Source organism: Amblyraja radiata, chromosome 9, assembly GCF_010909765.2.
Source record: "Amblyraja radiata isolate CabotCenter1 chromosome 9, sAmbRad1.1.pri, whole genome shotgun sequence".
In the NCBI taxonomy this organism is placed as follows: Eukaryota; Metazoa; Chordata; class Chondrichthyes; order Rajiformes; family Rajidae; genus Amblyraja; species Amblyraja radiata.
Genome location: NC_045964.1, coordinates 36785708 through 37074065, shown reverse-complemented (window position 1 = coordinate 37074065; position 288358 = coordinate 36785708). Strand labels below are relative to the sequence as shown.

The following is a 288358-nucleotide window of genomic DNA, read 5'->3' as shown; positions in this document are numbered from 1 at the left end:
GTTCCATCCTCATAACATATGTTAACAATGCCTGGTTTCAACATGCTAAATATATAATGCTGTTAACTTAATATTACATAGGAATGTGATAGCACCATTAATAACAAATAAATAAATCTTTAGAAGAATACAAGAGTGAAAACAATAAAATAAATGCTAATATAAAAAAGTCTAAAAGATGCATGAGGTGTGCGGGCGGGGGGGATGTGGGGGGAGGGGTGTGCGGGTGGGGGGGCTGTGGGGGGGAGGGGTGTGTGCGCAGGGGGAGGGATGTGCGGGGGTTGTGGGGGCGGGGGGGGTTGTGGGGGAGGGGAGGTTGTGGGGGCGGGGGGGTATTGTGGGGGCGGGTGGATTATGGGGGTGTGGGAGGTTGTGGGGGCGGGAGGGGGTTTGTGAGGGCGGGAGGGGTTGTGGGGGTGGGGGTGGTTGTGGGGGGGGTTTGTGGGGAGGGGTTGTGGAGGCGGAGGGGGTTGTGGGGGCGGGGGTGTGTGTGTTGGCAGAGGGTGTGGGCAAGGGGGGGGTGTGGGCGGAGGGGTGTGTGGGCAGGGGGGCTTGTAGGGGGAGGCAGGTAGTTGTGGGGCGAGAGGGGTGTGTGGGCGGGGAGGGAGGGGGGAGTGAGCTCGGAGAAAAGACGGGGAAAGAGCCATGGGGGAGAGGGGGGCATCATGGGGCGGGGGGGAGGAGCCAGCGAGGGGGACCAGATGGGTAGTGGCTGGAATTGGCAGTGCGATGGGGACCCACAGCGGGCGCTGGTCGCTGGTTGTTCTCCTCCACCGGGATCAGAGTCTCCTCTTTCCGTTTGGCGACATCGGCGACATCTCCAACACTGGGCTGGGCTGGGCCTCCGACACTGGGCCGTCATCCTCAGCTCCAGTAAAGACGCGATGGCACAGGAAGGAACGTCAGGGCAAGAGACTATTCTGCGCGGCGCTGACTGGCAGGAAAGATCTGCGCACGGGCGTTTTTATTTTTTTTTAAACCTAACTAATTTTTACGACATTTAACTGATCGGAACGAAACTTTGTACACTCACAGCACAGGAGAACAGTGAGTGAACTGGCGAAAAATCGTTGTGCTATCACAAACTGTTTTTGCGCAAATAGAAAGAACGGCAAACCGGAAGATAATAAGATCAGAGTTTTAGTTATGTATAGATAGACGAAGGCCAACTTCCACGAATGTCATCATTGGAGAACTACGCAATTTAAAATAACCATTAAGGTCACCTATAGAAAAGCTTCATTGCAAAACTTTCCACAAAAGTTTTTTCCAGTTGCAATTCCATAAATCCACTGAAGTCCACATTAAAGAAGAAAGAAAATATTCTTAATAGCATTGAGTATATGCTATAGTTTTGCCTAGTTTATAGTCCATCAAAGATGCAACTAGATAAGAGCAAGACAATGAGAGCACGAGAGATTGAGCCCTGTTGCCCTCGCCCTCCGAGTTTATCCCTCTCTGTCAGTGTCAGTCTCTCCTCCTCCCTGACTCTTTCTCTCTCTCTCTGTCTCCCTCTCTGTCAATGTCTCTTTCTGTCTCCCTGCCAATGTCAGTCTCTTACTCGGTCTCTTTTTCTCTGCCCCTTCTCTCTCTCTCTCTCCCTGTGCCCCTCCATCTCTCTCTGCCCCTCTGTCTTTCTTTGCCCTTCTCTGTTTGTTCTGTCTGTCTGCCTGTCTGTCTGCTTGTTCTGCCTGCCTGTATGTCTGTTCTACCTGCCTGTCTGTCTGTTCTGTCTACCTGTCAGTTCTGCCGAGGATAGACATGAAAAAAAGGAGTAACTCAGCGGGACAGGCAGGATCTCTGGTGAGACGGAATGGGTGACGCTTTGGGTCGAGACCCTTCTTCAGACTGGTTACGGCCTGTTTGTTTGTTCTGCCTGTCGATCTGTCTGTCTATTCTGCCTGTCTGTCCTGTTCCTCTCTCTCTCTCTCTCTGTCTGAGACAGAGAACGAGAGACAATGAGCGAACAAGCGACAAATACCAAGTTTATGGTTAATAAAAAAGAATGGCAGATGCTGATTTATACCAAAGATAGATACAAAACGCTGGAGTAACTCAGCTGGTCAGGCAGCATCGCCGGAGAAAATGGATTGGTGATGTTTCGGGTCAGGACTGATTGTAGTAGGGAGAGCATGGAAAAAAAACTGGAAACGAAAAGAGACAGTACAAATCAAGGCTGGGAATAGATGACCTCAGGCGAAGGGGTTCCCTGATAAGCAAAGTGTTGGATAGAAACAGGTGTGCTCCCTCTCCCCCCAGACACAACAAGGACAGAGTTCCCCAGGTCCTCACATTTCACCCCACCTCCCTCCACATCGAACACATCATCCTCCGACATTTCTGTCACCTGCAACATGATCCTACCAGCTTTTCCACCTTCTGCAGAGACCATTTCCTTCCTCTGAGGGATAATATATACATGGATTTAAATGAACAAGGGATGATTTGGGATAGTCAGCACAGTTTTGTATGTGGGAGATCGTGTCTCAAATCTGATTAAGTTTTTTGAAGATGTGGCCAAAAAGGTTGACGAGGGCAGAGCCGTAGACATTGTATATATGGATTTCAGCAAGGCATTTGACAAGGTTCCACATGGTAGGCTGCTCTGGAAGATTAGATCACATGGGATCCACAGAGAACTAGCTTACTGGATAAAAAATTGGCTTCATGGAAGGAAGCAAAGGGTGATTTTCGTACTGGAGGCCTGTGACTAGTGGTGTGCCTCAGGGTTTGGTGCTGAATCCATTGCCATTTGTCATCTCTATCAATGACTTGGATGAGAATGTACAAGGCATGATTATCCAGTTTGCAGATGCCACAAAAGAGGGTGGTATTGTAGAGAATGAAGATGGTTGTCCAGAATTGCACCAGGATCTGAGGTAGGCTGAGGAATGGTTGATAGAAGAGATACAAGGCATTTTGGGAAGTCTAACATGAGCAGGACCTACATAGTGAATAGAGCAGAGGGATCTAGGAGTTCAGGTATATAGATCCTTGAAAGTGGCAACACAGATAGATAGGCTGGTCAAAAAGGCTTTTGACACTTTGGCCTTCATCAGTCAGAGTATTGAGTACTGAAGTCGGAAGGTCATGTCACAGTTGTATAAGACATTGGTGAGAATACACTTAGAGTATTGCATTCAGATTTGGTCACCATATTATAAGAAAGATGTTGTCAAGCCAGAAAGGGTGCAGTGCAGATTTATGAGGATGTCTCCAAGATTCGAGGGCCTGAGCTATAGGGAGAAATTGAGCAGGCTAGGACATTATTCCTTAGAGCACAGGAGGATGAGGGGTGATCTTATAGAGGTGTACAAGATCATGAGAGGAATATATTGGGTCTTTTGACCAGAGTAGGCTGAATCGAGAACCAGAGGACATAGGTTTAAGGTGAGGGGGAAAAGATTTGATAGGAACCTGAGAGGCAAATTATTTTACACAAAGGGTGGTGAGTATATGGAACGAGCTACCAGAGGAGCTAATTGAGGCAGGTACTGAGGCAGGAAAGAACTGCAGATGCAGGTTGAAATCGAAGATAGACACAAAATGATGGAGAAACTCAGCGGGACAGGCAGCATCTCAGGAGAGAAGGAATGGGTGATGTTTCGGGTCGAGACCCTTCTTCAGACTGATCATACTAGATATGCATACAAGGTATAGCAGGTATTATCATAACATTTAAGAGACATTTGGACAGGTACATGGATAGTATATGTTTAGAGGCTATGGGCAAGTGCAGGCAGGTGGGACTAGTGTCAATGGGGCATGTTGGTTGGCGTGTCAGTGTCCCTGGACATAGAGAGGACTCCCTCGATGGTCCAGGGACCCTGACAGTCCTTTCAGGTTAGGCAGTGGTTCACTTGCACCTCCTCCAACCTCATCTACTGTATCTGTTGCTCAAGGTGTGGACTCCTGTACATCGGCGAGACCAAACGTACACTAGGCGATTGTTTCGTTGAACTCCTTCGCTACCTGATCTCCTGGTTGCCAAACTTTATTTCCCCTTCCCATTCCCACACTGACCTTTCTGTCTGGGCCTCCTCCATTGTCAGAAGGAGGACAAACGCAAATTGGAGGAACAGCACCTCATATTTCTCTTGGGCAGTTTACGACACAGTGGTATGAATATTGATTTCTCTAACTTCAAGTAACTCTTGCATCTCCTCTCTCCCTCCCCCACCCAAGTCGTTGTACTAGCTTCAAAGCTGTCTTGTTGTCTCATTGTCTGTAACTCGCTTTCACCTAGGCCACAGCTAAAAATGACCTGTTCCATATATTATCGTTACTTTTTTGCATATCTTTCATTCATTTGTTCTATCTCTCTATATCACCGGCTATATCTCTCGTCCCCCATTCCCCTGACTCTCAGTCTGAAAGGTCACCGATCTGCAGTTCCTTCCTACACATCTCGTCCGGACTGCCTGGACTCAACCCCCATCTCACCTGATGATCTCACAAACCATCTCAACTCCACCTTGTCTACCTCCCTTAACACTATGGCCCCCCTCAAAACAAGAACAGACTGGTCGCCGACTTGAACGACTCACAAAGAAATCATCTCTCACAGTCCACCTTGAAGCTTACAAACTCCACCTCACTGACTACAAAGATGCCCTCATTGCTTCAAAATCTGCATACCTCTCCTCCATATTCACCGATCCCTGCCTAAACCACAGAACCCTCTTCTCCACAGTGGGCAACCTCCTCAAGCCTCGAGCCAACACTCTCCCTACCTCTACTCCGGGTCTCTGCAACTCATTCCTCCACTTTTTCGCTGATAAAATCAGCACCATCTATCAATCTTTATCCCCTGTACCCGACTCCCCAGCATCTACTCCACCACCAACCAAGGCCCCTCCTTTCAACATCTCCACTGACCTCCTTACCCCTCCTCCACACTGCTTCCTCTCCCAGTTTGACCTGGTCACCCCTATTGAAATCTCCAAACTCATCAGCTCTTCCAAACCCACTACCTGCTCCCTCGACCCTCTCCCCACTCCCCTGCTGAAGTCCTGCCTCCCCGTTCTCTGCCCCTACCTCACTAATCTCTTCAACTCCTCATTGTCCCAAGGAATTGTCCCCTCCGCTTTCAAAACTACTGCTGTTACACCAATCTTAAAGAAACCTGGTCTTGATCCCTCCTCTCTCATTAACTACCGCCCAATCTCAAACCTCCCCTTTCTTTCAAAAACCCTGGAGCGTATCGTTGCGTCGCAACTTCATTCCCACCTCCTTGCTTATAACCTACTTGAACCCCTCCAATCTGGCTTTCGCCCCCTCCATAGCACAGAAACTGCTCTCCTCAAAGTCCTCAACGACCTCCTCACCTCTGCTGACACTGTTTCCCTCAACATCCTCATCCTCCTCGACCTGAGCGCAGCCTTCGATACAGTGAACCATAACATCCTGCTCACCAGACTCAAAGACCTCGGCATTGAAGGCTCTGCACTCAGCTGGCTCCGTTCCTACCTTTCCAACAGATCCCACTTCATCTCTCTCCACAACCACACCTCTGCTACAGCCACAGTCACTCAAGGCGTTCCCCAAGGCTCCGTACTCGGCCCCCTCCTCTTCATCATCTACATCCTCCCCCTTGGTCAGATACTCCGCCACTTCAACCTGGACTTCCACTGTTACGCTGACGACACCCAGATCTACCTCGGCACCAAATCCCCCCACAACCCCCCCCTCTCCCATATCAACTCCTGTTTGTCAGCTATAAAAACCTGGATGCAACATAATTTCCTCAAACTCAACAGCGATAAGACAGAATTCCTCCTCATAGGCTCCAAAGCCACACTCAGCAAAATCAATAACCCCACTCTCACCATCGACGGCACCACTGTCTCCCCATCTCCCCAGGCCCACAACCTTGGCGTGATCTTTGATTCCACCCTCTCCCTTGAGCCTCACATCCGCCATGTCATTAAAACCTCCTTCTTTCATCTCCGCAACATCGCCAAACTCAGACCCTCTCTCACGCCTCCCGCTGCTGAAAGACTCATCCATGCCTTCATCTCCTCCCGACTGGACTACTGCAACTCACTTCTCCTTGGCATCAGCTCCACCTACATCAACCGACTCCAACTGGTCCAGAACGCAGCCGCCCGACTCATCACCCACACCAAATCCTGGCATCACATCACTCCAGTCCTCAAACAACTTCACTGGCTTCCCATCTCCCACCGGATCCCATCTCCCACCTACAAAGCCCTCCACCATCTGGCCCCCCCATATCTCACTGACCTCCTCTCCCCCTACCAACCCTCACGGTCCCTCAGATCCACATCAGCCGGTCTCCTCTCCATCCACAAGTCCAACCTCTGCAGTTTTGGGGACAGAGCCTTCTCCAGGACAGCTCCCAGGCTCTGGAACTCCCTCCCCCAACTGATCCGCAATTCCGTGTCCCTCACCATCTTCCAGTCCCGCCTCAAGACCCATCTCTTCACCTCTGCCTATCCTTAGCCCCACGTCCCCCTCCCTTTTCATCTGTACATTAATTGCCTCATATTGTGTTTTGTATTGAATTCTGTCTTTACTTTGTGTACTAGTCATGTCTCTACTATTTATTTCATTCCCCTTACATGTTTTTCCTCTACCTGCTAAATTTTTGTAAGGTGTCCTTGAGACTCTTGAAAGGCGCCCATAAATAAAATTTATTATTATTATTATTACCTAACACCTGTGGCTTCAAACGGATGGTATATTGCAGAATTGCAAGCTCAAGAAATAGTACACTTGAGAAAGGTAAAATCATACTTTTCTATAAAGAAAACAATAATAATTTTATCTTTTCTATCTATTGCACATGCTCAACAACTGTCAACCCATTAATTTCCAAATTTCTGTCAATTCACACAGAGAACTGAGGCATCTTAAATCTCTCAAAGACTGTGTCACAAAAAGTTAAATTATTACAAATAGGTAATGGAAAGGTTCCTTTATTTTCCCATTCTTCTTTAATATTACAGTGGATTAAAAAAAGAATTAGTGCAAGTTACAAAATAAGTGGCCACTTATATACAAATGTTAAATAATCATGTAAAAGAATCACATTGTATAGGATAATATGTTGTCATGCTATAGGACCATCCACAGTTATAGGTGTTCCCTTTAGCACTGTTGGACAACATGGTGTTTGACCTTTGACAACAGCGCTGTTATTTCCCACAAGCCAGAGCCTAGACAATAGTTTGCTTTATGCCTTTAGCTTAGGCTACTATGTTTCTTCAGGAAGACCTCAAGCAGAAAAGCCAACATCCCTGACAAGCAGTAGAGAAGGCTCCAAGGATCTAACTAGCAAATGTTGGAAAACAAATGGCAAAGCTTACAAAATGACATCTGGAATCCTAATGGGCCACCAATGCTTCTCAATCCAAGGAGGAATTAATACTGTTTTTTCACCATCCCTTGTGCTAACCTCTCTGTTTATAGACAGTAATAAATGATTTTCAAAAACATATTTAGGTCATGATGTCATATACCACCAGCATGTAGCGTTGTTTTATAGCAGTCTTGTAGTCAAAATATGCCCCTATACCCAAATGCAAGGAAAGCTGGCTCTTTCAATACTGCTGGATTCACTTTTGTTGGACAAATACTTCTGGATTTTAAAAGGTAAATATTTTTTTTTATGGACAGTGATCCCTCGCAGCAGTAAAATTCACACCAGTATCTTCTACATATTATTATTATTACCCAATGTTGTAAGAAACCAAGAAGCTAAAGTTTCCCATCTGGCTAAAAAGCAAACAGAAGTAAAAAATGGGTGGAATGTCTGTGAACATATTAACAGATTATTTCTTCACATTTGATCCATGGTGAGCATTGCTGGTTAATTGCAAACAGTAATCGATTAATATTACTGAGCGTCTGTGAAGAAGTTTTATTTTGGTTGAACAGTAAACAAACATACAATCACTTGCCTCTCAGGGAACTTCAGAACAAAGGACAGCTAGCCATTAACATCTACATGGATGCAAAGTTTGTATATCCAAATGCAGCAGGTCACTCAGAACCTGTTTTAAACTCTGTTTCCTTTACTATTGAAATCAATGGACCTACTATCGGGTGGGATATTTTTTTTAAAGTTTAATCGATGCCTACTATCCATTACTACTGAAAATAAATTCTAATGTCTGCAATGACATTCACCAGTCTGAAAAATGTTGTTAAAAAGTTGTTAACCTCTGTTAAAATGTTAAAGTCAGTAACCTCAAATACTAGAGGAAAATTGAAGTAGACTATGCATTCACTACCCAGAAACCCAAAATCTGTTCTTGTGTCAGAATTAGAATGAGCAAACTTAAGAAAGCAATTTGTACTTTTAATTGAGTAATTTTAAGTATCTGCACAAGTGATAAAATCAACTTGTGCAAATAGATTTTACAATCAACATCAGGATGCTCTGTTTAACATTGGATTTGAAGAATAGACAACACAGCAGGACCAATAATGATGGAGGTCTACGATCTCACCCTCTGATATCCAGATTTATGAAGGGTATCTTCAACTCAAAACCTCCCAGGCCCAGGTACGCAGCGATATGGGATGTTAACATTGTGCTAACGCCACTTCGCCGATAGGCTCCAGCTACATCCCTATCCTTGGTCAAACTCACTTACAAAGTGGTTATGCTCATGGCGCTGGTTTCAGCGCAACGGGTCCAGTCATTGCATAAGCTGCGACTGGACAGGATGGTTACATCTGAAGGTAAAGTAACATTTTATGTTTATGACTTACTCAAGCAGAGTAGACCAGGGGCATCAGGTCTCAAACTAGATTTGTTGGCATATCCCATGGACCTTCGGTTGTGTGTGTTCACACATCTACAACAGTATGTAAGGTCACTAAGAGTCTTAGAGGCTCTGAAATAGCAATGTTTGTTAGTTACATATAACCTCATAAGAAGGTATCAGTACAGACCATCTCCAGGTGGTTAAAACGGGTTCTGGCTTGTGCAGGAGTGAACACTGACATTTTCAAATCTCACTCCACCAAGGCTGCAGCTAACCCTAATCAGCAGCAGGGTTATGGACGTTCCGCTGGACCACATCCTAGCGGCTGCAGGATGGTCAAACGAACGATCTTTCCAAACATTTTATAACAAACCCATTGCCAGACCGGGGGTATTTGCCAACTCTATTTGCCAACTCTATTTTAGGTTCTGTTTTATAGTTTCCTCCCGGATGAGAGGAGTTACTATGATTATTATTATTATTTGTTCATTAAAAAGCATCAGCAAGTCTATATCTATGTCATGTCTGAATGCATTATTAATGTTCACTCATCCTTGGTCAACTGATGCAGTGTGTGACGCATGGACTCGTGTTCGCGGCATGAAATCACAGAGCTTTGAAATCTTCACGTAGTCACTCACGTGACTCCGAAGTAAAATAGTAAGATTAAACGAGAACTTACCAGTTTGAAGTTTGATCTTTATGTTATGAGGAGTTACGATGAGGGATTACGTGCCCTCTGCTCCCAACCTTCTCTCATAAAGGTCAGCTGGTAGTTCTAGTTCTCGAATCTTTCTATATTCAGTTCAACAACTGTTATCTGTGATTTCACACCGCTGCTTTGAAGATTGACGCGCATGCGGGCTGGCGGGCTCTTCACATAATCCCTCATCGTAACTCCTCATAAAATAAAGATCAAACTTCAAACTGGTAAGTTCTCATTTAATCTTACTATCAAAAGCTACTTTCAGAAATGGTGAATATCTTCTTGGAGAAGAAGTTTAGCATTTGGTTCTATGTGCTCCACACCCCTAAGTTAACTCTTAACTGCTGCCTGAAATGACCATGGAAGCAGTTTGGAATGGTAGCAAATGATGGTGTCTTATCTTGGAATTGAATTGTTAAAAATCTGTGCTTCTAAGCTTGTAGCAGTTAGGTCACCACAAGACCATCATGTCTTACACTAGAATGCAAAAAACATGATCGGAATTATGAGAGTTCCAAATATATAACGTAATGAAGATCATATGCATATAGGCATTTATGTGCCCACTAATCCATTTATTTATTCCATCAATGTGTATAAGCAGAAGATAATAGACATCAAGTTCAAGTTCACGTGAGTTTATTGTCATGTGTCCCTGATAGGACAATGAAATTCTTGCTTTGCTTCAGCACAACAGAACATAGTAGGCATTGACAACAAAACAGATCAGTGTGTCCATATACAATTATATAAATATATAGACACATTAATAAATAAACTGATAAAGTGCAAATACAGATAATGGGCTATTAATGTTCAGAATTTTGTCCGAGCCAAGTTTAATAGCCTAATGGCTGTGGGGAAGTAGCTATTCCTGAACCTGGTCGTTGCAGTCTTCAGCCTCCTGTACCTTCTACCTGACGGTAGCAGGGAGATGAGTGTGTGGCCAGGATGGTGTGGGTCTTTGATGATATTGCCAGCCTTTTTGAGGCAGCGACTGCGATAGATTCCCTCGATGGAAGGAAGGTCAGAGCCGATGATGGACGATCAATTTGCAAAGTGTAAATTGGAACATACTTTTACTGAAATGTCTGGCCAAGATATGTTCCCATAAACACTTGAGCCAACAGATAGTTGCAACCCAACAGAAAACAGTTACGGACATTTGGGAAGGCCTTCCATTACCTTGAAAGGCATAGATCGCAAAATATACAAAACTGGACATCAATAACCTTCGTACATTTTGGTGATGTCTTTGCCTCCTACATGCACTATCCCCATACCTCCCAAGTGTGATGGATTCACTGACTGTTTACAGGATGTTTATTACCTCTTATCTATATTCAATTCTGATGGATGTGTCCATTGCACTCAAACCCTTTGTTGGCATAGGGAAAGATAAAGGCAGAACCAGGCAGCTCTGTAAAGTGCTTCATGACGACATCCAGGGCATCAACAAAACAACCATCTACTCCCTGGCTCAGTGTGACAGGGTGAAGTGGATCTTGGATCTCATCTACAAGGAGACCATTGGGATGTTGGAAGTTTTCCTGAAGAGCGTGATCAGTGATGGTGTCAACTACACCATACACAAAACAGTCATTGCCATAGTTGTGGAGTATACATTGAAAAAAGGACTACTCTCTGAATGATTTTCATTAATTCAGTGGTGGATGAACTTCACACTTCCTACCAATCTTCAGTCCTTATGGGTTGTAACTCTGCTATGTATGCAACGCAGCGCAGCACCTCAGCATGACCAAACACTAGGTACAAAGCTTGCTTCCAATTATCTTTGAACACATAGGTTTAACAGTTTCTATGGCAGCAACTGCATCAAGAATGAGAGATATCATCATGGTGGCACAGCGGTAGAGTTGCTGCCTCACAGCACCAGTGACCCGGGTTCGATCCTGACTATGGGTGCTGTCTGTACGGAGTTTGTATGTTCTCATCGTGACCTGCATGGGTTTTCTCTGGGAGCTCCGGTTTCCTCCCATGCTCCATTGACATACATGTTTGTAGGCTAATTGGCTTGGCAAAATTGTAAATTGTCTATAATGTGTGTAGGATAGTGTTATTGTGCAGGGATCACTGGTCGGCGCAGACTAAGTGGTCAGCTGGACTACATCTCTAAACTGAACCCCTCTTCCCTCCACTCCCCGCCACTTCTCCACCCCTCCTCACCCCCCCCCCCCCCCCCCCCCCCCCCCCCCGCGCCCCCCCCCCCCCCCAGCGGTACCAATCCGCCTACATTCCTTCCTCTGGCTTCACACTTAATGCCTCTTCTATCCTTGTCACCCTTTTTGACCTCTCTTCACTGGTCTGCCCAACCATCCACCAATCAAAACAAATCTGTGACATATATCCACCTATCACTTACCAGGCAATGTCCAGCCCTCACCTCTCTTCAGCTCTCTCCCCTCCAACAATCAGTTTGAAGAAGGGTCCTAATCTGAAACGTCACCTAACCATGTTCTCCAGAAGTGCTGCCTGAACCAATGAATTACTCCAGCATGTTGCATCTTTTGTTTGTAAACCAGCGTCTGCAGCTCCTGGTGTTCACAGAAATATGATCATATCATTGAAGCATCTACCAGGAATGCCTTCTCTTTTAAGCGCTTGATACATTGTGAACACGTCATAGAATGTTTTGAAATCTTTTAGTTATCTTTTATATTTTCTGTGATAACCTAAGCAACACTTACGTTTTAACTTCTTATTTCAGTTTCATTTAGGCCTTTCTCTCATCTGAAACAGCATTCAACATGTCTCAACGTGCATCCCCCTTTCTGCACTTGGACGCTTTCCTCCACCACTGCATGCAACGTCCAGGATGGAATTCATGAGAACAGGTTGCTCACATGTGAAGCTTAAATGAGAGTTTGCCAACAATCACTGACCATTATATCTGCGTGCCTCATAGAATGAATCAGACTCTTTACATTGTTGCAGGTATGTTTGTCCAACAGATTTTCAATGGCATATCAAAACCACATTTTCATGTCAGATTTTACAAGAATGTCGATCACAGTACTATGAACTGATTAACAGCTTATTAACTAATAGAAACAGATATATTTCTGTTTTGCAAAAGTGGAATTTTAAGTCTATAAATAAACATAAATAAAGCATCAGTAATCCCAAATCCCCTTAAATAGAAAATATTATATCCAATCTGTAGGATACAGGTTACCAAATACCATGCACAGAAACTGCAAAACAATTCTTCGTGCACTAGTAAATTGCTTCATACTTGCTAAATGAAGGTCATGTAAAAAGATTTATATTTGCATTGTTGTATTAGTTGCACCTGTATTATTGCCCACATTGCAAGGGCAGACACGTCACTAAATTAATTGTCATAATACCTAGCTTGAAATTTAAAAAAGTACAGTCAACTATGCTGTGCAGTGAATTCTACATATTGAATAAAGAACATTCAAGCTCCCTGAAAGGCATTTTAGCAGCAATCAGCAAATGTAATTTATCACCACGTACATAAAATAGCTGGATCACACAATTTCAACTTAATACAATCTTACAGCAAGCCCAAACTAATTAACATGTGTGCAAAAATAGCACATCATCCTAAATTTTGTTCCTTGATTGACTGAGCAATATATACAAATGGATACTATTACCAAGTCATACCCAGAGAACTCTCACAACGTACCCATTTGATCGCATGCATTTTTTTTTCTGGTAAAGATGGTATAAGGTTAGACAGTGTTAAATATCAAACTCTCTTTCCTTGTAGTAATCACCAAGAATCAGTACTTTATTTCATAGATTTGTTTATTATAATGTACTGCACAGTACAATATTTATAAGAACAAAGCAAACTCAAAAATGTAGCCAAGCTTCAAATAAATGATGTTTGAATGTTCTTCAGCTTCAGGATTTACCAGAAAATTAACAGTCCACAAAAGCTATCATCAGAATTCAATATTCACTCTACTGACGGAGAATATATTTCTATTTCAAATGTATTGGGGAAAAAAAGTTACTGAGTAACCTTCAGTATGAAGGCACAACAGTAAAAATATGGCTTTTTTTTTCCAACATTCGTAAGTGAGGCAAGATGTAGGCATAATTTTGCAACAAAAATTATATTTTATAATATTTTAACTCCTAAGCCCACATGCAATTCCTCACTCCTGACTTTCCATCAGTTGCAGCTGGTGTTAGTGGGTAGTGATAGAACATTACATAGTCCAGATACCATCCTCTCATCCTCACCTCAGCAGTCAAACAGAAGTTTCTGCTTGGGCCCCTTGTGGCACAGATCTTCCACCCCCGTATTTTTAACTTGCAACACATATGTTGAGTTAGAATGAGTCGCAGAGTCACAAATCCTTAGCAAAGTTAAAATAGAACATTTTGTAATGAACTAAACTGATTGAACATGTCCACTGTTTTATTAACTGTGTGGTTAGGGGATGAAGTAGAACAAATCTGGAACAAATACGCATAATACTGTTGCCAAAATAGTGGTCAAAATTTACAAATGTCAGCATTATTTTGTGTAAAGCAAGTTCTCCATATGGTGAGTTTACAGATTTAACATTTTATCCCCAATATGATTTCTAATACATTCAGCAATTACCCAGTATAGGCAAGGCATTCTACTGTGAATTGGTTTTCTAATTTAAAGTTTGCAAAAAATATGCAATTTAAAAAATGTAACCCCGAATATGTTTATTTTGCTCCCCAATCTATATGCATTCGTCAAAAGTATTAATACATCAGAGAAAAACATGTGAACCAGAATAGCTATTCAACAAATATATATTTTAAAACCAAGTTTCTTTCTGCAAAAAATTGCATTATTAAATTTTGTTCCTTGCAGATTTTATTCAAGAATGTACAAATCATTGCTAACTACTTGATCAGACATTTTATTGGGTGAAAAGATAGCTACAGTGAAGCAGGTCTGTCTATGGAGTAGTAAGGTGCATTTCCTTTACTGACAATGATTTAACTGCAGGATATTGTTATTAGTCAAATCCACATGTGAGACACCATAGGATATATGCACCAAGCAATTTAATTGAGCAAAAATAAATTAGTGTAGTCACAATGGAATCTTGCACTCGGAGAATTTGGGCAGAAAGGAAACCTGTTGGGGTAATATATATTAGTGTCATTAGCATTTTTGCTGAGCCAAGGCAATGACTTCCAGTCTGGGTAATGCACCTGAAAAAACATTAACTCTATCTTAAAGTGAAATGAACAAAACAACATCTGCAACAAGTTATATTTTAATCCTTTTGAAAGGCAAAGATATTTAACATACAGAAAAGATAGAGAATAATTTTAGAGTATCCCAATGTTAGGTACAAAATTGAATGCGCTGTAGTTAGCACGTCAGGGGGCTTACTTACAAAGTGAACAGAAGTGAATGATGCAAGATCCAAAATAAGTGAAAATCTACACTACCTATAAAATAAAAATCGAAGCTAACTTCTACTGTCACTGAAAAATTGAAGCCCTGGTTCCATAGAGATATCTGCAATAATGTTTAAAGCATTTCTTTATTACCCATATGAATAAAATGACTACATCTATCCAAACAGGAGATTATTGGTAAATAATCATTGTATTTCTCACAATCCAGAACTTTGTAAAATCATGCAATTGCAAAACATTTAACATAACACATAGAGTCATACAGCGTGGAAATAGGCCCATCAGCATAACTTGCCAACACTGACCAACATGTCCCATCTACACTAGTCCCACTTGCCCACATTTGGCCCATATCCCTCTCAACTTATTCTATCCATGTACTTGTCTAAACATTGCAATGGTACCTGCCTCAATGACCTCCTCTGGCAGTTCATTCCATATATCCACTACTGTTTGTTAGCAAAAATGTTACTACTCGGGTTCTTATTAAATCATTTCCCTCTCACCCTAAACCTATGTCCTCTGGTTCTTGGTTCCCCTACTCTGGGCAAGAGGCGTACTCAATCCATTCCTATCACGATTTTGTACACTTCTATAAGACCATTCTTCATCCCCCTGCGCTCCGAGGAATAGAGTCCAAGCCTACTCACCATCTCCCTATAGCTCAGGCCCTTGAGTTCTGGCTACATCCTCGTAAATCTTCTCTGCACCCTTTCCAGTTTGACAGCATCTTTCCTATAACATAGTGCCCCAAACTGAATGCAATGCTCTGAATGTGGCCTCACCAACGTCTTATATAATTGCAGCGTGACCTCCCAACGTCTATACTCAGTACCCAGAAGGTAGTTGAGGCCAGTTCATTGGCTATATTTAAGAGGGAGTTAGATGTGGCCCTTGTGGCTAAAGGGATCAGGGGGTATGGAGAGAAGGCAGGTACAGGATACTGAGTTGGATGATCAGCCATGATCATATTGAATGGCGGTGCAGGCTCGAAGGGCCGAATGGCCTACTCCTGCACCTATTTTCTATGTTTCTGTGTACTCTGACTGATGAAGGCCAAAGTGCTGAAAGCCTTTTTGACCATCCTATCTACCATCAACGTCACTTTCAAGGACTGATGTGCCTGCACTCCTAGATCCCTCTGCTCCGCAACACTTCCCAGAGCCCAACCATTCATTGTGTAGGTCCTGCCCATGTTGAACTTCGCAAAATGCAACACCTCACATTTCTCTGTATTAAATTCCATCAACCAAACCATATACTAAACATTTTAGCTTTAAACTGTTTTATTTTATACTAAAAGAACGGAGTCAAGAAATGAAGTCATGAGACCCTCTTCTCAGTGTAGCCGCTCTTAATTTCCTTCATTGTATATCCATGGCATTTCTCTGTGGACTTAATGGACATGGGAACATTTTATTTTTTGTCTCTCACTTATTTTCTGATATATTTTTTGATTTTCCTGCTGGTTCAAAAATGCTGATGCTATATACACAGTGATGAGCAAATTCATAATGTACAATAGAGATTAGACTAAACAGCTCACATCCCATTTACATTACCACATCACTATTGACAATGGCCTGCCAACATTTGGAGAATAATGTTCTTGCTTTTTGAAGATAAGAGTGGCAAAGTGATTATTTGCTCGCACATATTCAGTGGTCAATATAACCCTCACTCATCCAAGCGTACAGCAATAATTCTTGAGATACCAAAAGCATTTAGACTGACTTTATTCCCATACAATGCTGCCAAATAGTTATTCCACCATAGTTCTCTGCATTGCTATGTTCGGTTTACAATTTCCCTCCTCACAATCTCCCTATCAGTTTATTCTAAAGTTCCTGATCAAGTTTTCCTGTCTTCAGGGCCAACCTGTAGGTCATGTGACAATGGTAGTCAGTCAGGTTGCTACATGTCCCTCACATTCAAGTTCCCCTCGTTGCCTGGGAAGCAATCAACACAACAGTATTACATTTTGGGCTTAACTGTTTATCTGTTATTCCAGCACAACACGTTTTCCCTGCATGATACATTATTTGTGACATTGGCATCGTTGGTAAAGGTATCGTAAAGTTACCCCCAATCACATCAGCTGGCAGTAGTAAGCAGTTCCTTAAACAATAACAATTCTTGAGGTGAAGTTATTCCCAGAGTGCTATTAGCTGGTGACTTGCAGGATTTTAAACTAGCAACAACAAGAAGTCAACTTAATATTTCCATGTCAGTCTGGTAAACAACTTGAAGGGTAACTTGCAGTATGATCCATGATCCTACAGACTTTGTCATTCTTGATGGTAGGTACACAAGTTTGTGGCATGCTATTAATAAAACCAAATGTGCAAGAAGGAACTGCAGATGCTGGTTTAAACCAAAGAGAGACACAAAAAGCTGGAGAAACTCAGCGGGACAAGCTGCATCTCTGGAGAGCAGGAATGGGTGGCGTTTCGGGTCAAAACCCTTCTTCAGACCAAATTGTTGTATTACATCTTGTCAATGTTACAGATTGTAACTATGTTTCTCCATCGATGAAAACGAGGGAAAGCTTCAAGGGCTTCAGTCAACCCAACAGGACCGCTGATTGAATTATACGATAAAGGTCTTAAATTGCTGTAAATACTGAACTAGTATTCAGTTTAAGTAATTTCATTTTCAAAAATGATCTCATCCACATCTTTGTGATGATGATAGCATGTTTAGAATTGAACATGAACTTAACATAAAATCAGATTCCCCCCACCCCAGAGCAAATAATATCTACCTGTGCAACAGCAGATGGTGACTTTTTAATTTAGTGGATGACAAAGGAAACAAACACACAAGGCTTTATTCACTTCAGATCAGGTTGTGAATGTATTTTCAAAGTAGATGATAAGCACTACATATCTGGGAAGATTAAAAGCCAACCACTGAATGTAAAAATAACAATGAACTGATAATGTCAATGCATGCGTTATATTATTCTATGAACACTCATTTTGCTTTTGTAAACCTGGTACTGATATTCACACAAAACAGAAGGTTCGTTTTATACATTATGCAGAAGTAATATACTGATGAATGTTGAATTTCAATCAGCACAGACATTTTCAAACGCTATAGCAGCAAAATTGCGGAAGCCCGTGAAGATCCTTATCCATATCCTTATCTCCACCTACAGGAACATTCCAAAAATACACATTCTGTTGCCCAGTTTAATTTTTCCATCCTTAACCCTACATCACTGAAAAAGGTATCAGTAAACATTTCTGACAGAAATAGTTTGCAAATGTATCTCATCCCTCAGTTTAGTTTATTGTCACATGTACATGTACAGTGAAAAGCTTTTGTTGTGTGCTAACCAGTCAGCAGAAAGACAATACATGATTACAATCAATACTTTTGCAATGTACATGATAAGGGAATAAAGTTTAGTGCAAGGTGAAGCTAGCAAAGTCCCATCAAAGATAGTCCAAGGGTCACCAAAGAGATAAATAGTAGTTCAACACTGCTCTCTGGTTGTGGTGGGATGATTCAGTTGCCTGATAACAGCTGGGAAGAAACTGTCTCTGAATCTGGTGGTGTGTGTTATCACACTTCTATACCTTTTGCCTGATGGGAGAAGGGAGAAGAAGGAATGGCCAGGGTGCGACTCATCCTTGATTATCCTGCTGCTCTTAGTCAATAGAAGGGAGGTTGGTTTGTGTGATGGTCTGGGCTGCATCCACAATTCGCTGCTGATTACTAATATTGCTCTAATACTGATTATGCCACAAGTTGTATTACAATTCAATTAAATGCTTAATAATTTCACAAAATTTCATTAAACCTACAAAAAAGAAAACTTCAGTGCCAAGTTAGTAGTTTCACAGACAACAAACAGATGTATCTGAGCCCTGAACTTTCAATGAACTGATCATCAGATCTGTGCTAACTCTTCTGAGGTGGACCATCAGCATTGTCTGTGGCTCGATTCCGCTACAATTGTGAGGAATGAAAGATATGCACAAAGCCATTTAAAAGATGGCCATTGGCCACCAGCTACCACTCAGTTTAAGCGCAAATGTCTTTAGGGCCTGTCCCACTTGGGTGTCATTTGCGCTTCACGCAAGTGGCGCGCGATGATTTTGTGAATCCCAAAATCCTGGGGCACCGCGCACGACCGCGCGTCACTGCCTACGTCACCACGCACCATGCGTGCATAATGCACGCCATGCGCGCGTCACGACGCGTGCGTCATGTCACGTAAATGACGCGCAAATGACGCCCAAGTGGGACAGGCCCTTTAGTCAGTGGAAAGGAGGCGCATGGTGACTAGAGACCAGATTCTTTTGCAGAGTTGGTGTATACAGATACATGAACACAAGCAATCCAAAAGCACATAGAGATGATCATCCATACATTGGAAGACACAATCCTGTCCACAAACTTATTCAAGGTTTCATGAAATCTCCTCAAGGTTTGCCGACTTTGAAGTGCTCCTCCTCTCTCCGATGAGAATTCTGCAACATCCTCTTTCACTGCTCCCCCCTCTATGCATTTTCACACCTTACATTTCCTTATCTCTGTGTCCACCTCTTCCCTGACTCAGTGTGAATAAGGGTCTCGACCTAAAACATCAACTATTCTGTCCTCTGCATTCCTTCTATCCAGAGATGCTGCCTGTCCCGCTGTTACTCCAGCATTTTGTGTCTAACTTCGGTGTAAACCAGCATCTGCAGTTTCTTCCTACACACTTCGTCTGCTCCACTGCAAAATCTCCTCAAGGTATACCTATTTTGAAGAAGTTCCCATCCTCTCTCCGACACTAATTCTTCAACATCCTTTCTCGCTGCTCCCCCTCGGTGCTTTTTCACACCTTACACTTCCTTATCTCTGGGTTTCCCTCTCCCCGACTCTCAGTCTGAAGAAGGGTCTCGACCCGCTGAGTTACTCCAGCATTTTGTGTCTATCTTCGGTATAAATCAGCATCTGCAGTTCCTTCCTACACATGGAAATAGGCCCTTCAGCCCACCAAATCCACACCAAACACCCGTTTACATTAGTTATCTATCTCACCTCTAATCTACTCCCTTCACAATAGGGGCAATTTGCAGAGGCCAATTAACCGACAAACCCACACATCTTTTGGATGCCAGACTAAACCGGAGCATCCGAGGAAACCCACACAGTCACAGGATGAACATCCTACTTCCACACAGACAGCACTCCAAATCAGTATCGAACCCAGGTCTCTGGCGCTGCGAGGCAGCAGCTGCACCAGTTGTGTTACTGTGTCACCTGGCTCCTTCAGTCTTCCCTCATCTTTCTCCTTAGCTCCTTCACTTTGCCCCTTCACTTTGCCCCTTAATAAGAGGGAGCTCACTCTGGATTAACTAAATGATAGAATACGTTTAGGGAAGCAAAAGGCTAGTCATTATTTCATTTACCTGTTCACGACGTATTTATCCACAGAGCACAAGGGTTCAAACCTAACTGCCACAACACCACAGCTTGCTGGACGTTACATGCAGTAGACCCATTAATCACAATGTGGCAGTCTATTGCTTAAAGTCACATATACTGGTGTGCTTATGCGGTTGTTCTAACAGAAGATCATTTTAATTAACCAATTAAATGTTTGTAACTTTATTCACTAATATATTGAGGTCTATTAGAAAAAAAGAGTTATGAGAATTCTTAGATATAAGGAAGTTTGAAAATGTGGATTAATAGGTAATATTAAAAATTCCAAATTATTACATTCACCAGATATTCAGAAGGCAAGATGCAAAAAAAAGTTTACTCTCCCCAAATAAAGTTAACCTTAGATGATACCACTGATAAGGTGATGGAGAGCCACTTACTTGAACCACTGGTGATTCATAATGGTCCAATTGAACAGTAATTAGCCAGATAGGATTTGTCCTGCATTTTGAGAACAGGACACACTTGACAATTCTTCACAGAATTTGTAAGGTGCAAGCAAAAGAGAGTTTCTGGAACCAGTAGGTGGTTAGTCAAACTAGAGGAGGGACTACACTTGACCCTGTACTGGGAAACAAGCCAGGTGACTGGTGTTTCAAAGAAAGCACATTTGGGTAACAGTAATCACAACTTCTTCAATTTTAAGATTCTGATTTGTAAGGCTAAGTCTGGACCTTGCAGGAAAGTACTAAATTGGAGGGAGGGAAAATTACAAGATTATTCGGTAGGAGATCGGGAGAGTAAATTGAGATCAACAATTATTGTACCATATCTGATATGTGGGAGTTGTTTAAAGACGAGCTGATCAGAGTATGGGGCTACCGAACATTTTTGTGGCCCTGAAACTTGAACTGTTATGGGGGCCCCTTCACGACCAACAACGAGGTCTGGGTAACCATTGTTATCTTCTTCAATCATATTTTGCCACTCCATAGCCATAACATGATCATTGTTATCGTTTGAAAGAGAGAAAAAAAAAACATGCTGGCAATGGAACTAAAGAGCAAATGCTACATATTATTATCCAATGTCAAAATATGAAAAACAAGAACTGCGTTCCCTTAATTTGTCTAACGACAGGGGAACACAAATTAACAAAGAAATTCTTAAAAATTAGTATATAACAAGGAAAACAACTCGTCCAGTTAAATTCTTAATCATCACCAAACGGTATATTGGCAAAATAGGAACAGTAAATCTCCAATTATAACTTAATCAGCTATCAATTACTCCCCTTCACCCTCGTAACTTTCCAAAAAGCTGGAAGCGTCTTGTGGATTGTTAAAAAATCGAGTGTTACCATTGAAAACTCATATACGCAGTCTAGCTGGATAAAGTAAGGCTGCGCGCAGCTTTTTCTTGAACAGATCAGACATTACATTATTGAAGGACTTTCTTATTTCCAAAAGCTCGTAACTATAATCAGGAACAAACCGAAACGTGCATCCTTCATATTCAACCATGCCCAATTTTTTTGCTGCCTGGAGAATATTCTCCTTAATTTGCAAAAAGTGAAATCAAATAATCAAGTGTCTCAGTTTATTACCAGATTTCTTCCCAATCCTGTGTGCGTTATCCAAAAACAGAAGATTTTCATTGTGCTCAATGTTGAAAGTCTCCTTTATCATTTTAGAAGCATATTTTATAACATTATCTCCTTCTTGAACTTCCGGCAAACCAACAATTCGTAAATTCAATCGACGGCTTCTGTTTTCCAGGTCCATATTTTTAGTCTTATATTGCTGAAGTGCTCGAGTATTTTCATTCATTCTCCGTTCCAGTTTTTCAATCTTCAAATCTCTCTCCTGGCCCAGGATTCACAAGTTATCAATTTGTTCCTTTTGTTCACGAAGTTCATCTTGTAATATAGACAGCTTTCCTTGAACTTCCTTCAATTTGGTCGAAACTCCTTTCACCATCTCTTCCAAACGGCCAAATCTTGTTTTCATTTCATTTTTCAGTTCATCGTTCATTTTCGATATTGCTTCTATGATACTAGAGTCAGAAGCTGTGGCAGTGGTTGTGGCTTTCCCCTGTTCCTTCCTTGGGCAGCCTCCTTTCCTTCTTGTCTCCATCCTTTTCACGATTAAGGCGTGTAAAAGTGTTATCAACACTTTATGAAAAATTAGACCGTGACTTGAAGTCAAGTAGTCACAAGTAACATTGAAAGAGTGGTAAGTGAAAGTTAAAAGTTAGGGGAGCAAACGAATTTGCAACCTTTACAGCATGCTGCCACTAGGAGACTCCTATATGTTTCTATACGATCCCCTCATCCTTCTAAATTCCAGTGAATACATGCCCAGTCAACCCATTCTTTCATCATATGTCAGTCCTGCCATCCCAGGAATTAACCTGGTGAATCTATGCTGCACTCCCTCAATAACAATAATGTCCTTCCTCAAATTAGGAGACCAAAATTGCACACAATACTCCAGGTGTGGTCTCACCAGGGCCTTGTACAACTGCAGTAGGACCTCCTTGCTCCTAAACTCAAATCCTCTCGCAATAAAGGCTAACATGCCATTAGCTTTCTTAACTGCCTGCTGTACCTGCATGCTTACTTTCAGTGACTGACATACAAGCACACCCAGTTCTCGTTGCACCTCTCCTTTTCCTTATCATTCAGATAATAATCTGCCTTCCTGATCTTGCCACCAAAGTGGATAACCTCACGGTACCCGGATGTGGCGTCAAAGGATGAGAAGCCGAAGCAAAGAAGTGTAAGCCAAATAACCGAACGGAAACAAAGCCGAAACGCCAAATAACCGAAAGCGTACGAAGCTGAAACGCCAAATAACCAAAAGGGTGGGACGCCTAAATGCAAACTAACCGAAAGGGCGGGACGCACACGAACCTCACATTTATCCACATTATACTGCATCTGCCATGCATCTGCCCATTCACCCAAACTATCCAAGTCACCCTGCAGCCTCATAGCATCCTCCTCGCAGCTCACACTGCCACCCAGCTTTGTGTCATCCACAAACTTGGAGATGTCACATTTAATTCTTTCATCTAAATCATTAATATATATTGTCAATAACTGGGCCCAGCACCAATCCTTGTGGAACCCAACTAGTCACTGCCTGCCATTCTGAAAAGGATTGGTTTATTCTTCCTCTCTGCTTCCCGTCTGCCAACCAGTTCTCTATCCATGCCAATACACTAATCTTTTGTGTGGCACGTTCAAAGCCTTTTTGAAAGTCCAGATAAACCACGGCAAAGCCGAAAAGCAGCGGGGGAACAGCCAGCGTGACAAGAGCCGGCGGCAAGAGCCGGTGGCAAGAGCCGGCGTGTCACAAGCGCCGAGGATGCCAGGCCTCACAGTCTCTGATCATTCCACAGTGAGTTCAGTTCGGTAACAACACCTCCCCCTCCCTCTCCCCTCCCCTCCCCCTCCCCCCCCCCTCTCCCCTCCCCTCCCTCCCCCCCCCCTCTCCCCTCCCCTCCCTCCCCCCCCTCTCCCCTCCCCCCTCCCTCCTCCCCTCCCCTTCGCCTCCCCTCCCCTTTACAGGCGCAATAGAAAACATATTCGGCCAGTGAGCGATCCAAGACCATCTCAGCAATTCTCGTATGGCTACGACAGTGTCCCGGACTTTGTGCCAAAGACTAATGGAGAGACTGTGGGTTCAAACCGTAATGACTCCCCAATGGCCAAGGAGCTACCAGCACTATTGGCAAAATCACCTATTAGACTGCCGGTGATGTCACCCGTGAAGTCTCCTACAAAGACTGTTGAACCACCGCTTGATATGATGTCACCCGCCCCTCCAGCAGAGGGCCTGTACCGTACGCGTATGGGACGGGTTTGTCGGCTTAACCCTAAATACAAAGACTGTATTAAATGTTGATTACAGGTTTCCATTACCTAGGCCACGTTGTAGTCCTCCTTATTCCTATCCTTCACGGTTTAGTCATGATTTATAAAGCATTGTATCTTCCTACTATATATTGGAAGTTTTAGTTGTATGCTTATTTAGTTGCATGATTTATTATACTTAAGAAGGAGGATGTAGATCAGTCAGTACTAGTTGACCTGATCCATGTCATGTTTTACTGCATACCACTGCACACTCAATCAGCTATCTGGTTTGAGTGCCTCATATATTATCTAGCCTGCTAGTCCAGCCTATAGTTAGATTCATCGTAGAACTTGAGCTTACAACACCTATGTATTTGAGCTCTGTGTGCTTTCTTAATAAACAACTTATACTCATGTATGCATTCTGAGTTATTTGATATTCTCACAGAGGGGAGGTGGAGAGGGGAAAGAAGAGAAGGGGGAGGGAGTGCTGGGGGATGAGGGGAAATGAGCCGCGCCTGCACAGTTAGGGGCTATGGGTGAGTGGTGGAATATTGCGTTGGGGGAACAGATTGCATTGGGGGAACGGGTGAGTGGTGGAATATTGCGTTGTGAACGGGTTGCATTGGGGGACCAGGCCTCCCGTGTGACTGGGACCCAACGGGTCCCACTTAGTCTAGTATATATATATATATATATAAAACACATACGTATACATTAAAAAAAATAATAATAATGGTGCAAAAAGACAAAACCAATGCCCCCAAGTCTATGTAGTTCAGAGCTTATTTTGAGATTGTAGTGTTTAATAGCCTGATGGCTGTAGGGAAGAAACTGTTCCTGAACCTGGACGTTACACTGTCGGGCTCCTAAACCTTCTTCCCGATGGCAGGTGTGAAATGATTGTGTGACCAGATGGTGTGGGACTCTGATGATGCTGGCTGCCTTTTTGAGGCAGTAACTCCTGTAAATGCCTCCAATGTTGGAGGTCAGAACCCGTGATGGACTGGGCTGTGTTCACCACGTTTTGCTGTCTTCTTCACCTCTGAGCATTCAAGTTGCCGAACCAGGCTGTGATGCAACCAGTCAATATGCTCCCTACTATACACCTGTAGAAGTTCAAGAGAGTCCTTGCTTTTAAATTGAACCAGGCTGTGATGCAACCAGTCAATATGCTCCCTACTATACACCTGTAGAAGTTCAAGAGAGTCCTTGCTTTTAAATTGTCACATGAATATGCAGAGAATAGTGGGGTATGGATCACGTGCAAGCAGAAGGTATTGTTTTAATTGGTATCATGTTCATCACAGACATTGTGGGCAGAAGGGTTCGTTCCTGTGCTGTGCTGTTCAGATTCAGATTCAGATTCAGATTCAATTTTAATTGTCATTGTCAGTGTACAGTACAGAGACAACGAAATGCATTTAGCATCTCCCTGGAAGAGCGACATAGCAAATGATTTAAATAAATAATAATAAGTGATAATAAGTGTCCGGGGGGTGGGGGGGTGATTGGCAGTCACCGAGGTACGTTGTTGAGTAGAGTGACAGCCGCCGGGAAGAAGCTGTTCCTGGACCTGCTGGTTCGGCAACGGAGAGACCTGTAGCGCCTCCCGGATGGTAGGAGGGTAAACAGTCCATGGTTGGGGTGAGAGCAGTCCTTGGCGATGCTGAGCGCCCTCCGCAGATAACGCTTGCTTTGGACAGACTCAATGGAGGGGAGCGAGGAACCGGTGATGCGTTGGGCAATTTTCACCACCCTCTGCAATGCCTTCCGGTCGGAGACAGAGCAGTTGCCATACCATACTGTGATGCAGTTGGTAAGGATGCTCTCGATGGTGCAGCGGTAGAAGTTCACCAGGATCTGAGGAGACAGATGGACCTTCTTCAGTCTCCTCAGGAAGAAGAGACGCTGGTGAGCCTTCTTGATCAGAGTTGAGGTATTGTGGGTCCAAGAGAGGTCATCGGAGATGTTGACTCCCAGGAACCTGAAGCTAGAAACACGTTCCACCTCCGTCCCGTTAATGTGGATGGGGGTGTGCGTGCCGCCCCTGGACTTCCTGAAGTCTACAATGAGCTCCTTGGTCTTCTTGGAGTTAAGGGCCAGGTTGTTGTCAGCGCACCATGCTGCTAAGTGCTGGACCTCCTCCCTGTAGGCCGACTCATCGTTGTTGCTGATGAGGCCAATCACCGTTGTATCATCTGCATACTTGATGATGGTGTTAGTACCATGTACAGGTGTGCAGTCATAGGTGAAGAGGGAGTAGAGGAGGGGGCTCAGCACACAGCCCTGTGGAACGCCGGTGTTCAGGGTGAGGGTTGAAGAGGTGTGCTTGTCTAACCTAACAGACTGGGGTCTGTTGGTTAGAAAGTCCAGTATCCAGTTGCAGAGGGAGGGGTCGATGCCCAGGTTACCGAGTTTGGTGATCAGTTTTGATGGTATAATGGTGTTGAATGCTGAGCTGTAATCGATGAACAGCATTCTTACGTAAGTGTCTCTGTTGTCGAGGTGGGAGAGGGCGGAGTGAAGTGCCGTTGAGATGGCATCCTCCGTACTCCTGTTCTTGCGGTAGGCAAACTGATAGGGATCCAGTGTGGGGGGTAGGCAGCTTTTGAGGTGTGCCAGGACCAGCCTCTCGAAGCACTTGGTGATGATGGGGGTAAGTGCAACTGGGCGGAAGTCGTTGAGGCTTGCCGCAGTGGAGTGTTTTGGCACTGGCACGATGGAGGTGGATTTAAGGCACGTGGGGACAACTGCTTGGGCAAGTGACAGGTTGAAGATGTCAGTCCAGACGTCTGTCAGCTGCGCTGTTCTATGACATTGTCTGGTAAATGCCAATGTTGTTAAACTATTGTCACAGTATTTATTGTAAGAGCATGAATGGAGAACAGATCTTCTGCAATTCAGCTGGGAAGTTGCCTAATGGCATATAGGAATAAATGAATTAATGAATAAGTTTATTGGCCAAGTATTCACATACAAGGAATTTGCCTTGGTGCTCTGCCTGCAAGTGACAACATGACATACAGTGACAGTTAGGAATGACACATAAAACATTAATAATAAAACATTATCGATTAAACATGTGAATTACATAAAATACCAGAGCAAAAGGAGGCTACAGATTTTTGGTTATTGAGTAGAGCTGCTACTCGTGGAAAAAAAGCTGTTTTTATGTCTGGCTGTGGCAGCTTTGACAGTTCGGAGATGCCTTCCAGAGGGAAATGATTCAAAGAGTTTATGGCCAGGGTGAGAGGGGTCAGAGATGATCTTACCCGCTCGCTACCTGGCCCTTGCAGTGTACAGTTCGTCAATGGAGGGAAGGCTGCAGTCAATAACCTTCTCAGCTGATCGGACGATTCGCTGCAGCCTCCGGATGTCATGCTTGGTGGTTGAGCTAAACCAGACCATGATGGAGAAGGTGAGGACAGACTCTGCGATGGCCATATAGAATTGGACCATCATTGCCTGTGGCAGATTGCAGGAGGTACATCCTCTGTTGTGCCTTTTTGACTGTGGAGTCAATGGTATCTGACACTCTTAATGCAGTAGTAGATAATTAAACTGCTGAGAGGAATAGGAAGTTGAAACAATGCCCCAAAATGCGAGCGCCGTTCAATTCATGTTCAACTGGAACTTCTGTAACCGATAATAATTACTGTTTAGTTTTTTTTTGAATGAAACATTAAATAATTTCCTTTTATGATCTATCACTTTTTCTCCACTTTAAAAGTTTTTATCCTATTTTTATGTGAGACTTGGAATCAAATAAAAAATTCTCAGTTCCCAATTTTGATTCTGTGTGATTTTCTCAATTTGATTGGTTCACACAAATTCCAGATCCCCAGGGAACCATGCTTTTTTTGTTTCCAATAACGACAATTTCTGCTGTAGTCCTGCAGTAAGTTAGTGGGCAAACTTAACCATAATGAATGGTTAGCAAACTTCATTCCCCGTTAACCATAAAATCCACGCCATTGCATATCATTCTAGTAGGCTTTTCATCATTTTCCAGTCATACCTGCTAAAGATTTGACAGTGTAGAACTTGATCCTAATTAATTTCCAGAAGTCAAATCAAACATCCACTGCAGTTAAGGGAGAAAATGTTCTCTTGAGTGCTTTTTAAACACTCTTCGAATAAAATTCAAAATATCCATGAGCATCACAGAACCAAACTTCTTTTATCGCAGTAGTATCTTGGGGAAATGGCACAATTGATTAGGTGTTGGTTGAAGTTGCATAAATAGAGTGTAGTTATTAATGAGAAGAAATCGAAATGGAGCTTTTGGTAATAAATGCCATCCCCTGGGATTATGTGCTGTGTTATTTACAGTTCATTATTTTTATGAATGATCAATAGTAGTATTGTTAAATGTGGAAATGATTTAAAAAATATGTGTGAGCATAACCAATAAAGAGAGGATTACCAGATTGGAAGCTGATTTGGATAACTCAAGTGAATGAGTTCTTAAATGGCAATTATCTACTGTGGAAAAATACAGAATTTTGCACAAGACTGCATTCAAAAAGCATCTACTCAACGTCAGGGTGCATATTAAAAATAAAAGAGAAAGTATTCGACATAGGACTGACAAATTACTCTTACCGAAACTTAGAGGTAAGAGGTAGCTATAAAGAGGGAGAGTTATTTTTGGAAGCAAGTTTATGTAAAGCAAGTAAAATTGTTTTTAAAATTGCTGCATACAAGTTGTGAAAAAAAGTTTTAATTTAATTTGTGTCTGGTAAATGGGATAGTAGATGACAAGTCATTTAAACCTAAAATTTGTTGTTACATGAGCAGTTTCAGAAGTAAAGAAGTCAATTATAGAGAAATCAACTTTGGAAATGGGGAAGGATGTGAATTTAAAATATAAAGATTATAAAAGCTTTGATAAGACATTTAAAACAATCGGTCTGATGATAAACCATGCCAATTCAAGGAAAGTGAAAGCACAAGAGACTGCAGATGATTAAACCTTTAGCAAAATAGAGCAGTTGGAGCAATTTGTCAGAAACTAGGAACTATAGATGTTGGTTTATAAACAAAGATACAAACTGGCTGGAGTAACTCAGCAGGTCAGAAGGCATCTATGGAGAACATGGATAGGTGATGTTACAGGTCAGGACCCTTCTTCAGACTAATCCGAGTTCAGAGGAACATGACAGGTCAGGAAGTATCTGGAGAGAACTATGATACTGCCCACAATGCCTGTACCGAACATGATATCAAGATAAATTCATCTCAATCTGCCTGTATATGATCCACATCCTTCCATTCCCTGCATATCCCTGTACCTATATAAAATCCTCTTAAATGCTGCTTTGGTATCGAGAGAATTGCACAGTCAATGGTACAGGGTTTTTTTTTTTACTTTACTCTCATGCTACAAGAACAGCCTGTAATTTTTGGTCCAAAATAGCAAAGTAATTTGGACAGTACAGTAAAAAGGACAGCAAAGTGGCGCAGCAGTAGTCCTGCTGCCTTACAGTGCCAGAGACCTGAGTTCATTCCTGGCTACGGGTGCTGTCTGTACGGAGTTTGTATGTTCTCCAAATTACAATTCAACTGAATTTCACATGAAGAGCAAGGATGTAATTATCTGTAATCATACATGTTTTGTGCTACTATATATTTCAAAAATGCTTAATTCCGTGGAAATGATGTTTAATTACTTGACTATTTCTGCAAAAGGACATGAATAGTATTTTATATACCTGGTCAAATAGTTTCTTCCAATTCTCCAAAGATGAAACCACCCAAATGACACTGTTCTCAGCTCAAGCCACATGGATGTTTCTTGTAACTCTTAGTTCAAAGGATTTAGCGATATAATGATTCATTTTAAGCGCTGATCCCATTTTACAATACTACCTTGAGTTCTTCATTCAAATTACTGGATATTTATTATTTTTGTACATAGAAGATTTTAAGTTAGAGAAATCTTATAGCGACGTTTCCTTATTTCTTACCAGCTGTCCAGAAATTCAAGCAGACAATGCACAACCAAAGCCTTCTAACACTGATGCCTGAACTTTGTTCAGGCGTTTGCAAACGAATTTCAATCACAATTTATAAAGTTCCTTATTACAGGGATTTCTGCTGTAACACAAAGCAAATTTGATATAACTCGATGGATAACAGAGATAACGGATGATAACAGAGATAATGGATAACGATGGAACACTACTCGTATTACACGGGCCTAATTAGTTATAACATGATTTTGATTGAGAAATTTGATTAAAAGTTACTTCGGAAGTTGGTAACAGAAAACAAAAGCGGTCATGGAAATCAAATGTTTCCTTGTAACCTCCTTGCAGTTATCATTCACCATTGTCTTTTAAGAAGGGGTCACGGAAAGAGCGTTCACGTTGCGGCCCTGTTTTCACCAATCTTTCCACCACCACGCACAAGAAGCACAAGACAGACACCATTGTACGCAATTGCCGAGAAGTGTGTTCAGCTCTGGCTGAACAACTTCTAATCTTATGTGTGGACTCGATAAGAAGAAGTCTTTTAAGAACACAGCTACAACTTACGAATGGCCATTGAAATTGACTTCTATTGCTTCGATTCTCACTTGCAATTATATTCTACTAAACAATGTAACATTCAGCCATTAATATTTTTAGTTTGCTAAAGTATTAGTTGCAAAATAAAGATACAGCTATTAAAAATACTTTTTTAAAAATCCTACAAGGAAAATAATAACTATTATTGTGAGAATGTAAAGGGCCTGTCACATTTGGGCGTTATTTGCACGTCATTTACGCGACATCATTTACGCGTCACGCCGCACTCCGCGCGCATGGCCTGCATTACGTGCACATGTTGCGTGGTGAGACGTGGTGGCGTAGGCAGGGTCACACGCGGCGCCCCAGGATTTTGGTATTCTCAAAATCCTCGCGCGCCACCTGCGTGACGCGCAAATGACGCGCAAGTGGGACAGGCCCTTAACTCTTTCCCCCAGCCTCCTTTTCCCCATTGACTCAATGGTTTTTAGACAATTTTCTATAACACAAGTTTTCTTAGGAATGCAACAATCATGTAAAAGCAGAACTAGTTTATTAATATTCAAATTAACAAAGTTCATAATAACAATAAGTGAAATTCAGAATGCTGAAAGAATACAGCAAGGCCAGCAGCATTGGCGGAGGCAACAGGAGTAAGTTTCTGTATCTTTTGCCCAACAGGAGTAAGTTGACTTTTCTGATCAAGATCTTGTATCAGAACTATCTGCTCTCCGTTCCACTGCCACCTCCCCCTCCCTCTCCTGGCACTCTATCCTTCCCCCGCCCCCACCCCCACCCCCCCCCCCCCCCCCCCTACTCTTCCGCCGCCCCCACCCCAATCCACCGCAGCCTTCTCCTCTGAGGGCCGTTTGGAAGAAGCAGCAGCTGGTGAGCGCGGTGGGAGGCCCACGGTGACAGAGTGCGCCCTGTTGGTAGCGGCGGGCAGAAGAAAGCATGCTGGAAAGGGACTACAACGTGAGCTGCAACAACAGCTGCATCAACCAGAACGTGCGGTAGTTAGTGAACGATGGCTCATTGGTACAGACCAGTTTTAAGGTGAAACGACACAAAGTGCTGGAGTGACTCAGCAAACTAAATCAGTATGACGAAGGGTCCCGACGTCACCTATCCATGTTCTCCAGAGATGCTGCCTGACCTGCTGAGTTACTCCAGCACTTTGTGTCCTTTTGTGTATTAACCATCATCTGCAGTTCTTTGTTTTAACTACATACAATACATAACTCGGTTATAGCAGACAACGGGCAATAACGGACACCATTCTCCCCCCCCCCCCCTCCCCACTGTGGTCTGTTATAACGAGGGTTTACTGTATATAGTAGGGTAAAGGGAGGTAAGTCAGAGGCAGATAGGTGATTGATGGAACTAATCAGAAAGGGGATGATGGGCATTTGGATCTGCTGGTGATGGGTTTCAAACAAGCTAGTAGCCGATGGTGGTTTAAGGTTAGATTTATTATTGTCACATGTACTGAGATACGGCAAAAGGCTTTTGTTCACGTGCTATCCAATGAAATCAGATAACACTATACATGAATACAATCAAGCCATACACAAGTCCAACAAGTGGAGCGATGGGAAAAGTACCTATTGCAGAATATTGTTTCTCAGCATTGTAGCATAACAGTTCCCGAGAAAAGGTCTAATGTGGTAGGTTAGAAAAATCAGAACTGTACCACAACTTATGAAAGGCCTGTTCAGAAGTCTGATGATAGAGAGGAAGAAGCTGTTCCTTACTCTAGTGGTGTGCACTTTCAAGCTTCTGTATCTTTTGCCCAACAAGAGTGGCAATGAGGAAGAGGTAGGTTCTTGATTATATTGGCTGCTTTCCCAAGGCAGTGTGAAGTAGACTCAGGTACACCGTCAATACTCTACAATTTCTTATGGTCTTGGGCAGACCTGGTCACAAACCAACCTGTGATACAACCTGATAGTATGCTTTCCACGGTATATCTGTAGAAGTTGGTAACACGTGCTGAATTTACTCAGCCTCTTGAGGAAATAGAAGCATTGGTTTGTTTTTCTGACTGCAACTTAAATGTGGTTAGTCCACAACAGATTGTTGGTAATATCTACGCCTAACAACTTGAAGCTCTCAACAATTTCAATTACGGCAGCATTAATGCTGATTAGGGCACATATTCCACCATGTTTTCCGAAGTTGATAACTAGCTCTTTTGTCTTGCTGGCATTGAGGAAAGCTTTCGTCCTGACACCATGTTACTACGTCCTCCATCTACTTCCTGTACTCCGTCACGTTATTGTTTGTCATCTGCAAACTTGTAGATGGAGTTTGAGCAAAATTCAACTGCATGAGTGTATAGAAAGTATAGTTGAAAACGCATCATTGGGGGCACCAGTGTTGAGAATTATTATGAAGAATGTGCTGACGTCTATCCTCACAATGATCCAGTGGCAATGAGGGGGTCCTGACAGCTAGGACCAGGAATTTGAAGAGACGTTTGGATGGGATTATGGTGTTGAAGGCAGAGCTATCATCAATAAATAGTTGTTCCAGAGATGGGTTTAGGTCAGAGTCATTTTTTTTCAAGAGTCATGGGTCAGGGAAACTCAATAAAAGCCTGCAATTCCTAATTGTTGTTAACCTTCTGCACCCTCCTACAATTGTACCTATCCCAAAGGACACTGTGGAGTTACTGCCTACTATGCTAACCTCACAGCTGAGGCAGAAACCTCACTTTCATTACAATAAAAAACAAATGTCTGATTATATGTGTTTAAAGGATTATTACCTCTGCTGCAAAGGCAGAATCTGGTGCTTTGGATGCTGAACAGAGTTTTAATTAATCCCTCCACAAATTTATATATTTCACACAAATATTAAATCAAACTAGTTCATTCAGCATACAAAAGGAAATTAAAATAATTAACATTTAGGATGTGAACAGAAATGGATCACAAGGGAAATTTATTCTTAAAGATTATACTGATAAGCATTCGTATTTTTCTATTTTACAAGTTGTCTTAAAGGTTCCACCCAATACAACAACGTTTTTCCTGTGGCTGTGGCCAGATAGCTGGAAGATAATTCCATGGTGGGGGGAAAACAAATGCCCACACTGCATACCCATAATGAACTCTTGCTTGAACTGGGGCATTCCACTGGGAGACTAATGTAGAAAATGGCTAAATATAAAAAAGGGCTGTCAGGCACAGGAGAGGACACTGTCTGAGAACCTGTGATGGGAAGAGAAATCCTATCAATCTGAGAGGGCAAACACATTCAAACTCTGCAAAATTATTGGGATTTGCCATATTTCTAGAAAATATCGTGGATTGTAAGAGACCCGTGGACTCTTAAATCCCTGATCCTTGGAATCTCCTATATCTCACTAGTTTATTCAGATTGCAGCCACTCTTCCAGGACAATATTTTATTATGGCCACCCAGCATAGACATTTGTTTCGGCTATCACGGACTTTGCAAACAGCAGAACGATTTAGTGAACCATATCATGAATTCAAACTGACGTACTGGACAGGGCATCAAGGACTTCATTTTATATTTCAACACAGGTTCTCCTGAATGCTCCATTATTATGGACCACATCTGCTTCCTCTAGGTCAGCACCGTGTGGAGTCATCCTGATCAAGATTTCCTTTATTTTCTACCTGATTGCAACCAACTTGTGGGTGGTGTCTCTCTGGAGAAACACACAACTCTGACTAGGTTACATTCTTGTGATGCTTATAATTGAGTTTGAATGGATACAGGTGCAGATGCAAGGAGACCCTCCTCTGCCACAGGTTGGTTCCCATCCTTGGAGTCCACTTCACACATCTTCTCTTCCCAAGCCTGTTTATCTTGAACTGACATGTAGTATATTTCTAGCGAGTCTGCGATCAAAAGGGGAGGAACAGTAACATAGCATGATGCCTTTGCTGAAAGTGCACAGGGCATGCATAGTAGACTACTCATTTCAATAAGGGAGAGAGTGATGTGGAAGCACCAAAATATGCTTATCTATCATATGTTCTGCTAACCCCAATTGCATTAGGCTTTGCTGGCCCAAAAATGAGAAGGAATCTCTTGTCCAAATCCCTGTGCTGAAGCCAGAAAGTGTTTCTCACCTGTCTGACAAATGGTAATTTTTGGTCAGGAAGGCAAGGGGCCACAAGGTGAGTATACCTTGTTGTGGTTGGTTCACTTGATGAATGTTAGTGTATGGAGTCTGGCTGTTAATGAGTGTGGCAGAGGACAAATCGGAGGGGGGGCAGTTAGAGTTGGGGGCAATTTCTGATTCTCAAAAAAATGTGGACTGGGATGCATGCGGGAGGAGACAAGGATGGATGACTAGCTGTCAGTAAGCACACGATGACTGTGGGCTCAGGGTAGGTTGGAGTAGATTCACCCTCATACTACTACCATCTACCACTTTCTCCACCACCATATTTTGGGGATATTGCCTCTGAAGGTGGCCTCCATAGTGACCTCATGACAGTACATCTGAAGAAAGGCCTCAACCCAAAACGTCACCCATTCCTTCTCTCCAGAGCTGCTGCCTCTCCTGCTGAATTACTCCAGCATTTTGTGTCTATCTTTGGTGTAAACCAGCATTTGCAGTTCTTTCCTACACAGTACATCTGATGTTGCCTTAGATGGTTCTCCTGGATCCCTTGGAATGCAGTCCTTTGAATCTTGCCAAATTAAATTTCCAAGTCTTAAACAGTCAATCTGAAAGGTTCTTTCCTTCCCCTCTTTGCCATCTTTAATTCAATATCAACTACCTTCTCTTGCAGTTTGATCCATATACCCACCTGTGTGAAAATGTTGCTCCTCAGATTGCTATTAAATCTTTGCCCTCTCATCTTAAACCAATGTCCTTTGGTTCTTGATTTCCTTACCGCAGGCAAAATATTCTGTGCATTCACCCATTCTATTCCCTTCATGATCTTGTACATCTCTAAGTTCACCCCTCGTCCTCCAGCACTCCAAGGAATAAAGTCCTAGCGTGCCAAGCCTCTCCCTATAGCTCAGGCCCTCAAGTCCTGGCAACATTTTCGTAAATCTTCTTTGCACTCTTTCCAGTTTAACAACATCCTTCCTCTGGCATGGTGACAAAAACTGGGCACAATTACACACATCTGCCTCTCTAATTAAGGTCTAGCATTTGATGTTTGACACTCAATTGATCAATTCTGAAACACTGACCCTTATTCGCAGGAAGGTATTCGGAACAAAATCTGAACCTACCATACTCTTACTCAAGCAGTGGATCTTCAAAATTGGGATCCCCATGACAAGTAAAATTAATTGAAAATTGGGCAAATGGAGAGCATCAAAGGATTTGAAGTCATTGCCTCAAGTTACCTTTGCTGCTTCCCAGACCTTTAGTTCTCCTTTATCTTTTCTTTATCTTAAAACCCATTTAATCTCAAACATTTCATACATAATGAACAATCATCAACCCATAATATTGAGACAAACTGCAGATGCATGATTCTTCGGCAAACACTAGATGCCACAGGAACTCGATGCATCGGGAAGCATCTGGGGAGGGAATGGACAAGACATTTCAAGTTGGGACCCTTCAGATCCAAAAGATTGGACTCTATTTCTCCTTTCACAATTCATTTTATTTTTATTTTCCATTCAAGCATAATGCAAACTCAAGACACAACATCTCATATTTCAACCAGGTACATAAGAATTTTCTGTGCTCAAGATTCAATATTAATCCTGTTATGATTTTCCATCCTTTCAGAATTCATAGTTGTTTCATTAATTACCTCACAAGCATCCAATTTTTAGTCTTTCACCATGAATAATTTTAATCACTTCTGCCTTCCACACAATTTCAAATATTTCCAAATGTTATTTCCTCCTTTTCCCTACATTGTAAAATATTCATTTTTTAACATTATACTGCATCTGCCAAGTATTTGCCCACTCACCCAGCCTATCCAAGTCACCTTGCAGCCTCCTAGCATCCTCTTCACAGCTAACACTTCCCCCCAGCTTCGTGTCATCCGCAAACTTGGAGATGTTGCATTCAATTCCTTCGTCCAAATCATTCATATATATTGTAAATAGCTGGGGTCCCAGCACTGAGCCTTGCAGTACCCCACTAGTCAATGTAATATTAACTGCTTTTCTCTCGCCACAGATGTGCTCAACCAGGTGATTATTTCCCGAGTCAGATTTCCAGAATTGTCAGTAGTTTGCATTTAGTATTTTAGTTAGAATCTTAATGTATGGTTATCTTTGACAAGGAGGAAAATCAGCAGGAGGATTGTGTGGAGAAAGGCTGCTGGGGAAAACATTAATGATAAGTGCCATTCCTTGAGGAAAGGAGGTTCAAGTGAGGTGAGAAACCTTGGAAGAAAATGTTCTCATAATTTTCAGGGGGAAAAAAGGAAAATGGCTGGAATGCAAAATACTGCTTGTTTCCAGTTAAGCTAATTGGATTGTCGTGGGAGTCCCCAACATCAATATATGTACCAGTAACAACATTTATTCAGTAGGTGGTCTGATGTGAAAAGGTCTTGGTTTGTACAATGGGTATTTGAGGTCAGTTTGGTACTGACTTCATTATTTATGTTTTTCCTGTTTGTCTGTGATCGAATTGACCCACATTTCCTTTGTTGCCTTGCCAGGAATTCCAATTGGTATATTTGACTGTAAAAATAGCCAACTCTTTTATTTATTTGCTTCTTCAGCTGGAATCTGCATGGTCAGTTATCCTACAGCCCAAGAATGCTTTTACACCAGGCAATTTTATTTCTTAAAACTTTTTCCAAAAGTTCTGAATATCAGAGCCTTTGATCATATCCAGCATGCTTTCATCTCACACTGTTCTTTCTGAATAGGCCTAATGTGACTGTGGGACAATTGCTTATCCAAGTCTGTATAGGGCCAGTGTTTTTGTTTCCTATTGGCTTAAAGGAGTTAGTTAATTGCGAGTTGTTGGAGACTATTTGATGAAAGTGTGCTAGAAATGAACAGGAATGCTTGCATTTACGAATGTTGCAAGTAACCAGTCTCATAGCAATTTGGAATTCACGATAATTATTCAAAGGATAATGGTACATTACGTGATCACCAACAACCACAAGCAGGATATTATTAGAATGTTGATGTCCTCACATTTTGTTTACGTTGATATATCTGAATATTTACTTTCAAATGTGTTCTTCTGAAAATACCACAATTAAGATATTTAAAAAATAGCAAATTGTTTATTTTGCAATATAATGTGTAGAATAACGCATTAAAAAGTGCTTCCTTTATCTATGAAGGAAGATATACACTTATTTGTTAAAGTGCAGTTAAATTGATTTTAAAAGTTTTGAAAAATTAGTTATGAAAACAGAAGTATAATTATAATTAACATGGAAGATGCAAAAACAAAAATTGGAAATAGGGATTTTTTTCTAATATACAGATAATTTAAAAAAAATCAACAGTACTGAAATTCCAAAGTAATGTTCCTGCAAATACTACATTATAAATCTCAAGATGCAGGGCAGAAAAAGCTAAAATCTCTGGCAGTAGAATAAAGTGATAGACATGAATGTTAAAAATCAATAGTACACAAACTGAGACCCATTTGGATTATTAAAACTGGATTGCAATTCCTAAAAAATCTGCAAGTGATGTAGTTTTAGTTTTAATTTGTTGTTAATAATTAGGCCTTGTTCAATTCTCATGAGAAAAAAAGTTACTGTATTGAAGTACTATTTCCATGTTATCCACAAACCTGAATATATTAAGTTTTTTTATTTTCTTTGCCACAAGTCCATCTCTATCTCAAAGGGAATTTTGGTTTTGTGGATTTAAGGTTGCAAAGTCAGTGGAAATACTTACATTAACATTTTCTTTCCGCAAACAAAATGAATACTATCCAAGCTTACTTGCATATCTGTTCACTCTATAACTTAAACAAGGGATGGTAACATTTCTGTGCTGATTCTATCAACAAAATAAACAAGGTACTCTGAATTACATCAAAGCTTATTTATAATGTGTTTAGCAAACTGCAATGGAAACAGGAAAAATAATGCCCTGATTTTCTAAACTGTTCAACATCTGCTTTTACTTAATGTCAATTTTTGATAACATTGAGAAGTTTCCAAGCATTTTTGTGGAAAAATTCTATATACTTTCTCCATAGTTTAAAGTCTCAAAATTATTTGTACAAACATTTTATACAGTTGATGTATACTATTCAGCATTTATGATCTCATGATCATTCTGCTAAATACAGGATATTTTACAAAAACTAGCACTGAAATGCCAGTCTAAGATTTAAGAACACCCAATTAGTACAATCATAAGCATCTGAAGGCTTTGTTTAATATAAAAGTGGAAAAAGCCTCATTATATATATCTACTTATCATTCAGCTTAAAAATCACCTAAACTGCCTTTAAGCTAACTGGCCATATGCTGACACTCATCCATCAAATCTCAAGTTCACTAATAAATGCCAATTATGGGTCAAATATTCACAAACGTGGATAGCATAAACCATAGGATCATTTCCTTCCATGGAAATTAGTGATCAGTGAAACACCCAGGCAGTGTAAACTGCACAGACTGCCCTACAGCAAACACTCTTCTCTTTACTGACTGCTAACGAGCACCATTTTTTCCCCTCCATTGGTGCTCAAGGGAACTGCACAGTAGTTAAGTTGGGGATCATCCTACTTTTCCCTGTTTCTATCTTGATGCAAAACTTTAGAAACCTGCTCTTTAACCTCAACAGAAATCACCCTTCTGCGTTATTTATCGTGAAGTTCATATTTCACGTCACCATTTAATTTGGAATCACGTTGATCCATTTTCCCCAAAGTGCACAAATGTATTCCAGATTCTAGGTGAAGTGTGCAGTTTGTCTACATTATAAAAATTTGAATGTTTTGGTAACAAATAAAGTTATCTTTTGCCAGTGAAGTGTTTATGCATCTAGATTTTTGCAAAACATTTGAATTCAGTTCAATATAATAAATAAACCTTCATATAAAGGTTAGAAATGGCCGAGTCTGATTTGTTGTCCTACACAATTTGCCACTGTGACATCTTCCATCAGACAGACTCCCCATGTTACAGTAATTTATTTCCGTTCTGCCCAAAATTATGATGAATGGTCAGAGCTCAATTCAATTATTAAAAAAGTGCAAAGAAACACTAAAACAATAAAACAGGCAATGTGAACTGCATTCTTAAGAACAATTTAAGCTAATTAGCATCAACTTCTCCCCCCATTCATCATACTCCTTAAGAAATATAAACAAACTGTCAGGTCTAACGTAACAAACAGATCACTGAGCTACTTAGCACAAATTATTCTTACATGAAAGCTCCTTCTCAGGCAATATTCTCCTCAAGGGCATTTGGAGAACTGAACTATTAAAATTGAAGACATATGTTTCAGTCAAACTCAACTCCCAGATTATAATGATCACTGTTGTGACAGTTTTCAGCCACCATTTATGATGTTGGAAATGTTGCATACTCAGATTTGATAACCCACTTTAGGATAACCTTAACAGAACAAGCAATGTCAGTAAACTTTGCACACTAATAATAATAAACAGAAGTTTTGCCTTCAATAATAGGCCTTTACAAAACAAACTTAAAACATGAACATTAATATTTATTGGAAATGTTTATTAAATTGATCCCACCTTTATAATGTTTAACACATTTGTGATTGAGAATAGCTGTCCACTGCTACTATAATTCTTAGTTGACATTAAAAGAGTAGGTATTTTGTAGTTGTTTTTACATAATGCAGCAGATGCAATCTATATATAGTAACTGCACGTTGCGTTGCGTACTTTAAAAAATATATTACCTGTAGGTATACAAACTAATTGCCTCATGATTCATTGGTTGGTAGTCAGCATAAAGAGTTAGCAAATTGGAGCATTGGCTTAAGCTAATGTGCCTTTGTTTACCCATGAATGATTCACAAAACTGAAAATATTTGCACTATGATTATTGATATTTGTTTTCTCTGCATGTTTTCAAAATTATTAGCCATTCAAATGTTAACATAAATAACCTGGTATTGGATATAAAGTTTGCATGGAACCTTAAAATCTGAATGTTTTCCACCTCTTGTGTTGAAAAAACTTCAGATTGTCCAATAAACCATCTGCTCATGTGCTGTCAGTCAGAGGGCTTTAAACATTAAAGAGCTCCAGAAGCTGAGAACGACCTCCAAAATTGTCCTGATCAACTGCCACAAACTTGGCAGAAACGCTGTTTATGCAACAATGTTAGCTTCCGACAATCTTCCACCAAAGATACGGTAACTAATTTGTGGAACTGCAAGGGAAACAAATGTTACCACCAGGTCAGTGTTACAGACTGACAGCTGAGATTATTGTGAATTGTTAATAATATACGAGCCTTACCACGTAAGACTCATGGTTAGATACAACATTTTTAATGTAATTTTTGGAAAAAAAATTCTAACAGTAAACATATTTTACTCTACACACATTTCTTAAAATAGTCCATTTTGCATATTTCCCAAAATCTCCACTTGTAGTTTTACATGACAACCACAATCCAGTATATCTCATTTCATTTTAAAGATACAGTTTACATCTGTATTCATAAGTATACTGCCTGACCAGGGAATTTACTGGCCCCTGGATTTGAATGGCATGGAGAAAGGGAATTGGGTCTTTGTGGACAATATCTTTTCTGTCCATGTACAGATATATATATATATATATCGCATTCTGCAAAATGTCAGATAGCTCCAGGTCTAATATCGCAAACCCTTGGTAGATTGAAAGTTATTACCCCATTAAAATAATTGGGAGTCACTCAAGATGCAAGGAAGGCCTGGATCTTGAATTAAAAAATCTCAGCACACTGGGATTTGCTATAGTAAGGAATTGGTTATTCCATAAACAGAACATTCATTATATGCATTCAACTGCAAATTACAATTGCCTGACTTAGACAAATTACAGGCAATCCCCATGTAATCGTGTACATTTTGGCGAAGTTTCGGAAACAAATATAGAAACAAACAAACAAGAGAAGAGTTTTAGTAATATACTAAACCAAGTGCAGACCCGTTGGGCCTGCTCCCCCAACGCACTCGTTCCCTACCCCTAGCCCCCGGGAGGCGCTGTCCTCCAATTCAAGCCATTCCCGAACGTAATATTCCAGCACTCCCCTAGCCTCCCTCAGCAGGGCTATTTAAAAAAAATTCCAATTGCACTTGCCCTGCATGTGGCAATAGCAATTCACCCTCCCCCTTCTAGTCCATCCATTGTGACGTCATCAGTTCAAGCTGCCATTGTGACGTCATCATTTGATGCTGGTCGGTTTGAAATTGAAAGACGATATCATTTGAAGAACGTCATTTTGAAATTCAAGGTAATTAATCAGTAATGTCGAGAAATAAAACATTAAATGTTCAGTGAAAAGTGATCTCTGCCTCGAAGGGAAAAATGTGAATCAGAATATGTAAAATCTTGTGAGTTGGCATTTTTAAAGCTTTAATTGCAAATAACGTGTCAAATAGGATGAGAACTTCACTGAGGCTTTTCACCACTGCTAACTGAGCCATTGTGACATCATCATTTGAAGCTGTTGTTTTTAATTTCGAAGTCTTTTGGCTTAATCAGTAATGAGTCGAGAATGTCAAGAAATAAAGCATGAAATGTTCAGATAAGGTGTTTTATGCGAAATGTAAAGACAACCACATATACACACTGACAAGATCAGAGTTTTAATAAGTACTAGACCAAGTGCAGACCCGCTGGGTCAGTTCCCCCAACGCGCGTATGCGGGGGGGGGGGGGGGGGGGCGTCACACACACTAACTCCCCCCCTTGATATTATATTAATATTGTTAATTTGCTCCTTTTACCCCATAACCGCTCTATCCACTGACGCATAGCCCCCAACTCGCAGGCGCCTTTAGAGAGGGAGGGGGGGAGGTAGAGTGAGGGCAGAGAGAGAATGGGGAGAGACAGAGAAAGAGGCAGACAGAAGGGAAAGAGACAGAGGGAGAGGGGGTTTGGAGGAGAGGGAGGGTGGGTGAGGGGGGGGGTGGGGGAGGAGGGCGGAGAGATATGGGAGGAGAGAGGACTAAGAGGGGGAGAAAGGAAGGGGGAGAGGGGGTGGGAAGGGAGGGGGAGAGGTGGGGGGAAGGGAGGGGGAGGTGGAGGGAAGGGGGTGGGGGAAGGGATGGAAGGGAGGATGTGTAGGTGAAGGGGAAGGGGGTTTAGGGGAGGGAGGGTGAGGGAGGGCAGGGGGTAGGGGAGAGGAAGGGGGTAGAAGGGGAGGGGGGAGTGAGAGGGGAGAGAGAGAGGAGAGAGAGAGTGAGAGAGAGTGAGAGAGAGTGAGAGAGAGAGGGGGGTGAGGGAGAGAGAGGGGGGAGGGAGAGAGAGGGGGAAGGGGGAGAGATAGAGATGAGAGGGGGAGGGAGAGAGAGAGGGTGGGAGGGAGAGAGTTTGAGGGGGGAGAAAGAGAGAGGGGGGGGAGAGAGAGAGAGAGAGGGGGGGGGAGAGAGAGAGAGAGATGGGGAGAGAGAGAGAGAGAGAGAGAGGGGAGAGAGAGAGAGAGAGAGAGGGGAGAGAGAGAGAGAGAGAGGGGAGAGAGAGGGGGGGGGGCTAGAGAGAGAGAAAGAGAGAGAGAGGAGAGGGGCAGGGCAGCAGCTCGCGGGGGCCCGAAGCGATCTGAGGACGTTTGAGGAAAAGCAGAGGGAAGCGCATCCACCAACGTGACAGAGCCGGGCCGGGCTGGGGTGGGGAAGACGATCAGGCCTCCCCGGAGTGGATGTCGTCCCCTGTGATGGTTAGAGGGGAGAGGGGATAGTGGGATGGTGGAGTGCGGAGGAGGTGAGAAGAGGAGGGGAGGAGGGAGCCGGGCGAATGAGTGGGCTGCGAAATGCGGAGAGACAGAAGCAGCTTGACTCTCTGGAAACCAAAGATCTTATAGCGGAGCTATAAGATTGCTGGAAACCGGCAGCTGAGTGAGCGGGCGGGGGATGGGAGGGCGTGGCTACACGAGCTGCACGGGCAGCGCGGAGAAGCTTCAGCGCGTGAGGCGCCTCTGGGCTCGAGATCTGCAGTTGGCGGCAAAGCTTCGCTATAAGATCTTTGGTTGGCGGCGCGACTCACGTTGCAGCGGCCCCTGCAGCCTGTCTTTTTAAAAAAAAAATTTGTCCAGTTAAATGTAGTTGTGTTCTTTTATACTGTTTTTGGCTGTGTATATGTGGGGGGCGGGGGTGGAGGGGAAACTTTTATAATCTTTTCCCTGCATGGGAGGCCCGTCCTTTTTCGTGTCGGGTCTCCGTTGTCGTTGGGGCCTAGTACAGTGGAGCAGCCTCCACCCGGAATGATCTGGGGGCTCCAGTCTCGGAGCCTGCCGACTACTTACCATCGTGGGACTGGACGGCCTCGGAGCGTGGGGAGCTGTGGTGGCGCGCTGCTGCAGCCCGACTCCCAAGCTCGGAGGCTCCAGCCGCAGGCCCGGTGGACAGGAACATCGGGAGCTCGCGGGTGCCTGGTGGGAGACCGCTTTTCGGAGCTCCCGCAACGCAACTTCTCCCGCCCATGTCGCGGGATTGGAACGACCCACAGCAGGACCTTACATTGCCCGGCGCGGCTTTAACGGCCATGGTATTTACCATCGCCCACCTGGGGCTTTAACATCGGGAGAAAAATGGAACACAGGGGAGAGAAAAGACTTTGCCTTCCATCACAGGGAGGAGAAGATTCACCTCAGCAGCTGGGCAACCTTAATAATTTTTTTTAAATGTCAGTTTGGTGATAAATTTTAGTAAATATCTCGGGAAATAATGGACCACATTTATAGAGGATTGGATTTTTGAAATCATAAGGAAAATTTCTACCAGAAGATGTAAAAATTTCACTGTTATTGTAACGTCTGCAGCTGGGCAGTGGTCAGATTTTTTTTTAAAAGGTCAGAATGGTCAACAATTTTAATAAAAAAGTCGGGAAAATAATGTACCAAATGTACAGAGGAGTGGATTTCTAAAATCACAAATCTCTACTGAAATATGTAAAGATTTTCTCGTTTCGGCGTCTGGTTTTCGAGGAGATACGTTTCAAAGGCAAAATGACAGACACAGACCCACACACACACAGTTCTAATAGATACTAGACCAAGTGCAGACCCGTTGGGTCTGTTCCCACAACGTGCCATTGCGGGGGGGGGGGGGGCTGGGGTGTGCGGAATGCGGCGTCACACACACTAACTAACCCCCCCCCCCCTGCACACACGCTAACTACCCTCCTTGATATTATATTAATATTATTCATTTGCTCCTTTTACCCCATAATCGCACTATCCACTGATGTCTAGCCCCCAACTTGCAGTTGCGTCTAGAGAGGGGGGGGGGGGTAGAGAGTGAGGGCAGAGAGAGAATGGGGGGAGACAGAGAGAAAGGGGCAGAGACAGAAGGGCAAGAGCTAGAGGGAGATGGGGGTGGAGGGGGAGGAGGAGAGGGAGGGTGGGGGAGGAGGGGTGAGAGAGATGGGAGGAGGGAGGGGGAGGGAGAGAGGGGGGCTGAGTTGGCGGGGAAGGGAAGGGGGAGAGCGGGGGAGGGAGGATATGGAGGGGGGAAGGGGTTTTAGGGGAGGGTGGGGGAGAGGGGGGGAGTGAGAAGGGAGAGACAGCGCGAAATGCAACCGTCTCACGCGTTCAGAATGTTCTGGAAATGAGACGTGCGCGTCTCATGCACGAAAGCTGTCGGCAGCTCTGGAATTCAGGGGAGGAGCCTGCCGTGTCACACGCGTCAAAAAAGTCGGGAAAATTATGTACCAAATGGACAGGATTTCTAAAATCACAAGGAAAATCATTCTTTTTTTGTTTTTCTATTTAAATTTTTTTTTTTAATTTTTAAGTATATACAACTTCTTATTTTTAATTTAATAATAAAACAGGACTAAGGAAGAAAAGGAGAGATTGACAGAGTCAATGGGAGATGGGAGAGATATTTGGATAGAGTGGTGCGTGAAATAAAGATAGCCCGAAAGAAGAAAGAGGAAGAAGTAGAAAGGGAAAGAGAAAGAAACGAAATAGGGGGAAAAAAAAGAAATTGGAGATTAAAAGCGATATACCTATTTAATGTTCCTGGCCACCCGTCACCTGATTCTGAAACATTTTATTTCTATGGTTGTGTTGCACCATATGCTTATAAGAAGTCGATAAAAGGAGACCAAATCAATAAGAATTTATCTACTTTACCTGCTAAGAGGAGTCGCATTTCTTCAAGATATGCCGTTTCCGACATATTGAAATCCACATTTTGAGCGTTGGTGTTGGCGCATTTTTCCTAAATTTTAGTATGAGTTTTTTTGCCATTATTAAACCATAATTAAGTAGAGATTTTTGAAATGTATTTAGCTTATTCCCATCTTCCATTGATCCAAAGATAATCATTTCTGTATTAGGTTCAAGTCTTCTATTAAATATTTTGTAAACATTTCATTCCAGAATTTATGAAGCTTTATACAGGAGACAAAAGAGTGTGTTAAAGTGGCATTTTCAGATAAGCATTTATCACAGATGGGAGAGGTATTTGGATAGATTTTATTCAGTCTAGTTTTCTATGTAGTATAATCTATGTAAAATGTTTAATTGATTTAGATTGTGTTTTGCATGAATCGAACATTTATGTATGTATATCAGGTATTTTTCCCATGTTTCTTCCGAAATTTTTATCTGTAATTCTCGTTCCCAATCTGCTCTGATTGCCTCTGTCGATGGTGATTCTATATTTAGAATGATATTGTATATGATATTAAATTGCATGAATTTGCCTTAATGTTCATTGCTTCATCTAATAAATCTAGTTAGAATTTGATATCCTTGTATGTGTTTTTTCAAATAGTCTCTAATTTGAAGGTATTTAAAGTATTGGTTATTTTTCAAGTTGTATTTTAATTGTAATTGTTGAAATGATAAAAATATTTCCCATTTCATACAAGTCTCCAAACCTTTTAATTCCAAATCTTTCCCAATAGGTATACATTTTGTCAGTGAGAGATGGTTTAAATGAGGGATTATTTACTATTGGAGATAAAAGCGATAAGTTTCTTAATTTCAAAGTTAGTTTTATTTGTTTCCAAATTCATATTGTATTGTGGATAATTGGGTTCTTCTTATATATTGTATTGTTTAATTTTATCGGGGAGAAGAGGATCGTTCCTATATTAAAAGGAGAGCAATCCTCTTTTTCCATTCTTATCCATTCTACCTGTTGGGCAGAGCTGTCCAACCAATAAATTATGTTTTTAATATGTACTGCCCAGTAGTAGTATAAAAAGTTCGGGAGTGTCAGTCCCCCAGATTCTTTGGGTTTACTCAGGTGTTTTCTTTGGATTCTGTGCGATCTGTAGTCCCATATGAAGTTTGTAATATTGGAGTCTAATTTTTTTAAAGACATTTTTTGGTAAGTATATTGGTATTGATTGAAATAGATATAATATTTGTGGTAGAAAAAGGAAAATCTCTACTGAAACATGTAAAGATTTTCCCGTTTCGGCATCTGGTTTTCGAGGAGATACATTTCACAGACAAAATGACAAACACACACCCACACAGTTTTAGAAGTACTATACCAAGTGCAGACCCATTGGGTCTGTTCCCCAATGTGCGGTTGCGGGGGGGGGGGCGACATGCGGCGTCACACACACTAACCACCCCCACGCACACACTAACTACCTCCCGCACACATGCTAACTACCCCCCTTGATATTATATTAATATTATTAATTTGCTCCTTTACCCCGTAACCGCCCTATCTACTGACGCATAGCCCCCAACTTGCAGGCACGTCTAGAGAGGGAGGGTGGGGGGTAGAGAGTGAGGGCAGAGAGAGAATGGGGGGAGACAGAGAGAAAGGGGCAGAGATAGAAGGGGACGAGACAGAGAGGGGGGTGGAGGGGAGAGGAGAGAGAGGAGGAGAGAGAGGGGGGCTGAGGGGGGGAAGGGAAGGGGGAGAGGGAAGGGAGGGGGAGGGAAGATGGGGAGGGGAGGAGGAAGGAGGTTTAGGGTAGGGATGGTGGGGGAGGGCGAGAGAGGGGAGGGGTGGGGGGAGAAGGGAGGAGGGGAGAAGGGAGGGAGGAGAGGGGAGGGAGGAGAGGGGTAGGGCCGCCCAGCTGCCATCGGCCTCAGAGTGAGCCTCAGCTCCTTGGCCTCGCATCCTCGGCGCATCCTCTCTGTACCCCCGGAGCCAGCCGGTCGTTACAGAGGACCAATTCCCGAACGCTTCAGACCCCGAGTACAGGGAGATGGTGGAGTGGACTGGCGGCTGTGGTCCCAAGTGAGCCTGCGGGCCACCAGCGAGGCACGGAGCGATCTGAGGACAGCGAAAAGCAGCGGGGGGACCAGCCGATCGTGGCTTCCACCAGTGGGACAGAGCCGGGCCGGGGGGGGGGGGGGGGGGGGGAAGTGGAGGTGAGCCGGGCGGCAGCAGCTGTTATCGTCGCAAGGGGCATGTGATGAGAAGGTGGCACTGGCAGCCATTACTCCCTCTTGATCACACAAATTCCCTGGCGGGCCAATGACAAGTGTGCATGACAATGAACAATTTTATCTCCTCCCATTCTCCCCCCCCCCCCAACAAGAAGCACGATTTATTTATTACCGTCCGGTTGCCTGTGTAACGCACACAAACTCCCACGCACAAAACACCAGATAATCTGTAAACTGCTTTAACCAAAGATGGACACAAAAAGCTAGAATAACTGAGCAGAACAGGCAGCATCTCTGGAGAGAGGAATGGGTGACGTTTCGGGTCGAGACAATTCTTCAGATCTGAAGACTAAGTCTGAAGGGTCTCGACCCGAAAAGCCACCCATTCCTTCTTTCCAAAGATGCTGCCTGTCCCACTGAGTTACTCCAGCATTTTGTGTCTATCTTTGGTGTGACAGTTGTCTCATTTCATCTGCTTCATGCATTGCACGCATGGAAGAGACGCTTTACATGCCGCTTGCATCTATTCATTTGCGAGGGTGGGATGGAATGGATGTGACCACCGGCTAAAGCAAAGGCATAGTTAGGACAGGGAAATAATCTCACCACTTAATTAACCAGGTTCTCGAATGTAAGAACTATTTATACATATAACATTTTAGTTTTTAAATCAATATAACTCTTTTTTGATTTTTAATGCCGAGTGAAAACCCCATCCTGTGAGAAGGGCTTGCGGCAGCTGGTTTCATAGTGCCTTCATTGTTGGTAGGTGCTGTCCTTTCACATGGACCGCTGTCAGTGCCAGTTTTCTCAACTTCCATAGCCGCTCTGCATAAGTGTAGTCAGACGTGATGGACGCGGGGGTCTGGACCAATCACGGACAAGTCCCGCCCACGTCGACATCATGTCCGTTATTTGACATTTCGGTTGAGCGCCATTAGGTTAGTTGGCTTGTGGGCGACGCAGCCTTTCGGTTAGTTGGCGTTACGGCAGAGCGGCCTTTCAGTGAGTTTGCTTTTAGGCGACGCAGCCTTTCGGTTAGTTGGCGTTTCGGCAGAGCGGCATTCGGTGAGTTTGCTTTTAGGTGACACAGCCTTTCGGTTAGTTGGCTTTTAGACGTCCCGCCCTTTCGGTTAGTTTGCATTTAGGTGTCCCACCCTTACGGTTAGTTGGCGTTTCGGCATCATACGCTTTCGGTTAGTTGGCGTTTCGGCTTAGTTTCCGTTCGGTTATTTAGCTTTCACTTCTTTGCTTCGGCTTCTCGTCCTTCGACGCCACGTCTGCACATGGAATGAATGAATGAATGAGTTTATTGGCCAAGTATTCACATACAAGGAATTTGCCTTGGTGCTTCGCCCGCAAGTGACAACATGACATAGTGACAGTTAGGAATGACACATAAAACATTAAGCATTAATAATAAAACATTATCGATTAAACATGTGAATGAAATAAAATACCAGAACAAAAGGAGGCTACAGATTTTTCGTTATTGAATAGAGCTACTATTCGTGGGAAAAAAAAATGTTTTTATGTCTGACTGTGACAGCTTTGATAGTCCGGAGTCGCCTTGCAGAGGGAGGTATCCTGGATGGTGGTAAAGTGTAAAAAACTTCAAATTCCTGGGAGTGTATATCTTCGAAGATCTGTCCTGGACCCAGCACATTAGTGCAATCATAAAGAATGCTATTTCCTGAGAAAATTGAGGACATTTTACACTAATGATCAAATTGACAGGTTGCATTACGGTCTGGTTTGGCAACTTAAACGTCTAGGAATGAAGAAGATTGCACACAGTGGAGAACACTGCCCAGTTCATCACAGGTACTGACCTCCTGATGGGTGAGGTCCTGGAGGTCTGTAGGCTGGCTAATGTTCTGCATTTATTTAACAAAGGCTGCAAGGACACACCATGGGACTACAGGCCTATGAGCCAAATAGCAATGGTAGGAAGGTTGCTGTAGGAGATTGAAACGAGGTTGTAGAGGTGACCATGAGTACTGGGCAATAAATATTTTCGACATGGAATTTAGTAACATCTTTCCCAAGGTCCCGCATGTAAGGATGGTCTGGAAAGTTAGATCACATTGGATTCAGGGCGAGCGAACCAATTTGATACTAAATGGGCTTAGAGACAGGAATTAGAGGGTGGTAGGAACAGTTTGTTTTATCAGATTGCATGCCTGTAACCAGCGGTGTGCTGCGCTGCAGAGTTCGGTGCTGGATTCACTGTTTTTCATCTAAATTAACAATTTGGATGAGGAAAAACATTTTCACTCAGGATGCTTGGTATATGGAATGAGCTGCCAGAGGAAGTGGGAGAAGCAGGTAAAGGACAATGTTTAAAAGACATTTAAACAGGTACATGGATAAGAAAGTTTAGAACAATATGGGCCATATGCAGGCAAATGGGACTAACCCAGGAAGGAAACTTCGTCAGCAAGGCCAAGTTAGGTCCAACAGCTTATTTCTATGCTGTATAACTATGATTCTAAAATAAACCTGAGAGAGAATAAATTGCTAGGCTAAAGAATTAAGGTGGGGAAAATGTGACTGATGGAGGTTGCTATCTTGGAACTTGGCATGGGCCCAAAGCCCTTCTCTTGTGTTGAAATAAGCAAATATCCCTTTCTTGGAAAATTCCTTTTATTTCTACACTCTCTGTACTATTCATCCATAATCCTGACATCTTATTATAACCAAAAGTTTGTCCTTTGTTCTTTTCTAAAATTGTGGAATAAATTAACAAAGAACGTGGCAGTGCAGTGAAAAATTTAAAACAGAATTCTAGTTATCTCAGTGAGACACTGATGGTTAAAACACTTTTATGGATGAAGTGATTGATAGCATCTTCGTTTTCAACAATATTTGTTCAGGGGGCTGAATTAAATGATTAATACAAACCAACATCTGCAATTGTGACATTAAGAATAAAATATAGTTTGCACAACTCAAACTTATATATTAATGACAAATACAATGATTATTTTGTAATTTTCTGTTCGAAAAAGGCGACGATATTGCTTTGCATGCAATTTTAGACTTGCAAATGAAAGTGTGCCAGGATTGTATATGCTCCAAGTGCAATGTTCATCCCTTTAAGCTGGTTCAAATTACTAACATAATTAACACAAAACTGGTATTAATGGAGATGAATTTAAAGGTACAGAGCACCAACAAGATGGCTTCAGGGCATGTTCTCCTGTGGAAGCTGCCAAGGAAAATTTTTTAAAAAAGGAAACAATTCTTCATACTCATGTCTGCGTTAGAAATTCAATTTTTAAAAAAAGACAAACTGCTGGAGTATTTCACTGGGTCAGGCAGTATCTCTGGTGAACATGGATAGGTGGTATCCCAGGTCGGGACACTTAGTGCTTTTTAAAATAATAAATCAGCATCTGCAGTTCCTTGTGTCTACATTTAGAAATTCAGTAGAAGATTTCATATTGACTATGGTCAAAAGTTATCAAAAGGTTTTTGGTGTAAATATCTCCAACAATCTCCTGTCCAACCATATTGACAACCAAGAAAGCACACCAACACCTCTACCCTCTCAGAACTCGATGGAAATTCAAGCATATCTGCAACGACTCTTAATAATTTCTGCAGATCCACCACAGAAAGCATCCCATTCGGATGCATTGATGCTTGGTATGACAAATGCCTTGCCCTAGACTGCAAGAAAATGCAGAAAGTTGTGCTTGCAGCCCAGTCCTTCATTCAAACCAACTGAGCCCCATTTGACTCCACAGACACTTCACAGTGCCTCCGGAAAGCAGCCAACATCATCAAGGAGTACTAACACACTCACTTCTCCCCTCATCCATTCAGTAGAAGATTCAAAAGCTTGAAAGCTTGTACCATCAGATTCAAGAACAACTTCCCTGCTCTTATCAAACTCTTGAATGGACCTCTCATATGCTAAGGATGACTATGACTATCCAGATGACTTCGCTGTGGCATTTTTCAATCTGCACTTTCTCCGTAGCTGTAACACTATAATCTGCACTTTGTTTATTTTCTCTTTTGCACTACCTGATGTACTCATGTATGGTATGATTTTCCTGGATAGCATGCAAAACTTTTTTTTTTAAATTGTAGAATAGAACACTGGACAATAATCCAAAACAGGTTGAACCGATTTTCCAGCAACTGATGGGGAGTGCTCTTTCAGGTGGTGTCCTCCTGTCACAAAAGAGTTATTTGTTTACATCCAAACATTGAAATCCATCCTTGGCCTTATCTAATTCCATCTTTGCTGGGTCGATGTTTACGTTTTTCGTGTTTCAGCTCTCTCTGCTCCCCATCCATCACACAACCCTTCCTTCCACCATTCTGTTCAATTTTCCTTTTACTGTCTGGAACTGTAAACTTCCCATCAAGCCTTCTCTAATTTACTGGGCACCTTTAAAAGGCTGCTTCCTAAATTCCATTTTCAATATGCTTTCAATCTTTTCTCCTAACTGTTTCGTAAAGGCTATACAGTAAACCCTCATTTTAACAACCCATTTGGGTCAGCAGGTCATTCCATTCACATTCAGTTTACATTTTATATTTGGTTTATTTAAGTTTCTGGCACTCCATGGTGCTTTAGAGACATGGGAGAGGTGCTTTTAGAAAGCCAGGGGTGTATTGTTATTTCATTATCACGTGGCCTCTGTTGGTCTTGAAAAACAGATAATCCAGAAAGGTTCTGGTACTGAAGGTGCCGGAAAATCGGTGTTCAACCTATACCAATATTAAACCAATAACCGAGTCACCATGGAACACACTCTAGAGAACCAGCAGTTGTAAAATCTATGTTTGGAGCAATATTTTCAGTTCCAAGTTGCTCTGGGTTTTTTGAAAGATACATCATGAAAACCGGCCCTTCGGTCCACCGAATCCATGCCAATCCTTGATCACCCATCCATGCTAGTTCTGCGATTACCTGCCAGACTTTATCCTGTCTCTCCTCTCTCTTGCTTTCTCCCCCCCCTCCGCACAATCAGTCTGTAGAAGGGTTTCCACCCGAAACACTTATGTCTTAGATTTTAACTTCTGTAAAGAGATCAAATAAACCAGACTACAGGATTATGCATTTGCCCGCTGAGTAAAATACCTTTGTGAATAGTTAAACTTAGAATTTCCACCATCCAAGAGAGTGCCACCAAGACAATTCTCCGTTCCATTTATTTTCAGGAAATATAAGACCCTGCCCCCAAATTGTGAAAGCCCTCCCTAGATGTGTTGCTTTCATGTCATTTCATTCACATTTCCTCCAGCAACGGTTCAGTTTCACTCAACTAAATTATATATTTTTTCAGGATTTCTCTTGATAATGTTAAGATTTGTAAAGTCAAGCTAATTAATTTTCTCATTGAGTAAGCTCTCTCCCTTACTATGGTAAATATTTAATTTGGATGAATATTGGAATTTATCAGTTTGAATACCATTGTATAAATTATTTAGTAAGTTACAAAATGTGTGGGATTCCCACAACTCTCCCAAAACCTCTCTATTACATTGTTGATTTGTCAGGAGTGCGATGAAATACATCTCACTAACTATATGCCTACAACTAGTTTAACCAGCAAGGAGCTCAACGCCAACTGGCATAAAGCCACTTAGCTGATCGGTAAACCATCCACCATATGAAAGATGAACTCTCTTTTCCATCGCCAAGGTTTCTTCATTGACACCTTAAACCTGGCATCCCCATCACCTCAGAAGTCAAAGATGACACGTGCAACTCGAATCATCATCTCAAATTTCTCCTGCGAATGACACTCCATCTTGATGCGGGCATACAATCATCATTTCTTCATTTTCTTTGTGTAAGAATTCTAAAACACTACCTGACAACATTATCGTACCTTCACCTCAGTAAGTAGTAAAAGTAGTTTCACCTTCTCAAAAACGACAAGAAGTAGGCAGTAGAGGTCAATTATGCAACATTCAAAACATGATTATGCAGTTAAATAATCTATATTACTAAAACTCTGATCTTGACCGCTTTTGGCCCACTGTGCTACAATTTCCAACAGAACAGCGCCACCTACGGCTGTCATTTTTGGCCACCTCGCTCAGAGCCCCCCTCCACCTTACGGGTGAGGAGGATTTTTCCCATCGATGACAAATCAGAGAGATATTAATGTTTTTAAAAAATTCACCATTCTCTCTGCTGCCCCTGCTGGAGGGAGGGGGAGGTACTATAAAACCAGGAAGCGGTGTGCCTCACTCAGTCTCTGCAAGATGCATGAAGCCAAAGGGCCACGTCTCTGAGCTCTGAATAACACTGAACAAATGTCCACTCAACTGTGAGTCCCCTTAATGTGGTTTGAAAATGAAAATATGGTTTGTTTGAAGTAAAAAGGCACTGCCTGCAAATGGCTGTTTGGGTGCTTTGGCTTGAAGTTGAAAGGCACTACTTACTGCAAATGGCGGCTTGGGTGCTTTGGCTTGAAGTTGAAAGGCACTATTTACTGCAAATGGCGGCTTGGGTGCTTTGGCTTGAAGTTGAAAGGCACTACTTACTGCAAATGGTGGCTTGGGTGCTTTGGCTTGAAGTTGAAAGGCACTACTTACTGCAAATGGCAGCTTGGGTGCTTTGGCTTGAAGTTAAAAGGCACTACTGCAAATGCACTTACTTCCTGTTTGCACTGTATATTGATTTTAGATAAAACGCTCCCACTTACGGCTGTGATTTTTGGCCCACTTACTCAGTCCCCCTCCGCTGAGCAGGTGCAGAGAATTCTTCCCATCAATGAAAAATAAAAGTGTTATTAGTATTTAAAACATATTGAGAATCTCTCTCCTGTCAATCACGCCATGAAAGCCACACCTTTTCCGGTGGGAGGGGTTATAAAACCCGGAACTGTGGGTGTGGCTCAGTCTCTGCATGATGGGGGGAGGGAGAGGTCACGACTCTGTCTGAGCTGTGAATCAACTGAACACACTGAATGTCTACTGAACTGAGTTTGGTGTTTTGTGTGGTTTTATGTTGATTTCACCCTGTATGAAATGGTATGAAGTTGCATTTGAATTTGGTGGCCTTGCACCCTGCTAGAAGTGGTTGGAAACTGCACTTAAATTCGGTGTCCTTGCACCTTGCTTGAAGTGGTAGGAAACTGCACTTGAATTTGGTGGCCTTGCACCCTGCTTGAAATGGTGGGAACATGGATTTGAATTTGGTGGCCTTGCACCCTGCTTGAAATGGAATTTCAAGGAATAGTCATGAGTCAACTGCCAGCCTAGTGAGTGAGCTGCCTGCAGATCAGGCTTGAGGGACTGAGCTGCCACCCCAAGAACCCATACCAGCACTCCAGAAAGCCCCCCCCCCCCCCCCCACTGGACACCAACATTGGAATTGGTGGAGAGGTTGAATATTGCGTCGGGGGACCAGCCCTCCCGTGTGAACATGGGACCCAACGGGTCCCACTTAGTCTAGTATTAAATATGGGCAACAAATTGATTAATAATACATTATAATTTTCAGCAACTACTCCCTTCATACTGGAGTTGCATGTTATCAGATGTATCTAATGACAGCTGTGGACCAAGTGCCTGTAAATGGGATGATTATAGATGAGTAATTGATTACCGACCAAATAAGACCCCACCCCCAAATACCTGAAAACTATAAAATCCAGGTTCAGGAGCTGCTTCTTCCCAACAACCATCCGGCTATTAAATACAACAACCTCCAAATAAGCTAAGAACTACATTGACTTGGGGTGGCATTATTTTTGAATTTGCACTATTATTGTTTGTTTTTCTTTTAGGCAGTGGGAAGTGGAGAGATTAGGTATTTGTATCTATATTCAAAGTCTACCATGCCAAAACAGATGACCTGATTGCCACTTGAGGGATTTCAATGCGAGAATTTACTGCTGTATTTCCTACATGAAGGTGTCTACATGTCAAAACATATTGGCTGCATAGCCTTTTTGGTTATTGCAAGATCATTAACGTTAGTACAAAAAATGTTTTTCTTCCCTTCTCTAGGAGGGCATCAATGCTGCCCGGGGAGAATTTTGAACTCACACGTGAGGGTTCAGAGTTGCAGGAAGGTATTGGTAGGAGCCAACTTCACAGTTACACAAACAACATTCTCATCTTTGTCACAGCTTGTTTGTTCTGTTCCATTTTTTATAGACCTCCTAAAGATGTCCCATCATTGCTTAAAAATACATTAAAACTTTTTTTCTCCAGTATTTGCAGTTGAAAGTTATTTTTCCCTGCAGAAGGAAATATGATGGTTACTCTGGGTCATTTTACCGCAAACTCTGGAAATTCATTTCGACATTTCCCTATAGATTCCACCAATCCCCATCCTACCTCCACTCCCCACCTCACTGATTCCAATAATCCCAATCATTCCTCCCAATATTGATACTACCAGTCTTGATCTGCCTGTATCCCTTCCTGTGTTGAATGGGGAGAATAGGTTACAGAATAAATAACCAATTTTAATTAGGTTAATTGTAAACCAGCCTCCATTCATGTCATTAGCAAATAGAGTGTGGTATTGTACCAGTCAAGAATTGGACCTCCTCAAAACATAGTTTCTACTGTGCCCAACTGATCTTCACAACATTGATTGTGACAATCTAGATTTGGATCCCAATTTCTTCCCCTCCACAATGTCCCAATGCAAGTAGGAATCCTTCCATCCACAACCCAACATAACAAATGTTTATATTCAATCCATATCCTCAAGTCAAAAGTCAAAAGTGTTTAATTATCATATATAGTGGCAATAGAACAATGAAATGTCATACTTGCCACAGCTTTACAGCTCATTAACACAACACACAAATACATATACAATAATCAATAATATGAGGTAACCAGACTATAAAAGTGCAAAACTGAAGTACTTGGTGCAACCAAAACAAAATCCATAGTCGATCATATTTGCTGAGGTATGATAGCCCTTCCTCAATCCTTCTTCTTCTTGCGTATGGCGTGCACAGCCTAAAGTTACATAGAAACATAGATTGCAGGAGGAGCCAGCACTGCCATTCAATGTGATCATGGCTGATCGTCCCCAATCAATAACCCGTGCCTGCCTTCTCCCCATATCCCTTGATTCCACTAGCCCCTAGAGCTCTATCTAACGCTCTCTTAAATCCATCCAGTGACTTGGCCTCCACTGCCCTCTGTGGCAGGGAATTCCACAAATTCACAACTCTCTGGGTGAAAAAGTTTTTTCTCACCTCAGTCTTAAATGGTTTCCCCTTTATTCTAAGACTGTGGCCCCTGGTTCTGGACTCACCCAACATTAGGAACATTTTTCCTGCATCTAGCTTGTCCAGTCCTTTTATAATTTTATATGTTTATATAAGAATCCCTTCATCCTTCTAAACTCCAGTGAATACAAGCCTAGTCTTTTCAATCTTTCCTCATATGACAGTCCTGCCATCCCAGGGATCAATCTCGTGAACCAACGCTGCACTGCCTCAATCACAAGGATATAGGACAACTTGTTCTATTTGATCTTATTTGATGGTGCACGCCAAGTTGATTACATTCGTTGAAACAGGGCGGACCACGTGAAGTTGCAATCTCCCACCCCCTCAATTCTTCTAAAATGTCAGGTCTATTGCACCACATCCCCGACGCAACAAAGGTGTAGGACTGCCAACCTCCTGAAACAGGCCATAGCAAAGAGAAAGGGGCACACATTTTTAGCGCCGAAAATGTGTCATGCCTGGTTCACAGTGGATGTCAATGAAAAGTGTGCAATAGAATTTAAAAGGCACATTTTTCTTACCAAAAATAAACTTTATTCATGATAAAAAATATTCAAAACAAAAACTGCATACAAACTCTTCATACACTTTAGTGTTGTACATCCAATAGTCTCTTAGTAGTCCAAGCACCTGTCTTTACACAAAACCCAGTTAAATTTTTCTCATGCTGACCTTCTTGGGTCTTCATTTTATGGAAAAAGCTACCATATGCAGCAGAAAACATCTCTCTTTTGTCAGGAGGCGGCTGTGAGCCAAAGGGAACATACTTTTTTAATATGGCTCATGTAATATTGAGACCATCTGAAGGTTGATGTAATTATGGCCAGATCTTAGCAATGAATGTTTGGCGGGAAAATACCTCACGCTGTGGTATTAACAATCATCTCCTAATGCAATTATTAACTTAAACATCATTGGGTGATAACCAGTATCCACTGGCAAAAGAATTGAAAAGGAGGAAATCTGTCATAACACAAACAATGGTACGTACTTTATGTGCCAGAACTATGTTGTTAAGCAAATTTGTGCTCCTATATATGTCATGTTCATATGCAAAAAAATGAGCTATTTATCTCCAGAAATTATTGTTGCATTCAGTTTCTTGATGAAGGTTGATTTTGATGACTTTCACCCAACAGGAACACATAACCATGGAGAACCTGGCTACAGTTTTAAAATCTAAGCACTAATCCAGGAGTAATAAGGGAGAAATTGCTTTGAAGATGCAATGTCTTGCAGAATATAAGAATAAACATTTCTCTTAAAAACAGAGTACATGAAATATTGTTTTCCTAATGAATAACCATATAACCATATAACAATTACAGCACGGAAACAGGCCATCTCGACCCCTCTAGTCCGTGCCGAACACATAGTCTCCCCTAGTCCCATATACCTGCGCTCAGACCATAACCCTCCATTCCTTTCCCATCCATATAACTATCCAATTTATTTTTAAATGATAAAAACGAACCTGCCTCCACCACCTTCACTGGAAGCTCATTCCACACAGCTACCACTCTCTGAGTAAAGAAGTTCCCCCTCATGTTACCCCTAAACTTCAGTCCCTTAATTCTCAAGTCAAATAAAATTATAACTTCATTCATTTTTTTGTTTAATCCAATGCAGAATAAATTTAACATTTTCAGATTACATATGTAGAACAGGCCAATTCAAAGGGTCGAGGTTGAGGTGGGAATGTGAACTGAAGATAGGACGTGCACAAGCAATATCGAATTTTAATCTCTACTTCAATGTGATATACATTCTATACCTGAAGCACAGCCATATTATCAAATGGCCTATTTTGCAATAATAGACCATACCAATGATTTCATCCACTTAAAAAACCCCATTTAAATTAAACTTTAAAAGCAAGGTATCTGGGAAACAAAGTGACAAAACCGTGCCAATTGCTCCCAATTCTTCACAAACATTTACATGACAAAGTCAAAGGCAGATATACATCATGCCTCTTGCACAAGACATGGTGACTACCAAATTTATTTTACAAAAAGTACAGATTTGTAATTTTATTCACCAAACATGGTCTGACATGATCTGCAATCATCTTGGCCAGAAAGCCACCCATCTGAACATTCATAACACTGCTCCCTCTGCTGTATGGATATACAATTGCATAACATGGTCAAACCTGTACTTTTACATTCATTTCCTCAATGTTCCTTAGGGATGTTGGAACTTTTGGAAGACCTGGATAAATGATCAGTATCCAAATAGAGACACAAGGAACTACACATGGTGAAATCTTGAGTAATACAAAGTACAGGAGGGACTTAGCAGGTCAGCCAGCATCTATGCAGGGAATGGACAGATGGCATTTCAGGTCGGCAACCTTCTTCCGACTGATGATATCAGTCTGATGAAGGGTCCAGTCCCGAAACATTCCCTCCACAGATGCTGCCTAACCCACTGAGTTTCTCCAGCACTTTATAGTATTCAAATAGAAACTGACATATGGTACTGGACATTTCTGGGTTGTTTAGATCAGGCATTTCCTGACAAGGAGCCACACATACACATTTCCAGTACCTTACAAATGTGATCCTCATTCATCATTGTCATTCTGTGCAGCTGGTCAAAATTGTGATGTTTTTCCAAAGTTCGTCTGACAATGACCATTCAGAAACCAAAAAATAGTTTTTGAAAGAAAATCAGGGGAAAAAAACAGGAAATACTTAAGTTGCCAAGATAAATCAATGTTTTAAGTCATCAAACTTCTGAGTTGCAGAGAAGGGATAGAGGCAGCGAGAACAAAATGGAAAGGTCGTGATTGGATGAAGATTATGGCTGAAAAAGAATGGTGAAGGTTGGTGAACAAAAAGGTTTATCTGGGGACTGATGAAGCCAAAACCACCAATACTTATGTTATTTGGTGTTACTTGGGCACCCATTCTTGTTGGGTTTTTTTGGTCCAGAAAGTAGATGAAATCGTCAAGTTCCAAGGTGTGAATGTCACCAGCAATTTGACCTTGTCCATCCACAATGACGTTACAGCCAAGAATAGCACACCAGCACCTACACCTGGTTAGAAGACTAAGGAAATTCAGCATTTCAGCTTTCAGCTCCAATGACCCTTACCAATTTCTACAAATGCGCTATTCACACACACATTCTCATTAAAGGATGATCAGGTTTATTATTCCTTCCTTGTGGTTTCTGTCAGTGGATGTAAGATCGCTAATCTCTATTAAATTTATTTTAGGAAGTTTCAAATGAATGTGCTCAATAAATATGCAAAGTTACATTTCACACAGGCAGCCTGCAAGATATTTTACAATTCAATTAGACCTAATACCATGAGCAGGCATCTTTGCTGTCCGACTAATCCACAATTTCTGCAATGCCTTTTGATCCCAGAGAAAAATGAAGACAAGTGCTGGAGTAACTCAGCGGGTCAGGTAGCATCTCTGGAGAACATGAACAGGGGATGTTTCAGATATGGACCTTTCTTTAGACTGATTGCGAGGGGGAGGTGAAAGAAAGCTGGAAGGACACAGGACAAAGCCTGGCAAATAGAGGTGGATACAATGAGGGAAGTTTTGGATTGACAGATGGTTAAAGGGCAGAGACAAAAAGACAGAAGGTGTCAGACAAAAGGATTTAAGAGTTGTGAATTGTGAAACGAGGAATGTAGGTGGAAGGGGGAGGGTGTGAACAGGTGGGGCACAGGAGAGAGCCAAGGTGATCGGCGACTCCACGCCAATGTACAGGTCTGTTTCGCCAAGCCCCTACCCCTCATCTGTGTCCACCTTTTACTTGCCAGACTTTACTCAGGCCTTCCTCTCTTCCAGCTTTCTTTTACTCTTTCCACCACGCCCACCCCCCCATCACAATCAGTTTGAAGAAGGGTTCCAACCTGAAACGTCGTCTGTCCACGTTCATCAGAGATGCTGCCTAACTCACTGAGTTACTCCAGCACAGTATCTTTGTAAACCAACATTACAGTTCCTTGTTTCTACAATTAATCTCAGAGACTAGATCCTAAGAACTTAATTGCAGTCCTAACCTGCCTTTTCAGGACCACTTACATCAAGTCAATCATAAAAATATTGGGTTTCAAGGCAACTAAAGCAAATGAAAGAACAATTTTGTGCTCAGCTAGGCTACGCGTAAAAGCAGTCTTTCAACAAGTCTTGCTGGTATCAAGAAGGTGGTCCTGATGATAAAACTGCTTTTGTACTAACAGTTACGACCAGTTTCCAATGGTCCACCATTTAATTTAAACCAAAAGATGACATGATCTTATCATTAACTTTAAGATGATCAGAATTTCAGTCTATTGTGCAGTACTAAATAATGGACTTTGTTAATCAGGGCTCGAAATTAGCGGTAGCCCGGGTGCCAATGACCACCCAAAGTGCAGTCGGGCAAGCTAAACGCCGAGTCATTTTGCCCCACTTCGCACTGCAGATACTGGTTTATACCGAAGATAGACACAAAAAATTAGAATAACTCAGCGGGTCAGGCAGCAACTCTGGAGAAAAGGAACGTGACGTTTCGTGTCGGCGGCGGCTGTAGTTCGGGGCAAAGAAACTAGGTGCGGGGTGACGAAGGGTCGGAGCGAATGACTAGCCCTGTACAGCAGCAGCAGCAGCGGCCGCGACAGCGGCTCCACCTCCTCCCACACCCCGCCCGCCCTGATCGTGGCCGCTGCTTGCAAATCCGCCAACGGCGATAACCGCTTTCAAAACAAACCCCATCTCACGCCGAGGCCTGGAGGAGGGAGGGAGGGGGAGGCCACCTTCCGTCGTCTTAAGCAGCTGCACCAAAGATCCTATAACTATAGGATCTTTGAGCTGCACCGCTCAGCCCCGCACCTTGCTGTTGGCTACACATCCTGCACAGACCCTCCCCCCCATTCATCCTGAGCTGATTCCCCCTGCCCCCCCATCCATCCTGTACTGATCCCCCCCATTCAACACCACTGACATCCCCCGAAGAATGGGGGAACAGTCTGAAGAAGGGTCTCGAACCGAAACGTTGCCCATTTCCTACGCTCCATAGATGCTGCCTCACCCGCTGAGTTTCTCCAGCATATTTGTCTACCCCCCCCCATTCATTCTGTACTGATACTCCCATTCATCATGTACTGATCCCCCATTCATCCTGTACCGATCCCCCCCCCCATTCATCCTGTACTGATCCCCCCCATTCAACACCACTGACATCCCCCGTGCTCCCCCATCACAATTTTACATATTCCAACCAACACGTACTAATTCACCTGCCTCAATCCATCTATTCCACACCGATTGCCCTCTCAACCCCCCCCCCCCCCCCCCCCCCCGCCCCCGCCATCTGGTTTATTGTGTATGTGTGTGGGTGGGGGGGAGTAAACATGGTTTTGGTCTCTTATTTCGGGGGGGATGCGACTTCTCTTGTCGTATCCCCCGTCTCCGTCTGCGCCGAGGCCTAATAGTGGAGCTGGCGGCCTCGGAGCTGGGGCAGTGGCGACCCGAACTCGGAGCAGGCAGCGGCTGCGGCGACCCGACCCCGGAGCAGGCAGCGACTGCGGCGACCCGGCCTCAGAGCGGACAGCAGCAGCGGCAGCAGCCACCAGACCTCGGAGCGGGCAGCAGCAGCGGCGATCCGACCTCGGAGAACCGGCTGCGGGCCCGGTGGACGACATCGTCGGGAGCTAGCAGGTTGGTGACCTGTCCCCGTCCCCCCCCCCCCCCCCCCCCGGCATAAAACAAACCAGAGAACATTAACACATACAAAAAAACAGACAGACTGTTGGCGAGGCTGACGGCGCCACCCGGTGGTATACATTCCAAAGATTGCCTGCTTGATCCTTGACTCCTAATCTAATCACATTTCATTATTTCACTATTGTTAAATACCAATACAAGCTCAGCAAAAAACAATCGGGTATCGGGTAGCAGAAAACGATGTAGTTAAACCATTACTGTTAGCAGTCGTGCATAAAGATGCCAAGAATTACAAGTAACAGAATATTAGAAATGCTATACAAGAAAGAGTTGAAGTATCTGTAACTGTGGACATTAGAGTTAATTTTGAAGTTAGCAGTAGCTCATTAGAAGCTACCAGGCACAAGTTGTTCCTGATATATTATGAAACAGATGTGATTTTGTGTTTTTGTTTTATTGGTACGTGGGTAAAATGGTTCCTGGACATGTTTATCTGGATGCAAGTTTGTACATTTTAGATTTGTTACTTTTTTTTGGCTTATGATGGATATTTTCATGGTCTTATCCTTTAAGATCGTAAATTGCATTAATAAAGTGATCATTTTGGGTTGTTCAAAAATCAGAACGTAATTATATCTGCTTGATGATGCCTATAGACAATCTGCACAAGAACACGCTGCTACACGTGTACAATGAAATAACCAGGTCTCATTGTCTTATTTGACAGATATGAACAGATGAACAAGATTCATACTCTCTCCCTATTATCTGAAGAAAGTGCAACCAAGAGAACAGGCTTGGCAGAATTGGGTGTGAAAAGATTGTTCAGGTCGACTATACACAGTGAAGAGGCAGGAAGTGGAGAATAAGTGAGTGGTGGTTTTTGGCCTCTATCTTTCAAAACAGATTCCAAATGAGTTTAAGAGTTTGAGAATATCAAAACACAAATATTCAATGAAAGCAAAGCTTTCAAATCCATACCCATATCAAACCCATATTGTGACTGCAGCTGTTGCCTGTGCCGAAATAAGTTATGTCTGACTTGTAATGGAAGACTGCTTGGTGACGCATTAAATAAAAACTTGGCCCAAGACCAGTGGAATATCTGCCCACACAGCACCATCTCATGCTCAAATTACATTTCACAATCCAGCAGCTTGAGTTTCATGCACGTGGACCCACCATTTGATCCAGGTTACACTATACTATTTTGCACCTTAAGACGTGTGTGCGTGCGTGTCAGTGAAAATCAATCAGGATATTGTCTGCAGTTTCATTTCAACTGTTGCTTGCAGAGAAATAATAGAATAATCAACAGTTCATCTTTTATTGATGGACTTAACTGCAATATTGAAGTGTCTGATACAACAGCATCCATCTTGTCGCACCACATGGCTCTGCAAATTGGACCTCAAAAATTGTTGCTGTTAACATTTACAGAAAATTCCACAAAATACATATTTGTCTATTTGTTCCCCAAACTCTTCTCTACAAACAGCCTTTGATAATTCCAATGGTTCGCTTTCCAAGATAGGCCTCATGAATATCCTGCTCTCCAATTGCTGCTTCAAATGATCTTTACATTGCAACACATACTCTTGCCCACTAACTTCCTGGTGTCCCTTTTATACACTGAACTTATTCCAAAAACTTAAGTGGCTAACTTTCCATCTCAATAATCACAATAGTTACTGTTCTACATTGTGCGTAACACATTACATGACACCATGAACTGGTCACAAACTCTACATGGGTTATTTCGTAAAACTGACAATCTTAGTGCCTCTCTTTTCCTGTATCCTGACTCCCACTCTGACTTGTCGTACAAATAGACTACCGTTATCTTAGTTAGACACAAAATGCTGCAGTAACTCAGCGGGTGAGGCAGCATCTCTGGAGAGGAGGAATAGGCAACGTTTCGGGTCGAGACCCTTCTTCAGACTGATGACAGGGGATGGGGCGGGACAAAGATAGAATGTAGTTGGAGAAAGTAAGACCAGTGGGAGAACTGGGAAGAACTGGGAAGGGGAAGGGGATGGAGAGAGAAGGCAAGGGCTATCTGAAGTTAGAGAAGTCAATGTTCATACCGCTGGGGTGTAAACTACCTAAGCAAAATATGAGGTGCTGTTCCGCCAATTTGCGCTGGGCCTCACTCTAACAACGGAGGAGGCCCAGGACAGAAAAGTCAGATTGGGAATGGGATGAGAATGGATACCCTGCTGCTGCTGTCAATCGAATTATCTACTGTAGAGGAGCTACTAATCAAGCAATACAATCACGACTTCAATGAAAGAACCAGCAAGGAATCAGAAGAAATGTCCAGAGAAGAACTAAAGTTCTTGGATATTATGAATCAATCAGTGAAGATGATAGATGGACATTATTGTCTGGACTTACCTTTCAAACAAGAAATAACCGTTGCATTGCCGAGCAGTGCATTCAGAACGTGAAACGTAGGTTTGGCAAGAACAGGAAATTTCAAGATGAATATACATCTTTCCTAAAATAAATAATTGACAATGGTTATGCCGAAATGTTACCGACAGACTAGCTGAATCGAAGTGATGGAGAGCTTTGGTATATCCCACACCATGGGGTGGATCACTCAAGGAAAGGGACCTTGAAGGTGGTCTTTGACTGTGGGGCAGTCTTCAAAGGAACATCGCTTAACTGCCAATTGCTGCAGGGTCCAGGCCTTACCAACTCACTCATTGGAGTTCTCATCAGATTCAGACAAGAACCGGTTGCTTTGATGGCTGATATTAAAGCAATGTTTCATCAGGTCAAGGTATCGGAAAAGCTTATTGACTATTTGCGATTCCTATGGTGGCCTGATGGTGAAGAACAGCAAGATCTTGTTGAATACCGGGTGAAGGTACATCTCTTTGGAGCAGTGTCATCACCAAGTTGTGCAAACTTTATATTAAGGAAGACCGCTGAGGACAATAAAGCTCACTTTCCAGAAGAAGTGACAAACACAGTAAAGAACTTATATGTGGATGATTGTTTAAAATCCATGTCATCGGAACAGGTAGCAATTCAAATGGCAGCACACCTGACTTCCCTCTGCCAAAAGGGAGGATTCATGCTGTCAAAGTGGATCAGCAACAGCCGTGCTGTATTGGCAACTATTCCATCAGATAACAGAAACAAGGAGACCAGGGAGTTGGATTTGGAGGACAAAGACAATCTGCCTATGGTAAGAGCACTGGGATTGTACTGGTGTATTGAAACAGATGTGTACAAGTTCAGAATCTCGATACAGGAGCAACCATGTACAAGACGGGGCATCCTATCCGTGGTTGGCTCTATATATGACCCTTTGGGATTTCTTGTACCATTTACTCTGCCAGACAAGCTGATTATGCAGAAGCTCTGTAAGAAAAAACTTGGATGGCACGAGAGTATAACGCAAACCTTCTCTCAGCAATGGACAGAATGGTTAGCAGATCGTGACAAGATCTCGGCATTCAAAGTAGACCGGTGCATGAAGCCTACAAACTTTGGTCAAATCAGATACCACAGCGGCATCACTTTTCAGACGCAAGTGAAAGTGGCTATGGTACGGTTTCATATCTAAGACTGGAAGATGATAACAAAGAAGTACATGTTGCATTCATCATGGAAAAAGCCAGAGTGGCACCATTGAAGCAAATGACAATCCCCAGAATGGAGCTTAGAGCAGCAGTCTTAGCTTTCAGAGTTGACATAATGCTGCAAAAGGAACTGCAGCTTCAGTTGGAGAAATCCATCTTCTGGACTGATAGTACAACAGTGCTTATGTATATCAACAATGAAAACAAACGCTTTCAAACATTTGTAGTAAATAGAATCTCTTTTGTAAGGGATGCTACTAATGTATCACAGTGGAGATATGTTGGCAAAAAGGAAAATCCTGCGAATGAAACCTCTAGAGGATTAACAGCAGACCGCTTCTTAAGCAGTAAAAGATGGATCAAGGGACCAGAGTTTCTCTGTAAGCCAGACAGGGAATGGCCAGGGCTTAACCTGGAATCTGAAATCTTTGATAAAGATCCGGAAATCAAGCAAGGCATCACAGTGAACGTCATTGTCAAGGATCCATTGGACCCAACAAGCCTTTTAATTATCATTTTTTAATCTTGGAATAAGTTGAAGACTGTGGTAGCTTGGTTTCTTAAACTAAGGATAATGCTCTTGCTGTTGGCTCGAAAAAGAAAAGGGCCTGTCCCACTTGGCCGTAATTTACGCGACAGGCCGGTAGTGACTGACGCGCGATAGTCTCGCACGTCATCACGCGTCTTCATGCATCAGCACAGCAGTCTGGAGCGTGTGACGTAATTTAAATACCCAGTTTATGATATTTACCCAGTTTATGATATTTATGGTGATTTTCTAAAATGTTCCAGTTTCTTGAGTGGTGCTAGCAATTGGAGAACTGCAGATGTAATGCCCCTATTCAAAAAAAAGAGGTGAATGAAAAGTAGCAAGCTGCAGACCAAATTAATCTGTAGGAACTGCAGATGCTGGTTTAAATTGAAGATGGACACAAAATGCAGGTGTAACTCGGCGGGACAGGCAGCATCTCTGGCGAGAAGGAATGGATGTTTCGAAACATCACCCATTGCTTCTCGCCAGAGATGCTACCGGTCCCGCTGAGTTACTCCAGCATTTTGTATGACTTATCTGGTTTGCTCTTCCATTTCTACCAACTGCACCCCTTCTCATGCCATTCGTTCATCCAGCTGTAGGAGATACATCTGTCTTTTTAACCTCTTCCTTACCCACAATCCAGGGAAGCAAGCAGCAAGTGAAGCATCAATTCACTTTTGCACTTCCGGTGTGGTGTATTTTGGTGTTCACCACGTAGTTTTCTCTACGAAACTGTGCCAATTTTAAAATCTCGCGCACTTATATCCATGACGTGTAAAAGGCGTATGGGTGGCGCGCGGCGACGCATGGTTAAGCGCGGTGATGTAATGGGACAGAGGAGAGGGGAACCCCAAATACTATTACCTGGCAGCATCATTGAATGCCAATGGTGGGTGCTCCTGAAAATGTGATCCAGTGTCTGTTGCAATGTTCCAAAATGTGTGGGGCCTGCACTCATGTACACAACTCATTACAGCCCAGGAACACATAGAACCCTTTGCCTTGAAATGTCTCTAAATATATGAATTAGAAAGTCACATTGCTTAAATGCAGGCACCAATAAGTCCAATTTCTCCACCACAGTAACTCCAACTCATGGTTACAGATGTTCTGACTAAATATTTCAGTATCTAATAGTCAGTTTCCTTGTGAACAGCAGTTGATACTCATTTATCCTTTGCTGAAAATTTACATGGAAAGAAAACAGCTCCCTCTCTTGGTGGAAGAAATTTATATTTGATTTGGAATGCAGTACCAAATAAGGGTCTCGACCCAAAACGTCACCTATTTCATCGCTTCATAGATGCTGCCACATCTGCTGAGTTTCGCCAGCATTTTTGTCTACCTTCGATGTTTCCAGCATCTGCAGTTCTTTCTTAACCAGATATTAGAGTTCCAAATTAGAGTATTAGAGTATTAATTCCAATGAAGATTTAATATTAATCAGCAATAACCATCGGGTTATGCCCATAATATTTCAAAGTTTGCCTTATTGCTTTCAACTCCATTTTTTAGAAACAGTCAATTATCTCTGTAATTCAATTACTAAATAAAATCTTTCAATTTGAAAATATCATTGTTATTTTTAATTTCATGACATAACTAGACCTGAAAGTAATAATAAACTAAGGTTAACTCTTGACATTTTCTTCTTTGATCAGTAATTTATTTGTAATTATACAATTTTGCTGAAATATGTAAGAAACGATTGGTCAATTTTGCTTTACTTAATGGTACAACAGAGAAGTCAAACATGATCAATTGGAAGCTCCAGATCTAATCAAATAATTGGCAAACATCAAATGTTCTGATTACTTCAGGTTAGCCCAAATTTCATGCTTTTCAAAACAGCAAATTATGAGGTATCATAACCTTTTCAATAAACCAGAAAAAAATATGCATGAATGAAGAGAAGATTAAACATCACAATTCTCATCGAAAAAGAGGGAGGAAGAACAGAAATGAATGGAAGTCAGGATTGAAGCCAGGACGCCAGAGCAGCTTTACAAGCTTTGCAACTGAGCACCGAGATGTAATTGAAGGCATAAATTTAACTAAATTCAATCCACATTGCTATAAACAAACAAGCATCAATGCAGAAAATTGAAGGATTAATCTGCCATTTAACCTGTTATTTTTCCTTCATCTGCATCATTCAAGCACTTTAAGGCCTTTGGTTTAGATTCTGATAATTCTAATATTTGACCAAGTGGCATGAGATTTACAGCATGAAACATTTAAAGATCACTAAATGATTAGTAATTTAGTGAGATTCATCTTCAGCTGTTTGAACATCAATTGTAATATTTTGAATCCAATGTGATTAATGGGGGATATAATCAAGCTGTTGGCTTTACATCTTTTTACCTTACAAAATGCAAGCTAGTACCAGTTAATAATAAAGTGATTGTATATAACTTAAATGTAAATCTGCTGGATTCACTATCAGAGAAGCCAAGTAAAATGGAAGGAAATGTTAGTTGCCTTTGTTGCTCAACCTGTTCAGTGACTTTGCTTCCTCACCCCCTCCCCAAACCAAGTCGAGTTTATGGTCAAATGCACAAGTACAGTGAGAGACATGTGCAATGAAAAGCTTGCCTGCAGCAGCTTCAAAGACTCAAACATACAAAAACATAAATTATACATAAATTACACACATCGACAAGACAGTGAAAAGAAAAAGGGATATTAATTAGCTAGCGTTGAGAGCAAAACTTAATCAAAAAACAAATCCATGAGAGTGCAAGAGATGGTCTGTGGTATTTTGTTGATGATGTGTGATTAGGGCTTTGCAGGTCAGTTCAAGAATCTGATGATTGATGGACGTTGAGAGAAATGGATCAAAATGTGCAGCTAGAGAAAGGAATATAGGTGGAAGGGAACGGTGTAGTGGGAGAAATGGATGTGCACTGAGTCCAGGGTGAGGCACAGCAAAGAAGGAGAGAGGAGGGAAATATTACTTAAAATTGGAGAAGTCAATATTTATACTGTTAGGTTATAAATTACCCAAGCAGAATATGAGGTGCTGCTCCTCCAATCTGCATGCGACCTCAGTCTAGCAATGGAGGTGGCCCAGGACAGAATGGGAAGGGGAGTTCAAGTGGTTAGCCACCAGGAGATCCAACAGGCCTTGACAGACCGAGCACAAGCATTTGGAGAAACAATCCTTTGGACTACCGATGTAAAGGATGCCACATTGGGAGCATTGAATGCCGGAGACAAGGGTTGAAGAGGTGCATGAGAACTTGTCTCACCTGGAAAGTGTATTCAAATCCATGGGGTCCCTGGATGGATGCGAGGGAGGAAGTGTAGAGACGGGTGTTATATCTCCTGCATCCAACATCCTACAACCCTCAGGGTGTTAAAATCCAATTCATTAGTACCTCAAGATCCAGCATAACATACTGTTAATGTGCATATCAAATCCTTACACCCACTTGGAAAACCCCATTTCAGAAACTCAGGATCTTTTCACAACCATTCTCCGTCCACATGATACAGAGCCGCTTAGATTGCCAACATTACAACCGCACAGGAAAAGCTGCTACCCAGAAAGCAAACAGTTTGAAAAACTCTAGAAACAAAATTGCCTCTTCCCTGCAAGGCCATGAACAAGAGCCAAACATGGAACCTCACAGTTGTCTTCACATGTGCCAGAACGGCATATGGGGGCAAAGGATATGGCAGAGGGTTCAAAGATCAAAGGAACATTAAAAGCCTAATTTGGCTTCAGCGGGCGGCATAAGCGATAATTTGATAAAAATTTACAGGTAAATATTGATAAAAAAGTTGTGACTCGTGAAAGTAACCATACTTTTAGGATCCTTCAAAAAGGAGAATTTTTTTTTTTTTCTGGATTACTTTTTCCAAATTAACTGAGGAAGAATAGAATTAACTATTTGATAACTCAGATGTATCTCATGTTCTTTCATTTCTCTGTCCTGTCAAATTGTAGACTGTTGAATTTAACTTGTCTTCAAACAAAAGTCACAAAGCTATTCTTAACATACTACTGAACAACATTTTATGCTCTACTATTTAGGAGTTCCAAAAAATATTTGCATTTGCAGATTTTATTTTGCACAAAATGGCCACTGTGGATAGTCAAAGGTAGACAAAAAATTCTGGAGAAATTCAGCAGGTGAGGCAGCATCTATGGAGAGGAATGGGTGACGTTTTGGGTCGAGACCCTTCTTCGATTGTTCCAGCATTTCGGAATCAGAATCAGAATCACACTTTATTCACCAAGTATGTTTTGCAACATACGAGGAATTTCATTGGCCAGGTCAGTCATACAATGTAAAGCAATAGATCACCCAAAAAAAACACGTTTTAACAAGAAACATCCACCACAGTGACTCCTACACATTCCTCACTGTGTTGGAAGGCGAAATAAAGTTCAAGTCTCTTCCTTTTGTTCTTCCTCGGTCGTGGGCCTCGAGCCCGTTGACGGGATTAACTTGACTCCCGTAGCCGGCAGCGTTTGGGCCCTCCGCGTCGAGGCGATCAGCTCCCGCATCGGGGGGATGTCAGCTCCCCCGCATCAGGTGAACGAACCTCGCGTCGGGGCTGGTCGAACCTTCCGCGACATTGGAGCTCCCGACTAGCCTCACCCGAGACTGCGAGCCCTTGATGGTCATTCCGCGGTGGTCGTAGTGGGAGCGATCCCAGGCAAGTGATCAGCTCCGATGTTAAGTCCACGCCTCGCGGACTTGGGCTCTCGACAGTCCAAGGAGGCTTCCAGCTCCATTGATGGTAGGCCGCAGAGCCCGGAGAATGTGATCCAAAAATTGATCACATCTCCGGGAAGGTTAGAGCTTGAAAAAGTTTCCCCCGATCCCCTCCCCCCACATAAAACAAACTGAAGAAAATTAAAACATACTTTTAAACCACTAAAAAATAACAAAAAGAAAGAAAATACGAGCAGACTGCCGGCAGGGCAGCCATCTCCCCTGCACCCCTGGTGATCTTTGCAGTTCTTTCTTAAACATTTTGGATATTCAGTCAGCTAATTTATGGTAATTCAGTTGATTCAGCTTCCGGAATATCATGAAAGTACTCACCAAGACGGAAACTGATAACTCAACAAAGCTATCGAGTCCAGGTAATATCAAGAAACATTTGAGGACATAAGATTTTTAAAAAGGCAACCGAAAATTACAACATCTACCTGTTGAAGATATGGGATGTTAATGTTGATGAGCATTGAGACCTGGGGTGTAAATCCACAGCTTCCTGAAAGTGGCAGTACATTGAAGGGGTGAAGGAGGCATGTGGCATTCTTGTCTTCATAGGTCAGGCCACAAAATACAAGAATTGGGATTTTATGTTGCAACTTTACAAAATACTAATTGGGTCACTTGCAGTGTGGTGCGCTGTTCTGGGCATCAATCTACAGAAAGGAGAGAATGTCTAACCACACAAATAAAAACAGTAGCTAATTATAATCTCCTTTGTCTACTTTTAGTCAAAGAAGTGATCGAAGTTGTCATTGGCAGTGCCATAACATTGCACAAACACAGCAATAGCCTGCTTTCCAATGCTTAGTTTAAGCCTTACATAGAAACATAGAAATTAGGTGCAGGAGTAGGCCATTCGGCCCTTCGAGCCTGCACCGCCATTCAATATGATCATGGCTGATCATCCAACTCAGTATCCCGTACCTGCCTTCTCTCCATACCCTCTGATCCCCTTAGCCACAAGGGCCACATCTAACTCCCTCTTAAATATAGCCAATGAACTGGCCTCGACTACCCTCTGTGGCAGGGAGTTCCAGAGATTCACCACTCTCTGTGTGAAAAAAGTTCTTCTCATCTCGGTTTTAAAGGATTTCCCCCTTATCCTTAAGCTGTGACCCCTTGTCCTGGACTTCCCCAACATCGGGAGCAATCTTCCTGCATCTAGCCTGTCCAACCCCTTAAGAATTTTGTAAGTTTCTATAAGATCCCCTCTCAATCTCCTAAATTCTAGAGAGTATAAACCAAGTCTATCCAGTCTTTCTTCATAAGACAGTCCTGACATCCCAGGAATCAGTCTGGTGAACCTTCTCTGCACTCCCTCTATGGCAATAATGTCCTTCCTCAGATTTGGAGACCAAAACTGTACGCAATACTCCAGGTGTGGTCTCACCAAGACCCTGTACAACTGCAGTAGAACCTCCCTGCTCCTATACTCAAATCCTTTTGCTATGAAAGCTAACATACCATTCGCTTTCTTCACTGCCTGCTGCACCTGCATGCCCACTTTCAATGACTGGTGTACCATGACACCCAGGTCTCGCTGCATCTCCCCTTTTCCTAGTCGGCCACCATTTAGATAATAGTCTGCTTTCCTGTTTTTGCCACCAAAATGGATAACCTCACATTTATCCACATTATACTGCATCTGCCAAACATTTGCCCACTCACCCAGCCTATCCAAGTCACCTTGCAGTCTCCTAGCATCCTCCTCACAGCTAACACTGCCCCCCAGCTTAGTGTCATCCGCTTACTTGGAGATATTGCCTTCAATTCCCTCATCCAGATCATTAATATATATTGTAAATAGCTGGGGTCCCAGCACTGAGCCTTGCGGTACCCCACTAGTCACTGCCTGCCATTGTGAAAAGGACCCGTTTACTCCTACTCTTTGCTTCCTGTTTGCCAGCCAGTTCTCTATCCACATCAATACTGAACCCCCAATGCCGTGTGCTTTAAGTTTGTAAACTAATCTCTTATGTGGGACCTTGTCGAAAGCCTTCTGGAAGTCCAGATACACCACATCCACTGGTTTTCCCCTATCCACGCTACTAGTTACATCCTCGAAAAATTCTATAAGATTCGTCAGACATGATTTACCTTTTGTAAATCCATGCTGACTTTGTCCAATGATTTCACCACTTTCCAAATGTGCTGCTATCCCATCTTTAATAACTGACTCTAGCAGTTTCCCCACTACCGATGTTAGACTAACTGGTCTGTAATTACCCGTTTTCTCTCTCCCTCCCTTCTTAAAAAGTGGGGTTACGTTTGCTACCTGCCAATCCTCAGGAACTACTCCACAATCTAAAGAGTTTTGAAAGATTATTACTAATGCATCCACTATTTCTGGAGCTACTTCCTTAAGTACTCTGGGATGCAGCCTATCTGGCCCTGGGGATTTATCGGCCTTTAATCCATTCAATTTACCCAACACCACTTCCCGGCTAACCTGGATTTCACTCAATTCCTCCAACTCCTTTGACCCTGCTATTTCCGGCAGATTATTTATGTCTTCCTTAGTGAAGACGGAACCAAAGTAGTTATTCAATTGGTCCGCCATATCCTTGTTCCCCATGATCAACTCACCTGTTTCTGACTGCAAGGGACCTACATTTGTTTTAACTAATCTCTTTCTTTTCACATATCTATAAAAACTTTTGCAGTCAGTTTTTATGTTCCCTGCCAGTTTTCTTTCATAGTCTATTTTTCCTTTCCTAATTAAGCCCTTTGTCCTCCTCTGCTGGTCTCTGAATTTCTCCCAGTCCTCCGGTATGCTGCTTTTTCTGGCTAATTTGTACGCATCATCCTTCGCTTTGATACTATCCCTGATTTCCCTTGTTATCCACGGATGCACTACCTTCCCTGATTTATTCTTTTGCCAAACTGGGATGAACAATTTTTGTAGTTCATCCATGCAGTCTTTAAATGTCTTCCATTGCATATCCACCGTCAACCCTTTTAGAATTAATTGCCAGTCAATCTTGGCCAATTCACGTCTCATACCCTCAAAGTTACCTTTCTTTAAGTTCAGAACCATTGTTTCTGAATTAACAATGTCACTCTCCATCCTAATGAAGAACTCAACCATATTATGGTCACTCTTGCCCAAGGGGGCACGTACAACAAGACTGCTAACTAACCCTTCCTCATTACTCAATACCCAGTCTAAAATAGCCTGCTCTCTCGTTGGTTCCTCTACATGTTGATTTAGATAACTATCCCGCATACATTCCAAAAAATCCTCTTCCTCAGCACCCCTGCCAATTTGATTCACCCAATCTATATGTAGATTGAAGTCACCCATTATAACGGTTTTGCCTTTGTCGCACGCATTTCTAATTTCCTGTTTGATACCATCTCCAACTTCACTACTACTGTTAGGTGGCCTGTACACAACACCCACCAGCGTTTTCTGCCCCTTAGTGTTTCGCAGCTCTACCCATACCGATTCCACATCCTGCAAACTAATGTCCTTCCTTTCCATTGCGTTAATCTCCTCTCTAATCAGCAACGCTACCCCACCTCCTTTTCCTTTCTCTCTATCCCTCCTGAATATTGAATATTCCTGGATGTTCAGCTCCCAGCCTTGGTCACCCTGGAGCCATGTCTCCGTGATCCCAACTATATCATAGTCATTAATAGCTATCTGCACATTCAACTCATCCACCTTATTACGAATGCTCCTTGAATTGAGACACAAAGCCTTCAGGCTTGTTTTTACAACACTCTTACCCCTTATACAATTTTGTTGAAAAGTGGCCCTTTTTGATTTTTGCCCTGGATTTTCCGGCCTGCCACTTTTACTTTTCACCTTGCTACCTATTGCTTCTACCCTCATTTTACACCCCTCCGTCTCTACGCTCACACACTTAAGAAACCCTTTCCCTTTAACTCCATCCTCCATTAGCCCATTCGACACCCCACCCCCCTTATTCAGTTTAAAACCACCCGTGTAGCAGTGGCAAACCTGCCTGCCAGAATGCTGGTCCCACACCTGTTAAGATGCAATCCGTCCCTTTTGTACAGTTCCCCCTTACCCCAAAACAGATCCCAGTGATCTAAGAATCTAAATCCCTGCCCCGTGCACCAGTTCCTCAGCCACATGTTCAGGTCCCGTATCTCCCTGTTCCTGTTCTCGCCAGCACGAGGAACTGGAAGCAAACCGGAGATAACAACCCTGGAGGTCCTGCTTTTCAGCATTTTTCCGAGCTCTCTAAAGTCACGCTGCAGAATATTCATCCCCTTCTTTCCGACATCGTTTGTGCCGACATGCACTACCACTTCCGGATGTTCACCTTCGCCCTTGAGGATTTTCTGCACTCTGTCCGTGACATCCTGGATCCTGGCACCAGGAAGGCAGCACACCATCCTCGCATCCCGTCTGTTACTGCAGAAACCCCTGTCCGTACCTCTCACAATGGAGTCTCCTACTACAATGGCGTTGCCTGCCTTAGGCCTTTTTGGTTTTGGCTCAACAGCCCTATTCGCATCACAAGCCAGTCCGCCGCCCAGTGTAAACACCTCTTCTGTCCCGACAGCTTCTAAGTGGGTGAACATGTTCACAAGAGGTACAACCCCTGGGGACGTTGGCATTCCATGCTTCCCTCCCGTTCTCACTGTCTCCCACCTTCTCTCTTCCAGTACCTTAGGTGTAACAATCGTACTGTAGGACTTGTCCAGGAACGACTCAGTTTCTCGGACGAACCGGAGGTCATCCACTTGCTTCTCCAGTTCCCCAACACGGCCCTTCAGGAGCTCTACCTGGATGCACTTTTCGCATTTGTAGCAGCCAGAGGCACCAGCGGTGTCCTTGACCTCCCACATACTGCAAGCATCACACTGAATCAGCTTGCCTGACATCTCCTTCTTTCGTCTCTCCCTCTGCAGTATTTTGCGTAGTCTCCTCAGCCTCCTCTCCGAAGACTCTCGAGCCAAAGACTCACACTTTTCTCACAGGGCACTTCACTCACAAGGCCGCTCACTCACTGCCGCTCCCTAAGAGCAGTCTTACTTAAATTGACTGATAAATTGCCTGATTTACCAAGGTCAAAACAGATCAATCCAGGTACATAGACATAGCAAATGGAAATTAATGGGACATCTCACCATTGGCTGAAGTCACACCAAGGTGGTGATTATGGCTGTTCCAGATCAAATCACTGCAGCAAGACATTGCAGTAGAGGTTTGTGATGGAGCATTCTAGGCCCAGTCAACCTTAGCAGTTTTTAATGAGCAATTTTTCATGTCAAAAGCGGAGATGTTCACTGATGAATGCACTATATTTAATTTCATGTCACATAATGATACAGGCCAAGCCTGCATCAGCAAAACCTGGCCAATGTCCAGGCACGATATGCGGCAAGTAGTCATTTTGCCTCAAGTGCCAGAAAGTGACCATCTTTAACAAGACTTCCTTCAATGTTCCCTCAATTATTAATGCCCCATACCTGCCAATCAAAATCCATGGTCCCCATTAAACAGAAACTCGATTCAATTAGCACATGAACACTATAGCTAAGTGAAGCATATGGTATTCTTGCCTTCAGCAAGGCATAGTTTCTGGTCTAGCAAATTACATTAACAAATAACGAAAGACTGCTGTGTGTATAATCCACAAAAGGTAAAGTAGTACACAAAATAAACACTTTGGCACAACTGTGCATTAATCCACAGAAAACTGATCAATAATACAATACAGACCTACTGATATCATGCAATCATTAAGGAAATATGTATCTACCATGGCTATCTTCACAAGAATGCTGTCACATTTTAACAGTTTTTTAATTGCAAAAAAGTTTTTCCTGTTATCGAGGCTTCCTATTATCATGTTTAATGCTCCCCGTTGGCTTGTATCAGTTCACATAAATGTTTTGGCCCCAACAGAATCTGACCATGACCAGTCCGCTTGAAGAGGCAAGTGGTTAAACAAAGCTGGCAGCAAGCGCCTCTTTAATGAAAAGCACGAAAACCGTGCAGTATTTATCAATAATCACGAGAAAAATCACAAAGATAACCCGTTACAGGAACAACCCAACAATGTCTAATTACTCAATATTAGCAGCGAGAGCATTAACAAACTACATTAAGAATGAAGGAGAAAAATGTGAATATTCAGAATTCCTCCTCACATCTGTTATTGAGGTCATTTCATTGCGAATATCAGGCAACGTTGAGACAATTGCAGATGTAAATGTCAGGCAAAGGTTTACCCAAGCCATCCACTACATCGCTCACCTTCAATGGCTTCATAACAATTTTGAGACTAACGAAGGAACACACAAATAATAGACAATATTTAATCCGTGCAGGAGTAGGCCATTTGGCCCATCGAGCCAGCACCGCCATTCAATGTGATCATGGCTGATGATTCACAATCAGTACCCCATTCCTGCCTTCTCCCCATATCCCCTGACCACTATCTTTAAGAGCCCTATCAAGCTCTCTTGAAGTATCCAGAGAACCGGCCTCCACTTCCCTCTGAGGCAGAGAATACCACAGACTCACAACTCTCTGTGTGAAAAAGTGTTTCCTCATCTCCATTCTAAATGCCTTACCCCTTATTCTTAAACTGTGGCCCCTGGTTCTGGACTCCCCCAACATCAGGAACAGGTTTCCTGCCTCTTGCGCATCCAAACCCTTAATAATCGCATATGTTTCAATAAGATCCCCTCCCATCCTTCTAAATTCCAGAGTATACAAGCCCAGCCGCTCCATTCTCTTAGCATATGACAGTCCCGCCATCCTTGTGAACCTACGCTGCACTCCCTTAATAGCAAGAATGTGATTCCTCAAATTAGTGGACCAAAACTGCACACAATACTCCAGGTGTGGTCTCACTAGGGTGCTATACAACTACAGAAATAAAAAAATAAATAATAAAAAAACAGAATCTGGGCTGCAAAAAATCTCAACAGTTTAGACCCCTGGTTATCGTCAAATCCGTTCCACCGTATAAAGGTAAGAAAATTATTATAACGGTTGGAGAAGGAACAATTTATATTATGTGAAAATGTTGAATAAAACTTCCCCAAGTCCTATCAAATTTAACCGAGGGTTCAACAATGTCACTCATAATTTTTTCTAAATTTAAACATGATATTGTTTCAGAGTACCAATGGAGTGTGGTAGGAGGATTAGAGTATTTCCATTTAAATAAAATAGACCTTCTGGCAATTAATGTAGTAAAAGCAATCAGCCAACGGGCAGAATGGGACAGATGAATAGAATAGAAAGATTAAACGAGAACTTATGGTTTGAAGTTTGATCTTTATTTTATGAGGTTGAAGTGAGGGAATACGTGAAGAGCCCGCCAGCCGCATGCGCGTCAATCTTCAGAGCAGCTGTATGAAACCACAGACCAGTTGCTGAACTTAAGCTATAGAAAGATTAACGACCTTAGAACTACCAAATTTTATCCACTAATCTCCTATATGGGACCCTATCAAATGCTTTCTGAAAGTCCAGGTAAACTACATCCACTGACTCAGCCTAGTCCATTTTCCTAGTTACATCTTCAAAGAATTCCAGAAGATTAGTCAAGCATCGTAAATCCATGCTGACTTGGACCGATCCCGTTACTGCTATCCAAATGTGCCGCTATTTCATCTTTTACGATTGACTCCAGCATCTTCCCCACCACCGATGTCAGGCTAACTGGTCTATAATTCCCTGTTTTCTCTCTCCCGCCTTTCTTAAAAAGTGGCATAACATTAGCTACCCTCCAATCCACTGATCCTGAATCTATAGAACATTGTAAAATGAACACTAATGCGTCCACAATTTCTAGAGCCACTTCCTTAAGTACCCTGGGATGCAGACCATCAGGTCCTGGGGATTTATCAGCCTTCAGTCCCATCAGTCTATCCAACACCATTTCCTGCCTAATGTGGATTACCTTCAATTCCTCCGCCATCCCAAAGCCTCTGGCCACTAGTACATCAGGAAGATTGTTTGTGTCCTCCTTAGTGAAGACAGATCCAAAGTACCTATTCAACACATCTGCCATTTCCTTGTTCCCCATAATAAATCCACCTTTTTCAGTCTTCAAGGGTCCAACTTTGGCCTTAACTAATTTTTTCCTCTTCACATACCTAAAGAAGCTTTTTCTATCCTTCTTTATATTCTTGGCTAGCTTACCTTCGTACCTCATCTTTTCTCCCCGCATTGCCTTTTTAGTTATCTTCTGTTGCTCTTTAAAGATTACCCAATCCTCTTGCGTCCCGCTCATCTTTGCTATGTTGTACATCTTCTCTTTTATTTTTATACGGTCCATTATTTCCCTTGTCAGCCACAGTCGCCCCTTATTCCCCTTGGAATCTTTCTTCCTCTTTGGAATGAACTGATCCTGCACCTTCTGTATTATTCCTAGAAACACCTGCCATTGTTGTTCAACTGTCATCCCTGCTGGGGTATATTTCCAGGTAACTTTGGCCAGCTCCTCCCTCATGGCTCCATAGTCCCCTTTATTCAACTGTAACACCTCCACCTCCGATTTACCCTTATCCCTCTCCAATTGTAGATTAAACTTGACCATAATGGCTACTTAACCTCAAGTTCCTTTATCAAATCCGGTTCATTACATAACACTAAATCCAGAATTGCCTTCTCCCTGGTAGCTCCAATACAAGATGCTCTAAAAAACCATCACGGAGGCATGCCACAAACTCCCTTTCTTGGGGTCCAGTACCAACGTGATTTTCTCAGTCTACCTGCATGTTGAAATCTCCCATAACAACCGTAGCATTACCTTCACTACATGCCAATTTTAACTCCTGATTCAACTTGCATCCTATATCCAGACTACTGTTTGGGGGCCTGTAGATAAGTCCCATTATGGTCTTTTTACCTTTACAATTCCTTAGTTCTATCCATACCAACTCCACATCTCCTGTTTCAAAGTCACCCCTTGCAAGGGACTGAATGTCTTTCCTCACCAACAGACAACCCCACCCCCCTCTGCCCACCTGTCTGTCTTTTCAATAGGAGGTATACCCTTGAATATTCAGTTCCCAGCCCTGGCCCTCTTGCAGCCATGTCTCTGTAATTCCCACAACAGCATGCTTACCAATTTCTAACTGAGCCTCAAGCTCGTCCACTTTTATTCGGGAGCCTTTTGTAACTTTTCCTGTACTCACTTCCCCTCCAACTCCATCTTTATACTCCCAATTTGTCAATCCCTCCCCCCACTATTTAGTTTAAACCCACACGTGTAGCCCCAGCAAACCTGCCTGCCAAAACGTTGATCCCTCTCCAGTTAAGGTATAAGGCGTCCCTTTTCTGCAGGTCACCCCTACCCCAGAAGAGATCCCAGTGGTCTACAATCTTCCGGAAATACTGGGAGACCGAGGATCTAGTGCAGGGTTCAGAGACCTACGGCCCATGGGCCAAATGCGGCACGTAACCCGAAATCATCCGGCCCGCAGGCGGTTTTTTTTCCCCCATAATCGTCTGGCCCACAGACTTCCTTCATCTGCGGTAACTCCCGGGATGGAGGCAGCAGCGCCCAGGCACGGTGATGCAAGGACGCAAGGTAGCCTGCGCTGGCGGCCGCAAGGAAGCCTGCGCTGGCGGCCACAATGGCGGAGCTGCCGAGCGCGGCCGAGTTCTGGCTGTACCGCATCTTGCGCAAAGTCGCCTTCATGGCCGCGCACCTTCTGTGTCTGGGCTTCACTGTCAGGATCGGGGTTGTCAATAGGCCGTGGACGAGCGAGTACGAGTATTTGAGCCACCGCCTTCAGGACAGAGCCAAGGCAATGGTCCGTAGGTACGCCATGTTCGTGAGCGCCCGTTCCTGGGGACAGTACTCCGGGTGGCGTCCTGAAGGGGCGGGATCTTTCTTCTTTCTTTTAAAATCTTTTTATTAATTTTTCCAAAAAAATGATAAACAAAACTACCGAATGATCTTTATGAGAAGTAGGGTTGGGAGTGGAGGGCACGTATTCCCTCACTTCAACTTCTCATAAAATAAAGATCAAACTTCAAACGGTAAGTTTTCGTTTAATCTTTCTATTTTATTTCGAAGACACGGGAGTGACTACATGAAGACTTCAAAGCTCTGTGGTTTCATGCAGTAACCCAATCTGTGTGTGAAACACTTAGATAAACCATGGGTAGAAAAACATGGGTTATTAATACCATGACGCTAACTTGTATCCATGGCCATTGTTCTTAACCGGACCATAGTCCCAATTGACATTGAGTCAATAACTCATGCAACACTGCAGAATTCTATCTGCAAATATCCAGACATATTCAACCAAATTTTATAATTTATTAACACGCACTACGTAAGCCTCTTGCTGTATGATGAAAGGGAACTATCCATTCTATTGGCAGTTAATGAGCCATCAGCAATATCTTGAGACTATTGAATAACAATAAAGAAACGAACTTTCAAGTCATAGGTATTAGCAAGCTCAGTGCACTTGTATACCTGACACCCCCAATCTCTGCTCTGGTGGGTATGCTGTCAACTTCAAATGTACGCAATCATGCCCATTTTGCTTATGAGATCATTCCCATAACAAGCTACCCTAATGTCTGTTATAACCCAGAGACCGAGCCAGAGATTGAGTAAAGACTGTGTTCTTTGTGCTGAGATCAGTTGCTGAAAGCATAATCTTAAAAATACTGCTCCCATTAGGAATACAGTAGAAGGATATTTGCATAATAATTTACTGATATTCATCGCACACTACAATGAGTAGGCTATTAGAGTGGTCATATAAAAGATACCCTGCATAACGTTAGTGAACAGCGGGTGAATAACCAATCATTTATTGTCCCACTTATGGTACTATAGAGAATGACAAAGCAGCACAAGCAGTGTCAATTGTGCTATCACATAAACGCTTCTCTAGGCTCAAACTGAAAGCCACACAAACCTCTGTTACTACAGTTTAAAATTAACTCACATATTTTGTTCACAAACTTCTCAATCGTGCAGAGCAAGCTGCCCGAGAAGAAAAGCTGCCCCAGCCATCACTCGTGACTGAGTAAATAGGAGTTGCTTCAGCCGCCTTGCCATGGCCTGAATGAATAGGCAAAATTGGCACTATTAAATTTCATGTTACCTCATTCTTAATATCACAAGAGGTATCTACTGATAACCCCTAAATTTTATCAGCTGCAAATTTTGCATAGTATCTAAAACTCGATGACACAATGCCCTTTGATCTGAATAGGGCAGAATTGGCTTCCACCACTGGCTTTGTTATCAAAACACCAGATAATCTGTGCCTCGTGTGTATAGATAATGCAAAGTATGCATCTTCAAGATTGATCAAGATGAAACCCAATCATCCATCTTAAACTGGGTAACTAAACACATGATCAGATTAGCCAAATGCTAACCTGATTTGGCATGCTCCATGTTTCTGTAATCTTGAGAAGTATCAGAAATATACCCCTCTTGTTCTTGGCCAGAACACTCATCCTCCGATGAGATGTCGCTGATTCCACTCGGATCCACCGTTCTTCTATTGACCATACGGACGGAAAACTTTTGGCTTCTCTTGCCGCGGAAGATGCATTATCTAGTTATTCATACATTTCGCTGATAACATATAATCAGAACCTTATGACTAGAGCTGAAAACACAGTCTCCCCTTGATTTGGGAATACGAGTTGCCTGTCAACTCTTGTCTATAAGAGTCACCACGAATTCTCAGCATTCTTCCTCAGAGTGGAATTTAGCATAATGCAAGCCTGAATCAGGAATTGCTTCGCAGTCCTCTGACTGAAACCACTTGTCTGAGTCACCAGAGTGCACAACACAATCTCTTCGACCCGCCACTAAATCAGTAATACTGGTATTGAGAGCCTACGGATTATTATAAATACATTGTTGATTCACAACATGAACCTGCAGGTCAGATAAAAATATTATATGCCAGACTAGCTTCCTGCTGGTAGCTACCTATCCCAGAGAGGATGGCAATGATGTTTCCAATTAACTGGCAATTCTACTAACTGAGCAGAAATTTAAACATGTGTTGTGGGAGACTTCAATTACTTCATTCTATTGAGCAGCCTGATAACCTCAATCACAGATGATGAGGCAGTGGTTCCCTGGTCAATATGACCCATATGGCCAGCCAGTTCCATGATGGTCTACCCAGAACCAGAGGTTACTTTGCAAGGCACCCTGCAAATGTCTCTGCATCAACCTGATCTTTCCCAGAGACTGTGAAAAGATACTAGAAGCCCATGCTGCCAGTAAACCCAAACCTGGGCCGACAGACGGCTCCATTTCAGAGTTTTACGGAGGTTAATAAAGAGACCTTACCTGCCAGCGTCTCTGAACCCGGGTCGATTTGCTTGTTGGAGCTTCAGCGAAGTTCCATTTGCAGAACCTGTCTGCCATGCTTGCCATTTCTTCAGCTGGTGTGATGTTAGGTAGCTGATGCCGCTGGCCAACTCCTCTTGTAGTGGCTTGCCCGTCACGGAGGGAACAGCAAATTTAGAGGCAAGAGCAGGCAGCTCTTCCTTATGCGACTGTTGTACATCATACATTAAAGCATGAGATTCAGGCACATACTCATGTTCGGAGTCAGCTCCATACTGATCTCTGACACTCCTCTTGACAGAGTGGGAGAAATAGTGCAAACCTGAACCAGGCGTTGCCACAGGCGTATGACTCGAACTGCCTGTGCATGCCTCCGTAACACAGAGCATATTTTGTGCCACCATCTCCGATACTCTTCCGAGCGGGAGGAATATTGCAACCCTGAACCAGGCGTTGCTACAGGCATATGACTTGAACTGCCTGTGCATGCCTCCGTAACACGGAGCATATTATTTGGCACCATCTCCAACACTCCTTTCGTCCAAGTGGGAGGAATATTGCAACCCTGAAGCAGGTGTTGCCACAGGCGTATGACTCGAACTGCCTGTGCATGCCTCCGTAACACAGAGCATATTTCGTGCCACCATCTGATTCATCTTTTAGCATGTTATCTTTAGCAGCGATCGTTAACCTAGCCGCAGCTATATTTAAACTACCGCCTGCTGCTAATCTTAGCAGCGATCGCTAGCCTAGCCGTGCCGGCAGCCCCAACTCCTAATGGAGCTTCCACGGTGGCCTCAATTCCGGCCGCCTGCTCCCGTTCGGAGCTCCAATGCCGGCAGCCGCAATATCGAATCCGAGCTCCTATGGAGTTTCCACGGTGGCCTCCAAATTCGGCCGCCTGCTCCCGTTTGGAGCTCCAACGGCGGCAGCCGCACAGACTGCGCCCGTCACCTACTCCGGGCCCGCTGAACCTGCTCCCTTTCGGAGCCTGCAGTGGCCCGCTGAACCTGCTCCCGTTCGGAACCTGCAGTGGCCCGCTGAAAAAAAAATTATCCTACCTGCCGGAGCAGTTTTGAACTGCTCTGACTCGCGCGCCATGCGTCGACGTATCGACGAATATGCGGCTGGCGGGCTCTTCACGTCGTCACTCACGTGACTTCGAAATAAAATCTAACATTGGTAGCCCAAAAATAGCAGTAATAGGATGAGGTTGTAAATCAATACCTAAAACTAAAGAAATAGTATCAACAATTTATTTCCAATATTTTTCCAAAAGTGGGCAAGACCAAAACATACGAGTCAGCGAAGCCACTTCAGAATTACATCTCACAAGTAGGATTTATATGACCATAAAAACGAGCTAATTTATCTTTTGACATATGTGCTCTGTGAACCACCTTAAATTGTATCAGAGCCTTGCACATATTGAAGAGGAATTGACTAATTGAAGAATCCTCTCCCATTTCTCTATAGGTAAACAAATTTGAAGTTCTCTTTCCCAATCATTCTTAATTTTATCAGACATACCTACTTGTAATTTCAAAATCAACTCATAAATAGTCGTTATTAAACCTTTCTGATAAGGGTTCAAGTGTAACATTTTTTCCGTGATTTCGGTTTGATGTGATAATGGAAAAGAGGGTAAAGTAGCCTTCAAACAATGTCTAATTTGTAAATATCTTAAAAAATGTGAATTAGGTAGATTATATTTATTGGATAGTTGTTCAAAAGACATAAAACAACCGTCTGAAAACAAATCACAAAAAAATACTAATCCCTTCATCTTCCATAGCAGAAAGGCCTGATCAGTACTAGAGGGTTGAAAGAAAAAATTAGATATGATAGGACTCGATAAGATAAAATCATTCAATCCAAAAAACTTACGAAATTGAAACCATGTTTGCAATGTGTATCTTATTATTGTGTTAATCGTATATATTTATTCAATCTCGTAATTGTAAAAGGTAATGAGGCCCCTAGGATAGCAGCCAATGATAACCCTTGCATAGAATCACGTTCAAGATTTATCCATCCTGGACATTGGGTATCTTCTAATTCTTTAGAACAAGGAGGGAAGAGACAGAGGGAGGGAGAACAAGGAGGGAAGAGACAGAGACTAAGACTTTTGCCTCCATCACAGTGAGGAGGTGCTTGGTGAACTCACTGTGGTGGATGTTAAATTGTGTTTATTGTATGTTTTGTTATTTATTGTTACTGTGTATGACTGCAGGCAACGTAATTTCGTTCAGACCGAAAGGTCTGAATGACAATAAAGGAAACAAATTTTGTCCAAAACTTTAAATAACATTAACTGCCCAATAATAAAATCTAAGGTTCGGCAGTGCCAAACCACCATCTTTTTTTACTTAGTTTGGGATTTTTATTCTGCCATATATATGAAGAAATTTTTGAATCAATAATATCAAAAAAAGATTTAGAAATAAAAATAGGTGTCATCTGAAATAAATATTAAAATTTAGGTAGAATAATCATTTTAATAGCATTGATTCGGCCGATTAGGGATAAGGACATTGGTGACCATTTAGTAAACTGTTCTCCGACATGGTCAATTAAGGGCGTAAAATTAGCTTTAAATAGGTCCTTGTGTTTCTTGGTAGTCTTAATACCTAAATAAGTAAAACAGTCAGTAGTCAATCTAAATGGAAACTGTCCATAATTCGGAATTTGATTGTTTAGTGGAAAAAGCTCACTCTTACTAAGATTTAATTTATAACCAGAACTATTAAATTGGTTAAGTAAATCATTATTGCAGGAATATATTTCTCTGGATTAGAAATATATAATAACAGATCATCTGCATAGAGAGATGGCTTGTATGTCTTATTCCCAAGGACAATACCAAAAATATAGGGGGATTCCCTAAGAGCAGTGGCCAAAGGTTCCAAAGCAATACCAAACAATAAAGGACTTAAAGGACAACCCTGTCGAGTACCTCGAAAGAGCCGAAAGAAAGGGGATCTCTGATTATTGGTAAGTACAGAAGCCTGAGGTATATGATATATCAGCGTAATCCAAGAGATAAATTTTGGACCAATCTTAAATTTTTCAAGTGTATTGAATAAGTATTCCCAATCTACTCTGTCAAATGCCTTCTCAGCATCAAGTGAGATGACACATTCTGGAATTTTATTTGAAGCAGTATATACAACATTCATTAATCTCCTAACGTTAAAGTATGAATAACGATTTTTAATAAAACCTGTCTGATCTTCAGAAATAATCTGCGGTAAAATTTTTCCCATCTCATAGCTAATATTTTTGAAAGAATTTTAGAATCTACAATTAACAATGATATAGGTCTATATGATGCCACTTCAGTAGGATCTTTATCTTTTTTAAGAATTAAAGAGATCGATGTTTCATAAAAGGATTGTGGTAATTTATTCATTAAAACGGCTTCTTTAAAAACATTGCATAGCCAGGGGTACAGTAAACCTGAAAAATACTTAAAGAATTCCACTGTATACCCGTCTAAGCCAGGAGCTTTACCAGAGTTCATCGAAAGGATTGCGTTCTATATTTCTTCCTCCGTGATGGGCTCATCTAACAACAAAGACTCATTATGTGATAAATTTGGTAAATTCAATTTCTTAAAAAGTCATGCATTATTTGGAATCAGTAGGAAATACTGATTGTTATAACAAGGTATAAAATTCTTGAAAGGACATTAATTTCATCATGATCTACTGTCAGAGTACCATCTCGTTTACTAACTTTAATCATCTGGAAATTACAAATGGAACAGGGCGCTAATGTTGCCGAACCAAGCCACGATGCAACCGGTCAGCATGCTCTCTACTATGCACCTGTAGAAGTTAGAGAGAGTCCTCCTTGACATACCAACTCTCCGTAATCTTCTCAGGAAGTAGAGGCGCTGATGTGCTTTTTTAAAATAATTGCATCAGTGTTCTCAGACTAGGAAAGATCTTCAGCGATATGCATGCCCAGGAATTTGAAGCTCTTTACCCTTTCCACCATCGACCCATTGATATAAACGGGACTGGGGGTCCCCATCCTACCCCTTACAAAGTCCACAACCAGTTCCTTGGTTTTGCTGGTGTTGAGGACCAGGTTATTGTGCTGGCACTATTTGGTCAGTCGGTCAATCTCACTTCTATACTCTGACTCATCCCCATCAGTGATACGTCGCACAACAGTGGCGTCGTCAGCGAACTTGATGATGAAGTTTGCACTATGACCGGCTACGCAGTCATGAGCATAGAGTGAGTACAGCAGGGGGCTGAGCACGCAGCCTTGAGGTGCTCCCATGCTGATTGTTATCGAGGCTGACACATTTCCACCAATACGGACAGTCTGTGGTCCGTGAATGAGGAAGTCGAGGATCTAATTGCAGAGGGATGCGCAGAGACCCAGTTCTGCGAGTTTGGTCACCAGCTTGGAGGGGATGATTGTATTACATGCCGAGCTGTAATCAATGAATAACAGCCTGACATATGAGTTTTTGTTGTCCAAGTGGTCCAGAGCGGAGTGGAGAGCTAGCGAGATCACATCCACTGTTGATCTGTTGTGGCGGTAAGCGAACTGCAGTGGGTCCAGGTTTTTGTCGAGGTAGGAGTTGATTTGCGCCATGATCAACCTCTCAAAGCACTTCATCACCACCGACGTTAGTGCCACTGGTCGATAGTCATTGAGGCAAGACACCTCGCACTTCTTGGGCACCGGTATAATTGATGCCCTTTTAAAGCAAGTGGGAAACTTAGACCTCAGAAGTGAAAGATTTAGGAGTGAGATGAGGGAAAAAAATTATCACCCAGAGAGTTGTGCATCTGTGGAATTCTCTGCCACAGAAGGCAGTGGAGGCCAATTCACTGGATGTTTTCAAGAGAGAGTTAGATTTAGCTATTAGGGCTAATGGAATCAAGTGATATGGGGGGAAAAGCCAGAACGGGGTACTGATTTTGGATGATCAGCCAGCCATTATCATATTGAATGGCGGTGCTGGCTCAAATGGCCCAATGGCCTACACTTGCACCTATTTTCTATGTTTCTATATCTGAATAACGTTCAGGAACATATTTCTTGGTTGCAAAATTTGATGCGCAATATCACAAAACTTAGATAATTCAATATTAGCATCATCTACTTTAAAAAAAATAAGGCTATCTGACATGATGCTTCACATACAGGGCAGATACCCTGGTGGCCAATTCCAATCTCATGATTTTCACGTTTTATGCATTGCTAAATGAACAGATTAATTAATAATGCATTTCAAGCACTTCATATTTTCCTGTTCTTTAAGAAAATAAAAAACTGCAAGCAAGCATTTTAATTATGTTCTCAGTTCAAGGATGGGTACACTTCACATTAAGCAGCAAATCCAACAACTTGTTCCCAGCTGACCAGAAACCTCCATTTGGGTGCGACTGATGGTAAATTTATCTGTAAGTGCCTTTTAATTTCATGTTTGAAAATTATCACCCACAATTTCTTCACACTTAGTCTAAGAGTGATTCCTGACAAAAAACAACCCAAACTACACTAGGGATCCTGTAATATTGTCTAAAATTAGGCATTACACTACTATCAACTTTTGCTCAGTTGGGGACACTTGCCTCAGTCAGAAGGTTGTGAACGCAAGACACTCCGGAAAGTCAAGAATAAAATCTGAGCAGTTTGTCTACTACAGTTCTGAGGGAGTATTGTATTATCAGAGTTGGCAGATTTCAGGTGAGACATTTTAAATTGAACTTCTTTCTCTGGTGGATGTAAAGGACTGTAAAATTATTTCCTAAACAAAGTTTTTGTTACCCTGCTGCATTTTTTTAGCTAATTATCTTGAATCGGGTTATTTTTGTTAGCACTACTAGAGATATGGCTTAGTTTTCCAAAAGCTCCACACAGTATTGAACTTTTATACAACATCATCCCTTACCTTGTTCCTCCTATGAGATAAGCCCAGCTTCTCTACTCTCACCACAGCACTGAAATCTTACTCTGGTACGACACACGAATAACCCCTTTACAATGAAGGCTTTTTAATAGCACCCAAAATTGGACACAATATTTGAATTGAAGACTCAAAATGTTAACAATTTTCTTGTTTTTGCTTCTTTGTTTTGTTTTATAAAGTTGCTCCTCAATTAATCACGACTCTTCACCTTCCCCATCCCCAACATCGTTTTGTACTTGCAGTTATTACATTTCATCATCCATTTCCAGCAAAATAATTTATTGGAAATTGTAGCATTATGTTTCTCTCTCCTTACATACTGTTGGACCTGCTGTGAGCTTCTAGCATGTTGTTTTACTACAAAGAAGTGTGCCAAATACCATGTGTGTGTCAATACTTTATTGCCAAATGGCAAAGTCCAAATGCCGAGTCGTGAATTGATTAGTTGCATCATAATTGTTAGACTTCCACGTGAAAAAGAAAGTTAGATGGTGTAAATAATGTTCACACTTTTACATCTCAGCCAATAAGTCACATGCCAATCAGTAGTTCAGAAGCAGCCTGGAGTTGACATCTGTTTAATTCAGCTATTTTCACCTGCTTAGGTGTACAAGGTTAATTATCTGACTCCAAAATTTGTAACATTGTCTTTATTCCAAAACTTTGCCTACTGAAAATATAAAACATCAATATGTGTTCGGAATTTGCAATTTGATCTGACGTATTCAAATCCAACTACCTACCATTGGAATTTTTTTGAATTTAACGGAAAAAAAAATACATCTAATAACTACAAATTACACATAAATACCATAAGTCAACAATACGTAAAATCCTTAAGAACAAATACCCCAGAAATTAAATCATTGCAATTCTGGACGTTGGATTGCCCGCGCCTAAAAAAAGTCGAGTTGATACACGTGATAATTTGATTCGCGGAACTAAAACTAAGTTCGCCAAATGCCCTGAGCTACTTTTGAGAAAGGAACATAGTCAGTCCTTCGTGACACGTGTACGTTCTGAAGAAGGGTTTCGGCCCGAAACGTCGCCTATTTCCTTCGCTCCGTAGCTGCTGCTGCACCCGCTGAGTTTCCCCAGCAATTTTGTGTACCTACGTTACTTTACAGTTTCTTTGTATGTTCTTTACATTTGGAACACCGTAGCAAAGCCATATCGTTAGAATCGACCATTACTGCACGGCATTCTGAACAACGGCTTACAGAAACTGATTTGGCAAATCATCTGAAAGCCTAGCTTCGACTCTATTGATTTCAACATTGGCCCATCAACGCATTTTTCATAATCGATAAGCGTACATTAGTTATACGTGGGTTTGTTATATTTGCAACTCACCCGCGGAACCTCCGGCGATTGTCTGATGTGACGCTTCCTTCAAAAAACCTCGGTATTTAGTCTTCATTTTCGTCTCTAGAACAAATGTACATAATCTAATATTAAATCATGGTATGTTGCCCATAAATACAAGTTGAGCAAATAATTTAGAGTTACACCACGGCTCAGACCTCTGTTAAAGTACTCAACGCGATTGAAAGTGCACGAGCAACCAGCAGCTGTTCAAAATGAAACGATACCAGGGCAAAGCATGAGATCAGCAGGGGCGGGGACTTCAGCTCAACTAGTTTGGGCAGTGTAAACAGAACCTGGGAGACAAGAGCAACGAATCGTGAGATGAACACGTGAAAATAACCTGTGCGAAAAGTATAGGCGAGGCAATGTTCTGATTGGTGATGATCAATCCATAACGCTAGTATGCAGGTGAGGTATTTAAAATGTGGGAGATGTAATCCTGGGTATGGAAGTTCAGCACACGAGGGATAATAAAAATGTAGTGAGCAGCAAATGGGTAGTGACACGAGTAGTATATTATCCATTGATATAGACAATGGAAAGACTTGAAGGCAAAGGGAAAGGAGCTGATAAGGTCAAGTGTGTTTAATTGTCAAAAGTACCAGGAACCACCACACTGACATTTTTACTTGCTGCAACTTTTCTGGCACATTAAACAACACAAGATATAAATAAACAAATCATCAGTTATTCTAGATAAATAGTGCAAGCTATAGTATGTTCATGCAACCTTTGTAGCACAAAGTCCATAGTAGTTCAGTGTTGAGGTAGGATGTTTCAAGAGTCTGATGGTTGGGAAGAAGCTGGAAGTTGCAGGCTCCTGTACTGTCTTCCCTATGGTAGCAGAAATATGAGAACATTGGGTGGTGTGAGTCTTGGTTGAAATTAGCTGCCTTCTGGTGGCAATGCTTCCTATAGATCCCTTCAATCGTGGGGAGGTCATGATGGACCATGTGAATTACAGAACAAGGCTGTGATGCAACCAATCAGTATGCTCTTTACATCTGCATTGGTTTGATCGTGTTCAGCAACATGCTGAATCTCTTCAAACCTCTGATAAAGTAGATGTGATGGTGAGTTTTCCTTGTAATTACGCAATGTGCAGGGCCCAGGGCAGATTGAGTTGAGTTGAGTTTGCAACTAGGGGGAGAGGGGAGGGGAGCAAGAGCGGAGCGGCAGGGTACCGATGAGACACTCCTAGTCGCAAAAGGGTCAGTCCCCCAGTCCTCACCTTTCACCCCATCAGCCATTGCATACAACACATAATCCTCCAACCTTTCACCCCATCAGCCATTGTATACAACACATAATCCTCCAACATAATCCTCCAGCAGTGAAGAAAGCAAAAGGCATGTTAGCTTTTATAACAAGAGGAATCAAATATAGGAGCAAAGAGGTCCTTCTGCGGTTGTACAGAGCCCTAGTGAGACCACACCTGGAGTATTGTGTGCAGTTTTGGTCCCGTAATTTGAAGAAGGACATTCTTGCTATTGAGGGAGTGCAGCGTAGGTTTACAAGGTTAATTCCCGGGATGGCGGGAGTGTCATATGCTGAGAGAATGGAGCAGCTGGGCTTGTACACTCTGGAGTTTAGAAGGATGAGAGGTGATTTCTCATTGAAACATATAAGATTGTTAAGGGCTTGCACATGCTAGAGGCAGGAAACATGTTCACGATGTTGGGGGAGTCCAGAACCAGGGGCCACAGTTTAAGAATAAAGGGCCTGTCCCACGAGCATGCGACTCCATGCAGCAAGCGCGACCTAAGCGACTCCATGCGGCAAGCGCTACCTAACAGAAGTGGGGCCGCGCGGAGATCGAGTGAGTGACATGAAGTGCGAGCGAAGTCCGCGGGAAGTTCGCGCGTCACATATGGCGTCGAGGCGGCTGCGGGCCGGCAGGCCGTTGCCGCGCTGAATTTTTGGACACGGTCAGTTTATCGGAGCCCCGCGCGATGTCGGGACCAGTTCCGCACAACTCCATACGGCTCCAGCGTTCGAAGTGGGACCGGCCCCGCGAGGCCGTACAGCTCAAGCGACCACGTTAGGTAGCGCTTGCTGCTTGGAGTCGCTTAGGTCGTGCTTGCCGCATGGAGTCGCATGCTCGTGGGACAGGCATGCTTGCTATTGAGGCAGTACAGCGTAGGTTCACGAGGTTAATCCCTGTGATGGCGGGACTGTCATATGAGGAAAGATTGGAAAGACTGGGCTTGTATTCACTGGAATGTAGAAGGATGAGAGGGTATCTTATAGAAACTTATAGGAAGCCATTTAAAACTGAGATGAGAAAAAACTTTTTCACCCAGAGAATTGTGAATTTGTGGAATTCTCTGCCACAGAAGGTAGTGAAGGCCAATTCATTTAAAAGAGAGTTAGATAGAGCTCTCGGTACTAGCAGAATCAATGGATATGAGGAAAAGGCAGGCACAGGTTATTGATTGTGGATGATCAGCCAAGATCACAATCAACGGCGGTGCTGGCTCGAAGGGCCAAATGCCCTCCTCCTGCACCTATTTTCTATGTTTTTACGAAGGACCCGTTTCCAAGCTGAATGATAACTGCGATCCTGCCTTCAAATTCATTTGGACTACCTGTGACACCTCTCACCCCTTTCTTTATCTCTGTGTCCTTCACAAGGGACAGACTATCTTTTCATCTCTGGATTTCATCTGCCTATGAACCTCCCCCCTCACCTGTATCCACCTATTACTCGCCAGGCTGTCCTGCCTCTCCTCTCTTCCAGCTTTCCCCACCCACTCACCACTATGTCTGAAGAAGGGTCCCAATCCAAAAGTCACCTATTCATGCTCTCCAGAGATGCTGCCAGATCCGCTGAGTTACTCCAGTGCTTTGTCCTTTTTTGTAGACTGGCATCTGCAGTTCCTTTTTCCTCCATCAGACAGTCATTCCATTTACTCTTTCCCACTCTAAATCATGACTGCATGTGAGGCTGCTAAAGAAGATGAGAGCCCATGGTATCAGAGGGAAGATCCGGCAGGATGGCAGAAGGCAAAAAGTGGGATAAAGGGGGCTCTTTCTGGTTGGCTGCCAGTGACTAGTGGTCTTCTGCAGGGGTCGGTGCTGGTGCCACGACTCATCTTAGTGTATATCAATGATTTGGATGAAGGAATTGAAGGCTTTGTGGCCACGTTTGCAGATGATCCGAAGATTGGTGAAGGAGCAGATAGTGTAGGGAAAGCAGGGACTCTGCAGAATGACTTGTACAGGTTTGGAGAAAGGGCAAATAAGTGGCAGATAAATACAGCCTAGGAAAGTGTGGAGTCTTGCATTTTGGTAGTAGGAATAAAGGCAGAGACTATTTTCTAAATAGGGAGAGGCTTCAGAAATCGGAGGTACCAAGGGACTTGGGAGTGCTGCAAAAGGGTTCCCAAAAAGTTAATTTCGAATCAGTAGTAAGGAACGCAAATGCAATGCTAGCATATTATTTCAAGAGGACTAGAATATAAGAACAGGGATGTAAATGCTGAGGCTTTATAAGGCACTGGTCATACCACATTTAGAGGATTGTGAGCAGTTTTGGGCATATCTCAGGAAGGATGTGATGGGGTTGGAGAGGGTCCAGAGGAGGTTTACAAGAATGAACCCAAGAATGATTGGGTTAACATATGATGACAGTTTAAAGGCACTGGGCCTGTACTCGTTGGAGTTTAGAAGGATGAGGGGGACGTAATTGAAAATACCAAATAGTGAAAGGCCTGGATAGAGTGGATGTGGAGAGGATGTTTCCACTAGTGGGGTAGATTGGGATCAGATGCCATAGTCTCAGAATAAAAGGATGTACCTTTAAAAAGGAGCTGAGGAGAAATTTATTTTGTCAGAGGTTGCTGAATCTGTAGAATTCATTGCCGCAAAAGGCTGTGGAGGCCAAGTCATTGGATATTTTTAAGGCGGAGATTAAAAGATTCTTGATTAGTACGGGTCAGGGGTTATGGGAAGAAGGCAGAAGAATGGGGTTGAGAGGGAAAGATCAGCCATGACTGAATGACGCTGTAGACTTGATGGGCTGAAGAGCCTAGGTCTGCTCTTATAGCTTATGAATGCTTGATTTACCTTATGATTAAAATACCCATCTTTTTCAGGTCGGAATATATTCAAGGATTCCACCTGCTCAGTCTTCTGGACAAAGAAATTCTTAAACAAATTCTCCCTTATATCAGTCTTAAAAGACTTCAGCTTCACAAATGATGTCTTTCCAAGTACTCTGTTGTCACTTGCATTATACCGATATCAGTTTTTCTCCAGCAAATATCTTAGACTAATTATCATGTAAAACAGCTGTGAAATGACAAATCTTATCACTAGCAATATAAAATGGATTAGCAGTATGACTATATCAGTAAGAAATTTGTTTCTTCCATTACTCTGTGTAAATTCCCTTTTTCTCTCTTTTTCATTTGTGAATATGTCATATTTGTTATCTTCCAAACTGTTGGGCCCACACCACAATCTAGGGTATTCTAGAAGAACCAGTTCACCCACTTTTCCTGGAACCAACTTTTCAATTTTTAAAGGCCTTGTTTATCAAGTCCAAACACGTTATCTACTTTTATCACCTTAATTTCAAGACTTGTTTGCTATAATTATGTTAAGTTCTTCCCTTTCAAGAGAATCTTCAATCCCAACTATACCCGATCTTTTACTGTGAAGAAATGTATTAAATGTTTTTCTGAAACATCTTTATTTCCCATTAAATTGTCTCTTGTTTTAACATCTAAATGAATTTTTGCTTAGGGGCTAAGTACCGAGATTTCCTCCTGCACCTCAACTAAATTAAAGACCAAAATGAACATATGTAACACAACCAATAATAAGAAGGATATAACAGACACAAAATACTGGAGTAATTCAGCAGGCCAGGCAGCATCACTGGAAAACATGGTTAGATAATGTAACAGGACTTTTCTTCGGACTCTAAAGAAACAATGGTATTTTAGAGTGACAAATCCCTGGGATTGATTCCATACTTAGTGTAAGGAATCCATACTTAGTTTTTCACTCTAAGTAGGAAAAAGGAGGTTAGGGACAACCTAATTAACAAACATTGTTATATTGAAAAATTGTTCATGTCCTTCTGCCATTTAAAAAAGGTGCAAGAGTGAAAGTTGGCCATGAGAGTCCAGTTAGCATAATATTTGTTGTGGGGATATCATTGGAGTCTTTAGCTAAAAAGAGAAACAATAAAATCTCCACACATTTTTCTGTTGATCTGGGAATGTAGCATAAATCTGTAATGGGTGGGTCATGCCTGACCAATATTGAAATGATTGATTGAAAGATATATCATGAAAATAGATAATTTGGCCCACCAAGTCCATGCCGACCATCGATCACACATTTACACTAGTTTGATGTTATCCCACTTTCGCATTACTCCTTCAGCACTCAGGATAATTTACAGAGGCCAGTGAGCTTACAAATCCACGTCTTTTCGATGTTTGAGGTAGAAACATAGAAACATAGAAATTAGGTGCAGGAGTAGGCCATTCGGCCCTTCGAGCCTGCACCGCCATTCAATATGATCATGGCTGATCATCCAACTCAGTATCCCGTACCTGACTTCTCTCCATACCCTCTGATCCCCTTAGCCACAAGGGCCACATCTAACTCCCTCTTAAATATAGCCAATGAACTGGCCTCGACTACCCTCTGTGGCAGAGAGTTCCAGAGATTCACCACTCTCTGTGTGAAAAATGTTCTTCTCATCTCGGTTTTAAAGGATTTCCCCCTTATCCTTAAGCTGTGACCCCTTGTCCTGGACTCCCCCAACATCAGGAGCAATCTTCCTGCATCTAGCCTGTCCAACCCCTTAAGAATTTTATAAGTTTCTATAAGATCCCCTCTCAATCTCCTAAATTCTAGAGAGTATAAACCAAGTCTATCCAGTCTTTCTTCATAAGACAGTCCTGACATCCCAGGAATCAGTCTGGTGAACCTTCTCTGCACTCCCTCTATGGCAATAATGTCCTTCCTCAGATTTGGAGACCAAAACTGTACGCAATACTCCAGGTGTGGTCTCACCAAGACCCTGTACAACTGCAGTAGAACCTCCCTGCTCCTATACTCAAATCCTTTTGCTATGAAAGCTAACATACCATTCGCTTTCTTCACTGCCTGCTGCACCTGCATGCCTACTTTCAATGACTGGTGTACCATGACACCCAGGTCTCGCTGCATCTCCCAGTCTCCTAGTCGGCCACCATTTAGATAATAGTCTGCTTTCCTGTTTTTGCCACCAAAATGGATAACCTCACATTTATCCACATTATACTGTATCTGCCAAACATTTGCCCACTCACCCAGCCTATCCAAGTCACCTTGCAGTCTCCTAGCATCCTCCTCACAGCTAACACTGCCCCCCAGCTTAGTGTCATCCGCAAACTTGGAGATATTGCCTTCAATTCCCTCATCCAGATCATTAATATATATTGTAAATAGCTGGGGTCCCAGCACTGAGCCTTGCGGTACCCCACTAGTCACTGCCTGCCATTGTGAAAAGGACCCGTTTACTCCTACTCTTTGCTTCCTGTTTGCCAGCCAGTTCTCTATCCACATCAATACTGAACCCCCAATGCCGTGTGCTTTAAGTTTGTATACTAATCTCTTATGTGGGACCTTGTCGAAAGCCTTCTGGAAGTCCAGATACACCACATCCACTGGTTCTCCCCTATCCACGCTACTAGTTACATCCTCGAAAAATTCTATAAGATTCGTCAGACATGATTTACCTTTTGTAAATCCATGCTGACTTTGTCCAATGATTTCACCACTTTCCAAATGTGCTGCTATCCCATCTTTAATAACTGACTCTAGTAGTTTCCCCAGGTAACCAGAGGAAACCTTTGCAGTCACCAGGAGAACATACAAACTCCACACAGACAGCACCTTAGGTCAGGATTGAACCCATATCTCTGGTGCTGCGAGGCCAATGTGCCACCTGAAACGGAACTTTTAAAATTACCATAGTCTTGACAGAATAATGTGTACAGACATTACTTATATGGTCTTCAGGAGGGAATTGATGAAATTCCTCACGAGATTCTGAACGAACATTAAAAAAATCATGGAAATGAAGGCAAATGATTCACTGAGATTTAAAATTGGCTGCTTGAGAGGTGCAAGAGAGAAAAAAAAATGAGCAGGTACTCAACATGATAATGTATGATTAAGGAATCCTGCAAGGATTTGAACTAGGGGCCAAAATTATTCACTAAATGTATAGCCTGCTTTTTGTTAGGGACAGGAAAGGATAAAGTCTTTTGAACTGTGAAATGTTGGAAGTGGCTATGGCCCAAGATTTTAGATTTAGGTATTTAGAGAAACAGGCCTGTACACTGGTTCTATTCGAGACACTAGGGACAATTTTACAGAAGCCAATTAACCTACAAACCTGCACGTCTTTGGAATGTGGGAGGAAATCAGAGTTCCTGGAGAAAACCGACATGTCCAATGAAATACTTGCCTTCATATGTAGTTTGAAATACAGTACTGGACATGAAGCCAGAGGAATATAAAGTCCCAATTATACTTCACCAGGAATACTGTGAGCATTTCTCAACACAATGCAAGAAGGATTATAGACACAAAAATGCTGGAGTAACTCAGCAGGACAGGCAGAATTTTTAGAGAGAAGGAATGGGTGATGTTTCGGGTCGAAACATCTTTTAGACAATGGACAATTGATGCAGGAGTAGGCCATTTGGCGCTTCGAGCCAGCAGCGCCATTCAATGTGATCATGGCTGATCATCGCCAATCAGTACCCCATTCCTACCCCGTTCGTGCCTTCTCCCCATATCCCCTGACTCCACGATCTTTCAGAGCCCTATCTAGCTCTCTCTTGAAAGTATCCAGAGAACCGGCCTCCACCGCCCTCTGAGGCAGAGAATTCCACAGACTCACAACTCTCCGTGTGAAAAAGTGTTTCCTCGTCTCCGTTCGAAATGGCTTTCCCCTTATTCTTAAACTGTGGCCCCTGGCTCTGGACTTCCCCAACATCGGGAACATGTTTCCTGCCTCTAGTGTGTACAAGCCCAGCTGCTCCATTCTCTCAGCATATGACAGTCCCGCCATCCCGGGAATTAACCTTGTAAACCTACGCCGCACTCCCTTAATAGTAACAATGTCCTTCCTCAAATTATGGGACCAAAACTGCACACAATACTCCAGGTGTGGTCTCACAAGGGCCCTATACAACTGCAGAATGACCTTCTTGCTCCTATACTCAACTCCTCTCGTTATGAAGGCCAACATGCCATTCACTTTCTTCACTGCCTGCTGTACCTGCATGCTTACTTTCATTGACTGATGAACAAGGACCCCCAGATCCTGTTGTACTTCCCCTTTTCCCAATTTGACACCATTTAGATAATAATCTGCCTTCCTGTTTTTGCTACCAAAGTGGATAACCTCACATTTATCCACATTAAACTGCATCTGCCCACTCACCCAACCTGTCCAAGTCACCCTGCAATCTCATAGCATCCTCCTCACAGTTCCAACTACCACCCAGCTTTGTGTCATCTGCAAATTTGCTAATGTTACTTTGGATCCCTTCATCTAAATCATTGACGTATATTGTAAATAGCTGTGGTCCCAGCACCGAGCCTTGCGGTACCCCACTAGTCACTGCCTGCCATTCTGTAAGGGACCCGTTAATCCCTACACTGTTTCCTGTCTGCCAACCAGTTTTCTATCCATGTCAGCACTCTACCCCCAATACCATGCCCACTAATCTCCTATGTGGGACCTTATCAAATGCTTTCTGAGTCCAGGTACACTACATCCACAGGCTCTCCTTTATCCATTTTCCTAGTTACATCCTCAAAAAATGCCAGAAGATTAGTCAAGCATGATTTCCCCTTCATAAATCCATGCTGACTCGGACCGATCCTGTTATTACTATCCAAATGTGCCGCTATTTCATCTTTTTTAATTGACTCCAGCATCTTCCCCACCACCGATGTCAGGCTAACTGGTCTATAATTCCCTGTTTTCTCTCTCCTGCCTTTCTTAAAAAGTGGGATAACATTAGCTATCCTCCAATCCACAGGAACTGATCCTGAGTCTATAGAATATTGGAAAATTATCACTAATGCATCCACAATTTCTAGAGCCACTTCCTTAAATACCCTGGGATGCAGACCATAAGGCCCTGGGGATTTATCAGCCTTCAGTCCCATCAGTCTACCCAACACCATTTCCTGCCTAATGTGGATTTCCTTCAATTCCTCCGCCACCCCAAATCCTCTGGCCACTAGTACATCAGTAAGATTGTTTGTGTCCTCCTTAGTGAAGACGGATCCAAAGTACCTGTTCAACTCATCTTCCATTTCCTTGTTCCCATAATAAATCCACCTTTTTCAGTCTTCAAGGGTCCAACTTTGGCCTTAACTAATTTTTTTCCTCTTCACATACCTAAAGAAGCTTTTACTATCTTCCTTTATATTCTTGGCTAACTTATCTTCGTATCTCATCGTTTCTCCCCATATTGCCTTTTTAGTTATCTTCTGATGCTCTTTAAACATTACCCAATCCTCTTGCGTCCCCGCCCATCTTTGCTAACGTTGTACTACTTCTCTTTTATTTTTATACTGTCCCTGACGTCCCTCGTCAGCCACGGTCGCCCCTTACTCCTCTTGAAATCATTCTTCCTCTTTGGAATGAACTGATCCTGCACCTTCTGTATTATTCCCAGAAATACCTGCCATTGTTGTTCCATTGTCATCCCTGCTAGGGTATCTTTCCAGTCAACTTTGGCCAGCTCCTCCCTCATGGCTCCCTTCTATTCAACTAACACCGACACCTCCGATTTACCCTTCTCCCTCTCAAATTGTAGATTAAACTTGACCATATTATGGTCACTACCTCCTAATGGCTCATTAATCACAAGTTCCTTTATCAAATCCGGTTCATTACATAACACTAAATCCAGAATTGACTTCTCCCTGGTAGGCTCCAATACAAGCTGCTCTAAGAATCCATCACGGAGGCACTCCACAAACTCCCTTTCTTGGGGTCCAGTACCAACCTGATTTTCCCAGTCTACCTGCAAGTTGAAATCTCCCATAACAACCATAGCATTACCTTTACCACATGCCAATTTTAACTCCTGATTCAACTTGCACCCTATATCCAGACTACTGTTTGGGGGCCTGTAGGTAAGTCACATTAGGTTCTTTTTACCCTTACAATTCCTTAGTTCTATCCATACTGACTCCACATCTCCCGTTTCAATGTCACCCCTTGCAAGGGACTAAATTTCATTCCTCACCACAGAGCTACTCCACACCCTCTGCCCACCTGTCTGTCTTTTCGATAGGAGGTATACCCTTGAATATTCAGTTCCCAGCCCTGGCCCTCTTGCAGCCATGTCTCAGTAATTCCCACAACATCATACTTGCCAATTTCTAACCGAGCCTCAAGCTCGTCCACTTTATTTCTTATACTTCGCGCATTCATATACAACACTTTGACCGGTATTCACCTCCCCTCTCTCACCACTCGCAATTGGCCCTGATTTTACTCTTATCCCTTCTCGAACTTTCCTTCCCATTAATTTGGGAGTCTTTTGTAACTTTTCCTGTACTCACTTCTCCTTCAACTCCATCTTTATACTCCCAATTTGTCAATCCCCACTATTTAGTTTAAACCCACACGTGTAGCCCTAGCAAACCTGCCAGTCAGAACGCCGGTCCCCCTCCAGTTAAGGTGTAGCCCGTCTGTTTTGTACAGGTCACCCCTACCCCAGAAGAGATCCCAGTTGTCTATAAATCTAAATCCTTGCTCCCTGCACCAGCCCCCCAGCCGCACATTCAGATCCCCTATCTCCCTGTTCCAGTCCTCATTAGCACGAGGTACTGGAAGCACTCCAGAGATAACCACCTTAGAAGTCCTGCTTTTCAGTCTTCTTCCTAACTCTCTGAACTCACATGGCAGAACCTCCTTCCTTTTCTTCCCGATGTCGTTTGTGCCCACGTGCACAACTATTGCCGGCTATTCGCCTTCTCTCTCGAGGATGTCCTGAATTCGGTTCGAGACATCTTGTGCCCTGGCACCAGGGAGGCAACAGACGATCCTCGCATCTTGTCTGCTGCAACAGAATCTCCAGTCCGCTCCTCGGACTTTTCTAGTCTGAAAACGGGTCTCGACCCGAAACGTCACCCATTCCTTCTCTCCAGAGCCCACTGAGTTACTCCAGCATTTTGTGTCTATCTTCGCTTTAAACCAGCACCTGCAGTTTCTTCCTATGCAAGAAGGACTAATTGGTTTTAGGGAGAGTCCGGACATCCTCAGTTGGCCCAAATTAATAATTCCACACCTTCCAGATCTGCACTGTAAAAGACGATCCTACATTAGTTAGTCCATCACATTCTCCTTAACTTCTTGAGCAACTCACAAATGTTCCTGCTCTAAACTTGCTATAACCATGCCGACCGAACCTTATCCTATTTCTGAATCTTAACCATGAATCCCTCCTATTGTTTCCTTGCCTTGTCCAGAGCACATCTTTCAAGCAACTTGAGTATTAGAAAGGCGCTATATAAATCCCATCCATTATTATTATTATTATCCTGATGTTGCCCGTGTATTCACACATATAACTTACTTTTCGTGATGATTCAAACTTGTGTATTAACTTCTGCTAGGGTATGAGCCCCTTCCTTTATTTTCTTTTTTCCAATGTATCATTCTCTCTTATCATTTTTCCTCTTTTTGTTTCTCCCCATTAGAGTATTCTGCATTGTCATGTCCCTATTCTTCAACACTTCTCATTTTAGTTTAGTTTAGAGATATAGCGCGGAAACACTCTATGGTCTATCGAATCCGCGCCGACCATGATCCCCACACACTAACACTACCAGGCATACCAGGGACAATTTCCAATTTTACCAAGCCAATTAGCCTATAAATCAGTACATCTTGGGGTATATGTCATTCTTCGTGATTTTAATATTACCCCCAAGTTTGACTATCCTTTGGAGAAGCCTGGAGTTTTCCACTGTGCCTCTATTGATGTCATCTGGAAGGCACTGATCACAGCCTCCTAACAAACTAATATCCCACTGATCCCCATCCTAGATTTCAGATGGCCTTATGGCCCAACTGCCTGCTATGGGCCAAACATAATTCTTCTAACCCCAGTCCTTCGGAATGCTCACATCAAGACCAATGGAACAGGTTTCATAGCTGTTTAGATATACTTTAAGAATATCCATCCACAGCAGATTGGTTGAGGGTTTGCACCTCTGTTCTGTCCACAGCGTAGGCCTGAGCTTCCAAATGCTTGCCGTTTTAATTCTCTACTAATTCACTTCCACTCTAACCCCACTGCTCTTGGTCTCTTGCGCTTTTGCGAAAAATAAACATTCTTTCCTTTACCAGTTAATTCTGTTTCTCTCGCCACAGATTTATCCTGACCTGTCACAACTACTCCCAGGAACCTGCTACTATTTTGTTTTAATCCATGCTGCTCTAACCAATTTATTTGATTACAAATCGGGCAAGATTTATTGGCAGCTAAGTAACGCAGCTAAGTTCCAGGAACAGCATCTGACCTTCTTACAGGCCTGTTCCGATTAACAGACATCAACCTGTAATGTTAACGCATTTTTCGCTCTCTACATACACTACATGATCCATTGAGAACTTCTGGCTATCATTTTTAATTTCACATTTCCAACAACTGATAGCTAAATCTAAATTCAACTACAAGGAAATAACTGGATTGAGTTATACAGGCCCTTCAGCCCAACTTTCCCATGCCAACTAAAATACTCCATTTACGCTAGTCCCATCTGCCCGTTTTGCTCATATCCGTTTAAACCTTTTCTATCCAGGTACCTGTCCAAATCTATCTTCTATCTATCTATACATCTATCTATACACCTATACATCTATCTATCTTCTATAAATAACTAAAATTCTGATCTTGTGCTCTTCCGGTGTGCGCGTTTATTCTATTTGTGCAAAAATGGTACATGATAGCGCTACGATTTATCGCCAGGTTACTCGCCGTTCTACTGTGCTGCGAGTGCAACAAGATTTGTTCCGATCGGTGGCATATTCTAAAAGTTATCGTGGTTTAAAAATCTTTAAAATTGCGCATGCACAGATTCTTTCAGTCAGTGCCACGCAGATTGGTCTCTTCTCCTGTCAGTCAATGCCACGGCTGGGATGGCTACGCCCCTTACTGCCCCACCGGCGGCAGCCTGTCCCGCCTCACTCACAAACTCCTCTCTCCCCTCCTCACAGTAAATTGTCTATCATCTCCCCCACCGCCGGCGGCAGCCGCGGGGGGGGGGGGTGTTCAGTGGTGGCTGAGTGGTCCTGGTCCTGTCTCTCTCTCCCTCATCACTCACCCCTCTCCCCTGCCCACCCTCTGTGGCAATGGCGGTCTCGTCTACCCGTCCCCCCGGGTCCGTCTCCTCCACCACCACCGTGGCGGTAACTCACCCTCACGGCCTTCTCGGAGATCTTCTCCACCAGCTCATCAAAACTCGTGGTGCCTACCGTGACGAACACCGACTCCATCCCCCCTCCCCCCGCGGCCCAGCAGTGGCAGCGAGCAGGCAGGCAGGCAGGGCGGGGACAGGCTGAGCGGTAGCGGCAGCATCGGGCTGGCTGGGATGGGCCAAACGGCAGCAGCAGGCGGTCGGACAGGACAGGGACGGGACGGGACGAGCAGCGGCTGAGCCGGAGTGGGCAGAGGGAGTGAAGGAGAGTTGGGTTGCAGGGTGGCCGAGCAGTTTGCATGGAGTTTGAGTAACTCGCACACGCACACACGATGCAAACTGGTCCAATCGTCAAGTCAATGGGATCTAAACCACAACTAACAATGAATGACCTGTGGAGGAATAAATTGCAGATGCTGCTTTTTATGGATGGAGGGAAGGAAGGAGGGAGTGACTGAGGGTAGGGGAAAGGAGAGGGAGGGAGAGGTGAGGGAGGGATTTGGGGAGGGGAGGAGAGGGGAAAGATCCTGGGGAGGTGAGGACGGAGAGTGGGGGGGATTGAGTGAGAGGAAGGGGTAGGAAGAGGGGGAATGTGGGGGAGGTGAGGAGTGGGGGAGGAGGGGGAATGGGGGAGGTAGGGAGTGGGGAATAGAGGGAGTGGAGGGCAGTGGGGGAGGTCAGGGGGGATAGGGGAGGTGAGGAGTGGGGGATAGAGGGATAGGAGGGGGGGTAGGGAGAGGAGAGATGGAGGGAGGGAGTGACTGAGGGTAGGAGAAAGGAGAAGGAGAGTGAGGGAGGGATTGGGGGAGTGGAGGAGGGGAAGGAGAGGGAGGGATAAGAGGGAGAGAGTGCTGGGGGGTGAGGGGAAATGAGCCATGCTTGCGCAGTTCAGGGCTATGCGTGAGTGGTGCAATATTGTGTTGGGGGGGATGGGTTACATTGGGGGAACAGGTTACATTGGGGGTACGGGTGAGTGGTGGAATATTGCGTAGGGGAACGGGTTGCGTTGGGGGACCAGGCCTCCCGTGTGACAGGTACCCAACGGATCCCACTTAGTCTAGTGTCTTTTAAATGTTGATATAGTACCTGCTTCAAGTACCTCCTCTGGCAGGTCGTTCCATACACCCACCACCCTCCGTGTGATAAAGTTGTTCCTCGAGGTCGTGTTAAATCTTTCTCCTCTAACCTTAAACCTATGTGCCTCTAGTTTTTGATTCCCCTATTCTGGCTAAAAGGCTCTGTGCATTCACAATATTTATTCCCCTCATGATTTTATCACAATCATAATAATACTTTATTAGCCAAGTATGTTTTGCAACATACGAATAATTTTATTTGCCAAGTTAGTCAGAAATAAAAGCAACAGAACACACAAAACACATTTTAATATAGACATCCACCACAGATACTCCACATTCCTCACTGTGTTGGAAGGCGAGAAAAAGTTCAATCTCTTCCCTTAGCTCTCCCGCGGTTGGGGGCCTTGAGCCCTCAGTTGATGGGACGATCTTCACTCGGTAGTTGCCGGCGTTTTGGGCCCTCTGCGTCGCAGCGATCCAGCTCCTGCATCGGGGGGGGGGATGTCAGCTCCCCCACGCCAGTGATTGAACTCTGCATCGGGGCTGGTCGGGCCTTTGCGTTTGTCGGAGCTCCCGACTAGTCTCTCCCGAGACGGCAAGCCATTGATGGTAAGTCCGCAGGCTGCAGTTGGAGCGATCCCAGGCAAGGGATCGGCTCCGATATTAAGTCCGCGCCTCGCGGTGGGGCCCAAGGTCAGTCCGAGGAGGCCTCCAGCTCCATCGATGATAGGCCGCAAAGCGACCGGGGACACGACCTGGAAACATCGCGTCTCCGGCAAGGAAAGAAACCGAAAAAACGTTTCCCCGATCCCCACCCCCTCCCCCCACATAAAACAAACTGGAGAACATATATACAAACTTATAAAACGCACTAAAAAAAATTTAAAGACGAAAGCACAAACAGACATGGCAGGGCTGCCAATCGTTCGGCGCCCCAGGGGATATCAGTTTATTTTCCACAGATTTACTGAGGGATGATCTGTACACATCTATAGATCACCCGTCAGCCTACTGAGCACCTAGGAATCAAGTCCTATCCTGCCCAACATCTCCCTATTGCTCAGGCCTTCAAATCCTGCAACATCCTCGTTAAAAAAAAAAAAAAGATTTTCAAGCAGAAAAGTCAAACATTGGTTGATTATGAGAGATTTGAAAGGAAGCAAAAGCAGTACCTGAATTGAATATATTTACAAGAATAAAAATAGAAAATTCAGTAAATCTGTGGAAAAAGAAACAAAGTTAATATGTCAGGTCAGTGATCTTTCATTAGAATTGAGAAAAGTTAGATATCAAACGGATGTTAAGTTGCAGAGGATAGCCAAGAAGAATAATGGAGTGAATTTGGAAAAGTGAGGATTTTATAATTCCAGGGTACACAAAAAAGCTGGAGAAACTCAGCGGGTGCAGCAGCATCTATGGAGCGAAGGAAAAAGGCAACGTTTCGGGCCGAAACCCTTCTTCAGACGCTTCTTCTTTATAATTCCAGGTTCACTGGTCAGGTCATGGTTCAGGGAGAGAAATGAAGAGCTATCAGGAAGCTGACATTCAGCCTTTGCACAGTGCGACTCAGTTTACCCAACACCTCCCTTTCCAGCTGTTTCAATGACAATATTAGTGCTAGTCTTTAGTGAGTGAAGATCTATTAGTTAACTGGTTGTGGTGTTGATGGGAAAGTAACAAGGGTGGCAATAGGTCAATTGAGTAATTGAAGTGGAAAAATTGAGAAAGTCAGTGTCATCCTGGCAAATAGTAGACCCAAGTTGCTAAGAGGCCAAACTGGTAAAATTAATTTCAAGATTAACTTTGTTTCATATTGTCACAGACCCTGCCTAACTTGCTGAGTATTTTCAGTAATATATATTTTAATTCCATATTTTTAGCACCTGAAGTTAATTGCTTTTTGAACTGGTTACAAAGTTAGATTGTGAGTAATTAAACAAATTAATTATATTTTAAAATTTAAATTGGAGAGTCAAGTCTGGTTTTAATGAAATGCCATATTTATTATGGAAAAAAATTAAGTGTTTTGTCTTTGGGATGGGGGGGAAGTAGAAGAGAGAGAAAAAGGGAAAAATAGAAGAAATAGAAAGAAGGAAGGTTTGGAGTACAAGGTGGCAAGAAGCAACTAAAGGGGTTGATTGGTGGAATGAGAGAAAAGTGGGGGGTTGTGAATGGAAAAAGTTGGAGGAGGTGATGAGATTTGGTAGGGAGAGGCGAGTTGAGACTAGGAAATAGAGAGTACAAAAAATCAAATAGAGAGAGGTGAAAGGGATGCAACCAAGTGAAAGAACAGTAGAGGAGGGAAAAGAGGGTTTGGGAGAGATGGAAGGAATAGGGTCATCAGATATTGTATTCCATCGCAATCCTGAAATGCCTTGTAGATGCCAGATAGTCTTTGAGAAATTCAGTGATGAATCACTTGCTGCAGCACACCCACCGTCAGATATGTTCATCCAGCACAAGATGCTGGTCCATTTAATTTCTGAGTTAATGTGACCCACTGGGTCTGATAACAGTGGTTTGGGCAATGATACGGTCTTTATATATAACATTTCTAGCATCTGAAATTAATTGCTTTTTGAACTTGTTACAATGTAAGGTTGTGTGCAATTAGATTAATTATATGTTTTTAAAATTGGAGAGTCAAGTATGGATTTAATGGAATAGCATATTTCTTAGTGCAAAAAAAGTTTTGCCTTTGAAGAAGAAAAGATGGGAGTGGGGGGAGGAAGGGAAGAGGGAGGAATGGGGCATAGTGTCTCCATAATTATCAATATTATGGAAAGAATGATGAAACAGCTAAATACACTTTGTCCTGGAACAGTGCCACAAGGAGCACTTGCATTATCCTGGGATGAGGTGACAAATCTCCAATGACTGCAATAATCTTCATTTATGTAAAGTATGGTGAATTTTTCCCTTTGATACTGATTGATTTGAGACAGATCTTGTCTTCTTGATGCACATCTGGTTAAATGTGACCATGATGTCAAGAGTTGTCACTTGCACTTCAACTCTAAAATATGGCTTTTTTTCTCAACATTTGGAGCATGATGATGCTGGCAAAATTAAAATGAGCACCTTGACCACTCGGTGCATGTGAGGTGAATGCATCTTCTTGCACTTACTGTTGAGATGGATGCTGGGGTAAAGGTTTCAAATAAATTAATAGCGCTGTAATGATTCAATTTGTTCCTTCTGTGAACCGTTACCTCTTTGTACTCAAAATGTTCCATAACACTTCTTACTCTGAATTGCAAGGGAATCAACTTACTAGGACTTAAATACAAAAAGAAAAATTACAGATCCACTCCGGAGACTTTACCAATTCATTACCCTTAGACTGAATTACCATCTATTGTGTATTCTATGGCAACTCGCTCCACAGTGCAGTATTTTTCTGTCTGGCTTGTTGGCTTTCTTGCAGCTGATAACACTGACAATTATATGGAATACCTGTCAACATTTCAGACAATATCTATGTTGTGTCCAGTTTGCATTTCCCTCCAAATGCCTGTTTTCCCCTTCTCTCTCTGCCTTACTTGTTTTGTATGCATGGTAACCATTTCTTTGAATGTGAATTCCAATAATCCTTCAGCTCTCTTATTACAATTGACCTGTGCAGCAGTGAAGTCTTATGGTTGATTGGAGCTGTAATTCCATGAAACGTAAATGTGGCCATGGAATACCAAGGAATGCGATTTCAAGGCAAGGGCTAGCTCAAGCATTATCTCAGCCCTAAATAATTCTCCCATTAAATATAAACACATAACTTGCATACTATTCCTTCCATTGTTAAGGTAATTATATGAAAAAAATATTTTGACATGTTGATTATACTTTGTTTTCAAAGGCTCTTTGTCTACCGTTCCTTTAAGCTATGATGATTATCATCTGAATTAGCTTTACCAGCATCCTTAACAATAATGAGCCCATTAAAAGAAAAACATACCAAGTGAGTAACTTAAACCCTTTAAAAGGAAACACAAGTGGCAGAGATTATGACAGAGTAGTGCTTAGTTGTGAAACCTAATAAGGAAGGCGGGAAACTATTGATGCAGCAACCTTTTCCTCACGATGCAATATTACAAACCTCAAGACCGAGAAGTGCAATAGGAAAGTTGATATCAGATTTTTCTTAAATCAAGACAATATCCCATTTAAGAAGGATATGTCACATGGTTAATAGCCATGGTTTTATAAATTAGATTGCAATTTATTTCATTTCTTTTTACAGATACAGCATGGAAATACTGCAAATACAGGAACCTCTGCTGCCTAATCTATACAGGAAATAAGATACATTGTGCCTTCATAAATGGATTTTCCATTCTTTTGGTATAAATCAGATTTAAATACTCAGGGAATTTATGTATTGCTCAAAGTGATCAGATAATTTATTGGATCATAAAAAGATTTTAACAATAGATGTCTCGATCCTGCAAAACTGCATAATAATCAAAAATCAAAAGTAAACAAATATCAAAATCCTATTAAAAATTGTGACAGTATAGTTATATTTATAAACCAAGGTACTGTATGTTCTTAAATTTTCGGAAAAAACCCTGTGACAAAACTAGAGTGTACTTTTTAAACATGCACAACTAAAATTAGCTTCGTTTGAAAATAATTGGAGGCAAGAGGGAAATAAAATGTGCACAGAAATAAAGCATTTTTCAAGAATTTATTTATATCTCAACAATTGATTAATGTTATATTTTCATTTTCACAAAAATACTCAAAAGTTGATGTGTCTGTACTTTGTATGTTACTTTGTGAAATTTTCTTGGTGATAGAACTTAAAATCCTGTTCTTGATCATTTTATAATGTCAGAATGCTCTTAAATAGTTCACATTTATAAAGTCTCAAGAGATATATGGAATTAACAAGTAAAAATGTTTGTACCTGCTTCCCTTATCCAATTTTAAAGACACAGGAATACAGTAACACGTGAATTAGGAGCAGAAGTGAGCCGCCTGACCTCACAAGATTGCTTCATGATCTGGCTGCACTGATTGTGACCTCAACTATTTCCATTCCCATTCACCAGCACTCATTGTTTATTTTCTCAATTATCAATTATCCAAGGCTCCAAGAATTGTCCTGTGTATTTGGAAACATGTGCCTTTCATTGCAGCATTTTAGAACTGGACAGGAAGATGACTCAGGATGCTAGGTACATGGCAGCTACATGAAAATCCAAAATCTATATATTGGTATTTACAGGATTGTTAAATGACTTCCAAGGAACTCATCAGTCTTTAATTCTGATGCATTTGGTGGCAAAAACAGGAAAGTAGACTTATCTGAATGGTGGCCGATTAGGAAAAGGGGAGATGCAACGAGACCTGGGTGTCATGGTACACCAGTCATTAAAAGTAGGCATGCAGGTGCAGCAGGCAGTGAAGAAAGCGAATGGTATGTTATCATTCATAGAAAAAGGATTTGAGTATAAGAGCAGAGAGGTTCTACTGCAGTTGTACAGGGTCTTGGTGAGACCACACCTGGAGTATTGCGTACAATTTTGGTCTCCTAATCTGAGGAAAGATATTCTTGCCATGGAGGGAGTACAGTGAAGGTTCACCAAACTGATTCCTGGGATGTCAGGACTTTCATATGAAGAAAGACTGGATAGACTCGACTTGTACTCGCTACAATTTAGAAGATTGAGGGGGGATCTGATAGAAACTTACAAAATTCTTAAGGGGTTGGAAGGCTAGATGCAGGAAGATTGTTCCCGATGTTGGGGAAGTCCAGAACAAGGGGTCAGTTTGATAAGGGAGAAATCTTTTAGGACCGAGATGAGGAAAATATTTTTCACACAGAGAGTGGTGAATCTCCGGAATTCTCTGCCACAGAAGGTAGTTGAGGCCAGTTCATTGGCTATATTTAAGAGGGAGTTAGATGTGGCCCTTGTGGCTAAAGGGATCAGGGGGTATGGAGAGAAGGCAGGTACAGGATACTGAGTTGGATGATCAGCCATGATCATATTGAATGGCGGTGCAGGCTCGAAGGGCCGAATGGCCTACTCCTGCACCTATTTTCTATGTTTCTATGTCCATGTGCTCTCAATTCAGTGCTCTGATTGAAGTTTTATATTGAAACTGCATTATTCATTATGATCTTTCATTGTTCCCAAATGAAGAGTTCCAACTTTTTAGGAATTAAAACAAACTTATGCATGGATTAATCTGGGTTACTAGTCTTTGACACACCTATATTTAAGGAAATGATAGGTATTGGACTGGTATAACAGAGATCTGGACCAATGATCCGGTAACATGACTTCAAATCTTAAGAGAACAGCCTGTAAATAAGCTGGAATTAAACCCCAGTTAATAGATATCCCAAGAATATTGATAAAAGGAAAATATTCAACTTAAAAGATTTGAAAGCTCTTCGCTCTTGACATTCAATATGTCCAATCATTGCACAATACCATATGCTGTTGGAATAGATTACAAACATTTATGCATTTAAATTATTGGAAGGAATGCTGCTGCTGTCCAAAAATCTTCCCAGGCAGTTTAAAGTGTGGTTATGTTGCTCATTTTCTTCCAATAAAGTTTTTCTGACTCTTCCTTGATTTCTCCATCTCCTTATTTGGGAAACCATTGTCAACCAGTACTGATTCCCACAGCTATCTCGACTACAAATTCGCTTTTTATTTCCTTATACGAGTTCCCTCACTCAGTTTTTATTCTATCTTAACAGTTCCAATGATATCACCTTCAATTATCATTACTTCATATGAGTATTATATTTTCCTGCAAATTAGAATTTCCCTCCACTGTGTATGAGAGTATCCTACACCAGCACTGTACCTCTGGTTGTGCCCTTATTTTCTGAAAGCTATGAGGTTGTTTTTTGATCCCCATGCCATTCTCCATGTTTAATAGATCATTCTTTGCCATTTCCACTATTTCCGTTGTGAACCCAGCATCAAGAACAACCAGTATTCTCAAGGGGCTGTTCTGTTTATGATACCCTGACCATCACTAGCAACAGCCCTTCTCATGACATTGTATGCAAATTCAGGAATTATATTACCTAGCCGTTTACTTTCTCCATCCCCACCATCCAAAGTTCAATACTCTTTTTCAATGCGCACAACCCAGATTAACTTGCTCATCATTATGCTGGTGTTCAAAAATAGCATCTTGCTGTCTGTAAATTGGCCATCCTACATTGCACAAATCCTCGGGCACGAAAATACATTCTGTAACCAAAAGTTTTTTTTATATCTCTTATGCCATCCACATTATTATGTTCCTTACTGTTCTTTCCTTGCTTGGATAATCATTCAAAGCCATCATATTTTCTGATGAGATTGTGTTGATTTTAACAAGGGGCTTTTTGTCTAAAGCTACTCGAGCCAAACATATTTACTTTACCCCGCATTTATTTCAAAATTCCATCCTCTACAATACTTTGCTTTTATATTTAGCAATCCCCCTGAGCTATAGGGGAAAAGTACGTAGTTTAAAATTTTTTTTAAAATTGCTGGAAATGCTTTTTTAATTGGTGCAATGTTAGCTTGTTTCGCCGTTACAAACACAAACGGTTTAAAAAAAAAAAAAGATTATTCGTTCGCAGATCGTGGGTGCCAGTGACAAAGGCGGTGTTCATTGCCTACCCTTAATTTCCCTTGCAAACTGTGCGCAAGAGCCAACCAGGTAAGACTGCCTTCCTGGAAGGACATTACGGAACAAACAATCATCCTGACCTCACCTGTATCCATCGAGGCTTTGTCCCACTCCACGCGTTCTCCCCTCTACTACAATTAATTTAAAGAGTCCCGACCACAAACGTTGCCTATTCATGTCCTCCAGAGATTCTGCCTGTCCCGCTGAGTTATTGTAACACTGTGGCTTTATTGATAATTTCATAGTTATCATTACAAGGGAAGTTTTCAAATTGTAATTTAATTTAGTTACGAATTTTAAATCCCCCAGCTACCATGGTGGGATTCAAACTCATGCCCCTGGGTCAACGGTCCAGAACTCCGGCTGCTCCTCTAACTTACCTGCTGCGTGTCCTGTCCTGCCCTTCCTACCTGTCCGATTAAATCTAGTTTGTCAACGTTAATTTGTGAGAAGTCTAGGTGACGAGATGCACGCGTCCCGAGTGTTGTATCGCCAGTAATTAAATCCGCGTTTTACAGAGACAGTGGCCGGCAGAATCAAAGTTAAGAAGTTAGGATGGCGTCTCCCGTGTATCTCGCGTGGGGACATCTAAATCTAAACGGCCTCCATTTGCGGCACCGATCGAGGGGCGGCTGACAACTGCTCTCCCCAGCCACAGGCGGCAGGTGACGGCGCTCGTGACCCGGAAGCTCTGCTCGGCTCGCATTTGAACGCAGGTCCGTTGAAGGCGATGAGCCTTCACCTTCCACGGCAAGTTTCAGGCAGCAAGTTTCTGCAATTCGTCCACGAAAAGTAAGTAGGCTAATTGACCTTACTTTTGATTTTGTTTTATAAGGGCGGGGGGAGGCAGAGAGGGGAAGAAGCATTTTGTGTTGTGATGGCAACTGTCGGAATATGAAACCCAGTCAAAAATCCTTAAAGCGAGGACAATAATAAGATATAAATACGTTAAATCTTTCCCTGAAGGAAAGCGTACTTATCGCGGGAACTTTAATATTAATTAAAAACATAGCATAAAAAGATTTTAAAATAATTAGATTAGTTTGCTAACATCTAAGAATAGAAAACCAGAGTATCTCGGGTCGATGACCTTGTGTCTGAATTGTATTTCACTCCGCATACGCTGCCTAACCTACTATGCATTTCCTGTTATTTCAGAGTTTATTTCTGCTTTCGGTCGTGTCGGTAATACTTGTCAAGTTTTGTTTACACCAATAGCAGATAGCATTTTCTCAATGAAACGAACAAGACTAGGCGCATTTAATCTGGGGAGCATTGTCTGAACGAAAGATGCTTGATTGTACTCTGCGAAGAGCATAGTTGCACAGATTTTGTTCCACACGGATTTGTGCACTCGAGTGTGGAAACCGGAGATAAACAGAGGATTTAGTCCCAATGTCGCATTGTTCATTTATTTCATAATTCCATTGGTGTAAACGTTAACATGAATACCTGACACTGAAATGACCAAAGGTGGTTTATTCTCATTTTTGGACTAATTTATTACAGATGGTTTAAGCCGTTTTTAACACACTGTTTTATCCATTTCGTCATATGATTGGAGGGTGGAATTGGAACGTGTGATTCTATTAGACATGGAATTGCTATGTCTGTTGTTGATTGCTTTGTGTGAAAACTATGTATATAAATGATAACATTGCAAAGTTAGAATCAACCTGATACTTGATAAGCTGGATTGTATGGTTTATAACTATCTGCATTAATATGGCTAATAGTATACATCGATATATTGTGCTGTTGGTAGTAAAATCGTTTAAAATGTAATAGGTGGGGTATGAAGCTATGCCAGGATTTGGAAAAGATTATGCATGCTGTGCTGTGGTGGGGAATGGGTTATTCTGTACAGGGTAATATATCCATAGCAGAATTGTGGATGAGTTAATGTTTATGCCATAGAGAGCTCCGATGATTACCAATGATATGAGATAACACACTTCAGCCCTTTATTATCCCAATGAACCTCTCCCTGTCTGTCCTTCCCTTGAGATTTACTTATCATAACCTCCACTTTCTCATTAGCTCTTCGATTTGCTGACCTTTGCTCTGGTTCCCATCCTCCTGCCATTCTAGTTTAAACCCTCCTGTGTAGCACAGGCAAACCTCCCTGCAAGGTTTCACAGTTCGAGCCTGGATTGGTGCTTGGAATTATGATTGTATAGCCGTTACGGACATTTGCGAGAGGAACACGACTGGCAGCTCAATGCACCTAGGTTTTGATATTTCAGACAAGATAGAGAGGGGGGAATAAAAGAAGAGGAGGTTGTTTTGCTGATCAGGGAGAATATCATGGCAATATTCAAGCGAGGACATACTGGAGGGTACATCTACTGAGGCAATATGGCTTGTGCTCAAAAATAAGAAAGGAACAATTACTCTAATAGGATTATATTATATGCCACCCAATAGCCAGCAGGAGAAAGAGGATCAGATATGCCGGCAGATTATAGAGGATGTAAGAACCACAAAGCTGTTGTATTGGGTGACTAACTTCCCCAATATTGACTGGCACTTACCCAGGGCAAGAGGATTAGAAGGGACAGAATTTGTTAGATACATCCAAGAAGGTTGCCTTAAACAGTATGTGGGTAATCCAATTGGAGGAGAGACCATTTAATTGGGGCAATGCAGATTACAATGTAATTAGACAGGAGCTAAAGAGAGTAGATTGGGAGCAATTGTTATTAGGTAAATCTGGAGAGGGCATGTGGGAGTCATTTAAAGATCAGATGATCGAGGTCTGAGAACATGTTCCAGTAAGGAAGAGGAATAAGGATGGCAAAGTAAGGGAACTGTGCCAAGGAGGTTGTAAACCTGGACAGGAAGAAAAATAAAGCATATGTCTGGTTTAAGAAGGTGTCATCAGATTTATGAGGAATACAAAGTTAGTATTCTGAGTGGTTGAGTGCAAGGGCCTAAAGAGGCCATGAATTAGGAAATCAGATTAAGGAAAATCTCAAGGCTTTTTATACATATGTTAAAAACGAGTGTGACCAGGGAGAAGGTAAGACCATTGAAAGATAACGGAGGGTGCTTTGAGTCAGACAAGATTGTGCTTGGAGTCGGAGGATGTAGGTGAGGTATTAAATGAGTACTTTGCGTCTGTATTCACCGAGGAGAACGACTCGGAGGGCAGTGAGATCAGTGTGGAGAATACAAATATGCTAAGGCAGTTTGAGATCGAGAAGGAGGTCATGCTGAGGTTCTTGAACATTAAGGTGAATAGGTCCACAGGGTCTGATCTCTCATATGTTATAAGAGGAGATTACGGGGCCTTGTTATTTGTTTCTTTCTAGCCATTGGCGTGGTCCAGAAGGACTGGAGAGTTGCAAATGTTGTTTCTTTGTTTAAAAAAAAAAGGAAGTAGCAAGAATCCAGGGAACTATAGGCCAGTGAGCCTCATGTCAGTGGTAGGGAAACTGTTAGAGAAAATTCTTTGAGATAGGATATACTCTCATTTGGAGGAGAATAATAATAATAATGGATGGGATTTATATAGCGCCTTTCTAATACTCAAGGCGCTTGAGAATGGGCTAATTGGGGATAGCCCGCACGGTTTGTTTGAGTTTTTTTGAGGATGTGATGAACGAGATTGATAAAGGTAGGACGGTGGATGTTGTATACATACATTTTATTAAGGTATTTGATAAGGTCCCTCGCGTTAATATGATCTAGAAGATTAAGATGTACTGGATTCACGATGACGGTTGTATGGATTCGGAACTGGATTATTCATAGAAGACAGGGTTGTGGTGGAAGGTAGATATTCTGGCTGGAAGTTGTGACCAGTGGAGTTTTGCATGGATCTGTGCTGGTAGCTCTGCTGTTTGTGATATATATAAATGGCCTAGATGTAAATGTAGATGGGTTGGCGAGTAAGTTTGTTGACAACACCATAATTGAAGGAGTTGCAGACAGTGAGGAAGGCTGTCAGAAGATGCAGCTGGATTTAGATTAGCTGCAGAAATAGGTGGAAAAATGGCAGATGGCATCTAACCCAAGCAATTTGCATTTTGGGAGGTTGAATGTAAAGGGAAAGTATACTTAAGGGCAAGACCCTTAACAGCATTGATCCAAGCAGAGGGATCTTGGAGTCCAAGTTCATCACTCACTGCAGGTGGCAGCACAGTAGAGAGGGTGTTAAAGAAGGCATACGGTATACTTGCCTTCATTGCTAGGGACATTGATTATAAGAGACAGGGAAGCATGATGTAGCTCCTTGGGACTTGAGCCACGTTTGGAGTATTGCGTGCCATTCTGGTCGCTCATTATAGGAAAGTTTGAAAGCTGTGAAGAGGTTGCATAGGAGATTTGCCAGAACGCTGCCTGGATTAGAGGGTTTCAGCTACAGAGAGAGGTTGGATAGACTTGGATTGTTTTCTCCGTAGCATTGAATATTGAGGGGAGACTTAATAGAAATATATAAGATTAGGAGAGGCATAGATAGGGTAGAAAGTCAGAACCTTTTTATCAGGGTGGAAATGTTCAACACTAGAGGGCATAGCTACAAGGTGAGTAGGGGGAGAGTTTAATGGAAATGCGTGGGTCCTGGAATGCATTGCCAGGGATGGTGATGGAAGCAGTTATGATAATGGCATTGAGGAGGCTTTTAGATTGGCACATGGAAGTGCAGGGAGTAGAGGAATACGGATCACGTGCAGGCAGATGAGATTAGTTCAGCTTGCCATCATTTCAGCACAAGCATTGCGGACCTAAGAATGAGTTCCTATGCTGTACTTTTCTATGTTATATGTATTTTTCTCTCTGTTCTTGTGTATGGCTTGAATGAACTTGTGTTATAATTTGATTTGACTGGATAGCACGCAAAGAAAAGCTTTTCACTGTATCTCGGTAGATGTGACAATAATAGGTAGATGTGACAATAATTGAGATGCACAAAAGGTGAATGTAAACAATTTTGATAATGGATAGGACCTTCAATGAGTTATCAGATTTAGCATGAGCAAATAGCTGATTAGGGAGGATGCCATTCTGGAGATGCATAATAGCTGGAATGAGTTGTCAACCACTCGGGTGGAGCCATTTGAGAAAACATTCTGAGGCCATGGAGTGAGGATTAGCAGGTAACATTCGGTGCTCAACAACATCTTGGTAAGATTCTTTGAAATGGTCCAAATTGAGAACTTGGTCATTTGTGTTCAAGGAAAGAGTTCAGAATTTATCTTTATGGTTATCATCTCCAAAAGGATAAAGAGTGTCTTAATTTTTTTTGGAAGTTAGATACTTTGAACAACTGCCCCATTGTGATAATATTAATATGGAAAATGATAATGTACTGTGCTAAAGGACAAAACTGGCAATTATAAATCTGAATACACATTTAACATTCAATGCCAAACAGGACCTGGGAGTGCAAAATAATTTTAAGTTGCATCTGAAAGCCATCACATGGCTCGAAATTAGCGGTTGCCTGGGTGCCATTGACCACCCAAAGTGCCGCCGGGCAACCTAAACACCGAGTCATTTTGCCCGGCTTGGCACGCAAATACTGGTTTATACCGATAGACACAAAAAACTAGAGTAACTCCGCGGGTCAGGCAGCATCTCTGGAGAATAGGAACGTGACGTTTTGTGTCGGCAGCGGCTGTGCAGGGCAAAGATACTAGGTGCATGGTGATAAAGGGTCGGAGCGAATGACGGGCCCCGAACAGCGGCAGCAGCGGCCGTAACAGTGGCTCCACCGCCTCCTCCACCTGCACCTCGCCCGGCGGAAGGAGGCCTCCCTCTCCCTTTTCCCCATCTCCCAGCCTCGGCGTGCGAGAGGGGTTGTTTTGAAAGCGCCGTTGGTGGATTTGCAAGCAGCGGCCACTATCGCCCTGATAACAGCCACTGCGTGCAAATCCGTTAATGGAGCTTTCAAAACAACCCCTCTCGCACGCCGAGCAGGGAGGGAGAGGGAGGCGGAGGCCTCCTTCTGCCGTCTGAAGCAGCTGCACCAAAGATCCTATAGTTATAGGATCTTTGAGCTGCACCGCTCGGCCACGCACCTTGCTGTCGGCTGGCGGAGGAGGCGGTGGCAAGGAGATCCCAACCACCTCCCCCTTTGGCGACGGCACTTTGGCGTTGGACAGGGACGTCCAAGGCAGTGGGGCGATGCTGTCCGAGGAGCGCTGACCTTTCTCTCTCCCCCTCACTGACATCCCCTGAGCTCCCCCCTCCCCCCCCAATCTATTCATCACCCTACCCACCTCGCATTGATTCTCCTGCCACCCCCCCCTCCCCTCCCCCGTCCATCCTACACTGGTCCCCCAATTCATCCTGTACTGACCCCCCCTTCCCATCCATCCTGCACTTCTCCCTCCATTCATACTGCACTGAGCCACCCATTCATCCTGTAATGACCCACCCTCCATTTACCCTGCACCAATCCCCCCATCCATCCTGCAGTGATCTCCCCATTCATCCTGTACTGATCCCCTCATGCATCCTGTACTGATCCCCTCATGCATCCTGTACTGATCCCCTCATGCATCCTGTACTGATCCCCTCATGCATCCTGTACTGATCCCCTCATGCATCCCGTACTGATCCCCTCATTCATCCCGTAGTGATCCCCCATTCATCCCGTACTGATCCCTCATTCATCCTGTACTGATCCCCCATTCATCCTGTAGTGATTCTCCATTCATCCTGCACAGACCCTCCAATCCACACTGTCCTGACCCCCCTCCCCCCATTCGGAAAGAGAGCCCGGAGAAAGTGGTCAAAAATCTGTAAAAATTCTAATTCTCTTGTTCCTCTTTCCCCTGACTCACTCTGAAGAAGAGTCTCGACCCGAAATGTCATATTCCGCTCTATGTTTGTTGCTTTCGTCCATCTGTCCACTCGTGCGCTCTCCCTTGGATTAAGTAGCGCAGGATAAAGCTATGAATTCACGCACAGGATGGAAACTGAAAACTAGGGGAACGCCGTCCCCCTGCATACCCCCCCATTTCCATCACTGGTTGTACTTCCCCTTTTCCCAACTTGACACCATTTAGATAATAATCTTCCTTCCTGTTTTTGCTACCAACGTGGATAACCTCACATTTCTACACATTAAACTGCATCTGCCATGCATCTGCCCACTCACCCAAGCCTTAGATGAACCATGAGATCTGCATTCTTCTAAAGACCAGATTCCGGGCATTCAGGTCTGGCGATGCAGAAGTCAACAAGAAATCCAAATACGACCTTGGTAAGGCCATCAAAAAGGCCAAAAGGGACTTCTGCGAACTCCATCATCAAGTTCGCTGACGACACCACTGTTGTGGGACGTATCACTGATGGGGACGAGTCAGAGTATAGAAGTGAGATCGACCGATTGACCAAATGGTGCCTGCACAATAACCTGGCTCTCAACACAAGCAAAACCAAGGAACTGATTGTGGAATTTGGAAGGGGTAGGAAAGGGACCCACAATCCCGTTTATATCAATGGTGGAAAGGGTCAAAAACTTCAAATTCCTGGGCGTGCATATTTCCGAAGATCGTTCCTGGTCCCAGCATGCTGATGCAATTATAAAGAAGGCACATCAGCGCCTCTACTTCCTGAGAAGATTGCGGAGAGTCGGTATGTCAAGGAGGAATCTCTCAAACTTCTACAGGTGCACAGTAGAGAGCTGCATCGTGGCCTGGTATGGCAACTTGAACGTCCAGGAGTGGAAATGAATGCAGAAAGTTGTGACCACTGCCCAGTCCATCGCCGGCTCTGACCTCCCAACCATCGAAGGGATCTATCGCAATCGCTGCCGCAAAAAGGCTGTCAACATCATCAAAGACCCACACCATCCTGGTCACACACACATCTCTCCGTTGCCATCGGGAAGAAGGTACAGGAGCCTGAAATTTGTAACATCCAGGATCAGGAACAGCCACTTCCCCACAGCCATCAGGCTATTAAACATAACATCAAATAAGCTGTGAACAATAACAGTCTATTATTACTATTGCACTATTTATTGTGTATATGTAGTGTATGGTCTATAGACACACTGAACTTTTATCTCCCGTTCTGTATTATGTTTACATATTCTGTTGTGATGCAGCAAGTAAGAATTTCATTGTCCTATCTGGGACACATGACAATAAAACTCTCTTGACTTGACTATTTCTACTACTATTTCTAGTGCTGCTCGTTTCAAAACATTTGAGATGTATTTTCATAATTTGGTACTTCCCAAAAATTATCTTGTTTTGCACATTGGTTTCCATTTTTTATGATTTAGGTGTCCTTATAGTTTACACTTCATAAATATTGGACGGTCCACAAATTTATAGTGCCTTTTTCGCTGGTGAAACCTCAAATACATTATGAAAGATGGTTCACATAATCTTTTGAGTTCATCTGACCTCAAGGTGGAGCTGTCTACTAGAGTACATATTGTAAATGTAGTTTCTGCTTCTACTTTGGTTGTAATATCTTCCTGAGGATTTTGCTGTCAGAACAGTGAATATGTTATTTTACTTTTATCTTTTTATTATACATCAGAAGCATAAGACACTTTCATAATCTCTTCTATTTACTCCTTAATTTTAATTTCACTGCTTAATGTCTAGATTTGATCAAATTCTAGATCAAATTCCTTGTATGTTGCAAAACATACTTGGCTAATAAAGTATGATTATGATTATTATGAATGCTTATGAGATTATTGGAATACATTGAAGCACTGTTTTTCAATATGCATTCTGTGTTTGCTTTAGTTGCAGCCATGGTGTAAATTATATTACAGTGAGACGATTATACAGTAAGTAAAAGAAAAATGAGAGCGAAAAAAGTGGGTCAATGGTATTATTCAAAAACTTCCATTTGTTTAGGTGTTACGTTAAGTGGCACTTTGTACACTGTGATTTTATTGAAACAATCGTTCTTGTGAACCAAATAAACTTGTGATGAATGGTCATCTTTAGCAGCTGTAATCTTCTTATTTGTTCTGGAAAATGAAAAAAATACTGGATAAAGGCAGGTTTGTGCATGTGTGTTTGAGAATTTTTTTGCATTTTCTATAGAGAAATATTTTTCAAATTATATTTCGGAAGCATTTTTGTTTTACAATTATACATACTTTCTTGCTGAGCTGGCAATTCAGCATTTTAAATCATATCTTGTTACACTCAATTGAATTGATGGTTTTATGTCTGAAGAGAATTGGTGATTTGAACTTTATGCAATGAGTTAAAGTATACTGAGATTTTTGCTGTTTGTTACTACTTAAGCTGGTGCTTGAATGTGTTTTACCAATTTCTTCCACTTGGTTATGAAAATATGGCTGAATTCCGTTTTGTTACCCCATTAATCTTGCTATAGTTGATCATACGCTGAATAATCCAACCAGATTTTTGTTTGGAAGTGGAAAGAAATAATAGAAATTGCATTTATTGCAACGTGTAAAAAGAGATGAGATGCTGTATTATAATTTTGTGTCATTGTGGTATATATCATGTCTTGATTGGTGAATATGTTTAGTTTGTGACTTATTTGAAGCAGAAATAATATGTGAATGCTTCATTGACCATAATTCCGACTGGTAACGATGCATTTCGTTCCGAGCACATAATCACATGCGTCATGCAAACCATCTTAAATGACCACCTAAACTGTCATTTGGCAACCTAAAAAGCTGCCAAGGTTGCCCGGCTGGCAACAGGGGAAAAAAGTTAAGCGAGAGCCCTGAGGATGGTGAGGGATCTCATTGAAACTTACTGAACAGTGAAAGGCCTGGATAGAGTGGATGTGGAGATAAAGTTTCTAATACCAGTGGGCACACTAAGAATAAAAGGACATGAGATGAGGAGGAATTTCTATAGTCGGAGGGCGATGAACCTGTGGAATTCATTGCCACGGAAGGCTATGGAGGCAGTCAATGGATATTTTTAAGGCAGGGATTGATAGATTCTTGATTGGTATGGGTGTCGAGGGTTATGGGGAGAAGGCAGGAGAATGGGGTTGAGAGGGAAAGATAGATCAGTCAGATTGAATGGCGGAGTAGACATGATTCAATTCAATTCAATTCAATTCAACTTTAATGTCATTGCACAAATACTGAGTATGGGTACAACGAAATGCAGTTTTGCGTCAGTCCGTAGTAGTGCAATATAGAAATTTAAAAAAAAAAGAGGATACAGAATAATAAAAAAATACAGAATAATTAAACAATGGGGACGGAGGGACCGGAGGAATCTATCGGCGGGACTCCGAGTTCAGCAATGCGACGGTATGATTGTAGAAGCTGTTCCTCATCCTGATGGGCTGACTGGCATAATTCTCCTCCTATCACTGATGAATTTATGCCAACTCCACTTACTCCGGTAACCACTTTGACCTTAATTATTCTCCCAGTGATAGCTTGCTTTTAATAAATGGTCAGTATGAATTTTATGGAATTTCTTTCCCTACATTCATGTGCTAACTCCCAGACCGTATGCCTGCATCTATCTCCCCAGTGTTACAACTCCTCGTGTCTCACTTGCATGGAGGTATGCATACGTGAACTCTGTCGTGCATGCTGAACCTCTCCACTGTATGGTTGTATTGAGCTATCTATATTACTAGAAGTCTGATCTTGACCACTTCCTGTTCAGTATATTGATTTTTTTTTAAATGCTGCTGTGATTTTTGGCCATCTGACTCGGAGTCCCCCTCCGCTGTGCAGGACGAGGATTTTTCCCATCGATTAAAAATAAAAGAGTTATTAGTGTTTAAAAAATGTTGAGATTCTCTCTCCTGAAGCCCACTCCCCTTCCGGAGGGACTATAAAACCCGGAAGTGTTGAGTGCCTCAGTCAGTCTCTGCAAGATGTGGGAGCGAGAGGGTCACGTCTCTCAGTCTGAGCTGTGAATAACACTGTAACGCACATTGCGGTATCCACTCAGTTGGATGCAACTGGACATTCTACTACATGATCAGGTGAATGAAGTGGAAACGGTGTTTACATTTTTATTGTTCCATGTGGTATTCATAAACATAGAAAGGAATAAGAAATACGTGTACTTACTGTGCCAACCGGGTCACTGGTGGACACCACGCGACAACCGTTACACAAAATGTATTTGTGTATTCTGATGCCATTTTCGGAAACTTGCCATCAATATGCTCTCTTTTCTTATTTTTTGTTGATAGTATGTTAGTCATGAACCCAATAAAGTGCTTGTTAACTTTTTTGAAAAAAATAGAGATTTGACCCACTTTGTCATGTTATTGTGCCAGTATTGTAAAAAACACATGTGCATATATACATTACAGTCACTGAGAACCAAATTTAAAATGTTTACCTTTTCAACATCCAATGCTCTACCTTTGTGCCATCCTGGTAGGTTCCTGCGATCCTCCAAATCATTGGGCCTCTTCATCTGTTGTTGGTTATTGTGCCTTCTGCTCAGGAATTCAGTAAAGTCTTCTGCCTTCCTCTCTGTAATTTTCTGAAAAATATTCTCGTTATCTTTTCACTAAGTTTGTCCAAAAACCTATCTGGGTTTGCATAATTGCGCGGCCTACCATCTGAGTATAGAAGCTGGGATGTAATGTTAAAATTGTACAAGGCATTGGTGAGACCAAATCTGGAGTATGGTGTACAATTTTGGTCGCCCAATTATAGGAAGGATGTCAACAAAATAGAGAGAGTACAGAGGAGATTTACTAGAATGTTGCCTGGGTTTCAACAACTAAGTTACAGAGATAGGTTGAATAAGTTAGGTCTTTATTCTCTGGAGCGCAGAAGGTTAAGGGGGGACTTGATAGAGGTCTTTAAAATGATGAGAGGGATAGACAGAGTTGATGTGATCAAGCTTTTCCCTTTGAGAATAGGGAAGATTCAAACAAGAGGACATTACTTCAGAATTAAGGGACAGAAGTTTAGGGGTAACATGAGGGGGAACTTCTTTACTCAGAGAGTGGTAGTGGTGTGGAATGAGCTTCCAGTGGAAGTGGTGGCGGCAGGTTCGTTGGTATCATTTAAGAATAAATTGGATAGGCATATGGATGAGAAGGGAATGGAGGGTTATGGTATGAGTGCAGGCAGGTGGGACTAAGGGAAAAAAATTGTTCGGCACGGACTTGTAGGGCCGAGATGGCCTGTTTCCGTGCTGTAATTGTTATATGGTTATATGGTTATAATGATTTATGCTTTAAAATGCATAAAATGGGACATATACTTAAATGTTTGGAGAATAGTTGACGTTATCTCTGCATTTCCTTTTGTAAACTTAGATCTTATCTTGATCGGGCAGCACAGTGGCACAGTGGTAGAGTTGCTGCTTTGCAGCACCGGAGACCCGGGTACGTTGCTGTCTGTATGTAGTTTGTACGTTCTCCACGTGACCACATGGGTTTTCTCTGAGATATTTGGTTTTCTCCCTCACTCCAAAGACGTGCAGGTTTGTAGGTTAATTTACTTGGTAATATAGGGGGCGCCGTCGAGTATGGCTTCCCTGCCAGCAGCTGTTAGTCCTTTCACCCTTTTTTTTTTTTTTTTAGTGAGTTAAAGTGTTTGTTTTGGAGGTCTTCTAGTTTTTTATGTGGTGGATGGGGGGAGGAGAAGGGGAAACTTTATTTCCTGGTCCCTACCTGGTCGGAGAGGCAGCTTCCCTCCGAGCTACTTCTTCGCCCCCCTCCGCACGGCCTACCATCTGACTGGAGCGGCGTTTCCTGTCGGGACCGGCCGGAACCCCAGCTTCGGCGGCGGCACAGCGCTGGGACACCATCACGGAGCGAGCGATGCCCCACCCAGGTCGCCATGCGGTAAGCTCCGAAGTGCTGTGACCGCCGACTCCCAACATCGAGGAGCTGTGGCAGCGGGCATCCAGCCGCGGGCGGCGCTGGATTTAAAACACCGCGGAGCCTGGGATACGAGATCGCCAGAGTCGGAGCTCCAACCAGCGCGGCCTGAGGACTTCGGGTGCCGCGATCTCCCGGGAGGAAGCGGCCGCTCCAGACATTCCAAGCCGCTGAGGAGTGTTCACCCGACACCGGAGTTCCATCTTCCCGGCAAGATGGCCTGAAAACATTAGACTGGCTGCGGAGGCCACAATAGGCCCGACTATGGGTGAACAGGGGATGGGACTGGACTTTGCTGCCTTGTTTTTATGTTGTTAAATTCTTTAATGTGTCTTATCTTTATTCGTGTGCTGCATTGGCAAGTCAAATTTCACTACACCATTTGGTGTATGTGATAATAAATGTCCCTTGTATCCTTATATCCTTGGTATAAGTGTAAATTGTCCCTCGTGTGTGTAGAATAGTGTTAATGTGCGTGGATCGCTGGTCGATGTGGGTTGAAAGGCCTGTTTCCGCGCTGTATCTCTGAACTAAACTTATAAGGGCAGATGGACTTTGTAATGAGCAATGTTACTGAACTGCAAGTTACACACTTTCATCATATGTGTGGAGGGAAAACCTATGCACTGAGCTAAATAGATTTTTGCACAATCGTAACTTGGCCTGAGAGAGTGCGAGATAAAATTATTGACATGGAATTATGTGTATAGTTTTCATGACAGTGACTTCTGTTTTTCAAGTGCTCTTATATTAAACTCAATAAACTCACAGATACCACAATACAACCATACAGTGGAGAGGTTCAGCATGTACGACAGAGTTCACGTATGTGGTATCTATTTTACTAAAAGTCTGATCTTGACCACTTCCTGTTCTGTATATTGATTTTAGAGAAAATGCTGCCACTTACGGCTGTGATTTTTGGCCATCTGACTCGGAGTCCCCCTCCGCTGTGCAGGACAAGAGGATTTTCCCCATTGATTAAAAATAAAAGAGTTATTAGTGTTTAAAAAATGTTGAGATTATCTCTCCTGAAGCCCACGCCCCTTCCGGAGGGACTATAAAATCCGGAAGTGTTGAGTGCCTCAGTCAGTCTCTGCAAGATGGGGGAGTGAGAGGATCACGTCTCTCAGTCTGAGCTGTGAATAACATCGTAACGCGCGTTGCGGTGTCCACTCAGTTGGATGCAACTGGACATTCCACTACATGATCAGATGAATTAAGTGGAAACGGTGTTTACGGTGTTTACAATTTTATTGTTCCATGTGGTATTCATAAACATAGAAAGGAATAAGAAATACGTGTACTTACTGTGCCAACCAGGTCACTGGTGGACACCACGCGACAACATTTACACAAAATGTATTTGTGTATTCTGGTGCCATTTTCGGAAACTTGCCATCGATATGCTATCTTTTCTTATTTTTTGTTGATAGTATGTTAGTCATGAACCCAATAAAGTGCTTGTTAACTTTTTTGAAAAAAATAGAGATTTGACCCACTTTGTCATGTTATTGTGCCAGTATTGTAAAAAAAAACACATGTGCATATATACATTACAGTCACTGAGAACCAAATGTAAAATGTTTACCTTTTCAACATCCAATGCTCTAACTTTGTGCCATCCTGGTAGGTTCCTGCAATCCTCCAAACCATTAGGCCTCTTCATCTGTCCAGCCCAGGCTCTGCTCCGGCCCAGGCAGCATCCTCCCCACCAGGCGCTGGGCGGCGGACATGGACTCGAGGGGGGGCCACGGGCGGGGATCGACCTGAGGACCCCGAGCGAGGAGGTGGGCGGGCGTCGAGCTGGGCTTGGCCCGCGGCAGCAGCCTCCCCACCAGGCGCCGGACCCGAGCGAGGATGTGGACGTGCGTGTACCCCGAGCAAGGCCGCGGCAGGCGGGCTTCTGCAGACCTTTGTCAATATTTCTGAGCTCCATGGGCTCGCATCCTCGGCGCTTCAGACCCCGAGTACGGGGAGAGGGGGGGGGGGCGAGAGGGCGGAGTGGGGGTGAATGGGGGGAGAGGAAGGAGAGGATGGGGGAGAGAGGTAAAGTGGGGGGAGAGGGGGGTTGTTAACGAACTGAACGTGGAATGAAGTCAGTGATAAGCGGCGGTTAGAGAGTGTGAGGCCTCGCATCCTCAGCACTTCTGAGACGCCGGCTCTGTCACGCTGGCTGTTCCCCCGCTGCTCGAAAAGCAGCGGTTGAAGATGCGATCTTTGGCTTGAGGCAGCGTGACAGAGCCGGGCCGGGCACCAGCGGCAGGGAAAAATGTCGGCGTTTTTGGAGCAGAGGCGGGTGTCATCAGCCATTATGGTCGCTGGCCAGCAGGAGGTGACAAAATGAGTGAGTAGGGGGGGGGTGGTGGTGGAGGATTTTATTAAAAAATGGGTACATAAAAAAGAAAAAATGTTTTGAGGAGTGCATATTTGAATGTGAAAGTGAATGAGCTAGCGAAATGGAAAAAATGACGGAGTTTCATGACGGAGTGCTGGCGGACCAAGGCCGAATCAAGGCCGAAGACCAAAGGCCGAATCTGGCACCCAGACACACACACACACACACACACACACACACACACTGTTTTAATATATAGATAGATAGATTGATATGATATGATGGTATAGTAATATATGGTTTAAATAGACCGCAGCACGGAATTAGGCTCCCCATAGAGTAATATGAGACATGGGTCACGAAAGTTAAATTCTGGACACATTTTAGATGCTCGGCCCACGGCCTAATTCCAAGTAATTTCAGTATACATTTACATGGATTTGTTGTGAACTCAGTTTTGTCACATTGTTCTTTGGGTATTTATGAGCTTTTACATTTCACCCCCACCTCCCCTAAATATCCTGTGTTTTATCCTAAAAGATTGAATATTTAAGCAAATTCAGAACCACCAAAGCAATGTTGGTATAAACTAACCTCTATAGGGGATTATTTTGCACATAGCAGCAGCAGCTTTGAAATAAATGAAGGTTTGGTTGTCTGGTTACAGTGGAAGCACATGGGTTCAGTTAATAAGTGAACAGTTCATTAGTGATTTTCTCATACAGACCACGCTGTGATGATGGGGTGATCAATTGAAGTTATCAAGGTATTAAGGGGAGCTGTTAAGCTAGATAGAAACTATTTCTGCTTGATGAGCTATCCAGCAGTAGAGGGAATTGACTTGAAAATTACAGCCAGGCCTTTGTGGACTTAAAAGTCAGAAATAATTTCCATATGCAGCAAATGGAAGAGATTTGGGACCTTTCTGCAAGTGTCAAATGATGGTTGGTCAATTAATTTAAAATGTAAATATGTTAACCCAATATGTGGGAGAAAACACACATATGCTTATAAGCCAACATCTGCAGTTTCTTGTGTATTGAATTTTGTCACAGATCAAACATTGCCTGATTAAACAATAGAGTGGACTTGAGAGTACAGAATAGCCTGTGCTACCATCCAGCTTTGCATTTGGCAAGTAGTCTGCAGGGAAGTTTCAAGGAAATAGAGAAAGGTTAAGTGAATGAGTAAAACCATGGTAGTTAACATGGGGGGAAAAATTGAAAGTTATCTTCCAAAGCGGAAAAAAATAAAGGTAGGGTACTTCTTAAATGATGAGTTAATGAAATTATATTGGTGTTTTGAAGGACCCGATTGCCCTTGTACATAATTCGCTGAATGCACAATTGAGTTTGGGAAGGCTACTGCTATATTGTCCTTCAATGCAAGTGGATTTGAGTACAAGGACAGCAGTGTTTCACTCCAGCTATATGAAACCCTATTGTTATTGCATTTGGAATGTTATTCATAAGCCTGATCTCACAACATGGGAGGAGTGGGGAATCATTACTCACAAATTTGATTTTTTTTTGAAGAGCTGACAGAGTTTTGATAAGGTGAGGATAGTAAACATTGTCTACATGGCCTTTAGCAAAACATTTTGACACAGTCTTGCATGGTAGGCTGGTCTAACAGTTAGAACCCATTGGATCCAGGATGAGTTAGCAAATTGGGTTATTGGGAGAAACCAAAGAGTTGCTTCGATTGGAGGCTTGTGACCAGTTGAGTGCCACCTGGAAGGGTGCTGGATCGTTTGTTTACCATCTATATTAAGGAATTAGATGGGAATGTAGGTGGTAACAGGGACCGAGTCCATCTAGTCCTCGCCTTTCACCCCATCACCCATCGCATACAGCACATAATTACCACCTTGCAAAGGGACCCCACCACTAGTCACATTTTCCCATCTCCACCCCTTTCTTCTTTCTGCAGAGACCGTTCGCTCCGCAACTCACTCGTGCACTCATCCCTTCCCACCGAAACCACCCTATCCCCAGGTTATTTCCCTTGCAACCGCAGGAGGTGCAACCTATCCCTATACCTCCTCCCTCGACTCCATTCAGGGACCCCTTTCACTTGAGGCAGAGGTTCACTTGCACTTCCTCCAACCTCATCTATTTGAGGTTGACCCAACCTCATTTTGTGAGGATGTAACTAGGAAAATGAACAAGGGAGAGCCAGTGGATGTAGTGTACCTGGACTATCAGAAAGCACCTGATAAGGTCCCACATAGGAGATTAGTGGGCAAAATGAGTGCACATGGTATTGGGGGTAGGGTACTGACATGGATACAAAATTGTTGGCAGACAGGAAACAACGAGTAGGGATTAATGGGTCCCTTTCAGAATGGCAGGCAGTGACTAATGGTGTGCCGCAATGCTCGGTGCTGGGACCGCAGCTATTTACAATATACATTCAGGGCTCTCACTTAACTTTTTCCCCCTGTTGCCAGCCAGACAACCTTGACAGCATTTTAGGTTGCCAAATGACAGTTTAGGTGGTCATTTAAGACAGTTTGCATGACGCGTGCGATAATGTGCTCAGACGAAGTGCGTAATTACCAGTTGGAATTATGCTCAATGAAGCATTCACATATTATGTTCAAGAAGGAACTGCAGATGCTGGAAAATCGAAGGTAGACAAAAGTGCTGGAGAAACTCAGTGGGTGCAGCAGCACCTATGGAGCGAAGGAAATAGGCAACGTTTCAGGCCGAAACTCATCAGTCTGAAGAAGGGTTTCGGCCCGAAACGTTGCCTATTTCCTTCGCTCCATAGATGCTGCTGCATCCGCTGAGTTTCTCCAGCACTTTTGTCCACATTCACATATTATTTCTGCTTCAAATAACTCACAAACTAAACATATTCACCAATCAAGACATGATATATACCACAATGACATGCAGCAAAATTATAATACAATATCTCAACTCTTTTTACACATTGCAATTAATGCAATTTCTATGAGTTCTTTCCACTTCCAAACAAAAATGTGGTTGGATTATTCAGCATATGATAAACCTGTGTCAATAAATCCTGGACCATGGTAACATATATGCTTAACCATGCACACTAGAGATTGATGCAAGCATGTTCTCTGTGAAGGACCGAAAATTATCATGACATGGCCTTAGCATGAGTCGTTATTGCTATTGGTACAGAAACACTCTCGCTTCCCACATAATTTATCCATAACAAAATATACAGGTTGCAATGAAATTTCTAAACGCATTTTATGATAATAGCTGTTAAAACCGACTATACCCATCTGACAGGTTAAACATTACAATAACTAACAAGAATCTTCACGGCGGTTGGTGTCGTAGTAGCACCTGGTACAGTCCCCTGCAACACAGTCCCAATTTCGCCCAATCCCGGTACTTTATCAGTACGTAGTCTCCCAGTAATATGGACTGTGTCTGTGTACAACTGGCAGTGCTTCTGCGTTTCCAATTCCTGTGAATGTAAGACTGACTAGGTTTGGGTTAATTGCTGTGCGTAGTCTGGGACCAAATGTCAAGTATCCCGACATTGTTTCAGGACTGGTTATTACCTTTGAGATTTCCCCTTCTGCTATTATTTACAGTCCTTTACTTACAAAATTCTTAAGGGGTTGGACAGGCTAGATGCAGGAAGATTGCTCCCGATGTTGGGGAAGTCCAGGACAAGGGGTCACAGCTTAAGGATAAGGGGGAAATCCTTTAAAACCGAGATGAGAAGAACTTTTTTCACACAGAGAGTGGTGAATCTCTGGAACTCTCTGCCACAGAGGGTAGTCGAGGCCAGTTCATTGGCTATATTTAAGAGGGAGTTAGATGTGGCCCTTGTGGCTAAGGGGATCAGAGGGTATGGAGAGAAGGCAGGTACGGGATACTGAGTTGGATGATCAGCCATGATCATATTGAATGGCGGTGCAGGCTCGAAGGGCCGAATGGCCTACTCCTGCACCTAATTTCTATGTTTCTATGTCTATGTTTATATGGGCTAATAAGCCAGCATAATACAGAAACCGGGCGTCCCCTAGCGGTATAGGGTCTTTGGTGGAGAGGGGATAGAGGGAGGAAGTGGAGGGGAGGAGGTGAGAAGAGGAGGGGAGCTGGGCGAGTGAGTGTGCTGTCAAATGAGCAGATAGAGAGAAGCGACTCTGGAAACCCACAGCTGGAATGAGCGCGCAGGCGGTCGGAGCTTCACGAGCTGCGCCGACAGTGAGGAGAAGGTTCAGTGCGTGAGGTGCCACTGCCCCGAGATATGCTGAACAAAGATCCTATAGCGGAACGGAGCTGTAGAATCTTTGTTCTGCAGAAATCCCTCGATCTTTCTGCGCCTTTAATCCACAGCGGCGGGGGGGCGGGGCCAGGAGGCAGGTGGGCCTGGATTGGTGGGCATGTGGGCATTGTGACGTCAGCAGCTGGCAAGCGGTGATTATATTTTAAAAAGTGAGTTTTGTGAACAACTTTATTCAAAATCTGGGGAAATAATTGACCGAATTTAGAGAGGAGTGCATTTATGAAATCATAAGTTAAATCCCTACCGAAATTGTAAAAATCTCCGCGTTTTTGCATCTGGTTTTCGAGGAGATACTTTTCAAAGGCAAAATGACACACACACACACACACACACACACACACACACACACACAGAGTTTTAAAAGTATATAGATAGATAGATAGATAGATAGATAGATAGATAGATAGATAGATAGATAGATGTCAGTCGATAGTCTTATCTCCTGTGATGGCAACGGTGAGATCAAGAAACGGTAGGGAGATGTCGGAGATGGTCCAAGTTAATTTGAGGACAGAATGGAAATTAGTAGCGAAGTTAATTAAGCCAATTTAGCAATGCATTGCAAATACCGATTTCTTCATTTTAACAATTTATTTATTTAAATTAATTGGTGCATGCCATAAGCATACATTATCTACTGCAGATATAATAATGTATTAATGATAATAATAGTAATAATAATAATGTTGCGTTATGCGTTGAATATGATAGCTTTGACTCTGGCATCCAGTATTTTAAATAAACACTAACTATAATAAACTTCAAGAAGAATTGTAGTATTAATATCTTTAAGGAAAATGAGAATCGCAATAAGCTTTAAGGCTGTGTGCAAGTAATTGTATTTCAGTATTTTTTGGTTCTATATTTGATCCTGGTAGAAAATATTGTGATGTGGATCTGTCACCAGTAATATTTTATAGGTCATTACATTGGTTATTAATAAAAAATATTTGTATATTCCTATGACAGCAGAGGAGGCCTTCCTAAATAAGTAGAGGTTGTTACTAGCGCTCAAAACATGAATAAGAGTTAGATTATGGGGTTAATATTGATCATCATCTTAATTATTTTTGCTTTGCTTCAGCATCGACATGATGAGCTAATGGCTTCTCTTTGATTGATTCATTACAAGAATAACCAGGAAACATAATTGTGTTACACATAACATCAACGTTAACATTAACTTAATTCCATAGTTAATTGAAGCAAAAGCATGCATGCAAAATATTTTAAATATTTGATTAATTCATTTCTCACATCAATTTGTGAGGCTGCTCAGGGAGATGTGAGCCCACGGTATCAAAGGGCAGATACTAGCATGAATAACAGGTTGGTAGGATAGCAGATGACAAAGAGTGGCAATAAAGCGGGCTTTTTCTGGTTGGCTTCCAGTGACTAGCGGAGTTCTATGGGGGTTGGTGCTGGGGCCACTATTCCACGTTGTATATTAATGATTTGGACGAGGGGATTGAAGGCTTTATGACCAAGTTTGCGGATGATATGAAAATAGGTGGAAGGGCATGTAGTGTAGAGAAAGCAGGGATACTGCAGAATGACTTGGGCATGTTGGGAGAATGGGCAGAGAAGTGGCAGATAGAATATAGTGTAGCAAATTGTGGAGTCATGCATTTTGGTAGTAGGACTAAAGGCATAGACTATTTTCTAAATGGGGAGAGAATCCAGAAATCGGAGGTGCAAAGGGACTTGGGAGTGCTGGCGCAGGATTCCCAAAAAGTTGAATCGGTAGTAAAGAAAGCAAACTCAATGGTACCATTTATTTCAAGAGGGCTTATGTACAAAAACAGGGATGTAATGCTAAGGCTCTATAAAGCGTTGGTAAGGCCGCATTTGGAATATTTTGAAGAAGGATGTGCTTGCACTGGAGTGGGTCCAGAGGAGGTTTACAAGAATGATCCCAGGAATTAGTAGGTTAACCTGTGATGAGCGTTTGTCGGCATTGGGCCAGTACTCGCTGGAGTTTAGAAGAATGCAGGATGACCTCATTGAAACATACAAAGTAATGAAAGGTTTAGATAGAGTGGATGTGGAGAGAATGTATCCACTCGTGGGAGAGTCTAGGACTAGAGGTCATAGCCTCAGAATTAAAGGATGTTCTTTTAGGAAGGAGATGAGGAGATATTTCTTTTGTCAGAGGGTGGTGAATCTGTGGAATTCGTTGCCACAGAAGGCTGTGGAGGCCAAGTCAGTGGATATTTTTAAGGCAGAGATAGATACATTCTTGATTAGTACATGTGTCCGAGGTTATGGGGAGAAGCCAGGAGAATGGGGTTCGGAAGGAGAAATAGATCAGCGATAATTGAATGGCGTAGACTTGATGGGCCGAATGGCCTATTTCTACTCCTATCACGTGACCTTACCCACTTACAATACAATACCAATACAATACAATACCTCACATGAGGTTCAAACGAAATTTGGTTTCTGCAACCATACAAGAAAAGAACCAAGACACACACCAACACAATTTACACAAACATCCATCACAGTGAGTCTCCTCCTCACTGTGATGGAAGGCAAAGTTTTGTCTCTCCCCTGCTCTCCAGTCCTCTCCCGAAGTCGAGGTCAAAGCCCCCGGCGGGCGCTACCAAGTCCGCGGCCACTCAAAGCCACGCCGGGCGATGTAAGGCCCTGCCCCGGGTCTTGGTGTTGGAGCCCCCGGCGGGCGCTAGCAAGTCCGCGGCCACTCAAAGCCACGCCGGGCGATGTAAGGCCCTGCCCTGGGTCTTGGTGTTGGAGCCCCCGGCGGGCGCTAGCAAGTCCGCGGCAAATTAAAGCCGCGCCGGGCGTTGTAAGGCCCCGCTCCAGGTCAACCCCGCAATTCGGGCAGGAGAAGTCGCCGTTGCCGATGCCCCGCAAAGCAGTCTCCCACCGGGGACCAGCGAGCTCCCGGTGTCACCATCCACCGGAGTCGGGTCGCAGCAGCGCGCCATCGCAGCTCTCCACGCTCCGAAGCTGGCCAGCTCCACGGAGGTAGGTTCGCAGCTCCACAGCTCCACAGGCTCCGTGACTTGAGCCTCCAGGTCGTTCCGGTTGGAGGTAGCTCCACGGCGCTAGGCCCCAACAGCAACGGAGACCCGACAGGGAAAAGGTCGGGTCTCCATGCAGGGAAGAGATTTAAAAGTTTCCCCCACCCACCCCCCACATATACACATTTAAAAACCCACTACAAACTAAACCCTCAACAGGACAAAAAAATAAAAAATACACAGACAGACTGCAGAGGCCGCTGCGACGTCGGTCGCGCCGCCGCCCACTTATCGTCATATAGAATGGAAATAGGCCCTTTTGCCCAACTTGCGAATGTTAACTAACATGCCCCATCTATACGATGAGATTGTCATTGTTGGAAAGTTTTATATTTCAATTACACTAAAAATAAAATTAATGAGAGCAGGAGTTGCTGCAATATCATAGAAAGTAAGAAGTTTCCACTCAGAATATGTGTTATTTGTTGCTTTCATGTTACGCAATTATAATAAGAAACTTACATTGACTTGCTTATGGAATTGTTGTAACACAAATAGGCAAGCCATGATGCAAGAGATATTTCCTTTCCAATTGAGCAGAGTTCTATATAATTAAAAGTCTCATCTTGACCACTTCCTGTCTGCGCTGTATATTGATTTTAGAAAAATCGCTACCCTGTATCGCTGTAAATTTTGGCCATCTTACTCACAGTCCTCCTCCGCTGAGCCAGTCCTGAGGATTTTTCCCATCGATGAAAAAGAAAAAATTATGAGTGTTTAAAAAACCCTGAGATCAGCTGATTGGTCCTCTCACCTGTCAATCACCACGATGAAGGTAACGCCCCTTCGGGGGGGAGCAGGGCTATAAAACTGTGTGTGTGTGTGTGTGTGTTCTTCTGTGGTGAGACCACATCTGGAGTATTATGTACAGTTTTGGTCTCCTAATTTGAGGAAGGACATCTTTGTGATTGAGGCAGTGCATCGTAGGTTAACGAAATTGATCCCTGGGATGGCGGGACTGTCATATGAGGAAAGATTGAAAAGACTAGGCTTGTATTCACTGGAGTTTAGAAGGATGAGGGGGTATCTTATAGAAACATATAAAATTATAAAAGGACTGGACAAGGTAGATGCAAGAAAAATGTTCCCAATGTTGGGTGAGTCCAGAACCAGGGGCCAAAGTCTTAGAATAAAGGGGAGGTCATTTAAGACTGAGGTGAGAAAAAACTTTTTCACCTAGAGAGTTGTGAATTTATGGAATTCCCTGCCACAGAGGGGGGGGGGGGGGCTGGGAGGGGAATAAACTTGCCCTGCAGATCCCCATTAAACTTTCCCCCTCTCACCTTCTACCTTGAGAGAAAATATTTTGGGCTAATTGGACATTAGGATTATTGAGATTGAATAATGCTGATAAATTCCAACTGGCATGACTTTTTTTTCTGATTTTAAGGTTGTAGAAAAAACACTCTATTAGATTGCGAGTTATGTTATTAATGCATAAGCATTGAGAAACATTCTGCATTATAGGACGTGACTTTCAAATAAATTAAATAAATCATTAGATGGAAAAAAGTTTAGAATTTTCAGCCAATACCACCACTGATAGCATACTGTCTGATCATTCATTAATTTGTCTTTTGTAATAGATTGCGCCATGCAAATCGTCCACTCATTGTTTGGTTGTTTATGTCATTGCTCTCTGTGGAATCTTAAACCAATTGATTGCTAAAAGATACCAGCGGTGGAAAAGATGGACCGCTTCTTTATATGAACATGCTCTTGGCTTATAAAATGAGATTTTCATCAGCATAAATTTCATAAATTATTTGCGTATTTTCTTGCTATTTGAAGTCCAGAGTACCTTATACTGTGAGAATGACAACTGTAAAATGTTATTTGTTAAATTCCACTGATCTAGCTCGTTCATAAAATAATACTGCCTCATTTTTTGAAAGCTTAATGTAACATTGGTGTCTTGTATTATTTAATAGTTGAAATTCAAATATTCCTCAAAGTATTCCTGAAACAAATAGTTGTGATTTGATGCAGATAAATTAAGTCATTATATGTGAAAAATTGCCTCAGAAGACAATCAAAGATAAAATTAAATCGCTTAAACATTTTTCACCAGTTTCGTGCCTGAATAAAAATTCATAAAGAATATGAAAAATGAGTTGTCATTAGAGCTATAGGATTCATGGGGATTTTATATGAAGCCTGTTTAATCAGAATAGCACAGCTATTAATATTCATAAAGTCAGCTTGAATACAAATGACAGTAGTAGGAAGCCCAGATTTCGTATGTTTTCATAGGATGAATATATTAAAGGAAGCTAAGAAAATGGTGTATTGTTTAAATTAAAGGTTGATGGAAATTTAGCAATAATTGGTAAAACTGAAATTAAAACTTTTTTTTGTGATGTGATTACCACAATTTAATATTTCCTACACAATTCAAATGCATTTCTGTGAAATAATCAGATAGAAGTACGAACATTTCCTTTGTGAGGTATTATAAAATAAATTCAATGCCATTTTTGCCAAGAATGATTAATAGTGTACTTTAAATTTCAAGAAAAGATTCTCGAAGAAAATCAAGGCATTTTAGGTTTAAAAATAACTGCTATTATTTAATTTTATTTGCAGTGATTACAATGCCTAAGTTGGGGGAGATAATGTGTTTAGTTCTATTTCTGTGTTTCAATGTTTTTATTGGAAGCATTTGTGCAAAATACTGGACAATTTTACAGCTTCAATTTTAACACTTTCCAAAAAGGACATTAAATTAAAAAGAAAGAGAAGAGAGGGAAAAAAGAAAAATGGGGAGATATACCCGTCGACCCACCCGTATGCCCGCTCACCCAGCCGTACGAGTAATTTCGTGTTTGTATTCAAATATTGTATGGTTCAAGAAAATCAATAAAAGGTGACCATATTTCTAAACATTGCTTCAGTTTATCATTCAAGATAAACCTAATTCTCTCTAGATGTAATGTGTCCGTCATTTCTGTAATCCACATCTTCACTGGAGGGACTTAAGCATTTTTCCAGAATTTAAGTATGAGTTTTTTTGCTGATATTAGTCCATAGGCGACAAAGCGTCGCTGAAAAACAGCCAATTTACTACATGCCTCTGATATTCTCAGTATTATCAGTTTTGAGTCTGGCTCTAATGGGATTTTCAGTATATTGGAGAGGACGCTGAATACTTCAGTCCAAAATCTTTCTATTTTTGTACAAAGTACAAAACTGTGGGTTAAAGTGGCTTCTTGGAATTGACACTTGTCGCAGAGAGGGGAAACACTGGGGAAAATTTTGTTCAGTTTGGTTTTTGAGTAGTATAACTTGTGCAGCACTTTGAACTGTATCAGGCAATGTCTGGCATTTATGGAGCAAGTATGGATATATTGTAAACTTTCGTCCCATATATCATTTGAGATTTGTTGACCCATCTCATCTTCCCATGCACCCTTGTAAACCTCAGATGATGGGGTGTTGATGTTTTGAAGAACCTTGTAAATGTAGGATATCAACTTCTCTGTATCTGCATGTCTATTCAAACATTCATCAAGTTTATCTGGACTTGCAGCGTTGTAGTCTTGCATGTGTGTTTTCACATAGTTCCTAACCTAAAGATATCTGAAAAAATTATTAGTATTCAAATCTTATTTCTCCCGCAACTCTTGGAAGAAGGAAAAAGTCCCCTTCCAATATAGGTCTCCCACAGTGTTGATTCCTTTGTTCTTCCATAGGGTGAAAACACCATCTAAAGTAGAGGGATTAAAAGAGGGGTTGTTTGCTATAGGAAGGAGAGACATGTCTCTTAATTAGAAACTGAACTTCAACTGTTTCCAGATACGAAGAGTACCATGTATTATAGGGTTATGATCGTACATTGAGTTATTCAGGGGTATTGGAGACAGGACAATCGAGCCTATGGAGAAAGGCAAGCAATCTTCTCTTTCCATTTTTAGCCAATTGGCCTGTTGGTATGAGTCATCCAACCAGATTATGGTTTTAATATTTGTTACCCAGTAATAAGAGAGGAAATTGGGTAAGGCTAGTCCTCCATTCTCTTTGGATTTGCACAGGTGTCGTTTATGTATTTGGTGGCTTTTGTAGTCCCAAATGAAGTTAGTAACAATGGAATGATTTTTTTTTAAGAAAGATTTGGGAAGATATATCGGTTCTGTCTAAAATAAATATAAAAGCTGCGGAAGAAAGATCCTCTTTAAGGCATTCAATCTGCTGAGGAGCGAAATGGGCAGTGTTTTCCAAAATTGAATATAAGTATGAAGTTTTGTGATTAATGGAGGGAAATTTGGTTTGAACAGGAGGGAGTATTCCCTGTAAACATAAACTCCGAGATATCTGAATTTGTCAGTTACAATTCTCAAAGGGAACTGTTGGAGCCAGGTGATGTCTTGTGCATTTATTGGCATAATTTCGCTTTTATTCCAATTAGTTCTGTAGCCAGAGAAGGTGCCGAATTGGTCTATAATGGATAGTAAATTTGGGATACTAGTTTGGGGGTTAGTAATGTATAATAGTACATCGTCTGCATAAAGGGAAATTTTCTTCGTAGTATGTCTAGTATTGTATCCATATATGCCTGGGTGGGACCTGATACTCTCAGCAAGTAGTTCTATGGCTAATGCAAATAGCATCAGGGAGAGAGCGCATCCTTGTCTATTGCCCCTGAATAAGTAAAATTTAGATGAAAGTGTTTGATTGGTTAATATTCTGGCGTTCGGGTTCGTATATAGAAGCTTTAACCATGAGATGCAGTTTTCGCCTAATTGGAATTTTTCCAGCTGTGGAAAGATAAGACCATTCAACTTGGTCAAAAGCTTTTTCCGCGTCCAGTGCGATGATTGTGAGGGCTTCGTTCGGTATTCTGTGTGAGTAAATTATATTAAACAGGCGTCTCAGATTAAAGAATGAGTGTCGTTTGGGTATGAACCCGATTTGATCTGAGTGTACAGGTTTGCCAATTACTTGGCTGAGTCTACGAGAGTCTTGGCTAGGGTCTTCTGATCGGTATTTAAGAGGGCAATTGCTCTATAAGATCCCGGCTCTTCAAGATTCTTTTCTTTTTTAGGAATTAATGTGATAATTGATTCTGCTAGAGTCTTCGGTAAAGTCTGCTCCTTGAATGCCTGGATATACAGGCATTGTAGTCATGGAGAAATTATAGCGTTAATTTTTTTGTAAAATTCATCATTGAGCCCGTCTGGGCCAGGAGTAGTTCTATTTCTAATAATTTTTTTACCAACTTGTTGTAAGTGTTCAATGAGCCTAATTGGGACAGATCATCCAGGAAAAAAAGTCCACTGATGAAATAAATTGCTCTACATGCTTAAATCAACCAGCAAGCAGAGGATGAAGGGAAATAATGTGGATTACAACTCTCCAGAGCTTATTGATTGATTTTTACTTATTTGCTTTATCCCTGACAACATTTGTATTTTGTCCTTAAGTTTCTGTTATTTTTAAAAACTTGTTATTCAGATATAAGTACCCCATTGCATTTTTTAACAGATAGTTAAGGCTCATAATTAGCAGCTAAAATAACATTGGTGAGTGTTATAATGTTTAATAGAATGGCAATCAACTCTGCAGCTGACTAGTAGAACTTTAAACTACTATATCTTATTTCTATGTCCAGTATTTTTTTAGAACTTTTTTTCAATGTAACATGTTTTCATTTCCTTGCTTCTCTCTCCCCATTCGAAAACCAATTCGAATTTATCTTCCACAGTCGTTCCTTTCTCAATTTTAAAATATCAATGTTAAGGTGATACATTGTTTATTGTGGAAGGTGTGTAGGAAGGAACTGCAGATGCTGGTTTACACTGAAGATAGACACAAAGCTTGAAAATTTAGCAGGACAGGCTGCATCTCTGGATAGAAGAAATGGGATGGATTTAAGGTGGATTGTTCTGGGTGGATAATTTATTCTCTCTCATCGTCTGCAAAAAGATCAGTTGCGAAAATGATCAATAAGATTATTTTTAGTACAGCCTTTCAATGTATTATTCTTTCTTACCATTTTGTACCTTTGCTACCCTTGTGCTAATTACATACAGTCTTAAAGGAAAGGCATGTGTGTTCTCTGAGCAGTTTACTTTGTGAAGCTCTGATGTTTGTGCAGCTCATCCTTGACGATGCTGATTCCTATTCTCAATAATGCTACTAATGATACTAATATTATCATGCTATTGCCTAAAAGGCTTGCTTCTTGGGTTAATTTACTGATCTGTGCATTTGTATTTCTTTCATTTATAACTTCATGTAAGATTGCTGATTGAGTTTAAGGGGATTGAAAAGGGCATTCTAAGACTACTTTCACATGTCATTTGCAAATTTAGTTTGGCAATTCTTACCATTTGCTTTGAATTTTCCTTAAAATCTTATAGGTAATCATGGAAGTAATCCACTATTTGATGGTGAAATTAAAGTGGGAAAAGGAGAAGTACAATGGGATCTGGGGGGTCCTTGTACATCAGTCTATGAAAGTAAGCATGCAGGTACAGCAGGCAGTGAAGAAAGCAAATGGCATGTTGGCCTTTATAACACGAGGAATCGAAGCAAAGAGGTCCTCCTGCAGTTGTATAGAGCCCTAGTGAGACCACACCTGGAGTATTGTGTGCAGTTTTGGTCCCCTAATTTGAGGAAGGACATTCTTGCTAATGAGGGAGTGCAGCGTAGGTTTACAAGGTTAATTCCCGGGATGGCGGGACTGTCAAATGCTGAGAGAATGGAGCAGCTGGGCTTGTACACTCTGGAGTTTAGAAGGATGAGATGGAATCTCATTAAAACATATAAGATTGTTAAGGGCTTGGACACACTAGAGGCAGGAAACATGTTCCCGATGTTGGGGAGTCCAGAACCAAGGGCCACAGTTTAAGAATAAGGAGTAAGCCATTTAGAACGGAGACGAGGAAACACTTTTTCTCACAGAGAGTGGTGAGTCTGGAATTCTCCGCTTCAGAGGGCGGTGGAGGCAGGTTCTCTTTCAAGAGAGAGCTAGATAGCCATGATCACATTGAATGGTGGTGCTGGCTCGAAGGGCCAAATGGCCTGCTCCTGCACCTATTGTCTATTGTCTAAAGTCAATGGGCATCAAAAGGAAGTTGATTCAACAAGTGGTTTTGTGCCTTACCCCAGGAGAGATGTTTGTGGTTGTTGGAATTCAATCATCAAGAGCTCATCAGTGCACTGTTTTAGACCCAGCCTTATTAAGCTGCATCATCAATTAACTTTTTGAATCAAGAAACTGCAGATGCTAGTTTACAAAAAAAGACACAATGTGCTGGGCCTGGAGTAACTCAGTGAGCCAAGCAACATCTATGGAGAACGTAGGTGATGTTTCATGTTGGAACCCTTCTGAAGACCACTGAGTTACTTCAGTACTTTTTGAAGCAAAGAAGACCTGAATTAATGTCACGTTTTATATTTTCTCCCAAATACCTTCATACCTGATGAAAACATTTTCAACATAGTTATTATTATAAAATAGGGAACACAACAGCCAGTTTGTGAAAGGCAAGCTCCCATAAACAAAATTAGATATCTGACCAGATCACAATCACAATAATACTTTATTAGCCAAGTATGTTTTGCAACATACGAAGAATTTCATTTGCCAAGTCAGTCATACAAATCAAAAGCAACGGAACACACAAAATACCTTTTAACATAAATACCTGCCACTAAACCAAGAATAATATAAGTATTTCTTGGGAAAGCATACTTCCTGCTTCAGGAAGTCTTCACAATAGACTGTACTTTGTCTGCTATACAAAGTTAATGATTTAATAGGTTTACTACTCAGTAGGTAGGAAAGGTCCCTTAATTTTGTCAGGTCTTAATTTAATTTGAAAGTGCGGTCCTGTGCAATGACATCTGAGGTTATTACAATTGGGAAAAGGTTGAATATGGTAAATCCTACTTGGGTGAAGAAAGTAGGCAGTTATAAAATATGGAGGCAAAATGTTACTCTGCATGCCTGGAAGTTCAGGTGATTTTATCATGGTAAAAAAGCACTACAGGCGACAGACTATCGACTGACATCTACAAACCTACCAACTCCCACAGTTATTTGGGCTACACTTCCTCCCACTGCCTCTTGCAAAGGTGCTATCCACTACTCCATTCCAAAGATGAGGCTTTCCATTCTAGGACATGCAAAATGTATTTGTTAACTTGGCTTCCTCCCTGCTGTCATAGATGAATCCCTCACCCGCATCTCCTCTGTGTCCCTTAGTTCTGCTCTTGTTCCCCCTTCCCCTAAACGCAACTAAGATAGTTCCCCAGATAAACGCCTTTCACCCCATCAGCCTCCACATCGAACACATCATCCTACAACATTTCTGTCACCTCCAACATGATCCCACCACCAGCCTAAGAGACTGCTCCCTCTACAACTCTGTGTTCACTCATCCCTTCCCACCCAAACCAGCCCCTCCCCAGGAACTTTCCCTTGCAACCACTGGAGATGTAACACCTGTCCTCATACATCCTACATCACTACCATCAAGGAACCCCAGGGTCCTTCCAGGTGAGCCAGAGGTTCACATGCACCTCCTCTAATGCCTTCCACTGCATCTGATGTTCCCGATGTGGCCTCCCCTACATTGACACGTCCAAGTGTAGATTTAGCGACTATTTTGATGAATATTTGAGCTTTGTCCGCCAAGGCTCACTGGATCTCCCAGTTGCTAACCATTTTAACACCTCTTCCCACTTCCATACCGACCTTTCTGTCTTGGGCCACCTCCATTGCCAGAGTGAAGCAACATGCGATCTGGAGGAAAAACACTTCATATGCCGTTTGGGTAGCTTAGAATCCAACAATATGAACAGTGAATTCTATAAAACCGCCCCCCATCTCCTTGCCCCAGCTAGACTTGCACCTAATTCTCCTCTCTGCCTCCGCCTCCACCTACATTCCTTCCTCTAGCTTTGAAATTTGCAACTCTTTAATCCTTCTTGCACATTCTGTCTTTTCATCACTGGTATTTGTCTAACCATCAGCCTATCAACTCCCCTGCCCCCTCACTGAAGAACATGAACTCATTCATGTTCTCCAAAAATACTGCCAGAATCAGTCTGGCACTTTGTGTCTTTCTTCATCAATGATCATCCTTGCCTCATAAGATCAGAAGTCCTGAAGTTCGCTGATTACACAATGCTCAATTCCAAACAAGCACCCTGCATGAAACAGTCCATACCTGCATTCACTAAGACCTATATTGTTTTCAGTCATGGGAACTAAGTGGCAAATAACATTCACTACTAAAATGCCAAAGATTAAGATCTCTAATAAGAAAGTCTAACCATTTATCCTTGACATTCAATAGAATTACAATTACTGAGTTCTTCACCATCAGCATCCTGGGCAGATCACTTCTAACTGCAAGAGCAGGCCAGAAGCTAGGTATACTGTGGCAAGTGATGCACTTCCTGACTCCCCAAAGCCTTTCCACCACCTAGAAAACTCTGGTTTGAAGTGTGATAGGTTACTAATGGATGAATGCAGATGCAACAACTAAAGTAGCTTAATATCATCACAAACAAAGGGGTGGAAGATTGCAACCTTTACGTGGTCCGCCCTGTTTCGACTAATGCAATCAACTCGACGTGCACAAACGGAAGATCAAATAGAACAAGTTGTCCAACAACTTTAGGCTGTGCACGCCACACAAAAGAAGAAGAAGGTCACAAACAAAGCAACTCGCTTAACATATCCATTCAATAGTCTAAATTTTTATTCCTTCCATTATTGGTGCAGAATAACTGCTGTGTTTACCATCTGCAAAATGCAGTGCTGTTACTCATCTTGGTTACACCAAACTCACCACCTCTAACACCACATGCATGTTGCACAAGGGTAGCAGTTACATAGCAACACCATCACCTACCTGTTACCTCCCAAGTCTCAAACTATTCTAGGTTGGAAATAACCTGCTCCTTCATCATTGAGTCTAAGAGTCATCCATATTTTTCTGGAGGTACCACTGATGATGGTGTTCAAATCTTCACAGCTATATTTAAGAGTTGGTTTCATGACAATCTAAGAAGCCAATAGTTTGTTTTTTTTAGTCCTGCTACTCATGGATTTTGAACTCTGCAAACACCTTTGATATTCCAAAGGTGTAATTTTCAAATTAGAACCTATATTTTCTTCCTTGTTGATCTTAGCCTACTGAGAGAAAGAATTGCCTAGCTATGCAGAATACTCAGCATGTTCCAGCTCCTGTCTATAAATATTGATTTTCCACAGATGAGTTGTCCTTACTGAACTGCCAGTAATAAACCTCAACGTATCTGCTTCCTCTTCTTCAATTCATCTCTGATCACCTCTGCCTGCCCAGTTCTTCCAATATCAATTTTGACTTTGTATGCATTTTGTCTGCAAAATTATGTTGATATTGTAGATATTTATAAGGTGTACCATTTTATAGGATTTCACTTGCGATGACCTTGGTCAGCTTAAACAAAGGTATAACCCAAAGATGCAAAAATTATATTCCTGCATGATTTAGAATCTTAAAATAATTCCAGAACGAGGCTATTTGGCCAAAATCAGTTTCTTCTGTAACATCATCCGATTAATTTCATGGCCCTTTTGCCATTGTCCAGTAATTTGCTTTCTTTAAAGTATTATTAAATCCCCACTTACGAGCTGCAATTGGATATACTTCCAGCTACCTTCCAGACGCTACGTTTTAGATCACAAGAATGTTCTGTGGTTTTTTTTAATTCTCTTGATTTATCATGTGAACTGTGGGGATGCAGGGTGATTTGGGCAGGTTGGGGGAGTGGGCAGATGAATGGCAGATGAAGTTTAATGCAGATAAATGTGAGGTTATCCACTTTGGTAACAAAAACAGGAAGGCAGATTACTATCTAAATGGCGTCATGTTGGGAAAAGTGGTAGTACAACGGGATCTGGGGGTCCTTGTTCATCAGTCTATGAAAGTAAGCATGCAGGTACAGCAGGCAGTGAAGAAAGCGAATGGCATGTTGGCCTTAAAACAAGAGGAATTGAATATAGGAGCAAATAGGTCCTTCTGGAGTTGTACAGAGCCCTAATGAGACCACACCTGGAGTATTGTGTGCAGTTTTGGTCCCCTAATTTGAAGAAGGACATTCTTGCTATTGAGGGAGTGCAGCGTAGGTTTACAAGGTTAATTCCTGGGATGGCAGGACTGTCATATGCTGAGAGAATGGAGCAGCTGCGCTTGTACACTCTGGAGTTTAGAAGGATGAGAGGAGATCTCATTGAAACATATTAGATTGTTAAGAGTTTGGATTCGCTAGAGGCAGGAAACATATTTCCGATGTTGGGGGAGTCCAGAACCAGGGGCCACAGTTTAAGAATAAGGAGTAAGCCATTTAGAATGGAGACGAGGAAACATTTTTGCTCACAGAGAGTGGTGAGTCTGTGGAGTTCTCTGCCTCAGAGGGCGGTGGAGGCAGGTTCCCTGGATGCTTTCAAGAGAGAGCTAGATAGGGCTCTTAAAAATAGCGGAGTCAGGGGATATTGGGAGAAGGCAGGAACGGGGTACTGATTGGGGATGATCAGCCATGATCATATTGAATGGCGGTGCTGGCTCGAAGGGCCAAATGGCCTATTCCTGCACCTATTGTCTATTGTCTCTCTCAGCATTTTTCCTCATCATCTCAAATCTATGGATCAGTTTTGTGTACTTGTTTTATCATTTATGATTTTGATCAATTCCATGAAGACTCTTACGGCGCCAGCACCTCCTGTTTCTCCATATAATTGAAGCCTTTTATCCCTGATACAGTATCATTCCAGTAAATCTGTTCAGCACCCTGTTCAAGGCTTTGGCATGCTAATGTGCACACACAATTCAGCATAGGTTGGCTGAAGTCTAATCAATATTTTAAAGGTTTTGCTTTACTTGTTTGATTTGTCTTATGGCTGAGATGCCTCAAAAGAATTGCACCAATTCAGTTCATTTGCAAATTATTCTATGGGTCCTCATGCAAAGCAACAATGCTGCTGATAATGCAGCTGTGCTTTGCAGATTAAATGCCTACGCCTGTATCTTATGTGGTTTTTGTAGTCATACTAAATATAAAGACAGAATTAAGAAGAATGTAATGTATAACCCAGTAAACAAGGATTTTCTGAATAGTGGAAAATAAAAAATATATGTAAACGTCACTTTTTCTCTCTCATTTGTTCCTGTCTAATTTCTCCCAAGCCTTGCAACTTGCACAGTCACTTGTCCTACCTTGGAATCACTAATCAATATGGAGCACTCAATCCATTTTGAACCCTTTTGTCATGTATTTTCGCTCTCATTTAATTGCATCCATTCCTCCAATTGTTTACTTCCCTTGCCAGAACTAAGTGCTAACTTTCCTTTTTTTTTTAAATGCTTCAAACCAGTCACTTTTCCCAACTCCTAGTCTCTCAGTCGCTAACTTGATGCTGAAATGACCATTATGTGTTTATGGAAGAGAAGTTAAGAAGTATCCCAGAATTTGTACTGTTAATGACTCGAGACATTGTTAATCCATGAAACTCACAATAATGTATAGGAAAGAACTGCAGATGCTGGTTTAAATTGAAGGTAGACACATAATGCTGGAGTAACTCAGCGGACAGGCAACATCTCTGGAGAGAAGGAATGGGTGACATTTCGGGTCAAGACCCTTCTTCAGACTGATGTCAGGAGAGTGGGTGGGACAGATAGAATGGAGTCGGAGACAGTAAGACTAATGGGAGAACTGGGAAGGGGGAGGAAATGGAGAGAGGGAAAGCAAGGGCTATTTGAAGTTAGAGAAGTCAATGTTCATACCGCTGGGGTGTAAGCTACCCAAGCGATATATACGAGGTGCTGTTCCTCCAATTTGGCTTGGCCTCACTCTGACAATGGAGGAGGCCCAGGACAGAAAGGTCAGATTGGGAATGGGAGGGGAAGTTAAAGTGCTGAGCAACCGGGAGATCAGGTAGGTTAAAGCAGACTGTGCGGAGGTGTTCAGCGAAACGATCGCCGAGCCTGCGCTTGGTCTCGCCAATGTACAGGAGTTGACACCTGGAACAGTGGATACAGTAGATGAAGTTGGAGGAGGTGCAAATGAACCTCTGCCTCACCTGGAAAGACTGTCGGGGTCCTTGGATGGAGTCGATGGGGGAGGTAAAGGGACAGGTGTTGCATCTCCTGCGGTTACAGGGGAAAGTACCTGGGGAGGGGGTTGTTTGGCTGTTATTGTTACTTCCAGACGGTCTTTAGAGGGTAATTTTTGGAGAGGACAATGAAGGCCAGTGGTATTAGATCTTGGCCAGAAAGGGGAAATAATAGGTAAATTCACACCTTGAAGCGGGGAAATTACCAAAATTGGAAAGAGTGTCCACTTTATTTAGGTCAAGGAAAAAAGTTGGAGAAGTCGGCAATTTTGGGAACCACAAGCTCTTGTACAGGTTGGAAATAATGGCTAGTGAGGAGGGTCAGTGCTGGGGTTGTGTAGTTAGTGAAATGCTTTGCTCATTCTACTCTGGTTGCACAGCAAATAACAGGTCAAAAATGAATGGTGAGACCAGGTTTGTGGGTTTTCGCTATATTACATCTCTTCTATCTTGTTAACTTACTCTGAGTATAAATTTTAACGTGGTCTGACTAAAGAATTTTATTGTTATTTCATAACTTCTAACTTGTATTTTATATTTTGTATTTCAAATTGCAAGTTGCTGTAAGTACTTCACTCACAAGCTGTGCTGTAAGAATTCTTAAGCTCCGTTTCGAGAGATGTGCTCCAATTTGTGTTAATTATTGAATCACCCGTGCTTGCTACTTCATCGAAACAGCCATGTGGAACTTGACAAGTTAAAATATTAACTCATATAATTAATCTACTACAGAAGGAAGGGTCTATCTGGAACACATTACAGTTTGCCCGTGTTGATTCTGGTTGCAAAAACAGAAAATGCATTTAAAGCAGACTTAAAATTGGATTGTTCTTTGCCTTTGTATTTAAATGCCAATGTATACTGATTAATGTTTTCTTTAAATCTTGTGCTTTTTTAAATAAACTTGGAACAATGTTATACCTGTGCCATGTCACATCAAATTAGGTTTGTCTGTGACTTGTGTGGTATTTACAGCTATTTTAATATTCTCAACACTGACATCACTCCTCCAGTAGGTGGCAGCATTTTCATTTAAGCTGTACACCTCGATAGGATGAACTGAGGATGTCAGTGTTTCTTGTAATTGCTCCCAGTCTATTTGTTGCTTACTTATGAATTAGCTTGCATTTATTGAACTAAATCATTTCAATCATTTAATTACACCTGAGGAGCTGAACTATAATTGCCTGCAGCTAACCAGGATCTAATATGGCTTCAGCTGTATTAATTTGATGTTTACTTTTCTGAGTGCTAAAAGCATTAAAATGATTGCGCGATGGGATTACATTTTGTTAATTGCTGGCAATCATTAGCTTGGAAATGGTATTGAAGAAAGAGTGTACAATATAAAGGGATAAAATTTATGATTTGTGTAATGAATAGGGCAGTCTGTCTTTCAAAATGCCCATGAGATTATTAAAAATTGCTTTCTTTCTATGTCTTGGTATATTAAAATATTAAAAGACTGAAGTTATTATTCACCTTTTTGGAGTTGCATATCTGCATTGACTGAGACATGCACAGCACACTTAATTAATGTAATAAAACACCTGCATTTCAGCTAATCCAAAAGTAAATGAGAAAGGGAAGGAAAGACTGCCTGTACTAAGAAGCTCCATTTCAGACAATTGGAAATAGAAGAGCGAGAGACTTCATTGGAAATTGTCTATAAAGAACTCTGTGTTTTACCATTTAGGTGGGAAGATAATTTGCTGTGGTTTTTACCATTTTGTAAGACGATCCATGAGATAGTGACTTAAAGATTGGGAGTCAAAATCCTACAACAGAAACTTGAGTATTCAATCTCTAGGCTTGTGCAGAATTGAGGGAATAATACAGTTGGAGATTGCACCTTAAACCATACTTGCATCTTCATTCAGGTCAATGTAAAATAATTAATGTGACAGCTTTCTAGATGTCACAAAGCACAGTTATACTGATCAAGATGGTGGGGAAAAAATATTGGGTGCTTTGCCAAGAATAATCTGCATGTTCTCCTTTTAATAATCTATTTTGAACTGAAATGTTCTGTACCTTTTCATACCTCTAGTTTCCCTCTCCTCTAACTCGCAGTCTGAAGAAGGGTCTCGACCCGAAACGTCGCCTATTCCTTTTCTCCAGAGATCCTGTTTGACCCGCTGAGTTACTCCAGCATTTTGTGTGTATCTTTAGAGCTTTTTAATTATTATCTTTGCATGAATTGATTTTTAAACACTGAGTTTTAAAAAAAATTCTCCCAAACTAGCTTCTGAATCTTTTATTTACCCTTTCTTGTTGCAGCTGTGAAAAATGGCAGAAAATACAAGATCACAAAGAGACCAAAATATTGAAACACAAATTGAAGGTTTGTCCTTTCCCTGGTTCCCATTTTTTCAAAAATTAATAATGTGCTAAATTATCTCAAGGAAACAAAGAAAGGTTATGGACAAAATAGAAAAGAATGTTGTATATATTGAGGTACTTTTAAACACCTCAAGTTTTATCTCCATTGCCTTTGTGGATCATTATAATTAATGTCCGTTTCATTGTACTATTTCATTGATGCACCTATGATATAACTGCCTTTTACAGCTGAATGTTCTGAGAGAATGTGCGAAAATATATATTTTTAATTAAATGTCATTGATGAAATAAATACAATATAACGTGGAAAATTTAAATGTTGTCTACCTGCCAGTAGTTATAATGATCAAAACCTTTTACATTACTTGTTAAAGTGAATGAGAATATAAGGGAGATCACAGGGAGGATACAGGAGATAAATTGTTGATGTCAAAACTTAGTGTTACTGTGAAAGACTGGATAAATTGGAACTTCCAACAATTTTTTTAAACTTTAATATATAGCAACTTAGACCATCAGCATTTCATCTGTCATATTAAACACAATCTTTGGAAATCTTAAATTTATTGGAAAAATTATTGCTATGAAAAATTATTCCTGCTAATGAATAAACAAATTCTACTTTGTTTCCTTTTGATAATGTAAGAACATTGATTTTCACATCTTCAACATTTTTCTGTCTGATTTTTTTTTTCAACTTTCAGCAGTTAAGCATGTGATATTTATAAAGTTGTGACATTTTCACAGCCAAACATTTACTTTTAACATAACATGACAAGAGAATGGAGCGGCTGAGCTTGTACACTCTGGAGTTTAGAAGGATGAGAGAGGATCTTATTGAAACATGCTAGAGGCAGGAAACATGTTCCCGATGTTGGGGGAGTCCAGAATCAGGGGGCCACAGTTTAAGAATAAGGGGTAAGTCATTTAGAACGGAGATGAGAAAACGCTTTTTCTCACAGAGAGTTATGAGTCTGTGGAATTCTCTGCCTCAGAGGGCGGTGGAGGCCAGTTCCCTGGATACTTTCACGAGAGAGCTAGATGGGGCTCTTAAAGATAGTGGAGTCGGGATATGGGGAGAAGGCAGGAACGAGGTACTGATTGGGGATGATCAGCCATGATAACATTGAATGGCGGTGCTGGCTCGAAGGGCCGAATGGCTTACTCCTGCACCTATTGTCTAACATTTTAAGTAATGCAGATTTTCACATGCAGGTTTTAAATAACCTGTAACCATTGGTTTTGAAATCAGAGTTTGAATATTATAGCACTTTGATTGTACGTGTGCAGAGATAAATGGAAGGAATGACAATGAGAGATAAACAGAATGTTTACCTATCCCTTTATGAGCTGATGCTGAAATGTAAATTTATTCTTCTCCGTTGCACAAATATACATTCTGGCTCTTGCTTAAACACTTCAGAGGTCTTAGTCAAACAGCTATAATGGTGTTTCCAATATTCTGAATGTGTGACATTTGATGAATGCCTTGTGCAGTTTGATATCCAAGGAATAGTGTGAATGAACAAGTCATTGGTAACCACTCTATCACAGTGAAGTAATTTATTATTTTACTGTTCATATCCATCTTGATATTTTTATCTGCAAAAGGCAAATTTCATTTGAAAAATCTAATCTAAGATTTATTTGGGATATTGGCTTTTTCCTGTTGATGATGGGAAGAATCCCCAAAGGAAATTGTGCATCCAGTTTCAGATTAAGCAGAAGGTCTACTGTTGTTAGGGGAGTTCCATGTTTAACATGTGTGCATACACATTCGGTCTGCACTGTGAAGAAAAATTAAGGTAGCAATCCAGTTTGGAAACATTGTAACCATGGCATATCATTATACAGCAGTTTTTCATTTCTATTTTTTTATTCATATGTGACCTGGATGAGAATACTAATATGTCTACAGCTTTATAATCGGTACAGAAAAGTATTTTGACCACCAGTTTAAAAATTGTGCTTTTAAATCTGCCTACTCTTAATGTGATAATCTGTAGCAAAACAGATAGTTTTGTACATCCTCGTGTTATTAATGTTACATATGTGGATATACATTATTAAAATTGCAGATATTACTTCTGAAAATAATCGTTAATGCTGTTGTTACAATTTGTGACCAACTTGTTCTGAAACCAAAGGTCACATATCTTACGGTTCTGAATACGCATGTGGAAATAAATGAAAGGAATGACAATGATACAAAATAGGGATTTATTATTCTGAATGTGTGCACCCCTATGGATAGTTTTCCATTAATTTATGCTAATCTTACATTGGAATAGTATTACAGGCAAATTTTATTGTTTCTATTGTTTCCAAATTATACTCCCAAATCATCATTTGAATATTTATGCATCCACAGCTATTCACAAAGTCTCAGAAACTACTTAACGCGACGCAAGTGTAAAAACTACTCCTTTGATATGTGCAACTTGATGTAAAGCAATCCGATTTGGTATAATTGAGATTTCTAATCAGTTTGCTGCAGTTCTTAATAAAATAATTTCTTACTATAATCTAAACCATACCTAGCCAAAGTGCCATTGGTGAGAGTATTTTTGTTCCACTCTTTCTAGCTAATCAAAACAAATGAATATTTCTTCCTATGAAAAGACTAATCCTGGTCAGCATAATGGAAAGGAAGAACAAAAACAGAGGATTTTTAGAAGTGTATTTGGTTGGACTGTTACCTAGAAAGATGACTATTTCAGATGTAGAACGATTGCACTATTTTATACTGCCCAAATGAACACAATTTGTGTTGGTGTAAAAAAATATTTTTTGTATCTGGGCATCAGAATTGACACATTTCTTATTCATAAATGGATGTGAAATAATTAATTTCCTCATCTGCAGAGCTGATGATAAAATATCAGAGTTTTGAATAAATTAATCCAAACCCAGTATGAACTGATATTTATACCCACAAGACCAAAAAATAATGCTATGTGTGTACTGCTATAAAGCATTAGTATTGTGTATTTCACATTATATCAGTACAAATTTCTGAACTTTGGAAAGATATCTCTTGTGACAGTAATAGAGACACAGACAATAAATGTTATTAACTGTGGGAAATACACCTATTTAAAACGTCACACAGATGGGTAACAATTGATGACGTTCTGCGCTTGTTTAAGAGTAGGCAAACAAAATTCTCTTTAATGTTCATTTATGTTTTCAGTGGAATTTTTATAAGTAAAATCCAGAAAATTCACGGCTTTTCAAATTTTAATATTACACCTCTAGGTCTAAACGCATGGATGAATTATCAAAGAATTGTCTGTTCCTCAGTCCAACCTTTGCCTTATTTACTAGCGTTCCATTTTAATTTATTTTTGCCAGCCAGTTAAAATTTTGAATACAGAGTGCATATCATTAATCCTATCTGCAGCCCAAATTTCTAACTTCCATTACAGTGCTTCAATAGGTTATGGCAAAATAATAATAAAATCCTAGTTCAACTTTTTTGAAGATGATAATCGCATGAAAAATCATGAAACATTAATATTTTGATCATCTAAAATAACTGCAATAGTCTACATGAGCTCCATTTGACCAGCTACCATTTAGATTCATATTTTTCATATAAATGAAACTTTCCCATTGTAATGTAGATTCCCCCCCCCCCCCCCCCCCCATTCAATCTGGTCCATTATTTTGAAAACGGATCAACATTTAATTCACTTCACATTAAAAAATAATACAAATGTTGTAATGATTATGGATAACTACTAAATTTTGATTTATTCTGCTTCAAGTAAAACAAATGTCTTCAATTGAACCAAGTTCCCTGCATTCATCTCCTCTCCATCCCTCCCCTACCCCTCCCCCACCCAAGTCTCATCAGGTTCTCGTTCTCACCTAGCAATCAGCTAACAATGGCCTGTTTCCTTTATCGTCATATCTTTTTTTGCATATCTTTCATTCATTTGTTCCACATCTCTCTACATCACTGTCAAAAGTGTCCTCCATAATGTTTGGGACAAAGGCCCGTAGTTTATTTATTTGCCTCTATACTCCACAATTTGAGATTTGTGATAGAAAAAAATCACATGTGGTGATTCAAATGTGGTGAATGTGCACATTCTCAGATTTTTATAAAAGGCCATTTTTATACATTTTGGTTTCACCATTTAGAAATCACAGCAGTGTTTATACATAGTCCCCCCCCCCCCCCCACCTACTTAAGGACACCATAATGTTTGGGACACAGCAATGTCATGTAAATGAAAGTAGTTATGTTTAGTATTTTGTTGCATATCCTTTGCATGCAATGACTACTTGAAGTCTGCGATTTATGGACATCACCAGTTGCTCCGTGTCTTCTCCGGTGATGCTCTGCCAGGCCTGTATTGCAGCCATCTTTAGCTTATGCTTGTTTTGGGGGCTAATCCCCTTCAGTTTTCTCTTCAGCATATAAACTCTATTGGGTTCAGATCGGGTGATTGACTTGTCCACTCAAGAATAGACCATTTTTTAGCTTTGAAAAACTCCTTTGTTGCTTTAGCATTATGTCTGGGATCATTGGCTTGCTGTAGAATGAACCGCCGGCCAATGAGCTTTGAGGCATTTGTTTAAACTTGAGCAGATAGGATGTGTCTATACACTTCAGAATTCATTGTGCTACTACCATCAACAGTTGTATCATCAATGAAGATAAGTGATCCAGTACCTTCAGCAGCCATACATGCCCAGGCCATAACTTTGGATCTTGGGCAGTTCCTTCTCTCCTCCATACTTTGTTCTTACAATCACTCTGATATGTTAATCTTCGTCTCATCTGTCCACAAGACCTTTTTCCAGAACTGTGGTTGCTCTTTTAAGTACTTCTTGACAAACTGTAACCTGGCCACCCCATTTTTGCGGCTAACCAGTGGTTTGCATCTTGCAGTGTAGCCTCTGTATTTCTGTTCATGAAGTTTTCTTCAGACAGTGGTCTGTGACAAATCCACATCTGACTCTGTGTTTCTGATCTGTCAGACAGGTGTTTGGGGATTTTTCTTTATTATAGAGAGAATGCTTCTGTCATCAGCTGTGGAGGTCTTCCTTGGTCTGCCAGTCCCTTTGCGATTAGTTAGCTCACCAGTGCTCTCTTTCTTCTTATTGATGTTCCAAACAGTTGATTTTAGTAAGTCTAAGGTTTGACTGATGTCTCGAACAGTTTTATTCTTGTTTCTCAATCTCATAATGGTTTCTTTGACTTTCATTGGCACAACTTTGTTTCTTATGTTGATAAACAGCAATAAAAGTTTCCAAATGTAATGGAAAGACTAGGTGCTGAGAGCTCTCTTATACCTGCATTAAGGAGGCATTTAAACACACCTGAGCAATTACAAACACCTGTGAACCCTGTGTCCCAGGGGGGGGAGGGGGGGGGGGGGACTATGTATAAACACAGCTGTAATTTTTGCATGGTGAAACCAAAATGTCTAAAAATACCCTTCAATAAAATCTGACAATGTGCACTTTAACCACATGTGATTTTTTTCTATTAAAAATCTCAAATTGTGGAGTACAGAGGCAAATAAATAAATGATGGGTCTTTGTCCCAAACATTATGGAGGGCACTGTATAGCAATGAATTACAAATCAAGTCTGCAATCCCATCAGATAAAGCATAAACATAAATTTAATTTGACACCTAATTCACTTTCAAGAAAGCTCATCAGCGCCTCTACTTCCTGAGAAGATTACGGAGAATAGGTTTGTCAAGGAGGACTCTAACTTCTACAGGTGCACAGTAGAGAGCATGCTGACCGGTTGCATCGTGGCTTGGTTCGGCAACCATAGCGCCCTGGAGAGGAAAAGACTACAAAAAGTAGTAAACACTGCCCAGTCTATCATCGGCTCTGACCTTCCTTCCATCGAGGGGATTTACCGCAGTCGCTGCCTCAAAAAGGCTGGCAGTATCATCAAAGACCCACAACATCCTGGCCACACACTCATCTCCCTGCTACCTTCAGGTAGAACAGTCAAAAGCCCATAACTTTCTTAAAAATTAAGAGAACTGAATGAAATGTTCAGTTATTATAGATTGAAGCATTCTGAAACAAATATAAAACATCTTACTTGGATGACCTGAAATTAAAACATATAATTAGTTAATTACTTAATTGTAGCTAATTACAAAATTGACCGTTGTGACGGAAATAGTAATAAACACCCAGACTGCCTTGAAAATTCAAAAATGTGATATTCTCAAGATCAGAACATTAATATTATTGTATAAATGCTGTAAGTCCGTAACAGATAGGTAAATAAATTACAATTTCTAGCAATAGACCAAGTCTTTATGGAGAAGATCAGTTGCTAGCTGGTACATTGGCATATCATAATCAGTAGCATCATCATACTCCTCAGATTGTAACCAATAAGCAACCCTGTGCACCTTGTTTTTCGTCAACTTTTCAATTTTGGCATTGTAAACTACAAGTTTTTGATCTTCAAACCACACATGACATGCCTTTCTGCCTGCTACTTTCCCATTAAGAATGTCCTGTAGATTCAATTTCTTAAGAAAAGGATAATTTTTTTTAAATAGCCTAAGTGTCCAAATAACAAACTAATCCCATTTACACAGAAATTCATAATATAACATGATTTTTAAATTTCACTGTCATGAATTTATATGCCAGATGGAAAGAATTTAATGTTTAATCCCATAAATTAATCCAGAAACATCCTTTCAAATTATAATCAAAATTATTGTTTTTTGCACAATACATGTGACTCAAACTTTTGTGAATATTTAGTTTAAAAATAATGATCATGACGAGAGAATAACGCAAAATATAGACAATTTGGATGGCTTATGACATGATTGTCCAAAAAAAAAATGGGCATTTTAATCATCTTGCTTCTGGAACGTGATCGATTGGAATGGTGCGGTTGCGGTGAATTTGAACTCCATATCGGCACGAAAAACACTGCCAATTCGTATGGGGCCCAAATCACATTTTCGCAACATAAAATTAGATTAAAGCCATCCCAAGAAGCAAGATTATATGTAACATAAACTACTTGCCCTTTGTTTCGTCCCGTTCATGCGATCCGTCATGTTGTAGGCGTTGAGGGCATTCAAAGTCGCTTTTTATTTTAATCCAAATATTAAATTGTCCAGCGATTTAATAAAAAATATATAGCACGAGCGGGAGTCGGATCGCTTTTTCTTCAGCAGCTAGCAGCCCGAGGAAGTCCGCATCCGATAGGCAGTACAAAACGGCATTTTAATCCCGCCCCCCCCCTCAAAGGCGCCAAATTCGCGCACACAGCCAGTGGCAGAACTGCAGCGCTGCTGAAGGTAAGTATTGTAACATTGCTACACTGTATGAATCCATATGATCAAGTCACTGTCAATCCCATATACCTTAATCCTTTGGATCAGCCTATTATGGGGGACTTATCAAATGCTTTACTGCTCCATACTTTTTTATATGGAAAACAAAGTTTTAATTAATTGATGTTTGTTTTCATTGATGCAGATGACAAGCATGGAATTCAAAATATTAATGAGCAATGGATACAAGACAAAGCTGAGGCAACCAGGTGTAATCTGGGTATTAAAAATCTGAAAGGCACCCATCGGCAACACGATCAGGTTAAACGACTGTCTCCTCAAGCTATGGATCCTGAGCATAAACCTCTGCAAATCCATCTGAAAACAATGCAAGAATCCACTAAATGTTTGACTTGTACAAATAACACCCTAAATTTATTGCAGGCAAATGAACATTCCAATTCTTATGAAAAATGCAAGGAGTTGTCACTTCTTCCAAACTATTCACAGCAACTAGTTTCTGTAGAAATTGATTCTTGTGATTTGGAAGAGAAACAGAACTGTGACTTTTCTAGAACTTATTGCTGTTACATGGAAGATGAAGAACATAACACATCCATGTATGAAACTGACACCATTATCCCTTCGCAAAAATGCAGCACAGTAACAATCACACCAACTTTCTCCGCACCATATTGTCAACAAATAAATTCTAAAAGGAAATTGGATATTGAAGGCGATATGGATACAAACAATATAAGGTACAGCATTTTCTGTTATTTCTCTCCACGGTGTACAATATCTTGTTTGGAGGCATTTTTTCAAATATAAGAAGTGTGTATTGTCAATAATTAGTACAGTTTATCTAAAACCTTTCATACATCAACTTTCATCCTCACCCAAGGAGTAAAGACTTTTAATCAATTTGTTTAACTTAGAAAATTGAATACTTTTTGCCAAAAGCTGCTTTCCATCTCTCAGAAACAATGACATAAAGGAATTCTCATATTTGTTTTAAAATCTTTCCAAGACTTTGTGTATCCCTCCCCCTGCAATCTGCTCCAGCTTTATGAATTCCCCTCTAATATCAGCCCCTTAATCGTCACAGTATTTAATTGCCTCACTGGTGACTGTCGGTGTGCATTCGGTGGGCCAGTTTCAGTGCAGTATTTTTAATCTAAACTAAATATTAATTTGAATTTAAAAAAAGAGAGAATGGAACTCTTTTCTAAAATATACCTTCCTCGTCCTTTTTTCTCATGTTTTTTTAAAGATTGGTCTGAATAATTGTTTGTGGTTTTAGTTTTGTTTCTCAACACTATTATGATATTGAGCAAAGACTAAAGCTGTTATTGATCGAGGAAGAGAATAAGGAGGAGCTCTAAACTGATGAAGCATAATACATTGGAAAATGGCTCTCTGATCAGAAAACAATAAAATAAATCTGAACCAGGGAGTGCATTAAACAGAATGTTTTTTTTAATGTTATGCATGTTTCATCAGAGGATTTAGAATGTTGAGAAATGCCTTGATGTCGTCATATTCTATGGTCACTGCTTTTATCTGCTTTTTTCATTTCAGTGGTTTCTTCCATGATATGCCAGCCTGTGTTCTTCTTTAAATTGTTTTCCAAGGAAAGGAAAAAAGGAAAACAATGTTGGGTTTTTTTCAGCCTTTTATCAATATTATCATGTTTCTTTGAACACCACTAGGAAATTCTGTTTTCCATTTGAGCTCTCCTCAATTCTCCTCAATTCCACTGTCTTAAGAACATTGAGCTCCAGGTTGTTGTGATGGCACCAGGACACCAGCTGTGTCACTTCCTGTCTGAAGGCAGACTCCTCCCCATCCTGGATCAGTCCAATCAGGGTTGTGTCGTCCGCAAACTCGAGAAGCTTGACAGAGGAGCCTGTGGAGGTGCATATCTCTCTCTATCTCTATCTCTATCTATACTACAGATGACTACTTTCATTCACATGACATTGCTGTGTCCCAAATATATGGTGCCCTTAAATTGGGGGACTATGTATAAACACTGCTGTAATTTCTACATGGTGAAACCAAATGTATAAAAATTGCCTTTTTTAAAAATCTGACAATGTGCACTTTAACCACGTGATTTTTTTCTATTACAAATCTCAAATTGAGGCGCACAGAGGCAAAGAAATAAATGATGGGTCTTTATCCCAAACATTATTGAGGGCATTGTATGTCATATAACACACAAAATAAAATCAAGGTTAAACCTAAAATACAAGTCGTTATTCTTTCCATTTCTTGAACATTGTTAATTTAAAATACCTGCTACATTTGATCTGAATTAAATACAAAACTCCTTGTTATTTTTTTTACTGTCAATTTTAATTTTGCTTTTGCAAATTAAATTAAAATTGAAAATTGTTATATTTCAGCAAACCGCTGTTCGTTTTTACATAATTGGAATTGAACAGGATCAGATCTGCCATCCAAACTCTGCCTTGCTTAAGAAGTAACTGCAGATGCTGGAAAATCGAAGGTAGACAAAGGTGTTGGAGAAACTCAGCGGGTGCAGCAGCATCTATGGAGCGAAGGAAATAGGCAACGTTTCGGGCCAAAACCCTTCTTCAGACAAGGGTTTCGGCCCGAAACATTGCCAATTTGCTTCGCTCCATAGATGCTGCTGCACCCGCTGAGTTTCTCCAGCACTTTTGTCTACCTTCTGCCTTGCTTAAACTTGGGATGGATGTAGAGGGGTCTATGAGCAAACTATATAACCTAAATAATTGAACAGTGAGCAGCAACCAGGCCTTTAATTGTGCACCAGTCAGCTCTAACAAGATAGATTAGAGGCAAGGCTTGAGTATGTGCCAAGTCTGTTGTCAAAACTTGGATGTCTTTTTACACTGTTAAATATCTTAAACGGTCTCTAATCAAAAGCACTAAGGTGGTATAGCTTAAATATTAAAACAATTGAAACATAATAATGCACTGAGAAATTATGAAATAGTGATAAAGTTGAAATATAAAATGAATAAACTTTTTTCTGATTGATATCCAAATTAGGAATGGGAACTCTTGAGTCATAGTTCCATGCTGTACAAAGGTATACTGGATTCAGATCATACTGGATTTACAACTGGTTTTATGAATAAACCAGAGGGCAGAGGCATGTCAAAGTAATATTGAGCTATTATTTAATATCTCATATACACATATGAGGCATTCTCTTCCTTTTACATTTTTAATTTCTTCCTTTTAAACCTCCATCAACTCTGTCCAGGGACCCTGACAGTCCTTTCAGGTTAGGCAGAGGTTCACTTGCACCTCCTCCGACCTCATCTACGATATGCACCTCCACAGGCTCCTCTGTCAAGCTTCTCGAGTTTGCGGACGACACAACCCTGATTGGACTGATCCAGGATGGGGAGGAGTCTGCCTTCAGACAGGAAGTGACACAGCTGGTGTCCTGGTGCCATCACAACAACCTGGAGCTCAATGTTCTTAAGACAGTGGAATTGAGGAGAATTGAGGAGAGCTCCCCCTCCTCCCACTCACATCTGTGGAGTCATTTAAGTTCCTTGGAACCATCATCTCCAGGGACCTTAAATGGGAGCCCACCATCGACTTCATAGCCAAAAAGGCCCAACAGAGGATGTACTTCTTGCGGCAGCTGAGAAAACACAAACTGCCACAGGCAATGATGGTCCAGTTTTATACTGCCATTATAGAGTCTGTCCTCACCTTCTCCATCATGGTCTGGTTTGGCTCATCCACCAAGCATGACATCCGGAGTCTGCAGCACATCGTTCGATCAGCCGAGAAGGTTGTTGGCTGCAACCTTCCCCCCCCATCGACGAACTGCACACTGCAAGGGCCAGGAAGCGAGCGGGTAAATCAGTCTCTGGACCCTCTCACCTTGGCCACAAATTCTTTGAAGCACTTCCCTCTGGAAGGCGACTCCGGACTGACAAAGCTACCACAGCCAAACATAAAAACAGCTTTTTTCCACGAGCAGTAGATTGACTCAACAGCCAAAAGTTTGTAGCCTCCTTTTGCTCTGGTATTTTATTTCATTCTTCACATGTTTAAATTATAATGTTTTATTTTTAATTGTCTACTGTATATCATGCTGTTACTTGCGAGCAAAGCACCCGGGCAAATTCCTTGTATGTATACATACTTGGCTAATAAGAATGTATTCAAATCAATTCAATTCAATAAAGGGTACCACATTTAGTGCAAATATATACAGTGCCCTCCATAATGTTTGGGACAAAGACCCATCATTTATTTATTTGCCTCTGTACTCCACAATTTGAGATTTGTAATAGAAAAAAATCACATGTGGTTAAAGTGCGCATTGTCAGATTTTAATAAAGGCAATTTTTATACATTTTGGTTTCACCATGTAGAAATTACAGCAGTGTTATACATCGCCCCCTATTTCAGGGCACCATAATGTTTGGGACACATTAATGTCATGTTTAGTATTTTGTTGCATATCCATTGTATGCAATGACTACTTGAAGTCTGCGATTCATGGACATCACCAGTTGCTCCGTGACTTCTCCGGTGATGCTCTGCCAGGCCTGTATTGCAGCCATCTTTAGCTTATGATTGTTTTGGGGGCTAGTCCCCTTCAGTTTTCTCTTCAGCAAATAAAAGGCATGCTCAATTGGGTTCAGATCGGGTGATTGACTTGGCCACTCAAGAATTGACAATTTTTTACCTTTGAAAAACTCCTTTGTTGCTTTAGCAGTATGTTTGGGATCATTGTCTTGCTGTAAAATGAACTGCCAGCCAATGAGTTTTGAGGCATTTGTTTGAACTTGAGCAGATATGACGTGTCTGTACACTTCAGAATTCATTATGCTACTACCATCAGCAGTTGTATCATCAACGAAAATAAGCGAGCCAGTATCTTTAGCAGCCATACATGCCCAGGCCATAACACCCCCACCACCATGTTTCACAGATGACGTGGTATGCTTTGGATCTTGGGCAGTTCCTTCTCTCCTTAATAATTTGCTCTTGCCATCACTCTGATATAAGTTAATCTTCGTCTCATCTGTCCACAAGACATTTTTCCAGAACTGTGGTTGCTCTTTTAAGTACTTCTTGGCGAACTGTAACCGGGCCATCGTATTTTTGCGGCTAACCAGTGGTTTCCATCTAGCAGTATAGCTTCTATATTTCTGTTCATGAAGTCTTCTGCGGACAGTGGTCAGTGACAAATCCACACCTGACTCCTGAAGAGTGTTTCTGATCTGTCGGACAGGGGTTTGGGGGGGTTTCCTTTATTATAGAGAGAATTCTTATGTCATCAGCTGTGGAGATCTTCCTTGGCCTGCCAGTCCCTTTGCAATTGGTAAGCTCACCACTGCTCTCTTTTTTAATGATGTTCCAAACAGTTGATTTTGGTAAGCCTAAGGTTTGACTGACATGTCTAACAGTTTTATTCTTGTTTCTCAGTCTCATAATGGCTTCTTTGACTGTCATTGGCACAACTTTGGTCCTCATGTTGATAAACAGCAATAAAGGTTTCCAAAGGTGATGGAAAGACTAGGTGCTGAGAGCTCTCTTATACCTGCATTAAGGAGGCAATTAAATACATCTGAGCAATTACAAATGCCTGTGAAACCATGTGTCCCAAACATTATGGTGCCCTGAAATGGGGGGACTATGTATAAACACAGCTGTAATTTCTACATGGTGAAACCAAAATGTCTAAAAATATCCTTTAATAAAATCTGACAATGTGCACTTTAACCACATGTGATTTTTTTTTAAATTACAAATCTCGAATTGTGGAGCACAGCGGCAAAGAAATAAATGATGGGTCTTTGTCCCAAACATTATGGAGGGCACTGTAACATTGAAATCCAATTAAGTCTGATTAAAGATAGTTCAAAGGTCTCTAATGAGGTAGATGGGAGGTCGGGACCACACCTTAGCTGATGAAAGGACAGTTCAGTTGATAACATTGGGGGAAGAAACAGTACCAGGATCTGAAGGCATGCATTTTCAAACTTCTGTACCTCCTGACTTATGGGAGAGGGAGTGACTGGGGTGAGACTGGTCCTTGATTATGCTGGCGGCCTTGCCGAGGCAGTAGCCAAAGTTGAGTTTGAATGGTAGTTTGGGATTAATTAATTGATGGACCCTTCTAGGCCATTCTAATTATCTATCTCACAATGGTCAAAGTTTACAGCCAGTATTCAAAGTATCTAATTAAATTTTTCCACGGCAATTTTTTATGTGACAATTGGGTGTTTGAGGATTATGTTTGTGTTTTGTGATAGACTCTGTATATTTTTAATCATCAACAATATGTTGTGGAAAATATTCTGATGAGTCGATTGGGAGGGAAAAGGTGAAGAAATGTTATGCCCATAAAATATAATATGCTAAAAACAGAATGTGCTACAAATAGTCAAGATTAACTACAGGTTAGAAAAAATATTAAAGACCTCTGTCAAAAAAAATTTATTTTGAATTTAAATTAGGCGAGATATATTTTAAGTTCAGTATATAAGGTTGTGTGATTTCCTCAATATTTTATTAACATTAGCCATCTTTACATGTTAGTTCATCGTGTTAACTTTTAATTCTTCAGATTTAGCTTGCCAGCAGCACAGCTAGTAATATACGCTCCACACATATAAAGTCCCAAGAGATTAAGATATCATGCTTTAGAATAACTAGGCTCACTTTATATGCAGCCATTATTTGCTCAATCCAAGTCTTCAATCAAAAAGGTGCCAAGAGCTTCTAAACTAAATTTGTGCATTCAAGTGAACTTTGAGCCCCTCTAAATGATTTCTATCTTTGATTTCTAATAGGAGGGCTGAAAGTGGAGGTACCAATGTATCACACGACCTTTTCACTCCAGGTCAAATTACCAAACTCTCAGAAGATAACAGGAGAATCGCTTTCCTATTGAAAGAATTGAATGCAGTGAGGGAATCTAATAAAAAGGTGAATTCTTAATCTGTGCTCTGTATCTGTGGTAAAAATGTCTCCTAACCTCTCTTAGCAATATCTTTCAGAATTTCTAATGGTTGAAATGTAAATCGACATCACCTTAAGTAATTCAAAATGTGTTCTATATTTTTTCTATAAAATGCTTCTTTTGAAAGAAATTTGTGGTAGAATTTAAAAGAAGCAGTTTAAGAAAGAGGTTACTTAATTTGCATATAATCTTTGTATGTTAATGTATGAAAATTTCAGCAAACTAAGATTCACTGTGAAACAAAAATTCTAACAGTCAAGTAGTTTTATCAGCATAAAATGTCAGGGATTGAATGTTATTTCCATGTTTGCTGAGGGTGAAATAGTAATGCATTACTTTGTGTCACTACTTTGTGATTAATTCCCAAAATTGGAAGCAACCGTCTGAGATTTCCCCAGTGTCAGTCTTGCATGTATTTGCTAACTTTTGTAATTAATCTATTTATGACGAAAAAAATATTTGTTAACTGATCTGAAAAATATATATATTGCAATATGTTTGTGCTCTTCAGCTTCAAGATAAACTGACAGAAAATGAGGGTGAATTGAAAATTCTAACACTGAATCTGGAACTGCAAGAAAAAGCAATAGAGGCCAGAGTGGCTGAAAAGGCTGCAGGTACATTTTATGTAAATATTCTATGGTTTGCTGGATGGATATCTGGAGCTGCCGCAATTTGACATGATACCAAGAGCATTAGCTGTGTTTGCTAAAGGTGCAAGGGTTTGAAGTTTTTTGACAGTTTTAAGTGATATATATAAAATGAATAACTATGGGATCCTGGTACCAGCAGGTTGGACAGGTTTACCTAAATTCATACTGATGTTGGCATTAAATGCATTGTTAACACCATGTCAATTCAATCACAAAGAAGCTGTTTGTTTTGTTGAAAGGCCTTGAGTCAACATGGGAGAATAATGATTACTAGTGCCTTTACCCTCCATCCAGCAATTCAAACATTGCTTATTGTTTTAACTGGTTCAAAGCATCACGGCATCCTTTGTTTAGTTGCATTCACACTTATCTACAACTGAGCCTATTCTAACCGAAGTACTTGCCTATACAATGCATGCTGAATACAAGCTTTTGTAGTTCAGATTCAATTATTTTGCCCTCTAACTTGTGTCCTATGAAGGGATTTCATTTAAATTACATTTCTCATGCCTCTATTATCATACATTAGTTTTCAATTTTTAGGTGTGAAGACTTGTTTACGTTAATCAATTGCAGGCAGCGTATTTTTTTTTCATTTAAGTAGATACTTGAACTAAAAATAATGAGTTATCAGGTTAGATGAAATTAGAAAAACATCAGTAAATTAAAGGCATCTTTGCTATTTAGTTAGGTACCACTTTGCCATTTTACTTATTAATATTTTGTGTGAAGGAAAACATGGGGTCCCAGGACTCAACAAATAAAATAAATGAAGTTATATATGCAGTTATATAAACTGAATGGTAATGTAAGATTTTAGATTTTCTGTTACAAAGAGCAATTAGGTTTATTACCAATTAGGTAAACAGTTGTTTTGTATGTTTAAATTTGCATAAAATCATTGCAACCTGGGTGAACTTCCTCTGTAATCTGTGCTGAAACTAAGTAAAACCATTATGTAAGCAAGAAGAACCTGCAACATGGAGTCTTCATGTAGCTACCTGCATCAAACTAATTTCTTTCCCTTCACATCCTGCTCATAATATGCAAATGTGGACACAGAAAATGAGTTATGTGGAAGTTTTCTATTATTTTGGTGTCATTGCCTGATGCTGTCCATTTTTTTTTTAAATGGCAGAGGAGTTGATGGAGTAGTGGAAGTAACTTCTGATCAGTGAAGAGTACCCTTGTCGTTTCACTTCTGACTTCAGGACATATATCAGTAGGCACAGGAAATGGAGGCATATCAAATGGTTCATCTTTGGATATCTCCATGTTGTACTGGGTGCCCTGATTTCCTTGCACATTCGAAATATGCGCAGACAGGCTAGTTGAGTACTTTAATTTACCTGTTAATGAAAGTAATTAGCAAGAGAGTCAAAGAGGTATGTGTCTGTTCAGAAAAGGGGAGGGGGGTTGTTGAAGGTTATGTGAGAGAGATGAAGGCTGCAGGGCAACCAGGAAATAAGGAGAGACGGAATGAGACTGATGGATTGCATTGTTAGGATTTGGCATGGATCCAATTAATGGAATGACATCCTTCTGTGTTGTAATATGTAAATAAATTATGCAAAGATAAATTATTCAGTCTTGAAGGTAGCATATGTTTACAAGGAGCTGAATTTGTTGATGATGCCAGTAGAAAAAAAAGTTTTGACTAGGGTATAAGGAGGCCGCAAGTGGGAGGTAGATTGGTTAAGTGCGGGCCAACCAGATTTCGGACTTTGAATAATGGCACCAAAAATGGTGATGCCAGCATGTGTAGTATGTGCAAAAAGAATCCCACTGTGCAGTTGCATATGTGACAAATAAAGCACCATTGAACCATTGTTCCCCTTACCCCCTTAGTCTTTTGTCTTTCTCATCTTAAACTTGTTTGAATTTTGATGTTTCCACCCGAGATTAAAAATCACTCTTGACTATCTACACCGTTGGGTCCCTGTCACACAGGAGGCTTGGTCCCCCAACGCAATATTCCACCACTCACCTATAGCCCCCAACTGCACAGGTGCAGCTCATTTCCCCTCATCCGTAGCATTCTCTCCCCCTCCTCCTCCCTCCCTCTTCTTTCCCCTCTCCTCCTCCCTCCCCAATCCCTCCCTCACCTCGCTCTTCCTCTCCTTTTCCTACCCTCAGTCCTCCCTCCATAACTCCTCCCCCTCCCTACCCCCCTCCTATCCTCTATCCCCCCCCCCCCACCTCCCACTCCTCACCCCCTATCCCCCCCCCTCACTATCCCTCCTCACGTTCCCCACTGCCCTCCTCTCCTTCTATTCCCCCTCCTACCCCATTCTCCATCCTCACCTCTGCCCTCTTCTTTTCCCTCTCCTCCCCTCCCCAAATCCATCCCTCACCTCTCCTTCCCTCTCCTACCCTCAGTCACTCATCTCTCCCTCCCTCCCCAACCCTCAGTCACTCCCTCCCTCCCTCCATAACTCCTCTCCCCTCCCTACTCCCCTCCTCTCCCTCTATCCCCTCTCCTCCCCCACTCTACCTCCCCAGAATCTCGAGGTTGCCGCTCCTCTCATTTCTTGCATGCCCCGGAGGAGCATCAGCCGTCAGCGCCCTCAGAGCCAGGCCTCAGTTCGGCCCGGAAGCAACAGCAACTACGGCTGCGCCGGCATGTGGGCGGGGGGGGGGGGGGAGAGCTCAGAGAAAAGATGGGGGAAGAGCCATGGGGGAGAGGGGCAGGAGCCAGCGAGGGGGATCAGAGGGGAAAGGGTGGAACTGCAGGGCATTGCGATGGCAGTGCGTTTGGGACTCACAGCGGGCGCTGGATGCTCTCCTCCGTCGGGATCAGACTCTCCGCTTTCCGTTTGACGACATTGCCGGGCTGCTGGGCTGCTTCGGGTCCCTCCGCTCTTCAGGTCCCTCCGCTTTCCTCAGCTCCAGTAAAGACGCGATGGTGCAGGAAGGGGCGGAGTGTCGTGGGGAGTGACAGAGGAAGAGACTAATCCGCACGGGGCTGGAAGGCAGGAGAAGAGATCGATCGGCGCACGATCGATTTAAAAAATATATTTTTTAAACCTCGCTAACATTGACGACATCCAACCGATTGGAACAAAACTTGGTGGACTCGCAGCATAGGAGAAGGATTAGTGAACTGGCGAAAAATCGTAGAGCTATCGCGAAAGGTTTTTGCGCAAATAGAATGACCGCCAAACCGGAAGATAACAAGATCAGAGTTTTAGTTATGTATAGATACACTTCAATTAAAGCAGCATCCTGGTGAGCCTCTAATATACCATCTCCAAAGCCTTAACATTTTCCTCTGGTGTGATGACCAGGACGGCACATAATAATCCAACTGTGGCCTAACTAAAGTTTAATGTAGGTACAACATGATTTCTCAACATTTATATACGGTACCCAACCGATGAAGGCAGGCAAGCGTGCTGTACACTTTCTGCACCACCCTTTGCCCTGTGTTGTCACTTTTAGGACCCACAGGATCCTGTCATCTTCTGTGTCCGTTCTTCTTACTGTATACTTTCACCTCCCTGGATGAGCAGAAATTTCTGGTAGAACAGCTGGTAGAACTGTGGGTGCTCTGGTTTCCTTCCACATCACAAAGATTAGCATCTGTAAGTTTCCTCTAGTGTGTACGGAGTGATAAGAAAATGGGAAAACATAGAACTAGTGTGAATGGGTGATCGATGGTCGGCATGGACGGTGGGCCGAAAGGCCTAATTCCACACTGTATCTCTAAATTGAACAAAACTAAACTAAACAGGCAAGGCTAAAATAATCTATTTTGTTTCTTGGCACAAGCTCAATTTAAAAAGCACAAGTTCAGATGCATTTCTCTCTCTGGCTTATTTAGAACTTGTCTGATTGCTTGTACACTTGGAGGTAGACAAAAATGCTGGAGAAACTCGGCGTGTGAGGCAGCATCTATGGAGAGGAGGAATAGGCGACGTTTCGGGTCGAGACCCTTCTTCAGACTGATGTCTGCGGGGCGGGCGGGGAAAAGGAAAGGAAGCGGCGGAGACAGTAGACTTGGGGGGGAAAGCTGGGAAGGGGAGGGGAAGGAGGGAGAAAGCAAGGATTACCAGAAATTGGAGAAGTCAATGTTCATACCGCTGGGGTGTAAACTACCCAAGCAAAATATGAGGTGCTGTTCCTCCAATTTGCGCTGGGCCTCACTCTGCCAATGCGGGAGGCCCAGGACAGAAAGGTCAGATTAGGAATGGGAGGGGGAGTTGAAATGTTGAGATCAGGTTGGTTATTGCGAACAGAGCAGAGGTGTTGTGCAAAGCGATCGCCAAGCCTGCGCTTGGTCTCACCGATGTAGAGAAGTTGACACCTGGAACAGCGGAAGCAGTAGATGAGGTTGGAAGCTGTGCAGGTGAACCTTTGCCTCACCTGGAAAGACAGCTTGGGTCCTTGGATGGAGTTGAGGGGGGAGGTAAAGCGACAAGTGTAGCATTTCCTGCGGTTGCAAGGGAAAGTTTGGGTGGGAAGGGACCAATTGACCAGGGAGTTACGGAGGGAACGATCTCTGCGGAAAGCAGAAAGGGGAGGAGATGGGAAGATGTGGCCAGTGGTGGGATCCCGTTGGAGGTGGCGAAAATGTTGGAGGATTATATGTTGTATGCGACGGCTGGTAGGGTGGAAGGTGAGGACAAGGGGGACTCTGTCCATGTCACGCGTAGGGGGATGGGGAGTGAGAGCGGAGCTGCGGGACATGGAGGAGACCCTGGTGAGAGCCTCATCTATAATTGAAGAGGAGAACCCCCGTTCCTTAAAGAATGAGGACATCTCCAAAGCCCTGGTCTGGAACACCTCATTCTGGGTGCAGTTGCGGCGTAGATGGAGGAATTGGGAGTAGGGGATGGAGTCCTTGCAGGAAGTAGGGTGGGAAGAGGTGTAGTCCAGACATGACATCATTTTTGATCCTGCCATAAAGAGGTGAACAAATAGGCACTGTCTATACTGCTAGCTTTTTCCAATTCTGCATTGTTACCCAAGTCCAAGATTGCCTCAGTGTTTCTGCTCCTGAAATCCTTACCTACATACTTGTATTTGTTACTCTGGTTTTTTTCTATTGCATTCCTGGCCAGTTTTCCTCATTGTCCTCAGAATAAACTTTTAGGTCATACAAAATTCTGTTGCTGTGTTCTAATTCTCTCCTCTCCTTGTCCTATCCACCCATCATCTGTTATTGGTTATGGACACAAAAAGCTGTAGTAACTCAGCGGGACAGACAGCATCACGGGTGAATAGGAATGGGTGATGTTTCGGGTCGAGACCCTTCTTCAGACTGCAACATCCGTTATTGGTTCCTAGTTAAGCAACATCTGCTCTCACCCATCCGGTCTCTGAAGTACTTTGATTATAATTGTCCCATGATTACTGGCTATGCCTTCAGTTGTAACATTTCTGAAATCAGAAATTTGTTCCTTAGACCGTTTTTCGGCTCTGCTTCTTTTAAACAATTCTTAAAACATAAAACATACCACTTTTGAACAAACTTATTGCCTTTGACACGCTTATCTCCTTAAGATATGGTGTCAAATCTTAATGTTACTCTGAAGAACCTTAGGATGTTTTATTATGCTGAAGGCACAAAGCAAGGACACGCTGTTGTTGCTAAGTCAGCAAAGAATAGGTTTCCAAAAGCCCTCCCAGAATTTAAAAGTGTGTCAAGTTCAAAACTGAAATACAATAAACCAATTCTTAAAGCAATCTATTATAATCAAGCATTTTACTTCTTACCAGATCAGACATTATACATATCATTTCAAGTTAAATCTGAAGTACTGCTGATGTTCCCCATTTAAAAAAAAAAGAAACTTTCAATTGTTTCTCAATTTCTTTAATAACTTGCCATTATTTCTAGGGCACTACAACGTAATGTCACTTGGCTTCAGGTAACTTGGCATTCTTTTTGATTTAAGTAGCACATTGTTGAATTGTATTTAAATGAGACATTAGTGCAGAGAGAAGTACCTACTATGTAATTTGCTTATTCTCCTAAAACCTTTCAGTCATTTAGAACAATTTCTTCCACACCCTCAAAACAAACAGGTGACTCGACAGCTTCTGCAATATAATGTAAAGATTTAGAAAGCACAACTGAATCTCATAAAAGGATTTGCATAGGTGTCCAACAGGAATATTGTATTCTAATCATGTGAGATCGTTGTGCATTGAAGTTTGAACCAGATATTTATTTTTTGTTTAACAAAGAAATACTTCATAAAATGTATCTAGTTGGCTAATTGAGTGGTCATTTATTGCAGAATCATGCAATCTTAGTTATCAAGGAATTATCAAAACTGTAGTGGGGCAAGTAACTAAGTACTTCCATGTGTATATTATATTATACTGCAGTTATGTTGGTAATGTCATTTTTCACAGCACTTTTTCATATAGTTAAGTCAACGGGTCCCCCCTTCTGTCATAGATGAGGCCCTCACACGTGTCTCCTCTGTATCCCGTAGTTCCGCTCGTTCCTCCAGGTACTGTCGTAACAGGTACAGAGTCGTCGTCCCCCCCCTCCCCCCCCCCCCCAGTCCTCACCTTTCACCCCATCAGCAGTTGCATACAGCATATCATCTTCTGACAGTTTCATCACCTCCAACGGGTTCCCACCACATCACATCTTCCCATCTCCACCCCTTTCTGCTTTCCGCAGATACCGTTCCCTTCAACTCCCTGGTTCACATATCTTCCCACCCAAACCACTCTTTCCCCAGGGCCTTTCCCCTGTAACCGCAGGAGATGCAACGTTCTCCCCTCCCCTTATACCTCTTCCCTCGACTCATCCAGTGACCCTGACAATCCTTTCAGGCGAGGCAGTGGTTTACTTGCACCTCTTCCAACCTCATCTACTGCCCGGTGTGGGCTCCTATATAACAGCGAGACCAAGCATAGACTTGGTGATCATTTTGCTGCAGTTACACTCAGTCCACCTTGGACTATGTGATCTCCTGGTTGCCGAACATTGTAACTCCCCTTTCCATTCCCATGCTGACCCAGCAGTATGAATCAAAGATCTTATAGCGGAGTAAGATAGGCCACTCCTGCAAAATGCAATGGGCTGACGTGTAGTACGCTACTGAGCGGATCGTGGGCATCATTTTAGGAACCGGAACCTACCCGACCTGACTCGCAGTGTAATCAACGTTGCGGGGGAACAGTTTGTGTGTGTGATGTAGGGTTAGATTCATAATTCTGTTAGTTCATAATTCTGTTAATTCTTGTTAAAGAATAACATTTGAGTCTGGTAATTTTCTTTTTTAATGTTTTTTAAATCATTTCTTTTTAAATGGCTCATAAGCTGTGTTTGAGTTGATTTTGTAGTAACCGGAACCTACCCGGCCCGACCCGACTCCGCTATAAGATCTTAGGTAGAAAGCAGAAATGTAAGGCTAAATGGCAGCTTTTCAGACAGGAGGCTCTCATTCAATAAAAAAAATATACACACTTGAAATTAAGAAAGGATTACTTGCTGTTACCAGTCAGAGAAAATAGCATTTTAAGGGAAGTTTAACCTTTCCTATGCACAAACCTACCCAAATATTTTGGTAAGTGTTGTCGCGGGCATCTTCACCGTGCGGGGATGTTGGCTGAGCTCTCGCTGGGAGATCTCGCGAAATGCGGACCCAACGCCGGTTGGGAGCAAAGAAGCAAGATGGCGGAGGCAAGATGGCGGGGGCTGGTTGCTAAAATGGGTCCTATAATCGCTCATGAATCTGCCCATGACTATACTACCTGTTTTGCGTAGGAGTAGGTCATCTTGCTCCGCTATAAGATCTTTGGTATGAATGCTGATTGCTCCAATTTCAAGTAACTCCTGCATTCCCTCTCCTCCCAGCTCCTCTCTCTCTCCCTCCCCCACCCTCGTTGTCCTACTAGTTTCACGATTTGCATCCTTGTACGCCTCTCGTTATCACCCCTCCCCCAGCCAATAATGGGCCATTATGGTCTCCACCCTTCCTGAGGTCATCTTTTGCCGCCCTGATTCGTTCTGGCCTTTTCTCGCCTTTGGTTTCCCCCCGCCCATACCTCTACTTCTAATCTGAAGAAGAGTTTTGACCCAAAACATCACCTATTCTTTTTCTCCAGAGGTGCTGCCTGATCTGCTTAGTAACTCCAGCATTTTGTGTTCATCTCTGGCATAAATCAGCATCTGCAGTTCCTTCCTCCACATAAGAGTCAAGTGTGTTTAATTGTCCAATGTACAGATACAGAACAATGAAATTCATACTTGCAGCAGCATAACAAGTCAGTAAACACAGTACTCGAAAGATAACATAATAAACAAACAAATAAAGTTCAATAAAGCAAAAACTCCAAATATGAGTGCAAAACAAAACAAAAGGCTAAAGTCCCTAATGCAACCTTGACAGTTTATAGTTCAAAGTTCCATTGCTGATGGAGGTGTTCAATACCCTGATGGTTGTTGGGAAGAAGCTCTTCTGAACCTGAATGTCAGTTTTCAGATTCATATACCTTCTTCCCGATGGCAGGTCTGAAATGGGAACGTGGCCGGCATGGTGTGGGTTGCTGATGCATGCAGGCTTTTTGAGGTAGTGACTCCTATGAATCCCGATGGTGGGGAGGTGGTGGCGCTGCGAGACGGCTGCCTTGCCAGCAGCGTGTTCGCTATGTGAGGATGTTGTTTGTAGATTTTAGTTCTGCATTCAATAACCATCATCCCCAGCAGAATGGCGGACAAACTGTCTGACCTGGGTGTTAATGCCGACACATGCAGATGGATCAAAGACTTCTTAACAGATCATCCACAGACTGTCAGGATGGGGTCCAATCACTCCCCAGTCCTGACGCTCAGCACAGGAGCGCCACAAGGTTGTGTGTTGAGTCCTATCTTATACACAATATACACCCATGACTGCACACCAATACACAGCACAAACCGGATCATCAAGTTTGCGGATGACACGACTGTGGTGGGGCTGATAAATAACAACGACGAGTCTGCCTACAGAGATGAAGTCCAAAAACTGACTGTCTGGTGCACTAAAAATAACCTGGTACTCAACCCAACCAAAACAAAAGAACTGGTTATTGACTTCAGGAGGAGGTGAGAGGAACCTGCTCCTCTCTACATCAAAGGAGACATGGTGGAGAGAGTCACTGACTTTAAGTTCCTGGGAATATACATCTCCCAGGACCTCAAATTGACAGTGAAGAAGTCACAGCAGTGGCTATATTTCCTGAGGTCTCTGCGGAGAGCAAACGTTTCATAACCGCTGCTGCTGACCGTCTACCGGTGTGCAGTGGAAAGCATCCTCTCCTATGGCATCCTGGTGTAGTTTGCTAGCTGCACTGTGGCTGAGAGGAGGGCGCTGCAGAGAGTTATTAAAACTGCACAGAGCATCACAAACGCCCAACTGCCCTCCCTGGATGACATATACAGGGCCCGATGCTTGCGCCGGGCCACAAACATCAAGCAGGACACATCCCACCCTGCCAACCACCCTTTCACTCTGCTACCCTCTGGGAGGCGATACAGGTCTCTGAAGGCTTGCACCGGTAGACTAAAAAATAGTTTCTGCCCATGTGTGATAAAAGAACTTAACTCTAACAAAGAACACTGGGGGAAGCATAATATAATTCGGGGTGCAAGATAATGCGCAATATTCTTCTAAAATATTTTTAATACCTATTTATTAAAACAACCTGGTACTAAACCCATCAAAGACAAAAGAACTTGTCGTTGACCAGGAGGAAGAGGAGAGAGGAACCTGCTCCCTTATACATCAAAGGAGACATGGTGGAGAGAGTCAACGACTTTAGGTTCCTGGGAATAAACATCTCCCAGGACCTCAAATGGCAAATGAACACCGTCACTCTCTTGAAGAAGTCTCATCAGCGGCTGTATTTCCTGAGGTCTCTACGGAGAGCTAACGTCTCACAGCCGCTGCTGCTGTCCTTCTATCGATGCGCCGTGGAAAGTATCCTCACTTACGGAATCCTGGTGTGGTTTGCCAGCTGTACTGTGGCTGAGAGGAGGGCGCTGCAGGGAATTATAAAAACTGCGCAGCGCATTACAAACGCTAACCTGCCCTCCTTGGATGACATATACAAGGCCCGATGCTTGCGCAGGGCCATAAATATCAAGAAGGACACATCCCACCCTGCCAACCACCTTTTTATTCTGCTACCCTCGGGGAACCGACTCAGGTCTCTGCAGGCTCACACAGGTAGACTAAAAAATAGTTTCTACCCATGTGCAGTAAAAGAGCTTAACTCCAATAGTGAACACTGGGAAGCAAGAAGTAACTTCGAGGAATACCGCTAAATTCTTTTGAACTTTTTAAAAAATGTATCTATTATTTTACTATTAACTGTACATATGTGTATTGGTTGTTGTGTTGTATTTCTTTTAACGGAGGAGAAGCAAATGGAATTTCGTTGCTCAGTTTTGTGCAATGACAATAAACATATTCTATTCTATTCTATTCTTTACTGATCTTGTGTATATGTGAGTCAATGGCTGTTGTGTTTTGTTCTTTTAAAATCTTTTATCCTGTGTCTTCTATGTACACACCGAAGGAGATGCAATGGAATTTCGTTGTACAGTTGTTGTGCAATGACAATAAACGTATTTCATTTCATTTCATTTCAACTTTTTTTGTTTGTTTTGGTGTGTCTAGTGTTAGTTTGGGTGTCTCTCGGTATGTCTTATGTGGGGGGTGGTAGGGAGAGGTAAGGGGGGAAATGCTTTCGGCCGCCTCCTCCACGGAGGGGCGACTTTTTCCATGTCGCCTCCCCCACGGCCTAATACCATGGATTGGAGCGGCCTATCCCGGCGTCGGGCCCGGAGCATCGGCAGCAGGCGCTGCGTGGACTTTCCGTCGTGGAGCGGGCAAACCCTTGCCGGGGGTCACCAGAGAGGAGTGCTCCGATCACAGGTCTGGTGACTTTGGCACCGTGGGGACTGTGGTCTGCGGAGCTTCTAGCCGCGGGCGTGGAGTGCACTTATCATCCAGAGCCTAGGATCCCTCGCCGGGGATCGCCGGAGAAGAGCTCTGACCGCCAGCTTGCGGCCTATAACATCCTGAAGCCGTGGACATCGGTAGGAAAGTGTTGATTCGGGTCCTCCAAGCTGCGGAGAGTGTTCCACTGCCTGTACATCGGGCCGTCTGTAGCGGCGACTACGGGTGAACAAAGGAGGAGGACTGGTTGAACTTTGTTGCCTTCCACCACAGTGAAGAATGCTGTGGTGGATGTTTGTGTTAAATTTTTATTGTGTATTGTGTGTTCTTTTTAAGTGTATCGCTGCTGGCAAATTCATTTCACTGCATGTGTCGAATAAAATTGACTTTGACTGACTTTGTCAGTCCCTTTGATGGGCAGGGTAATAATGTCCACCACATTTTATAATCTCATTCCTGCATTGTCAAACCAGGCTGTGATGCAACCATTCAATATGCTCTCTATTGTACACCTGGAAAAGTTCAAGAGAGTATTTGTTGACATACCAAATCTCGTCAGTCATCTAGGGAGGTGGAGGTATTGATGGGCTTTATTTATGATTGCATCAGTGTGCTGGTTCGAGAACCCAGCACGTTGCTAGTTCCTACCATCAATCCTGAGAGCAACTGCTGGTATCTTCTGCATGAGTTTCACGATGGGCAATATTTTGTATTAATGATTGGCAATAGTGATTGTTTACCATAAAATTCTATTTAATGGACCAATAGAAAGAACATTCATTTTAATGATACTTTTTCGTCCATAAGATGTCCCAATGGGCTCATTGTGGTTAATTATCTTTGAATTACATGGTTGATCTATAGACATAGTTTCAGCCAATTTGTTCAGTGCATGGTTCTATACACAAAGTAACAAAATATAACCAACAGCAGCAACTTCCACTTGTATAACTCCATTTACATAGCAAACAGCCCAAGGCACTTGACGGGAGCCTGTTAAATAAAGAGATATATATTTCATCAAAGAGTTAAGTTTGAAAGATTCCCTAAAAGGTCGAAAGAAATGTAGACAGTTTAGGAATGTAATTTAGCCATGGCAGGGCCTCCATTGTGGAATTGTTAGATCTAGGCATGTTCAGGGGGACAGCGTAAGAGGAACACAAGCAAATTGGATATATATGGGACTGGAGGAGATTACAGCGATGGGAAGAAGTGAATTAGCCTCTTTTGGTCAGATTGTTTTGTTGATTTCTTGACTCATACTGGCCTTAATCATGCTTGCCAGTCACCAGCCCACAAAACTCAATTCTATCAAGGGGTAACTCATGGAGTCAGACAGGACTAAAATAGGTCCTTTGGCTCTTTTTGTCCACACCAACCATCTCCAGGGGCAAAGTTCCTGTGATCAGTGAGGTTTTTGCATTGCATGCTTTTCGACCAATAAATGGCAACAGAATTGCTGTCATCTCAAATTGGCCACCAACATAACTGGCTGTTGAAGATTGAATGCATGTTCCTCATACTCTCGAACATTCAAAATTGTTGAATTAAAATTAAACATACTATTGACATTTTTTTTAATTCATGAAAAAATGGAAGGCAATTATTTTTAAAATAATGAAAAACACTAAAAGCCTGAAGAAAGCACAAGTTAAATTCCATAAATCAATTGAAATTGAGAAAATGTGAATGATCTTTCACTTGCACTGGTCCATCACAACCAATCTCATCTTTTCATTATAAGGATTTACAACTCTTGCATCATAGATGTATATCGCCTTCTACAAGAAAAATCTGTGACTTTCCCAGTTTGAAAACCTGTAGAAGATCATGCTCCAAAGGTGCATACATTGAAGGATTCAATGAAGAAATACAATCAGCTTTTTAGAATTCACCTGTTTGAGTGCTTGTATCCAACTTCCAAGCTTTGATACTATTACAGAGGGAAATATTGACAGTTCCAGGCAGAACTACTGACTTCTAAAAATTTAAATTCTAAGTTTTATTTTTAAAACAAATTATTTTTATATATGCATCTATGTAGTTCTTTAATGTTAGAATAAAATTTTCAGCAAGTAATTAAAAAAACAAACAATATATTAACCTTCAGTGAAGCAAGAATGTTTTACAACAATTTTACTTCGGAGTCACGTGAGTGACTACGTGAAGAACCCGCTCAGTGCGCAGGCGCGGCATTACGCCAGCAGTGCAACAGCGGCCGCAACGGGAGGTAGGCTGTCCCGTTACAGGATGAACCGGACCGTCAGGTGAGTATCCTGAGGTCGGGGTTTCTTTTACAGGTGAGCCTTTTTTCTGCTTGTGTTTTTTACAGGCAGAGAAAAAGGCTCTGGAACAAAACTGTCCCCCGTTCAAGGAGGAACGGTTTCCCGTCAGGGGGAAGGGGGGCAGCAACAGGCGGTAGAAGCGACCCGGTGTTCCGTAATTCCCCGACACCGTGCCGAGGCCAGCCCGCTAGTACCTGAGCAGCGGGCTGGATGCATAGCCACTCGAGAGGCATCCGGCAGGTGTTCCCGATTTGGGACGGGACGTCTCTCCACCCGCACGGGGGGAGAGAGAGCCGCCTGAGCCGCTGGAGCGGTTCACGGAGCAGGAGCCTGCGAGACGCGCTGCTTGAGGGGCGCTCTCGCATCTACAAGGCAAAAGCTCCAGAAGAAGGCGGTAGGAACCGGGCGCTCCGCAATCCCCATCACCGCGCCGAGCCCAGTCCCGCTAGTACCTGAACTGCGGGCTGGATATCTAGCCATCCGAACAGGCATCCGGCCGGTGGCGTCCGATTCGTCGGACGGGGACATGTCTCTACCTAAAATGAAGGAGAGACAGCCGCCTGAGCTGCATCCAACAGCAATTGGAGCAGCTCCAGCGAGATGCGCAGAAAGAGCGCTCTCGCGAAAAGAAAAAACAAGACTTTCGAAATCTGCCCTCGTCCAACTCCGCAAGAGGAGAAGGAGGGGCAGCAACAGGCGGTAGGAGCGCTATCCAGGCGTTCCGCTATCCCCGACACCGAGCCGAGTCCAGCTCCGCTAATGTCTGAACAGCGGGCTGGAGGCAAAGCCAAACGGAAGAGCAACCGGCCGGTGGCATCCGACTCGTCGGACGGGGACGTCTCTCCACCCAGGAGGGGGAGGGACAGCCGCCTGAGCCGCATGGAGCGGCTCTTGGAGCAGGTGCTCCAGCAAGGTGCACCCCGGGAGGGGAGCTCTTGCAGAGGGAAGTCAGGCACTCCCTCTACAGTGCCTCCTGCACTGTCCATTGCATCCTCCTTTCCAGAGGATAGCTTTGGGGACCAGGACTGGGCTGGTCCAGAACAAGGGGTTATGGCTGAAGATTTCGGGAGTATGCAGGGGGTGCAGGAGCAGGAACAGCTGCTTGGTGTAGTGGGCCGCTACGTGTCAAAACCCCATGCAGGGGAACCGCTAGAGGCCAAACTAGCGGCAAGTATCAATTACCTTTCCAACAGAGCTCTGCAGGGGCAGGTGATTAATGAAGGCGCCGGAGAACTGTGAACCTCTAAAAAGTACCAGCGGTGAACAGCCAAATCTGGGGACACATTGGGGCAACCATCCGGCACCACGAGCTAAAGCTGCAGCGGATACTCCGACTATTGACAGCAGGCATCACTTCGTTTGCTCGTTCTATAAACAACACCGAGATGACCACCAATCAACAGGATACGCTCGCGTTGTTGTGTAACACGCAGGTTGAAATTAATAATCTGCGGAAAGAAATCATCAAACCTGCCATCAGTCCTCGATTGCCGGGCTGTGTAAAACACCAGCCGATAAGCCAGACAGGCTGCTCTTCGGGAAGGCAGGGTATAAAACGAGCAAACTGAAAACACATACCACCAAGTGGCAGCACCCCGCCGCATCCACCAGTAAACATCCACCATTCAACACTGGTGAAAGCTCGGGGTCCGCTTACTTTCACCGTAAGTCTTTTTTAGACCAGGGCCCAGAGCGGACCCCATGGAAAATGCGCCAACCCCCAACAAACACGCCACATCAGACACCTCGCAAGCCGACCAAAGGGAATCAGAGGAAATACCCGTAACCATGGAGGTAGGTGGGTCTGGTTCCTATCACCTTTTGGGAGGTGGAGGCTTAATACTAACAGGAGGTAGATTGCACCGGTTTGAAGCATAGTGGATATAAAATACAATTCATGTCAGAAGAAAAAAAAAAAAAAAGAAAAAAAACGCCGCCAGTTCAACAATGGCCCCAAAGGGTATTTCTCCCTCCGTCAAAGAGAAACGTGAGGGACAAGCTGAACTGGTGAGACTTATCACAAAGGGGGTCATCGAAAAGACCAAACATGAACCTTTGGAATTTGTATCGAATATATTCACTAAAACCAAAAAAGATGGTGGCTGTCGCATCATCATTGACTTAACATCACTAAACAAATTTGTTAAGTATATACATTTCAAAATGGAGACATATGTTACTGCCAAACAACTGAATTCCAAAGGATATTCGACAAGTAGCAAGAGTAATTGGGAAAATGGTAGCAGCATTTCCGGCTACTCAATTCGGACCTTTGCACTATCAAAAAAAAAAATAAAAAAATTTACAGAGAGCAAAGGTACAGGCAATAAAACGACATACAGGTCACTATGATCGTGTCATGAACTTACCCACTGAAGCAATATCAGAGCTACAGTGGTGGGCAGAAAACGTTTGGCATAGTTTCAGCCCTATCTTTATCACTAACCCTACTTTAGTTACTAAAACAGATGCCAGTGCTCAAGGCTGGGGAGCGACTAACTCCATATCCAGCACAGGTGGTAGATGGACTAACCTAGAGTCATCATTACTACTTACACTGGGCATTAACTATCTAGAGATGTTGGGCGCCTTTTATGGTTTAAAAGCATATGTATCCAATATGCAGCACTTGCATGTTCGGTTACAAATTGATAAATACTACGGTGATGGCTTATATTAACCATATGGGTGGCATAAAATCATTGTCATGCGACAAATTGGTCAACATGATTTGGCAATGGTGTGTCGAAAGACATATTTGGCTATCAGCTACTTACCTACCAGGTAAGCTAAACACCCATGCCATGAGAAAATTAAACGCCTGGGTTGCAAGTTTGAACAGACCTTACCTGGAACTGGGATTGTCCAAACAAACCATCACCATGTCGGCATCCCTTCGAACATCCACCAGAGGCAGTACTTAACCAGCATCAAAAAAGGGAGAAGTACTGCCAGGTAACAGGGACGACATACGCAACAGCTACAGCCACCAACATACTGGAGTTCCTGGCCTATCTACACCACGATGTAGGGATCAGCTACAGTGCCATCAACAACCAGCGCCAGGACAACAGGCGATGGGATCCCATCCACTGGTGGTAAAACTGATGAAGGGCATTTACAATATCAAGCCCTAAGCCCAGGTATACCCATATTTGGGATATCAGTGTGGTCCTGACATATCTCAGGGAATGGCCACCAGCCAGATCCCCCGGCCTCGAGCAAGCTACACTAAAGACGCTCATGTTGATGGCACTTGTATCCGCTCAGAGGGTCCAGTCACTACACCTATTGCGACTGGACAACATGATCACAGCTCCAGACCAGATCTGTCGTTATCCAGCGACTGATCAAACAGAGCAGACCTGGAACACCTAATCCAGTCGCGCCTTACCCACCAGAACCACGGTTATGTGCCATGACTCACCTACTATCCTACATAGACACAACCAAAATATACGAGGGAGATGAAAAGCCTTGTGGGTCAGTCACAAAAACCTTATGGTCGGGTGACGAGCCAAACCATTGCGAGATGGCTCAAGCAGGTGCTAGAAACTGCTGGGATAAACACTAACATGTACAAATTTTATTCCACCAGGACAGCATCCATGTCGACGGCTAAAGAATGGACATGCCTATAGACCACATCCTGGCTACAGCAGGATGGTGGGGGGGAAAAGACCGTTCAAAAATTTTATAATAAGCCGTTGGCAAAACCTGGTTTATTTGCAGTAAAGATTTACGAACTGCAAATATTTAATTTAAGCCCAGGGGAGCAACTTAATTCTTTGTTGTTATTGTTTAAAAAATACCATTGTGTTTTTCTACAAATAGACTCATTGGTTGATTACGATAACACTTCCTCCCTCAAGAACTTCGGCAGTGAGTGAAATGAAACTGTTACACGGTTTGAAATCACAGAGCTTTGAAATCTTCACGTAGTCACTCACGTGACTCCGAAGTAAAATAGTAAGATTAAACGAGAACTTACCAGTTTGAAGTTTGATCTGTATTTTATGAGGAGTTACGATGAGGGATTACGTGCCCTCCGCTCCCACCCTCATTATATGGATCAAACAAATAAATTGATGTCTCCTTATCTTTACTATGTTTGCTTCAAAATAACTGTGTCTATCTGTGATTCCACACCGCTGCTTGGATGTATGCCGCGCCTGCGCACTGAGCGGGTTCTTCACGTAATCCCTCATCGTAACTCCTCATAAAATACAGATCAAACTTCAAACTGGTAAGTTCTCGTTTAATCTTACTATTATACAGGTCCTTGGTGAGACCACACCTGGACTCACCCGAGATAAGATATACATAAAGACTTGTACTGCACAAAAAACAGGCCCTTTGACCCAACATGCCCATGTCAACCAAGATGCCCTATCTACATTTGTCCCACCAGTCTATGTTTGGCCCATGATTCTCTAAACCGTTCCTATCCATGTACCTGTCCAAATTTATTTAAAGTTTTTTTATGGGACCTGCCTCAATTACCTCCTCTGGCAGCGCGTTCTGTATACCCATCAACCTCTGTGAAAAAGTTCCCCCTCGGGTTCCTATTAAAACTGTCTCCTCTCATCTCAAACCTATCCCTGCTTCTTGATGCCCCAACTCTGTGTATTTATCCTATCTATTCCCCTAAGTATCCTATACACATCTGTAAGTTCATTCCTTATCCTTCTGCACTCCAAGGAATAAAGTACTAGCCTGCCCAACCTCTCTGTCTAGCTCACGCCCTCAAGTCCTGGCAACATCCTCGTAAATCTTTTCAAGCTTAACTTCATCCTTTCTATAACTGGGTGACCAAACCTGAACACAATATTCCATATGTGGCCCCACCAATGTCTTGTACAATTCTTACATAACATCCCAACTTCTACAATCAATGCCCTGACTGATGAAGGCCAGTGGACCAAAAGCCTTCTTGACCACCTGATGGGCCCTGTCATTCACTGTGAAGGGTCTGCACTGGTTGAACTTCCCAAAATGCAACACCTTGCACTTATCTACATTAAACTCCATTAACCACTCCTCAGCCCACTTGCCCAACTGATCAAGATCCTGCAGTAATTTTTGATAACCATCTTTGTTATCAACCGATACCCTCCACTTTAGTATCATCTGCAAACTTACTAATCGTGACCTACATTCTCATTCAAATTGTTGAATTAAACCACAAACACCAATGGCCCCAGCACTGATCCTTGAGGCACACCATGTCACAGGCCTCTAGTCTGAAAAATAACCTTCCACCATCACCCTCTACTTCCTTGCATGAAGACAATGTCCATAGCTTTGCTCTCATCAACGTTTTTGGTTACTTCACAAAACTCAATCAGATTCGTAAGACACGACCTAGCATGTACAAAACCATTATCCCAAATGGCCCGTATCTAACCAAATGCATAAATATCTTATCCCTCAGAATACTCTCCAGTAACCTGCCTACCACAGATGAGGCTTGTTGATCTGTAGTTCCCAGGCTTTTCCTTGCAGCCCTTTTTAAATAGAGGCACAACATTAGCTACCCTCCAGTCTTCCAGCACCTTACCTGTGTCTAATGATGATTCATCTATCTCAGCTAGAGCGCCTATAATTTCTTCTCTCACTTCTCATAGTGTCCTCCAATATATCTGATCCATCCAGGGAAATTTGTCTACCTTTTTATGTCTTAGGACGTTCAGTTCCTCGACCATAATATGAACTGTCCTCAAAACATTTCCATGAATTGTCCCAAGTTGCTCAGTCTTCACATCTTTCTCCATGGTAAAAACAGAAGAGAAATGTTTTTTGTGGACGTCACTCATCACCTGTGGCTTTACACAAAGATGACAGCTTTGGTTTCTGAGTACAAAGTATACGTGATAATGATAGATGCAATAATAAGTATACCATTGAAGGCAGAAGAGTGGAAGGGTACAAATTTTGTAGTGCAATCTGAAGGTGTGTGTTCAGTAGCGTATGAAAAATGAGGGGAGATTTCAACAAAATGCACAAAATTCTGACATGGCTTGCTTGACAGGCTGGATTCAGGGCAAATATTTCCTCTGCTGGGTGGGGGTGTCTTGGGTGAGGAGAGCTTGCTCCTCTCATAGTGTGGGCTTGTGGAATTCTCCACTGTAAACGACTGTGGAAACCAAATTGCTGAATATATTTATGAAGGAGTGCGATTTCTTGACACAAAAGGCAGTATGGGGACCGCACTGGAATGTCGTACTGATGTATTTGATTTGATTTGTTTATTTGTTCCTAACAAGTAAAGACATAAATAGGAATAAATAACAACAAAATCGAAATAGTCAAACAATTGGCCTTATAGGCAATATTTGCAAAGCAATTAAAAGCATAAAACAAAATTTAAATGTCCAACACTTTTTCTTTACAAGCTCGAAAAGGAGTGAGAAGAAGAATAACTTATTTAATCTCACCCCTTCTGATGTATGATAGGCCATAATTGTTTAAATAGAGGAGCCATTTCAGAGCTAAATGGCTTTTTGAACCTACTTTTCTATGATACGGTTCTATAATTTGTTACCGTTTCCCTACTCATTATGCCTAGGTTCACGTAGATGGGAGTGATTCCCCCTGGCAGTTTGGAAATTCATCCCTGTCCCTTTTGAATCTTTTTACCCCTTAATTCGTTTGGAGCAGCTAATACCTAATTTCTCGAGTACTATCTATTACTATCTCTCAGCATTCATTAACTGATGTCAATGTTTGGTATTCTTGTTGGTTATTTTTGTTTTTACAGTTCTAGTTGAAGAAATCTATCATGCACAAAGTGAACGGGATGCAGCTGTTATGTCCAGACTTCGGCTAGCCAATGAGGAAAGAGACGAAGCTCTATTGAAAACGAAACGACTGGAACAGGCCTTTGAAGGGTATTTGCGTTGGATTTTAATTTCTCCTTCTTCAGACATATGAGTAATATTCTGATTTTAGAAATTATTCAAATGCATTCCATTCAGTATTCCCTGTTAATTAGCATACTTAGTTTTAATGACATCCCAGATCCATGCAAATATGATAGTGGAAAGGATAATCTACGATATGCCACCAATCTGATAGTTGGGCTTTCTGCATCCTTTCATTCTTATTCTTTCAATTGATGAAAATTGAAGAGATTTTGAGTTAATGTTTTAGGTACACTGCTGCTCGACTATTGAACAAAACGTAATATTTTTTAATATTAAACTGTCTGCAGTTGAATTTAGGAAAAGCAGTCCAAAAGATTAGCGAAGTTTTGGGAATAAAGTAAATTGCAAGGAAGATAAAGATACACTTTAAAAAAAATCCATTCTGGTTCTGCTGTAACACTGAACATGCTCAGTGTGTTCTTAGTTTTCACAAAATTGTTTGTAGGAAATTAATAAAGATATCTTATGGCAAGAAAACAGGCTTCAGTTGTTATTTAATAAAATATTGGGGGGTTTGAAACTGACTAAGGAATGTGAAGAGTACAAAATATGAAAATCAATTACTGATCATTATTGTCAGATCTCTGTAATTTCTTTGATCTTATTGACAAAATCGCATTCTGCAGAAAATCTTAAAGAAAGAACTGCAGATGCTGGAGAAACTCAGCGGGTGAGGCAGCAATTATGGAGCGAAGGAATAGGTGACGTTTCGGGTCGAGACTTCTTCAGACTGACGTGGGGGTGGGGGGCGGGAAGAAGAAAGGAAGAGGCGGAGACAGTGGGCTGTGGGAGAGCTGGGAAGGGGAGGGGAAGGAGGGAGAAAGCAAGGACTACCTGAAATTGGAGAAGTCAATGTTCATACCACTGGGGTGTAAACTACCCAAGCGAAACATGGGGTGCTGCTCCTCCAATTTGCGGAGGGACTCACTCTGGCCATGGAGGAGGCCCAGGACAGAAAGGTCGGATACAGAATAGGAGGGGGAGTTGAAGTGCTGAGCCACCGGGAGATCGGGTTGGTTAATGCGAACTGTGCGGAGGTGTTGGGCGAACCGATCGCTCACCAATGTAGAGCAGTTGACACCTTAAGCAGTGGATGCAATAGATGAGGTTGGAGGAGGTGCAGGTGAACCTCTGCCTCACCTGGAAAGACTGCTTGGGTCCCTGGATGGAGTCGAGAGGGGAGGTAAAGCGACAAATGTAGCATTTCCTGTGGTTGCAAGGGAAAGTGCCAAGGGAGGGGCTGGTTTGGGTGGGAAGGGACGAATTAACCAGGGAGTTACGGAGGGAGCGGTCTCTGTGGAAAGCCAAAAGGGGAAGAGATGGGAAAATGTGGCCAGTGTTGGGATCCCGTTGGAGGTGGCGAAAATGTCAGAGGATTATCTGTTGTATGTGACGGCTGGAAGGTGAGGACAAGGGGGACTCTGTCCTTGTTACGAGTGGGGGGATGGGGGGTGAGAGAGGAGCTACGGGATAGACTCTGGTGAGAGCCTCATCTATAGTCGAAGAGGGGAACCCCCGTTCTCTAAAGAATGAGGACATCACCTCATCCTGCAGATGCGGCGTACACAGATGAATTGGGAGTAGGGGATAGAGTCCTTGCAGGAAGCAGGGTGGGAAGAAGTGTAGTCCAGATAGCCATGGGAGTCAGTGGGTTTGTAGTAGATGTCGGTCAGTCGTCTGTTACCTACGATAGAGATAGTGAGGTCAAGAAACGGTAGGGAGATGTCGGAATTTGAGTGCCGGATGGAAGTTAGTGAGTTCTGCATGGGTGCAGGAGGTAGCAACAATGCAGTCGTCAATGTAGCGGTGGTAGAATTCGGGGATAGGGCCACGGTATGCCTCGAATAAGGATTGTTCGACGTACCCTACAAAGAGGCAGGCATAACATAGTTCTGTAGAAAATCAAACCTTTTTACAGTATCTCGCTACAAATTAGAATTTAAAAATATTTAGCAGGCTTTCCTCATCTCATTAATTGTGGTAACACTCTGGAAGGATGGATTCTGCCCAGGATGATAGTTGCTCTCACCTGGCTATGTAAAGGAGGGCTGCATATGAACTTCTGCATTTCCCAGCTCCCCAAGATGGAGACTAGTATCTATGAGTGGTGAATGCCTGAGCCTGGGACTAGTGTGCCGTTTTGTTTATCCTGAATAGAATTTACATCAGCACTGGGATGTCTTGCAAAATGTTTTTGTCTTATTTGTGTTTATTTAACATTTTCCTGCTGATTACCCAGAGGACACATTTTGCACTGATCAAACCTGTTGGAACAAAATAGACAATGATACGTTGCAGGTGTAGTTCTTTTTGCCTGTGACCCAAAGCCTTTGCATAATTGGCAGGTGGGATCTTGAATTTTTTTTATTTTTTTTTTAATATTTATTTTATTAGAAGCAATTGTACAAGGAGAAAGTAATTGACATAACAATTATACAGTTTTCGTACAGCTTCAATTTTAACATTTTATAAACTAATAACTAAATCGGAAAAAAAGGAAAGAAAGAAGAAAGGAAAAGAAAAAGGCACGAAAGAGAAAAAAGAAAAACCCCTGAACTAACGAAGAAGTGAAAGAACCGGAGATATATCCCACTACCCTTCCCAACACCCGCTCACCCGACCCTAGCGTAGTTTTTGAATTTGTGTTCAACCATTATGTTGTTGAAGAAATTCAATGAAAGGAGACCATATTTTGGAAAATTGATCTGGTTTGTCAGTCAAGACGAGCCTTATTTTTTCTAGATGTAGTGTCTCGGTCATTTCTGTGATCCACATCTTCACTGTGGGGACTGTTATCTTTTTCCAGAATTTAAGTATAAGTTTATTCGCAGTTATTAAACGATCTTGAAAATTAAGGTCATTAATTGCAGTGACATGTCCCTGACAGTCAAATATATGAAGATATTTTTATCTTGTGGAATATTTACATTTTTTAACACTGTTTTTAAACTTAAAAGCCATTATAGAAAGCACAGCGATATGAAAAATATATACATCCTTGTCTGATGTTGCAGCAATCATAGTATAGTGCAAGATTTTAGAGTGCTGGTCATATATACCGAAACAACAATGAAATTCTTCCTTGCAGCACTCCAACAGGTTTGTAAACACAGTACTCCTAGACAACATAATAAACAAACAATGGATATAAAATTGGTTGGCAGACAGGAAACAAAGAGTAGGGATTAACGGGTCCCTTTCAGAATGCAGGCAGTGACTAGTGGGGTACCACAAGGCTCGGTGCTGGGACCGCAGCTATTTACAATATACATCAATGATTTAGATGACGGGATTCAAAGTAACATTAGCAAATTCGCAGAAGACACAATGCTAGGTGACAGTGTGAACTGTGAGGAGCATGCTATGAGAATGCAGGGTGACTTGGACAGGTTGGGTTAGTGGGCAGATGCATGGCAGATGCAGTTTTATGTGGATAAATGTGAGGTTATCCACTTTGGTAGCAAAAGCAGGAAGGCAGATTATTATCTAAATGGCGTCGAGTTGCGAAAAGGGGAAGTACAATGGGATCTGGGGTCCTTGTTCATCTGTCAATGAAAGTAAGCATGCAGGTACAGCAGGCAGTGAAGAAAGCGAATGGCATGTTGGCCTTCATAACAAGAGGAGTTGAGTATAGGAGCAAAGAGGTCCTTCTGCAGTTGTATAGGGCCCATAGTGAGACCATACCTGGAGTATTGTGTGCAGTTTTGGTCCCCTAATTTGAGGAAGGACATTCTTGCTGTTGAGGGAGTGCAGCATAGGTTTACAAGGTTAAGTCCCGGGATGGCGGGACTGTCATATGCTGAGAGAATGGAGTGGCTGGGCTTGTATACTCTGGAGTTTAGAAGGATGAGAGGGTATCTTACTGAAACATATAAGATTATTAAGGGTTTGAACTCGCTAGAGGCAGGAAACATGTTCCCGATGTTGGGGGAGTCCAGAACCAGGGGCCACAGTTTAAGAATAAGGGGTAAGCCATTTAGAACGGAGACAAGGAAACACTTTTTCTCACAGAGAGCGGTGAGTCTGTGGAATTCTCTGCCTCAGAGGGCGGTGGAGGCAGGTTCTCTGGATGCTTTCAAGAGAGAGCTAGATAGGGCTCTTAAAAATAGCAGTCAGGGTAGGTATGTTGCAAAGCCTACCTGAAGCGTCGTTGAAGATCTGCTGCTGAGGGTGTGCGCGATTTTGGCGCCGTTTAGAGGGGGCGGGTTTAAAACGCGATTTTCTCTAAGCTGTTCCAATCGAAAATGTTCAGCCTAGTTAATTATTAACGAAAAATCGCTGGAAGACCCCGTCGCAAAAGCTATTATTAGGTTTAAAGGCCTTGAATAATAGTTATAGTAGTTTAAAAATCAATCTCTAAACCCGCGACCGCCAGCAACCGCAGGGTCTCATAAAGCAAATTGCAGAAGTTAGGTTGTATATTTTTACATTAAAAAGGGCTTCTAAAGATCCCTTTATACTAAGTTTAATATTGCGAGTAGCTCAATTTGGGCCCATTATATCCCGCAGTATTTTTCTCGGCATTTGGGGCACAAATCTACCGCAATGTGAACTTTCTAAACCAGCGCGTTCCACAGGGACCCACTGGAAAGTTGATTTAAATGGGCATTTATTTACAGCAATTAAACACTAAATTCCTTCCATTTGGCCTATAAATTAATGTAAATGAGATTTAAAAATCATGTTTTATTGTGAATTATTTGTGAATATTATTTGGACATTTAGGCTATTTAAAAATGTTAATCATTTATTAAGAAATGGATAGATGTTTAGATCTAGTAATTGAAGTCTGAAATTAGCTACAATTAGGTAACTAACTAATTATATGCTTTAATTTCAGGTCATCCAAGTAAGATTATTTTATATTTGTTTCAGAATGCTTCAATCTATGATAACTGAAAATTTCATTCAGTTCTCTTAATTTTTAAGAAAGTTATGGGCTTTTGACTGTTCACGATCACAGCTTTTTTGTTATGTCCATAGAAAATCAATAGGGAACAAGATGCTCATTTCCCAGTATGAAAATGGCCATAACTTTTTAAATACTTGAGATATGAAAGTGAATTAGGTGTCAAATTAAACTTATTTTTATGCTTTATCTGATGGGATAAATTACAGACTTGATTTTTAAAATCTCAAAATTTTGTAACATTGCTAGTCAGGGGATATGGGGAGAAGGCAGGAACGGGGTACTGATTAGGGATGTCAGCCATGATCACATTGAATGGAGGTGCTGGCTTGAAGGGCTGAATGGCCTACTCTATTGTCTTAAAAAAAAAATTCAATAAATTAAAAAAAATAATATAGTGCAAAACAAAACAAAGTCCATAGAGCTTCCAGCGGCACAGCGATAGAGTTGCTGCCTTACAGCGCCAGAAACCCGGGTTGGTCCTGACTTCGGTTGCTATCTATATGGAGTTCTCCCTGTGATCGTGTAGGTTTCTTCTGGGTGCTCCGGTTTCGTCCCACATCCCAAACAGGTGCAGGTTTGTTGGTTAATTTTTTTTCTGTAAGTTGTCTCTAAGGTGTAGGATAAGACTAGTGGTTGGCACGGACCTGGTGAGCTAAAGGGCCTGTTTCCACGCTGTATCTCTAAACTAAACCAAGACTTGTTATTCGTTTTGATAGTTAAGTTGTCTCCACATAAAAGTGGATTAAAATGTGTTAACTGAAGTTTTTCTCACCTGTACTAAATTACTGAACTTATCTTTATAAGGGAAAATAATTGCAATATTTTTAACAATCTGAATCTTTGTTTGTTACAAGTATAAGCCTACCTTACATCAGCACCAAAGCAAAGGGTTGTATTTGTTCAACCATTGTGTTGTAAAGTGGTAAAAATAGCATGCTATTTATTATCTCATATTTAAAAAGCAATCAGATGCATGCTACAAAACAGAGTGAACCTCATTTATTTTAAAATATGACTGTATAAATCTGCATGTTAGACACACTTTATTTGTGTTGGAAGGTATCCTAGTAGAGTTTTGGTTTAGAATCCACGGTAGAAACACACATGCAAGCCTTTAGTGTAAATGCCAGAGTATTTTTATAAATGTGAAGTGAGACATTGCAATAGATTTATGAAGTCTTAGGGCAGGAGAGGCTAATGCCATGAGAGTGCTAGTATTGCCACCATAGCAGCTCTTCCTTCATCTCTGCACATATGAACAGTTGATCCCTGTAGTCATATATAACAGTAAATATTAATAACTTAACAGTCTGCAGACAGAGCTGAAGATATGGAACATTATTGGAGGATGGATAGAGCAGGTGGCACTTTAATATGTTTAGTGTCATGGTTGACTCTAAAGACTAGTAGAATGAAATTACTTGAGGTGGAAAGATTTAGGAAGTGAACTCATTTTGCTGCGCTAAGGAAATGCTACTGATTAGGCTCTCTGTGTCCCTTTTCTAGGTTGGAAAATATTAACCCTGAAGAAAATGACATGGTAAGCCATTCTCTAAGGAGAATTTTTAATGTCACGCTTATATCTTGGAGGCTTAGACACAATTGAGTTGGTTTCCAGAGTTAAGAAGTAAGAAAATATGAATTTGATACTGTAAAAATGTCCATCTCAGATGTTTTATAAAGCTAAATAATTATATTTGATGTACTTTTCCATGTAGCCATTAATTAATTCTAAACTTAGCAAAATCAAATGTTAAATTCGTGTGTAACTATCATGTAAATGTTATTGATAGACATTGCAGGAATTACTGAACCGAATCAACAATGCTGATACAAGGAGAGCAGTTGACAAGAATGGAGATTTAATTGTAGATCGAATTCACAAAGCCAGGGAGCGGAAGAAAAGAATAACTGCTGAAGAAATTAATGCAGTTGTTGAGGAAAGGGATGCAGCCTTATCAAGAGTGAGTATTTTTTATTCCTGCTCAGATGCTTTATATCTTTAATCAGTGACCTTTTCATCTTGTTATTTTCAAATAAAAGGACACAAAATAATAAAATTAAAATACATAAATTATTCAAATTCAAATCCAACATGAATTAATATTCATTATGATATGTGTCAATTCTCTGAGATTATTTCATCCAATGACTTTAAAACAATCATGAATGACCATGTGTTGGTTGCAGAGCAAATTCTTATTTTTTGTGAAATCTTACATTTTTCAGTTTCTCCATTTTTAGGGAATTCTTTAGCATGCATGGAATATCTCATCCCCCTTGACCAATATGTTAACAGGATGGAGATGCAATGCTGTGGTTTCATACTTTTGTTGTGCATTTGTGTCATTAAGCTGGAAAGAGTGCTGTGAAGATTTATCAGGATGTTGCCAGGACTTGAGGGGTTGATCTATAGGAAAAGGTTGGGCAAGCTTGGACTCTATTCCATGGAGCACAGGAAGCTTAGGGTTGATATTAATAGAAATGTATAAAATCATGAGGGGAGTAGATAGGGTAAATACACAGTCTTTTTCTCAAAAACAACAGAGTGTTGCAGCTGGTGGCGTTGCTGCCTCACAATGCCAGTGATCAGGGTTCAATCCCGACCTTGGATACTGTCTGGAGTTTGTGCGTTGTTCCTGTGACCATGTGGCTTTCCTCTGGGTGCTCCAGTTTCTTTCCACATCCCAAGGATATGCGGCTTTGTCAGTTAATTATCATCTGTAAATTTCCCTTGATGTATGGAGAGTAGATGCGAAAGTGGGATAAGATAGAACTAGTGTGAATAGGTAATCATTGATCGGTACGGACCAAAAAGATACACAGAATGCTAGAGTAACTCAATGGGACACTGAAGAAGGGTCTCAACCCAAAATGTCACCCGTTCCTTCTCTCCAGAGATGCTACCTGTCCCGCTGAGTTACCCCAGCATTTTGTGTCAATCTTCGGTGTATACCAGCATCTGCAGTTCCTTCCGACACACATCGGTTGACCAGAAGGCCTGTTTCAAAGCTGCACCTATCAATCAATAAATCAAACAAAAAACTAGGGAACATTGGTTTAAGGTGAGAGGGAAATGAATTAGTAGGAAATTAGGGGCAACTCACACAGACGATGGGAGGTATATGGAGCGAGCTGCCAGAGGAAGTAATTGAGGCAAGTACAATAACAACATTTAAAAGACATTTGGACAGGTGCATGGATAGAAAAGATTTAAAGGGATATGGGCTAAATGCTGGCTTAGATGGAGCATCTTGGTTGGCATGGATGTCGGGCTGAAGGGCCTGTTTCCGTGCTGTATTTAGGACTCTACCAGCAAACGTGATGCAAGTAAACAAAGTGAAGTGAATGATCTTCCAGTAAAATGTACGCTTGATTTCCAGCAATGATAAGGAAGTATTTTTTAAGCTATTTCAGTTATTTCTCTGGAAGCCCAGGAAGTTGTTATCTGAAGTTTAAAGATTTGGAATGTACTATCATCCAGATTTGCCATTCACGTTAGCTGAGGAGGCACCAAGCGTATGGATGCTGCTTGTGTTTCCTGCTCCAAAATATTCCCTTCTGTGACCGAGTCTGAACTAGAACACAAAGGGATGCATTCTTGAAATAGCTGGGAGGATTATATCTTAAGGATTGTTGGGTCCCTAATGCATTTATATTTAGGTCATTTTTTTAAACTTCACCTAACCTAGTGTCAATTTGCCTCTGTAAATTCCAGTGCCATTTATTAGATTGCTGAGTAAACAGACAAACTTGTTGGAATCTGAACAAAAACAAATATTTAAATCTAACCTCAAATATTTGAAATTTTGCTGTGCATTCATATTCCTTTCCATCAAAATACACACACACACTGCTAAATATTGACATCTTGCTCCTTGAACATTATGCAACTAAATCTTGAGTTGTATTTATTTAGAGCTGTTAACAGATGTATCACCATATGACACTTTGATGATTTAACTGTTACTTTGCAAAACAAATGCAAAGAATATCAACCAATCTGCAGGGCCGAGCACTTCATTGCAGATGTGGCGATGAATGACAACGTTACTCAATGGAGGATTTTTTTTCCTGTCAAAATCATGAAAAATAGAAATACTATTGCATTCCTAGTTATGCTGCTTGTTATAATTTGGTTGAGTATATCTGACTATTCCAAAGTGACAAAAATGCTGTACTAAATAATTTCCTTCTATGAAATAGCTGGCCTCTTTAAAAACTATGGTTTCCTTGGTGATTTATCCTGCATAGTCAGTGGATTTGGGGCATGTAAATTCATAAACTTCATTTTGGAGGAATCAGTAGCAAACTATTTAACCCACTAAGATACATACATGAGTTTATTGATAGATCTTTATAATTTGAACAGGATTTTGCAAGTCTCATGTTGAAAGATGATCACTGAATTGTTTTTTTATTCCCACATTTGAGCAATCATGGTAGTTCCTTTGATTTGCTGGTGAAAATTGTTTGCATTCATGAAATCAGACAAGGCCATTGAGGAATATAAAGAAAAGTGAAAGAATTCAAGCAGGCGATTGGAAGGGCTAAAAGGGGACACAAAATGGTATTGGTGAGTTAAATTACAGAAAATCCCACATCTTTTTTTTACCAACATTAAAAGTAAGAGGCAGTAACCAGGGAGAAGGTAAGACCATAAAGGAGGGAATTTGTACTTGGAGTCTGGGAATGTAGCAGACGTACTAAAAGAGTACTTTGCAGCTGTTTTACCAAGGAGAAGGAAATTGAGAAAAGTATCAGTGTGGAGAGCACTAATATGCAAGGACAGTTTGGAATTAAGAAGGAGATAGTATTGGGACTTTGAAGAGCATTAAAGTGAATCCCCAAGACCTAATGGGATCTATCCCAGATTATTGAGAGAGGCAAGAGAGGAGATTGCGGGAGTCTTGACAAACATCTATGCGTCTTCTCAAACCACGGGGGGGGGGGGGGGGGGGGGGGGGGGGGGGGGAGGACTGGAGAGTAGCTAATGTTTCTTTATTTTGGAAGGGAACCAGAGGGGATGCAGGGAATTACAGGAAAATTAGCCTCAAATCAATGGTGGGGAAGCAATTGAAAAGATTTCCTCCTATTAGTCCTATTAGGGTCTTTTTACCCTTACAATTCCTTAGTTCTATCCATACTGACTCCACATCTTCTGATGCACAACGAGTAGAGCTGTGACTTTACACCTCCAGTAACAGGGTTGGGTTCCTGTCCTCGAGTGCTACCTTTGTCAAGTTTACACATTCTCCGTGTAACCACATAAGGTTTCTTGGAGGTTTCTTCTCCCATCCCAGGGGGTTGCAGGTTGATGGTTTAATTGGCCCTTGTAAAATGCTTGTCGTGTAGAGGTGAGTGATAAAATCTGGGGAAGTTTGGGGGAGGGGTGAATAAAATTGGATTTAGTTTGGATGAGTACTCAATGGTTAAAATGGGCAGAAAGGACTGTTCCTGGGCGAAACAACGCCATGACTCTATATTGCTTCCTCATCTCACGTCATTTGAATAATATGCAACCTTTCTGTTTTTCATTCCAAAGTGGATAAGTTCACATTTATTCATGTCACCTTTTTGCCTCTCACTCAATCTTTCTTGATCCTCTTGAAGCCGCTTTGTGTCCTCTACAAAAATTATAGTTCCACCCAGTTTTCAGCCATCTAGCCATCTTTGAAATGATACATTTTGTTCCTTCACCCAAATCGGTAAATGTGTTCTAAACAACGAGACCCATGTACTGATATCTGCAATACCCTAGCACTGATTCCTGCAGTACCCATGTAATTACTGCTGGCTATACCAAAAGAGATCCAGATATTCATACTTTGTGCTTTCAGCATCAGCTAATATTCAATCCATGCCAATGCATTATCTTAAATACCATGCACTTCAGTTTTGCATACTAACCTTTTGTACGAGATTTTATCAGAAGCTTTCTAAAAATCCAAATGCACCAGATCTTCTAATTCTCTCTTATCTTTGCTACTGATTATATCCTCAAAAACACACGGTTTTCATTTTATAAATCTATGTTGACTTTGTCTAATCCCAGTGATATTTCCTAAGTATCCTGTTATCTCATTCTTTTTCGTAACCTTTCACATTTCCACACAAGTGATTTTCTGCTAACCAGAGTAGTTCCTTGGTTTTTTTTCCTCTTTTTTCAATAATGTTAAAATTCCCACCCACCAATCTGCAGGAACTAGTTATAAAGCAAGGAAACTTTGGCCCAACATATCCATGCCAACCAAGTTGGAATTCTGGGCTATTCCCATTTGCCTGCATGTGACCCATAACCCTCTAAACCCTTCTTTGGTCCAAAAGTATTTCAAAAGTCTTAATTGTTTGAGTTTATATAGTTGCTTCTGGTAGTTCTTTCCAGATTTGGATTAACCTCTGAGTGAAAAGGTTGCCCCTGAGACTCCTCTTAAATATCTCTCCTCTCACCTTAAGTCTACTCTCTCTAGTTTTAGAATCCTCTACCCTGGGGAAAAATTCTGAGCATTCACTTTATCCATACCCCTCATGATTATATATATTTCTATGAGGTCACCCCTCTGAAAGGATTAGCCCATCTATATTTTCGTCCAAGTCATTTACATATAGTCACAAACAACTGATGTCCCAGCACTGATCCCTGTGAAACACCACTGGTCACAGACCTCTGCCCAGAGAACAGCCCTCCATCACTTCCCTCTGACTTGTATAGCAAGCCAATTTTAAATCCAGTCTACCAAGTTACTGTGGATCCTGTGTATTTTAATCTTCTGGATCACCTTACCATGGAGGACCTTGTCAAATGCCTTACTCAAGTCCATCCAAAGTAACAAGAATATGGAATATGAAGTTTAGGACGTAGTCCTAATGCCATTACACAGCTGGTGGGCAGATATTTCTCAGTGTCTGTTTCCTCATCTCCTACAACGCCTGTTTTTATATAATGTTTGGCTGGACATCCCTCTGTAAATAACATTCAAGAATGGCTAGCATTTCCAAAAGCCAAAATTCAAGGTTAGTTTAGTTTATTGCAATATATACTAAGTGTACTGTTTCCTTAATTGCACAAAGCTCTCAAAATACACAGTACAAATGATAATCATAGATATATCAATAAATATAGCCAAAAAATGCAAAACAACAGAATGGTGTGAAGACTGCAGTGCAATCTGAAGTAGTGCAAATACAAAAATGAAAATGCAACAACAAAATAAATTAATGAGGTGGAGTTCAGAGTAAGAGTACATGGCAGGAAGGGGCTGTGAAAGAGGTTATTGGTTTATCTGGTCTGAAAGCAGTGTGGAAGAACCTGTTTTTAAGTCTGGACACCAGGGCTATCAAGCTCCTGTATCCACTCAGAGGGTAGTAGAGAGGAAAGGGAATGGCCAGTTTGGCAGGCATCCTTGGCAATGCCTCCAGCCTTCTTGATGCAATGCACTGTGAACACAGACTATGAGATACCGTATTATCTGACCATCTATGTAAACTACTGTAGTCACCATTGACCCCAGAGGCAAAGCAGAGGTAAAGTAGTGAAGGTATGAAGGCCGATTGTTAGGAAGGATATGTCTGGGAACATTTTGTGTCCCGTGCTCAGCTTTGTGCAAAAGTTATATTTGCAAATATAGTTTAATGAAAAATATTTGTCAGTGATGCCACCTGAGGCCTTTGTGCTGCTCAGAGCCCATCCCACATAACGAGATGCTTCGCTGATGAAGAGAGTCAATTCATTTGATCCTCTGCATCCTGATAAAGTAAAGCAAGACTAGGCAGTAAGATAGGTGTGAGTTGATCCATCAAATCAGATCTCTAAAATAAAAAGTTATTCCTTTTCTTATGAATGTAACGATCTTAATTGCAATAGATTTTGGTGATTTTAATTTATTCCTTAGATTTTGGAGATACCACGCGGAAACTGGCCCTTTGGCCCACAGAGTCTGCGCCGACCATCGTTCACCCTGTACACTAGCACTGTCAACTACCAAAGCCAAGTAACCTACAAACCTGTACGTCTTTAGAGTGTGGGAAGAATTGGAGCACCAGGACAAAACCCAATGATCACCCATACAGTGGTTCTATCCTACACCCTAGGGACAATTTACAGGTCAATTAACCTACAAACCTGCTCGTCTTTGAGATGTGGGAGGAAACCAGAGAGCCCAGAGGAAATCCATGCGATCACAGGGAGAATGTACAAACTCCATACAGACAGCACCCGTAGTCAAGATTAAACTCGGGTCTCTTCGCTGTAAGGCAATGACTCAACCACTACACCACTGTGCTGCCCTATTTTGTAGAACTGTAGATTCTGTAGACATAACTTCCCAAACGAGGCGGTCCATAATTTGGTAAACAGTCAATAGCCTCAGAGAGAATCAAGAGTGTTTAATTGTCATTGTGCCGACAATGAACAATGGAAGTCTTGCTTGCAGCAGCTTAACAGACCCATAAACACATGGATAAATATATTTTTTTAACCCATAATTTAATAATGGTAATACTTGTGCAAAAAAAAAAAAAGAAACCTCTTGTGCAATTCAAGACAGTCCATAGATGTTGATAGTTGCTGAGGTTAGTGGCGTGTAGTGTTCAAGAGCCTGGTGGTTGCTGGGGAGTAGCTACTCTTGAACCTGTTTTTTGGGTTCCTGTGCCTTCTTCCCAATGGTCGAAGCGAAATGAGAGCCTGGCCATCATGTGGGTCTTTGATATTGGCTGCCTTTTTGAGATAGCATCTCCTACAGATCCATTGGATGGTGGGGCGGTCAGTACCTGCTATGGAAATTTCTGGGGTGACAAATATGGTGGGGAGTTACTAGACTTTGGTTTCTCAGGGAGGTGACAAAATTTATGGGTACAGCAGCCACCTTGTTAATTTGTTTGCCATATAACGAGCTGTAAATACAACAGGGATCCAAACTAAATAAGCAGAACCACTAAGCAGCAGTACCAGTACCTAATAAATATCACTGGCTCACTTGTTTGCCAAAATAATTAACTAAAAATGTACTTACTGTACCTTGTACAAATAAAGCTCCTGTTAGAGACAATCTGTGACGGGCCAGCCCAGGAAGCTTGCAATTCCTGGAACCACAGAACATTGAGCATGTGCTGACATTTGAACATATTCACTGGTTCATTGGTCGAATTATAATCACGTTGTTATCAATCCACTGGAGTTTGTTTGATTACTTTAGGGAATCTGAAAAGATTAGGAGTTGTCTTCATAATAATTTACTTATGCCTTTATGCTTCCCCAGAGATGATGTAGCTCAGGCACGTGTTCCTGATGGTGTAAACTGTACACCATCTGTGTCGGAGGGAGTGGGCCCTGTGGGCTATTTGGCATTTTCTTATACCACTTTTTATAATCTGTTCAAAGTCATGACCTTGTGAACCGATTTCATACACCAATTATGTTTTCATTGTGCAAACTACTGATATTCCTGTTTAACTAATTGTTAGCTTTGACAATCTGAAGTGTAGTGTGTTCCATACTATGATCATTAGCTGTCTATGAAATTATACTAAAGATTTATAATCATAATTAAGCTGATTCTTAGAAATAAAATAGTGAGGATGCAAGGAACAGCAGGTGCTGGTTTGTTTTAAAAAAGCCACAAAGTGCTGGAGTAACTCAGTGGGCCAGGCAGCATCTCTGGAGGACATGAATAGGTGACATTTTGGTTCAGGACCCACCAGACATATTTAAAGTAGTGCTTTAGTTTAAAGAATGTATTTACAGATTAAATGATCTTGCTGATATGAGGAAAGATTGAAAAGACGAGGCTTGTATTCACTGGAGTTTAGAAGGATGAGGGGAGATCTTATAGAAACATAAGATTATGAAAGGACTGGACAAGCTAAATGCAGGAAAAATGTTCCCAATGTTGGGCAAGTCCAGAACCAGGTGCCACAGTCTTAGAATAAAGGGGAGGTCATTTAAGACTGAGGTGAGAAAAAACGTTTTCACCCAGAGAGTTGTGAATTTATGGAATTCCCTGCCACAGAGGGCAGTGGAGGCCAAGTAACTGGATGGATTTAAGAGAGAGTTAGATAGAGCTCTAGGGGCTAGTGGAGTCAAGGGATACGGGGAGAAGGCAGGCACGGGTTATTGATAGGGGACGATCAGCCATGATCATAATGAATGGCGGTGCTGGCTCGAAGGGCCGAATGGCCTCCTCCTGCACCTATTTTCTATGTTTCTATGATATGAAGGGGGAAGACTGTTGGGGGTAATCACATAACATAAGATTAGTTAAGGAGCAGTATTAGGACAGGGATTTAGGAATTTAGATCGCATGGGATCCAAGGAGAGATTGCTAAATGGACAGAAAATTGGCCTCATGGATGGAAGCAGAGGGTGACGGTGCAAGGTTGCTTCTCGGACTGGAGGTCTGTGACTAGTGGTGTGCCTCAGGGTTCGGTGCTGGGCCCATTACTGTTTGTCATCTACATCAATGATTTGGATCAGGACATGCATGGCAAGATGAGCAAGTTTGCTGATGATACAAAAGTGGGTGGTTTTGCAGAGTGAAGATGGGTGTAAAAAATTGCAGCAGGATCAATTGGCCAGGTGGGCTGAGGAATGGTTGATCGAATACAGGAAAATGTGAAGTGTTGCATTTTGGGAATTCTAACATAGGCAGAACCTACACAGTGGATGGTATGAATGGAGTTTTGTAGAGCTGAGGGATCTAGGAGTGCAGGTGCATGATTCCTTGAAGGTCGAGTCACAGGTAGATAAGGTGATCAAAAAGAATTTTGGTACATTGGCATTCATCAGTCAGAATCTTGAGTATAGAAGTTGGGAGGTCATGTTGCAGTTGTATAAGACATTGGTAAGACTGCATTTAAAGTATTGTGTTCAGTTCTGACACCATGTTATAGGAAAAATGTTGTCAAGGTGGAAAGGGTACAGAGAAGATTTACGAGGATGTTGCCAGGACAAAATGGTCTGAGCTATAGGCAGACGTTGAGTCGGCTGGAGCGCAGGGGGATGAGTGGGTGATCTTATAGAGGTGTATAACATCATGATAGGAATAGATCAGATAGATGCACAGTCTCTTGCCCACAGTAGGTGAATCGAGGACCATAGGTTTAAGGTGAAGGGAAATGAGTGACACAGTTTAGGATGCCCTGAAACCTATTCCCGACAAAGAACGCACAAGTAATGCAGCTGGTTGAGTGCAGCTTCAACAGCACCTTAGAAGCTAAACACCATCAAGGTTCAAGAAATCCTTTTGAATGGCACCAATTCGCTATGCTATATATTCATTTTCTCCATCGCTGGCACACTATGTTGCAATATATACCATTTGTATAATGCAGTCCAGCAATTCCTCAAGTCTTCATGTTTTGAAGACTGAATATTTGTTAAACGTATATTTGAAAGTACCAAGTAGCTGCCCTCAGTGCAACACTTTTTTCCCTTCCCTGAATAAATTTGACATCAAATATGAAAGGACAAGGGCAAAGGTAATTTTAATGAATACATCTACATATGCACAAAGGGTTATATTTAAGTCCATGAAGAAAATTGGCATCTGGTCAAAGCATTTCTTCAATTAATAGCCAGCATCTTCTGTTTTGGGAATTCTGCTAACAGCAGACTGTGACATTTCACCCTTTTGTTGACATTTGGAATAGATGATAGGATTGCTCAAGAAATTTATTTTGATTTATTTCAATATATGTATTCAGTTTAAAACAAAGATTAAAGCCAGGAAAGATATTTTGAACAATTCATTCATTTCATCAGTACCAGTGAAAAGTAAAACCTCACCAATGCTTATGAGCACATTTTATGTAATGTCATCTGATCTCTCAATAATTAGAATATAATATAATGATACTGAATTAGTTGAAAATTTCATCCAATAAAACTATCTCTTGATATGTTGTAAGATTAAGTTTTCAATATATGAGTATAATTGAATATAAAAAGCAAAGTATTATTTATTACCTCCTATGCTATTCAAACATATGATTTAATTTTGAACAGTGCTTATCTATAAATATTATTTTTTCTCCTTTGGCTGTGCAACATTGAGGAATTAAATTGATGGTTATTAATAGCTATTGACCAAATAGGTTGATTCTGTTTCTCTCTTTATGGATGCTGCTCTACTCACTGTGGATCACTAGCTAATATAGAAACATTTCAGCAGTGTAACATCTATTGTTTCTAAATGACAAATGCTGATTGCTTCCAAGGTGGCGGCTGATTCCATGCATATTGATAGCAGGGGTTTATACTGGCTGCTTGGCTTGGTAGGGTATTATGTATGGTGTGCAATATGGGCAGCACAATACACATAATAAGTGAATCATGCACTGAATGCTGATTAATTTCTGCTAAAACATGCTTTGAATCAATTGGAATTATTGAATCATTTGATTTTTTTTTTTAAGTTGTCAGAGAGAGAAGCTTGTTGTCTCTATTCTGAGGTTCCTTCAAGAATCAAGTACTCTGTAGCTACTTAGTTATCTTTTTCATAGGAGAAAATGAGTGAATGCATTTAGAGCAGTACAAGCTACTGGAGCAAAGAAAATATGAGTGAGAAGGAGTTTGAACAGTAAGTTATATTCACCCAGCATGTTCAGGTTTGTCATTTTCATATCTGAATGTCAGAAAAATTGCAGAAATGATCTGCATTGTAGTAATGTTATGATCAGGAAACTATCACATAGATCGGCCACAACTCTAACCACAGAACAGGGTACGGGCCACTTTGCCAGTGGCTGCAAATTCCCTGATGGCCACAAACTTCTGTGCTAGGACTGGAAATACTTGCACCTCACTTTGGCAGAAAACTTTGTCAGAAAACAGAAATTGGAATGAACGTAGGACTTTGTTAGGAATCAGGATATCCATGGAGGCAACTGTAATTGACTACATATACTACATTGTGACGCAAATCCAGAGGTCTACATTATCCAAAAGGGATTCCACTTCTTCAGATCAGCTGTCTACCATGTAGGGCAAAGCATGATTTTGTACCAGTGACCATGACATCTTTCTTCTGTAGGAATAAGTTAATAATTCATGCTTGACCACGTGACAAAGAAATCTGTAAATCATAAAGCTTATGGACTGGGAACCAACCCACATTCATGAGGGAACATGTTTGTATTAAAAGCCAGATCCCGAAAGACAATATTGACAGCAAATCACTGGTCCCAAGACTGCTCTAGGAAAAACTTGGGTGAAACACCATAGGAATATCAACAATCTGCCAAAGTACATGCTTTTCACACCTCGCATGCACTTCAACACTTCAATCATTTTCAATTCCAAGGCACCTGTCACCCTATCTTTACCATGGACATCCAGTCCTTTTACACCTCCATTCCCCATCAGGAAACAAATTCACTTGGACTATCTCTTGACACCTTTCGCCCCTTTTTTTAAATCTCTCGGTCTCCATTATAATGGACAGAATACCAACTGATGTCTGCTATGAACCCACAGTTATCTTGACTGCACCTTATTCCACCCTGCAGCTTGAAGGGTGCTATTTTCTACTCTCAATTTTAGGTGACAAATTTGTCAAACACTTGCATTGTGTCTGCCAAAGCCTGCTGGGTCTCCCATTTGCTAACCATTTTAGCTACCCTCCCATTCCCATCCTGGCCTTTCTGTGAGGCCACACGCAAACTGGAGGAACAGCACCTTGTATTCCATTTGGGTAATTTATAACCCAACAATATGAACATTGAATTGTGCAATTTGAAGTAACCCCCCTCTCTCACCCTCCTGCATGTGCTGAAAGGCACACCAGACTTATTGCAAAGTTGGTCCATGCTTTTGTAGAACTCGTTGGTTTCCTGGCAAATCTGTCAATCTGCTACAGGTCTCACTCCATGTACCTTTTATTAAACTCTCTTTAACTGTTCTAATCTGAGGCCTCTGCAGTACCTTCCTTCGTACTCTTCACCAACTACTATCGGAGCATATTTCTGGAGGCCTTTCTGGTCTACCCCCTCCTGCAATCAGTCTGAAGAAGAGTCCCGACCAGAAATGGCATCTATCCATGTTCTCCAGGGATGTTGCCTAACCCACTGAGTTACTCCAACACTGTCATTTTTGCAAAGTTTTTAACGTAAACTTTATCACAATTACTCTATCACAATTTCAGGACTTTTTCAAATTGGATTTTGCCTAATCTTCCACCATTTGATTATAACTCATAATACTTTGATTATCACTCACCTTTTGCTCACTTGTTTTATTCAAGGATTAAACAGCTATATTATAAAACTTTCAAACATAATTGTAACCTTATTGAACTCTAGCTTTTGCTAATGAGTCACCTACAATCAACAAAGCACATTTCTTACTGGACTTCAGCCAACCAATACTGTTTGAGATTCTAGCTTGAGGGTGTAATACATTTCAATATTCTATACAGCCATTGTTTTTAAATGTACAAAAACATTTTGTATTGGCTTTAGGGGGTTATTAAGTCCTTGGGGTGGCCTGATACTATTTCAAAAACTTGCTTCTGTTCAGCAATGATTTTAAGTAAATTTAGTGTAGAACCATTGTTGATTTTTATTCTGAGACTTTTGTTGCTGTGTAGTCTTAGTGATGTGAAATATTAAAGGTCTAGTGTTCTAACTCGCACTTTTGTAAAATTAAGATTGTTAATATGAAAAGAGAAGAACATGACTTGAATCATGTTGAGACATGACTTAACTCATGCATTTACCTTTCTCCCAGCTCCCACAATGGCCATACCACTAAGAAAAATGTTTTATTCGTGATGAGTTTAAGATGAAAGAAGTTATTTTTCAAAATGTGGATTTTACATGTTGTTCGCAATTTAAGGTTTAGCCTTTATCTTGAAAGTTCAAAGGAATATTTTATGCCAAGATCAAAGTGGTTCTTTCCATGATTGGGTGGTTACAATTCTGTAAATATTTTTTAGCACCTCTCTAGACCATTCTTACAATGTGCAGATCAGATCATGTGAATCTTGTTGCATTTCATTTTATGTGCATTGTAAATTGTTTTTATAGATCTAATCTTGTTCAGTTTCATTTTTTCACTGAGCTTCCATTGTGTAATTTATTACTCACGGGAGAGATAAATACATGTACACTTCAGAATGTTGCTGGTCAGTTTGCGATATCTTCAACAATGAAAAATGTGCTAATAAGGGCGATAGATCCATTGCTGTAACTCACCATGAAACTCTTGGTTTGAAAATCTGAAAATACTTTTTTTTTCATCTCTAAAAGACCAAACACTTTCTGAAATTATTAGAAATGATCATTGCCCAATGATGTTTCTTTTAAATTTTGTTGATTCATATTAACAATCTTTATTTTGCTTGTACAAAGTGCATGTTAGAATGCTAGACATTTAAAGTTATGCATAACTATTACTAAGGATTAAATTTCAGTTTAATTTGAAAATAATTATTTTGGTATCTTCACATTGGGGTAAAAGGCATTTCGTGACTAACTGGAAAATTAAATGTGGATGTGAAAATTGACTGGCATTAAATGCAATCTCTGAAGCATTTCCTGATTGAGTTGGTATAGCATGAAATTCCATGTAGTTTTACACAAGTGGCTTTCTAAAATGTTATAGATCAACCACCCTGAAAGGGTATTTGAATAAAAGGTGCATAATGTAGCTCAATGTCATTATTTGTGTATGTGAAGCAGTTCATAAAGCAATTTTTAAAGATTTTATGGCACTACGTTTTGATGGCAATTTTCGAAGATGATTTGCGCTATGTTGCAAAAAATGTTCTTGGCTATTGATTTTTAATGAACTATATGCATTAAGTGTGATTTTCCTTGCCTCTTGTGACTGGAACGAGTAAAATTACCTAGTCCAATAGAGCTTTACTGCAAGCTAGCTGAAGACTAGGGCCTGCCATATTTATGTCTTAAATGAGCTTGTAACTGCTCCATCAAATTCAGCTGGTATTAGAGCAATTTTGAGGCTTTAAAAAAAAGTAGACCTAAATGTAAATTCATGTCAAAAATGTACTGCTGAACTCCTCTTTGCTTTGGATATGATGAACTTTATTTAAAAGGTATCAGCAAGATGTGGAGAATGGACATAATAATGTAATTCTTAGCAAAAATGCTATATTATGCTCCACCAGCCATAGTTATGATAACAATAGATTTATGCACCAATTCTAAACATGTGGAAATTATTTGGTTTATTGTTTGATGTCATGTACATCAATGATCTGGATGATGGTGTGGTAAATTGGATTAGTAAGTATGCAGATGATACTAAGATAGGTGGTGTTGTGGATAATTAAGTAGATTTTCAAAGTCTACAGAGAGATTTAGGCCATTTGGAAGAGTGGGCTGAAAGATGGCAGATGGAGTTTAATGCTGATAAGTGTGAGGTGCTACATCTTGGCAGGACAAATCAAAATAGGACGTACATGGTAAATGGTAGTGAATTGAGGAATGCAGTTGAACAGAGGGATCTAGGAATAACTGTGCACAGTTCCCTGAAGGTGGAATCTCATGTAGATAGGGTGGTAAAGAAAGCTTTTGGTGTGCTGGCCTTTATAAATCAGAGCATTGAGTATAGAAGTTGGGATGCAATGTTAAAATTGTACAAGGCATTGATGAGGCCAATTCTGGAGTATGGTGTACAATTTTGGTCGCCTAATTATAAGAAGGATGTCAACAAAATAGAGAGAGTGCAGAGGAGATTTACTAGAATGTTGCCTGTGTTTCAGCAACTAAGTTACAGAGAAAGGTTGAACAAGTTAGGTATTTATTCTTTGGAGCGCAGAAGGTTAAGGGGGGACTTGATAGAGGTCTTTAAAATGATGAGAGGGATAGACAGAGTTGACGTGGATAAGCGTTTCCCATTGAGAGTAGGGAAGATTCAAACAAGAGGACATGACTTGAGAATTAAGGGACAGAAGTTTAGGGGTAACATGAGGGGGAACTTCTTTACTCAGAGAGTGGTAGCTGTGTAGAATGAGCTTCCAGTGGAAGTGGTGGAGGCAGGTTCGATTTTATCATTTAAAAATAAATTGGATAGGTATATGGACGGGAAAGGAATGGAGGGTTATGGTCTGAGTGCAGGTAGATGGGACTAGGGGAGAATAAGTGTTCGGCACGGATTAGAAGGGCCGAGTTGGCCTGTTTCCGTGCTGTAATTGTTATATGGTTATATAGCAGTGTGCCACTTGTTGCATCCCCAGATAATTAATTTAACAAAGCTTTAGGACTCCTTTCAACCAGAAAGGATGCAACAGGATCTAAGTAACTTGCAAAAGTGGTTAAGTAAATGGCAGATGGAATGTAACTCTGATAAGCGTGAAATAAGTTAATAAGTTCATAAATCACAGGAGCAGAAGTAGACCATGCGGCCTGTCGAGTCCACATTGCCTATCAATCATGGCTGATCTATCTTTCCCTCTAAACCCCATTCTCCTGCCATCTCCCCATGACCCTTGACACCCTTATTAATCAAGTATCTGTCAATCTCCACTTTAAAAATACCCAATGATGGCATCCACAGCCGTCTATAGCAATGAATTCCACAGATTCACCACCCTCTGGCTAAAAAAAATCCCTCCTCATTTCATTTCTTCTGAGGCTATGCCCTGTGGTTCTCGACTCTCCCACTAGTTTAAACTTTCTCTCCACTTCCACACTCTCCAGGCCTTTCACTATTCGATGTTTCAATGAGGTCCCCCTCATCCTATTAAACTCCAGTGAGTACAGGTCCAGTGTCGTCAAACACTCATCATACATTAATTCAATCAGCCCCGGGATCATTCTCGTAAATCTCCTCTGGACCCTCTAATGCCACCACATCCTTCCTCAGATATGGGGCCCAAAATGGTTCACAATATTCTGCGGTCTGACAAGTGCTTTATAAAGCCTCAGCATTACAACCTTGTTTTTATATTCTGCTTCTCTCGAAATAAATGCTAACATTGCATTTGCCTTACTTACTACCGATTCAACTTGCAAATTAACCTTTTGGGAATCCTGCACCAGCACTCCCAAGTCCCTTGACCTCTGATTTATGAACCCCCTCCCCATTTAGAAAATTGTCTGCATCTTTATTTCTCCTATCAAAATGCATTACTGCACATTTTATCACACTTATTCCATCTTCCGCTTCTTTGCCCACTATCCCAACCTGCCTAAGTCGTTCTGCAGAGTCCATGCTTTCTCTTCACTACCTGCTCTTCCACCTGTCTTCATATCATCTGCAAACTTGTCCATAAAGTCTTCAATTCCCTCAACTAAATCATTACTATACAACGTGAAGAGTAGCGGCCCCAACACTAACCCCTGCGGAACACCACTGGTCACTGGCAGCCAACTAGATAAACCTCCTTTTATTCCCACTCTTTGCCTTTTGCCATTCATCCAGCGTTCTATGCATGCTAGTAACTTTCCTCCAATACCATGCACTCTTATATTATTTAACAGCCTTATCAAGGTCTTCTGAAAATCCAGGTAAATAACATCCACTGACTCTCCTTTGCTATTAAGCTCAAAGAATTCCGACAGATTTGTCAGGCAAGAAGCCCCATTCACAAAACCATGCTGAGTAAGTCCTATTTTTATCATATGCTTCTAAGTACTCTGAGACAGCAGGGAGATTAAATGACACGTGATGGTGCTGTTCTTAAATTAGAATTGTAATAGTATGTTTGGAGTAGGTGATTAAAGTGTGAAATACTACAGGACTGGGAGGAAACATTAATTTTGGAAATCGGACATAAAATTTAGAATATACTGATTATATGAATGGTAAATTCAGTGATGAGTCCTGGCGATTGTAACATGCCCTATCCAAACACGACTTGTTATTCCTTGAGTTTACTTCAGACTTGAAAAGAAGAGTAGGAGACTCTTTTGATAGATGTCAAAGTGGGAGTGGGATGAAGAATTAAAGTATCAACCAATTACAAATGTGGTCACTCTTCCAGATTGAATAAGGGTGTTCTGACACGGGGAGAACGTACAAACTCCATACCCGTAGTCAAGATCGAACCCGGGTCTCTACGCTGTAAAGGCAGCAACTCTGCCACTGTGCCGCCATGCCGCCATGCCACCCTGTCTTTAAATATGAGTTAAATGGCTATTAGAAAAACTATGTATGTCTAAAAACATGTTATTTTTATTCAAGTACATTTGTATTATTTTTCCTTGCAGGCAAAATGACTGCTGGTTAATCTGTGCAATTATAGCTTGAATGGGTTGCTTTAATATTGAGGTTGATGAAAGTATATTTTGAAGTGTACATGACATTTAAAGGATTGGTCTTGATTAATTTACTTGATCGCTAAATTTGTTCTGGGTGATACAAAAATGCAGCATATTTTACAAGAAAGTAGGTCTTCAGTAAAATACAGTCTATCTTTAAAATGAAAAATAAACATTTACGTGACAGCAGCTGAATAAGTTCATCTATCCATCAAATGTTTATGTAATCCTGTAAATAGTTTCATAATAAGATTTTAAAATTGGATAATGTAGGTTCTGGGAACTATATACTGCTATTGGATAATTTGATATTTTTAAATCACATTATGTTCCAGAAACTTAACATGATGCTTTATTTGTCCCCAGTGCAAACGAATGGAGGATGAGCTTTGTTTTTTGAAAGAGCAGAACCAGTCAATGGCTAATAACACAACACAGCCGACTGCTGAAAACAATCAAGAATCTGACTTGAAGGTAAATCTTTAGCACACTGAATAAAATTAGGCTTATAACCATGGGTGTCATCCCTGTCCTCCTGATATTTATTGTGTAAGTAACAGCACTAGTTATGGTGTTTGCTAACAATTCCTTCTTTAAACATGGGTTGTGGTACTCTCTCTTGGAATTTTCAACGTGTATTTAAACTTTTTGTGTTGAATATTAAATTGAAAAATAGATTAAATGGCACGGTTTCAGTATCTACATTAGATCACCTTGTTATCTTTGCTGGTTGCATATTTTTTGATTATTTAGAATTGAGATTATATTCATTTATTTTTCTCAAAATGTTTGAATTCAAGTTTGCAATTTAATATTGTTATTTTTATAGATCACATATGTTTTCAAAAACAGATACCTTTTCATTTTGAGATCTGTATTGATATACAGTAGGCTTGGTCATGAGGTAAATTATGTTCTGGAGCTTGCTATTCTAACAGCAAAATATAATTGGCTAATAAAGTACGATTATGATTATTATTATTATCTGGTTTTGCCTGGAACATACTGAATACCAAAGTATATCTGGTACTCAGTCACCGGAAACTGCATTGTTTTGTGCGAACAACTACCTGGATTTAGTTTAGTTTAACTTAGAGATACAGTGTGGAAACAGGCCCTTCAGTCCACCGAGTCCGTGCCGATTAGCGATCACCCTGTGCACTAGCACTGTCCTGCACACTAGGGACAATTTACTAATTTTACTGAATCTGTACTTCTTTGGAGTGTGCGAGGAAATCAGAGCACCCGAAAAAAATCTAATTTCTTTTGAATTGGTGCCAGGATATAGCTATATTAGGGAAGATGAACAAAAGGTGGGAGATATATGGAACTAGATGCCTGAAGAGGAAATTGAGGCAGATCCTATAACAAAATTTAAAAGATATTGGACAAGTAAGGAAGGAGATGTTTAGAGGGACATGGACAGGTGGAATTAGTGTAGATGGGGCAGCTTGGTTGGCATGTGCAAGTTTGGCCGAAGGGCATGTTTCAATGCTGTATAAATCTATAACTCTAATCCTATAATCTGCACCCACTTTAGATTCATATTTCCAGTTGCAACACTCCCAGCTACAGAAGAAATCTGGTCCTCAGGGACCAGAAGGGTGACCTATGTGTGGAGCAAAGAGATATGAGCGAGATCCCGAAAAAATAGTTATCATTGTTGTTTGTCTGGAAGGGCATAGGGGCTAGAAAGTTAAGGGAGGGGGTGTGCTGATGTTCTGGAGCATGGCTGTATCAGGAAGGATGAAGTGCAACAAAATTGGAGCACATATCAGACAGGGCCTTGAGTACAGTGTTGAGATGGCTTGTTGCAACTGGAATATTGTGCGCGGTTCTGGTCGTCATGGTAGGAAAAATATGATTAAGCTGGAAAACATTCACAAAAATGTTCCTGGGATGGAAGCACTTGTGTTATAAAGAGAGACTGGAAAGTCTGAGACTGTTTTTCCTAGACTAAAGGAGGCAGAGGTTGACCTTAAAAGCGGTTTATAAAATCATGAGAGGCATAGAAATGGCGGATTGGCGCAAGGTAGGGGAATCTAAAACTATAGGGCACAAGCTTAAGACAAAAGGGAAAGAATTGAAGAGGGCCAGAGAAGTTGGTTTTTCACACTTGGCTATAGATATATGGAATGAATGCCAGCGGAAGTGTTAGAATCAGGAACAATTGCAATGTTTCCAAAAAATTTGGAAAAGTTCATGGTTGGAAACTGTTTGGAGGCTATGGGCCAAACACAGGCAAAAAAAGACTATCTCAGGATGGGACCATAGTCATTATGGACATGTTGCGCCGAAGGGCTTATTCTCATGCTGTTTAGCTCTGACTTTCTGAACAGAGGGTATGATGCATGATATAGGAATAGTGATTACAAAGCCAAGGCTTATGTAAAACCAGCACAGTGGCACATCTGGTAGAGCTACTGCCTACAGCGTCAGAGATCCAGATTCAATCCTGACCTCGGATGCTGTGTTCGTGTGGAGTTTGCACGTTCTCCCTGTAATCACATGGGTTTCCTCAGGGTGCTCCCGTTTCCTCCCTGATCCTAAAACACATGCGGATCTGTAGGTTAATTGGCCTCTGTGAAAAGAAAAAAGGCCACATATGTGTAGGGTGTGGATGAGAAAGTGGGATAACATAGACCTAGTGTAAACGGGTGAGCAATAGTTTGTATGGTATCAGTGGGCTGAAGGGCCTGTATCTATGATGTATCTCTAAAGTGAACTAAAAGATTAAGTATAACTGAAGCTACAGGTAAAATAAGTTTATACAAATGTTGAAATTACTAAGGAAGAGGAATCACTGGATACGGATGCTGGTTTGTGGGAGTCTGCAGGGAGGCGGGCACTGGAAGGGCACAATCGCTATTTTTACTGTCAGGTAATTTAATTTGAAGTAACTAAAATAATTGGTGGATGTAAACAAAAACTGCAGCAAGGATATAAAATCTAGTGGAAATCTTTTGCAGAAGAACCGTGTCTTTGTAATTATGTTGAATTCATCCATCAGAAAATGTCAATGCAGATAAGCGCGAGGTGTTGTATTTTGGGACGTTGAACCAGGGCAGGAGCTGGCAGGCTTAGTGAAAGGTTGGACTCTGGGCAGCGCTGTAGAGCAGAGGGATCTAGGAGTGCAGGTACATGATTCAAGATTCAATATTGTCATGTGTCCCTGATAGGACAATGAAATTCTTGTTTTTCTTCAGCACAACAGAACATAGTAGGCATTGATTACAAAACAAATCAGTGTGTCCATATACCATTATATACGTATATACACACATCAATAAATAAACTGATAAAGTGCAAATACCAGATAATGGGCTATTAATGTTCAGAGTTTTGTCCGAGCCAAGTTTAATAGCCTGATGGCTGTGGGGAAGTAGATATTCCTGAACCTGGTCGTTGCAGTCTTCAGGCTCCTGTACCTTCTACCTGAAGGTAGCAGGGTGATGAGTGTGTGGCCAGGATGGCGTGGGCCCTTGATGATGCTGCCAGCCTTTTTGAGGCAGCGACTGCGATAGATCCCCTCGATTGAAGGGAGGTCAGAGCCGATGATGGACTGGACAGTGTTTACTACTTTTTGTAGTCTTTTCCTCTGCAGGGCGCTCAAGTTGCCGAACCAAGCCACGATGCAACCGGTCAGCATGCTTTCTACTGGGCACCTGTAGAAGTTAGAGGGAGGCCTCCTTGACAAACCGACTCTCCGTAATCTTCTCAGGAAGTAGAGGCGCTGATGTGCTTTCTTAATAATTGCATCAGTGTTCTCGGACCAGGAAAGTTCCTTGAAAGGGGTGACAGTTAGATAGGGTGGTGAAGAAGGTTTTTGGCACATTCGCCTTCATCAGTCAGTGTATTGAGTATAGAAGTTGGGATGTTATGTTTTAGTTGTACAAGATGTTGGTGAGGCCACATTTGGAGTATTATGTTCAACTATTGTCATCCTGCTATAGGAATGATGATTTTGTTTCCTTTTTAATGTTGCAACTTTTAAACAGTTATGAATGACCAAAGATTTTCCCCTCGGGGAACAGATGGCATATTATGTGTGGATAGGTAAAATAGATAATAAAATCATGAAAATTCTGGAACATAGAACTGTACAGCACAAGACCAGGCCCTTCGGCACACAATGTCCGCGCCGAACATGATGCAAAGATTCACTACCTATCCATGTACGTATCCAAAAGCCTCTTAAGTGCCTCTATCGTTTCCTCCTCAACCACCAACCCTGGCAGCGCATTACAGGCACTCGCCACTTTAGCTGGTAAGAGTGCAGAGAAGATTTACAAGGGTGTTGCCAGGACTTGAGGGCCTGAGCTATAGGAAGAGATTGGGCAGGCTCGGACCGCAGGAGGATGAAGGGTGATCTCGTAGAGGTGTAAAAGATCATGAGGGGAATGGAAAGGGCAGATTGAGTATTTTACCCAGAATAGGGGAATCAAGAACCAGAGGACATAGGTTTGAATTGAGAGGGGAAAGATTTAATAGGAACCTAAGGGGCGACTTTTTCACATGGAGAGTATATGGGACGAGCTGCCAGAGGAGGTAGTTGACGCAGGATTTATAACAATATTTAAAAGACATTTGGACGTGTATATGAAAAGGAAAGGTTTAGAGGGATATGGGCCAAGTGCGGGCAGTAGGATGAGTGGAGATGGGGTATGTTAGTTGGTATGGGCAAGTTGGTCTGAAGCGCCTGTTTCAATTCTGTATGACTTTATGACTCTAAGATCACAAATGCCAAGTACTTGGTTGTCTTCAGTCTTCTTTCAAAGCCTTTGTTTTGAAGCTATTCAGTCCTAAGGATTTGTCATATGGTTTCATCCTCTACTGTAAATATTAATGCAAAGTTGATATTAGGACTCAAAGGAAGGACAGACAGGAAGAGGTGAAGGAATATGGCGATGCTGATGGGCAAGTTTGTTTATTTCAATGCAAGGAGTATTATTGAGGAAGCAGATGAACTTACAGCCCAGATCAGTGCTTAGGATGATGATACACAAAAATGCTGGAGAAACTCAGCGGGTCCAGCAGCATCTATGGAGCAAAGGAAATAGGCAACGTTTCGGGCCAAAACCCTTCTTCAGACCTTCAATCTGAAGAAGGGTTTCGGCCCGAAACGTTGCCTATTTCCTTCGCTCCATAGATGCTGCTGCTGCACCCGCTGAGTTTCTCCAGCATTTTTGTGTAGCTTCGATTTTCCAGCATCTGCAGTTCCTTCTTAAACACTTAGGATGATGATGTTGTGGTCATTGTGGAAACGTGTCTTTGAGACACGACTGGCAGCTTAAGTTCTGAGGTTTTGTTGTTTGAGACATGATCGAGAGGGAGGCAAAATAGGTGTTGCACTACTAATCAGGGAGACCCTGACGGCAGTACAAAGAAAGGAGCGACCAGTCTAATAAGATTGTACTATATTACCCCCCCCCCCCCCCACCCCATAGCAAGCGGGATATAGAGGAACAGATATGTAGACACGTATCTGAAAGATGCCAAAGCAACAAGGTTGTCTCAGTGGGTACTTTATCTACCTCATTATTGACTGGGACTTACTCAGTGCCAAAGGCATGGGGCAGAATTTGTGAGGTGCATTCAAGAAGTTTCTTGAAACAGTATATGGATAGTCCAGCTGAGAAGGAAATATACTTGTCCTTGGGTTGGGAAATGAGCCTAGTCAGGCGACAGGTATTTCAGTAGAAGAGCATTTTGGGGATAGTGATCACAACTCCTTAGGGTTTAATGTGTAGGAAGAAACTGCAGATGCTGGTTTAACCGAAGGTAGACACAAAATGCTGGAGGCAGCATCTCTGGAGAGAAGGAATGGTTTCGGGTCGAGACCCTTCTTCAGACTGAGAGTCAGGGGAAAGGGAAACGAGTTATATAGATGGTGATGTAGAGAGATATAGAACAAATGAATGCATATCTTTATATACAAAAAAGTAACAATGATAAAGTAACAGGCCATTGTTAGCTGTTTGCTAGGTGAGAACGAGAAGCTGGTGCGACTTGGGTGGGAGAGGGATAGAGAGAGAGGGAATGCAGGGGTTACTTGAAGTTAGTGAAATCAATATTCATACCACCGGTTGCCCCATTCCAGGAAGGATGTAGAGGCTCTGGCAAGGGTGCAGAGGAGGTTCACCAGAATGTTGCCTGGATTAGGGGGTATTGGTTACAGAGTAAGGCTGGACAACTTGAATTGTTTTCTCTTGAATGCCAGGGGTTGAGGGGAGACTTAATAGAAGTTTATAACATTCTGAGAAGCATAAATATGGTAGACAGTCAGAACCTTTTTCCCAGGATGGAAAAGTCTAATCCTAGAGGGCATATCTTTAAGGTGAGAGGGGGAAATTTTAAACAAAATATGTGGGACATTTTTTTTACACAGAGGGTGGTAACGCACTGCCAGGGTTCGTGATTGAGGCAGATACGATAGTGGCATGTAAGAGCCTTTTGGATAGGCATATGGATAAGATGGGAATGGAGAGACATGGATTATGTGCCAATGGGTCTTGACATCATGTTCAGCATGGACATTGTGGGCCAAGGGGCCTAGTCTTGTGCTATACTGTTCTATGTTAGAATTTTCATAATTTTATTTATAATATTGCTATCCTTTTTAATAAGAGTTGAATGTGAAATATTTTAGACTGGAATCATTAAATTGTTTCTCACACAGTGGGTTATGAGGCTGTGGAATTCAATTTCACAGTTCATGATATAAGTACAGACATCATCATTCCATATTTGTGAAATATATATAAATAATTTTCATATCAATGAGCACAACGGAGAACCTTCATACCTTCTTTTTGTATAAGCCCTGTTGTAACATCAGAAAATGTGATAGGAAATTTGCACCCAAGGTCTAAAATCCCACTAAATCTTGTGCGGTTTGCTTTTAATATTATGGTTGTAGCAAATCATTAATGCACACATAACTTTAGTTAAGAGTCAAAAGTGTTTAATTGTCATATGTACCAACAACAGAACAATTACATTATTTTAATTGTCCTTAAGGAGAGGTTTGTGTCTCTCGAATGCATTCGGCCTATAATTTATGGGGAAATCATACATTATGTTTTAATGGTGGACAGAAAGGATAGACTGATGGGAAAGGGAGATAAATGGCTGGCGGGGCCAGGTGGATCCTGTTCTTGCCACCAAAGTGGATAACCTCACATTTATTCACATTATACTGCAAGCATGGCAGATGAAGTATAATGTGGATAAATGTGAGGTTATCCACTTTGGTGGCAAGAACAGGAAGGCAGATTATTTTCTGAATGGTGTCAGATTAGGAAAAGGGAAGGTGCAACGAGAGCTGGGTGTGCTTGTACATCACACTGAAAGTAAGCATGCAGGTACAGCAGGCAGTGAGGAAAGCTAATGGCCTTCATTGCGAGGGGATTTCAGTTTAGGGGCAAGGAGATCCTACTGCAGTTGTACAGGGCCCCGGTGAAACCGCATGTGGCGTATTGTGTGCAATATTGAGTATTGAGGGAGTGCAGCATAGGTTCACCAGGTTAATTCCCAGGATGGCAGGACTGACATATGATGAAAGAATGGATCGACTGGGCTTATATTCACTGGAATTTAGGATGAGAGAGGATCTTATAGAAACATTTTGGATTGGACAAGCTAGATGCAGGGAAAATGTTCCTGATGTCGGGGTAGTCCAGAACCAGGGGTCACAGTTTAAGAATGAGGGGTAGACCATTTAGGACTTGGATGAGGAAAAATTTCTTCACCCAGAGAGTTGTGAATCTGTAGAATTCTCTCCCACAGAAGGCAGTGGAAGCCAATTCACTGGATGTTTTCAAGAGAAAGTTAGATTTAGCTCTTAGGGCTAAAGGAATCAAGGGATATTGGGAAAAAGCAGGAATGGGGCACTGATTTTAGATGATCAGCCATGATCACATTGAATGGCGATGCTGGCTCGTTTCTATGTAGGTGCAACACCAGCACCTCACCTTACCTCAGAGGTTTCAAAGGTCTTTTATTGGCACATGTTCCAATTAAGGTACAGTGAGATGCGAAATACCATACGAAAAAAATACCCAACGAGACACACAAATACATAAAAGTTAACATAAACGTCCACCACAGCGAATTCCCCACATTCCTCACTGTGATGGAAGGCAAAAAAAGTCCAATTTTGTTCCTCTTTATTTCACCTGCGGTCAGGGCAGGCGAACCATCCGTCGGGGCCATCAAAGCTCCCGCAGCAGGCGGTCGAAGCTCCGGCGTCAAAGCGATCGAAACTCCCGCGCCGGGGCGGTCGAAACTCCCGCGGCTTATAGTTCCCGATGTCGGTCTCTGACCAGAGACCGCGGGCTCCGTGATGTAAGTCTGCAAGCACCCACGGTTGGAGCTCCGTGGTTGATCCCTGGCAAAGAGATCGCGGGCACCCCGATGTTAAAGTCCTGTAGGCACCCACGGTGGAGCTTTCAAAAGTCGGTCTCCAGCAAAGGCCGTCAACTCTTCGATGTTAGGCCACAGTGCGGATAGGGATACGGTACAAAAAAAATTGCATCTCTGTCGAAGTAAGAGATTGGAAAAGGTTTCGCCCAATCCCCTCCCCCCACCCCCCACCCCCCACCCCCCACTTACAACAAGCTGAAGAAAACTAAAAACATACATTTAACACATACTATTTAAACACAAAGAAGGAAAGGACAGACAGACTGTTGGTGCGGCAGCCATTACTGGCGCCACCCGGTGGATCTGGAAAATAAAATAAGAGGAAATGCTTGGAGATCATTATGAGACCAATCTGAAGAAGGGTCCCGACCTGAAACGTCACCCATTCCTTCCCTCCAGAGATGCTGCCTGTCCCGCTGAGTTACTCCAGCATTTTGTGTCTACCTTCATTATGAGCATTTATGTAACAGCAATAATCAAATTGCATAGTTAAAACAAGGAGAAAACGAACACCAACAAGAGAATAAAACTTATTAATAACAAATAGTGCTCTGCTCATTGTAATGACATAAATCTCCATGTGGGCACACTCTTCATTGTGAGATAATATGGTAAAATAAATTACTGTCTTTCTACAAAGTCGCAGTTAAATTAAGAAATATATCAATAATGGAAGAGGGAACAAGACATTTCAGATGCCATAGTTTGAGGCCAGTGCAGTTGTCCCTGACAGCAGCTCCAAATCTGCAGCACCTGTGTTTGCTCTCTGGCTTTTCTTCATTTCCCTGCAAGTAGCCAAAGAATGATACATGCTTACATGATAGTTACTGCTATACAAAACTAAAGGCTTTTAGTGATGTTAATCATTAATGTTACTTTTCTTTGCGGCTGACTGTAGGCATTGAGAGTGTTTAATTTGTATTATCTTCCACATCACAAGAGGGTTTGGTCATAATCATTTACCTGGTGGATCATTTATTTAAAAAAAGGCAAGTCTTCTAATTTTAGTTCTCTTTATTAATATTTCACATTATTTTAATAGCCATATGTACCAACATTTTTTTAAATGATTTGTAAATTTAAATATAATAGTTTACAAAATTACTTAATTCTGTTTTTAGTTGAATGTAGTGAAGAAAATATAGCTATATTGAATAGCATTAACCGAAATAAATGTCTTGCATTTCTACCCCTTTTATTTTATGACAGGTTGATAAAAAATATCAAATGATTAAAGAATTTAAACCAGTACAGCGTTATTTTAATTGCATTTTCATTCATCCCTCATAGTTACTTTCACAAAGTAAGTACATGCAATACATTTTTTTTCTGAAAGTCCTTGACATATTCATGCTGTGCTGAGGATATTTATAAAGAATATCAGATATTAAAAACTTTTAATTGGCACTAATTTAAAGACATTTTTTTTTAAAGTAAGCCAAACTGGTTTCTGGAATGTAAGGTTTCCATTTAAGAATGACAGGGGAGCTAAAACCTAAGCAGTGTGACCATCTTCAGCTCTTTTAAAAGTAAATCTCAGTTCACCAACGTTCACAAACGCAATGACAAAATAAATGTAGCAATTTATGGGCAGTGTAATATAACGTACCTACACTGAGGTTGGGTGAAAATATGGTAAGCTATTTAATCTTGCACAAAGCAATGGAAGACAATAATCATGGTTAACAGTGAAGCTATTCTTTCTTATTTTCATGCTTTTAAGAACGTAAGCTTTCTCCACATTTGTTCAGGGAACAACATTTTATCAGTTAGAAGCAATCATAAAGCTTGAAATTATATAAATGCAATTAATTTGTATACAATAAATCAGAGGTATTTGCATGCATTTGAAATTGTCAGTTCAGTTTGTATGCTGATTAATTTGCATAATCTGCTTTAAGAAGGGTTTCAGTCAAATGCTCCTCTTAATTATACTTCAGCTTACCTCCTATTCCCTTTGCTTAATCATTAACAAACTAACGTATCCTGTTTCTCTAGTAACTTTGTGTTGCTTGTGGTAGTTGCCAGGTGATATATTACTCTTGCAGGTTTATATGGAGCAATCCCTATTTTATGACAGCAAAAAAATCTATTATCGTTCTGTCATCTGTGTGACATTTCACTGGCTCTTTACTCTTTAATCCTATTATATTAAAATGTAAAGCGATCACGCTCAAATCATTGTCTGCATTACAATGTTACCCTTTCTAGTTATTTTAAATTACATCATTGCTGTCTTTGCCTGGTGCCATTTGCACAGAAAAGCATTTTTTTACTGTTAGATTTTTTTGTAAATATCAAAACATTTTTATGTTTGCATTTCATTGCCTTATACCTTCGTGGAACAGTTTCATCTGTCTTGTTTTTACACTGACCATTAGAAACAGATTTCTATTTGGAGGGTTATTCGTACTTGAGGATATTGGTTGCATAAATGCAGAGCACTACTCCCTTGTGTTGGCTCACACGATTTAAAGGCAGTGCTGAACATTAAATTACAGAGCCAATTGGTAGCCTTCAGTCTATCATTCGGAAGTTGTTGAAGGGTATTCAGAGCGGCAGTGAAGTTAAACCAGAAAGTATCTTTCAGAATTCTACATTTAAGAACAACTATATTGCCTCAATTAATGAACTTTTACATTAGTACCTTTTTGGGTTTGGGGTAAAAAGTCGTGGTGGACTTGAAAAGGAGCTCAATTTCTGGAGTTTCACCCAAAGAATGTAGGCGTGTGTAATTTTGCGACATTTGTTTTTCTAATTCTTTTGGTCAGAATACTTTTCATTCTTAGAATGATTGATTTATGATGCAAATAACCTATTAATGGCACCTTTAACCATTCCATATGTTGATCCATTCTGATTAAGTAAACGGGAATCATGTAATGGTGGTCGGAGTATGGTAATTGCTGGGTTTCGGGATTATGAGCTGATAATGTTGTGAGCAAAAAATTAAAGAACAGTCTTACCAACTTTCACTTGTCTTCATTCCTCATGTGAAGAACATTGTCCTATTATCTAAAACCAGAAATATCCTTGTTTTTAAGTGCATTTAATGTAGCAGGAAAATTGCAATGTATCACAAAGATTTGCCTATGAAAAATTGCTTTCAAATATGTGAACTTTTGCCAAAAGTTTTAAAAGTGAATGCAAATTTGGAAAGGTTAAGTTCAAAGGTTCAAAGGTCTGTTTATTGTCACGTGTACCAATTAAAGTACAGTGAAACTCAAATTACCATACAGCCATACTAATAAAAGCAACAAGACACACAACTACATGGAAGTTAACATAGACATCCACTACAGCGGATTTCCCACATTCCTCACTGTGATGGAAGGCAATAAAGTCTAAACTTCTTCCTCTTTTTTCACCTGCACTCGGGGCAGTCGAACCATTCGCAGTCGGGGTGATTGAAGCTCCCGCAGCCGGCGATCGAAGCCTCTGCGTCAGGGTGATCGGAGCTCCCGCATCGGAGTGGTCAAAGCTCCTGCGGTTGGAGCTCCCAAAGTCGGTCTCTAACCAGTGGCCGCGAGCTCCATGATGTTAAAGTCCGCAGTCACCCGCAGTTGGAGCTCCAAGGTCGATTCCCGACATGGATCGCCAGCTCCACGATGTTAAGTCCGTAGGTTCCCGCGGTTGGAGCTCCCGAAGTCGGTCCCCAGCAGAGGCTGCCAACCCCACGATGTTAGGCCGCAGTGCGGACAGAGATACGATACGGAATGATACGACACGGAAACAAATCGCATCTCCGTCGAAGTAAGAGATTAAAAATAGTTTCCCCCACACCTCTTCACCCCCACGTAAAAAAAGCTAAAGAACACTAAAACATCCATTTAACATTTCCAATAAAACATCAAAGAAGGGAAAGGACTGTTGGCGAGGCAGCCATTGCGGGCGTCACCCGGTGCAGGAAATGCATTGATAAAGCAGCCAGACCACCACAGTTATATTTTCAAACCATCTCTCTTTCAGCAGAGAGCATCATGTTAATTTACTAATAATGAAAAATGATAACTGCTTTTATTACGCAATAATATGCAAAATGCAGCGACTACAGCCAGTTCACCAACTACCAGCCAGTTGGTATAAGGTATAAAGTTGTGCTTTATGCTGGTTTATAACAAGTTGACTTACTAAGATAATCACAAAATGCTGGAGTAACTCAGCGGGACAGACAGGAACCCATTCCTTCTCTCCAGAGAAGCTGCCTGTCCCGCTAAGTTACTCCAGTATTTTGTGTCTATCTTTGGTTTAAACCAGCACCTACAGTTCCTTCATACACAAGTTAACTTACTACTTCATTGAAGATTAGCTTTGAGCCAAATCCAGCAATCCTTTGGTATTCCTCGAGATTTTTAAAGCTAATCACTCTAAAATTGTGGAATGCCTATCCTGCAAGTACAGGCACTACCCGATTTAATAGACGGGTTACCTCACGTAATCAATTATACATAAACAATTACGGAATAGATGCTCCTGTTTCCTGAATGACCTGTGTTATTGCAACGGGAGAATGACAAGGGCTTCCCGTTCACTTCAGAGATATAAAAACATCGTCAGGGCTCGCTGCTCTTCCAGTTTCAGCCACTGCCGCTGCGACACTGGGTAAGAGAGTGAGAACGAGGGAGTCTGTGGGGAACAACTCCCAGCTGAGCCGCCAACATCTTCCACAATGTGTATCAGCGAGAATTCTTCACCAGCTGCCGCACTGCTCGGTTGATGCTGCGGTAGTTGCAGCTCACTTTATAGGCCCTGTCCAACAGTGCTTTCTTCAGGCCACCGACAGGATGCGCTTGATCACCATGGGGCTCCCTCCCCTCTCACCAGCTGCCTTTATCCTGCCAGCCATCGCTTTGTCTGCTCCACAGCTCCTCCCTCCACCGCCGCCTCCTCCACCTTCTCCCCTGGAGTCGCGAACATATTCCCAGGTGGAATAAAGCTAAGGCCGCCAGGAAGAAATCTTAGCTGGTGAGAGGGGAGGGAGCCCAATGGTGACCGAGCGCATCCTGTTGGTGATGGTGGCCTGAATAAAGCGATAACGGCTGGGGGCTAAAAAGTGAAACTCAACAACAGCCGCTTCAATCAGATGGTGCATATATTCGTGGACAATTTATTTCATACTCCACGGGATTAAAAAAACAAACTCAAAATGAACTACGTATATTGGCTGATGAGATTAAAGAAATTGATAAAAAATATTCAAAAGCTCCTAGTTTAGAGCTCTATAAGAATAGAGTTGAACTTCAATTGAGACATGATTTGTTATTAGTATCACCGATTGAGAATCAGCTACTTAAAACCTAAATAATAATAATAATAATAATATCTTTTATTGTCATTGCACGTCAGTGTAACGAGATTTAGTGTGCAGCTCCACTGATGTACAAGAAAGGTAAATAAATACAATACATAAATAAGCAAGCTGAATTGATTGACGTGACCATCTGAGGGAGACTGTCCAAAGGGGGTGGGTGGGGGGGGCACTCATTAGGGCCGGTTCAGAGCCGCTATAGCTCTTGGGATAAAACTGTTCCTGAGTCTGGAGGTTCGGGCGTAGAAGGCCTTGTAACGTCTGCCGGAGGGAAGTAGTTGAAACAGACCGTGGCAGGGGTGTGATGAGTCCTTATGGATGCTGAGGGCCTTCCTGAGGCACCGCGTGTGGTAGATGCCCTCCAAGGCTGGTAGCTCTGTCCCGATGATCCGCTGCGCTCTGTTGACGACGCGCTGAAGAGCTCTCCTCTCCGCCTCCGTGCAGCTGAGATACCACACAGAGATGCCATACGTTAGTATGCTCTCTGTGGTGCAGCGGTAGAACGTTGTCAGCAGCTGTTGGGGCAGACCAGTCTTTTTTAATGTCCTCAGGAAGAACAGTCGTTGCTGTGCCTTCTTGACCAGCGCGGCGGTGTTTGTGGACCATGTGAGGTCTTCTGAAATGTGAGTGCCCAGAAACTTTAAGCTGGACACTCTCTCCACACTTTCCCCGTAAATGGAGATTGGGGCGTATTCTCCAGAATGGGACCTCCTGAAGTCAATAATCAGCTCCTTGGTCTTGGAGGTGTTTAGTGCCAAGTTGTTATTGGTAAACCAATTTTATATACATTGCGGTAAATCTGGTAAATTACTTAACAGTTGACAGCTGTGTCAGCCAAACGTCAGATTATTAAAGTGAGTAAACGGGATGGTACATTGACAGTAGACCATGATGAAATTATTAAATCCTTTCAGGAATTTTATACCTCAGTATACCAATCAGAATTTCCTACTGATTCCAATATAATGCATGAGTTTTTAAAGAAACTGAACTTGCCAAATTTACCACATAATGAGTCTCTGTTGTAGATGAACCCATCACTGAGGAAGAAATACAGAAAGCATTTAATTTGGTAAAAAAATAATTTCCAGGCACTTTAAAATGGAAACAGGAAGAATTCATTGGCACCAATGTTATGCTAGAATTTATTTCAGATAGAATTATTAAAATGGCAAGCATATTATTAAATTTATTTCTTAGTATGTTCTGTAATGTTTTTTGTTCTGAAATTTTAAGGAAATGGCTTTGCATTAATTCTAAATATATTTCCACTGGACGTTGAATCCTGAGTAGTGTGAATAGTTTTCAGCCACTAGGAACTGCATTTACCTTTTCTGTGGCACAAAATATGTACCCGTGTGTAGTACGAATACTCACAGAATCACTAGTACTAGATCACCCACAAGAAATGAGTGAAATCACCAAAAATGCATCAGAGTCCACACACACAATTAAATGTGTTAAACGGGAGCATCATAGTTACAGATGAGACCGCGCCCAACTTTAATCAAACTTGAAACATCTTGCTGTGCACCAATGCTGGAAAGATATCATTACTTCAAGGCACACTCATTTTGGTGCCAGAAAGCATCTTTGTATTTTTACTGCCATGGAGGAGAGAGAGGTCTCGTGAGAAAAGGGGAGAGCTTACTATTTTCTCACAAGGACATTAGAGTCGTGGTGCCACAGATTCTTTCCAAGAAGTAAGTTCCTGTGCACCAATCGCTCAAAGGACCTGATAAGGCTGCTATTTAAGAAGTTTACCATGCGATAGCCATAGTAGAGACCTCTAGGATTAGAAACTGCCATAAACTGAGCAAATTCAACAAACACACTTTAGCATATATCAATCTTATATCCCCTCCACCAAGAGATTGTGATCCAAAAGCAGGAGAATGGAAAACTATTGAACATCCTTATCCTTGTTCATTTAAACAAAGGTAGCTAGCAATAAGACGGCGGGCAACAACACGGAAGAGCCCTTGTTAGTTCAGCATCTCTCCCATACTGAGGCTATTCTATCCCTTATGGACTAGCGGATCACCAAGCCTCCATCACAATTCTACTATACTTCGATATACAGTCTGCCAGGTATGCTCACCTTAATTGTCATCACTGATTACCTTTTAATTCAGTTACCTGTAGACGTCCTTAATGCTGCTTGATCAGCATAAAAATCTTTTGGCTGCAGCTTTTGTTTTGGAATAGGCCATGCACAGGATGAAACACCTCGGTATTTTCAGTGAATTAAATTCCATGTGGGAGCAGATGGCTGTTCCTGCAATGCAATGACATGTCATTTATGAGCAGGATGCTCATTAGGAAGTCAACAACCAACAAAACCAGAGGGATGTTGTGCATGAGCAGCGAGCTATTCTCTGTGATTAGAGATTGCTGTTGGATGTGGGCACATTGCCCAACCACAAGGGCAGAGAAATGGCATGTGCGAATTCATCTCTCCTGTACAGGAAACGGAGCTCTGTCCGTCTCAGGGGGTAGTTATTGACATGGATAGAAAATTGGTTGGCAGACAGGAAACAAAGAGCAGGGATTAACAGGTCCGTTCAGAATGGCAGACAGTGACTAGTGGGGTTCCGCAAGGCTCGGTGCTGGGATTTAGATGAAGGAATTAAAAGTAACATTAGCAAATTTGCAGATGACACAAAGGTGGGTGTCAATGTGAACTGTGAAGAGAATGCTTTGAGGATGCAGGTTGACTTGGACAGGTTGGGTGAGTGGGCAGATGCAGTATAATGTGGATAAATGTGAGGTTATCCACTTTGGTGGCAAGAACAGGAAGGCAGATTATTAACTGAATGGTGTCAGGTTAGGAAAAGGGGAAGTACAACGAGACCTGGGTGTCCTTATACATCAGTCACTGAGAGTAAGCATGCAGGTACAGCAGGCAGTGAAGAAAGCTAATGGCATGTTGGCCTTCATAACGAGAGGAGTATAGGGACAAAGATGTCCTTCTGCAGTTATACAGGGCCCTGGTGGGACCACACCTGGAGTATTGTGTGCAGTTTTGTCTTAATTTGAGGAAGGATATTCTTGCTATTGAGGAAGTGCAGCGTAGGTTCACGAGGTTAATTCCCGGGATGGCGGGACTGTCATATGATGAAGGAATGGTGCGACTGGGCTTGTATTCACTGGAATTTAGAAGGATGAGAGGGGATCTTATGGAAACATATAAAATTATTAAGGGATTGGACACGCTAGATGCAGGAAACATGTTCCCGATTTTGGGGGAGTCCAGAACCAGGGGACACAGTTTGAAAATAAGGGGTAGGCCATATAGAACTGAGATGAGGAAAAACTTTTTCACACAGAGAATTGTGAATTTGTGGAATTCTCTGCCTCAGAAGGTAGTGGAGGCCGATTCACTGGATGCATTAAAGAGAGAGTTAGATAGAGCTCTTAGGGCTAGCGGAATCAAGGGGTATAGGGAGAAGGCAGGAACGGGGGACTGATATGGGATGATCAAACATGATCACATCGAATGGCGGTGCAGGCTCGAAAGGCCGAATGGCCTACTCCTGCACCTATTGTCTATGTACTGTATGTTTCATCTTATCCCACACCTTCCACCCCACTAACTCCTACTTCATGGTGAACATTGTTCTGCCCGGATTGCTAGGAGAACAGATTCGAAGAATAAGAACAAAGGCCAGCGAATAGACATCTGTGATCAGGATTCTCTAATCTGGCTCACCTGCGGGCTGGAGGGTGAAACGATGGAGAACTAGCGGAATGATGGATTTTCATCTACCCAGTACCCTGGTGTACAGGTTCATGTCATGAATGCTTTCTTGTACAAGAACACCCTGTCTCCTCCCACCACAATCTATCTAGGGCAAGAGCTGCTCATGGGACATCGAGCAGATCTGTGCTAGCGTGGTGAGTGCAGTCTTCCACCAATTAGATAATAGAGGGGACATTATGATGGACACATGTAAGAAGGAACTGCAGATGCTGATTTAAACCGAAGATAGACACAAAAAGCTGGAGTAACTCAGCGGGACAGGCAGCATCTCTGGAGAGAAGGAATCGGTGACGTTTTGGGTCGAGACCCTTCTTCAGACTAGTTAGGGATAAGGGAAATGAGAGATATAGATGGTGATGTGGAGACATAAAGAATAATGAACGAAAGATATGCAAAAAAAGTAACGATGATAAAGGAAACGGGCATTGTAAGCTGTTTTTAGGGTGAAAATGAGAAGCTCGTGCGACTAGGGTGGGGGTGGGATAGAGAGAGAGGGAATGCCGGGGCTACCTGGTGAGAGAAATCAGTATTCATACCACTGGGCTGTAAGCTGCCCAAACAAAATATGAGATGCTGTTCCTCCAATCTGCATTTAGCCACATTCTGACAATGGAGGAGACCGAGGACAGAAAGGTCTGTGTAGGAATGGGAAGGATAATTAAAATGTCCAGCAACCAGGAGATCAGGTTGGCTCACGCGGTCTGAGCGAAGGTGTTCCGCGAAACGATCGCCCAGTCTGCATTTAGTCTCGCCGATGTATAAGAGTCCACATCTTGAACAACGGATTTAGTGGATGAGGTTGGAGGAGGTGTGAACCTCTGCCTAACCTAAATGGACTGTCGGGACCCTGGACAGAGTCGAGGGAGGAGGTATAGGGACAGGTTGTTACACAGGTTGTAAAACTGGTCCCCGTGCAGACCGAGATAAGTGTTGTTTTTGTCCTCTCTTACCTGATTTGCAACTAAACAGACGAGTGAGCCTTTTTCTGTTCAGATCCTTGAACCTGTTCCCCTGATAACACAGGTGTTGCATCTTCTGCAGTTGCAGGGGAAGGTACCTGGGGAAAGGGTGGTTTGGGTGGGAAGGGATGAGTTAACCAGGGAGTTGCGGAGGGAACGCCCTCTGCGGAAGGCGGAAAGGGGTGGAGTTGGGAAAATGTGGCTAGTGGTGGAATCCCATTGGAGGTGGTGGAAATTTCGGAGGATTATGTATTGGATGTAACGGCTGATGGGGTGGAAGGTAAGGACTAGGGCGACTCTGTCTCTGTTGCGACCGGGGGAGGGGGAGCAAGGGCAGAGCTGCGGGGTACCGAAGAGACACGAGTGAGGGTTTCATCTATGATGGGAGAGGGGAATCCCCATTCCCTAAAGAATTAGGACATCTCAGATGTTCTAGTATGGAACACCTCACCTTGGGTGCAGATGCGGCTTAAACGGAGGAATTGGGAGTAGGGGATAGAGTCTTTGCAAGAAGCAGGGTGGGAAGAAGTGTAGTCATGATAGTTGTGAGAGTCAGCGGGTTTGTAATAGGCGTCAATCAATAGTCTATTTCTTGTCCAAATAAATTTGATTGCAGATGAAAATTGGTGGTGAAGTTGATGAAGTCCATGAGTTGTGCAGGAGGTAACACCGATGCAGTCATCAATGTAATGGAGATAGAGTTCTGGGATAGGGCCAGTGTATGCCAGGAACAGGGATTGTTCAATGTATTCTACAAACTTCTCCTTTGACTCCTCCCACTTCCTCCAAGTCCAATGCTAGGCAGAGTAGAGTGTTAGTGGAAATTGGATGGTTCTGCGGTCGAATGAAGAAACGGAGGGCTTTAAATCCTTCCTGGTTTGGGATGGTGTAGAGTGACTGAACGTCCATAGTAAAGATGAGGGAGTGGGAAAGCGGAAGTCATTAAAGAGCCAAAGGGCATGTGAGGTATCGGACATAGGTCGGGAGAGATTGGACCAGGGGGCTGGAGCTATGAAAGGCACTGAAAGACGTAGTCTCAGATTTTGCTTTCTTTTTCTTAGATGACTTTGAACACAAGCACTTTTGACATACAGTCTCTCTAAGGGGCAAAATACATCTTCCATTGTGAGAATTGCTGTAGATGCTGCCACCCCTCGGCTAGAAAGGTTACTAATGGAGCAAGCGTGATGTCACGCTGAAGTGGGATTAGGATGTCAACAGCAAATATAGGATTCCATTTCTCTGGAATGTCGGAGGCTTCGGAGAAACTTGATCGAAGTATATAAAGTTATCAAAGGCATGACGTTGAGATGACCCAAAAATGTAGAGAGTGAAGAGAGTTGTCAAAATTGCAGAAGGAGCTTGATCGGTTGGGCAGGTGGGCTGAGGAATATTTAATGGAATTTAATACTGAGAATTGTGAGGTGTTGCATTTTGGAAAGACTAACATGAGCAGGACCTACACAGTGAATGTAAGGGTTCTGGACAGTTGCAGAGCAGATGGATCTAGGAGTGCAGGTATATAAAGGCATTTAGCACATTGGCTTCAGCAGAATACTGAGTATAGAAGTTGAGAGGTCATGTTACAGATATATAAGATGTTGGTGAGGCTGCATTTAGAGTATTATGTTCAGTTCTGGGCACCATGTTATAGGAAATATGTTGTCCAGCAGGAAAGGGTGCAAAGAAGATTTATAAATTGGTTGAAAGGACTCGAGGGCCTGATCTATAGGGAGTGGTTGAGCAGGCTGGGACTCCTTGGAGTTCAAGAGGATGAGGGGTGATCTTATGGAGGTGTACAAAATCAAGAGAGGAATAGATTGGGTAAACGCACAGTCCCTTGTCCAGAGTAGGGGAATGGAGAACCAGAGGACATAGGTTTAAGGTGAGGGGGGTTGTGGGGGGGGGAAGATTTTATAGGAACCTGAAGGTTAACTTTTTCACGCAAAGGATGGTGAGTGCATGAAATGAGCTGCCGGAGGAGGTAGTTGAGGCAAGTACTATCACAACGTTTAAGAAACATTTGGATAGGACAGGTTTAGAGGTAGGCAGGTGGGACTAGCGACCCAAAACATCACCCATTCCTTTTCTCCAGAGATGCTGCCGGTCCCGCTGAGTTACTCCAGCATTTTGTGTCCATCTTTAGTGTAGATGGGACATGTTGGTCGATGTCATCAAGTTGGATCGAATGGCCTATTTCCACACTGTATGACTCTGACTCTATGCATAGATAGGATAGACAGTCAGAACCTTTTTTCCCAGGATGGAAAAATCAAATACTTGTCTACATAGCTTTAAGGTGAGAGGGGCAACGTTTAAAGGAGATGCTGGTGTCAGCTGAACCCTATACCAGGGCAATTTTGCTATGAGCATATTTTTGATTAAGCAGTCTTAATCACATTTATGCATGGTGATGTGCATATGAATAGTGAGAACATTGGATCCAATGTTTGGTTATGTATGCACAAAAATCAAAACAGCAAAAAAGTGTTCACACTATTCATAGTGAGGAAAAATAATAAATAAAGAATTAGAAGATGGGGGGAAAAAAGTGTAGTAGTTGAAAGAGATTATACTTCACCAAAAGAATGGCTGCAATATTGCTGAGTTAAGCTTGAAGTACTTTTCCAAATTGCAAATGTGAGTTTTCTATCTGAGAATGAAGGAATGTTCTTTCAAGTGTAGTGTTTCTTTTATATAAACATTATTTTGTTTGCTCCAGTGCACACCAGTGAACTAAACTGACCTTGCACCTTTTCTGTCCAGTAGATTGTCTCATTAATTGGGTACTAATAATCCATAAATATGGAACCGAAACTTTCAGAGTGTTTATGGTTTGTTTTAACACGGTAAAGGTTAATCTCTGTCTGTTTACTTTACTGCAAACTTACTTAAATTAAGGTTAAGGTTAAGCTTGTGGCCAACTTCACCCATACCAGCAGCTCCGAAGACTTCTTGGTAATTCAAAATCATGATTAAATTGAGCCCTAATAGTGAATTCTACCTTTGCCTTGGTCATTAGTATAAACCTCTTACATTTGCAAATTGTTGCATAATGCCTATTAAAACTATTTAATGAAAATGAAAATCAGGCAGTTTATATCTTGAAAAACTGATGTTTCACTTCCAAGTAGTAAACTTACAATATAACCCCATATCTGCCCATGTTTGTTGCAAGGTCGACTAAAGCCTACTCATAGAAAATAAGGATGACTACTCAATTATCTTAGAAGATCCTGAAATTCCTTTGTCTTCTCAACACTCCCTCGGGTGCCACATTCCATTTGTTGCTAAGGGAATTGATGCCATTCAGATTAATCACAAGTGAAAAGAAGGAAGATAGTGTGTAAAATAGATGTAATTCCCATCAAAAACAATGATTTTTAGAAACTGAGTAAGATCAGACTATCTAAAGTGGATCCTACTAGGACATCTAAGATTGGTAGAAGTGAGTATATCTGATAAATCTTGATCAATCTATAAGCCTTTAAAAGGTTATGTTGCTGGTTGGCTGATTACAACAAAATAAATACTTGTGAGATTACACAGACAAGAAGTAAACGGGTTCTTTACCTAAATCGGGTTGAAACCGAAGGTGTCCAAGTGGCGAAAGAAGTTAGTCCTGTGAAAGTGCAGATTTTTGGTCTGATCTCAGGGTCAAATCCAACACCGAATGTTTCACATCATCGGGTTTACCGACAGATGGTTGCCAGGGAAAGGAGGGGAATTTGTGTCAGGCAGCAAAGACATGTTTTAGATTTAGCTACGTAGCTGAAAGGGAATTCTGATCATTTGATCAATGACAAATCATTACCAACAGAAAGGCTGAGAGTTATATGATAAAGCTGATTGTCATTAATGTTTTTTAAATGGAGTATTATTTTTACTAGATAGACACAAAATGTTGGTCAGGCGGCATTTCTGAAGAAAAGGAATAGGTGATGTTTCGAGTTGAGACCCTTCTTCAGAGTGAGGGTCAGAGGAGAGGGAAACTGGAGATATGAAAAGTTTACATGTGCCATTTTTTAATGCCATTTCAAAAAATATTGTAAAAATAGTTATTTTGACATATTGTAGATATGCTGAAGGATATATGGTGATTGCAGTAGAGTGAAGCCCCTGTCCCACTTAGGCGAATTTTTTCGGCAACTACAGGCAACTTGGCTGTCACCACATAGTCGCGGGGTGACGCCTGTATGGTCGTGAGTAGTCTCCTCAAGTCGCCTAAAGAGTCGTAACTTTTTTTCTGGTCGCCGCTGTTCAAAACGTTTTGGCGATGGTGGGCTTGACGTAGCTTGTCTTCTCCTGTCGTAGGTGCTGTCGCAGTTTGTCACCAGGTGACGTTGGTTGTCGCCGGTTGCTGACTTCGGTGAATTCCATTGGCGACTACCTACGTCAACCGGCGACAGGTACCAGCGACTGAATTGTCTTCAGTTGTCGCCGACAGGGTCGGTCCTTGTTGTAGCTTGTCGCAGGTGGACGTAGGTTGACTTCGATTGTCGCCTGTGTGGTTGTAGGTTGTCGAAGGTGTGGTCGTAGGTGGACATCCTAATGGGTCGCCGGTTGATGATAGCTTGCCGCAGTTTGACGTCAACTAGGTGGTAGATTGTCGTAGACATTATCGTAGGGGAGGTCCTGCTACGACTGACAGTCGCTGAAAAAAATCACTTAAGTGGGACAGGCCCCTTAAGTAATCCATGAATAATCTTGTCAATCCAATTATAATGGAGCGGTTTTGGTAGAAGAGAACAGCTTTCTGTGGCAATGAATTCCACTGTTTCACCATTCTCTGGCTAAAGAAATTCCTCATTATCTCCATTGTAAAGGTGTGTCCTTTTATTCTGAGGCCCTGCCAGCATACTACCCCAATCACACGTGCTTCAATTTCGCACACTAACCTCTTATGTGGGATTTCAGTCGATTCATTGGTTCTTTCTTATCCATACAACTTATTACATTGTCAAAAACTCCAGCATGTCTTCAAAAGCAATTTCCATTTCATATGCCCTTGTTTGTCTTATCCATTTGATGTTTTTAAGTGTCCTGTTATCACATACTTTAAAAAACTCTAGCATTTGCCCTATTACTGATGCTAGACGAGCTAGTCTATCATTCCCTTCTTCCCTCTTTTTTTCAGCAAACACCCCATTCGAGGGTATAAAAAGTTGCTGGTAGCTTGTTCTGATAAAGTGAAGGCATATGAGTGGCCAGCGTTCATGAGGGGCAACAAGGCCTGGTAATCATTTTAACCTTGGTTTGCAGGAAGGATCATTGAAGCAATCCCACAAGTAACCAAATATCCAGTGTGGTTTCCCTCCAAATCCATTCCCCATTTGGATTCATGTAAATGTGCCCTCCCATTCCTCATCTGGCAAGGTGACTTTTCAAGATTAACTGAACTTTTCAAAATAAACTGTTCATTTCTGTTCCCTAACCTTTTTCTACAATTGCTATTTACATTTTAGGCCTTCGGTGTCTGTAGCATTTTGTTGTGTGAGTTGACATGCCAATAATTTATTGTTTGGTTACCCCATGGAGTTAGCCAATCCATCCATGTAAGGAGACATCATTATAATGTCCTATGACATAACCTTCTACGTGTGCTTGAAGCAGAATGATCTGTTCTGTTGTGAGGATACAACATTTATGTCCAGCTATGCAATGGATGAATAGGATGCACTCTCCACTGCAAGCTCTGAACACCATCATTTGCTCTTGTTCACTTGTGAAATGTGAAACTCTATTTATGCCATTAGTAGATCGACTGAAGTGTATCTACACCACGGTAGGAATATGTTTTATAAGGAATTGTATCTTCTGAGGATTTATTCCTCATGAGATCTATGTGATCCTGCTGAGTGGAAGAATGCTTTTTCGGACAAGACAACCATGAATTAAAACTCTATATTGCAACATCATTCTGAAGATGGCACCACAGACCCAGGATTGATCCTGACCTTGGGTACTCTCTGTATGGAGTTTCCATGTTCTCTCTGTGACCGCGTGGATTTCCTCCAGTTACTCTGGTTTCCTCCCACATCCCAAGATCCCAGGTTTGTAGTACAATTGGCCTCTGTAAATTGCCCCAGATGTGTAGGGAGTGGATGCGAAAGAGGGATAGAATAGAACTAGTGTGACACAAAAAGCTGGAGTAACTCAGTGGGACAGGCAGCATCACAGGAGAGAAGGTATGGGTGACGTTTCGGGTCGAGACTCTTCTTCAGACCTAAAATGTCACCCATTCCTACCCTCCAGAGATGCCGTCTTTCCCGCTGAGTTACTCCAGCTTTTTGTGTTTCTTCGGTTTAAACCAGCATCTGCAGTTCCTTCTTACACATAGAACTAGTGTGAATGGGTGATCGATGGTCGGCGTGGACTTGGTGGTCAGTAGAGCCTGTTTCCATACTGTTTCGTCAATTAAAAAAATTAAAAAATATGATATTTCATTTTTTGCTAAAATAAAGAATGAAGTTATATGACGTATGGATGTCATAAAGCTAGTTGCATGGCATCTCTATCATATGACTGATCTCGAGTCCTTCCTCCACGATTGTTATAGCCCTGTCCCACTGTACGAGTTCATTCAAGTGCTCTCCCGAGTTTAAAAAAAAACAAAAAACGAATGGTAAGCACGTAGAATGAATGTAGCGGGTACATCGGAGCTCGGGGACGTCTCTTAGCGGCTCGTAACGCTAACGGCAGGTACTCGGGAAACACGGTAATTTCGGGAAGACTCGTGAAGATTTTTCAACATGTTGAAAAATGTCCACGAGAGCCCCGAGTACCTACGAGCGGCCATTACCGTAAATCTCCGAGTTCGAATCAGGGCAAACTCGGGACAACTCTTTGAATGAACTCGTACAGTGGGACAGGGCTTTTAGCAGTATGATTGGTTGAGGACCAATTCAGATGCTCTTCTCCCCTATGTTAAGGCAAAGACCAGAAATATAAGTCATCGTATATGCGAATATATGTTCCAAACGGATGCTCGAACATCTGTTTCCTTTGTTGATGGATGTCAGGATACAGCATTTAATAGACTGAGTGCAATTGGTGAAGATGACTTATCCAGGAAGGTTAGGAAATTGCAAAAAGGATAATGGTGGTGGATAGCTGACGATATGCAGCAATGCATAGAATGAAAGGAATGATCATACATTGCAAGTTTGGTGTAGAAACAATCTGATGGAGTAGATGTGACAAGGTGGGATTCGGGTGACAGGCAATGCCATTTGAGTGAATGCATTTTACCTAAGCTGAGTAAGGTAGGTATGTTACAAAATTTACCTTCAGCGGCGCTGCAATTCTGCCACTGGCCGTGTGCGTGATTTTGGTGCCTTTGAGGGGGGGGGCGGGGTTAAAACGGGGTTTTTTTTCCGACCTGGTCCTGAATTATATTTGTTGGAGTGCAAGATGTTGCTAAAGAATCGTTCCTATGGCCGTTCTGTGTGGTTTTTTTTTAAATTCACCCGACAAGTTAATCGCTGGAATGATTTTAAAACCAGCTTCTGAAGCCGTCAATGCCGACAACTGGGACGGATTTTATGGAAGACCAGGTAAAAGAAAGTAGTTTTTTTTAATGTATAAAAGTGTTTCTTAAGATGTATTTAATTCACATTTTAAGTTGCGAAACGGTGATTCCCCCCCCCCCCCCCCCCCGAAGAACCGGCAGTGTATTTGCTGCCGATATGGGGGTATAAATTCACCGCAACCTCAGCGTTCCAAATGGTCCCGTTCCAGAAAAACCCACAGGCAAGCTGATTTAAATGGCCATTAATTTACAGGTATTAAACATTAAATTCCTTCCATTTGGCCTATAAACCCATGACAATGAGATTTAAAAATTATGTTATATTCTGAATTCTTGTGTGAATGTTATTTGGACACTTAGGCTATTTAAAAATGTTAATCTATTCTTAAGAAATGGATAGATGTTTAGATCTAGTAATTGAATTTTGTAATTAGCTACAATTAGGTAACTAACTAATTATATGCTTTAATTTCAAGTCATCTAAGTAAGATTGTTTCATATTTGTGTCAGAATGCTTCAATCTAAAATAACTGAAAATTTCTTTCAGTTCTCATAAATTTTAAGAAAATTATCGGCTTTTAAATGTTCTCGATCACAGCTTTTGTGTTAAGTCAATGAAAAAGCAATAGGGACTAAGATGCCAATTTCCGAGTATGAAAATGGCCATAACTTTTTTAATACTTAAGATATGAAAGTGAATTAGGTGTCAAATTAAACTTCTTTTTATGCTTTATCTGATGGGTAAATTAAAGACGATTTTAAAAATCTCAAAATGTTGTAACATTGCTAAGTAAGGCATTATTTTCCTGCACCTTACCTAGGAAAATTCCAACCCCATGTTTTATGTCAGCAGCAGGTTTCTTCCTCCCAAAACTGAGGACAGGTATCCTGGTATCATCTCAGTAGTCCAAAGGAGATCCCTTTGAAACAGATGAAGTCCTTGGCTATGCTGTTTCTGTTTCTGTGTTTATCTTCGCTTGCTATCAGTACTTCCCAAATATTAATATATCAGTTTTCTCAGTTTCTACTGTTTTCTTAGCTTTCAAATATCTGCGGGGTTGTTTTGTTTTTCATATAAGAAGTTTTACAAAACTATAAGGACTTTAGTTTTATGGAAGTGTTTTGCTTTTGGGCAATTTTGGCAGAAAACTAAGATTGACTTGCATTTATTGGTATCTTTATTTTCATGTATACTGAGATACAGTGAAATCATTTGTTTGTGTGCTATCTTGCCAAATCAAACTATACAAGAGTAAAATTAAGCCATACACTAGTGCAATAGGCAAAGAGAAAAATACCAGAGTTCAGAAAATAGCGTTATTGTTTTACAATTACAGAGAAAGTGCAGATGAATAAATTGTGCAAGGGCTGCAATGAAATAGATCTGGACCATACCCTTAGCTTATGTGAGGATTGTTCTGTAGTCTGATAACAATGGGGATGAAACTATTCCTGAATCTGGTGGTATGTGCTTTCAAGCTTACGAATCTTCTCCCTCTCAGGAGAGGGAAAAAGAGTGAATGACAAAGGTGTAAATCATCCACGTTTATCTTCGCTGCTTTACTGAAGCAATATGAAGTGTATGTGGAGTCGATTGGTGTTATGGGGTGCTGGTTTGCTTGATGGACTAGGCTACATCCATAACTGCAATTTCTTGCGGTCTTGGGCGGTGCTGTTGCAAATCAAGCTATGATGCATCCTGATAGCTTGCTTTCTACGGTGCATCAGAGCCGTTGGAAACATGCCGAACTTACTTAGTCTTCTTAGAAAGTAGAAGTGTGGTATGCTTTCCTGGCCATAGCTTCAATGTATTTAGTCCAGAACAAATTGTTGATGATGTTTAAGTCTCGGAACTTGAAATTCTCAACAGTCCCGAGTTCGGCAACATTGCTGTTAACTGGGACGTGTGCACCACAAGAAAAGATACAAAATGAAGGAGTAACTCAGCAGGTCAGGCAGCATCTCTGGAGAACATGGATAAGTGATGTTTCGGGTTGTGACTCTTCTTCAAACTGATGAAGGAGAAAGAAAGCTGGAAGAGAGGAGAGACAGGACAAAGAATTGAAGAGTTACGAATTGTGAACCTAGAGAAAGGAATGTAGGTGGAATGAGAGGGTAGAAATAAATGCGAGTATAGGTGTGGCATGGTGAAGAGGTGGGTTGGAGAAGGAGAGGGATTTTGGTAGTTACCTAAAATTGGAGAATCCAATATTCGTACTGTTGTGTTGTAAACTATCCAAGCGGAATATGAGGTGATGTTCCTCCAGTTTGCATGTGGCCTCACTCTGGCAATGGAGGAGGCCCAAGACAGAAAGATCATTATGAAAATGGGAAGAGGAGTTGAAATGGTTAGCAATCGGGAGATCCAGTAAGCCTAGGTGAACCCAGCACAAATGTTCGTCTAAAAGGTCGCCAAGTCTACACTTGGTCTCGCTAATGAACTGGTGACCACATCAGGAAAAGTAGATGATTAGAGGAAGTGCACGTGAACCTCTGTCTCAACTGGAAGAACTGTTGAGGTTGCTGGATGGAGGTGAGGGAAGAGGTATAGTAACAGATGCAGGAGAAAGTACCTGGGGAGAGGATGTTTGGGAGGGGTGGCATGTGAACAAAGGAGTTGCGGAGGGTGCGGTCTTTGACCAAGGCAGAAGGAGATGGGGATGGGAGGATTTAACCAGGAGATGCGGAGGGAACAGTCTCTCCTCATTTCCTGAAGCCAATAACTATCTCCTTCATCTTACTGGTGTTGAAGGAGAGATTGTTGTCTTGACACATTGTTACTAAGTTCTCTATCTCCTTCCTGTACTCCATCTCGTCATTGATCGAGATCGGGCCCACTATTGTGGTGTCACCTGCAAACTTGCAAATGGAGTTAGAGCAGAATTGTAATGTATAGACTCGAGTATATGGGGTCATATTTCATAACAAGAGGATTTCAGTATAGGAGTAAAGAGGTTCTTCTGCAGTTGTATAGGGCTCTGGTGAGACCACATCTGGAGTATTGTGTACAGTTTTGTCTCCTAATTTGTGGAAGGACATCCTTGCGATTGAGGCATTGCAGCGTAGGTTCATGAGATTGATACCTGGGATGGCGGGACTGTCATATGAGAAAAGATTGAAAAGACTAGGCTAAACTGGAGTTTAGAAGGATGAGGGGGAATCTTATAGAAACATATAAAATTATAAAAGGACTGGACAAGCTAGATGCAGGAAAAATGTTCCCAATGTTGGGTGAGTCCAGAACCAAGGGCCACAGTCTTAGAATAAAGGGGAGGTCATTTAAGACCGAGGTGAGAAAAGAAAATTTCACCCAGAGAGTTGTGAATTTATGGAATTCCCTGCCACAGAGGGCAGTGGAGGACAAGTCACTGGATGGATTTAAGAGAGAGTTAGATAGAGCTCTAGGGGCTAGTGGAGTCAAGGGATATGGGGAGAAGGCAGGCACGGGTTATTGATAGGGGATGATCAGCCATTATCACAATGAATGGCGGTGCTGGCTCGAAGGGCCGAATGGCCTCCTCCTGCACCTATTTTCTATGTTTCTATGTCAATAAATATAGTTCTGATAGAAACATAGAAATTAGGTGCAGGAGTAGGCCATTCGGCCCTTCGAGCCTGCACCGCCATTCAATATGATCATGGCTGATCATCCAACTCAGTATCCCGTACCTGCCTTCTCTCCATACCCTCTGATCCCCTTAGCCACAAGGGCTACATCTAACTCCCTCTTAAATATAGCCAATGAACTGGCCTCGACTACCCTCTGTGGCAGAGAGTTCCAGAGATTCACCACTCTCTGTGTGAAAAAAGTTCTTCTCATCTCGGTTTTAAAGGATTTCCCCCTTATCCTTAAGCTGTGATCCCTTGTCCTGGACTTCCCCAACATCGGGAGCAATCTTCCTGCATCTAGCCTGTCCAACCCCTTAAGAATTTTGTAAGTTTCTATAAGATCCCCTCTCAATCTCCTAAATTCTAGAGAGTATAAACCAAGTCTATCCAGTCTTTCTTCATAAGACAGTCCTGACATCCCAGGAATCAGTCTGGTGAACCTTCTCTGCACTCCCTCTATGGCAATAATGTCCTTCCTCAGATTTGGAGACCAAAACTGTATGCAATACTCCAGGTGTGGTCTCACCAAGACCCTGTACAACTGCAGTAGAACCTCCCTGCTCCTATACTCAAATCCTTTTGCTATGAAAGCTAACATACCATTCGCTTTCTTCACTGCCTGCTGCACCTGCATGCCTACTTTCAATGACTGGTGTACCATGACACCCAGGTCTCGCTGCATCTCCCCTTTTCCTAGTCGGCCACCAATTAACAGTTTCATGATCTCTTATTGTTGCTTTTTACCTGAACTGTGTAAATGGACACTTGAGCTTTTTTTAATTTATTTTAGTAACCAGCCAGAATGGTTGGATGCAAAAGTAAATTCACTTGGCATTGAAATGAGTTTAGACTGGATAGGTGTAACCAGCAGGATCTATTTCCTATATTGAGCTTGTGCAAAATAAGAATTCCAAAAACTATTACAGATCGTATTGAGCAGACCTGAAAATATTACGGAATGTCAATTATCATTTCAGAAAAATGAACTTTCATGTTACCTCTTAAGTTTTGTTAAAAATTTAGTTGATTAGAACGGTGCCAAATTTGGTGCCATGTAAATGTTAATGTTGTTTGCTGTTATACTTATGTGTGCCAATGTTCTGGCATATTTGTCATGGAAGAAATATTCTGTGAATTATGGCTTATTTCAAATTGCTGGATTATTTGCAAGACTGCACCCTTTCTGTTGTGAGAGACAGAGCCATGCAACACAGAAACATGCCTTTCAGCCCAACCATCAATCATAAAAATAACAATGGATTTTTAAAAATATGAAATTCATTCAATGTCACATTCTTCCTATGGTTTATTAATATATTATGCAGCTGTTGATTAGAACTATTGTACTTTACCTTTCTCTTACTTTAATGTCAAACTTTAAGTTCAAAATGTTAATTAAACATTATTCGAACATTTGTGTGAGCTAATGGTATATGTGAAAGAACATATGAACCAATGTAGTGCAAACACTTGGTAAATGGTAGTGCTGGTAACAAACCCCTACTGAGCTGGTATTCATCCAAATCCCTTCTTTGGCCATCAGACGGCAGTGGAGAGAGTCAACAGCTTCAAGTGTGCATATCTCTGAAGATCTATTCTGAGCATGGCACATTGAAGCAATCACAAGGAAAGCTAATCATTGCCTCTACTTCCTTGCAAGATTGAGGAGATTCAGTATGTTGACGAATACTCTCTTGAATTTCTACAGGTGTACAGTAGAAAGCACACTGACTAATTGCATGACAGCCTGGTTCGGCAACTCAAACACTCTAGAATGAAGGAGATTACAAAAAATGGGAGACACTGATCAGTCTATCACAGTACAGACCTCCCCAACAACAAATGGATCTATAGGAAACTCTGCCTCAAAAAGGTAGTCAGCATCATCAAAGGTCATGTGATAGGGACAAATTAGGCCATTCGGCCCATCAAGCCTACTCCACCATTCAATCATGACTGATCTATCTCTCCCTCCTAACCCCATTCTGCCTTCTCCCCATAACCCCTGACACCCGTACTAATCAAGCATCTATCTATCTCTGCCTTAAAAATATCCATTAACTTGGTCTCCACAGCCTTTTGTGGCAAAGAATTCCACAGATTCACCAGCTTCTAACTAAAGAAATTTCTCCTTGTCTTCCTCCAAAAGGAACGTCCTTTAATTCTGAGGCTATGACCTCTAGTCCGAGACTCTCCCACTAGTGGAAACATCCTCTCCACATCCTCTCTAACCAAGCCTTTCACTATTCGGTAAGTTTCAATGAGGTCCTCCCAAAGACCCACACCACCCCGGCCATGCTCTCATTTTGCAACTACTATAGGGAAGAGGATACTGGAGCCTGAAAACTGACCACCAGCTTCAAGAATAGCTTCTTACCAGCAACCAGCAGGCTCTTGACACTGCACATCACTAACCTTAGAAACTAAGAATGTCTTTGGTTGCATTACGGACTTTAATTTTGCCCTATTATGTCATGAATTTATTGATTTTTTTAAATGACTATATTTAATCTGTGCGAATTGCGTTTACAGACCTGTTAGGTTGCAACAAATAAGAATTTCATTGTTCCATTGCGGAACATATGACGATTGAACATTCATGACTCTCTTGATCGCCAATAAAGCTGAGCAATAAAGCATTTGTGCCCTGCTCCCCTTAGCATAATCAACTTATTTGTCCCATTTTCACATCTTCCCAAAATTAGTGATTCCAACATTAGGTTAAGTAAGCTGCTCACTGTAGAAATATGTGGCCCACATCAATATAGAGTATTTAAAATATGGACTGGACAAGAGATCAAAATTTCAGCACAATGATCTTGGTAGATTGATAGTTACAAGCAATTACAAATAAATTGAGTTGTGAGGCTACAGAGGAAAATAACGAAAGGGTAGCAAAATGAGCAGATACAAAAGATCACGTTTAGAATTGTGATGTGAGTATTTGAATTTGGAAAATAGGAGGCTAGTCAGGAGACTGTTCGGACTGTCTTGAGATTACAAATACACTGAGAATGCTACATAAAATAATGAAGTCATATCAAATGATTGATCCATTGTTGGTTTTATTTTGCAAAGGCTGGATCAGCACAACCTGAAGAGAAATATGGCTTCATTGACAATTGCCAGATTCCCAAGTTCAACTATACCAGCCACATAGCACATATACACACAGTCAGAAATTCACTTATGTAGTAATGTTTATTCAGTGCTGCTCAATCGAAGGTTAACTTTTTTCGGTGTGTTTCATTTCATTTTGCAAATTTAAGAAGCAGCTTCCTGGCAATAATTGCTCTTGTATTTGACCTGTTGTTTTATACAAAAGAACATAAGGTTTAAATAGAGCTGCTCTGGGCAGAGATGTCACCAAAGTAATTTCAATTACTTCTAATCTATAATTCAGGCATGCTTACCAAACAGCTGATCAACCCAGACAGTATATTTGTTTGTGTATTCTCTGCAACAAAGTGTATAATGCCAATTTGGACATTGGCCTTGGGCCCTTCTAACTTTGCAGTAGTGGAACACAACTGAAGCTCTTCAACACACATTAGTTTGTCATTTATGCAATGTAATGATGACAAGTGCTGGCATTTCTGAAATTAAAGCCACAGATTTCAGGCCACTCTCTGTGATTCTCAAGTTTAAATGAAGTTTAAATTGGCTTTAATTTATTCTTTATAGTCTTGCAGTGCTGATCATCAGTTCTATGTGTCCTTCAACATTTTAAAGCAAATTATTTTAACATCAGCTGGTGTGTACCTAAAAAATCTAAGCTGGCAATAAAGACCTTACAGCAGACTTCATTCACACAGGTGTCCTTCAAGATATACTGTTTGTAAAATCCATACTTAAGTACATCATACCTTCAGTAAAATCCACTGAATGTGTTAAATTGATATGTCGGTAAATTTTGATATATGCATGTAAGCAGGCTGCACAAAAAGAAAAATGGTTGAAATTTCAATATAGTTTTAGAATGACTGAATGCCAATTAGTAAGCATTATTTAACCTACAATTCACCGTTTTGACCTGTTATATATTGGACCAGCACAGAATAAAGAGGCTTCACCCAGCTCACAATGAGCAGGGATGGGTGTACCTGAAAAGTAATATTGATAAAGAATATGCCAGAACTAAAATCTTCTGCTTTATTTTATACATTCCGTTCTCTTTCATAAATCCATTTACTAGATCGGCTGAATGTTTCTCTCTGTTATGTTGTATAATATTTTCAATGTACAATCTTGTTTATTACATTCTGACACAACAAATTGGAGCTTAAACGTCTTGTTTTCTAGCTTTTGAATATTGCAGCTCCTTGTCTAATGTAGCAAGTTCTGGAATAAATAAATAATTTCTGAATCTTTTTGATTTTGAAAACAAAATTTGAGCAAACTTCTCATTTGGATTAAACACAGCAGCTTATAGGAAAGAAATGCATCATCATCAAATGAACCACTGCTTCATTCTGCTGTAGTAGAGTAATAATTGGTTACAAATCAGAAAACAAGATATTTAGCTTGTACTTAAGATCCAATAAATTTAGAATCAACATCATGCTATGATAATTGCCAATCAGTTCATGTTTACAGACGTTGTTTGCAATGTATTGCTTCTGTAAAGTGTTAAACAAGTAGAATTTCTGTATTTATATTCACTAATATTTACATAGCCTTTTTCAAATTTAATATAGTTTAATAGATTACCATTGTATGGATGATAGATTACACACACAGTTTAGTTTATAACAATCCAGCTTGGATACTGTTGATTCGCTATAGCATGTTAGCCAATTAGAATGCTTAGTAACGCTGCAAGCCGAACTGCTGCGGAATGCAGAACTGACTTTAGAGCAAGCAATTCATGCTTGTAGGATGGCTGAGACTGTGGCACCACTGGCTGATTTTGATAGCGCGAATGCTAATCAACAGTTGAATGTGAATTTGGCTAGTTACTCTCCGCAAAGATTTCTCAATGCGTCCAGCAAAGCTCAGAGCATGCCTAACACAAGGTGCACAAACTGTAACTATTTCCACCCCAGGGGCACCAATTTTGTGTAGCCCATGGGAAAGTATGTCACAATTGCAAAAAGCCCAACCACTTTGCTAATTGTTGTCGATTCAGTGGGAGTACAGCTCAGGTGCAGCTTCGTCCTTGGAGCTGTACTCCCACTGAATCGACGAATCTTCCCACGGGAACGACTGATAGCACAGACACTGAGCCTACCGAACTTTCCCTAAACCTGCGCACCCCAGGCAAAGTGACTGATCCTGCTGTGACCATGATAATCAATAACAAACCACTGATCGCCAAAGCCAATACCGGCGCCCGCATGAACATCATGTCACTCAAAGTGTTCAACAAATAAGAACCATTGAGCTCATGAAAAAAGACTGCTCCACTCTACATGCTTACAGAGGAGAAATTCTTCACCCACTGGGCAAAGCCGATTTCAAATATACCATCAATGAACAGGACAAGGACCTGCTATTTTACATCGTTCAGCCAAGTTCTGAAACCCTGCTAGGCATCGATGCGTGCCATGACCTGGGTTTGGTCTATTTCGGGCATGCTGTCCACAAACTCTGCTTGACTGAGGAACCAACTAGACAGATGCTATCTAACTACAAAGATTTGTTTGACAACAAACTCGGCAAACTACCTACAACATATAAGATCAGTGTTGACCATACAGTCACCCCTATCGTACATGCTATGAGTGAGCAAATACACGATGAACTGAAACGTATGGTCTCCATCGGAGTTCTTGCCGAAGTCAGCGAACCCTTTGATTGGATTTCCACCGTGGTTGTCACCACAAAGAAAGACAAAAAGGAGTTGCGCATCTGCATCAATCCTAAAGATTTGAACACAACAATCAAACGCCAAAACTACCCAATGAGAACCACCGAAGACGTAGCGGCACAAATCGGTAACGCAACGGTTTACTCAGTTCTGGATGCCAAAAACTCGTTCTGGCAAATCCCGTTAGACCGTGCGTCATCGGCGTTAACAACATTCGCAACCCCGTTCAGACGTTACCGATTCCTACGAATGCCCTTTGGCATCAACTCTGCCAGCGAAGATTGCCAGCGTGCAATGGAACAGCTGTTTGCAGAATTCCCCTGTGCCATCATAGTTGACGACATTTTAGTTTATGGCCGCGATGCCACCGAGCACGATGCCAACCTACGTAAAGTACTGGACCGTGCCAGAGACATTAATTTGAAACTGAACCCACTGAAGTGCAAGATCAGGGTTCCAGAAGTCACTTACGTAGGTCACGTGTTCACCAGCAATGGGCTAAAACCAGATCCGCTGAAGACGGCAGCAATCAACGAGCTGCCGGTACCAACTGACGTCACCAGCCTACAACGTTTTCTAGGCATGGTCAACTACCTGGGAAATTTATCCCTAATCTCAGCGAATTGTCAGCCCCTCTGCGTCAACTAACCCACAAGGACAACACCTGGTCCTGGTACCCAAACCACCAGCGAGCTTTCGAGGCTTTATTTATAGAAGAAGAGATGTAGCTATAGCATGTTAGCCAATTAGAATGCTTAGTAATTATAACCCCCGCCTAATTATAACATTCATAGTGTAAGATCCTACCCACTGTCTACCAGTTAGAGTAGCAGTGTGAATGTATGATGACCTGCTTCGTTGTTAATGCCCTGAAGAATAAAGATGCTTGAAGAATAAAGGTGCTTCAACCTGTGAGAGTCTGGACTCCTTACAGATACCAATGCTAACATTTATAATTGTGATGTTTCTAATAATCAAAACAATTGGCTAATGAACTATGCAAATGGTAGACATCTGTATTGTTACTTTTTAACAACACCACATTGAACACCACCATGATTTTTGTGTTATTTTTCTGATCAGTTTCTAATAACTCTCTTGTTATCTCTATCAAAAAATTAATCCGTATGTCTTTTCATCATAACAACTTCTGCTTATTGGAATCTCAGTGTATCTCTTTTTCCATGGCTTTGGTCATATCCAAGGTTTACCAAACAAAAATATTTTAACCTAATCAATAATTGTTTGTGTAGAATCACCATTCTAATCTGTACTTTATTCATAAAACATTACTTTCTAGAATGTTATAAACGTCTCCCTACATTTAAAGATATTGAATCTGAATCTCAATATTCTTCAGCTTCATTTGGGGTGTATCACTTCTCCTTTATCATCTTTAAGAAAATGCATATCCCTATGTATCATGCACTAAATGTCACCAGGCACTGTGCCCAATTTAGTTATCTATACTGTAGACAACTGTACAGACACAGTCTGGTGTTCAAAGTCAGCTTTAGTCATCAGTCATAATGGTTTAGTACAATACGTTGTTAGTTCATCTCAACCACTGGCGTAACTACGTAATATGGGAAGTGAGTGTTAATATAAAGTGTACAGTGAGGTGGGGTTAGTGGTAGTACATTACTCTGATTGGTTCACATGCAATAACCAATCTACATATACCTTTGTCACTTAAGATTTAGCAATCCCTTTCTGTCTTCTGCGGATTTTGATAGTGTAACCCTATTTGTCAGGCCAAATGATTTCCTAGGTTTAGATTTATTGTCATGTTTACCGAGGTTGTAGTAAAAAACTTTATTTTGTATACGGTCCAATCCGATCAGAATATACTACACATAGATACAATCAGGTCGAACACAAGTACAATAGATAGATCAGTGGGGAAGATACAGAGTGCAGAATTTAGTTTTCAGCGTTGAAACGCATCAGTTCCATAGGCAAAGTCCAATATCTGCAATGGGGTAGAGGTGATTCGGAAAATGCCCGGGCTAATGGGAGGGCTGTTCAGAAGCCTGATAACAGAAGGACGAAGCTGTTCCCGGTTCTGGTGGTTTGCAATTTCAAGCTTCTGTATCTTCTGCCCACAGGAGCGGGGAGAAGTAGGAATGAGGTGGGATGTCCTTCATTATGTTGGCAGGTTTTCTAAGGCAGCATGATGTGTACACGTAGTCAATGGTGGAGAGTCTGGTAAAAGGAGGGGAAAAAGGCAGTCAAAAAGCATGGAAATAGGTCTTGTCCATGCCGATCAAGATGCCCCACAAACTGAACACAATATTCAAAATGTGGTCTCACCAATGTCTTGTGTAACTGTAACATAACCTACCAACTTCTACACTCAATTCTCTGACTGATAAAAGCCAATGTGCAACAGGCCTTCATGACTATCTTATCTACCTGTGATGCCTCTTTCAAGGAACTATATACATGCACGCATAGATCCCTCTGCTCTACAACACTCCCTAGAGCCTTGCCATTCACTGCATAGTTCCTGCCCTGGTTAGACGTCCCAAAATGCAACATGTTCACATTTCTCTGTATTAACCTCCATCAACCATTCCTCAGCCCATCTGCCCAACTGATCAGGATACAACTGCAATTTTTGAAAACCATCTTCACTATCTACAATACCACCCACTTTAGTGTCATCTGCAAACTTACTAATCATGCCTTGTACGCTCTCATCCAAATTATTGATATGGATGACAAACAGCATTTGGTCCAGCAGTGAACCCTGAGGCACACCACTAGTCACAGGTCTCCAGTCCGAAAAACAACCCTGCACCATAACCCTCTGCTTCCTTCCATGAAGCCAATTTTCTATCATGCGGAACTTGTCAAATGCTTTGCTGAAATCCATATATACATCTACAGTTCTACCCTCATCAATCTTTTTCTGTATATCTTGAAAAACTCCATGATACCAATTTTTGATCCGGTAGGCTATCTCTCCTTGGATATTAGGCAGAGGTGTTCCCAAACAAAGCTGTGATATAACCCAACACTTATGCTTTTTATGGTGCATCTGTAGGTTTCAGAAGTTTGTCTTTATTGGGAAAAGTACTTGCTGGGAAAAATAGGCCCAGGAGTAAAATCCTTATGGGGATGTTTGCTAATGCCTTTGTGGAGTGTATAATCTTGCTTGATGGGGTTGTGGAAAACTAAGTGTAGTTTCAATAAATGAAAATATGCAAAGGTAAGCTTTGGTATATTAATTTAATTACGGAGAAAACATATGGCTCCAGAAAAGGAAACAACGTTTTCAATAATACATATTTTTATACTTTAATGAAAGGAGTACAGAAAAAAAGCTGATAAATTAAAGGCAGAGGTAGATATGTAACTATGTTATCAAGGCCATGAAGAGTTGACAAAGATGTGAGGAATAGCAGCTGAACATTCTGGGTTAGTAGGTAATTAGATGGATATAAATGGAAGGAGTGGAATGTTAATATTGTTTTACGGTAATAATTATAACTATGAAAAAGGATGATGTGCACAAGGTGTCAACAAATAAGGCCAGATGAGTTGAACAAAAGTACAAAAAAAGGTCCGTCACAATGCATGTTATGCTCTAAGAATCAATTAGCAGCAAATTGAGCAAAAATACAGGCAAATTTCAGAAAAGTGCAAAAATAGCAAGGTAGTGATCATCAGGAATTTCAAAAATCATAACATTAACTGGACAGTGACGATAAAGTGTGGAAGATGCAGCTATGCAATCGATTTTAGAAAACCTTTCTAAATCTGAACATAGCATTTCCAGCAAGAGGATCTGCAATCAAGAGGAGGAGATCACAATTCAGTATGATTTAGCAAAGCGAAGAAAGAAACAAATATAAATCAGAAGTAAAACTAAATTGGTGCAAGGCCAATGTTTTGTCATATTTGTCTATTAAGAAAAGCTAGTAAGAATTCAGGTAAATAAAAGAAAAGGGGAAGTTCCCAAACCAGAGAGATACAGGAGAGGAAAAGACAAAAAGGAAAGTTCTGTCAAATAGCAAGACCTCAGCACTGCACCAAGCTGAGAGGAATATTGAACGTGCAAAAAAATTGAAAAAGGAAGATGGCAAAGAAGATGTAGGATAAAAGTATAAAATTGAGAAAAACACTTCCAGATGTGTAGGTAAATACATGAAGATCTGATTACCAAAGCAGTAAACTTTGGTAGTCAGATGAATTATATAATTAGAAATAAATTATTTGCATCGATCAGCAAGGGGGAAATTATACTGATGTTGGCCTTAAAGAGGAAGAAAGGGATCCAGCATTTTTTAAAGTAGGCAATTAATTCTGATTCAGATATACGATGCTCTATAAAGAAGCAAAGGAATAAATAGTATAATCTCCACTATTTTCTAATTCTCTTTGACTACAGGATGGTATAAATGGATAAAGAAATAGGCTGTGGCAAAAATGATTGAAATAACGAAGGTCACCAAGAGTGGCACATTTGATGTTTCTATGGATATTGGCAAAAGGTTTAACCATTTCAGGCAGCTTGATCAGGAAAGTAAAAAGCAACGTTTTTAGAAGAGACAGTGGTAAATTGGATTAAAAATTGGTTTAGTGAGGTAACTTAAAACAAAAGTTTTATTAACCAAAAGGTGATGTACATTTGAGCTCCGCGGTGCTCAATTCTGGCTTTCTTGCTCTTCGTGTTTTATGTTCATGACTTGGACTTAAAGGTAGGGGCCATGATCAAGACATTTGCTGAAGATACCAGAATTGGTAGTGTAGTTGATAGTGAGGAAAGAAGTTTTAGGGTGCAGAAAGATAGTAATGAACTGGTTGTTGGGTAAAAATGTGGAAGATAGAATTCAATTGGAAGAATCATGAGGAAATGAATTTAAAGAGACAATAGGTTGAGATAACACATGACAAATGGAAGGATGCTAAAAGTATTGAGGAACAAAAGGATCTTAGGGTCAATGTTAACAAATCCCTGAAAGTTAAAACATAGAGTATAGAGCAGAGAGTCATGCTGGAACTAAATCAATTGCTAGTTGGGGCCACAGCCAAATACCATGTGCAATTCTTGTTGCCACATTGCAGGAAAACATATGACAACACATAATATTACAAAATCAGAAATGAGAGTAGGGTATATATCCCATCAAGTTTATTTTGACATTTAATATTCTGACTGATCTGATGGCTGACATTAACTCCATTTACCTGCAAGCTCTCCATAACCCTTTATTCTCCTGTGAATCAAATATCTATCACTGTTGTGTTTATTTTTCTTCGAAGTTCTTTCAATGCTTTTGAGAAATATAAAAGTGGATAAGTCTCCAGGTCTGGACAGGATATTCCCTAGGACATTGAGGGAAGTTAGTGTAGAAATAGCAGGGGCTATGGCAGAAATATTTCAAATGTCATTAGAAACGGGAATAGTGCCGGAGGATTGGCGGACTGCGCATGTTGTTCCATTGTTTAAAAAGGGGTCTAAGAGTAAACCTAGCAATTATAGACCTGTTAGTTTGACGTCAGTGGTGGGCAAATTAATGGAAAGAATACTTAGAGATAATATATATAAGCATCTGGATAAACAGGGTATGATTAGGAACAGTCAACATGGATTTGTGCCTGGAAGGTCATGTTTAACTAATCTTCTTGAATTTTTTGAAGATGTTACTCGGGAAATTGATGAGGGTAAAGCAGTGGATGTTGTGTATATGGACTTCAGTAAGGCCTTTGACAAGGTTCCTCATGGAAGGTTGGTTAAGAAGGTTCAATGGTTGGGTATTAATGGTGGAGTAGCAAGATGGATTCAACAGTGGCTGAATGGGAGATGCCAGAGAGTAATGGTGGATGGTTGTTTGTCAGGTTGGAGGCCAGTGACGAGTGGGGTGCCACAGGGATCTGTGTTGGGTCCACTGTTGTTTGTCATGTACATCAATGATCTGGACGATGGTGTGGTAAATTGGATTAGTAAGTATGCAGATGATACTAAGATAGGTGGGGTTGCGGGTAATGAAGTAGAGTTTCAAAGTCTACAGAGAGATTTATGCCAGTTGGAAGAGTGGGCTGAAAGATGGCAGATGGCGTTTAATGCTGATAAGTGTGAGGTGCTACATCTTGGCAGGACAAATCAAAATAGGACGTACATGGTAAATGGTAGGGAATTGAAGAATGTAGGTGAACAGAGGGATCTGGGAATAACTGTGCACAGTTCCCTGAAGGTGGAATCTCATGTAGATAGGGTGGTAAAGAAAGCTTTTGGTGTGCTGGCCTTTATAAATCAGAGCATTGAGTATAGAAGTTGGGATGTAATGTTAAAATTGTACAAGGCATTGGTGAGGCCAATTCTGAAGTATGGTGTACAATTTTGGTCGCCTAATTATAGGAAAGATGTCAACAAAATAGAGAGAGTACAGAGGAGATTTACTAGAATGTTGCCTGGGTTTCAGCAACTAAGTTACAGAGAAAGGTTGAACAAGTTAGGGCTTTATTCTTTGGAGCGCAGAAGGTTTAGGGGGGACTTGATAGAGGTTTTTAAAATGATGAGAGGGATAGACAGAGTTGACGTGGAAAAGCTTTTCCCACTGAGAGTAGGGAAGATTCAAACAAGGGGACATGACTTGAGAATTAAGGGACTGAAGTTTAGGGGTAACATGAGGGGGAACTTCTTTACTCAGAGAGTGGTAGCTGTGTGGAATGAGCTTCCAGTGAAGGTGGTGGAGGCAGGTTCGTTTTTATCATTTAAAAATAAATTGGATAGTTATATGGATGGGAAAGGAATGGAGGGTTATGGTCTGAGCGCAGGTATATGGGACTAGGGGAGTTTATGTGTTCGGCACGGACTAGAAGGGTCGAGATGGCCTGTTTCCGTGCTGTAATTGTTATATGGTTATATGGTTATAATAGCCCCATGACCCATATGTTTTATACTTGCATATCTCAATTCCATTACTTTATTGTTTAAAAGCTGCACTTAGCCAAATGTCCACTAATTATGAGGCGATTATGATCCTGGTAGAGTTCCTGAGAGGTGCTGGGCTGTTTTGCGATCTAATGCAAGACTTAAGAAAGAGATTTGTTGATGCTGTAACGTAGTGAGCAAATTGGTGCCTCAGTAGCTGCAGTGATCAATTCCAGTAAACTTGCAGAGAAAGCTTACAACCAACACACACTGGAATTTATGAAACACAAATGATGATCCAGATTACTGTTTTCTGTGTACTCTTCCAAGAATGGGTATACATTTTTGTTTACTGATTTTTAAGTTGTATGGCTAGGTTTTATTAAAGACTTGTATATTTGTATTTGAATGCTTAATACCATGCTTTTACTATATTTTCAGCATCATAGGTAAACATTAACAGTGTAGACATGGACCTACTTATTTAAAAAGGACAACATCAATTGGTGCTTGTGCTGTAAACTAAAATGCAAAGATAGCAGTTTATGATACTATATAATATGTAGTACAACAAATGTGTGCAAATCCCTTTAAATTGAAGCAAACAATTAAACAATAAGCAACATTTGTGAATGCATGCCGCCTGAAACTCGATAAATGTTAAATTTTGCAGGATCAGCTATTAACAATGAAGAAAGAAAGAGATTTTGCGTTTCAGCTATGTAAGAAAGAAGCGGAAGAAATTCAGACACTTAAGCTTTATTACAGGTAAGCTACACTATTTACTTTCAATGGGTGAGGAACATTTATCATTTTGTTTCATTTTTAAACGTGCGTTTTAGTGACCGATGCAATTAAGCTAATGAAAAATATATTTTTCTGCATTCACTCATTCTTTAGGTTACCATATAACGTTAAAATTCATGTCATATTTATTTGATAAATACATGAAGTACAAGCAAGTTCAAATGCTATTTGAAATAAAATGTTAAAAACAGAGGCCCCAACACTGATCCCTGTGAACACCATTGGGCACAGACCTCCAGCTAGAATAACACACTTCCACCATTACACTCTGCCTTCTATGGGCATGCCAGCTCTGAATCAATCGCCTTTATCACCTCCTCAAAAAACTCAAATCAAGTCTGTAAGAGATTACCTGCCCCTGCACTAAGCCATACTGACTCTCAAATTAGTACATTATCTTCCAAATACAATTAAATCCTATCCTTAAGACTTCTCTGCACTGAAAACAATGAAGTGCTATGTAAAAGATCTAACGTTAATCTAGCATAAAGTTTAGCAATGTTACAAAATTTTGAGATTTTAAAAATCAAGTCTTTAATTTATCCCATCAGATAAAGCATAAAAATAAGTTTAATTTGACACCTAATTCACTTTCACATCTTCAGTATTAAAAAGGTTATGGCCATTTTCATACTCGGAAATTGGCATCTTGTTCCCTATTGCTTTTTCATTGACTTAACACAAAAGCTGTGATCGAGAACATTTAAAGGCTGATAACTTTCTTAAAATTTAAGAGAACTGAAAGAAATTTTCCGTTATTATAGATTGAAGCATTCTGAAACAAATATGAAACAATCTTACTTAGATGACTTGCAATTAAAGCATATAATTAGTTAGTTACCTAATTGTAGCTAATTACAAAATTCAATTACTAGATCTAAACATCTATCCATTTCTTAAGAATAGATTAATATTTTTAAATAGCCTAAGTGTCCAAATAACATTCACACAATAATTCAGAATATAACATAATTTTAAAATCTCATTGTCATGGGTTTATAGGCAAGGCAAGGCAAGGCAAGGCAACTTTATTTATATAGCACATTTAATACACGAGGCAGACTCAAAGTGCTTCACATAAAAACATGTCATACAATAAATGAAATAATAAAATGAAATAAAATAGAAGAACTAAAAGAAAAGAAAAACAAAATTAAAAATGCATTATAAAAAGTGCAAAAGTTAAAAGTGCAATGTAGTTAAGATTTAGCTGAAAACTAAAGTAAACATAAAAGTTTTCAGTCTTGTTTTAAAAGTGGTCAAAGTTGAGGCAAGTCTTAAATCTTCAGGAAGTTTATTCCAGCTATTTGTTGCATAGTAACTAAATCCTGCTTTCCCATGTTTTGTATTTACTCTGGGAATCACTAGCAGATTGGCTTCAGAAGATCTTAGCGGTCTAGAAGGCTTATATAGTGGAAGCATGTCAGTGATATACTTTGGCCCTAAACCATGTAGTGATTTATAGGTGAGCAGCAGGATTTTAAAATCAATTCTCTGACATACAGGGAGCCAATGTAAGGATTTAAGAATTGGTGTAATATGCTCAAATTTTTTGGTCTTTGTTAGAACTCTAGCAACAGCGTTCTGAACAAGCTGTAGCTGCCTGACAGTTTTTTTTGGAAGACCTGCAAGGAGACCGTTGCAATAATCTAGCCTACTATTAATAAAGGCATGTACAAGTTTTTCTAAATCTTGAGCTGACATGAGTCCTCTTAATCTTGCTATGTTTTTGAGGTGATAGTAGGCCGATTTTGTTACTGATTTGATGTGACTGTCGAAATTTAAATCTGAATCCATAATGACCCCAAGATTTCTGGCTTTGTTTGAAGTTTTCAGGGACAGAGAGTGAAGGTGTTGGGTTACTTTAAGCCTTTCTTTTTTAGCACCAAAAACATATAGGCCAAATGGAAGGAATTTAATGTTTAATACCTGTAAATTAATGGCCATTTAAGTCAGCTTGCGAGTGGGTTTTACTGGAACGGGACCATTTAGAACGTTCAGATGCGGTGAATTTATACCCCCATATCTGCAGCAAATACACTGCCGGTTCTTCGGGGGGAAAAATCACCGTTTCGCAAACGTAAAATGTGAATTAAATACATCTTAAGCAACACTTTTATACATAAAAATAAACTACTTTCTTTTACCTGGTCCTGCATAAAATCCGTCCCAGTTGTCGGCATTGACGGCTTCAGAAGCTGCTTTTAAAATCATTCCAGCGACTAACTTGTCGGGTGAATTTTTTTTAAAAACACACAGAACGGCCGTAGGAACGATTCTTTAGCAAAATCTTGCACTCCAACAAATATAATTCAGGACCAGGTCGGGAAAAAAACCCGTTTTAACCCCGCCCCCCCTCAAACGCGCCAAAATCACGCACACGGCCAGTGGCAGAATTACAGCGCCGCTGAAGGTAAGTTCTGTAACATACCTATAAAGCTGCTTTAGGAAAAGTGTTCCTCCTCGTTTCAGTAATAGTAAAATGTGCGCCATATTTTTGTTTTTTCACGTCTTCCAATCAAGGATATTTAACTTGAATAATGTATTAGAAGACTACATGATGAATGATTAAGGCTGCAAGGCTGCATGTATCGTATTTAATGTATGAAAATACTAGAGTATTTGCATCCTGATAATGTATTACAGATTAAGTTTATGTACTGCTTTCATGTAATGAAATACTCCAAACTACTTCTTTGGGGCCAAGAAGTTTACAAAAAATTTTTAAAGCAGAGATGGAATATTCAGCAGAGTGGCTCAACTGGCAGAGTCACTGCCTCACAGCGCCAGAACCCCCTGTTGGATCCTAACCACGGGTGCTGTCTGTGTGGAGTTTATACATTTTCCTTGTAACCGCACGAGTTTCCTCCAGTGCTCCAGTTTCCTCGCACATCCCAAAGATGTGTGCGTTTGTATGTTAATTGGCCTCTGTAAATTGCTCCTTATGGGTAGGGAGTGGATGTGAAAGTGTGAACTGATGATCAATGGTTGAAATGGACTCAGTGGCCTTAAGGGCCTGATTCCATGTTGTATTTCTAAACTAAACAAATAAATAAGCAAAGCACAATAAGCAAATTTTTAGGGTAATTTTCAAATGAAGATTAGTTTGACCAAAATATATAGAGGGTAAAATACTTGACAAAATTATTCTGGTTGCTGTCAGTATTCTCAGAAAGAGTGATAAAGAACATTATTCTGAAAAATTATCTTAATTTTAATGTACTGAAGCACAGGAATATTGAGAGGAAAGGTGGAGTGTATTGTGGTAGGGTTGCATGAGCAGGGACAGCAAATGATGACAACGTCATTCAGCAGCCCAAGGGTCACTTGGTTTACTGCAGCGGATATATTGAACATTTTTTTACCAGATTTACTCCACATATGCAATGTTTAATTTTTTTCTGAGCTCATGAGTATCAGCAGGCATGATGACAATGCATATAAATAAGTGTTATTATGTAAGAGGGCATTACTAATACTCTTACCTCTACCTCATCAACAAATCCCATTCATCCATCTGTTCAGTACATGTTGTAACTCACTCTGTGCCTCCTTCCCTGGTTGCATGTGAAGAAAACATAGAAAGCTAATAAGGTGCAAAAATGTGTAGGTTGTCCTTCTTGGATATCAACTCGACATCTGTAGAGCTTGTTTTGAAGGAAGCTCCAATATTTGAATGCATAATCATATCTGAAGCACTTTAACTTTCTGCTGACAGAATTCAGTTTCACTTAGTTACATTACATACATCGTTCATGCAGATACATTAATCAGTGTGGCAAAATAGCAACATAAAATAGTACAAACTACCTGACGATTGTTCTACAGGATCTTCACCCGTCACACATTCTGACTACATTCTGACTAACAAGAATAAAAACAATAGAACAAGTGCTGAAGAAGAGACCTGATCTGAAACAATTACTATATATGTCCTACAGAGATGCTGTCTGACCCGTTGAATTACTCCAGCACTTTGTGTTCTATGCAAAATTCCAGCATCTGCATTTCCTTATGTCGACAAACACTGGAATCCGTTGACTCTGTGTCACTGTAATAGCATCACTCTGCATTCTATTCCAACATTCCCCTTCTTTGATAATGGTCAGGGATGTCATTGTCAGTTGGGCCTTTACAATAGTGGACCCATTCATGAACCACTTTTAACATACTTTTGATAAGTATCTGTCTATAGACACAAAAAGGAGGAAGAACTCAACGGGTCAAGCAGCATCTCTGGAGAAAAGTAGAAGGTGATGTTTTGGGGTCGGGACCCTTCTTCAGACTGAGAATCGGGAAGAGGGAAACGAGAGATATCAAAACAAACATAGAACAATACAAAGTCAGCAATGATAATGAAGGAAAGGTTCCACCTTCTGCTCAGTTCGCCTTCGCCTACGCGATCTCCCGGTTATCAAACATTGTATCTCCCCTTCCCATCCCCACACTGACCTTTCTGTCCTGGGCTCCTCCACTGTCAGAGTGACGCCATGTGCAAATTGGATGAACAGCACCTCATATTATGCTTGGGCAGCTTACTACCCAGCGGTATGACCTTCAATTTCTCTCATTTCAAGTAACCTTACCCCCCCACCCTAGTCGTCCTACTAGTTCCACTGTTCGCATCCTTTTATTCCTTCATTATCAGCAAGCAATGGGGCATTATGGGCTCCACCGTTCCTTGCTAATTTGTTGCCAGTCCTGCTTTGTTCTGGCCTTTTATTACCTCGAGTTCCCTCCCTACTTTCAGTCTGAAGAAGGGTCCTAACCCGAAACGTCACTCATCCTTTTTCTCCAAAGATACTGCAAGACCCGCTGAGTTACTCCAGCACTTTGTGTCTCTCCTTGGTTATATTATCTGTTTTCTCAAGGCAGGGTGAAGGATAGATGGGATTGATGGTGGGGAGTTTGGTCTGTGTGATAGACTGTGTCACATCCACATCCTCTGAGGTTTCTTGCAGTCTTGAGCAGAGTGTTGCCAAACCAAGTTTTAATGCATCCGGATAGGCTGCTATCTACAATGCATCTGTAGAAGTTGGTACGAGTTGTTCTGAGGAGGTAGAGGCTTTGGTGTGCTTTCTTGGCTTTAGTTAGGTTGTGTAATTATTCCGTGTAATTATCGAGATTAAGTCTTTTACCTTTTGGGCATTGCATTTAATTTAAGTGATAATGGAAAAGCCCATTATGTTGCTCCTCATTGGCTGCCACTTCTGGATTTGAAGCTGGCGATAGATCCATTCAGTATGTTGACTGCAAGACTGTCAGTATCCAATCTAATCTATAGTTGTAAGGCTGATTTGTGGAAGCAGCTGTTTGCATGAGGGGATTAATTCAAAGTAGAGATTAATTTATATTAACAGCAGGTGCAATGTGGCCAGTTTGGTCTCAGATGCATTCTGATGTTACAAGCAGCTGTGATGGTGCATAGATACCACATGGCGGAAACTTACAAATTTAGTACATTTTAGTCATTTGGATTTCTCTCTGAAAGTCTGATGCTCTGGGGAGTGTTGTAGAGCAAAGGAATCTTGGAGTACACGTACATAGTTAGTTGAAAGTGGCATCACAGGTAGATAGGGTGGTCAAAACATTGGAACATTGGCCTTCATTAGTCAGAGCATTGAGTATAGAAGTTGGGAGGTCATGTTGCAGTTGTGTAAGACGTTGCTGAGGCCGCATGTATTGTGTCCAATTTTGGGCACCTTGGTATGTGAAAGATATTGTCAAGCTGGAAAGGGTGCAGAGAAAATTTAAGAGGATGTTGCCAGGCCTCGAGGGCCTGAGCTATAGGGAGTTGAGCTGGCTAGGACTCTATTCCTTAGAGCTCAGGAAGATGAGGGGTGATCTTATAGAGGTGTATAAAATCATCAGAGGAATAGATCGGGTAGATCGGGTCGATTCCCTTTGTCTGTCAAGAGATTCTACCCGATCTACCCCCCAGCCCCGGCCCTTCTCCCCCCCAGCCCCTCGCCCCTCTGGCCCCGGCCCCTCTGGCCCCGGCCCCTCTGGCCCCGGCCCCTCTCCCCCCTGGCCCCGGCCCCTCTCCCCCCTGGCCCCGGCCCCTCGCCCCCTGGCCCCCTGGCCCCGGCCCCTCGCCACCCAACCTCGGCCCCTCGCCCCCCTGTGCGACAGCCCTTAACAATGCGGCCCACAGGGGGAGACGGGGCGGAGGGAGGCCGTCGCCGGACAACGCTGACCCAGGGGGAGAGTGGGGGCTGTCCCGAGGGATGTGCTCCTTCAGCCGCTTACACCTTGGTGCTCGGGTTCAGAGCAAACCTTCCCGCTTTCAATGGCAGCACCCACAAATATTTATAGCACAAAAAATGACAATTTTGGCGGTTTTTAACAGGAAAGAAGGTACACGTTCCATGTGTTAACAGTGTGTGCCGGAAGCTGCCATGTCCTCCACATGGATTGAGCTGCTCCGTGCGTCACGCCCTTTGACCCGATGACCTTACGTGCAACCCCCCTATAGATAACTGAGTTACATGTTATTGATGTGCAGATAGATTATGGGAAATTATTTTCATGTGGAGACCTAGAGACATTCGATTCCATGTACAGAATATATGCCGACGCTATTATTTGTTCAGAGAGGTTTTTTTTTAAAGTACTTTTATACACACAGCTTGGTAAAAGGTAAAAACACCTTTGTTGTGAGTAAATATTTGTCAAGCCATTGATTTTAAGAGTGGGGTCAGTTCAATGTGGAATCTTGGTTTTCGTGCAGTGCCATTGATTAGCTATCAGATGAAGAATGTTAATCAGTAACTTTGGGTGTTACTGATCAGTCAAAATGCATTTAGCTCGCTTCAAAGATGATTTAAAACCTAGCTGTTCAAACTGGAATGTGTGATAAAGTTAGAAGGGGCACAGTTATTTTTGAGAACTTTTGATTTAAAGTGAAACCGTTCATAACCTTTTCCTTGCCTGCAAAAATTATAGATCAATGTACCACAAAGAAAATATGTAGATGCATAATTAATTGGTTTTGTTTAGATATTGTTCTCATTACCACTGGGTAGTCGCATTACTCATATTTCCATTTAATTTCCATTGCATGACAGCTCTTAATTTTGGATGAAAACTGATTTTGCCTTTGTCTGTAAAATAATTAATCAGGACAGAATAAAACATTTTGAATTAGCATAATTGTTGAGAAGCCAATGTAAGAAATAACAAAATGTATATGTAATTTAAAATCTTAGTGGATGATGATATTAGCAAATACTATACCAACAGTAAAAGTAAAGTTGCTAAATTTGTTTTGGAAAATGACTAATGTGTTCATCAAAATAAATTGGGAATATTTATTACATGTAAAGTATTTAAAATATTGAATGCAGTTATAGCTAGTGGACCAGGAATGCAAAAAGATTCAATCTAGACAATACTTTGTTTATACTGCTTGGTTCTAATTTAAATTCTCCCTTCTAGAGAAGATGTTTGTTATAGAGCTAAACCTCTTGTTAAATTTAAATGTTTTGAGAGTTGTGATGGTAACAGCCATGTTCTTGGTACGTTTAAGTATATTTTTAGAAATGTTTTAGAAATCCAAAGGATCCTGAGCACATACATCATTTAACTTCACACCAGTCATATTCTGGCATGTCAAAAGTGGTCAGAATAAAACTAACTTCTGCAGAGATTTTTCTTTCCATAGTCCAAAGGGACCAACTACCATCATTTTATTCCAATACCTTTTCTTTATAATCTTACATTTAGTCTTTACAGATATATGTTAAACATATTCCAACTAGGAAAATAATTTGTTACAGCAACTAAGGTAAAAATCCCCTGAATATTTTATGAATTAGTTGTATACTATTTGGCACTTTCAAAATCAAATGGTTAAATTGTAGTTCTGAGCAATTTGAACTAGGATGGTCCTGCACTTTTGTTTTGGTTCCCTTTCTTTTCACGATTCCTCTGCATGTGAGTGTAACAGAATGGATCAAATTCTTATGATGTTAGCAGCTACCTGAAAAGCACAATTTAAAGTGGCTGGGCAATGATTCTCAGCAGCCAATTCAAATGTGAGGAGAAAAATCACAAGAGGACATATGTTTAATGTGAGAGGAACATGATTTAATATGAACCTGAAGGGCAACTTTTTTCACTCAGAGGGCGATAGGTATTTAGAATGAGCTGCCAGAGGAGGTAGTTGAGGCAGGTACTATAACAGCTTTTAAAATACACTAGGACAGGCACATGGATAGGAAAAGTTAGGAGGGATACGAGTCAAATGAGGCATCTTGGTCGGCATGGACGAGTTGGGCTGAAGCCCCTTTTTCCACGCTGTACAATTCTGACTCAATGTGATTGAACTTAGATGTAGAAACATTGCTGTCCAATGTATGCCGCTTCCTACCTTCTGGCTTACCATTGAATTACATTGAATAGTGCATTTTGCTTTGTGTACGAGTCTAAGAACATGTGAAATAAAACCAGGAGTGGATCATTGAACCCTTTTCTATCATTCAATAAAACAATGGCTGTTCTTTTACACTGTTTTCAAGACTCAAGCGTGTTTAATTGTCTTGTATACCGAGAAACAGAACAATCAAATTCTTACTTGCAGTAGCATAACGGGTCTGTAAAGAAAATACTCATAGATAACATCATAAACAAAAAAAGTTAAATACATTTTAAAAGCCCCAATGAAGTGCAAAATAAACCCTGATATCCCTCTCTCAATTCAATTTCAATTAAAAAACTTTATTGGCATGATAAAAATACATTGTTATATTGCCAAAGTATAAAACATGACATACATATTTAAAATGCATAAGTATAAATACAAGTATACAGTGCATGGATAGATATGTCCCTGTACATAAACTCACAACAGGCCTATAGCCCTTTATTGATTGCTACACGTTCTTGCAGCTGTAAGCAGTACAACAGAATCGCAAGTTCAGCAAATAAATATTAATTTATTAGTGTCAGTTAATGTCAATTAGTGTGTGCATACATATGTGCATTTTGGTCATTCACCATCTCTCAGGTTATGGCATGCTGTTACGTATTGTGCACCAAGATGTGCCGTATTTCCTTCGCCAAGGATTATTCTTGGCTGATGTATCATCTAGTTCTTTAAAATCAGGGGTTGCCAGACTGAGTTTGTCAAAGTATGTTTTCCTTGTTTTGTAATTTTTTTTGCATTTTAGGAGGAAGTGCACCTCTGTTTCAACCTCATCTGTCAAACAGTGGCCGCATATTCTGTTTTCTCTTGGTTGCCAGAAACTCTTCTGTCTTCCTTTTTCAACTGCCAAATAGTGGTCATTTAAACTGTATTTGGTGAGGGTCTGTCTCTGCTTTATGTCTCTAAAGGTTGAGAGATAGTCTGCCAATTTATAATCTCTTGTTAGGCCCTGATGATGACTTCCATGGCCATTGTAAAGGCCAAGGGTGAGACTGTGCAGCCTGCCATAATGCCTACTTCCAAGCGCTGCCATGTTGTACTGAAGTCAGCTGTGTGAAGCACAGCTGCAGGTCTTGGAAATAGCTCTTGACCAGTGTGGTGATGAGCTCTGGTACATGGAAAAAGGCAAAAGATTCCCAAAGGAGTTCATGGGGAACTGAACCAAATGCATTGGCCAGATCGAGGAAGATCACATGTAGGTCTCTCTTCTCCTTCTTAGCTGCTTGGATCTGGTGCCAGATCATGCTTGTATGCTCCAAGCAGCCCGAAAATCCTGGAATTCCTGCTTTCTGTACAGATGTATCAATGTACTTGTTTGTTACCAGATAGGTGGACAGCCTTTGTGATACAATGCTGAAAAAGATTTTTCCCTCGACGTTGAGGAGACATATTGGCCGGAATTGGCTGATGTCTGACGCATCCTTTTCTTTAAGTATTAGCACGCCGCCGGCCCTTCGCCACGCCTTAGGTATTGTTTGCTTCTTCCACACCACCCTCATAAGCTTCCCTAGAAAGCGTAACACATCCGGTGCGTTCTTGTAGAGCTTGTATGGTACTCCGTTTGGCCCCGGAGCTGATGCTGCTCTTGCTCGCCGGACAGTGTTCTCTACCTCTTTCCATCTAGCAGGGCTGGTGTCCAGGTTGAATTCAGGTGGTTGAATAGGCGGGATGTCATGTGGGATGACTAACTGCTCATGCCTTTTCGTGTCTTGGTGGGCCTTTTCCAGGTGTTCCTCCAATTCCCGTTTTGATGTTTTCAAAGTTCCACTTTTTTCCTTTGCGACGAGGTCTTTGATGAACTTGAAAGGGTCTTTGTAGAACCGTGTTCTTGTGTGTTCTTTCTTCTTGCGAAGTTTCCTCAAGTTCTCTGCTTTTCGCAAGGTTGCCAATCGGCTCTTGATGTCCTCTTGGAGTAGCATGAGACCTTCTCTCTCTGCGTCAGTTGCTTTTTTCCATTGCTTTTTCAACTGTCTCCTCTCTCTGATTAGCCTCTCGCTCTCCTGCTGCCTCCTGGACTTGATTGGTGTTGGTAATTTCTTTCCACCTCTCCCTTGACTCACCCCAAACCGTTCTTCTCCGTAGCTGTAGATTATGTTGCCCATCCTTTCAAGCTTTTCCACTGCTGTGCCCGCTTGTTGCTCCAAGATATGTATAAGGTCACTGTTGACCGTCTCCCACTCTTTCTTTTCAACAGCTTTGGGCCATTTCACTCCAGGTTTGTGCCCTTTGATCTTTGCCTCCAATGGAGGTCTTTGTCGTTGTTGCGTGGGCTCCTCCACCGGCATTTCTGTGCTTGTATCACCCTCTTCAGTGACATGGGTGCTGATGCTCTGCGAACTTTGGTTTGAGTCCCGTCGCTGTGCTTCACTCGACTGATTTGACTGGTTGCTTCGTAAGAAGTACTGGTCAATGCGAGGCCCATGTCTCTGCTCTCTCAAGCACTTTTTCTTCCCTTGGTGGATCTTCAAGCCCTTCACTGATGTAATTTTCTCCCAACCACAAATGCACACCTGAAGTTTGTGTCCCGCAGCTGTTGTGGATGTCTCATGTGCCATGCTCTCCTTGTCCGTAGTCGTTTCCGTTCCTGGGTCTGTAACCGTGTTATCAATCGGTGAGCCATCTTCCGCCCCCGCTCTCGCAGGCTCTAGGGGTATTCTCTTTAATTTACTTTTAGTAGCATTTAGCGGGTGTCTCCAACTAACTGAAACAGCGTTGGGGACTGCTATCATGGGTAGCTAGCCCATGACGGCCCCAGTTCCCTCCTGTCAGCTGTCTCTCCAAGCTGTCACGTGGACTTTTTTCCCGAATTGGACCTGGGTTTTTATCCGTTTTTTTGCCTCCCCCAGGAGATCACGCGGTTCTTGGGGTGGAGAGGGGTGATAGCGGTATAAAGGGGAGGGTAGTGTCTTGTGTTCTGTGTCTTGTGTCTACTGTTTGTGGGTAAGTGTGTCTGTTTAGTGTTCAGCCATGAGCGAATGGCGGTGCGGGCTCGACGGACCTGGTGGTCTACTCTCGCACCTACTTTCTATGTTTCTATGTTTCTATAACCAACATCACCATGGACGTTAGTGCCACCGGTCAGTAGTCATTGAAGCATGTCACCTTACTCATGCCTTTTCCCTCCCATATATATTGATACTTTCAAAAAACAAAAATCTCCTGACTTCTTGAATACACTCAGCAACTGAGCCTCCACAGCCATCCAGGGTTGTGCATTCCATCCTCTCATCTCTGTGCTGAATGATTGGCCCTTATTTGTTGGTCCTGGAAACTCCAGCCAGGGGAAATGTTATCCCTGCATATACTATCTCATGCCATGTAAAAAGGGCCTGTATTTCAATGAGATTATGCACCACTCTTGTAAGATCAAGTAAGTACAGGGCCAGTGTACTTAACCTCACTTCAGTACAACACACTCCCCTCCATCTTTTGCTTCCTGGAAATCAGTCCGGTGAATGTTTGAACTTCCTCAATCCCATGTATATATTCTTTGGTGGGGAGATCATACTTGCGCACGGTATTCCAAGTTTGGTCTCACCAGGGCTCTATGTAATTGCAATCTTTACTCTTGTTCTTAAATCCTCTTGCAATAAAGGCCAACACACTGTTTGCCTTTCTTATTGCTTGTCATACCTGAATATTAACTTTCAGGGATTCGTGTACACGGCCACATAGGTCCCCTTGAACAGCTTTTCAGGCAGTTCCTCATGACTGAGGATGACTTATTTCCACTCTATTTCTATAAATTCTGAGGTGACTAAGGAGACTAATTTGGAAAGCACAGACTCTTCCGCAAATGTCCAGGAGATACTCAATGGGAAGGGCGACTGGATAGTTTGTGAAATTATGTGTTCCTTCATCCGTTTACACAGCCCTTTCTGTATTACCTTTACATGGGCACAGCTCTCCATTTAGAGAAATCATGGACAAGGGATGGTCAAAAGCTGGTGGGGATGTTGAATTTTCTCATTGGGGCCTTGAGCACATTCTTGAATCATTTCCTCGGCCCACCTACTAATCTCTTCCCATGACAGAACTTGGAACCGATTGCCTAATTTGAGTCCCATATCTCAGACTTGCAAACAATGTGCTTCATATGGTCATGTGATAGGAACAGAATTAGGCCATTCAGCCCATCACTCCACCATTCTATCATGGCCGATCTACCTCTCCCTCCTAACCCCATTCTCCTGCCTTCCCCTCAATTCCTGACACCCGTAGTAACCAATTATCTATCTATCTCTGCCTTAAATATATCCACTGACTTTGCCTCCTCAGCCTTCTGTGGCAAAGAATTTCACAGATTCACCACTCTCTGACTGAAGAAATTCCTCATCTCCTTCCTAAAATCATCATCAACGTTGAAAACAATGGCAAACGCAGTGGTGCTGGTTTCCAACGGGAATGGTGACGGACGCACCACACATCTCTGTCCTCCACTTCCGCCGCAGGAAGTATAGGATTTTGGTGTGTGTGCTTTATCATCATTCCTTACAATGCTATGTACGACAGTGATCGCAACTTCTACTTAAGTGTGGATGGCCGTTGGCTCGCTAGAAGCTCATCCGCCCTTTGACAGGTCTTGTTTTTGGTCCTGCTGGGGGGTCCACAGCTCCCTCCTCTCCTGGCAAACCAGGTGGGGGAAACGGTTTAGTCACCGACTATACGACCATGGAGCAGGTAGCATGGGATTACATGGTACCCGTGGTGGGGTGAACTCCCCCCGATCTGACCTGAAAGACCTGTTCCTAAAAGAACGCCGTTTAATTATGAGCTTCGACCAGTTTTGTCAACTAGGAGGGCCTCTCTGAAAGGAATGAGCCCATGAAGCTCATCAAGTCCATTCCTCCACTTATTATCCTGTAGCCTATTCAATCATATGCTTATTTTCCTGATTCCAATGCCCACATGCACGACAGGTAATTTTCCACTACCCAATTAATCTGACAGTCAGAATGACTTCGGGATATAGGAAAAAAATGAGCACCCTGGGAGAAATCCACTTGTTCACAGGAACTGGGGATGTTGACACAGGAGAGAATGCAGACATTTGTTTCTTATTTTCCCATTAGATTTTGTGGAAATAGATACAACCAAACCTATTGTATGCCTTGCAGTTCTTGACATAGGTACTCCACATCTGACAAGTATACATGAGGAAATGCCCTGGTGGCAATGTGTAGAGTGCAAGGTTTGAAGCCATGTTCTTCAAGCACCCCTTTCCCTAATTGCCAAAGGCTGTACTGCCACAAAAAACGGAATGGTGAATGGCACCTATGTCTGTTTCCAGCAGAACATCGTCACTAATATCTCTTTGCACCAGAGTTTTTATCCCAGTCATCTTGTGTTCCTTTTTCCTTGACTTCCACTTCATAATACAAAGTTCAGAGCATGTAGTGCCAGGGGCCTCGTGAATAGTCCCAACAGTGAAAGATTTGATTGTTCCTCCACTTTCATAACAGAAACTTAGAAACTTGGACATCACAGCCCTGAGTGAGATACACCTCATGTCCTCCTGCGGCATTAAGCACACCTTCTGTGGGGGCAAGACAAAAACGAACATCATCCTCCTGGACTGAGTTTTGCATCAAAGATGAGCTAGTCCGGCATCTTAACAAATCCTCCTGTGGAATTATTGAACATTTTCTGATACTGCGGCTCATTCTAGTATGGAACCAACAACAGACGATGCCAAGTACAACTTTGTCTCTGACCTTGAAAAGTTCCTGGTTCACAGCCCAGCAAGAGACAAACTGATCTTCATGGGAGACATCAGTCAGCAAAGTTACAAATCTTTGGCAAGGCATGATCACCAAGGAAACAGTTGGGAAAGCTAACTTCTGTGGAGGTGTTCTCCTGACAGAATACTTGTAGCAAAGTATGTTTATGACCAAAGCCCTCTTCCATTGGAGAGACAAGTACAAGACTTCCTGGCAACATTGGCCCAGACAATGGCACTTATCAGATTCTAATATTGTCCAAGTAATGAACCACAAGGATATCAGTGTCACTTGCACCAGGTGATTGCACTGATAATGGCTGGATTGATGGATACCATGTCTGCTCTGTCCTCTCCATCAACTCAATCCAAAAAACACCTCATCACCAGAAATGTTGCAACATTCTTTGTATTATTGGGGATTTTTAATTTTATTTCTCTGATTTGTTATTCTAATGTATATTTTCTTCTCTGTGCTTCAAACCCATTGATTAAAGGTATGCACAATTTGGTCAGATTTCAGATGGAGATGCTATGCCATTTTGTCACTGGCTTTGAATGCAAAATATATAGGACACCAAGCAAGTTTGAATAACATTAACTAATAGTAGTTGCTGCACAAATCCTCACTGCCACAAGAAACGAGAGTTTGACATCATAATTCCTGTGTCATTTTCAAAGTGAGTTAACACATACACTACGTCATCCAGTTAAATAATTTTGCTTTAAAAGTCAGATAAACAGTGAAATCTTAAATCCGTATCTTCTGTTCCAATTCACTTCAAATATGGTCAGATTAGTACAACCATGGAGAGGGCGTGAGTATAGGTGTTTTTCCAAATGAACAAAATTATCCTCTCAAATGCACAAAAACTGTTTGGATCTGTAGTTCCTACCTTTTTCTTTTCTCGTGCCCACTATCAGATTTTAAAATTATCCCAATCATTCAGGGTAGGGATGAACTTGCCAGGACAAATCAGCCCAAATAGTAATGCAAGCATGTGTTCAAAAGGGAACTGCAGATGCTGGAATATCGAAGGTACACACAATTGCTGGGGAAACTCAGCGGGTGCAGCAGCATCTATGGAGCGAAGGAAATAGGCGACGTTTCGGGCCGAAACCCTTCTTCAGACTCAAGTTGCCTAGTAATGCAAGCATGTTTGCTGGAGGGTAGATTCAACAAGATCAAGCAAAAACATGTTCCCTCAACTACATCAGAACAAGAACAGCTGAACATTGAAATCAGGGGTTGATTCAGCAAAAGGTACACAAAATTGCTGGGGAAACTCAGCGGGTGCAGCAGCATCTATGGAGCGAAGGAAATAGGCGACGTTTCGGGCCGAAACCCTTCTTCAGACTGATGGGGGGTGGGGAAAGAGAGAAGGAAAAAGGGAGGAGGAGGAGGAGCCCGAGGGCGGGCGGATGGGAGGGTGGGAGGAGACAGCTAGAGGGTGAAGGAAGGGGAGGAGACAGCACAGGCTAGCCAAATTGGGGGAATTCAATGTTGATGCCATAAGGACGCAAGGACCCCAGACGGAATATGAGGTGCTGTTCCTCCAATTTCCGCTGTTGCTCACTCTGGCAATGGAGGAGACCCAGGACAGAGAGGTCGGATTGGGAATGGGAGGGGGAGTTGAAGTGCTGAGCCACCGGGAGGTCAGGTAGGTTATTGCGGACTGAGCGGAGGTGTTCGGCGAAACGGTCGCCCAACCTACGCTTGGTCTCACCGATGTAAATCAGCTGACATCTAGAGCAGCGGATGCAGTAGATGAGGTTGGAGGAGATACAGGTGAACCTTTGTCGCACCTGGAACGACTGCTTGGGACCTTGAATGGAGTCGAGGGGGGAGGTGAAGGGACAGGTGTTGCATTTCTTGCGGTTGCAACGGAAAGTGCCCGGGGAGGGGGTGGTGCGGGAGGGAAGGGAAGAATTGACGAGGGAGTTGCGGAGGGAGCGGTCTTTGCGGAAGGCAGACATGGGGGGAGATGGGAAGATGTGGCGAGTGGTGGGGTCACGTTGGAGGTGGCGGAAATGGCGGAGGATTATGTGTTGTATTTGCCGGCTGGTGGGGTGAAAGGTGAGGACCAGAGGGACTCTGCCCTTGTTGCGTGTGCGGGGATGGGGAGAGAGAGCAGTGTTACGGGGTATGGATGAGACCCTGGTGTGAGCCTCATCTATGGTGGCGGAGGGGAATCCCCGTTCCCTGAAGAACGAGGACATTTCCGATGCCCTGGTATGAAACAGAAATTTTGATTCAGCAACCCTGGCAAAATGTAGTCAGATTTGTTAGAGCCCTATTTGTTACAGATCTACAGATAATTTGAAAGGTAGGTTAAATTGTCTAATTCTGCAAAGTTGGCACATTGAATAATTTCAATTTCTACATTTCATTTTTCAATGAAAGGAACAGAGAAACCTGGAATCTGAATTTCAGCTGTTACTTTATTTGAACATCACTGCAGCTAAAGCAGCTGTGTTAAGCCACTGTGAGAACAGGAACAGGATTGCCTTTTTCAGTGGTAGACATATAGAGGCTCTCAGGGCGGAGGTAGCGTAAAGGAAGAAAGCCTATTTCGCTGAGGGAAGTCCTTTGTCTTCGATTGATAGACAATACCCTCTCGCGCAGGGTTTTAGGGTCAGATATACCCAAGTCGAATGATGCACATTAACAGTCATCAACAGGATGGTGGTTCCATGTGTGTTGACAGCCAATGGAACAGCTATACATCGGGTTCAGGAATGGCTTTGAGCATGTGGAACCAATTATTTGTGGTCTTCACCAGTGGTCCAGGCCTACATTGTTTCATCGTAGATGTGGATGATCAGTCTCCTCTGACTTTTGATTTACCTGCCATTCTTTCATTTATCCAGTTGTAAAACCATAAACCAAAATGCCTGGGGTGCGTTAAAATTATAACCTGCATTCAAGTTGGTGAAGTCCTTTCTAATTTCAAGGAGCTGACATTTTGAGAAACTGATTTGGGGAAAAATATAACGTTTTCTCCTTGTTGCTAGTTATCCACAAAGAAAGTAATGTTTTTTTGTTACCCTGGTACGCACTACATTAGCCACCTTGATGCATTGATGTACTGCAGATTGGCTCATGTTCCCCTGGAAGCGTGGAATGAGCCTCAGGCATATGAGTTGGGAGCTGAAGTGACCTTGGCAGCCATTGGCAATGTGTAACTTGAGCTAGAGTTCGGCTGAAGGTCAGATTGTGGGGTGTATTTAATTATTTCATACTATTCCTTGTGAATCTTTGCCTTTGCACATTCCTAACCATGTGTTCTCAAACATGCTTCCAACTGTAAGTGTACCACATGGTGGTCCTACCCCTCCATCTAAATTGATCATCCTATGATGTAGCAGTCTGCTCCTAAATTAATATGAAACAGGCCCTTCAGCCAATCACGACTGCACCGACCATTGATCGGTTATGCCACTTTCACATCTGTACAGAACTCATGGACCTCATTAACATCATTATAACTTCCATTCTGCCCTCAAATTCACCTGGACTATCTCAGACACCTCTCTCCCCTATCTTGATATCTCTATCTCCATCACAGAAGACAGACTAGCGACTGACATCCAACACAAACCTACCAACTCTCACAGTTATCTGGACTACACTTCTTCCCACCCTGCCTCTTGCAAAGATGCTATTCCCTGCTCTCAATTCCTCTGTCTCCGCCACATCTGCTCCCAAGATGAGGTTTCCCATACAAGGACATCCAAGATGCCCTCATTCCTTAGTAATCATAGTTTCCCTTCATCTGTCTCGTCTGTGTCCTGTAGTTCTGCTATCATTCCCACACCCCAGATGCAATAAAGACAGAAGATAGACACAAAAAGCTGGAGTAACTCAGCAGGTCAGGCAACATATCTGGAAAGAAGGGGGTGATGTTTTGGGTTCAAGACCCTTCCCGAAACGTCACCCATTCCTTCTCTCCAGAAATGCTGCCTGTCCCGCTGAGTTACTCCAGCTTTTTGCGTCTAGCTTTGGTTTAAACCAGCATCTGCAGTCCTTCCTACACGCAACAAAGCCAGAGTTCCCCTTGGTTCTCGCCTTTCACACCACTAGCCTTCGCAACCAATACATCATCCTCCTAACTCCTTCTACATGATCCCACCAATAATTATATTTTCCCAACTCCACCTCTTTCCGCCTTCCTCCGACTGCTCCCTCCATAATTCCTGTTTCACTCATCCCTTCCTACCTAAACCACTCCCCGGACACTGTCCCCTGTAACAAAGGTGATGCATCATCTGTCCATATACCTCCTCTCTTGACTCCATCCAGGGACCCTGACAGTCCTCCAGGTGAGACAGAGGTTCACATGCACCTCCTTTAACCTCATCTACTGCATCCAGTGTACCTTATGTGTCCTCCTGTACATCCCTGAGACCAAGCATAGACTCGGCGACGGTTTCACAGACCACTTACACTCGGTCCACCAACTGGATCACCAGGTTACTAACCATTTTAACTCCCCTTCTCATTCCCATGCTGGCTTTGTTGCCCTGGGCCTGCTCCACTGACAGAGTGAGACGGCACACAAATTGGAGGAACAGCACCTGATACTTTGTTTGGGTAGCTTACAACCCAGCGGTATGAACATTACATTTTCTAATTTTGGGTAACTTCTATACACACTCCCCTCCTCTCTCCCTTCGCTTTTTCCTCATGTGTCCCCCCGCCCAGCTTTTGCCCACTTCCTCCACTGAAAGTCAGTAAACCAGTTACATAGTTTGCACCGATGTATCCCTCTTGGTCACATCATCCCTAGCCGACAGGCAGCCTATCCGGAAACCTCCTTGCCTCCCGGCCCTAGTTTGTCCTGTGTCTTTTTTTGCTTCCAATTTTCTCCCCCCACCCCACCCCCAATGCCCACCACAATCAGTCTGAAGCAGGGTCCTGACCCGAAACTTCGCCTGTCCATTTCTACAGCATCCAGAGATGCTGCCTGACCCGCTAAGTTACTCAAGTGTTTTGTGTCTATCTATGGCCAGTAAGGTCTAGCTATAAGTTTTTATGATGTGCAGAAGTGTAGTCCACACAACCAATTCTGGAAATGATCAAACATTATCTATTCCAGAAGAAAATTGGAAGAACCTCTTGCGTATCCTTATGTTGTTTTCTGAAAAATGCCAAATCACACTCCAGCTCCCTGACTTTTACCACATCCAGCTGAAATCTTTATTTGTGCGTATAAATGCTTGTATCATGTAAACATGTGTGCAAGATTCCCTTCTCATCCATTGCACATTGAATTTTTTAACCTTGCTTTCTCAAAACTGGCCAATCAGGCAGTTTAGGAAGGGGTTAAGTGATCCAATAAATTATGAACTATTCACTAGAATTGACCAGTTCTGATGAAAGCATATCAACCTGATACAGTAATCCACTTTCTCTCTCTCGTTATAGATACAACCTGACCTGGTTATTTCCAAAATAGTATTTTCTTTCAGATTCTTTGCAACTGCGATATTCTTTTTCTCATTGATTTTCAGCTCTCTCCTCTCGCAATCAACTCCCCATATTTATATGTCCAAGCAGATTAGCTGAGTAACAAACTTTCATCACCCTTTGAGAAGGGAGAAGGGAGAGAAGGCAGGTACGGGATACTGAGTTGGATGATCAGCCATGATCATATTGAATGGCGGTGCGGGCTCGAAGGGCCGGATGGCCTACTCCTGCACCTAATTTCTATGTTTCTATGTTTCTCAGCCAGCATCTTGGGAGCAACACTACCTGTGGTCATTCTAGTGTCATTTAATCACCTCCCCTCCTGCTCTCCACCCTCTACCGCTGCATTGCGTAAGACACAATTTATTGCTCATTATTTAGTGATCTTTATCTGAAGATTTAATATTTTATAAAGAGGGAAATGTAAAATGTATCCAAAATACAAATTCCATCCTAATAACTCGGCTGACTGGAATGCAGGGAGCATTTCAACCAGTATCCAAGGGTAAAGCCTAGGTTTGATACAATCATGGCATTTAACAGGCTTTTGAATAGGCACGTGGATATGCTGGGAATGGAATAGAATGGAATGGAATGCTATTTATTGTCATTCAAACCTAGGTTTGAACGAAATTACATTTACTACAGTTTTTTACATTACAAAAAACCCCAAGATCCACACTTAACACAGTTTACATAAACATCCATCACAGTGAGTCTCCAACACCTCCTCACTGTGATGGAAGGCAAAGTCTTATCTCTTCCCTTTATTCTTCACCCGCGGTCCAACTGCAGCGTCTAGGAATGAAGGGATGAAGGGATATAAATTATGTGCAGGTTGATAAAAGTTGGTCTTGACACTTGCATCTTCGGAACTTGCATTATGGGCCAAAGGGCCTGCTCTTGTGCTGTACTGTTCTATAATATTTAATTTTTTTATTTTGTTATCTTTAATTACATTATGACAAAATGAAGAAGCAAAGTTTATAAACACCATCTTGCCATGCATCATAATATGTTTCATGTTTAGTTCCACCAGAAGGATCTTCACTGAAAAACAGTTTAAATATGTAGACGTGTACACATTGGTTTGTATAATTTGCAACAATATCAATAGATATATCATTTTTTAGATTTAACAAAAAATCTACTTTTTAAATATGTTTATATTCTTTCAGCTTACATAAGTCATTATCTCAAGAGGCCTCTCTCACAGACCAATTCAACGTTACCCTGGATACTTATGGCGATGCTTTGCGTGCCAGCAAAGGAATGATATCAACCACTCACCAACAAAATGAAGATCTTGCAAGCCAGCTACAATTAGCCATGGCAGAACACGCAGACATGGAGATTAAACTGCAACAAGCTTTGGAAGCAAAAAACGAATTAATTGAAAAAGTTCAGAAGTGAGTACTTCGATAATTTTTTTAAAGTTGGAAGTATGCTTGTCTTTAATTCCTTAGTTCCTTTGTATGTGGGCATGTGGCTTTTGACAAGGTCCCGCACGGCAGGCTAGTCAGGAAGGTTAGATCACACGGGATTCCGGAAGAGTTAGCTAATCAGATACATAATTAACAATGTTAGGAAGCAGGGTGGTGATGGAAGGTTGTTTTTTTGGACTGGAAGCCTGTGACTAGTGATGTGTTACAGGGATCGTTGCTGAGCCCATTATTGTTTGTGATTTACATAAATGATTTGGATGACAATGTACAAAACATTTTGCAGATGCCACTAAAATAGATGGTATCAAAGACACTGAAGAAGGATATAAAAATTACAATAGAGTCCTGATCAGCAATATACTGCTTAGTTGAGTTTCACACTAACACGCAAGTCATGTATTTGAGTACTACATCTGGATTTAAGGACACAATGCAAACTGATACTGTTATACTATTGTGAAATTCCTGTATTATCAGGTTTTGAGTAGCTGAACACTGCTTTTGGATATCTTGTGTTTATTTGTTGTCACGATGCCCAAGCCTCTTAAAAAAATGGCTTCCAGACAAGCATACTTCCAACTTTTAAAAATGGCTTCCATTTTTTAAAGAATCTTTTCGGCAGATAATCATTTAAGTGCAATCACATTTAATAAAGATGTGAAGATAAAAGTTACAGTAAAGACTGGAAGTAAATGTTTGCTTCTGGTATGGAATGTAAACTTATGTTCTTGATGTCCCAGTAAGTTAAGGAATAATTTAAAGAGTAAGGTCCCACATTTCTTCTGAAATGTGAACTTCATTTCAATTAGCATCCCCAGCCCAAAATAAATGGTGCTGTTTGATAAATCTGATGGGTTAAATTGGCCCCACAGCTAAGTAATAGCAGATCTCTAAATAATCTTATACATGAATTTGGGACATTTGGGAATATGAAGATGAGAACTATTTTCTTGAAACTTACAGTTCTAACAATATTTCTTGCTATTTTTAGGTTAAACTAATTGGGGAATACTAGTTGTCACTTTCTCACTTGGAAAAATGTATAAAAAACTAAAATGGAGAAAGTGGGAATTTCCGACATTGTTGTCTTTCAAAACTCGAAGAATAAACGGGAATTAGAAATTTGGTGGTGGATTTGTGTGGAAAGGAAATAATTATCTCTGTACTAATTTTGCCAGTAGCCCCAAACTAACTTGTAATTTCCAGCAACTAATTTGGGAAGTAAATTCTATGATGAGGTTTATTTCCATGGCATTGTGGCCGCACTGTATTTTCCATCATAGTTTGGGAACATGTCAATGTGCATGCAATGGCACTGCTAGAAAGTAATTAAAGTAATTGCTCAAGTGGAACAAAAGCGTGGAAGAGCCAGATTCACAAGACCTGATCTCCCTTTGCACCAAGGGTAATTAACAAAGTGTTAAGAGGTGTATCTGTTGCCAACATCAACAGAGATGTACAGGAATATTTTACTGTGGAACATGCAGCCTGAAGAAACTTTGTACAATTAATGTTGGCATTATTGAAGAGCTTATGAAGCCTTTGTTTTGCCGTGGATCGAGATGGTTTCAAATCTTATATGCCAGATCAATTGTAGCCATCAGTTGTTTGTATCACAACCCATATTAAGTAATTTCAAATAACAAGTAAGTTTACCAGTAAGCATTCCTGTGTTCTTGTTTCTAGTAGGTGAAGCAATACAGCACGGATTAAAGTGCAGTGTTATACTTTTCAAGAAAAATATAGGCTACTCACAACTCGTGACAATCTCAGCAAGGACCTCATTACCTAAACTTGTTGTGCTCTCCGCCCCACACTAATTCAGTTTGGATACAGAGAGCTGACTGAGTAGATCATCACCCACTTATTATGAAACAGAATGAGACCATGTTGACTGCAAGTAAAACAATTGCTTCACTTCAAACCCCACTCCTTTTAATCCCCAATAATGCTGCAACTTTTTCTCTCTACCAAGCCCACCACTGTTCCCTTTGATTATTTTACCACTTTCAACACCACACACAAATAATTTACAGAACCTAATTAATCTAATTGGGTGAAAACTAAGCATCTGGAGGAGATCCACACGATAACAGGACAAACCCGCATTCGCTATGCCGACTGCATTTAAAATCAGGATTGCAGTCAGTTCCCTTGAGCTGTGAGGCAGCTGTGCTAACTGCTGCACCATCATGCCATCCAGATTCTGCAAATCTCTTCATAAATCCAAAAAAAACTCAGAAACGGCCTGACCTGCTGAGTTCCTCCAGCATTTTGTGTTTTATTCATAATACAAGTAAGTCTTGGGATCAGATTCTGAGTCCTTCCCTGAACATTCTGAACACCCACCACTGCCAAAGGATTCTGCAAAATCTCTAAACCACTTATCTGTAATTAGCTTTTTGCCCAGGGTCACAACTTATGAATGAAGTTCAGGTTCTTATACCAGCCAACCTGGCGCAAAGCTGAAAAATCCAATGCAAAGTCAGTAATCTGTCATTGTTCTAACTAGTGAGTCCAGCAAAAAGTAACAGACCAGGTTAGAATTGCACAATTGATCACCCGTGCATGAGGATTTAAGACTGTGTTGTGCATGGTAGAGAGCTGCCAGTTCCCTTTAGAACCATCAACAAAAGGTAATCATGGTCCAGTACTACTGTGGAATTGTGCCAGCTTCGACAGAAAGACCTGAGCTGTGATAGTCATTGACCGAGACAAATCATACACTTGCCGTATTATTGACAACTGCCCTAACTTCTAATCAACCATTTGTGGATAATCTGTTAACTTTGATACTTTTGAGACTTTAGTATTGATCAGATTACTAGAAATTGTCATTCAATTGCTTTAACATGGTAGGGCTAGTGTTTTCGTATTACTATCTCTCCTTGGAGCAGGACATGAAAATGGCATTGACTGTGGTCCTATATTTGAACACAGCGTCTTTCTTGACATAAATATATAACATTCACTCGATGTTCAGTTATCTCCCTGAACTTTGCAAGAAAGATTGTCAAGGCAGATGAGAAAATAACAGTTTTATTTTAGGTGAGGTCCCATTTATTGCCCACCCCTAATTGCCTTTGAACTGAGTGGTGCATTGGACCATTTCATTAGACAATTAAGAGTCAGTCATATTGCTCAGGATGTTTGAAAGAATGTTTGTGAACCAGATAGATTTTGAAAATAATTTGGTAGTATTGTGGACACCATTATTAATACCATTGTAAAAAGTCTTGCTAAATTCCATTGAGTCAAAGTCCACTGCCCTGCATTCATCAACACTCTTGCAGAGATGTGCGGTCAGGGGAGGCAGAGTCTCACCTGTCATACTCCCAATGAAAATAGCTGTTAAGAAAAGTAAAGAAAAATAATAATAAAATTAAATAAATTTAAAGATTTTTCCACTTATCTGCGTTATAAATGTCATTTCTATATGAATCCAATCATTTTGATAGTAAAAACCACAAAATTTTCACAGCTCCGCTGCAAATACATGGAGAGATGAGAGGTGAGGCAGCGACGAGCTGAGCCTCCCCTCTGATTGCACAAGCCCTCAGAAACTGCATGGAGCGCGGACAATAAGCGTGTGCCTGTTACTATCTCTATGTATGTCACCAAAGTAATGTGTGTAAATCCCTTCATTACATGTCCTTACCTTCCATAGTCCAGGTAACGTATTTCACATATAAAGATATCAAATTTGGGCTCGCTGGTCTCACATAAAACTGCATTGAAAAAGCTCCAGGGGAGGCAGCGATCACATCTGCCTCACAAGGGGGCGTGTATTGAGCCCAGTGGCGGAAGTGCGAGAGTCAATTACGTAGGCTCAGCCCATGTAATTGACGCTACCTCACTCTCCCTCCACGCTAGCTAGCTTCAGCAGCGGCGGCACAGCCCAAAGATCATGGAGCGGAACAAGATACGCCACTTGGGAAGGTAGACTTTGTCGGTACATTGGCAGCAGCTTCCTATAGTAGATAGCATAGGTGGTGAGAGCAGGTATTGAGGGGGGTTGTTCTGGAATGCCAGAATCAACCGTTGAGCCTTCCCGAGGTGTCATGAGCCGATCTCAAAGAATCACCAATGAAGGGAGGTGCCCACTTGATAACCCCAATGATATACTTGCATCTACATGATTCTTTTTTTTTAAGAGCTAATTAATATGTAGGTAGGTTTTTTTGCATATGGAGTCATTTATTGTAAGTTGGTGTATTTAGTTAGATAATACTTCGGTTTTGGGCCTGGTTTTCTTAGTTGAGCGCTTATCCTGGAGTTATAGCACCTACTTTGTGTTTTAATTGTAATTTATCATTAACCATTCCTCTGCCCACTTAGCCAATTGATCAGGATCCTGCTGTAACCTTTGATAACCATCGTCAAAGCACACGGCATTGGGGGTTCAGTATTGATGTGGATAGAGAACTGGCTGGCAAACAGGAAGCAAAGAGTAGGAGTAAACGGGTCCTTTTCACAATGGCAGGCAGTGATTAGTGGGGTACCGCAAGGCTCAGTGCTGGGACCCCAGCTATTTACAATATATATTAATGATCTGGATGAGGGAATTGAAGGCAATATCTCCAAGTTTGTGGATGACACTAAGCTGGGGGGCAGTGTTAGCTGTGAGGAGGATGCTAGGAGACTGCAAGGTGACTTGGATAGGCTGGGTGAGTGGGCAAATGTTTGGCAGATGCAGTATAATGTGGATAAATGTGAGGTTATCCATTTTGGTGGCAAAAACAGGAAAGCAGACTATTATCTAAATGGTGGCCGACTAGGAAAAGGGGAGATGCAGCGAGACCTGGGTTTCATGGTACACCAGTCATTGAAAGTAGGCATGCAGGTGCAGCAGGCAGTGAAGAAAGCGAATGGTATGTTAGCTTTCATATCAAAAGGATTTGAGTATAGGAGCAGGGAGGTTCTACTGCAGTTGTACAGGGTCTTGGTGAGACCACACCTGGAGTATTGCGTACAGTTTTGGTCTCAAAATCTGAGGAAGGACATTATTGCCATAGAGGGAGTGCAGAGAAGGTTCACCAGACTGATTCCTGGGATGTCAGGACTGTCTTATGAAGAAAGACTGGATAGACTTGGTTTATACTCTCTAGAATTTAGGAGATTGAGAGGGGATCTTATAGAAACTTATAAAATTCTTAAGGGGTTGGACAGGCTAGATGCAGGAAGATTGCTCCCGATGTTGGGGAAGTCCAGGACAAGGGGTCACAGCTTAAGGATAAGGGGGAAATCCTTTAAAACCTGAGATGAGAAGAACTTTTTTCACACAGAGAGTGGTGAATCTCTGGAACTCTCTGCCACAGAGGGTAGTCGAGGCCAGTTCATTGGCTATATTTAAGAGGGAGTTAGATGTGGCTAAGGGGATCAGACGGGTATGGAGAGAAGGCAGGTACGGGATACTGAGTTGGATGATCAGCCATGATCATATTGAATGGCGGTGCAGGCTCGAAGGGCCGAATGGCCTACTCCTGCACCTAATTTCTATGTTTCTATGTTTCTATGTCACCCATTTCAGTGTCATCTGCAAACTTACTAATCTTGCATTGTACATTCTCTTCCAAATCGTTGATATAAACCACAAACAGTAAAAGGCCCAGTGCCAATTCTTGAGGCATACCACGTGCCCCAGGCCTCCATTCCAAAAAAGAATCTTCGAGCTTCACTCTCTGCTTTCTTCAATGAAGCCAATTTTCTATTCAGTCAGCTAGCCAGAGCAGCCTACCATGGCGGAACCTTGTTAAATGCCTTGCTGAAATCCATGTACATATCTTCTACAGATCTGCCCTCATCAACCTTTTTGGTTACATGGGCCTTAGGGCCAGAGTTAAAATCCAAATGTCCATTAGTATACAGTCATCTCATGTTGGTAATAGAAACATAGAAAATAGGTGCAGGATTAGGCCATTCAGCCCTTCGAGCCTGCACCGCCATTCAATATGATCATGGCTGATCATCCAACTCAGTATCCGGTACCCGCCTTCTCTCCATACCCCCTGATCCCTCTAGCCACAATGGCCACATCTAACTCCCTCTTAAATATAGCCAATGAACTGGCCTCAACTACATTCTGTGGCAGAGAATTCCACAGATTCACCACTCTGTGTGAAAAAATTAATTCTCATCTCGGTCCTAAAAATTCTCATCTTACCCTTATCCTTAAACTGTGACTCCTTAAACTGTGACCCTTATTCTGGAACTTGTAATGTGTTCTTGCTCCACCAGGGCCATTGGAGTGTTGTGAAGACACATATTCAAGCTTTCTCCACCCCACCAAGCTGCCTATTTCTCCATTTGGCCAATGGATTTCCATGGCCCAGTTACTCACAGTAGGATAAAACTACCAGCTTCATTCGTATATTAATTACTAACTCACACAAGGAGAGATTTTGTTACCCAACTAATCCCTAGCAATGATACTTCAATTTGAATTTATCAACATAATTTGGAAATTAATAAAAGGAAGAAAAAGTTGATCTGATTTTGTTTAATGTCATTTGTCTTTGCTAAAGAAAATGTTGTTTAAAGTGTGGAGGGAACTGTCTGACTTTCTTGACAATTATTACATTTTAGTGACAAATTGAAAAAAAAAGTGAACAACCCTAAATTGTTGAGCTGTATTATGAAACACAATCATAAAGTAAACGTTGATCCCGCAACCTTTCTTGGCGATACATTGCATAATACATAAACATATAATTTAAAAAATAACATGCCCTTGGGTTTCAAAAGGCAGGACATAATTTGTTGTAATTTCGAAATGAAAATACTTCTCAATTTTAAACTTAAAAATGATATTTAACACTAAAGTCTTAGTTATATGGGTACAATAATGTAAAGTGAAACTGTGGTTCTTTGAAGTATATATATACATAGTTAAATTATTGTGCAAATTTAGGCAACATTTTGAAATATTTCACTTGTTTTTCTTAAACCAATGTTATTAACATGGAACCTATTTATTTATCTCAAATGTATTCATTCGTTTCAGAATTATTCCAGAATAATGTGCAATTCTTGTGGAAAAAATCAGCAATCAGTAATAGCCACTGGCAGCCCTCAGCCTGTCTCAATGAGATCCAGCAATGTAGATGGGGAATGGAAGGAATATGAAATAATTGCACCTCAACGTGAAATGACCTCTTAACCTTAAAATCCATGAGAGATTGTGTGGGTTGTAAGGGGGAAGTTCTGACACTCTTTCTCACAGCTCTGAGAAAAATGTGATTGGAACCAAGTATTCCTATGTAATGTCACTTGGCAAAAGAACCCATAAGGAAAAGGGAATTTAACACATTGGTGCAGAATGTTGTTTCATTGATTGAAGCTGAGGAGAATGGAGTCGACCACCTTGGCAATGAGAAGCGAGTTTCTTTCATTAAAATGGAACATTGTATCTATAGCTACTCTCCCAAAATTTAAATCTTCAGGATTTATTTGGTTGGATAGAGGGGAGTTTTGCCTTTGAGGAACAAAGTATAATAGACTTTTGATTGTTGCCCACAGATGGAAATATGAACATACACATTGTATACCAAGAGCAGTGTCAATTTTAGAAATGTTCTGACAATCCTGGAAAATAAATTGTTCATTTACATGTCACATTGTCCTCGGCCTTTTCTATTGGGTATTTATATTTGTAAAATAGTTCTATTACATCATTACTCTTGCACTGATCAATTTATGGCTGTCTTGTTCAAACTATTCAACAACAAGCTGTTATGTTACTGGTTGTAGAGATAGCTTGTTGCAGCAGCTTCTATGCACAGGTTTTACTGGTAAATCAATATATATGAATGCACAAACTTTCATCTTCCATCTAATAGTTTTAAGCAAACTGTAAATGAACATGAATCAAGGTATTCCTGTGGAATGCAATAGATGGTAGGTTTCAATGCGTAGGTAACATTGCAATATCCACTGCCCTTTGACAATCATATTGTATACCACCACATGGTGTGTGACAAACAAAAAGATGACTGATACTTCCACGTAGACATTTTTCAATGTGCAGATATTTGTACTTAAAAAATGCATATTGCAATGCATATTTCATGCCTAAATATACATTGAAATAAATATCAGGCTTATTTTTTAAGAAATTATTTTGACACAAAAAAACTGAGGGTTTTTTTTTAATTGCATTAAGATTGTCAACAGTTTTACTAAGATGTTTTGGGAATTTAGTAAACTATGATGTATTACTTGAATTTAGTAAAAATAATTGTATACAAAAGAAACATTTTCTGGAGAGTTTTAACGAACAACTCACTCACTTATCTGTTCTAAGAATAGTAACGGTCTGAGAAACAAAATGTAGAGATGAGTTTGTATCCTGGACCAGTTTCTCTGTTGCACAGTACATCTTTGTTTTCTAATGACCACCAGGCAAGCTTCTCCTCTGTGCAAATATTGTCACTTTCAGCCTATGAATTTCTAATGTTGGTTCCTCTTCTTCCTATAGGTTGGAACGCCTAGTAGATGTCCTGAGAAAGAAGGTTGGAACAGGGAACATCAGGACAGTGACCTGATTGAGTTAATAGTCACATCTGGCAACCAGGCTGCTCTATTCATCTCTACAAATAAAACCTCCCGGTCTTAGGAAAGACGTTGTAATTAGCACATTGAGATAACATTCCCAACAATTAGCAAAATCTGTATTTTTTAACGTGGCAACTTAGAAATATTCTATATTAATGAGGCTTGTAAACATGCAAAAGAGATGTTCAGATTCACCAGCTTTATCTGGAATTTGATAAATACATATTTTCATGCTTAATTAAATGTTATTCAATTTATTACATTTGTAAATAAGTATTGCATTAATTCCAGTATAAATCCATAATAATGCTCACTTCATTAATGACTGGAAACAGGACAATAGCCAACACATATATTCTTGTGTGAACCTAAATTAGAATGTTGCAGATTGATATTGTTTGCTCTTTGATGTTTAGCTTTGTTTTAACATGATGTGTATGAATCAGTATGAATGTTTTTTTTTTCTAATATATAATGTTTGTGGTAGTTTATTGCAGTATATTGTGTAACAGGTGCATCTCCAGAACAGTAAAGTTAATTCACATTTTTAATTTGTTCAGAATTTGCATCAAAACCCGCTGTAGTAATGAAATAAAGAACAATGTACATTTAGTAATACTGAGTGAACTTTGACTTTTGGGGTGTATTGGATTGAATTGTGAGTTTTGCATCATGGATTGATAGATATTGTATTAACTATTCTTTTAACTCACACCATTGACTAAATTAATTCAAGAATTCATTATATCATCGATGATTGACATATTTTGAAGTAATTTAAAGACTACCCAGAAAGACAGAGAATAGATTCGATTTGGTAGACAGTGAAAATGCAATTGATAGTTGGAGATATTGTAGTAAGTTCCCACTCTATTAACGTGAAATTGGTAACAATTAGTAACAATTAGTCCATAACTGTTCGTGTAAGAAATTTAGATTTCTAAAATGTGTGACATTTTTAAGGGTTTTAAAGATAATGAACAAGGTACTTTAACGCCCATGATCAGAGTAAAATTAGCATGTTAACAAATTCAAATTTATGCGGTACATGTAAATTTATAGCTGTACCATCTAAGAATTGGTTTGCCAGGCATGTGCTCTAATTATGTGAAGGCACGGAGATTTTTAAATTATCAGCACCACCAACGGTAGAGCTAATAAACGATTACAAAGAAATCAAAGGGGAGAACGATCATACGTGGGATGTTGAAGTACAGTTCTGCAGTTGTGTTTGATTCGTGTAGGTTTGTTGCTGTTACTCTGTTTGCAAAAAGAGCAGTCCTAGGCAAAATATGCAATGATTTATTAAAGAGAAGATTATTAACGCAACTGGAGTTGGGAAGGGCACGGGAAAATGTATTCATTTTTCCATGCAACTGGTCATTATCCTAGTTTAATCTATTAGATGAAAGATTTAAACTTCTTCTGCGCAGTTTATAGCGTTCTTACAAAACCAGCACATGTGTATCTCAAATAACTCCATGGATGTTATGTGGTTATCGAATAAACAATTGACCAGTTATGTTCTAATGTTGTATCCGACAAATGTCTTTTTGTTTCTTAATGTGAAAGAAAATCAAGTTAACGGGACAGGTTGGTGTCTGAAAGTTCTGCTTCTTACCAATACAATTGGGAATCACGTTACGATTTTGATTTATATTAATAATAATCAGACGATATGTTTTCAATGCAGTTGTCAAATTGGATAGAAACCATTTATAACAGCGATATTTAGAATTAGGGAAGGTGGAGAAATCTCGATAACTTTTCGCCATTTTTCCTTGCACTTCATTTGTGCAATGGACACGATGTTGTCCCCACGGGGATCGTGTGTGATCGAATATGGAGAATGTTGAGATATTAAATGTGAACCATTCCTTCTATGAGTGAGAATATGTATGTTACGCAGAAGCGCCTGAAGCAGACTTCAATCATCTAGCTCTCATATAGAGAACATTGTGAATAACAACTCAGTTATTGTGAGTTGTAAAAACTAAAAAGTCAAAAATTGTGAATAACAACAGCTCAACAACTCAGTTCGAAAGCTTATTGATAATATGGATCATCGGCGCTTTTAATAATAATGTTCGGAGTGATATCTGAAGAGATTAGAACTATCACAACTTGATAAGGAGACTGGATGAACAGCAGACGCTGGGATCTAAAACAAAAGACAAAGTGATGGAGGAAATCCGCCAGTCAGGCAGCATATGTGGAGGGAACAGACAGACTATCTTTCAGATCGGGACACTTCTTCCGACTGATTGTAGCAGAGGGCAGAAAGCTTGAAAAGAGTGGTGGGGGCGGACAAAGCCAGGCGAGTGATAGTTGGATACAAGTGGGGCAGATGAGTAGAGTAAGTGATGAAAGCTGGAAGTGGAAAGGAGACTTGTGTCAGGGAAATTGATTACGTTTTGTCTAACATTTCTCATCTGGGATTTTAATGTTCTAGTCACCTATTAATTGTGTCATAACTGCCTCGTAACTGCATTTGTGGGGACTTAATGGCTGTATTTTATCACTTATATCGATCAGACAGACTGCGGTTGGTGGAATCTTGAGTAAAATTAAACACTGCTGGTGGAACTCAGCGGGTCAGGCAGCATCAGTGGAGCGAAATGGACAGGCGAAGTTTCGGGTTAGGACCTTCAGAAATGGAGTAGAGGGGAAAGAGTTGGAAGGAAGTGGTGTGGCAACAGCTGGCAAGTGATTGTGGGGGAGAAAGTAGCCAAGGCTGGTGGTGAAAAATGGAGAAGACCGGTGGGCAAATGGTGGAGTCTGATTTTTTTTAAAGAAAGGTGGGTGTGAAAATGTAGAAGCCGAGGGAAGGATAGAAGGGAACAGGGGTGGGGAAGAAAAATGCGGTAGCCAAAGTGGAGTAAGTGTTGAGGAAAGGAATTGTGTGCCAGGACAGGCGGAATAGAAACGCATGTGTGAGGGGTTGATATATGCTGCTCGCCTTAAGGCGCATATCATCACATCCTGTAGAATAGAGTCTTAAAATTAATGATCTCAAGTTTATTTTAAATTCCACTCGACGCAAAATTACATTGCCATTCCATTTTAGCAAAACTGTTTATAAAGAAATCAAATTGTGGGCTTTAACAACCAATCAGCGAAAAGTACAAAACTTTTCCTCCTTAAAAAATAGCGCCTGTATATTTTTACATTGCTGTAACAGTAATCTGATGTGATGCATTTTCTCATTTCTAAATACGAAGAGCGGTGTTTCGCTATCTGCGTCCTGGCAGCTCAATGATGTGTGAACACTGCCGATGGTTTTATTGGATTCCCCCTTCACATGTGACGGAGCAAGTTGTTTTTGTTCTGACAGGGGCTGGCTGCTGCGAGTCCCTCCCCTTCAATAAAGAACAGCATTAGATCTTGGCGAATTCACTTCCAGCCGTAACCCTGGAGATGCCACAACCTGGGTGTCCTTTCCCTAATTCCAAAAGAGTCGGCACTGGATGTTTTCGATCTTAAGTCGTTTTCTGGTGTCGATAATCCTATGCTGCCAAATAAATACATTGTCTCAACTCTTCAGAACAACATCAAAAGAAAAGTGCCCATCTGGCTTGGGGGGGGGGGGGGGGGGGGGGGGGAGATATTTCTCTTCACATTTTATGTGAGGACTGACAAACGCCCCTTGTCAATTATGACACGGGCAGCAAATTGTTTCAGAATGGATCCTATCTGGGAAGATCTAATGAAGTGATAACGCTTCAGTTGTTGTAAATACAATAGGCCATGTTGCACGCTTGCCCGTCCAACAAAAGACGATGAAGCATGATTAACCATTTTGAGGCCGAAAAGATGTCGACAAGGCTACAAAACAACTTTTTATACGGTTTAATTAAAAACGTGTTGCAAAGACAGAAAGGATGAATGCGGTCTGGGAAAGCGTGGCTGAGCTGGTTGCTATAACGACAGTAAATCTTTGACGCCTGGTGTGTTTCATGCACTCCCGCCCCAGCTAGTAGCAAGCACCTGCTACTGCACCAACCAAAGTCCAGAAAAAGTCCGGAACACATTAGCAATATCACACCCATTTATTGCTGTCGCACCTAGGGTCAATATCTCGAGTCGCGTGCAATGCGCCCAGCAGTTTCCTGTATTGTCCGAGGTGTAAAATAATGATCCATTCTTGATACTGCCCTGTGTGGCGGTGTTGTGTCTCTGTAAACTCCAGCGACGGAAGAATTTCTGTCAAATTATTGCTTTAAGTGGGGTGGTTCTCTCGCCGTTTGTACAGGTGCTCTTGGCTCACAACTGCGTCAGTATTACAATTTAGAAAAATAAAACAGAGATCCCAAATAGATTTAAATTGCCTCCTATCACTGATTACCAACACATTTTTAAACCATCAGGGTGACACATTCCTTCGGTGAGGCGATATTTCTTTTGTAAAATGATATCAATCTTCACAGTTTATATGTTCTGTATTTAATGTTTGTAACAGTTTGTCCATCGGGTTCCCTCGACACATATGATATCTTAATCACTTATTCCTTTGCTGTGCTTTGTGTGCTTGTGTTTTTGTTTTGCTATGGACAACTAAATACAGTTAAATCGGTCGCTCTTATTATTTTGTGAAGCTTTTGTAAAACTGCCCGTAAACTTCTGATAAAAGGGCAGCTGTTCCACAAGGAGATTTCGATAGAGATCTTCACTCCACTCCTCTCACCTCTTTTTTTTTCTCTCCTCCTGCTCTGAAGGGTTTTGCTTTGCTCTTTTCGTTGGCCAAGCACAATTGTGTTATTGGAGATAATGAATTCAATCCCGATCAAAAGGCATTAACACGTCTTTGGCTGTAGTGGGTTTAAAACGAGAAGAAAGAGAACACAAAACTCGCCGAGCAGCCATACTGATAGCTGCTTTGAAATGAAAAGGTTGAAGGATTGTTG

The 288358-nt window shown here is 41.6% G+C and overlaps 2 protein-coding genes and 1 long non-coding RNA gene across 7 annotated transcripts in view; 1 reads left to right on the top strand and 2 right to left on the bottom strand.

Annotated features, from left to right (window-relative positions):
* Positions 1 to 91732, bottom strand: part of slc25a21 (solute carrier family 25 member 21) — a 357875-nt gene extending 266143 nt beyond the window's left edge. The window contains exons 1-2 of one of the 2 annotated variants that reach the window (XM_033027135.1): positions 91611 to 91732; positions 91441 to 91515 (exon numbers count right to left, since the gene is read on the bottom strand). In XM_033027135.1, the coding sequence (XP_032883026.1) occupies positions 91441 to 91507 (67 nt within the window). In that variant the 5' untranslated portion in view covers positions 91508 to 91515; positions 91611 to 91732. Of the gene's footprint in view, positions 1 to 91440; positions 91536 to 91610 lie in introns of both variants that reach the window. The other variant, XM_033027136.1, reaches the window with a different exon arrangement.
* A 22382-nt stretch (positions 91733 to 114114) lies between these two features.
* On the top strand, positions 114115 to 284984 carry mipol1 (mirror-image polydactyly 1). 4 transcript variants are annotated; one of them, XM_033027128.1, is made up of 12 exons: positions 114315 to 114440; positions 151501 to 151564; positions 159057 to 159612; positions 165673 to 165808; positions 166354 to 166459; positions 186451 to 186580; positions 193035 to 193068; positions 193322 to 193492; positions 211116 to 211223; positions 253709 to 253803; positions 274635 to 274865; positions 283378 to 284984. In XM_033027128.1, exons 2-12 carry the CDS (start codon positions 151510 to 151512, stop codon positions 283442 to 283444), a joined length of 1689 nt encoding a protein of 562 aa, XP_032883019.1. In that variant the 5' UTR covers positions 114315 to 114440; positions 151501 to 151509; the 3' UTR covers positions 283445 to 284984. The 4 variants fall into 4 exon arrangements, with proteins under 4 accessions (XP_032883022.1, XP_032883019.1, XP_032883021.1 ...); XM_033027129.1 differs by lacking the exon at positions 114315 to 114440 and adding an exon at positions 122397 to 122415; XM_033027130.1 differs by lacking the exon at positions 151501 to 151564 and having other exon boundaries at positions 114364 to 114440.
* Positions 220445 to 245699, bottom strand: LOC116976979. The gene is made up of 3 exons (XR_004413085.1): positions 245529 to 245699; positions 230652 to 230662; positions 220445 to 220456 (listed from the first exon to the last, which is right to left on the bottom strand). It is a non-coding gene; the product is annotated as an uncharacterized LOC116976979 (long non-coding RNA).
* Positions 284985 to 288358: the final 3374 nt, after the last annotated feature.

What these genes read in the sequence shown, in the direction of transcription:
- mipol1 (XM_033027128.1), top strand. Translation starts at nt 151,510, where the DNA reads ATGGCAGAAAATACAAGATCACAAAGAGACCAAAATATTGAAACACAA. An exon ending in GGGATGCAGCCTTATCAAGA is followed by an intron (nt 193,493 to 211,115) that starts GTGAGTATTTTT and finishes ATTTGTCCCCAG; the next exon opens with TGCAAACGAATGGAGGATGA. An exon ending in ATCAAGAATCTGACTTGAAG is followed by an intron (nt 211,224 to 253,708) that starts GTAAATCTTTAG and finishes TAAATTTTGCAG; the next exon opens with GATCAGCTATTAACAATGAA.